The sequence below is a fragment of the Lithobates pipiens genome, unplaced genomic scaffold (genome assembly GCF_037356315.1).
Source record: "Lithobates pipiens isolate NorthernLeopardFrog02 unplaced genomic scaffold, aLitPip1_a1.2 Scaffold_61, whole genome shotgun sequence".
Classification (NCBI taxonomy): Eukaryota; Metazoa; Chordata; class Amphibia; order Anura; family Ranidae; genus Lithobates; species Lithobates pipiens.
In genome coordinates, this window is record NW_027507883.1 from 2,826,365 (window position 1) to 3,069,884 (window position 243,520).

Consider the following 243,520-nt stretch of genomic DNA (forward strand, 5'->3'; position numbering starts at 1 on the left):
TACTCGGTCAATGTCAGAAAAGCAATAAAACTGTTTACATCGTTAGAGAGCGATAGTTACATTACTCATAGTATGTGCCGCATGTCTGGTAGCAAATGGATGGTTTTGTGAACATTTTGCATTAAGGTACAATTAACGGTAGAACTCATGGAAGTGAATAGATTTAAGCGGATTTTGAGATGGTACTCTCCATTTCTAATAAGAAATAAAGAAAAATAAGTCAGGATGGTGTGTCAGGACTGTCACATACTCACAGTTCCGGTACAAATATGCAAAATAGAGCAAAAGAGTACATGGTTTATTTTGATGTATGATAGTTTTATTGCATGCTTGATGTGGATGATTAAAATCGTGTAGTGATCTATATTTAGCATAAGAATGAAAAGGCATAACCTGGCAATGAGACAAACTCCATTAGAGATGTGAGCTAGATGAAATGATGAGATGTCTCTATATAGCCCAGATTGTCTTCTGTTATCACTTAGCCTACCCTCTAAATTCACTAGCCTCTCTATATACACCAGTATGTTTACACTAGCCGGTCTTCTGCATACAATAGCCTGTCTTCGATATACACTAGCCTATGTTCTGAATACACTAGCCCGTCTTCTGTCTTCTGTATGCCCTAGCCTGTCTTCTGTATACATTAGTCTCTCTGTATAAACTAGCATCTCTGTATACCCCAAACTGTCTTCTGTAAAAACGTGTCTCTCTTTATAGCCTGTCTAGCCTTTCTTCTGTACACACTAGCTTCTCTGTATACACTAACCAGGCTTCTATATACAATAGCTTCACTCTATGCACTAGCCTCTCTGTATAATCTAGCCTCTCTATATACCCTAGATAGTGTTCTGCATCTCCGTAGTGGTAGCCTCTCCGTAGAAGCCAGCCTTTATTCTGTATTCACTAGCCTTTCTTCTGTATGCTGTAGTCTTCTATATATACTAGCTTCTCTGTACACCCTTGCATCTCTGTAATACACTAAACCCTCTGTATACCACAGCCTGTCTTCTGTATACACTAGACTGTAAACACTAGCTAGAATACACCAGCCTGTCTTCTGTACCCACTAGAATCTCTGTATACACTACCCAGTCTTCTGTATACACTGTCGGCTTGGATGTATACCCAAGCCTGTCTTCTGTATACACTAGTCTCTCTAGATGCACGGTCCTATCTGTATACACTCGACTCTCTCTATACACTAACCTCTCTATATACACTAACATCTTTGTATATACTAGCCTCTCTTTAAATTAGCCTCTCTGTGTACCCAGCCTCATTGTTTACTCTAGCATCTCTGTATACTCAAGCCTACCTGCTTACACGAGTCTGTATTCTGTATTCACTAGCCTGTATTCACTAGCCTTATATATACTAGCTTCTCGCTTCTCTGTACACCCTTGCATCTCTGTACACTAGACTCTCTGAATACACTAAACCCTCAGTATACCACAGCCTGTCTTCTGTATACATTAGACTGTAAAAACTAGCTAGAATACACCAGCCTGTCTTCTTTACCCAATAGACTCTCTGTATGCACTACTCAGTCTTCTGTATACACTGTCAGCTTTGATGTATACCCAAGCCTGTCTTCTGTATACACTAGTTTCTCTATATGCACTGTCCTTTCTGTGTACTCTCGACCCTCTCTATACATTAACCTCTCTATATACACTAACATCTTTGTATATACTAGCCTCTCTTTAAATTAGCCTCTCTGTGTACCCCAGCCTCACTGTTTACTCTAGCATCTCTGTATACTCAAGCCTATCTACATACACGAGTCTTCTGTATTGTGTATTAACTAGCCTTTCTTCTGTATGCTGTAGTCTTCTATATATACCAACTTCTCTGTACACTCTTGCATCTCTGTAAACACTGTGTAAACTAGCCAATCTTATGTATACACTCGCCGACTGTATACACTAGACTCTCTGAATACACTAAACTCTCTGTATACCACAGCCTGTCTTCTGTATACACTAGACTGTAAAAACTAGCTAGAATACACCAGCCTGTCTTCTGTACCCACTAGACTCTCTGTATACACTACCCAGTCTTCTGTATAGAATGTCAGCTTTCATGTATACCCTTTCTGTATACACTAGCTTCTCTATATGCACTGTCCTTTCTGTATACACTCGACTCTCTCTATACACTAACCTCTCTATATACACTAACATCTTTGTATTTGTCTTTAAACTAGCCTCTCTGTGTACCCCAGCCTCACTGTTTACTCTAGCATCTCTGTATACTCAAGCCTATCTACATACACGAAACCTGTATTCTGTATTCACTAGCCTTTCTTCTGTATGCTGTAGTCTTCTATATATACCAGCTTCTCTGTACACCCTAGCACTGTAACAGTACTAGGTTCCTGTATTACAGAAACAGAACACCAGCAATAAGGTGTATACTGTGCAGGAGGCACACAACACCGACTCTAACTTCTGCACTGCAGATGCATGTATTGCAGAAATTGAACACCAGTAATAAAGGGTAGCTTCAGGTGTGTACTGTGCAGGAGGCACATAACACCCACTGTAACAGTGCTAGGTTCCCAAGCAGTAAAGACACTGTCCCTGCCTATCGTCCTCTTTCCCTGACCACCGCAACACACTATACAAGGCCGCCGTGCTGGCGGCCTTATATAGTGTGGGGTGTGTACTAAACCCCCCTGAGCTATAATTGGCCACAGGAATCCTGCCTGTGGTGAATTGTGGCTCTCCTCACACAGAATGTCACACCTGTTCTTATTATATAGAACCTATTATGCTCCTCGTAAACTTTTTCAGTTTGGCCGAACGGCCGGACGCAAGTTGCCCCCGGTGCGGGAACATGGGGGGAGACATGATGCACATGTTTTGGAGATGCCCGAAGTTGATCCGCTACTGGACAGAGGTGACAGGAACCATTGATCGGGTGGTTGGAACTTCTACCAGGATGGAGGCAAAGTATTGTCTCCTGGGATTAGTTGAAGGAGTTGGAAACCCGGGAAGTAGCCAGATGGCAGTTCTGAGATGCCTATTTCAGGCAAGGAAACTGATTGCCCAACCCTGCTTAGCCTCCAATGTTGGCAATGACTTGTTTTTTTTCGCTTGTTTCCCAAGATGACCATGTTGGCGTTTGTCAAGATGGTTGAGAGTGCCCGAAGAGATCGCCTATGGCCCCATCACCTTGAAAGTGCCTGATCTTGTCTGATCTAAGCATTGTCGGGCCTGATTAGTAACTGGATGGGAGACCAACTGGGAATACCAGGTGCCGTAGGATTCTTTTTATGTTGTTGGCGTTGACATGTTTTTTTTTTTCCGCTTGTTTCCCAAGGTGATCATCTTGGCATTTGTCAAGAGGGCTGAGAGAGCCCAAAGAAATCTCCTATGGCCACATCCCCCTGAAAGCGCCCGATCTCATCTGATCTCAGAGGCTAAGCAGGGTCTGGGCTGGATAGTACCTAATTAAAGGTGCCGTAGGAATCTTTTTATATTGTTGGCTTTGACCTGTTTTTCTTTCGCTTGTTTCCCAAGGTGACCATTTTAGCATCAGTCAAGAGTTTTGAGTATGTCCCAAAGCGTTCGCCTGAGGTCACATCACCATTAAAGCGCCCGATCTCAGAGGCTAAGCAGGGTCTGGGTCAGATGGGAGACCGCCAGGGTCTATGTTGTTGGCGTTGACCTTTTTTTTTTCACTTGTTTCCCAAGATAACCATCTTGGTATTTGTCAAGAGGGTTGAGAGTGTCTAAATAGAACACCTATGGCCACATCACCCTGAAAGTGCACAATCTCATCTGATCTCGGAGGCCTTGCAGTGTACGGCCTGGTTAATACCTGTATGGGAGACCATCTGTGAATACCAGGTGCCGTAGGCTTCTTTTTATGTTGTTGGCGTTTACCTGTTTATTTTTGCTTGTTTCCCAAGGTGACCATCTTGGCGTTTAACAAGAGGGTTGAGAGTGCCCAAACAGATCATCTACGGCCCCATCACCCTGAAAGCGCCCAATCTCATCTGATCTCAGAGGCTAAATAGTGTCGGGCCTGGTTAGTACCTGGATGGGAGACCGCCTGGAAATACCAGGTGCCATAGGCTTCTTTTTTTGTTGTTGGCTTTGAACTGTTTTTTTCGCTTGTTTCTCAAGGCGACCATCTTCGCGTTTGTCAAGAGGGTTGGGCGTGTCTTGAAGAGAACGCTTACGGCCACATCACCCTGAAAGCACCCGATCTCGTCTGATTTCAGAGGCTTAGCAGCATCAGGCCTGGTTAGTACCTGGATGGGAGACTGCCTGGGAAGACCAGGTGACATAGAAGGATCTGGCCTGGTTAGTGTCTTGATTGGGAGATCGCCTGGGAATTCCGGATGCCGTAGGCTTCTTTTTATGTTGTTGGCTTTGACCTGTTTTTTTTCCCTTGTTTCCCAAGGTGACCATCTTGGCGTTTGTCAAGAGGGTTGAGCATGCATTTGATCTCAGAGGCTAAGCAGGGTTGGGACATGGTTAGTACATGGATGGGAGACCGCCTGGGATTTCTCGATGCCATAGGCTTTAGTTTTAAGTTGTTGGCATTGACTTATTTTTTTTATTTTTATTATTCTTTTATTAAGTAGAACAACATAAATATAACAGTCAACCATACAGCATGACCCAGGGTCACAATTACATGCTAACAAAAAATAGGCAGCCAAATAACTCTGGGTTCTCAGAGGGGAGTCCTACAGTTTAATGCAGAAAATAGAGAAACCCCACCTCCGACATGTAGTACAGTATAACTAGTGCAGCTCCGTTCGGACAAATGTAATCATGGAGAACAACTGGGACCACAGCGAGCCAGCTTATCATGACCTACGTGAACCAGAGTAAAATATGAGCCGGTCATGTCCAGAACCCTGGGGTTCTTCTGGGTCCCGAAGGCTAGTAAGGAGACAAGGCATAGTCAAAAGGGAGGACGGGGGAAGAAGAGAGTGCAAAGATGGAGAGAGAGGAGGTGGGGGGATGGCGGCGGGGAAAAAAAGAAAAATAAAGACAAAAAGGGAGGGGGGGAATGCCACCCAGGGCAGACATGGCCTACGTAGGTAAACGTTAGATGTTCAGTCGTTTTCTGGGACGGAGGCACTGCTCACCTCCCGAATGTAGTCTCGAGTACCAGTAAAATACCTCCAGGGCCTCCATGTAACACTAAATGCCTCTTCAGTGTTGTGAAGGGTGGCGGTCAATTCTTCCATCCGGAGAATATGATTGACTTTGGAATACCACAGCACCTTGGATGGGGGCTGAGGCTGCCTCCACAGTGCGGGAATGCAGGCCCGGGCGGCATTCAGGAGGTGCATCGTGAGGGTTTTTTTGTATTTTCGAACAGGCTGTTCGGTCAAGTGTAGAAGGCACGCTACTGGGAACCCAAAAGTTCCTCAAGGTCGGGCATGCCCAGAAAAGGTGTCCCATGGTCCCCATATCTGAATTTCACCTCCAACAAACATCCGGGATCGATCTATCCATTTTATTCAGAAGGTATGGGACTCTATACCAGCGTGAGACTATCTTGTATCTTGATATTGGTTTGCGATGGAAGCTTTATGTACTAAGGTCAGGATCTTCCCTATCTGTTGTGGGGTAAATGTGATGCCTAAGTCCCTCTCCCATTTGTGGATAAATGGTGGGGGTCGACTCCTCCTCCTGACTACTCAATAGGTTGTACAGGAGGGAGAGGGTGTGTCGCACAGGTTCCCTTTTGTGACAGATGGATTTAAAGGGGTGTCAGGTCTCTAGGAGTGTAGGGGGCCCTTTGTATGGCCAGAAGAAAGTGACGAAGTTGATAAGCACTAAACAAGTCAAGCGGAGGGTCAGAAAGCTCGGCGACAGTTTGCGTGGTCGGGAGCCCTCCCGTGGGCCACACCTCTCCCAGACGCTGTTTCCCCACCACTGTCAACTGTCGCAGTTTCTTGTTGGTAAATCCCGGTGGGAAGTCTGGATTACCTATAACCGGAGTCATTGGTGATGGCAGGGGAGCAATGTGTGTGCAGCGGAACAACCTCCGCACAACAGCCAACGTAGCTCCCACTACGGGGTGACCTCTGAGGTCTTTTGGTAGGGAGGACAGGAGCCACGGGGAGGTCAATAGGGGAATGGAACCATCCTCAATCTCCATCTCCACCCACTGCTTGTGTGGGCCATTACAATGCCAATCAACGACTCTCGCTAGCAGAGTCACTCTGTAGTATTGTCTGAGATCTGGGAGACCCAGACCCCCCTTGTCCTTTGGTCTGGCAAGCAATTGCAAACGGGCTCTGGGCGGTTTGCGCTCCCAAATAAAGTCCCGGAGCAGCACCTGCAGTTGTCTGAAAAAAATTGGGGGTAACCGGATCGGTAATGTCTGGAACATGTATAAGATCCGAGGGAGGGCCATCATTTTGAATGCATTACAGCGCCCGAACCAGGTCAGTGTTAAAGCATGCTAGTTTCCCAAATCAGATTTCAGTCTATCCAGGAGAGGGACAAAATTAAGCAGGTACAATTGCGCTAAATCCGCTGCGATGTCAACGCCCAGTTAACGTATAGATTTTTCAGCCCAGTAGAATGGAAAAGAGGAGCGGAGCCTCTTGGCCTCACCATCCGGGACCGATATATTCAATACATATAGGCTGCCGTGTCGCTGTAGAGACGCAAGTATTTTGGGTAGCAAAATGTGTGGATTGGAGACGGAAAAAATTAGATCGTCAGCGTACGCCGCAATTTTGTGGTGTGCCGAGGGTTTGGATATGCCAGTAATATTCGGGTCATTCCGAACGTGACAAATAAGTGGTTCCAGTGTCAGAATTAAAATTAGGGGAGACAGAGGGCACCCCTGCCTCGTCCCATTAGTGATGGGGAAAGAGTCCGAGCACCACTCGGTCACCCGTACGGCTGCCGAAGGCGTGGAGTAAAGCGACATTACCCAGCTCATCATGTTGGGGCCAAGACCTATATGTTCCAGGGTGGCCTGCATAAAGTGCCAGGCCACCCTGTCAAAGGCCTTCTCCGCATCCGTTGACAACATAAGCAAGGGCCTTCCCTGTACATGCGCCGCATGGATTAAATTGAGGACTCGGGCCGTATTGTCTCTAGCTTCCGACTTATTTTTATTTTTTTGCTTGTTTCCCAAGGTGACCATCTTGGCGTTTGTCAAGAGGGTTGAAAGTGCCTGAAGAGATTGCCTACGGGCACATCACTGGTTAGTACCTGGATGGGAGACCAAGTGGGATTACCAGTTATTGTAGGCTTCTTTTTATGTTGTTGGCGTTGATTCGTTTTCTTTTTTTTGCTTGTTTCCCAAGGTGACCATCTTGGCATTTGTCAAGAGTGTTGAGAGTGCCCAAAGAGATCGCTTACAGCAGCATCACCCTGAAAGAGCCCTATCTCTTCTCTTTTATGAGGCTAAGAAGGGTTGGGCCTAGTTTGTACCTGGATGGGAGATGGTGTTGGAATACCAGGTGCCGTATTCTTCTTTTTATGTTGTTGACATTGACCTGTTTTTTTTTTTCACTTGTTTCCCAAGGTGACCATCTTGGCATTTGTCAAGAGGGTTGAGAGTGCCCGAAGAGATCACCTATGGCCCCATCACCATGAAAGCGCCCAATCTCATCTGATCTCAGATGCTAAACAGTGTCGGGCCTGGTTAGTACCTGGATGGAAGACTGCCTGGGAATACCAGGTGCCATAGGCTTCTGTTTTTTTTGTTTTTTTATTTAGTAGTATGCGACATACAATGCAAAGGCAACTTCACAGAATGTGTGATACAAATAGTTACAAACAAACGATCATATTGCATGGATATCAGAGCCAATGGTAAGAAGTCTGAGGAGAATAGCACGTGTACAGCTTTGCGGTCATATCAAGATGAGATTAAAGCTCCATCTCGTTGGGATCCTCTACCACTTAAAATATTATTGATACTAGCCCTGCTACCCTCGAAGAGTTTAGATATCCATAGATAGGGGAAGAGTATTGTGTAGTAGTCAAATGGGGTCGGAACATACCATTTTCTTTTCCCTTTTTTGAGTTAAGAAGGGAAATAGTAGAACTGAAAGGAGGGAGAAGGGGAAAGAGAAGATTGGGGAAGGAAATGGCAGAAAAGGAAAAGAAGGGGTAAGGGGGTGTCGTGGGTAGAGTGGATAGGATGGGGTCCCCTCCCAGGGAGCAAGAGACGCGCTCGGCTCACCAGCTCATCAGCTGTCCAACGTTTGGAACAGCGATCTCCAACGATCACCATGAGCTTACTATGTCTCGCGGAGGTATTCTTCCGAAAAGCGAAACTGGGTCCAGTAGAACCATCTGTTCCCATGCTCCTCCGTTTTATCCCTCATTGTGGCAGTCAGGTCTTCCATTCGTTCAATATCATTTACCCTTGCGAACCACTGGGTCACCATTGGAGCAGATTGCTCTTTCCACTGACTTGGGATGCAGGCCCTAGCTGCATTGAGGAGATGTTTAAGTAAGGACTTATGATAACGCTTTCTCGACATAGGAGTTAGATTGAGAAGAACTGCTGCGGGATCATTGGCTAAGGAAATGTCTGTGAACTTGTGGATGAGTCTCAGGACAGGCTGCCCGAATGTTTGTAATTTAGGGCATTCCCAGAAAATGTGGAGAATGGTGCCAGTCTGTTGCCCACAGCGACAGCAGCGGTCAGATTGACCGGGGAATATTTTGGCCAACACCACCGGTGTACGATACCAGCGTGTGATCAGCTTATATGAGATCTCCTGATATTTACTGCAGAGTGACGACTTATGGGCGAAAAAGAGTATTCTGTCCTTCTGTGGTTTGGAGAATGTAGTTTGTAAGTCCCTTTTCCATTTAGCTAGGAAGGGTGGATCCGTGGAGGATTGTGCGTCTGTCAGGATTTGGTAGGACCTAGAGAGGGAACCACGAATTGGGCCATCATCCAGGCAAAGTTCCTCGAAGGGGTGGAATTGTCTAGAGAAGAACGAATGGTTAGGTAGTGATCCGAGGAAATGGATTAGCTGTCTAGCTCTCCAGCTATCCAATGCAACAGGTACTTGCTCTAGCAGTATGGTCCCCATGGGAATCAAGCCCGTGGGTCCAAGAAATAGGGCTGCTCTCAGAAGCCCTTTCGGGGCTTGCCTGGTAAAGGCATGGTCAGACAGGCCCGGAGGGAATCTAGGATGTCCAATAATTGGGGTCAAAGGAGAAGGGAAGTTAGTCAGGTGGGAAAGGTGAAAAAAACGATCCATCTCGGCGAGCGAGGGGCCAATTAACGGGTGAGTAGTCACACAGGGCTCCAATGGCCTCCCCGCCCAAGGCAGACCAGCCAGTGGAACCCGCGCCATCTCCTGCTCTAGCTTGACCCCTAGCTTCAGTTCCCCATGCCGGTGTCTTATCACATATGGTCCCCCATCGGATAGTGTCCGCTGTGTACTGCGCATGCGCAGTACACAGCAACACAGATTCCGAAAATTGCCGAGCATGAACGGCGCCTGCGCACTGAGTCCAGGTTCTATCCCCACTATCCAAGTGAACATAGAGTAAGAATATAAAAGAGCCGAGCGCAGCGAGGCCGAGCCCGAAGCGTGGCGAGCAAAGCTCGCCTGCGAGGGACACTCTAATATTCACAATCCTATGTCCGCTTGGATGGTGGGGCTACCACCTCCACTCACCGCGCAGGCGCCGTTCAGCTTCGGAGATTTTCCGAAGCTTCGCCTGCTCCGTACTGCGCATGCGCAGTACGGCGCGGACACTATATCATGGCCGGACAGTATATGGCAGAACACCGGCACCAGTCAACCACCGGTGTCATGTGCGTCGCTGTGTAATATAGAGCAGGGTCCGGGAAGCCAATACCTCCCCGCAATTTCGGTCGCAATAGCATTGTCCTACCAATACGCATATGTTTTCCGCGCCAGAGGAACTTGATAAAGATTGAGCGAACCGCATGAAAGAAAGTCTGGGGTATTTTGATAGGTAAGGCTTGTAGTAGATACAGAAGTCGTGGCATCGCGTTCATCTTCAACACATTACAGCGTCCGAACCATGACAGAGCTAGTGGGTCCCATCTTTTAAGGTCCGCTGTAAGCCCATAGGCTTCTTTTTATGTTGTTTTTTGCTTGTTTCTCAAGGCGACCATCTTGGCGTTTGTCAAGAGGGATGGGCGTGTCTTGAAGAGAACACTTACGGCCACATCAACCTGAAAGCACCCGATGTCGTCTGATTTCAGAGGCTAAGCAGTGTCAGGCCTGGTTAGTACCTGGATGGGAGACTCCCTGGGAAGACCAGGTGCCATAGAAGGATCTGGTCTGGTTAGTGTCTTTTTTTTTTTTTTTATTCTTTATTTACGGATTGCAGGTAATACAGAGACAAACTGTAAAAGACATAGATCCCTCAGTTTTCCAGGTTAACAAAAATACATAGTTAATACTTCGTGGGGGACCGGGGGAAACCTAACAACTTATGTCAGCAGCAGCCCCAGCCGTGGCTAGGCCACCACATTATCCCACTCTAATGATCTGGCACCCCAGTGTCTACTTATAAACCAGGGCAGTCCGCGGGGCGATCCCCCTCAAGGCCCAGACTGAGGGGACTCTAACATCGGTCACCTTCATTCTATTGGTCAAAGAGCTCAGCCGGGACCACCCCGAGGGCCGCCAACCCCTGGCTGGGAAATCGAGGGAACAAAACGAAAAGATCCTTGCAATCACCATGTATTTTAATTATACTTGGGAGTTAGGGGGTAGGGAAAGAGGGGGGAGCAAATGGGCAGGAGAAGGGGATGGGGGTAGAAAGAATGAAAGTTATAGGGGGCTAACAGTGCTACGAGGCAGACGGGGGAGAGAGTGAACCAGGGTGGTATACGAGAAGGGAGAGAAAGAAAGAGGACTCCGATGGGTTCCCACGGCCGGACCCTTCCCTCTATACACGTGCCAGAGCCTACAGATAGGATCTGTATGCGTCGGAAAACCTGAACAGGCTCCAAGACAACCAACGAGCAGTGTGCTCTTCCTCCCTGTCGCCTAACGCTGATGTGAGCTGTTCCATACGGTAGATGTCGCAAACTCTTGCAAACCAGTGAGACATCAGTGGAGCGGCCTGCTGTTTCCACATGCTAGGTATACATGCCCTGGCCCCACTCAGAAGATGTTTTAAGAGAGATTTATGGTACTTCTTGCTCGAGAGTGGGGTCAGATTGAGGAAGATCGCAGCTGGGTTGTTCTGGAGATCAATAGCCGTGAGGTCATAAATGATATTGAGAACCTGTCTCCAGAAATGGGCCAGTTGAGGGCATTCCCAGAAGATATGTAGTAACGTGCCGGCTTGTTCACCGCATCTCCAGCACAAAGGGCTGTGACCGGGAAACATAGCCGCCAGGACAGTGGGGGTCCTGTACCATCGGGTCAAAATATTATAAGCTATTTCCTGGTATTTACTACATAGGGATGACTTGTGCGCAAAAATAAGCACGCGGTTCTTCTGGTCTGGCGAGAGCCGGACATGCAGGTCTCGCTCCCATTTTTCCACGAACACCAGGTTACCCTGGGAGAGTTGGTCCAGTAGGATGCGATATGACAGGGAAAGAGACCCTCGGGTCGGTCCCTCTCCTGAGCATACCTCCTCAAATGATGTTAGGGGTCTGCGGAATTTGCCACTGTTTGGCAAACATTTCAAGAAGTGGGAGAGTTGGGCAAGCTTCCACTGTCCCAGGGCCGTGGTTGCTAACGCCTCGTACATAGTGGAGACCGCTGTCCACGTCTTGGGCCAAGAAAAGAAGAGGCCCGCACAAGGTCCCGGTCAGGGTCGAGGCGGAAAGACTTTTCCGTCATGCCGGGTTCAAAGCGTGGGTGTCCAATAATAGGAGTCATGGGCGAAGGGAAACTGGGCACGCCCGTCAGGGTAAAATATCTGTCTAGCTCTTGTAACGTTGGCTCAATGAGTGGGTGTGCCCGCGTCGCTCCCGACCAGCCCGGTCCACTCCAGGGCAAACCTGGAAATGGTACGGATTCACGCTCCAGACGAACCCACAGCTTATCCTTCAGGTGTCTGCACCAGTCAACTACTCTGTTCATGTGCACCGCCGTATAGTACCATGCCGGATCTGGGAGGCCAATCCCTCCCTTGTCTTTTGATCTGAGCAGTAATGTTCGGCTGAGTCTTGGAGGCCTGCCCTGCCATACGTATCGAATAAAGATGGAGCGCATGGCTTTAAAAAATGATTGGGGGATTTTTATCGGTAAGGCTTGTAATAGGTTACATTCATTTTGAGCACATTGCATCTCCCAAACCAAGAGGTCGCCAACTTTGACCACCTCTCTAGATCTACGGCAAAATTTTTTAGAAGCGGCTGGAAATTCAATTGGAAAATCAGATGTGGGTCCGGGGGAACCTTGATACCCAGATATTGTATAGCCCCAGTTGCCCAACGAAAGGGAAAATTAGTGCTTAGACTCGTCTGGGCGTTGGTAGACAGGGAGACGTTGAGTGCTTCCGATTTCTGTAAGTTAATTTTAAAATTTGACAGGGCTCCATATCGTCTTATTTCCGCTAAGAGATTCGGCAATGTAATGTGAGGCTCCGAGACATAGAACAAGAGGTCATCTGCAAAGGCTGCGACCTTATGGTGGTGTGAGGGGGTGTCCAGTCCCTTGATGTCTATGTTCTGCCTGATGTGGTGCAGCAAGGGTTCAAGCGATAGGACAAACAAAAGGGGGGACAACGGGCATCCCTGCCTCGTTCCATTGCCAATAGTGAAACGCGACGAGGCAAACCCATTGACCCTAACCATCGCCGTCGGTGACGAGTAAAGAGCTGTAACCCATGAAAGCATGGGGGGGGGGTACACCCAAGCTTCGCAGGGTGGCTAGCAAAAAAGGCCAGCTCACCCTGTCAAACGCTTTTTCTGCGTCCACAGAGAGCAACATAATCGGTAGTTTAAGGCGTCTGGCGCGTTCTATAACATTGATTGTCCTGGTAGTGTTGTCTCGGGCTTCCCTGTTACGAATAAACCCCACCTGATCCAGAGGTATCAGGCGTTGGAGAATGGGCGCCAACCGCTCCGCCAGTATCTTAGTGAAGAGCTTAAGGTCGCTGTTTAATAAGGAGATGGGCCTGTAGTTCGCACAGAGAAGCGGATCCTTCTCCGGCTTGGGTATGACCGAGATGCTTGCCTGCAACAGCTCCGGTGGAAAGGTCTGGCCCTCCAATAGGGCGTTAGAAGCTGACACAAACGGCGTGGACAACAGGGAGAGGAAGGCCTTATAATAAGGGACCGTAAACCCATCTGGGCCTGGTGCCTTGCCCTTGGGTGAGTCTCTTAACGCTGCCGACAATTCCTCCGGGGAGATAGGTTGCGAGAGAAGTTCTATCTCTTCCTGTGTCAGCGACGGGAGGTTTGCCGAAGCTAGGTACTCGTCAATGGCCGCTGTGCCGGCCTGGAGGGCGTCTCCTGAGTCTCGGGGGTGCAAGTTATAAAGGGCTTCATAGAAAGATCGGAAACACTCCGCTATCTCCCGTGAATCATGAAGCTTGGCACCCGAAGGGGAGGTTATGGTTGGAATGAAGGACGCGTTGCGTTGGGCACGCAGGGAGTTCGCTAGGGACCTACTACACTTGACTCCATATTCATAATACGTCCTGCGGACCCACATGAGTCTGGTTCTAGCCTGAAAGAGAGAGAAATCTCTGATTTGTTCTCTAAGATCTCTCATCTCCACCTCCAGCGCAGCAGTCGGCTGGGATTTGTGTCGTTGTTCACACGCATGCAACTTGGCAATAAGTTTGGAGAGAGCCTCAGTTTTGGCCACTTTGAGTCTATGACCATGTTTAATAAGAATGCCCCTAATGTAGCATTTATGAGCCGCCCATAACATGAGGGGGTTGGAAACAGAATCACGGTTATGATCAAAGTAACTTTCTAATTCCCTAAGCAGGTCTGCGTGGGTCTCAGGGTCCTTCAGGAGAGACTCGTTCAGTCTCCACCAGGACTGACCACGCGACTCCTGTTGTAGCTTCAGCATCAAAGAAATCGGGGCATGGTCAGACAGGGCTATGTGGCCTATCTGAGCGTCTGTGACCGCCGGGATAGCATTGTGGGCGACTAAAAACATATCTATACGTGAGTAAGAACCATGAGCGGTGGAAAAGAACGTATAGTCCCTATCCTGTGGGTGAAGCGTACGCCACACATCGATCAGTCGGTGGGAGTGTAGCAGGTCTCTTATGTGTGAACGCGTTCTCGCAGAAATCGCAGAGGTGCCCGATGATGAGTCTCTGCGGGGGTCCAAGGTGAGGTTAAAGTCCCCCCCAACGATCAAAGTACCCTCCGAGAATGCAGCCAGGGCATCCAAGCATGCTTCTAAGGCCGGCAGCTGGTCCACATTCGGCATGTATAGGTTGGCAAGAGTAAGTTTGCGAGTGGAGAGTTCCCTTAATGAAGAGATATCTCCCTTCACTATCGGCTTGGACAGCTAACAGGCGCCACGGCAAGTTTTTAGCAAGAACACACACTCCTCTCGATTTGGAAGTAGGGGACGTGCTGTGGTGGGCCAGGGGGAAGTGCTTACTATAAAGCCGTGGTATTTGGTCTGTCCTGAAATGGGTCTCCTGGAGGAAAACTATTTGGGGCTTCATCCGCCACAATTCTGTCAGGCAGCTGGACCTTTTTTCAGGTACATTCAGCCCTTTCACATTCCAGGAAACCAGCTTCAGGGCCATGACGGCACCCGGCCGGCGGTCCCCACCAGAGTCAGTAGTAGATATAGAGTTCAAGCACAGAGGAAGAGGAGGAGAAAAAGGAAAAGCAGTAACGACCTACGGCCAAATCACCTATATAGTATCTTATATATAATAACTAAAAATATTATTTATTATTATAGATATAGATATATAGTATAGTGATTTGGCCGTAGGCACTCTCTTTGGGCACTCTGAAGCCTCTTGACAAAGGCCAAGATGGTCACCTTGGGAAACAAGCTAAAAAAAACAGGTCAAAGCCAACAACATAAAAAGAAGCCTACGGCATCCAGTATTCCCAGGCGATCTCCCAATCAAGACACTAACCAGACCAGATCCTTCTATGGCACCTGGTCTTCCCAGGGAGTCTCCCATCCAGGTACTAACCAGGCCTGACGCTGCTTAGCCTCTGAAATCAGACGAGATCGGGTGCTTTCAGGTTGATGTGGCCGTAAGCGTTATCTTCAAGACACGCCCAACCCTCTTGACAAACGCCAAGATGGTCGCCTTGAGAAACAAGCAAAAAAAACAGGTCAAAGCCAACAACATAAAAAGAAGCCTATGGGCTTACAGCGGACCTTAAAAGATGGGACCCACTAGCTCTGTCATGGTTCGGACGCTGTAATGTGTTGAAGATGAACGCGATGCCACGACTTCTGTATCTACTACAAGCCTTACCTATCAAAATACCCCAGACTTTCTTTCATGCGGTTCGCTCAATCTTTATCAAGTTCCTCTGGCGCGGAAAACATATGCGTATTGGTAGGGCAATGCTATTGCGACCGAAATTGTGGGGAGGTATTGGCTTCCCGGACCCTGCTCTATATTACACAGCGACGCACATGACACCGGTGGTTGACTGGTGCCGGTGTTCTGCCATATACTGTCCGGCCATGATATAGTGTCCGCGCTGTACTGCGCATGCGCAGTACGGAGCAGACGAAGCTTCGGAAAATCTCCGCTGAACGGCGCCTGCGCGGTGAGTGGAGGTGGTAGCCCCACCATCCAAGCGGACATAGGGTTGTGAATATTAGAGGGTCCCTCGCAGGCGAGCTTTGCTCGCCATGCTTCTGGCTCGGCCTCGCTGCGCTCGGCTATTTTATATTCTTACTCTATGTCCACTTGGATAGTGGGGATAGAACCTGGACTCAGTGAACCTGGACTCAGTGCGCAGGCGCCGTTCATGCTCGGCAATTTTCGGAATCTGTGTTGCTGTGTACTGCGCATGCGCAGTACACAGCGGACACTATACGATGGGGGACCATATGTGATAAGACACCGGCATGGGGAACTGAAGCTATGGGTCAAGCTAGAGCAGGAGATGGCGCGGGTTCCACTGGCTGGTCTGCCTTGGGCGGGGAGGCCATTGGAGCCCTGTGTGACTACTCACCCGTTAATTGGCCCCTCGCTCGCCGAGATGGATCGTTTTTTTCACCTTTCCCACCTGACTAATTTCCCTTCTCCTATGACCCCAATTATTGGACATCCTAGATTCCCTCTGGGCCTGTCTGACCAGGCCTTTACCAAGCAAGCCCCGAAAGGGCTTCTGAGAGCAGCCCTATTTCTTGGACCCACGGGCTTGATTCCCGTGGGAACCATACTGCTAGAGCAAGTACCTGTTGCATTGGATAGCTGGAGAGCTAGACAGCTAATCCATTTCCTCGGATCACTACCTAACCATTCGTTCTTCTCTAAACAATTCCACCCCTTCGAGGAACTTTGCCTGGATGATGGCCCAATTCGTGGTTCCCTCTCTAGGTCCTACCAAATCCTGACAGACGCACAATCCTCCATGGATCCACCCTTCCTAGCTAAATGGAAAAGGGACTTACAAACTACATTCTCCAAACCACAGAAGGACAGAATACTCTTTTTCGCCCATAAGTCGTCACTCTGCAGTAAATATCAGGAGATCTCATATAAGCTGATCACACGCTGGTATCGTACACCGGTGGTGTTGGCCAAAATATTCCCCGGTCAATCTGACCGCTGCTGTCGCTGTGTGCAACAGGCTGGCACCATTCTCCACATTTTCTGGGAATGCCCTAAATTACAAACATTCGGGCAGCCTGTCCTGAGACTCATCCACAAGTTCACAGACATTTCCTTAGCCAATGATCCCGCAGCAGTTCTTCTCAATCTAACTCCTATGTCGAGAAAGCGTTATCATAAGTCCTTACTTAAACATCTCCTCAAGGCATCTAGGGCCTGCATCCCAAGTCAGTGGAAAGAGCAATCTGCTCCAATGGTGACCCAGTGGTTCGCAAGGGTAAATGATATTGAACGAATGGAAGACCTGACTGCCACAATGAGGGATAAAACGGAGGAGCATGGGAACAGATGGTTCTACTGGACCCAGTTTCGCTTTTCGGAAGAATACCTCCGCGAGACATAGTAAGCTCATGGTGATCGTTGGAGATCGCTGTTCCAAACGTTGGACAGCTGATGAGCTGGTGAGCCGAGGGCGTCTCTTGCTCCCTGGGAGGGGACCCCATCCTATCCACTCTACCCACGACACCCCCTTACCCCTTCTTTTCCTTTTCTGCCATTTCCTTCCCCAATCTTCTCTTTCCCCTTCTCCCTCCTTTCAGTTCTACTATTTCCCTTCTTAAGTCAAAAAAGGGAAAAGAAAATGGTATGTTCCGACCCCATTTGACTACTACACAATACTCTTCCTCTATCTATGGATATCTAAACTCTTCGAGGGTAGCAGGGCTAGTATCAATAATATTTTAAGTGGTAGAGGATCCCAACGAGATGGAGCTTTAATCTCATCTTGATATGACCGCAAAGCTGTGCACGTGCTATTCTCCTCGGACTTCTTACCATTGGCTCTGATATCCATGCAATATGATCGTTTGTTTGTAACTATTTGTATCACACATTCTGTGAAGTTGCCTTTGCATTGTATGTCGCATACTACTAAATAAAAAAAAAAAAAAAAAAAAAAAGCCTATGGCACCGGGTATTCCCAGGCGGTCTCCCATCCAGGTACTAACCAGGCCCGACACTGTTTAGCATCCGAGATCAGATGAGATTGGGCGCTTTCAGGGTGATGGGGCCGTAGGTGATCTCTTCGGGCACTCTCAACCCTCTTGACAAACGCCAAGATGGTCACCTTGGGAAACAAGTGAAAAAAAAAACAGGTCAAGGCCAACAACATAAAAAGAAGCCTACAGCACCTAGTATTCCCAGGTGGTCTCCAATCCAGGAACTAGCAAGGCCCAACCCTGTTTAGCTTCTGAGATCAGAGGAGATCGGGCGCTTTCAGGGTTATGTGCCCATAGGCAATCTCTTTGGGCATTCTCAACCCTCTTGACAAATGCCAAGATAGTCACCTTGAGATACAAGCGAAAAAAAACAGGTCAATGTCAAAAACATAAAAAGAAGAATACGGCACCTGGTATTCCAACGCCATCTCCCATCCAGGTACTAACTAGGCCCAACCCTTCTTAGCCTCAGAGAAGAGAAGAGATAGGGCTCTTTCAGGGTGATGCTGCTGTAAGCGATCTCTTTGTGCACTCTCATCCCTCTTGACAAATGCCAAGATGGTCACCTTGGGAAACAAGCGAAAAAAAAAAACGAATCAACGCCAACAACATAAAAAGAAGCCTACAATAACTGGTATTCCCAGGTGGTCTCCCATCCAGGTACTAACCAGGCCCGACTCTTCTTAGCCTCCACGATGAGACGAGATTGGGTGCTTTCAGAGTGATGTGGCCATAGGCAATCTCTTCAGGCACTCTCAACCCTCTTGACAAACGCCAAGATGGTCACCTTGGGAAACAAGCAAAATAAATAAAAATAAGTCGGAAGCTAGAGACAATACGGCCCGAGTCCTCAATTTAATCCATGCGGCGCATGTACAGGGAAGGCCCTTGCTTATGTTGTCAACGGACGTGGAGAAGGCCTTTGACAGGGTGGCCTGGCACTTTATGCAGGCCACCCTGGAACATATAGGTCCAATATATATATATATATCCAATGCAACAGGTACTTGCTCTAGCAGTATGGTCCCCATGGGAATCAAGCCCGTGGGTCCAAGAAATAGGGCTTCTCTCAGAAGCCCTTTCGGGGCTTGCCTGGTAAAGGCCTGGTCAGACAGGCCCGGAGGGAATCTAGGATGTCCAATAATTGAGGTCATAGGAGAAGGGAAGTTAGTCAGGTGGGAAAGGTGAAAAAAACTATCCATCTCGGCGAGCGAGGGGCCAATTAACGGGTGAGTAGTCACACAGGGCTCCAATGGCCTCCCCGCCCAAGGCAGACCAGCCAGTGGAACCCGCGCCATCTCCTGCTCTAGCTTGACCCATAGCTTCAGTTCCCCATGCCGGTGTCTTATCACATATGGTCCCCCATCGGATAGTGTCCGCTGTGTACTGCGCATGCGCAGTACACAGCAACACAGATTCCGAAAATTGCCGAGCATGAACAGTCCAGGTTCTATCCCCACTATCCAAGTGGACATAGAGTAAGAATATAAAAGAGCCGAGCGCAGCGAGGCAAAGCCCGAAGCGTGGCGAGCGAAGCTCGCCTGCGAGGGGCCCTCTAATATTCACAACCCTATGTCCACTTGGATGGTGGGGCTACCACCTTCACTCACCGCGCATGAAAATCTCAGAAGCTTCGTCTGCTCCGTACTGCGCATGCGCAGTACGGCGCAGACACTATATCATGGCAGGACAGTATATGGCAGAACACCGGCACCAGTCAACACCGGTGTCATGTGCGTCGCTGTGTAATATAGAGCAGGGTTCGGGAAGCCAATACCTCCCCGCAATTTCGGTCGCAATAGCATTGCCCTACCAATACGCATATGTTTTCCGCGCCAGAGGAACTTGATAAAGATTGAGCGAACCGCATGAAAGAAAGTCTGGGGTATTTTGATAGGTAAGGCTTGTAGTAATACAGAGTCGTGGCAACTCATTCATCTTCAACACATTACAGCATCTAAACCATGACAGAGCTAGTGGGTCCCATCTTTTATGGTCCACTGTAAGCCCATAGGCTTCTTTTTATGTTGTTGGCTTTGACCTGTTTTTTGCTTGTTTCTCAAGGCGACCATCTTGCCGTTTGTCAAGAGGGTTGGGCGTGTCTTGAAGAGAACGCTTACGGCCACATCAACCTGAAAGCACCCGATCTCGTCTGATTTCAGAGGCTAAGCAGCGTCAGGCCTGGTTAGTACCTGGATGGGAGACTGCCTGGGAAGACCAGGTGCCATAGAAGGATCTGGTCTGGTAGTGTCTTGATTTGGGAGATCGCCTGGGAATACTGGATGCCGTAGGCTTCTTTTTATGTTGTTGGCTTTGACCTGTTTTTTTTAGCTTGTTTCCCAAGGTGACCATCTTGGCCTTTGTCAAGAGGCTTCAGAGTGCCCAAAGAGAGTGCCTACGGCCAAATCACCCTGAAAGAGCCCAATCTCATCTGATCTCGAAGGCTAAGCAGCGTGGGCCTGGTTAGTTCCTGGATGGGAGACAGCTTGGGAATTACCAGGTGCCGTAGGCTTCTCATTATGTTGTCAGTGTTGACCTGTTTTATTTTCCCTTGTTTCCAAAGGTGACCATCTTGGCATGTGTCAAGAGGGTTGAGAGTGCACAAAGAAATTGCCTACGAGCACAACAACCTGAAAGCGCCCAATCTCGCTTGGTATCAGAGGCGAAGCAGGGTTGGGCCTGGTTTGTACCTGGTATGGGAGACCGCCTGGGTTTTCCAGATGCCGCAGGCTTCTTTTTATGTTGTTGGTGTTGACCTGTTTTTTTCGCTTGTTTCCCTATGTGATCATCTTGGCATTTGTCAAGAGGGTTGAGAGTGCCTAAAGAGATCGCTTACAGCCACATCACCCTGAAAGCACCCTATCTCTTCTGATCTCAGAGGCTAAGAAGGGTTGGGCCTAGGTAGTACTTGAATGTTAGACGGCCTTGGAATACCAGGTGCCGTATTCTTCCTTTTTATGTTGTTGGCGTTGACCTGTTTTTTTTTTCGCTTATTTCCCAAAGTGTACCATCTTGGTGTTTGTCAAGAGGGATGAGAGTGCCCAAAGAGATTGCCTATGGACACATCACCCTGAACGCCCAATCTCCGCTGATCTCAGAGGCTAGAAAGGGACGCGCCTTGTTAATACCTGGATGGGAGACCGCATGGAAATACTAGGTGCGGTAGGCTTCTTTTTTAGTTGTTGGCATTGACTTGTTTTTTTTGTTTGTTTCCCAAGGTGACCATCTTGGCCTTTGTCAAGAGGCTTCAGAGTGCCCAAAGAGAGTGCCTACGGCCAAATCACCCTGAAAGAGCCAATCTCATCTGATCTCGAAGGCTAAGCAGCGAAGGGCCTGGTTAGTTCCTGGATGGGAGACAGCTTGGGAATACCAGGTGCCGTAGGCTTCTCATTATGTTGTCGGCGTTGACCTGTTTTATTTTCCCTTGTTTCCCAAGGTGACCATCTTGGCATGTGTCAAGAGGCTTGAGAGTGCACAAAGAAATTGCCTACGAGCACAACAACCTGAAAGCGCCCAATCTCGCTTGGTATCAGAGGCTAAGCAGGGTGTGGCCTGGTTTTGTACCTGGATGGGAGACCGCCTGGGTTTTCCAGATGCCGCAGGCTTCTTTTTATGTTGTTGGTGTTGACCTGTTTTTTCGCCTTGTTTCCCAAAGTGATCATCTTGGCATTTGTCAAGAGGGTTGAGAGTGCCTAAAGAGATCGCTTACAGCCACATCACCCTGAAAGCACCCTATCTCTTCTGATCTCAGAGGCTAAGAAGGGTTGGCCTAGGTAGTACTTGAATGGGAGACGGCCTTGGAATACCAGGTGCCGTATTCTTCTTTTTATGTTGTTGGCGTTGACCTGTTTTTTTCGCTTATTTCCAAAGTGACCATCTTGGTGTTTGTCAAGGGGGATGAGAGTGCCCAAATGAGATTGCCTATGGACACATCACCCTGAAAGCGCCCAATCTCCGCTGATCTCAGAGGCTAGAAAGGGACGCGCCTTGTTAATACCTGGATGGGAGACCGCATGGAAATACTAGGTGCGGTAGGCTTCTTTTTATGTTGTTGGCATTGACTTGTTTTTTTGTTTGTTTCCCAAGGTGACCATCTTGGCGTTTGTCAAGAGGGTTGAGCGTGCCTAAAAAAATCTACTATGGCTGCATCACCCTGAAAGAGCCAAATCTCATTTGATCTCAGAGGCTAAGCAGGTTTGGGACCTGGTTAGTACCTGGATGGGAGACCGCCTGGGATTTCTCGATGCCATAGGCTTTTTTTTTAATGTTGTTGGCATTGAACTTATTTTTTTTTTTTTGTTTTATTCTTTTACTAAGTATAAGTAGAACAACATAAATATAACAGTCAAACCATACAGCATGACCCAGGGTCACAATAACATGCTAACAAAAAATAGCAGCCAAATAACTCTGGTTCTCAGAGGGAGTCCTACAGTTTAATGCAGAAAATAGAGAAACCCCACCTCCGACATGTAGTACAGGTATAACTAGTGCAGCTCCGTTCGGACAAATGTAATCATGGAGAACAACTGGGACCACAGCGAGCCAGCTTATCATGACCTACGTGAACCAGAGTAAAATATGAGCCGGTCATGTCCAGAACCCTGGGGTTCTTCTGGGTCCCGAAGGCTAGTAAGGAGGCAAGGCATAGTCAAAGGGGAGGACGGGGGAAGAAGAGAGTGCAAAGATGGAGAGAGAGGGAGGTGGGGGGGATGGCGGGGCGGGGAAAAAAAAGAAAAATAAAGACAAAAAGGGAGGGGGGGGGATGCCACCCAGGCAGACCCTACGTAGGTAAACGTTAGATGTTCAGTCGTTTTCTGGGACGGAGGCACTGCTCACCTCCCGAATGTAGTCTCGAGTACCAGTAAAATACCTCCAGGGCCTCCATGTAACACTAAATGCCTCTTCAGTGTTGTGAAGGGTGGCGGTCAATTCTTCCATCCGGAGAATATGATTGACTTTGGAATACCACAGCACCTTGGATGGGGGCTGAGGCTGCCTCCACAGTGCGGGAATGCAGGCCCGGGCGGCATTCAGGAGGTGCATCGTGAGGGTTTTTTTGTATTTTCGAACAGGCTGTTCGGTCAAGTGTAGAAGGCACGCTACTGGGAACCCAAAAGTTCCTCAAGGTCGGGCATGCCCAGAAAAGGTGTCCCATGGTCCCCATATCTGAATTTCACCTCCAACAAACATCCGGGATCGATCTATCCATTTTATTCAGAAGGTATGGGACTCTATACCAGCGTGAGACTATCTTGTATCTTGATATTGGTTTGCGATGGAAGCTTTATGTACTAAGGTCAGGATCTTCCCTATCTGTTGTGGGGTAAATGTGATGCCTAAGTCCCTCTCCCATTTGTGGATAAATGGTGGGGGTCGACTCCTCCTCCTGACTACTCAATAGGTTGTACAGGAGGGAGAGGGTGTGTCGCACAGGTTCCCTTTTGTGACAGATGGATTTAAAGGGGTGTCAGGTCTCTAGGAGTGTAGGGGGCCCTTTGTATGGCCAGAAGAAAGTGACGAAGTTGATAAGCACTAAACAAGTCAAGCGGAGGGTCAGAAAGCTCGGCGACAGTTTGCGTGGTCGGGAGCCCTCCCGTGGGCCACACCTCTCCCAGACGCTGTTTCCCCACCACTGTCAACTGTCGCAGTTTCTTGTTGGTAAATCCCGGTGGGAAGTCTGGATTACCTATAACCGGAGTCATTGGTGATGGCAGGGGAGCAATGTGTGTGCAGCGGAACAACCTCCGCACAACAGCCAACGTAGCTCCCACTACGGGGTGACCTCTGAGGTCTTTTGGTAGGGAGGACAGGAGCCACGGGGAGGTCAATAGGGGAATGGAACCATCCTCAATCTCCATCTCCACCCACTGCTTGTGTGGGCCATTACAATGCCAATCAACGACTCTCGCTAGCAGAGTCACTCTGTAGTATTGTCTGAGATCTGGGAGACCCAGACCCCCCTTGTCCTTTGGTCTGGCAAGCAATTGCAAACGGGCTCTGGGCGGTTTGCGCTCCCAAATAAAGTCCCGGAGCAGCACCTGCAGTTGTCTGAAAAAAATTGGGGGTAACCGGATCGGTAATGTCTGGAACATGTATAAGATCCGAGGGAGGGCCATCATTTTGAATGCATTACAGCGCCCGAACCAGGTCAGTGTTAAAGCATGCTAGTTTCCCAAATCAGATTTCAGTCTATCCAGGAGAGGGACAAAATTAAGCAGGTACAATTGCGCTAAATCCGCTGCGATGTCAACGCCCAGTTAACGTATAGATTTTTCAGCCCAGTAGAATGGAAAAGAGGAGCGGAGCCTCTTGGCCTCACCATCCGGGACCGATATATTCAATACATATAGGCTGCCGTGTCGCTGTAGAGACGCAAGTATTTTGGGTAGCAAAATGTGTGGATTGGAGACGGAAAAAATTAGATCGTCAGCGTACGCCGCAATTTTGTGGTGTGCCGAGGGTTTGGATATGCCAGTAATATTCGGGTCATTCCGAACGTGACAAATAAGTGGTTCCAGTGTCAGAATTAAAATTAGGGGAGACAGAGGGCACCCCTGCCTCGTCCCATTAGTGATGGGGAAAGAGTCCGAGCACCACTCGGTCACCCGTACGGCTGCCGAAGGCGTGGAGTAAAGCGACATTACCCAGCTCATCATGTTGGGGCCAAGACCTATATGTTCCAGGGTGGCCTGCATAAAGTGCCAGGCCACCCTGTCAAAGGCCTTCTCCGCATCCGTTGACAACATAAGCAAGGGCCTTCCCTGTACATGCGCCGCATGGATTAAATTGAGGACTCGGGCCGTATTGTCTCTAGCTTCCGACTTATTTTTATTTTTTTGCTTGTTTCCCAAGGTGACCATCTTGGCGTTTGTCAAGAGGGTTGAAAGTGCCTGAAGAGATTGCCTACGGGCACATCACTGGTTAGTACCTGGATGGGAGACCAAGTGGGATTACCAGTTATTGTAGGCTTCTTTTTATGTTGTTGGCGTTGATTCGTTTTCTTTTTTTTGCTTGTTTCCCAAGGTGACCATCTTGGCATTTGTCAAGAGTGTTGAGAGTGCCCAAAGAGATCGCTTACAGCAGCATCACCCTGAAAGAGCCCTATCTCTTCTCTTTTATGAGGCTAAGAAGGGTTGGGCCTAGTTTGTACCTGGATGGGAGATGGTGTTGGAATACCAGGTGCCGTATTCTTCTTTTTATGTTGTTGACATTGACCTGTTTTTTTTTTTCACTTGTTTCCCAAGGTGACCATCTTGGCATTTGTCAAGAGGGTTGAGAGTGCCCGAAGAGATCACCTATGGCCCCATCACCATGAAAGCGCCCAATCTCATCTGATCTCAGATGCTAAACAGTGTCGGGCCTGGTTAGTACCTGGATGGAAGACTGCCTGGGAATACCAGGTGCCATAGGCTTCTGTTTTTTTTGTTTTTTTATTTAGTAGTATGCGACATACAATGCAAAGGCAACTTCACAGAATGTGTGATACAAATAGTTACAAACAAACGATCATATTGCATGGATATCAGAGCCAATGGTAAGAAGTCTGAGGAGAATAGCACGTGTACAGCTTTGCGGTCATATCAAGATGAGATTAAAGCTCCATCTCGTTGGGATCCTCTACCACTTAAAATATTATTGATACTAGCCCTGCTACCCTCGAAGAGTTTAGATATCCATAGATAGGGGAAGAGTATTGTGTAGTAGTCAAATGGGGTCGGAACATACCATTTTCTTTTCCCTTTTTTGAGTTAAGAAGGGAAATAGTAGAACTGAAAGGAGGGAGAAGGGGAAAGAGAAGATTGGGGAAGGAAATGGCAGAAAAGGAAAAGAAGGGGTAAGGGGGTGTCGTGGGTAGAGTGGATAGGATGGGGTCCCCTCCCAGGGAGCAAGAGACGCGCTCGGCTCACCAGCTCATCAGCTGTCCAACGTTTGGAACAGCGATCTCCAACGATCACCATGAGCTTACTATGTCTCGCGGAGGTATTCTTCCGAAAAGCGAAACTGGGTCCAGTAGAACCATCTGTTCCCATGCTCCTCCGTTTTATCCCTCATTGTGGCAGTCAGGTCTTCCATTCGTTCAATATCATTTACCCTTGCGAACCACTGGGTCACCATTGGAGCAGATTGCTCTTTCCACTGACTTGGGATGCAGGCCCTAGCTGCATTGAGGAGATGTTTAAGTAAGGACTTATGATAACGCTTTCTCGACATAGGAGTTAGATTGAGAAGAACTGCTGCGGGATCATTGGCTAAGGAAATGTCTGTGAACTTGTGGATGAGTCTCAGGACAGGCTGCCCGAATGTTTGTAATTTAGGGCATTCCCAGAAAATGTGGAGAATGGTGCCAGTCTGTTGCCCACAGCGACAGCAGCGGTCAGATTGACCGGGGAATATTTTGGCCAACACCACCGGTGTACGATACCAGCGTGTGATCAGCTTATATGAGATCTCCTGATATTTACTGCAGAGTGACGACTTATGGGCGAAAAAGAGTATTCTGTCCTTCTGTGGTTTGGAGAATGTAGTTTGTAAGTCCCTTTTCCATTTAGCTAGGAAGGGTGGATCCGTGGAGGATTGTGCGTCTGTCAGGATTTGGTAGGACCTAGAGAGGGAACCACGAATTGGGCCATCATCCAGGCAAAGTTCCTCGAAGGGGTGGAATTGTCTAGAGAAGAACGAATGGTTAGGTAGTGATCCGAGGAAATGGATTAGCTGTCTAGCTCTCCAGCTATCCAATGCAACAGGTACTTGCTCTAGCAGTATGGTCCCCATGGGAATCAAGCCCGTGGGTCCAAGAAATAGGGCTGCTCTCAGAAGCCCTTTCGGGGCTTGCCTGGTAAAGGCATGGTCAGACAGGCCCGGAGGGAATCTAGGATGTCCAATAATTGGGGTCAAAGGAGAAGGGAAGTTAGTCAGGTGGGAAAGGTGAAAAAAACGATCCATCTCGGCGAGCGAGGGGCCAATTAACGGGTGAGTAGTCACACAGGGCTCCAATGGCCTCCCCGCCCAAGGCAGACCAGCCAGTGGAACCCGCGCCATCTCCTGCTCTAGCTTGACCCCTAGCTTCAGTTCCCCATGCCGGTGTCTTATCACATATGGTCCCCCATCGGATAGTGTCCGCTGTGTACTGCGCATGCGCAGTACACAGCAACACAGATTCCGAAAATTGCCGAGCATGAACGGCACCTGCGCACTGAGTCCAGGTTCTATCCCCACTATCCAAGTGAACATAGAGTAAGAATATAAAAGAGCCGAGCGCAGCGAGGCCGAGCCCGAAGCGTGGCGAGCAAAGCTCGCCTGCGAGGGACACTCTAATATTCACAATCCTATGTCCGCTTGGATGGTGGGGCTACCACCTCCACTCACCGCGCAGGCGCCGTTCAGCTTCGGAGATTTTCCGAAGCTTCGCCTGCTCCGTACTGCGCATGCGCAGTACGGCGCGGACACTATATCATGGCCGGACAGTATATGGCAGAACACCGGCACCAGTCAACCACCGGTGTCATGTGCGTCGCTGTGTAATATAGAGCAGGGTCCGGGAAGCCAATACCTCCCCGCAATTTCGGTCGCAATAGCATTGTCCTACCAATACGCATATGTTTTCCGCGCCAGAGGAACTTGATAAAGATTGAGCGAACCGCATGAAAGAAAGTCTGGGGTATTTTGATAGGTAAGGCTTGTAGTAGATACAGAAGTCGTGGCATCGCGTTCATCTTCAACACATTACAGCGTCCGAACCATGACAGAGCTAGTGGGTCCCATCTTTTAAGGTCCGCTGTAAGCCCATAGGCTTCTTTTTATGTTGTTTTTTGCTTGTTTCTCAAGGCGACCATCTTGGCGTTTGTCAAGAGGGATGGGCGTGTCTTGAAGAGAACACTTACGGCCACATCAACCTGAAAGCACCCGATGTCGTCTGATTTCAGAGGCTAAGCAGTGTCAGGCCTGGTTAGTACCTGGATGGGAGACTCCCTGGGAAGACCAGGTGCCATAGAAGGATCTGGTCTGGTTAGTGTCTTTTTTTTTTTTTTTATTCTTTATTTACGGATTGCAGGTAATACAGAGACAAACTGTAAAAGACATAGATCCCTCAGTTTTCCAGGTTAACAAAAATACATAGTTAATACTTCGTGGGGGACCGGGGGAAACCTAACAACTTATGTCAGCAGCAGCCCCAGCCGTGGCTAGGCCACCACATTATCCCACTCTAATGATCTGGCACCCCAGTGTCTACTTATAAACCAGGGCAGTCCGCGGGGCGATCCCCCTCAAGGCCCAGACTGAGGGGACTCTAACATCGGTCACCTTCATTCTATTGGTCAAAGAGCTCAGCCGGGACCACCCCGAGGGCCGCCAACCCCTGGCTGGGAAATCGAGGGAACAAAACGAAAAGATCCTTGCAATCACCATGTATTTTAATTATACTTGGGAGTTAGGGGGTAGGGAAAGAGGGGGGAGCAAATGGGCAGGAGAAGGGGATGGGGGTAGAAAGAATGAAAGTTATAGGGGGCTAACAGTGCTACGAGGCAGACGGGGGAGAGAGTGAACCAGGGTGGTATACGAGAAGGGAGAGAAAGAAAGAGGACTCCGATGGGTTCCCACGGCCGGACCCTTCCCTCTATACACGTGCCAGAGCCTACAGATAGGATCTGTATGCGTCGGAAAACCTGAACAGGCTCCAAGACAACCAACGAGCAGTGTGCTCTTCCTCCCTGTCGCCTAACGCTGATGTGAGCTGTTCCATACGGTAGATGTCGCAAACTCTTGCAAACCAGTGAGACATCAGTGGAGCGGCCTGCTGTTTCCACATGCTAGGTATACATGCCCTGGCCCCACTCAGAAGATGTTTTAAGAGAGATTTATGGTACTTCTTGCTCGAGAGTGGGGTCAGATTGAGGAAGATCGCAGCTGGGTTGTTCTGGAGATCAATAGCCGTGAGGTCATAAATGATATTGAGAACCTGTCTCCAGAAATGGGCCAGTTGAGGGCATTCCCAGAAGATATGTAGTAACGTGCCGGCTTGTTCACCGCATCTCCAGCACAAAGGGCTGTGACCGGGAAACATAGCCGCCAGGACAGTGGGGGTCCTGTACCATCGGGTCAAAATATTATAAGCTATTTCCTGGTATTTACTACATAGGGATGACTTGTGCGCAAAAATAAGCACGCGGTTCTTCTGGTCTGGCGAGAGCCGGACATGCAGGTCTCGCTCCCATTTTTCCACGAACACCAGGTTACCCTGGGAGAGTTGGTCCAGTAGGATGCGATATGACAGGGAAAGAGACCCTCGGGTCGGTCCCTCTCCTGAGCATACCTCCTCAAATGATGTTAGGGGTCTGCGGAATTTGCCACTGTTTGGCAAACATTTCAAGAAGTGGGAGAGTTGGGCAAGCTTCCACTGTCCCAGGGCCGTGGTTGCTAACGCCTCGTACATAGTGGAGACCGCTGTCCACGTCTTGGGCCAAGAAAAGAAGAGGCCCGCACAAGGTCCCGGTCAGGGTCGAGGCGGAAAGACTTTTCCGTCATGCCGGGTTCAAAGCGTGGGTGTCCAATAATAGGAGTCATGGGCGAAGGGAAACTGGGCACGCCCGTCAGGGTAAAATATCTGTCTAGCTCTTGTAACGTTGGCTCAATGAGTGGGTGTGCCCGCGTCGCTCCCGACCAGCCCGGTCCACTCCAGGGCAAACCTGGAAATGGTACGGATTCACGCTCCAGACGAACCCACAGCTTATCCTTCAGGTGTCTGCACCAGTCAACTACTCTGTTCATGTGCACCGCCGTATAGTACCATGCCGGATCTGGGAGGCCAATCCCTCCCTTGTCTTTTGATCTGAGCAGTAATGTTCGGCTGAGTCTTGGAGGCCTGCCCTGCCATACGTATCGAATAAAGATGGAGCGCATGGCTTTAAAAAATGATTGGGGGATTTTTATCGGTAAGGCTTGTAATAGGTTACATTCATTTTGAGCACATTGCATCTCCCAAACCAAGAGGTCGCCAACTTTGACCACCTCTCTAGATCTACGGCAAAATTTTTTAGAAGCGGCTGGAAATTCAATTGGAAAATCAGATGTGGGTCCGGGGGAACCTTGATACCCAGATATTGTATAGCCCCAGTTGCCCAACGAAAGGGAAAATTAGTGCTTAGACTCGTCTGGGCGTTGGTAGACAGGGAGACGTTGAGTGCTTCCGATTTCTGTAAGTTAATTTTAAAATTTGACAGGGCTCCATATCGTCTTATTTCCGCTAAGAGATTCGGCAATGTAATGTGAGGCTCCGAGACATAGAACAAGAGGTCATCTGCAAAGGCTGCGACCTTATGGTGGTGTGAGGGGGTGTCCAGTCCCTTGATGTCTATGTTCTGCCTGATGTGGTGCAGCAAGGGTTCAAGCGATAGGACAAACAAAAGGGGGGACAACGGGCATCCCTGCCTCGTTCCATTGCCAATAGTGAAACGCGACGAGGCAAACCCATTGACCCTAACCATCGCCGTCGGTGACGAGTAAAGAGCTGTAACCCATGAAAGCATGGGGGGGGGGTACACCCAAGCTTCGCAGGGTGGCTAGCAAAAAAGGCCAGCTCACCCTGTCAAACGCTTTTTCTGCGTCCACAGAGAGCAACATAATCGGTAGTTTAAGGCGTCTGGCGCGTTCTATAACATTGATTGTCCTGGTAGTGTTGTCTCGGGCTTCCCTGTTACGAATAAACCCCACCTGATCCAGAGGTATCAGGCGTTGGAGAATGGGCGCCAACCGCTCCGCCAGTATCTTAGTGAAGAGCTTAAGGTCGCTGTTTAATAAGGAGATGGGCCTGTAGTTCGCACAGAGAAGCGGATCCTTCTCCGGCTTGGGTATGACCGAGATGCTTGCCTGCAACAGCTCCGGTGGAAAGGTCTGGCCCTCCAATAGGGCGTTAGAAGCTGACACAAACGGCGTGGACAACAGGGAGAGGAAGGCCTTATAATAAGGGACCGTAAACCCATCTGGGCCTGGTGCCTTGCCCTTGGGTGAGTCTCTTAACGCTGCCGACAATTCCTCCGGGGAGATAGGTTGCGAGAGAAGTTCTATCTCTTCCTGTGTCAGCGACGGGAGGTTTGCCGAAGCTAGGTACTCGTCAATGGCCGCTGTGCCGGCCTGGAGGGCGTCTCCTGAGTCTCGGGGGTGCAAGTTATAAAGGGCTTCATAGAAAGATCGGAAACACTCCGCTATCTCCCGTGAATCATGAAGCTTGGCACCCGAAGGGGAGGTTATGGTTGGAATGAAGGACGCGTTGCGTTGGGCACGCAGGGAGTTCGCTAGGGACCTACTACACTTGACTCCATATTCATAATACGTCCTGCGGACCCACATGAGTCTGGTTCTAGCCTGAAAGAGAGAGAAATCTCTGATTTGTTCTCTAAGATCTCTCATCTCCACCTCCAGCGCAGCAGTCGGCTGGGATTTGTGTCGTTGTTCACACGCATGCAACTTGGCAATAAGTTTGGAGAGAGCCTCAGTTTTGGCCACTTTGAGTCTATGACCATGTTTAATAAGAATGCCCCTAATGTAGCATTTATGAGCCGCCCATAACATGAGGGGGTTGGAAACAGAATCACGGTTATGATCAAAGTAACTTTCTAATTCCCTAAGCAGGTCTGCGTGGGTCTCAGGGTCCTTCAGGAGAGACTCGTTCAGTCTCCACCAGGACTGACCACGCGACTCCTGTTGTAGCTTCAGCATCAAAGAAATCGGGGCATGGTCAGACAGGGCTATGTGGCCTATCTGAGCGTCTGTGACCGCCGGGATAGCATTGTGGGCGACTAAAAACATATCTATACGTGAGTAAGAACCATGAGCGGTGGAAAAGAACGTATAGTCCCTATCCTGTGGGTGAAGCGTACGCCACACATCGATCAGTCGGTGGGAGTGTAGCAGGTCTCTTATGTGTGAACGCGTTCTCGCAGAAATCGCAGAGGTGCCCGATGATGAGTCTCTGCGGGGGTCCAAGGTGAGGTTAAAGTCCCCCCCAACGATCAAAGTACCCTCCGAGAATGCAGCCAGGGCATCCAAGCATGCTTCTAAGGCCGGCAGCTGGTCCACATTCGGCATGTATAGGTTGGCAAGAGTAAGTTTGCGAGTGGAGAGTTCCCTTAATGAAGAGATATCTCCCTTCACTATCGGCTTGGACAGCTAACAGGCGCCACGGCAAGTTTTTAGCAAGAACACACACTCCTCTCGATTTGGAAGTAGGGGACGTGCTGTGGTGGGCCAGGGGGAAGTGCTTACTATAAAGCCGTGGTATTTGGTCTGTCCTGAAATGGGTCTCCTGGAGGAAAACTATTTGGGGCTTCATCCGCCACAATTCTGTCAGGCAGCTGGACCTTTTTTCAGGTACATTCAGCCCTTTCACATTCCAGGAAACCAGCTTCAGGGCCATGACGGCACCCGGCCGGCGGTCCCCACCAGAGTCAGTAGTAGATATAGAGTTCAAGCACAGAGGAAGAGGAGGAGAAAAAGGAAAAGCAGTAACGACCTACGGCCAAATCACCTATATAGTATCTTATATATAATAACTAAAAATATTATTTATTATTATAGATATAGATATATAGTATAGTGATTTGGCCGTAGGCACTCTCTTTGGGCACTCTGAAGCCTCTTGACAAAGGCCAAGATGGTCACCTTGGGAAACAAGCTAAAAAAAACAGGTCAAAGCCAACAACATAAAAAGAAGCCTACGGCATCCAGTATTCCCAGGCGATCTCCCAATCAAGACACTAACCAGACCAGATCCTTCTATGGCACCTGGTCTTCCCAGGGAGTCTCCCATCCAGGTACTAACCAGGCCTGACGCTGCTTAGCCTCTGAAATCAGACGAGATCGGGTGCTTTCAGGTTGATGTGGCCGTAAGCGTTATCTTCAAGACACGCCCAACCCTCTTGACAAACGCCAAGATGGTCGCCTTGAGAAACAAGCAAAAAAAACAGGTCAAAGCCAACAACATAAAAAGAAGCCTATGGGCTTACAGCGGACCTTAAAAGATGGGACCCACTAGCTCTGTCATGGTTCGGACGCTGTAATGTGTTGAAGATGAACGCGATGCCACGACTTCTGTATCTACTACAAGCCTTACCTATCAAAATACCCCAGACTTTCTTTCATGCGGTTCGCTCAATCTTTATCAAGTTCCTCTGGCGCGGAAAACATATGCGTATTGGTAGGGCAATGCTATTGCGACCGAAATTGTGGGGAGGTATTGGCTTCCCGGACCCTGCTCTATATTACACAGCGACGCACATGACACCGGTGGTTGACTGGTGCCGGTGTTCTGCCATATACTGTCCGGCCATGATATAGTGTCCGCGCTGTACTGCGCATGCGCAGTACGGAGCAGACGAAGCTTCGGAAAATCTCCGCTGAACGGCGCCTGCGCGGTGAGTGGAGGTGGTAGCCCCACCATCCAAGCGGACATAGGGTTGTGAATATTAGAGGGTCCCTCGCAGGCGAGCTTTGCTCGCCATGCTTCTGGCTCGGCCTCGCTGCGCTCGGCTATTTTATATTCTTACTCTATGTCCACTTGGATAGTGGGGATAGAACCTGGACTCAGTGAACCTGGACTCAGTGCGCAGGCGCCGTTCATGCTCGGCAATTTTCGGAATCTGTGTTGCTGTGTACTGCGCATGCGCAGTACACAGCGGACACTATACGATGGGGGACCATATGTGATAAGACACCGGCATGGGGAACTGAAGCTATGGGTCAAGCTAGAGCAGGAGATGGCGCGGGTTCCACTGGCTGGTCTGCCTTGGGCGGGGAGGCCATTGGAGCCCTGTGTGACTACTCACCCGTTAATTGGCCCCTCGCTCGCCGAGATGGATCGTTTTTTTCACCTTTCCCACCTGACTAATTTCCCTTCTCCTATGACCCCAATTATTGGACATCCTAGATTCCCTCTGGGCCTGTCTGACCAGGCCTTTACCAAGCAAGCCCCGAAAGGGCTTCTGAGAGCAGCCCTATTTCTTGGACCCACGGGCTTGATTCCCATGGGAACCATACTGCTAGAGCAAGTACCTGTTGCATTGGATAGCTGGAGAGCTAGACAGCTAATCCATTTCCTCGGATCACTACCTAACCATTCGTTCTTCTCTAAACAATTCCACCCCTTCGAGGAACTTTGCCTGGATGATGGCCCAATTCGTGGTTCCCTCTCTAGGTCCTACCAAATCCTGACAGACGCACAATCCTCCATGGATCCACCCTTCCTAGCTAAATGGAAAAGGGACTTACAAACTACATTCTCCAAACCACAGAAGGACAGAATACTCTTTTTCGCCCATAAGTCGTCACTCTGCAGTAAATATCAGGAGATCTCATATAAGCTGATCACACGCTGGTATCGTACACCGGTGGTGTTGGCCAAAATATTCCCCGGTCAATCTGACCGCTGCTGTCGCTGTGTGCAACAGGCTGGCACCATTCTCCACATTTTCTGGGAATGCCCTAAATTACAAACATTCGGGCAGCCTGTCCTGAGACTCATCCACAAGTTCACAGACATTTCCTTAGCCAATGATCCCGCAGCAGTTCTTCTCAATCTAACTCCTATGTCGAGAAAGCGTTATCATAAGTCCTTACTTAAACATCTCCTCAAGGCATCTAGGGCCTGCATCCCAAGTCAGTGGAAAGAGCAATCTGCTCCAATGGTGACCCAGTGGTTCGCAAGGGTAAATGATATTGAACGAATGGAAGACCTGACTGCCACAATGAGGGATAAAACGGAGGAGCATGGGAACAGATGGTTCTACTGGACCCAGTTTCGCTTTTCGGAAGAATACCTCCGCGAGACATAGTAAGCTCATGGTGATCGTTGGAGATCGCTGTTCCAAACGTTGGACAGCTGATGAGCTGGTGAGCTGAGGGCGTCTCTTGCTCCCTGGGAGGGGACCCCATCCTATCCACTCTACCCACGACACCCCCTTACCCCTTCTTTTCCTTTTCTGCCATTTCCTTCCCCAATCTTCTCTTTCCCCTTCTCCCTCCTTTCAGTTCTACTATTTCCCTTCTTAAGTCAAAAAAGGGAAAAGAAAATGGTATGTTCCGACCCCATTTGACTACTACACAATACTCTTCCTCTATCTATGGATATCTAAACTCTTCGAGGGTAGCAGGGCTAGTATCAATAATATTTTAAGTGGTAGAGGATCCCAACGAGATGGAGCTTTAATCTCATCTTGATATGACCGCAAAGCTGTGCACGTGCTATTCTCCTCGGACTTCTTACCATTGGCTCTGATATCCATGCAATATGATCGTTTGTTTGTAACTATTTGTATCACACATTCTGTGAAGTTGCCTTTGCATTGTATGTCGCATACTACTAAATAAAAAAAAAAAAAAAAAAAAAAAAGCCTATGGCACCGGGTATTCCCAGGCGGTCTCCCATCCAGGTACTAACCAGGCCCGACACTGTTTAGCATCCGAGATCAGATGAGATTGGGCGCTTTCAGGGTGATGGGGCCGTAGGTGATCTCTTCGGGCACTCTCAACCCTCTTGACAAACGCCAAGATGGTCACCTTGGGAAACAAGTGAAAAAAAAAACAGGTCAAGGCCAACAACATAAAAAGAAGCCTACAGCACCTAGTATTCCCAGGTGGTCTCCAATCCAGGAACTAGCAAGGCCCAACCCTGTTTAGCTTCTGAGATCAGAGGAGATCGGGCGCTTTCAGGGTTATGTGCCCATAGGCAATCTCTTTGGGCATTCTCAACCCTCTTGACAAATGCCAAGATAGTCACCTTGAGATACAAGCGAAAAAAAACAGGTCAATGTCAAAAACATAAAAAGAAGAATACGGCACCTGGTATTCCAACGCCATCTCCCATCCAGGTACTAACTAGGCCCAACCCTTCTTAGCCTCAGAGAAGAGAAGAGATAGGGCTCTTTCAGGGTGATGCTGCTGTAAGCGATCTCTTTGTGCACTCTCATCCCTCTTGACAAATGCCAAGATGGTCACCTTGGGAAACAAGCGAAAAAAAAAAACGAATCAACGCCAACAACATAAAAAGAAGCCTACAATAACTGGTATTCCCAGGTGGTCTCCCATCCAGGTACTAACCAGGCCCGACTCTTCTTAGCCTCCACGATGAGACGAGATTGGGTGCTTTCAGAGTGATGTGGCCATAGGCAATCTCTTCAGGCACTCTCAACCCTCTTGACAAACGCCAAGATGGTCACCTTGGGAAACAAGCAAAATAAATAAAAATAAGTCGGAAGCTAGAGACAATACGGCCCGAGTCCTCAATTTAATCCATGCGGCGCATGTACAGGGAAGGCCCTTGCTTATGTTGTCAACGGACGTGGAGAAGGCCTTTGACAGGGTGGCCTGGCACTTTATGCAGGCCACCCTGGAACATATAGGTCCAATATATATATATATATCCAATGCAACAGGTACTTGCTCTAGCAGTATGGTCCCCATGGGAATCAAGCCCGTGGGTCCAAGAAATAGGGCTTCTCTCAGAAGCCCTTTCGGGGCTTGCCTGGTAAAGGCCTGGTCAGACAGGCCCGGAGGGAATCTAGGATGTCCAATAATTGAGGTCATAGGAGAAGGGAAGTTAGTCAGGTGGGAAAGGTGAAAAAAACTATCCATCTCGGCGAGCGAGGGGCCAATTAACGGGTGAGTAGTCACACAGGGCTCCAATGGCCTCCCCGCCCAAGGCAGACCAGCCAGTGGAACCCGCGCCATCTCCTGCTCTAGCTTGACCCATAGCTTCAGTTCCCCATGCCGGTGTCTTATCACATATGGTCCCCCATCGGATAGTGTCCGCTGTGTACTGCGCATGCGCAGTACACAGCAACACAGATTCCGAAAATTGCCGAGCATGAACAGTCCAGGTTCTATCCCCACTATCCAAGTGGACATAGAGTAAGAATATAAAAGAGCCGAGCGCAGCGAGGCAAAGCCCGAAGCGTGGCGAGCGAAGCTCGCCTGCGAGGGGCCCTCTAATATTCACAACCCTATGTCCACTTGGATGGTGGGGCTACCACCTTCACTCACCGCGCATGAAAATCTCAGAAGCTTCGTCTGCTCCGTACTGCGCATGCGCAGTACGGCGCAGACACTATATCATGGCAGGACAGTATATGGCAGAACACCGGCACCAGTCAACACCGGTGTCATGTGCGTCGCTGTGTAATATAGAGCAGGGTTCGGGAAGCCAATACCTCCCCGCAATTTCGGTCGCAATAGCATTGCCCTACCAATACGCATATGTTTTCCGCGCCAGAGGAACTTGATAAAGATTGAGCGAACCGCATGAAAGAAAGTCTGGGGTATTTTGATAGGTAAGGCTTGTAGTAGATACAGAAGTCGTGGCAACGCATTCATCTTCAACACATTACAGCATCTGAACCATGACAGAGCTAGTGGGTCCCATCTTTTAGGGTCCACTGTAAGCCCATAGGCTTCTTTTTATGTTGTTGGCTTTGACCTGTTTTTTTTGCTTGTTTCTCAAGGCGACCATCTTGCCGTTTGTCAAGAGGGTTGGGCGTGTCTTGAAGAGAACGCTTACGGCCACATCAACCTGAAAGCACCCGATCTCGTCTGATTTCAGAGGCTAAGCAGCGTCAGGCCTGGTTAGTACCTGGATGGGAGACTGCCTGGGAAGACCAGGTGCCATAGAAGGATCTGGTCTGGTTAGTGTCTTGATTGGGAGATCGCCTGGGAATACTGGATGCCGTAGGCTTCTTTTTATGTTGTTGGCTTTGACCTGTTTTTTTTAGCTTGTTTCCCAAGGTGACCATCTTGGCCTTTGTCAAGAGGCTTCAGAGTGCCCAAAGAGAGTGCCTACGGCCAAATCACCCTGAAAGAGCCCAATCTCATCTGATCTCGAAGGCTAAGCAGCGATGGGCCTGGTTAGTTCCTGGATGGGAGACAGCTTGGGAATACCAGGTGCCGTAGGCTTCTCATTATGTTGTCAGTGTTGACCTGTTTTATTTTCCCTTGTTTCCAAAGGTGACCATCTTGGCATGTGTCAAGAGGGTTGAGAGTGCACAAAGAAATTGCCTACGAGCACAACAACCTGAAAGCGCCCAATCTCGCTTGGTATCAGAGGCTAAGCAGGGTTGGGCCTGGTTTGTACCTGGATGGGAGACCGCCTGGGTTTTCCAGATGCCGCAGGCTTCTTTTTATGTTGTTGGTGTTGACCTGTTTTTTTCGCTTGTTTCCCTAAGTGATCATCTTGGCATTTGTCAAGAGGGTTGAGAGTGCCTAAAGAGATCGCTTACAGCCACATCACCCTGAAAGCACCCTATCTCTTCTGATCTCAGAGGCTAAGAAGGGTTGGGCCTAGGTAGTACTTGAATGTTAGACGGCCTTGGAATACCAGGTGCCGTATTCTTCTTTTTATGTTGTTGGCGTTGACCTGTTTTTTTTTCGCTTATTTCCCAAAGTGACCATCTTGGTGTTTGTCAAGAGGGATGAGAGTGCCCAAAGAGATTGCCTATGGACACATCACCCTGAAAGCGCCCAATCTCCGCTGATCTCAGAGGCTAGAAAGGGACGCGCCTTGTTAATACCTGGATGGGAGACCGCATGGAAATACTAGGTGCGGTAGGCTTCTTTTTATGTTGTTGGCATTGACTTGTTTTTTTTGTTTGTTTCCCAAGGTGACCATCTTGGCCTTTGTCAAGAGGCTTCAGAGTGCCCAAAGAGAGTGCCTACGGCCAAATCACCCTGAAAGAGCCCAATCTCATCTGATCTCGAAGGCTAAGCAGCGAAGGGCCTGGTTAGTTCCTGGATGGGAGACAGCTTGGGAATACCAGGTGCCGTAGGCTTCTCATTATGTTGTCGGCGTTGACCTGTTTTATTTTCCCTTGTTTCCCAAGGTGACCATCTTGGCATGTGTCAAGAGGCTTGAGAGTGCACAAAGAAATTGCCTACGAGCACAACAACCTGAAAGCGCCCAATCTCGCTTGGTATCAGAGGCTAAGCAGGGTTGGGCCTGGTTTGTACCTGGATGGGAGACCGCCTGGGTTTTCCAGATGCCGCAGGCTTCTTTTTATGTTGTTGGTGTTGACCTGTTTTTTTCGCTTGTTTCCCAAAGTGATCATCTTGGCATTTGTCAAGAGGGTTGAGAGTGCCTAAAGAGATCGCTTACAGCCACATCACCCTGAAAGCACCCTATCTCTTCTGATCTCAGAGGCTAAGAAGGGTTGGGCCTAGGTAGTACTTGAATGGGAGACGGCCTTGGAATACCAGGTGCCGTATTCTTCTTTTTATGTTGTTGGCGTTGACCTGTTTTTTTTTCGCTTATTTCCCAAAGTGACCATCTTGGTGTTTGTCAAGGGGGATGAGAGTGCCCAATGAGATTGCCTATGGACACATCACCCTGAAAGCGCCCAATCTCCGCTGATCTCAGAGGCTAGAAAGGGACGCGCCTTGTTAATACCTGGATGGGAGACCGCATGGAAATACTAGGTGCGGTAGGCTTCTTTTTATGTTGTTGGCATTGACTTGTTTTTTTTGTTTGTTTCCCAAGGTGACCATCTTGGCGTTTGTCAAGAGGGTTGAGCGTGCCTAAAAAAATCTACTATGGCTGCATCACCCTGAAAGAGCCAAATCTCATTTGATCTCAGAGGCTAAGCAGGTTTGGGACCTGGTTAGTACCTGGATGGGAGACCGCCTGGGATTTCTCGATGCCATAGGCTTTTTTTTTAAGTTGTTGGCATTGACTTATTTTTTTTTTTTTGTTTTATTCTTTTACTAAGTATAAGTAGAACAACATAAATATAACAGTCAACCATACAGCATGACCCAGGGTCACAATTACATGGTAACAAAAAATAGGCAGCCAAATAACTCTGGGTTCTCAGAGGGGAGTCCTAGAGTTTCATGCAGAAAAGAGAGAAACCCCACCTCCGACATGTAGTACAGTATAACTAATGCAGCTCCGTTCGGACAAATGTAATCATGGAGAACAACTGGGACCACAGCGAGCCAGCTTATCATGACCTACGTGAACCAGAGTAAAATATGAGCCGGTCGTGTCCAGAACCCTGGGGTTCTTCCGGGTCCCAAAGGCTAGTAAGGAGACAAGGCATAGTCAAAAGGGAGGACGGGGGAAGAAGAGAGTGCAAAGACGGAGAGAGAGGAGGGGGGGGGATGGCGGCGGGGAAAAATAGAAAAATAAAGACAAAAAGGGAGGGGGGGGGGGGGGAAATGCCACCCAGGGCAGACATGGCCTACGTAGGTAAACGTTAAATGTTCAGTCGTTTTCTGGGACAGGGGCGCTGCTCACCTCCCGAATGTAGTCTCAAGTACCAGTAAAATACCTCCAGGGCCTCCATGTAACACTAAATGCCTCTTCAGTGTTGTGAAGGGTGGCGGTCAATTCTTCCATCCGGAGAATATGATTGACTTTGGAATACCACAGCACCTTGGATGGGGGGCTGAGGCTGCCTCCACAGTGTGGGAATACAGACCCGTGCGGCGTTCAGGAGTTGCATCGTGAGGGTTTTTTTGTATTTTCGAACAGGCTGTTCGGTCAAGTGTAGAAGGCACGCTGCTGGGTTGTCTGCGATATCTACATTTCTGAGAGTTTTTATCGTCCCGGTCACCTCCACCCAAAAGTTCCTCAAGGCCGGGCATGCCCAGAAAATGTGTCCCATGGTCCCCGTATCTGAATTGCACCTCCAACAAACATCCGGGATCGATCTATTCATTTTATTCAGAAGGTATGGGACTCTATACCAGCGTGAGACTATCTTGTATCCTGATTCTTGATATTGGTTTGCGATGGAAGCTTTATGTACTAATGTCAGGATCTTCCCTATCTGTTGTGGGGTAAATGTGATGCCAAAGTCCCTCTCCCATTTGTGGATAAATGGTGGGGTCGACTCTTCCTCCTGACTACTTAATAGGTTGTACAGGAGGGAGAGGGTGTGTTGCACAGGTTCCTTTTTGTGACAGATGGATTCATAGGGCGTCAGGTCTCTAGGAGTGTAGGGGGCCCTTTGTATGGCCAGAAGAAAGTGACGAAGTTGATAAGCATTAAACAAGTCAAACCGAGGGTCAGAAAGCTCGGCGACAGTTTGCGTGGTCGGGAGCCCTCCCGAGGACCACACCTCTTCCAGACGCTGTTTCCCCACCACTGTCAACTGTCGCAGTTTCTTGTTGGTAAATCCCGGTGGGAAGTCTGGATTACCTATAACCGGAGTCATTGGTGACGGCAGGGGAGCAATGTGTGTGCAGCGGAACAACCTCCGCACAAAAGCCAACGTAGCTCCCACTACGGGGTGATCTCTGAGGTCTTTTCGTAGGGAGGACAGGAGCCACGGGGAGGTCAATAGGGGAATGGATCCATCCTCAATCTCCATCTCCACCCACTGCTTGTGTGGGCCATTACAATGCCAATCAACGACTCTCGCTAGCAGAGTCGCTCTGTTGTATTGTCTCATATCTGGGAGACCCAGACCCCCCTTGTCCTTTGGTCTGGCAAGCAATTGCAAACGGGCTCTGGGCGGTTTGCACGCCCAAATAAAGTCCCGGAGCAGCACCTGCAGCTGTCTGAAAAAGATTGGGGGTAACCGGATCGGTAATGTCTGGAACAAGTATAAGATCCGCGGGAGGGCCGTCATTTTGAATGCATTACAGCGCCCGAACCAGGTCAGTGTTAAATCATGCCAGTTTCCCAAATCAGATTTCAGTCTATTCAGGAGAGGGAGAAAATTAAGCGGGTACAATTGCACCAAATCTGCTGCGATGTCAACGCCCAGGTAACATATAGATTTTTCAGCTCAGTAGAATGGAAAAGCGGAGCATAGCCTCTTGGCCTCACCATCCGGGACCGATATATTCAATACAGCCGATGGTGCAATTGATTTTATAGTTTGATAGGCTGCCGTATCGCCGGAGAGCCGCGAGTATATTGGGAAGCGAAATGTGTGGATTGGAGACGAAAAAAATTAGATCGTCAGTGTACGCCGCAATTTTGTGGTGTGCCGAGGGTTTGGATATGCCAGTAATATTCGGGTCATTCCGAACGTGACACATAAGTGGTTCCAGTGTCAGAATAAAAATTAGGGGAGACAGAGGGCACCCCTGCCTCGTCCCATTAGTGATGGGGAAAGAGTCCGAGCACTCTGAAAGCACCCAATCTCGTCTGATCTTGGAGGCTAAGAAGAGTCAGGCCTGGTTAGTACATGGATGGGAGACCACCTGGGAATACCAGTTATTGTAGGCTTCTTTTTATGTTGTTGGCCTTGATTCGTTTTGGTTTTTTTTCGCTTGTTTCCCAAGGTGACCATCTTGGCATTTGTCAAGAGGGTTGAGAGTGCCCAAAGAGTTCGCTTACAGCAGCATCACCCTGAAAGAGCCCTATCTCTTCTCATCTCTGAGGCTAAGAAGGGTTGGGCCTAGTTAGTCCCTGGATGGGAGATGGCTTTGGAATACCAGGTGCCGTAGTCTTCTTTTTATGTTGTTGACATTGACCTGTTTGTTTTTCGCTTGTTTCCCAAGGTGACTATCTTGGCATTTGTCAAGAGGGTTGAGAGTGCCCAAAGAGATTGCCTATGGGCACATAAGCCTGAAAGCGCCAAAACTCCTCTGATCTCAGAGGCTAAACAGGGTCGGGCCTTGCTAGTACCTGGATTGGAGACCACCTGGGAATACTAGGTGCTGAAGGCTTATTTTTATGTTGTTGGCGTTGACTTGTTTTTTTTTTTTTGTTTGTTTACCAAGGTGACCATCTTGGTGTTTGCCAAGAGGGTTGAGAGTGCTTGAAGAGCTCGCCTATGGCCACATAACCCTGAAAGCACCAGATCTCGTCTGATCTCAGAGACTAAACAGGGTCGGGCCTTGTTAATACCTGGATGGGAGACCACCTGGGAATACTAGGTGCTGTAGACTTCTTCTCATGTTGTTGGCGTTGACTTGATTTTTTTGTTTGTTTCCCAAGGTGACCATATTGGCGTTAGTCAAGGTTGAGAGTGCCTGAAGAAATCTCCCATGGCCACACCACCCTAAAAGAGCCCAATCTCATCTGATCTCAGAGGCTAAGCAGGGTTGGGACCAGTTTAGTACCTGGATGGGAGACCGCCTGGGATTTCCAGATGCCGTAGGCTTCTTTTTATGTTGTGGCCGTTGACCTATTTTTTTCCGCTTGTTTCCAAGGTGACCATCTTGGTGTTTGTCAAGAGAGTTGAGAGTGCCTGAAGATATCAGCTACGGCCACATCACCCTGAATCTGTTCCATCTCGTCTGATCTTGGAGGCTAAACAGGGTCAGGCCTGGTTAATGCCTGGATGGGAAACCGCCTGGGAATACCAGGTGTCGTAGGCTTCTTTTTTTTTTCAAATATAATTTTTTCTCCAAATAGGGGAAGACGGTCCCCCGAGTACATAATGCAACAGAGAAATACAGAGCAAAAAGCAGCTGAACAATACTTGATACAGGTATATTCGCAACTGTGAGTCTGCCTTCCATCAATCACAATGATTCGAGGCACGGATAAAGTACTGTACCAAGATCCAGGGTCACACAAACCCCCAGGTCCCTCCGGCATAATCCATCCAGAGGGGGGTGTGGGGCCGTCATTCCCAATTTTCCACTCTTTCCAAAAGAGAGAGGGGGTGGAGGGGGTGAGAGATAGGGGAGGAAGGCAGAAAATAGAAGGGTTGAAAGATCAGAAAAGGAGAAGAGGGGACGAGACACGATGGCAGCCACTGTCCAAGGGGCCAGTCAAGGAAAGCTCAGAGCACTAAGGCGATAGCAGGCGACATCCTTCCAGCGAGAATATAAAGGTATTCCAGATGTCTCAGGTTTGTTTAAAAAATTCTTGTATACCTTGTGATGTGAGGATCAAGTCCTCCATTTTTTTTAATGTCCTCTATTTTCCTAAGCCAGTGAGTAATGAAAGGGGGGGAACATTTTTTCCAATAGAGAGGGATGCAGGATTTCGCCGCATTTATCACATGCCGTAAAATAGATTTTTTTGTACTTCTTAATGGGAATCTGTGAATGGTGCAAGAGAAAGAATGCAGCCTCTTCCTGGATGGAGAAGTCTGTGAATTTTTGTGTTATGCATCGGATCTCTGTCCAGAAGTCCACCAAGCTGAGGCAGGACCAAAAAATGTGCAGCAACGTGCCCTCTTCTTCTCCACACCTCCAGCATATGTTCGAGGAAGAGGAGAAACATTTCTGCAGCTTTGATGGTGTCAAATACCACCTGGTGAGAAGTTTAAAATTCGTCTCCTGTATCTTCGTGCACAGCGACATTTTGAGAGCCAAAGTGAAAATGCGTTGTCTCTGTGCTGGGGAAAATTAGCAATTAAGGTCCTTTTCCCAGTTGGACAGACAGGTTAAGTGTGGGTAATCTGTTTGAGAGAGAATGTGGGCCAAAGGGCCTTCGCTCCTGCATAGAGTCTCAAACTCCGTCTGAGGGCGGGCGAACGTTTGAGGATTGGGGATGGAATGGAGAAAATGATGTCGTTGCGCCGCTCTCCAAAAAGGCAGTTGGAAAAGCCCTGTCGGATCTGTTAGGGTTGAGAAAGAAGGCCATTTTCCATCAATGACGAATTTAGACGCATTGTCTAGGTTGGAATTTCTAAGTGGGTCCCCAGTTCAAAGGTTGGATGGCCACGTATAGGGAATAGGGGGGAAGTCAAAGACGTGAGTGTGTTTTGGGTAGCGATCAGGTTACTGACTTTCAACTAAGCCCCTATAGTGGGATGTGACATAAATTCTGTGGGTAAATACTTATAGCACCACATGGCGCTTCTTAGCGGAATTCGGGAGTGAGCTTAGAAAGTTTGTTTCGATTCCAGTCCAATACACGCCCCAGATGGGAGGCCAGGTAGTAGCGTCGCAAGTTAGGGAGAACCAACCCTCCCTGTTGTTTAGACAATGTCAGCTGTGACCGCTTAAGTCTGGGATTTGCTTAGAAAACAGAACTGGAATCTGGATCGGGAGAGCTTGGAAAAGATAAGTAAATTTAGGGAGTATGTTCATTTTAATGAGATTGCATCTGCTGAACCAGGAATGAAGGCCAGAATGCCACCCGTGAAGCAAACTGCGGATCTTAGTGACAAGGGGTGGGGGGAAGTTCAACATAAACGTACGTGCGATGTCCAGTGGAATGTAAGTACGTGAGTATATCTTACTTATCCATGCCAGCATCCGTTCACTCAGACCTATATGGCGAAGGACCGAGAACATTAATGTCCATTTGACCCGATCAAAAGCCTTCTCGGCATCAGTACTCATGAAAAGACAAGGGGTCCCAGATGACTTTGCTTTACGGATCAGGGTAAGCACCTTAGTGGTGTTGTCCCTATCTTCCCTGGTGGGAATAAAACCTAACTGGTCAATATGTATAAGGGACTACAAGTGATGTGCCAATCACGTGGCGAGGAGTTAGAGAATAGTTTTAGGACCGAATTTTGGAGGGAAATGGGTCTGTAGCTCCCACATAGGCCCGGGTCTTTGCCCTCCTTAGGTATCAACGAGATGTGGGCTCTAAGGGTATCCTCAGGAAAATCCCCATTTGAGCTCAGAGTATTAAATAAATTCACCAAGCGCGGGCCGAGAATAGGGAGGAAGGTCTTAAAGTATTGTGCGGTATATCCGTCAGGGCCCGGAGCCTTACCCACCTTCGGAGGTCCCACGGCCGTCTGGACTTCTTCCAGTGTGATCGGGTCCTCCAAGTACTCCCGTGATTCCGATGAGAGGGTTGGTAGACCAGAACCGGTTACATATCTGTCTATGTTGTCCTGTGCAGACCCTGAATCGGGCAGGTTGTAGAGATCAGAGTAACATTTTTCAAAGACTTCGACTATTTGGGTTGGGGTAGAGGCCCTCTGGCCATTCTCATCTATCAACTGTGGTATGTAAGAGCCAGATTTCAACTCCTTTACCGACCTGGCTAAGATTTTTCTGCATTTGTCCTCTGACTCCTACGTCAGTTTACGACAAAACTGGAGTGCCGCTTTCGCTTTATAATGGAGTAGGACAGCAATATGGGTATGGAGTGTCCCCAATTCAATCTCTAAGGTCCGTAAGGGGGTATGTTTATGTTTCGCTTCCACAGAGGCAAGTTCACGAAACAGATTAGCAAGCTGTTCCTTCCGTGTTCGTTTGATGCGCGCCCCGTGCCTGATAAGTACCCTGCGGAGTACTGACTTGTGAGCCTCCCAAATTATCCCCGGGTCACAGTCCTGCTTTAGTTTTCTTGGAAATAAAGGTCCAATTCCCTGGTCACATCTGCTAAAACTTCCGGTATCTGGAGGAGGCTCTCATTAAGGTGCCAGAATAGAGACCTAGGTGAGGGGTAGGGAGCGAGGAGCAAGAGGCAGAAGTGTCAACCGATGGCGAAAGGGGACATTAAAGTCCCCACCTAATATCAATTGGCCCTCCCGAAAGTCACATAATCTGTGCAGGGTAGTTCTGAGGAACGTGTCTTGGTGATCATTGGGAGCGTACACAGTGGCAAATGTAAAAAGGCGCTCTCCAATGTGGCCCCTAAGAAAAAGATATTGGCCCCCAGGGTCCACCAGAGAATCCTGGAGAACCCAGGGGAGCCTGCTAGAGATCAGAATGGAGAGGAGGGGTTAGTAGAGTGGTAGACCTTAGGGAAGGATCTCGACCATAGAAAGGGGAGGCTAGTATTTTTAAAATGTGTTTCTTGTATAAAGGCCACATCAGTACAGGATGTGTTCAGTTTTCACAGGAGGATCCACCGTTTTTCAGGGGAGTTCAGTCCCTTAACGTTTAGAGAGGTGACCTTGACTGAGTCTCCCATCGCTCCTCGGAGAGGGGGAGGGGGACGTCAGAGAAAAGCAAAGAAAGTTGAACCAAGGTAGGTTTTGGGTAGGTAATGCATGGTGGGAACTAAGGGGGAGAAAGGAAGGGCAAATGGAAGGAAAGGTAAAGGGAAAAAGAGGCCGGGCACCTCAACCCCAGGGGGAGAGGGAAATTAAGGGTTGTCCGCACTCAACAGTACAGGAAGGATATACTAAAACAGCACAATTATGCTATAGCGCTTACCAGATGTACACTGGGTTTAAAGCGCTGTCCTACTTGGGTTATTGGGTAGACAGGTCGGAGAGGGAGCCCCCGAATCCTAGTCCCCCCAGTCCCGGCAGTGGTAAATGTCACGTCTGATACCGGTATGCAAATAAAAGACAATCAGTAACATCAAAGAAACAAAAAACAATAGTATAACCAAAACGGAGGTAGAGCATATAACTGTCAGCACTGAGGGGTCTCCTCGGCTCGCCCTAAACATAGGCATGCACGAGGGAGCCCGTCACAACAGAAAAGGCATCACAGAATGGGATCCACCACCCCCCGTCCCATACCCCTAAAGTACATGCAGTCCCCGAACAAATGCATTTCTCCCTTTGGCAGATTGTCCTCTCCTTACCCCCTCTCCCCCGTCCACGCCCCGGGGGGAAAAGGGGCAGGGAAGGGGGGAAAGGGGGAGTGGAAGGGGGGAAAGGGGGAGTGGAAGGGGGAAAGGGGGAGGGAAAGGAGGGAAGGGAAGGGTGGGAAGGGGGGAGAGGGAGGGGGGAAACAGGGGAGAGGGGACAAACATGCAGAAATGTCAAGTCCTTTAGCGCACTCCCACCAGCAAACACCCGGACCCCATAAATTTCAACTCCTCCCCTCCATGGTCACCACATCAAGATGAAAGAGGAGCAGCCCTGGTCGGTGCATGGAAAATCCGGCAGGCAAGGGGCTGGGGCCACCATCCCTCCATCCAATGGGAGACTTCACCCGAGCAGCAGTCCTGGGGCCCGCCAATTAGTGTCTCTCCTGCATCGCCATCGGGGGCTGTGTAGAGCATCCAGAGGGACGCTGGGACCGCCCAAACAGTAAGGGGTAAATCCTCCAGGGGGGTCCAGAGTCACCCTGGAGGGAAGCAGTGTCTTGTACCAATAGGCTCAATAAATAAGTCATCCAGGGTCCCCGAAAGCTGCAGAAGGCAATGTCGGCAAAGAGTAGGTGGGAGCCAGAGGGGGGGACAAGGGGCGCATCCAGGGGGAGGGGACACATATGCGGGAATGTCAAGCCCTTCCAGTACAGCGCATTAGGTATCACTCAGACCCCCCAAAGTGCAACTCCCCCATCTAAGGTCAAGACTCCAGAAGGGAAGATGAGCCGCCCTGGTCTGTACATGAAAGAACCTGCTGCCAAGGGGTTGGGGCCATCATCCCTTCCTCCAATGGGAGATGCCACCGGAATGAAAGCCCCGTGTCCTGTCAAGTGGTGCCCCTCTGACAATGTCGTTGTGGTATATGTGGAGCATCCAGGGAGAGGCAGGGACCACCCAAACAGTGAGGGGTAAAGCCTCCAAGGGGGACCGGTGTCAGACAGGAGGATAGCAGTGTCTTGTACAAGTTGGTTAATTAGACAAGTCATCCAGTGTGTTCCTGTGAGCAGCGGAAAGAAAGGTCGGTAAGGATTATGAATGGGTGGGGGCCAGGGAGTGCATAAAACTGCCACCACGGGGCAGAGAGGGCAAGGGGATGAAACTCAGATCTGGTAGGTGGGGGCGGGGGTGAGGAGTGTCCCTCATATTACTCACGTTGGCCATACCTCAAAGCTGAGCGCTCTGCATACCCAGGACGTTCTTCTGTATAATCTAGCCTATCTGTATACATTAGCCTGTCTTTTGTACACATTAGTCGGTCCTCTGTATACACTAGTCTGTCTGTATACACTAGTGTATACAGATAAGCTAGATTATACAGAAGAACGTCCTGGGTATGCAGAGATGGAGGCTAGGGTATACAGAGAGAGAGGCTAGAGTATGCATACTTGCTAGTGTATACAGACGGACTAGTGTATACAGAAGACCGGCTAATGTGTACAAAAGACAGGCTAATGTATACAGATAGGCTAGATTATAGAGAAGAACATCTTGGGTATGCAGAGAGAGAGGCTGAGTTACACAGAGAGGCTGGTGTATGCAGACTTGCTAGTGTATACAGACGGACTAGTGTATAGAGAGGCTTGGGTATACAGAGAGCTAATGTATAAAGAGCAGCTAGTGTATACAAAAGACATCCAAGGGTATACAGAGAGACTCGTGTATGCAGAAGACTGGCTAGTTTATACAGAGAGGCTAAAGTGTACAAAACACAGGCTAGATTATACAGAAGAACGTCCTGGGTATGCAGAGATGGAGGCTAGGGTATACAGAGAGAGAGTGAGGCTGGGTTACACAGAGAGGCCGGAGTATGCAGACTTGCTAGGGTATACAGAGAGAGAGGCTAGAGTATGCATACTTGCTAGTGTATACAGGCGGACTAGTGTATACAGAAGACCGGTTAGTTTATACAGAGAGGCAAATGTGTACAAAAGACAGGCTAGTGTATACAAATAGGCTAGATTATAGAGAAGAACGTCCTGGGTATGCAGAGATGGATGGCTAGTGTATACAGATAGGCTAGATTATACAGATAGGCTAGATTATACAGAAGAACGTCCTGGGTATGCAGAGATGGAGGCTAAGGTATACAGAGAGAGAGGCTAGAGTACGCATACTTGCTAGTGTATACAGATGGACTAGTGTATACAGAGGACCGGCTAGTTTATACAGAGAGGCTAATGTGTACAAAAGACAGGCTAGTGTATACAAATAGGCTAGATTATAGAGAAGAACGTCCTGGGTATGCAGAGAGAGAAGTTGGGTTACAAAGAGAGGCTAGTGTATGCAGACTTGCTAGTGTATACCGGTTGACTAGTGTATACAGAGAGGCTTGGGTATACAGAGAGCTAATGTATAAAGAGATGCTAGTGTATACCGACGGACTAGTGTATACAGAGGACCGGCTAGTTTATACAGAGAGGTTAATGTGTACAAAAGACAGGCTAGTTTATACAGATAGGCTAGATTACACAGAAGAACGTCCTGGGTATGCAGAGATGGAGGCTAGGGTATAAAGAGAGAGAGAGAGCGAGGCTGGGTTACACAGAGAGGCAGGAGTATGCAGACTTGCTAGTGTATACAGATGGACTAGTGTATACAGTAGACCGGCTAGTTTACACAGAGAGGCTAATGTGTACAAAAGACAGGCTATTGTATACAGATAGGCTAGATTATACAGAAGAAGGTCCTGGTTTATGCAAGAGATGGAGGCTAGGGTATGCCGAGAGGGAGGCTTGGTTACCCAGACTTGCTAGTGTATACAGACGGACTAGTGTATACAGAGGACCGGCTAGTTTATACAGAGAGGCTAATGTGTACAAAAGACAGGCTAGTGTATACAGATAGGCTAGATTATACAGAAGAACGTCCTGGGTATGCAGAGATGGATGGCTAGTGTATACAGATAGGCTAGATTATACAGATAGGCTAGATTATACAGAAGAACGTCCTGGGTATGCAGAGATGGAGGCTAAGGTATACAGAGAGAGAGGCTAGAGTACGCATACTTGCTAGTGTATACAGATGGACTAGTGTATACAGAGGCCGGCTAGTTTATACAGAGAGGCTAATGTGTACAAAAGACAGGCTAGTGTATACAAATAGGCTAGATTATAGAGAAGAACGTCCTGGGTATGCAGAGATGGAGGCTGGGTTACACAGAGAGGCTAGTGTATGCAAGCTTGCTAGTGTATACAGACGGACTAGTGTATACAGTAGACCAGCTAGTTTATACAGGGAGGCTAATGTCTACAGAAGACCGGCTAGTGTATACACATAGGCTAGATTATAGAGAAGAACGTCCTGGGTATGCAGAGATGGAGGCTAAGGTATACAGAGAGAGAAGTTGAGTTACAAAGAGAGGCTAGTGTATGCAGACTTGCTAGTGTATACCGGTGGACTAGTGTATACAGAGAGGCTTGGTTATACAGAGAGCTAATGTATAAAGAGATGCTAGTGTATACAAAAGACAACCAAGAGTAGACAGTGGGGCTCGTGTATACAGAAGACCGGCTACAGAGAAGCTAATTTGTACAAAAGACAGGCTAGTGTATACAGATAGGCTAGATGATACAGAGGAAGGTCCTGGGTATGCAGAGATGTAGGCTAGGAAATCCAGAGAGAGACTGTGTTACACAGAGAGGCTAGAGTATGCAGAAGACCGGCTATTTTTTTTTACAGATAGGCTTGTGTATACAGAAGACAGTCTGGGGAATTCAGTGAGGCTAGTGTATGCAGAGAGGCTGGGACACCGAGACTATTGTAAAAAGAAGGCAGGCTAGTGTATATAGATTACGGGCACCTGTATACAAAAGACAGAGAGGCTAGTCTATATTGAGTGGCTGGTGTACACAGAGAGATTAATGTATACAGAAAATCTAGCGTGTAAAGAAGACAGGACTTTATTTTTTGCTAATGCAACTACTTCTGAAACATGTAAAGTGCTTTTTTCATATTTTGGTGCTGTTAAAAAGTGGTGATATCAATGTGACAGTTAATGTGGAGAACTACAACTATTCAAAATAGAGCAAAAGAGTGCTAAGTTTATTTTGTTAAGTCATTGACTGATAGATGTTAAGTAATTGGCCGTTATTGGTTTGGCAGTACATGGTATATTTTGATGTAAGAGAGTTTTATTCTCTACTTATAGCCGAGTTTTAGACGACTTTATTATTAGCATTATTCGCATTATTCATATATATTATTGCAGTGAGACGATATTGCTTTTAAAAGATTTGTATTATTATACATAGCATTGTTAGCAGACCAATAGGACAATTTACATGGCTTAATATTGCAGAGCGTAATTTATCAGGAAAGAGATTCAAAGCGTTAGTTGCAGTAGCTTCATAAAACTGAGAAATCGTTGCATTACTCTAAGTTTAAAATATGTTCCGGCAGCACTGAAAAGACGATATTAGATGAGTGATCTACACATTTCGTTTACTATTTCACTATACCGGCTAAATGTTAATATGTTAATATGTGCTGCGTGTAAGGTAGAAATTAGATGGTTTAGTGTTTATACTAGTAATAAATATAGCAAAATAACTATAACGGGTTTAAGTGAAAATACACGAAATAACAGCAACAACGTGTGTAGGTTTTTATCAATCAAGTTCATTACGTGTCTTTAATCATGTAGTGAATATACCCCAATATTGGAGCACAAGGATGAGAAAGCATAATAACTAACAGAGGATGACATGGCAAAAAGACAAACTGCATTAGAAATGTGAATGTGAATTAGAGTTGAAATGCCAATCGCCACGGCTACGTACAGCAAAGTGTGAGCTAAGCATCTAAATATTCTGCAATAGCAGAGATTAAGTATTGCAGTCGAAATGAGATCGGAAGCGTTAGTTGCAGTAGCTCCAAAATGACTGAGAAATCATTTCATTACTCTAAATGTAAAAGTTATCCCGGTAGCACTGAGTGGACTGATATTAGATGAGTGATCGTTGTAGTACAAATTCAGTTTCCTATAGCAGAGAGATGCCAGCTAAATGTGAGACGAGCAATTAAACTGTTCACGGTAGCATTGCATTACTCTTAATATGTGCAGCGTGTAAAGAAGCAATAAGATGGTTTTGTATTATCCTAAAATTAGCAGTATACGTAATAAAGGTGAGTAGGTAACCTGGATTTAGACATAGCAAACTCTATAATCGAATTTAGCAAAATAAGAAAGGATAATATTGAGACAGTATATACAGGTCGAGTTTAAGTGGAAATACACAAAATATCTAGCTTACCTTTACATTGTTAAATAGAGCGTTGCAAAGAAATACCAAGGCAGAATGTCGGAATAGCAATTAGATGAGATGATTGCTGTAATCATGAAATATCAGCAACGACTAGGTTTCTATCGGATGAGAAAATATAATAACTGGAAAAGTATGACATGGCAAAGAGACAAATTGCATTAGAGATGTGAGATGGACATGAAATGTCAATCCCCATTGGTTATTTACATGTAAACGCGGCTACATACAGCAAAGTGTGAGCTAAGCAGCTAAAGGGTATTTAAGAGTAAATTGACGTAGCTTGAAAATTCCAACGTGTAAATCGTTCCATTAATTATGTTACGCACGAAGACGGCTTACACTGACTGTTTTCCGTTTCCACTGGTCATCGGCATAATGTATCAGTAACCATGAACATTAATAGTGATAGACAGCTTACATTAGGATGTATGCATGATGTGAATGTAAAATAGTTGCATTATGTGTTATTAATGTAATCAAACTGTATTGCTATGCTTTGCTAATGCAACCACTTCTCAATCAAGTAAACCGTCCCACTGCTTTTTTCACATTTTGCCGCTGTTAAAAAATGTGTTGCAAGTGTTATGTGTTACAAATGGTTATCAGTGTGACAGTTAATGTGGAGAAGAAGTAATACACAAAATAGAGTCAGAAAGAGAATCCAATTGCATAGAGGTAGCGAGAGATGGTTGCATTAATCTTAATGTGCAGTGTGTAAAAGGTTTTAAAAAGATGGTTTTGTGTGACTTTTGCTTTAACGTAAAATTATCTGTAGACATTATAACTTGTTACAATGATTTAGAGATAGTAATCTCTATAAAATAATAATAATAAGTATAGCAAAACAAATTACGAAAATTTTGAGGCAGTATGTATAGGTCGAGATATAGTGAATACACAAAAGGGATCAAGGGATAGTAGCAAAGTCAAGGGATAAATGCAAAGGTACTCTATTTAACAGTAAATTGACGTAGCTTGCAAATTCCAACGTGTAAATCGTTCCATTAATTTTGCTGCTCACGAAGACGGCTTACACTGACTGTTTTCCTTTTCCACTGGAAAGAGAATCCTATTGCATAGAGGTAGCGAGAGATGGTTGCATTACTCTTAATGTGTAAAGGTTTTAAAAAGATGGTTTTGTGTGAATTTTGCTTTAACGTAAAATTAGCTGTGGACATTATAACTATGGTTAGGTTTACAATGATTTAGAGTTAGTAATCTCTATAATATAATAATAATAAGTATAGCAAAACAAATTAGGGAAATATTGAGGCAGTATATATAGGTCGAGATAAAGTGAATACACAAAAGGGATCAAGGGATAGTTGCAAAGTCAAGGGATAAATGCAAAGGTACATTATTTAAGAGTAAATTGACGTAGCTTGCAAATTCCAACGTGTAAATCGTTCCATTAATTTTGTTACGCACGAAGGCGGCTTACACTGACTGTTTTCCTTTTCCACTGGAAAGAGAATCCTATTGCATAGAGGTAGCGAGAGATGGTTGCATATGGCAGAAAGACGGCTTACACTGCTTTTCTCACATTTTGCTGCGGTAAAAAGAAATGTTTTGTCACTGTGTTTTAACTGTGACAGATAAGGTGGAGAAAAAGAAGTAATACAGAAAATAGAGTCAAACAGTGGAAACGTTTATTTGTCATGACAGCTGATACTGGTTGAGCAATAAAACTGTTTTATTAAGATGTAAGACTATTTTTATTCTCTACATATAGGCTTTTAACAGAGTTGTATAATATAGGCGACCAATAGGACATTTAAATGGCTTAATATTGTAGGGAGGAAGTATCGCTGTTCAAAGCTTAGCTTGAAAATGGCCGAGAAATAGTTGCGTTAGTCTAAATTTAAAGGATATGCCGGTACCAATGAGAAAGCTTATTGATTGACTGGTTGATCTTTGCATTACACAATCTTATTATTATTATTATTATTAAGATCATAGTGCAGAGAGATACTCAGTTAATGTCAGATATACTCGGTCAATGTCAGAAAAGCAATAAAACTGTTTACATCGTTAGAGAGCGATAGTTACATTACTCTTAGTATGTGCAGCATGTCTGGTAGCAAATGGATGGTTTTGTGAACATTTTGCATTAAGGTATAATTAGCGGTAGAAGTGAATAGATTTAAGCGTATTTTGAGATAGTACTCTCCATTTCTAATAAGAAATAAAGAAAAATAAGTCAGGATGGTGTGTCAGGACTGTCACATACTCACAGTCCCGGTACAAATATGCAAAATAGAGCAAAAGAGTACATGGTTTATTTTGATGTATGATAGTTTTATTGCATGCTTGATGTGGATGATTAAAATCGTGTAGTGATCTATATTTAGCATAAGAATGAAAAGGCATAACATGGCAATGAGACAAACTCCATTAGAGATGTGAGCTAGATGAAATGATGAAATGTCTCTGTATAGCCCAGATTGTCTTCTGTTATCACTTAGCCTACCCTCTAAATTCACTAGCCTCTCTATATACACCAGCATGTTTACACTAGCCGGTCTTCTGCATACAATAGCCTGTCTTCGATATACACTAGCCTATGTTCTGAATACACTAGCCCGTCTTCTGTCTTCTGTATGCCCTAGCCTGTCTTCTGTATGCCCTAGCCTGTCTTCTGTATACATTAGTCTCTCTGTATAAACTAGCATCTCTGTCTTCTGCATCTCTGCATCCCAAACTGTCTTCTGTAAAAACTTGTCTCTCTTTATAGCCTGTCTAGCCTTTCTTCTGTACACACTAGCTTCTCTGTATACACTAACCAGGCTTCTATATACAATAGCTTCACTCTATGCACTAGCCTTTCTGTATAATCTAGCCTCTCTATATACCCTAGATAGTGTTCTGCATCTCCGTAGTGGTAGCCTCTCCGTAGAAGCCAGACTTTATTCTGTATTCACTAGCCTTTCTTCTGTATGCTGTAGTCTTTTATATATACTAGCTTCTCTGTACACCCTTGCATCTCTGTAATACACTAAACCCTCTGTATACCACAGCCTGTCTTCTGTATACACTAGACTGTAAACACTAGCTAGAATACACCAGCCTGTCTTCTGTACCCACTAGAATCTCTGTATACACTACCCAGTCTTCTGTATACACTGTCAGCTTGGATGTATACCCAAGCCTGTCTTCTGTATACACTAGTCTCTCTATATGCACTGTCCTATCTGTATACACTCGACTCTCTCTATACACTAACCTCTCTATATACACTAACATCTTTGTATATACTAGCCTCTCTTTAAATTAGCCTCTCTGTGTACCCCAGCCTCATTGTTTACTCTAGCATCTCTGTATACTCAAGCCTATCTGCATTCACTAGCCTGTATTCACTAGCCTTATATATACTAGCTTCTCGCTTCTCTGTACACCCTTGCATCTCTGTACACTAGACTCTCTGAATACACTAAACCCTCAGTATACCACAGCCTGTCTTCTGTATACATTAGACTGTAAAAACTAGCTAGAATACACCAGCCTGTCTTCTGTATACCCAATAGACTCTCTGTATGCACTACCCAGTCTTCTGTATACACTGTCAGCTTTGATGTATACCCAAGCCTGTCTTCTGTATACACTAGTTTCTCTATATGCACTGTCCTTTCTGTATACTCTCGACCCTCTCTATACATTAACCTCTCTATATACACTAACATCTTTGTATATACTAGCCTCTCTTTAAATTAGCCTCTCTGTGTACCCCAGCCTCACTGTTTACTCTAGCATCTCTGTATACTCAAGCCTATCTACATACACGAGTCTTCTGTATTGTGTATTAACTAGCCTTTCTTCTGTATGCTGTAGTCTTCTATATATACCAGCTTCTCTGTACACCCTTGCATCTCTGTAAACACTGTGTAAACTAGCCAGTCTTATGTATACACTTGCCGACTGTATACACTAGACTCTCTGAATACACGAAACTCTCTGTATACCACAGCCTGTCTTCTGTATACACTAGACTGTAAAAACTAGCTAGAATACACCAGCCTGTCTTCTGTACCCACTAGACTCTCTGTATACACTACCCAGTCTTCTGTATAGAATGTCAGCTTTCATGTATACCCTTTCTGTATACACTAGCTTCTCTATATGCACTGTCCTTTCTGTATACACTCGACTCTCTCTATACACTAACCTCTCTATATACACTAACATCTTTGTATTTGTCTTTAAACTAGCCTCTCTGTGTACCCCAGCCTCACTGTTTACTCTAGCATCTCTGTATACTCAAGCCTCTCTACATACACGAAACCTGTATTCTGTATTCACTAGCCTTTCTTCTGTATGCTGTAGTCTTCTATATATACCAGCTTCTCTGTACACCCTAGCACTGTAACAGTACTAGGTTCCTGTATTACAGAAACAGAACACCAGCAATAAGGTGTATACTGTGCAGGAGGCACACAACACCGACTCTAACTTCTGCACTGCAGATGCATGTATTGCAGAAATTGAACACCAGTAATAAAGGGTAGCTTCAGGTGTGTACTGTGCAGGAGGCACATAACACCCACTGTAACAGTGCTAGGTTCCCAAGCAGTAAAGAGCGTCCTCTTTCCCTGACCACCGCAACACACTATACAAGGCCGCCATGCTGGCGGCCTTATATAGTGTGGGGTGTGTACTAAACCCCCCTGAGCTATAATTGGCCACAGGAATCCTGCCTGTGGTGAATTGTGGCTCTCCTCACACAGGATGTCACATCTGTTCTTATTATATAGAACCTATTATGCTCCTCGTAAACTTTTTCAGTTTGGCCGAACGGCCGGACGCAAGTTGCCCCCGGTGCGGGAACATGGGGGGAGACATGATGCACATGTTTTGGAGATGCCCGAAGTTGATCCGCTACTGGACAGAGGTGACAGGAACCATTGATCGGGTGGTTGGAACCTCCACCAGGATGGAGGCGAAGTATTGTCTCCTGGGATTAGTTGAAGGAGTTGGAAACCCGGGAAGTAGCCAGATGGCAGTTCTGAGATGCCTATTTCAGGCAAGGAAACTGATTGCCCAACCCTGCTTAGCCTCCAATGTTGGCAATGACTTGTTTTTTTTCGCTTGTTTCCCAAGATGACCATGTTGGCGTTTGTCATGATGGTTGAGAGTGCCCGAAGAGATCGCCTATGGCCCCATCCCCTTGAAAGTGCCTGATCTTGTCTGATCTCGGAGGCTAAGCATTGTCGGGCCTGATGTAACTGGATGGGAGACCAACTGGGAATACCAGGTGCCGTAGCATTCTTTTTATGTTGTTGGCGTTGACATGGTTTTTTTTTTCCGCTTGTTTCCCAAGGTGATCATCTTGGCATTTGTCAAGAGGGCTGAGAGAGCCCAAAGAAATCTCCTACGGCCACATCCCCCTGAAAGTGCCCGATCTCATCTGATCTCAGAGGCTAAGCAGGGTCCGCCCTGGATAGTACCTAATTAAAGGTGCCGTAGGAATCTTTTTATATTGTTGGCTTTGACCTGTTTTTCTTTCGCTTGTTTCCCAAGGTGACCATTTTAGCATCAGTCAAGAGTTTTGAGTATGTCCCAAAGCGTTCGCCTGAGGTCACATCACCCTGAAAGCGCCCGATCTCAGAGGCTAAGCAGGGTCTGGGTCAGATGGGAGACCGCCAGGGTCTATGTTGTTGGCGTTGACCTTTTTTTTTTCACTTGTTTCCCAAGATAACCATCTTGGTATTTGTCAAGAGGGTTGAGAGTGTCTAAATAGAACACCTATGGCCACATCACCCTGAAAGTGCACAATCTCATCTGATCTCGGAGGCCTAGCAGTGTACGGCCTGGTTAATACCTGTATGGGAGACCATCTGTGAATACCAGGTGCCGTAGGCTTCTTTTTATGTTGTTGGCGTTTACCTGTTTATTTTCGCTTGTTTCCCAAGGTGACCATCTTGGTGTTTAACAAGAGGGTTGAGAGTGCCCAAAGAGATCACCTACGGCCCCATCACCCTGAAAGCGCCCAATCTCATCTGATCTCAGAGGCTAAACAGTGTCGGTCCTGGTTAGTACCTGGATGGGAGACCGCCTGGAAATACCAGGTGCCATAGACTTCTTTTTTTGTTGTTGGCTTTGAACTGTTTTTTTCGCTTGTTTCTCAAGGCGACCATCTTGGCGTTTGTCAAGAGGGTTGGGCGTGTCTTGAAGAGAACGCTTACGGCCACATCACACTGAAAGCACCCAATCTCGTCTGATTTCAGAGGCTTAGGAGCATCAGGACTGGTTAGTACCTGGGTGGGAGACTGCCTGGAAAGACCAGGTGACATAGAAGGATCTGGTCTGGTTAGTGTCTTGATTGGAGAACGCCTGGGAATACCGGATGCCGTAGGATTCTTTTTATGTTGTTGGCTTTGACCTGTTTTTTTTCCCTTGTTTCCCAAGGTGACCATCTTGGCATTTGTCAAGAGGGTTGAGAGTGCACAAAGAAATTGCCTACGGGCACAACACCCTGAAAGCGCCCAATCTCGTTTGGTCTCAGAGGCTAAGCAGGGTTGGGCCTGGTTTGTACCTGGATGGGAGACCGCCTGGGTTTTCCAGATGCCGCAGGCTTCTTTTTATGTTGTTGGCGTTGACTTGTTTTTTTTGTTTGTTTCCCAAGGTGACCATCTTGGCTTTTGTCAAGAGGGTTGAGCGTGCATTTGATCTCAGAGGCTAAGCAGGGTTGGGACATGGTTAGTACCTGGATGGGAGACCGCCTGGGATTTCTCGATGCCATAGGCTTTAGTTTTAAGTTGTTGGCATTGACTTATTTTCTTTATTTTTATTATTCTTTTATTAAGTAGAAAAACATAAATATAACAGTCAACCATACAGCATGACCCAGGGTCACAATTACATGCTAACAAAAAATAGGCAGCCAAATAACTCTGGGTTCTCAGAGGGGAGTCCTACAGTTTCATGCAGAAAATAGAGAAACCCCACCTCCGACATGTAGTACAGTATAACTAGTGCAGCTCCGTTCGGACAAATGTAATCATGGAGAACAACTGGGACCACAGCGAGCCAGCTTATCATGACCTACGTGAACCAGAGTAAAATATGAGCCGTCATGTCCAGAACCCTGGGGTTCTTCTGGGTCCCGAAGGATAGTAAGGAGACAAGGCATAGTCAAAAGGGAGGACGGGGGAAGAAGAGAGTGCAAAGACGGAGAGAGAGGAGGTGGGGGGATGGCGACGGGGAAAAAAAGAAAAATAAAGACAAAAAGGAGGGGGGGAATGCCACCCAGGGCAGACATGGCCTACGTAGGTAAACGTTAGATGTTCAGTCGTTTTCTGGGACGGAGGCACTGCTCACCTCCCGAATGTAGTCTCGAGTACCAGTAAAATACCTCCAGGGCCTTCATGTAACACTAAATGCCTCTTCAGTGTTGTGAAGGGTGGCGGTCAATTCTTCCATCCGGAGAATATGATTGACTTTGGAATACCACAGCACCTTGGATGGGGGCTGAGGCTGCCTCCACAGTGCGGGAATGCAGGCCCGGGCGGCATTCAGGAGTTGCATCGTGAGGGTTTTTTTGTATTTTCGAACAGGCTGTTCGGTCAAGTGTAGAAGGCACGCTACTGGGAACCCAAAAGTTCCTCAAGGTCGGGCATGCCCAGAAAAGGTGTCCCATGGTCCCCATATCTGAATTTCACCTCCAACAAACATCCGGGATCGATCTATCCATTTTATTCAGAAGGTATGGGACTCTATACCAGCGTGAGACTATCTTGTATCTTGATATTGGTTTGCGATGGAAGCTTTATGTACTAAGGTCAGGATCTTCCCTATCTGTTGTGGGGTAAATGTGATGCCTAAGTCCCTCTCCCATTTGTGGATAAATGGTGGGGGTCGACTCCTCCTCCTGACTACTCAATAGGTTGTACAGGAGGGAGAGGGTGTGTCGCACAGGTTCCCTTTTGTGACAGATGGATTTATAGGGTGTCAGGTCTCTAGGAGTGTAGGGGGCCCTTTGTATGGCCAGAAGAAAGTGACAAAGTTGATAAGCACTAAACAAGTCAAGCGGAGGGTCAGAAAGCTCGGCGACAGTTTGCGTGGTCGGGAGCCTTCCCGTGGGCCACACCTCTCCCAGACGCTGTTTCCCCACCACTGTCAACTGTCGCAGTTTCTTGTTGGTAAATCCCGATGGGAAGTCTGGATTACCTATAACCGGAGTCATTGGTGATGGCAGGGGAGCAATGTGTGTGCAGCGGAACAACCTCCGCACAACAGCCAACGTAGCTCCCACTACGGGGTGACCTCTGAGGTCTTTTGGTAGGGAGGACAGGAGCCACGGGGAGGTCAATAGGGGAATGGATCCATCCTCAATCTCCATCTCCACCCACTGCTTCTGTGGGCCATTACAATGCCAATCAACGACTCTCGCTAGCAGAGTCACTCTGTAGTATTGACTGAGATCTGGGAGACCCAGACCCCCCTTGTCCTTTGGTCTGGCAAGCAATTGCAAACGGGCTCTGGGCGGTTTGCGCGCTAAAATAAAGTCCCGGAGCAGCACCTGCAGTTGTCTGAAAAAAATTGGGGGTAACCGGATCGGTAATGTCTGGAACATGTATAAGATCCGAGGGAGGGCCATCATTTTTAATGCATTACAGCGCCCGAACCAGGTCAGTGTTAAAGCATGCCAGTTTCCCAAATCAGATTTCAGTCTATCCAGGAGAGGGACAAAATCAAGCAGGTACAATTGCGCTAAATCCGCTGCGATGTCAACGCCCAGTTAACGTATAGATTTTTCAGCCCAGTAGAATGGAAAAGAGGAGCGGAGCCTCTTGGCCTCACCATCCGGGACCGATATATTCAATACAGCCGACTTGGCGCAATTGTTTTTATAGTTTGATAGGCTGCCGTGTCGCTGTAGAGACGCAAGTATTTTGGGAAGCAAAATGTGTGGATTGGAGATGAAAAAATTAGATCATCAGCGTACGCCGCAATTTTGTGCTGTGCAGAGGGTTTGGATATGCCAGTAATATTCGGGTCATTCCGAACGTGACACATAAGTGGTTCCAGTGTCAGAATAAAAATTAGGGGAGACAGAGGGCACCCCTGCCTCGTCCCATTAGTGATGGGGAAAGAGTCCGAGCACCACTCGGTCACCCGTACCGCTGCCGATGGCGTGGAGTAAAGCGACATTACCCAGCTCATCATGTTGGGGCCAAGACCTATATGTTCCAGGGTGGCCTGCATAAAGTGCCAGGCCACCCTGTCAAAGGCCTCCTCCGCGTCCGTTGACAGCATAAGCAAGGGCCTTCCCTGTACATGTGCTGCATGGATTAAATTGAGGACTCGGGCCGTATTGTCTCTAGCTTCCGACTTATTTTTATTTTTTTGCTTGTTTCCTAAGGTGACCATCTTGGCATTTGTCAAGAGGGTTGAAAGTGCCTGAAGAGATTGCCTACGGGCACATCACCCTGAAAGCACCCGATCTCGTTTGATGTTGGAGGCGAATAGAGTCGGGCCTTGTTAGTACCTGGATGGGAGACCGCCTGGGAATATCAGGTGTCGTAGACTTCTTTTTATGTTTTTGGCGTTGACCTGTTTTTTTTTCGCTTATTTCCCAAAGTGACCATCTTGGTGTTTGTCAAGAGGGTTGAGAGTGCCTGAAGAGATTGCCTATGGCCACATCACTCTGAAAGCACCCAATCTCATCTGATCTTGGAGGCTAAGAAGAGTCGGGCCTGGTTAGTACCTCGATGGGAGACCACCTGGGATTACCAGTTATTGTAGGCTTCTTTTTATGTTGTTGGCGTTGATTCGTTTTCTTTTTTTTGCTTGTTTCCCAAGGTGACCATCTTGGCATTTGTCAAGAGGGTTGAGAGTGCCCAAAGAGATCGCTTACAGCAGCATCACCCTGAAAGAGCCCTATCTCTTCTCTTTTCTGAGGCTAAGAAGGGTTGGGCCTAGTTAGTACCTGGATGGGAGATGGCGTTGGAATACCAGGTGCCGTATTCTTCTTTTTATGTTGTTGACATTGACCTGTTTTTTTTTTCACTTGTTTCCCAAGGTAACCATCTTGGCATTTGTCAAGAGGGTTAAGAGTGCCCGAATAGATCACCTATGGCCCCATCACCCTGAAAGCGCCCAATCTCGTCTGATCTCGGATGCTAAACAGTGTCGGGCCTGGTTAGTACCTGGATGGGAGACCGCCTGGGAATACCAGGTGCCATAGGCTTCTGTTTTTTTTTGTTTTTTTATTTAGTAGTATGCGACATACAATGCAAAGGCAACTTCACAGAATGTGTGATACAAATAGTTATAAACAAACGATCATATTGCATGGATATCAGAGCCAATGGTAAGAAGTCTGATTAGAATAGCACGTGTACAGCTTTGCGGTCATATTAAGATGAGATTAAAGCTCCATCTCGTTGGGATCCTCTACCACTTAAAATATTATTGATACTAGCCCTGCTACCCTCGAAGAGTTTAGATATCCATAGATAGGGAAAGAGTATTGTGTAGTAGTCAAATGGGGTCGGAACATACCATTTTCTTTTCCCTTTTTTGAGTTAAGAAGGGAAATAGTAGAACTGAAAGGAGGGAGAAGGGGAAAGAGAAGATTGGGGAAGGAAATGGCAGAAAAGGAAAAGAAGGGGTAAGGGGGTGTCGTGGGTAGAGTGGATAGGATGGGGTCCCCTCCCAGGGAGCAAGAGACGCCCTCGGCTCACCAGCTCATCAGCTGTCCAACGTTTGGAACAGCGATCTCCAACGATCACCATGAGCTTACTATGTCTTGCGGAGGTATTCTTCCGAAAAGCGAAACTGGGTCCAGTAGAACCATCTGTTCCCATGCTCCTCCATTTTATCCCTCATTGTGGCAGTCAGGTCTTCCATTCGTTCAATATCATTTACCCTTGCGAACCACTGGGTCACCATTGGAGCAGATTGCTCTTTCCACTGACTTGGGATGCAGGCCCTAGCTGCATTGAGGAGATGTTTAAGTAAGGACTTATGATAACGCTTTCTCGACATAGGAGTTAGATTGAGAAGAACTGCTGCGGGATCATTGGCTAAGGAAATGTCTGTGAACTTGTGGATGAGTCTCAGGACAGGCTGCCAGAATGTTTGTAATTTAGGGCATTCCCAGAAAATGTGGAGAATGGTGCCAGTCTGTTGCCGACAGCGACAGCAGCGGTCAGATTGACCGGGGAATATTTTGGCCAACACCACCGGTGTACGATACCAGCGTGTGATCAGCTTATATGAGATCTCCTGATATTTACTGCAGAGTGACGACTTATGGGCGAAAAAGAGTATTCTGTCCTTCTGTGGTTTGGAGAATGTAGTTTGTAAGTCCCTTTTCCATTTAGCTAGGAAGGGTGGATCCGTGGAGGATTGTGCGTCTGTCAGGATTTGGTAGGACCTAGAGAGGGAACCACGAATTGGGCCATCATCCAGGCAAAGTTCCTCGAAGGGGTGGAATTGTCTAGAGAAGAACGAATGGTTAGGTAGTGATCCGAGGAAATGGATTAGCTGTATAACTCTCCAGCTATCCAATGCAACAGGTACTTGCTCTAGCAGTATGGTCCCCATGGGAATCAAGCCCGTGGGTCCAAGAAGCCCTTTCGGGGCTTGCCTGGTAAAGGCCTGGTCAGACAGGCCCGGAGGGAATCTAGGATGTCCAATAATTGGGGTCATAGGAGAAGGGAAGTTAGTCAGGTGGGAAAGATGAAAAAAACTATCCTTTTCGGCGAGCGAGGGGCCAATTAACGGGTGAGTAGTCACACAGGGCTCCAATGGCCTCCCCGCCCAAGGCAGACCAGCCAGTGGAACCCGCGCATTCTCCTGCTCTAGCTTGACCCATATCTTCAGTTCCCCATGCCGGTGTCTTATCACATATGGTCCCCCATCGGATAGTGTCCGCTGTGTACTGCGCATGCGCAGTACACAGCAACACAGATTCCGAAAATTGCCGAGCATGAACGGCGCCTGCGCACTGAGTCCAGGTTCTATCCCCACTATCCAAGTGGACATAGAGTAAGAATATAAAAGAGCCGAGCGCAGCGAGGCCGAGTCCGAAGCGTGGCGAGCGAAGCTCGCCTGCGAGGGACCCTCTAATATTCACAACCCTATGTCCGCTTGGATGGTGGGGCTACCACCTCCACTCACCGCGCAGGCACCGTTCAGCTTCGGAGATTTTCCGAAGCTTCGTCTGCTCCGTACTGCTCATGCGCAGTACGGCGCGGACACTATATCATGGCCGGACAGTATATGGCAGAACACCGGCACCAGTCAACCACCTGTTTCATGTGCGTCGCTGTGTAATATAGAGCAGGGTCCGGGAAGCCAATACCTCCCCGCAATTTCGGTCGCAATAGCATTGCCCTACCAATACGCATATGTTTTCCGCGCCAGAGGAACTTGATAAAGATTGAGCGAACCGCATGAAAGAAAGTCTGGGGTATTTTGATAGGTAAGGCTTGTAGTAGATACAGAAGTCGTGGCATCGCGTTCATCTTCAACACATTACAGCGTCCGAACCATGACAGAGCTAGTGGGTCCCATCTTTTAAGGTCCGCTGTAAGCCCATAGGCTTCTTTTTATGTTGTTGGCTTTGACCTGTTTTTTTTGCTTGTTTCTCAAGGCGACCATCTTGGCGTTTGTCAAGAGGGTTGGGCGTGTCTTGAAGCGAACGCTTACGGCCACATCAACCTGAAAGCACCCGATGTCGTCTGATTTCAGAGGCTAAGCAGCGTCAGGCCTGGTTAGTACCTGGATGGGAGACTCCCTGGGAAGACCAGGTGCCATAGAAGGATCTGGTCTGGTTAGTGTCTTTTTTTTTTTTTTATTCTTTATTTACGGATTGCAGGTAATACAGAGACAAACTGTAAAAGACATAGATCCCTCAGTTTTCCAGGTTAACAAAAATACATAGTTAATACTTCGTGGGGGACCGGGGGAAACCTAACAACTTATGTCAGCAGCAGCCCCAGCCGTGGCTAGGCCACCACATTATCCCACTCTAATGATCTGGCACCCTAGTGTCTACTTATAAACCAGGGCAGTCCGCGGGGCGATCCCCCTCAAGGCCCAGACTGAGGGGCCTCTAACATCGGTCACCTTCATTCTATTGGTCAAAGAGCTCAGCCGGGACCACCCCGAGGGCCGCCAACCCCTGGCTGGGAAATCGAGGGAACAAAACGAAAAGATCCTTGCAATCACCATGTATTTTAATTATACTTGGGAGTTAGGGGGTAGGGAAAGAGGGGGGAGCAAATGGGCAGGAGAAGGGGATGGGGTAGAAAGAATGAAAGTTATAGGGGGCTAACAGTGCTACGAGGCAGACGGGGGAGAGAGTGAACCAGGGTGGTATACGAGAAGGGAGAGAAAGAAAGAGGACTCCGATGGGTTCCCACGGCCGGACCCTTCCCTCTATACACGTGCCAGAGCCTACAGATAGGATCTGTATGCGTCGGAAAACCTGAACAGGCTCCAAGACAACCAACGAGCAGTGTGCTCTTCCTCCCTGTCGCCTAACGCTGATGTGAGCTGTTCCATACGGTAGATGTCGCAAACTCTTGCAAACCAGTGAGACATCAGTGGAGCGGCCTGCTGTTTCCACATGCTAGGTATACATGCCCTGGCCCCACTCAGAAGATGTTTTAAGAGAGATTTATGGTACTTCTTGCTCGAGAGTGGGGTCAGATTGAGGAAGATCGCAGCTGGGTTGTTCTGGAGATCAATAGCCGTGAGGTCATAAATGATATTGAGAACCTGTCTCCAGAAATGGGCCAGTTGAGGGCATTCCCAGAAGATATGTAGTAACGTGCCGGCTTGTTCACCGCATCTCCAGCACAAAGGGCTGTGACCGGGAAACATAGCCGCCAGGACAGTGGGGGTCCTGTACCATCGGGTCAAAATTTTATAAGCTATTTCCTGGTATTTACTACATAGGGATGACTTTTGCGCAAAAAGAAGCGCGCGGTTCTTCTGGTCTGGCGAGAGCCGGACATGCAGGTCTCGCTCCCATTTTTCCACGAACACCAGGTTACCCTGGGAGAGTTGGTCCAGTAGGATGCGATATGACAGGGAAAGAGACCTTCGGGTCGGTCCCTCTCCTGAGAATACCTCCTCAAACGATGTTAGGGGTCTGCGGAATTCGCCACTGTTTGGCAAAGATTTCAAGAAGTGGGAGAGTTGGGAAAGCTTCCACTGTCCCAGGGCCGTGGTTGCTAACGCCTCGTACATAGTGGAGACCGCTGTCCACGTCCTAGGGCCAAGAAAAGAAGAGGCCCGCACAAGGTCCCAGTCAGGGTCGAGGCGGAAAGACTTTTCCGTCATGCCGGGTTCAAAGCGTGGGTGTCCAATAATAGGAGTCATGGGCGAAGGGAAACTGGGCACGCCCGTCAGGGTAAAATATCTGTCTAGCTCTTGTAACGTTGGCTCAATGTGTGGGTGTGCCCGCGTCGCTCCCGACCAGCCCGGTCCACTCCAGGGCAAACCCTCAAGTGGAAATGGTACGGATTCATGCTCCAGACGAACCCACAGCTTATCCTTCAGGTGTCTGCACCAGTCAACTACTCTGTTCATGTGCACCGCCATATAGTACCATGCCGGATCTGGGAGGCCAATCCCTCCCTTGTCTTTTGGTCTGAGCAGTAATGTTCGGCTGAGTCTTGGAGGCCTGCCCTGCCATACGTATCGAATAAAGATGGAGCGCATGGCTTTAAAAAATGATTGGGGGATTTTTATCGGTAAGGCTTGTAATAGGTACAAGAGTCTGGGCATTACATTCATTTTGAGCACATTGCATCTCCCAAACCAAGAGGTCGCCAACTTTGACCACCTCTCTAGATCTACGGCAAAATTTTTTAGAAGCGGCTGGAAATTCAATTGGAAAATCAGATGTGGGTCCGGGTGAACCTTGGTACCCAGATATTGTATAGCCCCAGTTGCCCAACGAAAGGGAAAATTAGTGCTTAGACTCGTCTGGGCGTTGGTAGACAGGGAGACGTTGAGTGCTTCCGATTTCTGTAAGTCAATTTTAAAATTTGACAGGGTGCCATATCGTCTTATTTCCGCTAAGAGATTCGGCAATGTAATGTGAGGCTCTGAGACATAGAACAAGAGGTCATCTGCAAAGGCTGCGACCTTATGGTGGTGTGAGGGGGTGTCCAGTCCCTTGATGTCTATGTTCTGCCTGATGTGGTGCAGCAAGGGTTCAAGCGATAGGACAAACAAAAGGGGGGACAACGGGCATCCCTGCCTCGTTCCATTGCCAATAGTGAAACGCGACGAGGCAAACCCATTGACCCTAACCATCGCCGTCGGTGACGAGTAAAGAGCTGTAACCCATGAAAGCATGGGGGGGGTACCCCCAGGCTTCGCAGGGTGGCTAGCAAAAAAGGCCAGCTCACCCTGTCAAACGCTTTTTCTGCGTCCACAGAGAGCAACATAATCGGTAGTTTAAGGCGTCTGGGGCGTTCTATAACATTGATTGTCCTGGTAGTGTTGTCTCGGGCTTCCCTGTTACGAATAAACCCCACCTGATCCAGAGGTATCAGGCGTTGGAGAATGGGCGCCAACCGCTCCACCAGTATCTTAGTGAAGAGCTTAAGGTCGCGTATTAAGGAGATGGGCCTGTAGTTCGCACAGAGAAGCGGATCCTTCTCCGGCTTGGGTATGACCGAGATGCTTGCCTGCAACAGCTCCGGTGGAAAGGTCTGGCCCTCCAATAGGGCGTTAAAAGCTGACACAAACGGCGTGGACAACAGGGAGAGGAAGGCCTTATAATAAGGGACCGTAAACCCATCTGGGCCTGGTGCCTTGCCCTTGGGTGAGTCTCTTAACGCTGCCGACAATTCCTCCGGGGAGATAGGTTGCGAGAGAAGCTCTATCTCTTCCTGTGTCAGCGACGGGAGGTTTGCCGAAGCTAGGTACTCGTCAATGGCCGCTGTGCCGGCCTGGAGGGCGTCTCCTGAGTCCCGGGGGTGCAAGTTATAAAGGGCTTCATAGAAAGATCGGAAACACTCCGCTATCTCCCGTGAATCATGAAGTTTGGCACCCGAAGGGGAGGTCATGGTTGGAATGAAGGACGCTTTGCGTTGGGCACGCAGGGAGTTCGCTAGGGACCTACTACACTTGTCTCCATATTCATAATACGTCCTGCGGACCCACATGAGTCTGGTTCTAGCCTGAAAGAGAGAGAAATCTCTGATTTGTTCTCTAAGATCTCTCACCTCCACCTCCAGCGCAGCAGTCGGCTGGGATTTGTGTCGTTGTTCACACGCATGCAACTTGGCAATAAGTTTGGCGAGAGCCTCAATTTTGGCCACTTTGAGTCTATGACCATGTTAAATAAGAATGCCCCTAATGTAGCATTTATGAGCCGCCCATAACATGAGGGGGTTGGAAACAGAATCACGGTTATGATCAAAGTAACTTTCTAATTCCCTAAGCAGGTCTGCGTGGGTCTCAGGGTCCTTCAGGAGAGACTCGTTCAGTCTCCACCAGGACTGACCACACGACTCCTGTTGTAGCTTCAGCATCAAAGAAATCGGGGCATGGTCAGACAGGGCTATGTGGCCTATCTGAGCGTCTGTGACCGCCGGGATAGCATTGTGGGCGACTAAAAACATATCTATACGTGAGTAAGAACCATGAGCGGTGGAAAAGAACGTATAGTCCCTATCCTGTGGGTGAAGCGTACGCCACACATCGATCAGTCGGTGGGAGTGTAGCAGGTCTCTTATGTGTGAACGCGTTCTCGCAGAAATCGCAGAGGTGCCCGATGATGAGTCTCTGCGGGGGTCCAAGGTGAGGTTAAAGTCCCCCCCAACGATCAAAGTACCCTCCGAGAATGCAGCCAGGGCATCCAAGCATGCTTCTAAGGCCGGCAGCTGGTCCACATTCGGCATGTATAGGTTGGCAAGAGTAAAAGTTTGCGAGTGGAGAGTTCCCTTAATGAAGAGTAATCTCCCTTCACTATCGGCTTGGACAGCTAACAGGCGTTTTTAGCAAGAAGAACACACACTCCTCTCGATTTGGAAGTAGGGGACGTGCTGTGGTGGGCCAGGGGGAAGTGCTTACTATAAAGCCGTGGTATTTGGTCTGTCCTGAAATGGGTCTCCTGGAGGAAAACTATTTGGGGCTTCATCCGCCACAATTCTGTTAGGCAGCTGGACCTTTTTTCAGGTACATTCAGCCCTTTCACATTCCAGGAAACCAGCTTCAGGGCCATGACGGCAGTGGTACCCGGCCGGCGGTCCCCACCAGAGTCAGTAGTAGATATAGAGTTCAAGCACAGAGGAAGAGGAGGAGAAAAAGGAAAAGCAGTAATGAAGCGGAGAAGGTCCGGAGTTAGTAGGGAGGAGGAGGGTAGGAGGGGTGGGGATAGATCGGGGAATTGCTAAAGCTCCTATCGGAGAGAACCTGCTGGTTAGGGCAGAGGGGCCTAGTGGGGGAAGAGGTAAGGCACTGCAGAGGGAGGAACTCGTCGGTGCAGTACCCCTCCAGCATCCCATGGTCCATGCAGTCGCAATCGGGCGTGCACGGAGCTTCTTTGGCATCTTAACTACGACATCAAACGCATTATAGAACATCACTGCAGCAGGTATCGGGCAGTTAACAATAGTAGAACAGTGCATAATTAAACCAACATATTAAACTTTTCAACACAGAGTATAGATAACTTTATACCACCCAGGCACAAATGGAAAAAAGGGGGGGGGAGAGGGGGAGGGAGCGGGAACGCCGCCCAGGGGCACCCGGGGGGCACCACCAGGCAGTCCAAAAACACAAACAGCGCAGAGACTAGGGCACCTGTAGATAAACAGTAACGAGAATGGTGAACAGTACCGCCAATAACTCAGGGCTTCGTCCAGGAAGCGCAGTGTCCAACTCTGTTCTTCCAATGTCCTTCCTCTCCCCTAGCGGGGGCGCTGGGAACAATGGCCCGTGGCATGGTAAACAACACAAAGCTGGATACTCCAGCCATCTATGTTGGTAGAGAAAAAGAAAACAAAAAAAAAAAGGGTATAACACAGGAATAACGGAAAATTACTGTACTCTCTCAGGGTTCACGATCTTGAGGGGCCTGCGATCTCTGACGTTGGGATCGACGGTGGCGTCTCACTCTCTGTGGCCTGGTTGAGGGGTTGTTCGTCGGGGCCACTGCTCCCTGGGGGACAACAGGAGCCAACCAGTCGGGGACCTGAACCGAGGGCAGGCCCAAAGCCTCCAGAAAGGACGGGACCTCCGAAGGGTGTCGTAGCGCAAGGGGCCTCCCATTTTTGCGCACTATAAGGTGAAACGGATGGCCCCACTTGTATGGAATCCTCCGTTCAGTTAGGTGTTCCAGAAGGGGTCGCAGACAGCGTCTCATCTGGAAGGTCTTGCGGGATACATCTGGCAGAAGGATGACTTGGGCCCTGTCAAAATCAATGCTGCCTTTGCGCCACGACGCTTGCAGGACATCCTCCCTAACTGAGTAATTGTGGAGACAGCATAAAACGTCACGTGGCCGGTTCTCTGTGGGGCTCCTGGGGCCCAGGGTCCTGTGGACTCTATCAATGGCTATTACTGTGTCAGCAGCGCGGTCCAGACAGGCGTTAAATATAGCTGTAACTGTGGCTTTGAGGTCTGCCTGGGCAGTGGCTTCGGGCAAGTCTCTGATCCTGATGTTGCGTCTGCGGTTGCGATTCTCAAGGTCATCCACTAGGAGTTGCAACTGTGCCACTCTGTCAGCAAGGGTATCATGTGCGGCTTGCAGGCCAGAAACATTAGTGGTCAGGGAGGTCACATCCGATGCCAGGGTGGTCACCCGCTCGTTCGTAGCCGACACGTCACGTTTGACCCCTGCGATTTCATGTCGCAAGGTCGTTTCAATCCTGGCTGCCATACAGCTAAAGTCTGCTTTAGTGGGAAGGTTTTGGAGTAAAGCTAGGATGGCCTTGTCCCCCAATAATGCCGGTGCTGGTGGCAGCGGTGGGTCCCCCTGTGTGTCTGAGGCGAGAGCAGCCTGGCCATTCGGTCCTGGGATGAGGCTTCCACTGCGGGAGGGTCTCTGGGACAGTTGGGAGTTGTGAGGGAACCAGGGTGGCAGGCCGCTATGGTCCGGGCTGTCAAGCGAGGCCATGGACAGTGAGCGGGGGAGACACGGGGACAAGTCACTAGGCGAGGAGAACGGGGGCATGTCGTGTCCCTACATAGCAGTCTGCTCACCTTCCCTCTGTGCCGCATGTCCTGGAGCGCCGGAGGCCGCGGGCGCCATCTTGGCTGGATCCGGCGTGGAGGCCGGAGGCTGCAGCGGGACCAAGTACCTGTCCATGGCAGCAGCGGCGGACCCCGCTCGGCTGGCTGTGTTCCGCCGATGCGCGGGGATGTCGGCGATGCCGAAATATGCGACCAGACTGTGGTAAAGGGGTGCGGAGGGGTCACGGACCAGGAGCTCCGGAAAAGAGCGTCCTCACTCCTTCATGCCTAGGCCACGCCCCCCCCCTGGTTAGTGTCTTGATTGGGAGATCGCCTGGGAATACTGGATGCCGTAGGCTTCTTTTTATGTTGTTGGCTTTGACCTGTTTTTTTTAGCTTGTTTCCCAAGGTGACCATCTTGGCCTTTGTCAAGAGGCTTCAGAGTGCCCAAAGAGAGTGCCTACGGCCAAATCACCTATATAGTATCTTATATATAATAACTAAAAATATTATTTATTATTATAGATATAGATATATAGTATAGTGATTTGGCCGTAGGCACTCTCTTTGGGCACTCTGAAGCCTCTTGACAAAGGCCAAGATGGTCACCTTGGGAAACAAGCTAAAAAAAACAGGTCAAAGCCAACAACATAAAAAGAAGCCTACGGCATCCAGTATTCCCAGGCGATCTCCCAATCAAGACACTAACCAGACCAGATCCTTCTATGGCACCTGGTCTTCCCAGGGAGTCTCCCATCCAGGTACTAACCAGGCCTGACGCTGCTTAGCCTCTGAAATCAGACGAGATCGGGTGCTTTCAGGTTGATGTGGCCGTAAGCGTTCTCTTCAAGACACGCCCAACCCTTTTGACAAACGCCAAGATGCTCACCTTGAGAAACAAGCAAAAAAAAACAGGTCAAAGCCAACAACATAAAAAGAAGCCTATGGGCTTACAGCGGACCTTAAAAGATGGGACCCACTAGCTCTGTCATGGTTCGGACGCTGTAATGTGTTGAAGATGAACGCGATGCCACGACTTCTGTATCTACTACAAGCCTTACCTATCAAAATACCCCAGACTTTCTTTCATGCGGTTCGCTCAATCTTTATCAAGTTCCTCTGGCGCGGAAAACATATGCGTATTGGTAGGGCAATGCTATTGCGACCGAAATTGCGGGGAGGTATTGGCTTCCCAGACCCTGCTCTATATTACACAGCGACGCACATGACACCGGTGGTTGACTGGTGCCGGTGTTCTGCCATATACTGTCCGGCCATGATATAGTGTCCGCGCCGTACTGCGAAGCAGACGAAGCTTCAGAAAATCTCCGAAGCTGAACGGCGCCTGCGCGGTGAGTGGAGGTGGTAGCCCCACCATCCAAGCGGACATAGGGTTGTGAATATTAGAGGGCCCCTCGCAGGCGAGCTTCGCTCGCCACGCTTCGGGCTCGGCCTCACTGCGCTCGGCTCTTTTATATTCTTACTCTATGTCCACTTGGATAGTGGGGATAGAACCTGGACTCAGTGCGCAGGCGCCGTTCATGCTCGGCAATTTTCGGAATCTGTGCTGCTGTGTACTGCGCATGCGCAGTACACAGCGGACACTATCCGATGGGGGACCATATGTGATAAGACACCGGCATGGGGAACTGAAGCTATGGGTCAAGCTAGAGCAGGAGATGGCGCGGGTTCCACTGGCTCGTCTGCCTTGGGCGGGGAGGCCATTGGAGCCCTGTGTGACTACTCACCCGTTAATTGGCCCCTCGCTCGCCGAGATGGATAGTTTTTTTTCACCTTTCCCACCTGACTAACTTCCCTTCTCCTATGACCCCAATTATTGGACATCCTAGATTCCCTCCGGGCCTGTCTGACCAGGCCTTTACCAGGCAAGCCCCGAAAGGGCTTCTGAGAGCAGCCCTATTTCTTGGACCCACGGGCTTGATTCCCACGGGGACCATACTGCTAGAGCAAGTACCTGTTGCATTGCATAGCTGGAGAGCTAGACAGCTAATCCATTTCCTCGGATCACTACCTAACCATTCGTTCTTCTCTAGACAATTCCACCCCTTCGAGGAACTTTGCCTGGATGATGGCCCAATTCGTGGTTCCCTCTCTAGGTCCTACCAAATCCTGACAGACGCACAATCCTCCACGGATCCACCCTTCCTAGCTAAATGGAAAAGGGACTTACAAACTACATTCTCCAAACCACAGAAGGACAGAATACTCTTTTTCGCTCATAAGTCGTCACTCTGCAGTAAATATCAGGAGATCTCATATAAGCTGATCACACGCTGGTATCGTACACCGGTGGTGTTGGCCAAAATATTCCCCGGTCAATCTGACCGCTGCTGTCGCTGTGGACCAAATGTGGCACCATTCTCCACATTTTCTGGGAATGCCCTAAATTACAAACATTCTGGCAGCCTGTCCTGAGACTCATCCACAAGTTCACAGACATTTCCTTAGCCAATGATCCCGCAGCAGTTCTTCTCAATCTAACTCCTATGTCGAGAAAGCGTTATCATAAGTCCTTACTTAACCACTTGGGATCCGCGCTATTGCAAAATGACGGCAATAGCGCGGACCCACATTTTCGGGACTACGTCTATTGACGTAGTCCCGGTTACGAGCGGCCTGCGCGCCCCCTGAGGGGCGCGCGCGGCGCGCTCTGTGATCGGCGAGTCCGTGAGACTCGCCTGATCACCGATCCGTGTAAGGGGTCGATCCCGACCCCTTATCACGTGATCAGCTGTCAGCCAATGACAGCTGATCATGTGATAAAACGGAGCCGGTAATCGGCTAGTATTCCTCCTCGCGCTGACAGCGCGAGGAGAAAAAAAAAAAGCCGATCGCCGGCGGCCGTGTTCGGGACATCAGTCCCGATCACGGCCAGCAATATAAAAGGACACCTGCCCCCTGCCAGTGCCCACCTGCCACCCGCAGTGCCATCCTGAATAAAGTAAGTGCCCCCCTGTCAGTGCCACCCAGCAGTGCCCATAGTGCCCACAGTGCCACCCAGCAGTGCCCACAGTGCCACCCACAGTGCCACCCAGCAGTGCCACCCACAGTGCCACCCAAAATCTGCCTCAGGTGCTGCACCCCAGTGCCGCCCATCAGTGCCCAGCAGTGCCGCCCATCAGTGCCCAGCAGTGCCGCCCATCAGTGCCCAGCAGTGCCACCTATCAGAGCCACCTATCAGTGCCACCTATCAGTGCCCATCAGTCCCATCTATCTGTGGTACCTATCAGTGCCCATCCGTGCCACCCATCCGTGCCACTTATCCGTGCCACCCATCCGTGCCATCTTATCTGTGCCCATCTTTGCCCATCAGTGCCGCCTTATCTGTGCCCATCGGTGCCGCCTTATCTGTGCCTATTAGTGCCGCCTTAACTATGCCTATCAGTGCCCACCAGTGCAGCCCATCAGTGCCCACCAATGCAGCCCATCAGTGCCCACCAATGCAGCCCATCAGTGCCCACCAATGCAGCCTATCAGTGCCGCCTAATCAGCGCACTTCAATGAAGGAGAAAAATGACCCGTTTGCAAAATTTTATAACAAACTATTAAAACATGATTTTTTTTTTTTTTTTTTTGCATCTTTTTTTGTTTGTTTAGCAAAAAATAAAACTCCGAGCTGTGACTAAATACCACCAAAAGAAAGCTCTATTTGTGGGAAAAAAATGATAAAAATTTCATTTGGGTACAGTGTTGTATGACCGCGCAATTGTCACTCAAAGTGCATCAGCGCTGAAAGCTGAAAATTGGTCTGGGACTGAGGGGGGTTTAAGTGCCCAGTAAGCAAGTGGTTAAACATCTCCTCAATGCAGCTTGGGCCTGCATCCCAAGTCAGTGGAAAGAGCAATCTGCTCCAATGGTGACCCAGTGGTTCGCAAGGGTAAATGATATTGAACGAATGGAAGACCTGACTGCCACAATGAGGGATAAAACGGAGGAGCAGGGGAACAGATGGTTCTACTGGACCCAGTTTCGCTTTTCGGAAGAATACCTCCGCGAGACATAGTAAGCTCATGGTGATCGTTGGAGATCGCTGTTCCAAACGTTGGACAGCTGATGAGCTGGTGAGCCGAGGGCGTCTCTTGCTCCCTGGGAGGGGACCCCATCCTATCCACTCTACCCACGACACCCCCTTACCCCTTCTTTTCCTTTTCTGCCATTTCCTTCCCCAATCTTCTCTTTCCCCTTCTCCCTCCTTTCAGTTCTACTATTTCCCTTCTTAACTCAAAAAAGGGAAAAGAAAATGGTATGTTCCGACCCCATTTGACTACTACACAATACTCTTCCCCTATCTATGGATATCTAAACTCTTCGAGGGTAGCAGGGCTAGTATCAATAATATTTTAAGTGGTAGAGGATCCAGTGGCGGAATTATCAGGGTCGCAACAGTCGCAGTTGCGACTGGGCCCTGGAATTCCATCACTGTGGGGGGGCCCCGGCGTGGTTGCTATTCACAGGGCTGTGAGTGGAGAGCGTGTCTCATGTAAACAGCAGCACAGAGACACCGGGACTTGGGAGTGAAGTTTCGTCCGCTCTCGCAAAGCACACAGCTGATCCTGCTCCCCCTTCGGCCCCCCTCCCCTCCTCTCTCGTGTGTTCTCTGCTCTCTGCGGGCATTCAGGTGTGAAGCGAACAAGCTCACATTTCCCGCAGAGAACACAGGAGAGAGGAGAGGAGAGGAGGGGAGGGGGGGGGCGAAGGGGGAGCAGGATCAGCTGTGTGCTTTGCGAGAGCGGACGAAACTTCACTCCCAAGTCCCGGTGTCTCTGTGCTGCTGTTTACATGAGACACGCTCTCCACTCACAGCCATGCTGACCCCTCTCCAGTGTGTGTGTGTAGACTCAGGAAGATCCCGCCGTCCATCAACATCATAGAGCTGCTGATCGCTGCCTCCCCCCAGGTGGGGGGGGGGGGGTACAGAGATCTGCTGGGGGCCAAGGTGCACAGCAGAGTCCAGCAAGGTACAGAGAAACCTCTTTAAGGGGGGTGACTGTCTAGGGACCCTAAAGTAAGGGGGGGTATCTGGGGATCCTGATGTCCAGTACCACCGCCACCCCTCCTCCAGTACCACCACCCCCGTGCCACCCACCTCCAGGACCACCACCCCCGTGCCACCCACCTCCAGTACCACCGCCACCCCCTCTCCAGTACCACCACCATGCCACCCACCTCCAGTACCACCGCCACCCCTCTCCAGGACCACCATGCCTCTCTAGTACCACCACCCACCTCCAGAACCACCATGCCGCTCCAGTACCATTGCCACCCACCTCCAGTACCACCGCCACCCCTCTCCAGTACCGCCACCCCTCTCCAGGACCACCATGCCTCTCCAGTACCACCACCCACCTCCAGAACCACCATGCCGCTCCAGTACCATCGCCACCCACCTCCAGTACCACCGCCACCCCTCTCCAGGACCACCATGCCTCTCTAGTACCACCACCCACCTCCAGAACCACCATGCCGCTCCAGTACCATTGCCACCCACCTCCAGTACCACCGCCACCCCTCTCCAGTACCGCCACCCCTCTCCAGGACCACCATGCCTCTCCAGTACCACCACCCACCTCCAGAACCACCATGCCGCTCCAGTACCATCGCCACCCACCTCCAGTACCACCGCCACCCCTCTCCAGTACCGCCACCCCTCTCCAGGACCGCCACCCCTCTCCAGTACCACCACCCCCCCTTCAGTACCACCACTGCCACCCACCTCCAGTCCCACCGCCACCCACCTCCAGTACCACCGCCACCCCTCTCCAGGACCACCATCCCCCTCCAGTACCACCACCACCCCTCTCCGGGACCACTATTCCCTCCAGTACCACTACCACCCACCTCCAGTACCACCACCACCCCTCTCCAGGACCACCATCCCCCTCCAGTACCACCACCGCCACCCACCTCCAGTACCACCACCCCTCTCCACGGCCACCACTGCACTGGTGACACAAGTTCCACTCGGGACACAGGCTGCACAGAAATGTTTTACTTTGTTGTACAGTGGAAAAAAAATATAGTATCAAAATCATGCTTTTCGGGGGGGGGCCCTTCCTGATTTCTTGCACCGGGGCCCTGAGGTTTCTAGTTACGCCTCTGAGAGGATCCCAACGAGATGGAGCTTTAATCTCATCTTGATATGACCGCAAAGCTGTACACGTGCTATTCTCCTCAGACTTCTTACCATTGGCTCTGATATCCATGCAATATGATCATTTGTTTGTAACTATTTGTATCACACATTCTGTGAAGTTGCCTTTGCATTGTATGTCGCATACTACTAAATAAAAAAAAAAAAACAGAAGCCTATGGCACCTGGTATTCCCAGGCGGTCTCCCATCCAGGTACTAACCAGGCCCGACACTGTTTAGCATCCGAGATCAGACGAGATTCGGCGCTTTCAGGGTGATGGGGCCGTAGGTGATCTCTTCGGGCACTCTCAACCCTCTTGACAAATGCCAAGATGGTCACCTTGGGAAACAAGTGAAAAAAAAAACAGGTCAATGTCAACAACATAAAAAGAAGAATACGGCACCTGGTATTCCAACGCCATCTCCCATCCAGGTACTAACTAGGCCCAACCCTTCTTAGCCTCAGAGAAGAGAAGAGATAGGGCTCTTTCAGGATGATGCTGCTGTAAGCGATCTCTTTGGGCACTCTCATCCCTCTTGACAAATGCCAAGATGGTCACCTTGGGAAACAAGCAAAAAAAAAAAACGAATCAACGCCAACAACATAAAAAGAAGCCTACAATAACTGGTAATCCCAGGTGGTCTCCCATCCAGGTACTAACCAGGCCCGACTCTTCTTAGCCTCCAAGATCAGACGAGATTGGGTGCTTTCAGAGTGATGTGGCCATAGGCAATCTCTTCAGGCACTCTCAACCCTCTTGACAAACACCAAGATGGTCACTTTGGGAAATAAGCGGAAAAAAAACAGGTCAACGCCAACAACATAAAAAGAAGCCTACAATAACTGGTAATCCCAGGTGGTCTCCCATTCAGGTACTAACAAGGCCCGACTCTATTAGCCTCCAACATCAAACGAGATCGGGTGATTTCAGGGTGATGTGCCCGTAGGCAATCTCTTCAGGCACTTTCAACCCTCTTGACAAACGCCAAGATGGTCACCTTGGGAAACAAGCAAAAAAATATAAATAAGTCGGAAGCTAGAGACAATACGGCCCGAGTCCTCAATTTAATCCATGCGGCGCATGTACAGGGAAGGCCCTTGCTTATGTTGTCAACGGACGCGGAGAAGGCCTTTGACAGGGTGGCCTGGCACTTTATGCAGGCCACCCTGGAACATATAGGTCTTGGCCCCAACATGATGAGCTGGGTAATGCCGCATTACTCCACGCCGTCGGCAGCTTTACGGGTGACCGAGTGGTGCTCGGACTCTTTCCCCATCACTAATGGGACGAGGCAGGGGTGCCCTCTGTCTCCCCTAATTTTAATTCTGACACTGGAACCACTTATGTGTCACGTTCGGAATGACCCGAATATTACTGGCATATCCAAACCCTCGGCACACCACAAAATTGCGGCGTACGCTGACGATCTAATTTTTTCGTCTCCAATCCACACATTTTGCTTCCCAAAATACTTGCGTCTCTACAGCGACACGGCAGCCTATCAAACTATAAAAACAATTGCGCCAAGTCGGCTGTATTGAATATATCGGTCCCGGATGGTGAGGCCAAGAGGCTCCAGTCTGCTTTTCCATTCTACTGGGCTGAAAAATCTATACGTTAACTGGGCGTTGACATCGCAGCGGATTTAGCGCAATTGTACCTGCTTAATTTTGTCCCTCTCCTGGATAGACTGAAATCTGATTTGGGAAACTGGCATGCTTTAACACTGACCTGGTTCGGGCGCTGTAATGCATTCAAAATGATGGCCCTCCCTCGGATCTTATACATGTTCCAGATATTACCGATCCGGTTACCCCCAATTTTTTTCAGACAACTGCAGGTGCTGCTCCGGGACTTTATTTGGGAGCGCAAACCGCCCAGAGCCCGTTTGCAATTGCTTGCCAGACCAAAGGACAAGGGGGGTCTGGGTCTCCCAGATCTCAGACAATACTACAGAGTGGCTCTGCTAGCGAGAGTCGTTGATTGGCATTGTAATGGCCCACACAAGCAGTGGGTGGAGATGGAGATTGAGGATGGTTCCATTCCCCTATTGACCTCCCCGTGGCTCCTGTCCTCCCTACCAAAAGACCTCAGAGGTCACCCCGTAGTGGGAGCTACGTTGGCTGTTGTGCGGAGGTTGTTCCGCTGCACACACATTGCTCCCCTGCCATCACCAATGACTCCGGTTATAGGTAATCCAGACTTCCCACCGGGACTTACCAACAAGAAACTGCGACAGTTGACAGTGGTGGGGAAACAGCGTCTGGGAGAGGTGTGGCCCACGGGAGGGCTCCCGACCACGCAAACTGTCGCCGAGCTTTCTGACCCTCCGCTTGACTTGTTTAGTGCTTATCAACTTCGTCACTTTTTTCTGGCCATACAAAGGGCCCCCTACACTCCTAGAGACCTGACACCCTATAAATCCATCTGTCACAAAAGGGAACCTGTGCGACACACCCTCTCCCTCCTGTACAACCTATTGAGTAGTCAGGAGGAGGAGTCGACCCCCACCATTTATCCACAAATGGGAGAGGGACTTAGGCATCACATTTACCCCACAACAGATAGGGAAGATCCTGACCTTAGTACATAAAGCTTCCATCGCAAACCAATATCAACATACAAGATAGTCTCACGCTGGTATAGAGTCCCATACCTTCTGAATAAAATGGATAGATCGATCCCGGATGTTTGTTGGAGGTGAAATTCAGATATGGGGACCATGGGACACCTTTTCTGGGCATGCCCGACCTTGAGGAACTTTTGGGTTCCCAGTAGCGTGCCTTCTACACTTGACCAAACAGCCTGTTCGAAAATACAAAAAAACCCTCACGATGCAACTCCTGAATGCCGCCCGGGCCTGCATTCCCGCACTGTGGAGGCAGCCTCAGCCCCCATCCAAGGTGCTGTGGTATTCCAAAGTCAATCATATTCTCCGGATGGAAGAATTGACCGCCACCCTTCACAACACTGAAGAGGCATTTAGTGTTACATGGAGGCCCTGGAGGTATTTTACTGGTACTCGAGACTACATTCGGGAGGTGAGCAGTGCCTCCGTCCCAGAAAACGACTGAACATCTAACGTTTACCTACGTAGGCCATGTCTGCCCTGGGTGGCATTCCCCCCCTCCCTTTTTGTCTTTATTTTTCTTTTTTTCCCCGCCGCCATCCCCCCACCTCCTCTCTCTCCGTCTTTGCACTCTCTTCTTCCCCCGTCCTCCCTTTTAACTATGCCTTGTCTCCTTACTAGCCTTCAGGACCCAGAAGAACCCCAGGGTTCTGGACATGACCGGCTCATATTTTACTCTGGTTCACGTAGGTCATGATAAGCTGGCTCGCTGTGGTCCCAGTTGTTCTCCATGATTACATTTGTCCGAACGGAGCTGCACTAGTTATACTGTACTACATGTCGGAGGTGGGGTTTCTCTATATTCTGCATGAAACTGTAGGACTCCCCTCTGAGAACCCAGAGTTATTTGGCTGCCTATTTTTTGTTAGCATGTAATTGTGACCCTGGGTCATGCTGTATGGTTGACTGTTATATTTATGTTGTTCTACTTAATAAAAGAATAATAAAAATAAAAAAAATAAGTCAATGCCAACAGCTTAAAAACTAAAGCCTATGGCATCGAGAAATCCCAGGCGGTCTCCCATCCAGGTACTAACCATGTCCCAACCCTGCTTAGCCTCTGAGATCAAATGCACGCTCAACCCTCTTGACAAACGCCAAGATGGTCACCTTGGGAAACAAACAAAAAAAACAAGTCAACGCCAACAACATAAAAAGAAGCCTGCGGCATCTGGAAAACCCAGGCGGTCTCCCATCCAGGTACAAACCAGGCCCAACCCTGCTTAGCCTCTGAGACCAAACGAGATTGGGCGCTTTCAGGGTGTTGTGCCCGTAGGCAATTTCTTTGTGCACTCTCAACCCTCTTGACAAATGCCAAGATGGTCACCTTGGGAAACAAGGGAAAAAAAACAGGTCAAAGCCAACAACATAAAAAGAATCCTACGGCATCCGGTATTCCCAGGCGTTCTCCCAATCAAGACACTAACCAGACCAGATCCTTCTATGTCACCTGGTCTTTCCAGGCAGTCTCCCACCCAGGTACTAACCAGTCCTGATGCTCCTAAGCCTCTGAAATCAGACGAGATCGGGTGCTTTCAGGGTGATGTGGCCGTAAGTGTTCTCTTCAAGACACGCCCAACCCTCTTGACAAACGCCAAGATGGTCGCCTTGAGAAACAAGCGAAAAAAACAGTTCAAAGCCAACAACAAAAAAAGAAGCCTATGGCACCTGGTATTTCCAGGCGGTCTCCCATCCAGGTACTAACCAGGCCCGACACTGTTTAGCCTCTGAGATCAGATGAGATTGGGCGCTTTCAGGGTGATGGGCCCGTAGGTGATCTCTTTGGGCACTCTCAACCCTCTTGTTAAGCGCCAAGATGGTCACCTTGGGAAACAAGCGAAAATAAACAGGTAAACGCCAACAACATAAAAAGAAGCCTACGGCACCTGGTATTCACAGATGGTCTCCCATACAGGTATTAACCAGGCCGTACACTGCTAGGCCTCCGAGATCAGATGAGATTGTGCGCTTTCAGGGTGATGTGGCCATAGGTGTTCTATTTAGACACTCTCAACCCTCTTGACAAATACCAAGATGGTTATCTTGGGAAACAAGTGAAAAAAAAAGGTCAACGTCAACAACATAGACCCTGGCGGTCTCCCATCTGACCCAGACCCTGCTTAGCCTCTGAGATCGGGCGCTTTCAGGGTGATGTGACCTCAGGCGAACACTTTGGGACATACTCAAAACTCTTGACTGATGCTAAAATGGTCACCTTGGGAAACAAGCGAAAGAAAAACAGGTCAAAGTCAACAATATAAAAAGATTCCTACGGCACCTTTAATTAGGTACTATCCAGGCCGGACCCTGCTTAGCCTCTGAGATCAGATGAGTTTCCAACTCCTTCAACTAATCCCAGGAGACAATACTTCGCCCCCATCCTGGTGGAGGTTCCAACCACCCGATCAATGGTTCCTGTCACCTCTGTCCAGTAGCGGATCAACTTCGGGCATCTCCAAAACATGTGCATCATGTCTCCCCCCATGTTCCCGCACCGGGGGCAACTTGCGTCCGGCCGTTCGGCAAAACTGAAAAAGTTTACGAGGAGCATAATAGGTTCTATATAATAAGAACAGATGTGACATCCTGTGTGAGGAGAGCCACAATTCACCACAGGCAGGATTCCTGTGGCCAATTATAGCTCAGGGGGGTTTAGTACACACCCCACACTATATAAGGCCGCCAGCACGGCGGCCTTGTATAGTGTGTTGCGGTGGTCAGGGAAAGAGGACGATAGGCAGGGACAGTGTCTTTACTGCTTGGGAACCTAGCACTGTTACAGTGGGTGTTATGTGCCTCCTGCACAGTACACACCTGAAGCTACCCTTTATTACTGGTGTTCAATTTCTGCAATACATGCATCTGCAGTGCAGAAGTTAGAGTCGGTGTTGTGTGCCTCCTGCACAGTATACACCTTATTGCTGGTGTTCTGTTTCTGTAATACAGGAACCTAGCACTGTTACAGTGCTAGGGTGTACAGAGAAGCTGGTATATATAGAAGACTACAGCATACAGAAGAAAGGCTAGTGAATACAGAATACAGGTTTCGTGTATGTAGATAGGCTTGAGTATACAGAGATGCTAGAGTAAACAGTGAGGCTGGGGTACACAGAGAGGCTAGTTTAAAGACAAATACAAAGATGTTAGTGTATATAGAGAGGTTAGTGTATAGAGAGAGTCGAGTGTATACAGAAAGGACAGTGCATATAGAGAAGCTAGTGTATACAGAAAGGGTATACATGAAAGCTGACATTCTATACAGAAGACTGGGTAGTGTATACAGAGAGTCTAGTGGGTACAGAAGACAGGCTGGTGTATTCTAGCTAGTTTTTACAGTCTAGTGTATACAGAAGACAGGCTGTGGTATACAGAGAGTTTAGTGTATTCAGAGAGTCTAGTGTATACAGTCGGCGAGTGTATACATAAGACTGGCTAGTTTACACAGTGTTTACAGAGATGCAAGGGTGTACAGAGAAGCTGGTATATATAGAAGACTACAGCATACAGAAGAAAGGCTAGTTAATACACAATACAGAAGACTCGTGTATGTAGATAGGCTTGAGTATACAGAGATGCTAGAGTAAACAGTGAGGCTGGGGTACACAGAGAGGCTAATTTAAAGAGAGGCTAGTATATACAAAGATGTTAGTGTATATAGAGAGGTTAATGTATAGAGAGGGTCGAGAGTATACAGAAAGGACAGTGCATATAGAGAAACTAGTGTATACAGAAGACAGGCTTGGGTATACATCAAAGCTGACAGTGTATACAGAAGACTGGGTAGTGCATACAGAGAGTCTATTGGGTAAAGAAGACAGGCTGGTGTATTCTAGCTAGTTTTTACAGTCTAATGTATACAGAAGACAGGCTGTGGTATACTGAGGGTTTAGTGTATTCAGAGAGTCTAGTGTACAGAAATGCAAGGGTGTACAGAGAAGCGAGAAGCTAGTATATATAAGGCTAGTGAATACAGGCTAGTGAATACAGAATACAGACTCGTGTATGCAGATAGGCTTGAGTATACAGAGATGCTAGAGTAAACAATGAGGCTGGGGTACACAGAGAGGCTAATTTAAAGAGAGGCTAGTATATACAAAGATGTTAGTGTATATAGAGAGGTTAGTGTATAGAGAGAGTCGCGTGTATACAGATAGGACAGTGCATATAGAGAGACTAGTGTATACAGAAGACAGGCTTGGGTATACATCCAAGCTGACAGTGTATACAGAAGACTGGGTAGTGTATACAGAGATTCTAGTGGGTACAGAAGACAGGCTGGTGTATTCTAGCTAGTGTTTACAGTCTAGTGTATACAGAAGACAGGCTGTGGTATACAGAGGGTTTAGTGTATTACAGAGATGCAAGGGTGTACAGAGAAGCTAGTATATATAGAAGACTACAGCATACAGAAGAAAGGCTAGTGAATACAGAATAAAGGCTGGCTTCTACGGAGAGGCTACCACTACGGAGATGCAGAACACTATCTAGGGTATATAGAGAGGCTAGATTATACAGAGAGGCTAGTGCATAGAGTGAAGCTATTGTATATAGAAGCCTGGTTAGTGTATACAGAGAAGCTAGTGTGTACAGAAGAAAGGCTAGACAGGCTATAAAGAGAGACAAGTTTTTACAGAAGACAGTTTGGGGTATACAGAGATGCTAGTTTATACAGAGAGACTAATGTATACAGAAGACAGGCTAGAGCATACAGAGGACAGAAGACGGGCTAGTGTATTCAGAACATAGGCTAGTGTATATCGAAGACAGGCTATTGTATGCAGAAGACCGGCTAGTGTAAACATGCTGGTGTATATAGAGAAGCTAGTGAATTTAGAGGGTAGGCTAAGTGATAACAGAAGACAATCTGGGCTATACAGAGACATTTCATCATTTCATCTAGCTCACATCTCTAATGGATTTTGTCTCATTGCCATGTTATGCCTTTTCATTCTTATGCTAAATATAGATCACTACACGATTTTAATCATCCACATCAAGCATGCAATAAAACTATCATACATCAAAATAAACCATGTACTCTTTTGCTCTATTTTGCATATTTGTACCGGGACTGTGAGTATGTGACATAGAGTAAGAATATAAAAGAATATAAAAGAGCCGAGCGCAGCGAGGCCAAGCCCGAAGCTCGCCTGCGAGGGGCCCTCTAATATGCACAACCCTATGTCCACTTGGATGGTGGGGCTACCACCTCCACTCACCGCGCATGAAAATCTCCGAAGCTTCGTCTGCTCCGTACTGCGCATGCGCAGTACGGCGCAGACACTATATCATGGCCGGACAGTATATGGCAGAACACCGGCACCAGTCAGCCACCGGTGTCATGTGCGTCTCTGTGTAATATAGAGCAGGGTCCGGGAAGCCAATACCTCCCCGCAATTTCGGTCGCAATAGCATTGCCCTACCAATACGCATATGTTTTCCGCGCCAGAGGAACTTGATAAAGATTGAGCGAACCGCATGAAAGAAAGTCTGGGGTATTTTGATAGGTAAGGCTTGTAGTAGATACAGAAGTCGTGGCATTGCGTTCATCTTCAACACATTACAGCGTCCGAACCATGACAGAGCTAGTGGGTCCCATCTTTTAGGGTCCGCTGTAAGCCCATAGGCTTCTTTTTATGTTGTTGGCTTTGACCTGTTTTTTTTGCTTGTTTCTCAAGGCGACCATCTTGGCGTTTGTCAAGAGGGTTGGGCGTGTCTTGAAGAGAAAGCTTACGGCCACATCAACCTGAAAGCACCCGATCTCATCTGATTTCAGAGGCTAAGCAGCGTCAGGCCTGGTTAGTACCTGGATGGGAGACTGCCTGGGAAGACCAGGTGCCATAGAAGGATCTGGTCTGGTTAGTGTCTTAATTGGGAGATCGCCTGGGAATACTGGATGCCGTAGGCTTCTTTTATGTTGTTGGCTTTGACCTGTTTTTTTTAGCTTGTTTCCCAAGGTGACCATCTTGGCCTTTGTCAAGAGGCTTCAGAGTGCCCAAAGTGAGTGCCTACGGCCAAATCACCCTGAAAGATCCCAATCTCATCTGATCTTGAAGGCTAAGCAGCGATGGGCCTGGTTAGTTCCTGGATGGGAGACAGCTTGGGAATACCAGGTGCCGTAGGCTTCTCATTATGTTGTCGGCGTTGACCTGTTTTATTTTCCCTTGTTTCCCAAGGTGACCATCTTGGCATGTGTCAAGAGGGTTGAGAGTGCACAAAGAAATTGCCTACGAGCACAACACCCTGAAAGCGCCCAATCTCGCTTGGTCTCAGAGGCTAAGCAGGGTTGGGCCTGGTTTGTACCTGGATGGGAGACCGCCTGGGTTTTCCAGATGCTGCAGGCTTCTTTTTATGTTGTTGGTGTTGACCTGTTTTTTTCGCTTGTTTCCCAAAGTGATCATCTTGGCATTTGTCAAGAGGGTTGAGAGTGCCTAAAGAGATCGCTTACAGCCACATCACCCTGAAAGCACCATATCTCTTCTGATCTCAGAGGCTAAGAAGGGTTGGGCCTAGTTAGTACTTGAATGGGAGACGGCCTTGGAATACCAGGTGCCGTATTCTTCTTTTTATGTTGTTGGCGTTGACCTGTTTTTTTTCGCTTGTTTCCCAGGGTGACTATATTGGCATTTTTCAAGAGGGATGAGAGTGCCCAAAGAGATTGCCTATGGGCACATCACCCTGAAAGCGCCCAATCTCCGCTGATCTCAGAGGCTAGAAAGGGCCGCGTCTTGTTAATACCTGGATGGGAGACCGCCTGGAAATACTAGGTGCGGTAGGCTTCTTTTTATGTTGTTGGTGTTGACTTGTTTTTTTTGTTTGTTTCCTAAGGTGACCATCTTGGCATTTGTCAAGAGGGTTGAGCGTGCCTGAAAAAATCTACTATGGCTGCATCACCCTGAAAGAGCCAAATCTCATTTGATCTCAGAGGCTAAGCAGGGTTGGGACCTGGTTAGTACCGGGATGGGAGACCGCCTGGGATTTCTCGATGCCATAGGCTTTTTTTTTAAGTTGTTGGCATTGACTTCTTTTTTTTTGTTGTTTTATTCTTTTATTAAGTATAAGTAGAACAACATAAATATAACAGTCAACCATACAGCATGACTCAGGGTCACAATTACATGGTAACAAAAAATAGGCAGCCAAATAACTCTGGGTTCTCAGAGGGGAGTCCTAGAGTTTCATGCAGAAAAGAGAGAAACCCCACCTCCGACATGTAGTACAGTATAACTAATGCAGCTCCGTTCGGACAAATGTAATCATGGAGAACAACTGGGACCACGGCGAGCCAGTTTATCATGACCTATGTGAACCAGAGTAAAATATGAGCCGGTCGGCTGACGGCCCTGAGGGACCAGGAAGACATCCCCACTGAACTACAATATTACTTCACGGCTAACGGGCACTCAGCTGCTTATGACATGGTCTGGGAGATGTTTAAACTGCATGCCCGCTCCCTCCTTTCCACGCGCATCAATAGAGTCAAAAGGTCATCTAAACTTATTCTGCAACAGGCTGCGGAACATCTACAGGTGCTGGAGGAGGCGTTCCATCGGGACCCTTCGCCCAACACCGCCAATAATCTTAGGATACAGACGCGACAGGTTTCCCAGTTGCACATTGAGAAAGCTAAGCAGCGCATCTTCTTTTGTAGGCAGAGGGTGTTTGAGTACGGTGAGCGATCGGGCAAACTACTTGCATACCTGGCCCATCTGGATGCGCATCCCCCTGTGGTAGTGTCGTTGTTAGATCCGCGGGGGAACGATATCACCGATCCGCAACTAGTGGCGGAGGAATTTGGGAAGTTCTACCGTGCACTTTACACCTCCCGGGTCACCCACTCTCCCCAAGACACCAGGGACTACCTGGCGGGAGTTGCATTTCCCAGACTGGCTGATGAACAGCTTGAACTGTTAGAAGCCCCTATTACTATAGAAGATATCTCTGTGGCTATCTCCTGCCTGGCAGCGTCCAAGGCCCCAGGATTAGATGGCTTACCACTTGAATTCTACGCCACTTACTCTGAAACCCTTATCCCTAAACTTTATGACTTATACAAATTTATCTTTGATACAGGTACCCTACCCCCCTCTATGAGAGAGGCCCAAATTGTAGTAATCCCTAAGCCTGGCAAGGACCCTAAATACCCAGAATCGTATAGACCTATCTCCCTGCTCCAAGTTGATATTAAGATATTAGCTAAGATCCTAGCCTCCCGCCTCAACCAAGTCATTCTGTCCCTAGTCCACCAAGATCAGACAGGCTTTATGCCAGGGAAAAATACAGCAATGAACATTCGTCGTCTATTTATGAATATTCAGGGATCCCACGATGACATCGGGTCCAGGGTCGTGGTGGCTCTGGATGCCGCTAAGGCCTTTGACTCTGTGGAGTGGAACTACTTATGGGAGTGCCTTTCGAGATTTGGATTTGGCCCCAATTTTATTCGTTGGGTTCAACTCCTATACCAATCCCCCAAGGCCAGGGTGTTTGTGAATGGTTGGTTATCGGACCAATTTCCCCTTGAGAGGGGGACCCGACAGGGCTGTCCTCTTTCCCCCATGCTGTATGCACTGGCGGTGGAGCCGTTGGCCATCATGATTCGGGCAGATGCTAATATCCGCGGCCTTAAGATTGGTAACCTGGAAGAGAAGATCGGGCTGTATGCCGATGATACCCTCCTATACCTGGCAGACTCGGGTCCTTCCCTGTGCGCTGCCCTTCATTCTATAGAATGTATCGGCGGCCATTCGGGTTTGCGTATTAACTGGTCCAAATCTCAGATCCTTCCCATTGACCATTTCCCCCCTCCGTTCACGTCTCCACCTCTGAGTCTCCCAAGGGTCTCCTCGATTAAGTACCTTGGGGTGCAGGTGACCAGGTCGCTCACAGACTACACACTCCTTAACATTGAACCTCTATGTACCCTGATCAAGACTAAGACACAGAATTGGGCCAGACTACCACTGGGGGTTATGGGACGCATTAATTTGGTTAAAATGATACTTTTACCAAAGATACTCTATCTCGTGTGGCATGCCCCCCTATATATACCACAAAAATTTTTCAAAACGATTGAGTCTAGTCTTAACTCATTTATATGGGGACACAGCAGACATAAATTATCCTGGAAGCTCCTGAAAAACCCGGCAACGCTGGGAGGAGCTGCTCTTCCAGACTTTCAGGAGTACTACCTTGCCTCACAATTATCCCATTTTTATTATTTCGATAAAAGCGAAATACAACGATATCAGGCACTAATCTGTGGGCATCCTGACAATCCAGCCCACACCCCCCTTCAGGCAGTACTCAGGGCCCCCTTGACGGGTTGCTCCCCCCGTCATAACGCAGACATGCTGACACATCACCGGAGGGTGTGGGGGGTGGCACTGAAAAAACTTGGGATCCCACGGGTCCACTCCCACACGCCTCTCTGGTTCAACATGCACCTACCTGAACTGCTGTCCATTCCAGATCCTGTGGTGTGGATACGCCATGGGATCTTATATATTTATCAGGTCATGACTAATATGGGAATAAAAACGTTTCAAATGCTCAAAGACGAATTTTCCCTCCCTAACTGTCTCCTTTTTAGATACCTGCAGCTCCGCCATGCCATACAAACCCAATTTATTAGCTCTAACCCATCCTTGGCAGTCCCCTCTATAGTAGATACAGTTACGGGTACTGAGCCAGCTAAATTAATCTCCACCTTGTACTCCGCTATCCGTCTCCCTGGTGTCATGGCCTTGGCCTATGCTGCTAAGGCCGGATGGGAGGTGGACGTTGGGCTTATTGCGGATGAGGATTGGGATGACATTCTGGGGGATGTGAAATATGTATCCCCCCGGCTGTCAGATCGCCTCACGCAGCTGTATATCATACACAGGACATATCTAACTCCCCAGAAGATAGCACGTTTCAAGCCCATGTACAATCCGGGATGCCGTCAATGTGGTCATACCCCGGGCTCCCTTTATCACCTTCTATGGATCTGTCCCACTATTCAAGCATACTGGATGCAAGTGATACGATTCCTGCACGACCAGATGGGTTCACCTGCTACCCTAGACCCCAAAATGTGCCTGCTCGGTCTGATGCCTAGCTTAGAAGCTGATAAATCTCTTCGCACCTTTTTGCATGAGACCCTATTCCTGGCAAGGAAAGCGGTGGCTAGAAGGTGGATGCAGGCCCTGCCCCCCACAATCCAGTGTTGGAAAAAAGAGGTAAATGATACTCTTCCATATAAGAAGCTGATTTATGTGCATAGGGGGTGTTCACCTAAATACGAAAAGGTCTGGGGTAGATGGTTGGCAGATGGTGAAACGTGTACTTGATATACTCACCCTTCATCTTCTCCTTTCCCTCCCCCCTTTTTCTTTTTTTTTTTTTTTTCTCCTCTCCCCTCCCTCTCTGTCTCTCCCTTCTTCCTTTGTTTTTTTTTATATATACATATATACTATGTGATGGCTCTACCTCTTGTGGGTAGTTTGTTTTATGCTACACGGTTACTGTAATGTATCTATATATGTGCTATTGTTTTGGCCATGTTGGCCTCCGTCAGTTTATGTACCAAGCATTCGTACCTCAATAAAGTTGGCTTTTTCAATAAAAATAAAAAAATATGAGCCGGTCGTGTCCAGAACCCTGGGGTTCTTCTGGGTCCCAAAGGCTAGTAAGGAGACAAGGCATAGTGAAAAGGGAGGACGGGGGAAGAAGAGAGTGCAAAGACGGAGAGAGAAGAGGGGGGCGGGATGGCGGCGGGGAAAAAAAGAAAAATAAAGACAAAAAGGGAGGGGGGGAATGCCACCCAGGGCAGACTTGGCCTACGTAGGTAAACGTTAGATGTTCAGTCGTTTTCTGGGACAGGGGCGCTGCTCACCTCCCAAATGTAGTCTCAGGTACCAGTAAAATACCTCCAGGGCCTCCATGTAACACTAAATGCCTCTTCAGTGTTGTGAAGGGTGGCGGTCAATTCTTCCATCCGGAGAATATGATTGACTTTGGAATACCACAGCACCTTGGATGGGGGCTGAGGCTGCCTCCACAGTGTGGGAATGCAGGCCCGGGTGGCGTTCAGGAATTGCATCGTGAGGGTTTTTTTGTATTTTTGAACAGGCTGTTCGGTCAAGTGTAGAAGGCACGCTGCTGGGTTGTCTGCGATATCTACATTTCTGAGAGTTTTTATCGTCCCGGTCACCTCCACCCAAAAGTTCCTCAAGGCCGGGCATGCCCAGAAAATGTGTCCCATGGTCCCCGTATCTGAATTACACCTCCAACAAACATCCGGAATCGATCTATTCATTTTATTCAGAAGGTATGGGACTCTATACCAGCGTGAGACTATCTTGTATCCTGATTCTTGATATTGGTTTGCGATGGAAGCTTTATGTACTAATGTCAGGATCTTCCCTATCTGTTGTGGGGTAAATGTGATGCCAAATGCAATCTCCCATTTGTGGATAAATGGTGGGGTCGACTCCTCCTCCTGACTGGTCAATGGGAATAGGTTGTACAGGAGGGAGAGGGTGTGTTGCACAGGTTCCTTTTTGTGACAGATGGATTCATAGGGCGTCAGGTCTCTAGGAGTGTAGGGGGCCCTTTGTATGGCCAGAAGAAAGTGACGAAGTTGATAAGCATTAAACAAGTCAAGCGGAGGGTCAGAAAGCTCGGCGACGGTTTGCGTGGTCGGGAGCCCTCCCGAGGACCACACCTCTCCCAGACGCTGTTTCCCTACCACTGTCAACTGTCGCAGTTTCTTGTTGGTAAATCCCGGTGGGAAGTCTGGATTACCTATAACCGGAGTCATTGGTGACGGCAGGGGAGCAATGTGTGTGCAGCGGAACAACCTCCGCACAACAGCCAACGTAGCTCCCACTACGGGGTGATCTCTGAGGTCTTTTGGTAGGGAGGACAGGAGCCACGGGGAGGTCAATAGGGGAATGGATCCATCCTCAATCTCCATCTCCACCCACTGCTTGTGTGGGCCATTACAATGCCAATCAACGACTCTCGCTAGCAGAGTCGCTCTGTTGTATTGTCTCAGATCTGGGAGACCCAGACCCCCCTTGTCCTTTGGTCTGGCAAGCAATTGCAAACGGGCTCTGGGCGGTTTGCGCGCCCAAATAAAGTCCCGGAGCAGCACCTGCAGATGTCTGAAAAAGATTGGGGGTAACCGGATCGGTAATGTCTGGAACAAGTATAAGATCCGCGGGAGGGCCGTCATTTTGAATGCATTACAGCGCCTGAACCAGGTCAGTGTTAAAGCATGCCAGTTTCCCAAATCAGATTTCAGTCTATTCAGGAGAGGGACAAAATTAAGCGGGTACAATTGCGCCAAATCCGCTGCGATGTCAACGACCAGGTAACGTATAGATTTTTCAGCTCAGTAGAATGGAAAAGCGGAGCGTAGCCTCTTGGCCTCACCATCCGGGACCGATATATTCAATACAGCCAAAGGTGCAATTGATTTTATAGTTTGATAGGCTGCCGTATCGCCGGAGAGTCGCGAGTATATTGGGAAGCGAAATGTGTGGATTGGAGACGAAAGAAATTAGATCGTCAGCGTACGCCGCAATTTTGTGGTGTGCCGAGGGTTTGGATATGCCAGTAATATTCGGGTCATTCCGAACGTGACAAATAAGTGGTTCCAGTGTCAGAATAAAAATTAGGGGAGACAGAGGGCACCCCTGCCTCGTCCCATTAGTGATGGGGAAAGAGTCCGAGCACTCTGAAAGCACCCAATCTCATCTGATCTTGGAGGCTAAGAAGAGTCAGGCCTGGTTAGTACCTGGATGGGAGACCACCTGGGAATACCAGTTATTGTAGGCTTCTTTTTATGTTGTTGGCCTTGATTAGTTTTTTTTTTTTTTTCACTTGTTTCCCAAGGTGACCATGAGGGTTGAGAGTGCCCAAAGAGTTCGCTTACAGCAGCATCACCCTGAAAGAGCCCTATCTCTTCTCATCTCTGAGGCTAAGAAGGGTTGGGCCTAGTTAGTCCCTGGATGGGAGATGGCTTTGGAATACCAGGTGCCGTAGTCTTCTTTTTATGTTGTTGACATTGACCTGTTTTTTTTTCGCTTGTTTCCCAAGGTGACTATCTTGGCATTTGTCAAGAGGGTTGAGAGTGCCCAAAGAGATTGCCTATGGGCACATAAGCCTGAAAGCGCCCGATCTCCTCTGATCTCAGAGGCTAAACAGGGTCGGGCCTTGCTAGTACCTGGATTGGAGACCACATGGGAATACTAGGTGCTGAAGGCTTATTTTTATGTTCTTGGCGTTGACTTGTTTTTTTTTTTGTTTGTTTACCAAGGTGACCATCTTGGTGTTTGTCAAGAGGGTTGAGAGTGCTTGAAGAGCTCGCCTATGGCCACATAACCCTGAAAGCACCAGATCTCGTCTGATCTCAGAGACTAAACAGTGTCGGGCCTTGTTAATACCTGGATGGGAGACCACCTGGGAATACTAGGTGCTGCAGACTTCTTCTCATGTTGTTGGCGTTGACTTGATTTTTTTGTTTGTTTCCCAAGGTGACCATATTGGCGTTAGTCAAGGTTGAGAGTGCCTGAAGAAATCTCCTACGGCCACACCACCCTGAAAGAGCCCAATCTCATCTGATCTCAGAGGCTAAGCAGGGTTGGGATCAGTTTAGTACCTGGATGGGAGACCGCCTGGGATTTCCAGATGCCGTAGGCTTCTTTTTATGTTGTTGCCGTTGACCTATTTTTTTCCGCTTGTTTCCAAGGTGACCATCTTGGTGTTTGTCAAGAGAGTTGAGAGTGCCTGAAGATATTGGCTACGGCCACATCACCCTGAATCTGTTCCATCTTGTCTGATCTTGGAGGCTAAGCAGGGTCGGGCCTGGTTAATGCCTGGATGGGAGACCGCCTGGGAATACCAGGTGTCGTAAGGCTTCTTTTTTTTTTTCAAATATAATTTTTTCTCCAAATAGGGGAAGACGGTCCCCCGAGTACATAATGCAACAGAGAAATACAGAGCAAAAAGCAGCTGAACAATACTTGATACAGGTATATTCGCAACTGTGAGTCTGCCTTCCATCAATCACAATGATTCGAGGCACGGATAAAGTACTGTACCAAGATCCAGGGTCACACAAACCCCAGGTCCCTCCGGCATAATCCATCCAGAGGGGGGTGTGGGGCCGTCATTCCCAATTTTCCACTCTTTCCAAAAGAGAGAGGGGGTGGAGGGGGTGAGAGATAGGGGAGGAAGGCAGAAAAGAGAAGGGTTGAAAGATCAGAAAAGGAGAAGGGGGGACGAGACACGATGGCAGCCACTGTCCAAGGGGCCAGTCAAGGAAAGCTCAGAGCACTAAGGCGATAGCAGGCGACATCCTTCCAGCGAGAATATAAAGGTATTCCAGATGTCTCAGGTTTGTTTAAAAAATTCTTGTTTACCTTGTGATGTGAGGATCAAGTCCTCCATTTTTTTTAATGTCCTCTATTTTCTTAAGCCAGTGAGTAATGAAAGGGGGGGAACATTTTTTCCAATAGAGAGGGATGCAGGATTTCGCCGCATTTATCACATGCCGTAAAATTGATTTTTTTGTACTTCTTAATGGGAACCTGTGAATGGTGCAAGAGAAAGAATGCAGCCTCTTCCTGGATGGAGAAGTCTGTGAATTTTTGTGTTATGCATCGGAGCTCTGTCCAGAAGTCCACCAAGCTGAGGCAGGACCAAAATTTGTGCAGCAACGTGCCCTCTTCTTCTCCACACCTCCAGCATATGTTCGAGGAAGAGGGGAAACATTTCTGCAGCTTTGATGGTGTCAAATACCACCTGGTGAGAAGTTTAAAATTCGTCTCCTGTATCTTCGTGCACAGCGACATTTTGAGAGCCAAAGTGATAATGTGTTGTCTCTGTGCTGGGGAAAATTAGCAATTAAGGTCCTTTTCCCAGTTGGACAGACAGGTTAAGTGTGGGTAATCTGTTTGAGAGAGAATGTGGGCCAAAGGGCCTTCGCTCCTGCATAGAGTCTCAAACTCCGTCTGAGGGCGGGCGAACGTTTGAGGATTGGGGATGGAATGGAGAAAATGATGTCGTTGCGCAGCTCTCCAAAAAGGCAGTTGGAAAAGCCCTGTCGGATCTGTTAGGGTTGAGAAAGAAGGCCATTTTCCATCAATGATGAATTTAGACGCATTGTCTAGGTTGGAATTTCTAAGTGGGTCCCCAGTTCAAAGGTTGGATGGCCACGTATAGGGAATAGGGGGGAAGTCAAAGACGTGAGTGTGTTTTGGGTAGCGATCAGGTGACTGACTTTCAACTAAGCCCCTATAGTGGGATGTGACATAAATTCTGTGGGTAAATACTTATAGCACCACATGGTGCTTCTTATCGGAATTTGGGAGTGAGCTTAGAAAGTTTGTTTCGATTCCAGTCCAATACACGCCCCAGATGGGAGGCCAGGTAGTAGCGTTGCAAGTTAGGGAGAACCAACACTCCCTGTTGTTTAGACAATGTCAGCTGTGACCGCTTAAGTCTGGGATTTTTGTGAGCCCAGTTAAATTGAGTGAGCAAGGATTGAACTTGCTTAAAAAACAGGACTGGAATCTGGATCAGGAGAGCTTGGAAAAGATAAGTAAATTTAGGGAGTATGTTCATTTTAATGAGATTGCATCTGCTGAACCAGGAATGGAGGCCAGAATGCCACCCGTGAAGCAAACTGCGGATCTTAGTGACAAGGGGTGGGGGGAAGTTCAACATAAACGTACGCGCGATGTCCGGTGGAATGTAAGTACGTGAGTATATTTTACTTATCCATGCCAGCATCCGTTCACTCAGACCTATATGGCGAAGGACCGAGAACATTAATGTCCATTTGACCCGATCAAAAGCCTTCTCGGCATCAGTACTCATGAAAAGACAAGGGGTCCCAGATGACTTTGCTTTACGGATCAGGGTAAGCACCTTAGTGGTGTTGTCCCTATTTTCCCTGGTGGGAATAAAACCTAACTGGTCAATATGTATAAGGGACTACAAGTGATGTGCCAATCACGTGGCGAGGAGTTAGAGAATAGTTTTAGGACCGAATTTTGGAGGGAAATGGGTCTGTAGCTCCCACATAGGCCCGGGTCTTTGCCCTCCTTAGGTATCAACGAGATGTGGGCTCTAAGGGTATCCTCAGGAAAATCCCCATTTGAGCTCAGAGTATTAAATAAATTCACCAAGCGTGGGCCGAGAATAGGGAGGAAGGTCTTAAAGTATTGTGCGGTATATCCGTCAGGGCCCGGAGCCTTACCCACCTTCGGAGGTCCCACAAGGTCCGTAAGGGGGTATGTTTATGTTTCGCTTCCACAGAGGCAAGTTCACGAAACAGATTAGCAAGCTGTTCCTTCCGTGTTCGTTTGATGCGCGCCCCGTGCCTGATAAGTACCCTGCGGAGTACTGACTTGTGAGCCTCCCAAATTATCCCCGGGTCACAGTCCTGCTTTAGTTTTCTTGGAAATAAAGGTCCAATTCCCTGGTCACATCTGCTAAAACTTCCGGTATCTGGAGGAGGCTCTCATTAAGGTGCCAGAATAGAGACCTAGGTGAGGGGTAGGGAGCGAGGAGCAAGAGGCAGAAGTGTCAACTGATGGCGAAAGGGGACATTAAAGTCCCCACCTAATATCAATTGGCCCTCCCGAAAGTCACATAATCTGTGCAGGGTAGTTCTGAGGAATGTGTCTTGGTGATCATTGGGAGCGTACACAGTGGCAAATGTAAAAAGGCGCTCTCCAATGTGGCCCCTAAGAAAAAGATATTGGCCCCCAGGGTCCACCAGAGAATCCTGGAGAACCCAGGGGAGCCTGCTAGAGATCAGAATGGAGAGGAGGGGTTAGTAGAGTGGTAGACCTTAGGGAAGGATCTCGACCATAGAAAGGGGAGGCTAGTATTTTTAAAATGTGTTTCTTGTATAAAGGCCACATCAGTACAGGATGTGTTCAGTTCTCACAGGAGGATCCACCATTTTTCAGGGGAGTTCAGTCCCTTAACGTTTAGAGAGGTGACCTTGACTGAGTCTCCCATCACTCCTCGGGGAAGGGGAGGGGGACGTCAGAGAAAAGCAAAGAAAGTTGAACCAAGGTAGGTTTTGGGTAGGTAATGCATGGTGGGAGCTAAGGGGGAGAAAGGAAGGGCAAATGGAAGGAAAGGTAAAGGGAAAAAGAGGCCGGGCACCTCAACCCCAGGGGGAGAGGGAAATTAAGGGTTGTCCGCACTCAACAGTACAGGAAGGGTATACTAAAACAGCACAATTATGCTATAGCGCTTACCAGATGTACACTGGGTTTAAAGCGCTGTCCTACTTGGGTTATTGGGTAGACAGGTCGGAGAGGGAGCCCCCGAATCCTAGTCCCCCCAGTCCCGGCAGTGGTAAATGTCACGTCTGATACCGGTATGCAAATAAAAGACAATCAGTAACATCAAAGAAACAAAAAACAATAGTATAACCAAAACAGAGGTAGAGCATATAACTGTCAGCACTGAGGGGTCTCCTCGGCTCACCCTAAACATAGGCATGCACGAGGGAGCCCGTCACAACAGAAAAGGCATCACAGAATGGGATCCACCACCCCCGTCCCATACCCCTAAAGTACATGCAGTCCCCGAACAAATGCATTTCTCCCTTTGGCAGATTGTCCTCTCCTTACCCCCTCTCCCCCGTCCACGCCCCGGGGGGAAAAGGGGCAGGGAAGGGGGGAAAGGGGGAGTGGAAGGGGGAAAGGGGGAGTGTAAGGGGGAAAGGGGGAGGGAAAGGAGGGAAGGGAAGGGTGGTAAGGGAGGGAAGGGAGGGGGAAACAGAGGGAGGGGACAAACATGCAGAAATGTCAAGTCCTTTAGCGCACTCCCACCAGCAAACACCCGGACCCCATAAATTTCAACTCCTCCCCTCCATGGTCACCACATCAAGATGAAAGATGTGGTCGGTGCATGGAAAATCCGGCAGGCAAGGGGCTAGGGCCACCATCCCTCCATCCAATGGGAGACTTCACCCGAGCAGCAGTCCTGGGGCCCGCCAATTAGTGTCTCTCCTGCATCGCCATCGGGGGCTGTGTAGAGCATCCAGAGGGAGGCTGGGACCGCCCAAACAGTAAGGGGTAAATCCTCCAGGGGGGTCCAGAGTCACCCTGGAGGGAAGCAGTGTTTCGTACCAATAGGCTCAATAAATAAGTCATCCAGGGTCCCCGAAAGCTGCAGAAGGCAAAGAGTAGGTGGGAGCCAGAGGGGGGGACAAGGGGCGCATCCAGGGGGAGGGGACACATATGCGGGAATGTCAAGCCCTTCCAGTACAGCGCATTAGGTATCACTCAGACCCCCCAAAGTGCAACTCCCCCATCTAAGGTGAATACTCCAGAAGGGAAGATGAGCCGCCCTGGTCTGTACATGAAAGAACCTGCTGCCAAGGGGTTGGGGCCATCATCCCTTCCTCCAATGGGAGATGCCACCGGAATGACAGCCCCGTGTCCTGTCAAGTGGTGCCCCTCTGACAATGTCGTTGTGGTATATGTGGAGCATCCAGGGAGAGGCAGGGACCACCCACACAGTGAGGGGTAAAGCCTCCAAGGGGGACCGGTGTCAGACAGGAGGATAGCGGTGTCTTGTACAAGTTGGTTAATTAGACAAGTCATCCAGTGTGTTCCTGTGAGCAGCGGAAAGAAAGGTCAGTAAGGATTATGAAAGGGTGGGGGCCAGGGAGTGCATAAAACTGCCACCAGATGACCGGGGCAGAGAGGGCAAGGGGATGAAACTCAGATCTGGTAGGTGGGGGCGGGGGTGAGGAGTGTCCCTCATATTACTCACGTTGGCCATACCTTGAAGCTGAGCGCTCTGCATACCCAGGACGTTCTTCTGTATAATCTAGCCTATCTGTATACATTAGCCTGTCTTTTGTACACATTAGTCGGTCCTCTGTATACACTAGTCTGTCTGTATACACTAGTGTATACAGATAAGCTAGATTATACAGAAGAACGTCCTGGGTATGCAGAGATGGAGGCTAGGGTATACAGAGAGAGAGGCTAGAGTATGCATACTTGCTAGTGTATACAGACGGACTAGTGTATACAGTAGACCGGCTAGTTTATATAGGGAGGCTAATGTGTGCAAAAGACAGGCTAGTGTATACAAATAGGCTAGATTATAGAGAAGAACATCTTGGGTATGCAGAGAGAGAGGCTGGGTTACACAGAAAGGGCTGGTGTATGCAGACTTGCTAGTGTATACAGACGGACTAGTGTATAGAGAGGCTTGGGTATACAGAGAGCTAATGTATAAAGAGCAGCTAGTGTATACAAAAGACATCCAAGGGTATACAGAGAGACTCGTGTATGCAGAAGACCGGCTAGTTTATACAGAGAGGCTAAAGTGTACAAAACACAGGCTAGATTATACAGAAGAATGTCCTGGGTATGCAGAGATGGAGGCTAGGGTATACAGAGAGAGAGACTGCGTTACACAGAGAGGCAGGAGTATGCAGACTTGCTAGTATACAGATGGACTAGTGTATACAGTAGACCGGCTAGTTTATACAGAGAGGCTAATGTGTACAAAAGACAGGCTAGTGTATACAGATAGGCTAGATTATACATAAGAAGGTCCTGGTTATGCAAGAGATGGAGGCTAGGGTATGCAGAGAGAGAGGCTTGGTTACACAGACTTGCTAATGTATACAGACGGACTAGTGTATACAGAGGACCGGCTAGTTTATATAGAGAGGCTAATGTGTACAAAAGACAGGCTAGTTTATACAGATAGGCTAGATTATACAAAAGAACGTCCTGGGTATGCAGAGATGGAGGCTAGGGTATACAGAGAGAGAGTGAGGCTGGGTTACACAGAGCGGTAGTAGTATGCAGACTTGCTAGGGTATACAGAGAGAGAGGCTAGAGTATGCATACTTGCTAGTGTATACAGGCGGACTAGTGTATACAGAAGACCGGTTAGTTTATACAGAGAGGCAAATGTGTACAAAAGACAGGCTAGTGTATACAAATAGGCTAGATTATAGAGAAGAACGTCCTGGGTATGCAGAGATGGATGGCTAGTGTATACAGATAGGCTAGATTATACAGAAGAACGTCCTGGGTATGCAGAGATGGAGGCTAAGGTATACAGAGAGAGAGGCTAGAGTACGCATACTTGCTAGTGTATACAGATGGACTAGTGTATACAGAGGACCGGCTAGTTTATACAGAGAGGCTAATGTGTACAAAAGACAGGCTAGTGTATAAAAATAGGCTAGATTATAGAGAAGAACGTCCTGGGTATGCAGAGAGAGAAGTTGGGTTACAAAGAGAGGCTAGTGTATGCAGACTTGCTAGTGTATACCGGTGGACTAGTGTATACAGAGAGGCTTGGGTATACAGAGAGCTAATGTATAAAGAGATGCTAGTGTATACCGACGGACTAGTGTATACAGAGGACCGGCTAATTTATACAGAGAGGTTAATGTGTACAAAAGACAGGCTACTTTATACAGATAGGCTAGATTATACAGAAGAACGTCCTGGGTATGCAGAGATGGAGGCTAGGGTATACAGAGAGAGAGAGCGAGGCTGGGTTACACAGAGAGGCAGGAGTATGCAGACTTGCTAGTGTATACAGATGGACTAGTGTATACAGTAGACCGGCTAGTTTACACAGAGAGGCTAATGTGTACAAAAGACAGGCTAGTGTATACAGATAGGCTAGATTATACAGAAGAAGGTCCTGGTTTATGCAAGAGATGGAGGCTAGGGTATGCAGAGAGAGAGGCTTGGTTACACAGACTTGCTAGTGTATACAGACGGACTAGTGTATACAGAGGACCGGCTAGTTTATACAGAGAGGCTAATGTGTACAAAAGACAGGCTAGTGTATACAGATAGGCTAGATTATACAGAAGAACGTCCTGGGTATGCACAGATGGAGGCTAGGGTATACAGAGAGAGAGGCTAGAGTATGCATACTTGCTAGTGTATACAGGCGGACTAGTGTATACAGAAGACCGGTTAGTTTATACAGAGAGGCTAATGTGTACAAAAGACAGGCTAGTGTATACAAATAGGCTAGATTATAGAGAAGAACGTCCTGGGTATGCAGAGAGAGAAGTTGGGTTACAAAGAGAGGCTAGTGTATGCAGACTTGCTAGTGTATACCGGTGGACTAGTGTATACAGAGAGGCTTGGGTATACAGAGAGCTAATGTATAAAGCGATGCTAGTGTATACCGACGGACTAGTGTATACAGAGGACCGGCTAGTTTATACAGAGAGGTTAATGTGTACAAAAGACAGGCTACTTTATACAGATAGGCTAGATTATACAGAAAAACGTCCTGGGTATGCAGAGATGGAGGCTAGGGTATACAGAGAGAGAGAGCGAGGCTGGGTTACACAGAGAGGCAGGAGTATGCAGACTTGCTAGTGTATACAGATGGACTAGTGTATACAGTAGACCGGCTAGTTTACACAGAGAGGCTAATGTGTACAAAAGACAGGCTAGTGTATACAGATAGGCTAGATTATACAGAAGAAGGTCCTGGTTTATGCAAGAGATGGAGGCTAGGGTATGCAGAGAGAGAGGCTTGGTTACACAGACTTGCTAGTGTATACAGAGCCCGTTTGCAATTGCTTGCCAGACCAAAGGACAAGGGGGGTCTGGGTCTCCCAGATCTGAGACAAAACTACAGAGTGACTCTGCTAGCGAGAGTCGTTGATTGGCATTGTAATGGCCCACACAAGCAGTGGGTGGAGATGGAGATTGAGGATGGATCCATTCCCCTATTGACCTCCCCGTGGCTCCTGTCCTCCCTACCAAAAGACCTCAGAGGTCACCCCGTAGTGGGAGCTATGTTGGCTGTTGTGCGGAGGTTGTTACGCTGCACACACATTGCTCCCCTGCCGTCACCAATGACTCCGGTTATAGGTAATCCAGACTTCCCACCGGGATTTACCAACAAGAAACTGCGACAGTTGACAGTGGTGGGGAAACAGCGTCTGGGAGAGGTGTGGCCCTCGGGAGGGCTCCCGACCACGCAAACTGTCGCCAAGCTTTATGACCCTCTGCTTGACTTGTTTAGTGCTTATCAACTTCATCACTTTCTTCTGGCCATACAAAGGGCCCCCTACACTCCTAGAGACCTGACGCCCTATGAATCCATCTGTCACAAAAAGGAACCTGTGCGACACACCCTCTCCCTCCTGTACAACCTATTAAGTAGTCAGGAGGAGGAGTCGACCCCCACCATTTATCCACAAATGGGAGAGGGACTTTGGCATCACATTTACCCCACAACAGATAGGAAAGATCCTGACATTAGTACATAAAGCTTCCATCGCAAACCAATATCAAGAATCAGGATACAAGATAGTCTCACGCTGGTATAGAGTCCCATACCTTCTGAATAAAATGAATAGATCGATCCCGGATGTTTGTTGGAGGTGCAATTCAGATACGGGGACCATGGGACACATTTTCTGGGCATGCCCGGCCTTGAGGAACTTTTGGGTGGAGGTGACCGAGACGATAAAAACTCTCAGAAATGTAGATATCGCAGACAACCCAGCAGCGTGCCTTCTACACTTGACCGAACAGCCTGTTCGAAAATACAAAAAAACACTCCCGATGCAACTACTGAATGCCGCCCGGGCCTGCATTCCCACACTGTGGAGGCAGCCTCAGCCCCCCATCCAAGGTGCTGTGGTATTCCAAAGTCAATCATATTCTCCGGATGGAAGAATTGACCGCCACCCTTCACAACACTGAAGAGGCATTTAGTGTTACATGGAGGCCCTGGAGGTATTTTTCTGGTACTTGAGACTACATTCGGGAGGTGAGCAGCGCCCCTGTCCCAGAAAAAGACTGAACATCTAACGTTTACCTACGTAGGCCATGTCTGCCCTGGGTGGCATCCCCCCCCCTCCCTTTTTGTCTTTATTTTTCTATTTCCCCCCCCCCATCCCCCCCCTCCTCTCTCTCCGTCTTTGCACTCTCTTCTTCCCCCGTCCTCCCTTTTGACTATGCCTTGTCTCCTTACTAGCCTTTGGGACCCAGAAGAGCCCCAGGGTTCTGGACACGACCGGCTCATATTTTACTCTGGTTCACATAGGTCATGATAAGCTGGCTCGCTGTGGTCCCAGTTGCTCTCCATGATTACATTTGTCCGAACAGGGCTGCATTAGTTATACTGTACTACATGTCCGAGGTGGGGTTTCTCTCTTTTCTGCATGAAACTCTAGGACTCCCCTCTGAGAACCCAGAGTTATCTGGCTGCCTATTTTTTGTTACCATGTAATTGTGACCCTGGGTCATGCTGTATGGTTGACTGTTATATTTATGTTGTTCTACTTATACTTAATAAAAGAATAAAACAAAACAAAAAAAAATAAGTCAATGCCAACAACTTAAAAAAAGCCTATGGCATCGAAAAATCCCAGGCGTTCTCCCATCCAGGTACTAACCAAGTCCCAACCCTGCTTAGCCTCTGAGATCAAATGAGATTTGGCTCTTTCAGGGTGATGCAGCCATAGTAGATTTTTTCAGGCATGCTCAACCCTCTTGACAAACGCCAAGATGGTCACCTTGGGAAACAAACAAAAAAAAACAAGTCAACGCCAACAACATAAAAAGAAGCCTACCGCACCTAGTATTTCCAGACGGTCTCCCATCCAGGTATTAACAAGGCGCGACCCTTTCTAGCCTCTGAGATCAGCGGAGATTGGGCGCTTTCAGGGTGATGTGCCCATAGGCAATCTCTTTGGGCACTCTCATCCCTCTTGAAAAATGCCAAGATAGTCACCCTGGGAAACAAGCGAAAAAAAACAGGTCAACGCCAACAACATAGAAAGAAGACTACGGCACCTAGTATTCCAAGGCCGTCTCCCATTCAAGTACTAACTAGGCCCAACCCTTCTTAGCCTCTGAGATCAGAAGAGATAGGGTGCTTTCAGGGTGATGCGGCTGTAAGCGATCTCTTTAGGCACTCTCAACCCTCTTGACAAATGCCAAGATGATCACTTTGGGAAACAAGCGAAAAAAACAGGTCAACACCAACAACATAAAAATAAGCCTGCGGCATCTGGAAAACCCAGGCGGTCTCCCATCCAGGTACAAACCAGGCCCAACCCTGCTTAGCCTCTGAGACCAAACGAGATTGGGCGCTTTCAGGGTGTTGTGCTCGTAGGCAATTTCTTTGTGCACTCTCAACCCTCTGGACACATGCCAAGATGGTCACCTTGGGAAACAAGGGAAAATAAAACAGGTCAACGCCGACAACATAATGAGAAGCCTACGGCACCTGGTATTCCCAAGCTGTCTCCCATCCAGGTACTAACCAGGCCCATCGCTGCTTAGCCTCAGAGATCAGATGAGATTGGGCTCTTTCAGGGTGATTTGGCCGTAGGCACTCTCTTTGGGCACTCTGAAGCCTCTTGACAAAGGCCAAGATGGTCACCTTGGGAAACAAGTTAAAAAAAACAGGTCAAAGCCAACAACATAAAAAGAAGCCTACGGCATCCAGTATTCCCAGGCGATCTCCCAATCAAGACACTAACCAGACCAGATCCTTCTATGGCACTTGGTCTTCCCATGCAGTCTCCCATCCAGGTACAAACCAGGCCTGACGCTGCTTAGCCTCTGAAATCAGACAAGATCGGGTGCTTTCAGGTTGATGTGGCTGTAAGCATTCTCTTCAAGACACGCCCAACCCTCTTGACAAACGCCAAGATGGTCGCCTTGAGAAACAAGCAAAAAAAACAGGTCAAAGCCAACAACATAAAAAGAAGCCTATGGGCTTACAGCAGACCCTAAGAGATGGGACCCACTAGCTCTGTCATGGTTCGGACGCTGTAATATGAACGCAATGCCACGACATCTGTATCTACTACAAGCCTTACCTATCAAGATACCCCAGACTTTCTTTCATGTGGTTCGCTCAATCTTTATCAAGTTCCTCTGGCGCGGAAAACATATGCGTATTGGTAGGGCAATGCTGTTGCGACCGAAATTGCGGGGAGGTATTGGCTTCCCGGACCCTGCTCTATATTACACAGCGACGCACATGACACCGGTGGTTGACTGGTGCTGGTGTTCTGCCATATACTGTCCGGCCATGATATAGTGTCTGCGCCGTACTGCGCATGCCCAGTACGGAGCAGACGAAGCTTCGGAAAATCTCCGAAGCCGAACGGTAGCCCCACCATCCAAGCGGACATAGGGTTGTGAATATTAGAGGGCCCCTCGCAGGCGAGCTTCGCTCGCCACGCTTCGGGCTCGGCCTCACTGCGCTTGGCTCTTTTATATTCTTACTCTATGTCCACTTGGATAGTGGGGATAGAACCTGGACTCAGTGCGCAGGCGCCGTTCATGCTCGGCAATTTTCGGAATCTGTGTTGCTGTGTACTGCGCATGCGCAGCACACAGCGGACACTATCCGATGGGGGACCATATGTGATAAGACACCGGCATGGGGAACTGAAGCTAAGGGTCAAGCTAGAGCAGGAGATGGTGCGGGTTCCACTGACTGGTCTGCCTTGGGCGGGGAGGCCATTGGAGCCCTGTGTGACTACTCACCCGTTAATTGGCCCCTCGCTCGCCGAGATGGATAGTTTTTTTCACCTTTCCCACCTGACTAACTTTCCTTCTCCTATGACCCCAATTATTGGACATCCTAGATTCCCTCCGGGCCTGTCTGACCAGGCCTTTACCAGGCAAGCCCCCCGAAAGGGCTTCTGAGAGCAGCCCTATTTCTTGGACCCACGGGCTTGATTCCCATGGGGACCATACTGCTAGAGCAAGTACCTGTTGCATTGGATAGCTGGAGAGCTAGACAGCTAATCCATTTCCTCGGATCACTACCTAACCATTCGTTCTTCTCTAGACAATTCCACCCCTTCGAGGAACTTTGCCTGGATGATGGCCCAGTTCGTGGTTTCCTCTCTAGGTCCTACCAAATCCTGACAGACGCACAATCCTCCACGGATCCACCCTTCCTAGCTAAATGGAAAAGGGACTTACAAACTACATTCTCCAAACCACAGAAGGACAGAATACTCTTTTTCGCCTATAAGTCGTCACTCTGCAGTAAATATCAGGAGATCTCATATAAGCTGATCACACGCTGGTATCGTACACCGGTGGTGTTGGCCAAAATATTCCCCGGTCAATCTGACCGCTGCTGTCGCTGTGGGCAACAGGCTGGCACCATTCTCCACATTTTCTGGGAATGCCCTAAATTACAAACATTCTGGCAGCCTGTCCTGAGACTCATCCACAAGTTCACAGACATTTCCTTAGCCAATGATCCCACAGCAGTTCTTCTCAATCTAACTCCTATGTCGAGAAAGCGTTATCATAAGTCCTTACTTAAACATCTCCTCAATGCAGCTAGGGCCTGTATCCCAAGTCAGTGGAAAGAGCAATCTGCTCCAATGGTGACCCAGTGGTTCGCAAGGGTAAATGATATTGAACGAATGGAAGACCTGACTGCCACAATGAGGGATAAAACGGAGGAGCATAGGAACAGATGGTTCTACTGGACCCAGTTTTCGCTTTTCGGAAGAATACCTCCGCGAGACATAGTAAGCTCATGGTGATCGTTGGAGATCGCTGTTCCAAACGTTGGACAGCTGATGAGCTGGTGAGCCGAGGGTGTCTCTTGCTCCCTGGGAGGGGACCCCATCCTATCCACTCTACCCACGACACCCCCTTACCCCTTCTTTTCCTTTTCTGCCATTTCCTTCCCCAATCTTCTCTTTCCCCTTCTCCCTCCTTTCAGTTCTACTATTTCCCTTCTTAACTCAAAAAAGGGAAAAGAAAATGGTATGTTCCGACCCCATTTGACTACTACACAATACTCTTCCCCTATCTATGGATATCTAAACTCTTCGAGGATAGCAGGGCTAGTATCAATAATATTTTAAGTGGTAGAGGATCCCAACGAGATGGAGCTTTAATCTCATCTTGATATGACCGCAAAGCTGTACACATGCTATTCTCCTCTGACTTCTTACCATTGGCTCTGATATCCATGCAATATGATCGTTTGTTTGTAACTATTTGTATCACACATTCTGTGAAGTTGCCTTTGCATTGTATGTTGCATACTACTAAATAAAAAAAATAAAAAAAAGAAGCCTATGGCACCTGGTATTCCCAGGCAGTCTCCCATCCAGGTACTGTTTAGCGTACTGTTTAGCATCCGAGATCAGACGAGATTGGGTGCTTTCAGGGTGATGGGGCCTTAGGTAATCTCTTCGGGCACTCTCAACCCTCTTGACATACGCCAAGATGATCACCTTGGGAAACAAGTGAAAAAAAAAACAGGTCAAGGCCAACAACATAAAAAGAAGCCTACAGCACCTAGTATTCCCAGGTGGTCTCCAATCCAGGTACTAGCAAGGCCCAACCCTGTTTAGCTTCTGAGATCAGAGGAGATCGGGTGCTTTCAGGGTTATGTGCCCATAGGCAATCTCTTTGGGCATTCTCAACCCTCTTGACAAATGCCAAGATAGTCACCTTGAGATACAAGCGATAAAAAACAGGTCAATGTCAACAACATAAAAAGAAGAATACGGCACCTGGTATTCCAACGCCATCTCCCATCCAGGTACTAACTAGGCCCAACCCTTCTTAGCCTCAGAGAAGAGAAGAGATAGGGCTCTTTCAGGGTGATGCTGCTGTAAGCGATCTCTTTGGGCACTCTCAACCCTCTTGACAAATGCCAAGATGGTCACCTTGGGAAACAAGCAAAAAAGAAAAAACGAATCAACGCCAACAACATAAAAAGAAGCCTACAATAACTGGTATTCCCTGGTGGTCTCCCATCCAGGTACTAACCAGGCCCGACTCTTCTTAGCCTCCAAGATCAGACGAGATTGGGTGCTTTCAGAGTGATGTGGCCATAGGCAAACTCTTCAGGCACTCTCAACCCTCTTGACAAACACCAAGATGGTCACTTTGGGAAACAAGCGAAAAAAAAACAGGTCAACGCCACAACATAAAAAGAAGTCTACGACACCTGGTATTGCCAGGCGGTTTCCCATCCAGGTACTAACAAGGCCCGACTCTTCTTAGGCTCCAACATCAAACGAGATCGGGTGCTTTCAGGGTGATGTGCCCGTAGGCAATCTCTTCAGGCACTTTCAACCCTCTTGACAAAAGCCAAGATGGTCACCTTGGGAAACAAGTGGAAAAAAAACAGGTCAAGGCCAACAACATAAAAGGAAGCCTACAGCACCTAGTATTCCCAGGTGGTCTCCAATCCAGGTACTAGCAAGGCATAACCCTGTTTACCTTCTGAGATCAGAGGAGATCGGGCGCTTTCAGGGTTATGTGCCCATAGGCAATCTCTTTGGGCATTCTCAACCCTCTTGACAAATGCCAAGATAGTCACCTTGAGACACAAGCGAAAAAAAACAGGTCAATTTCAACAACATAAAAAGAAGAATACGGCACCTGGTATTCCAACGCCATCTCCCATCCAGGTACCCACTAGGCCCAACCCTTCTTAGCCTCAGAGAAGAGAAGAGATAGGGCTCTTTCAGGGTGATGCTGCTGTAAGTGATCTCTTTGGGCACTCTCAACCCTCTTGTCAAATGCCAAGATGGTCACCTTGGGAAACAAGCAAAAAAAAAAAAAACGAATCAACGCCAACAACATAAAAAGAAGCCTACAATAGCTGGTATTCCCAGGTGGTCTCCCATCCAGGTACTAACCAGGCCCGACTCTTCTTAGCCTCCAAGATCAGATGAGATTGGGTGCTTTCAGAGTGATGTGGCCATGGGCAATCTCTTCAGGCACTCTCAACCCATCTTGGCCTTTGTCAAGAGGCTTCAGAGTGCCCAAAGAGAGTGCCTACGGCCAAATCACTATACTATATATCTATATCTATAATAATAAATAATATTTTTAGTTATTATATATAAGATACTATATAGGTGATTTGGCCGTAGGCACTCTCTTTGGGCACTCTGAAGCCTCTTGACAAAGGCCAAGATGGTCACCTTGGGAAACAAGCTAAAAAAAACAGGTCAAAGCCAACAACATAAAAAGAAGCCTACGGCATCCAGTATTCCCAGGCGATCTCCCAATCAAGACACTAACCAGGGTGGGCGTGACCTAGGCATGAAGGAGTGAGGACGCTCTTTTCCGGAGCTCCCGGTCCGTGACCACTCCACACCCCTTTACCACAGTCTGGTCACATATTTCGGCATCGCCGACATCCCCGCGCTTCGGCGGAACACAGCCAGCCGATGCTGCCATGGACAGGTACTTGGTCCCGCTGCAGCCTCCGGCCTCCACGCCGGATCCAGCCAAGATGGCGCCCGCGGCCTCCGGCGCTCCAGGACACGCGGTACAGAGGGAAGGTGAGCAGACTGCTATGCAGGGACACGACATGCCCCCGTTCTCCCCGCCTAGTGACTTGTCCCCGTGTCTCCCCCGCTCACTGTCCATGGCCTCGCTTGACAGCCCGGACCATAGCGGCCTGCCACCCTGGTTCCCTCACAACTCCCAACTGTCCCAGAGACCCTCCCGCAGTGGAAGCCTCATCCCAGGACCGAATGGCCAGGCTGCTCTTACCTCAGACACACAGGGGGACCCACCGCTGCCACCAGCACCGGCATTATTGGGGGACAAGGCCATCCTAGCTTTACTCCAAAACCTTCCCACTAAAGCAGACTTTAGCTGTATGGCAGCCAGGATTGAAACGACCTTGCGACATGAAATCGCAGGGGTCAAACGTGACGTGTCGGCTACGAACGAGCGGGTGACCACCCTGGCATCGGATGTGACCTCCCTGACCACTGATGTTTCTGGCCTGCAAGCCGCACATGATACCCTTGCTGAAAGAGTCACACAGTTGCAACTCCTAGTGGATGACCTTGAGAATCGCAACCGCAGACGCAACATCAGGATCAGAGACTTGCCCGAAGCCGCTGGCCAGGCAGACCTCAAAGCCACAGTTACAGCTATATTTAACGCCTGTCTGGACCGCGCTGCTGACACAGTAATAGCCATTGATAGAGTCCACAGGACCCTGGGCCCCAGGAGCCCCACAGAGAACCGGCCACGTGACGTTTTATGCTGTCTCCACAATTACTCAGTTAGGGAGGATGTCCTGCAAGCGGCATGGCGCAAAGGCAGCATTGATTTTGACGGGGCCCAAGTCACCCTTCTGCCAGATGTATCCCGCAAGACCCTCCAGATGAGACGCTGTCTGCGACCCCTTCTGGAACACCTAACTGAACGGAGGATTCCATACAAGTGGGGCCATCCGTTTCACCTTATAGTGCGCAAAAATGGGAGGCCCCTTGCGCTACGACACCCTTCGGAGGTCCCGTCCTTTCTGGAGGCTTTGGGCCTGCCCTCGGTTCAGGTCCCCGACTGGTTGGCTCCTGTTGTCCCCCAGGGAGCAGTGGCCCCGACGAACAACCCCTCAACCAGGCAACAGAGAGTGAGACGCCACCGTCGATCCCAACATCAGAGATCGCAGGCCCCTCAAGATCGTGAACCCTGAGAGAGTACAGTAATTTTCCGTTATTCCTGTGTTATACCCTTTTTTTGTTTGTTTTCTTTTTCTCTACCAACATAGACGGCTGGAGTATCCAGCTTTGTGTTGTTTACCATGCCACGGGCCATTGTTCCCAGCGCCCCAGCTAGGGGAGAGGAAGGACATTGGAAGAACAGAGTTGGACACTGCGCTTCCTGGACGAAGCCCTGAGTTATTGGCGGTACTGTTCACCATTCTCGTTACTGTTTATCTACAGGTGCCCTAGTCTCGGCGCTCTTTGTGTTTTTGGACTGCCTGGTGGTGCCCCCGGGTGCCCCTGGGCGGCGTTCCTGCTCCCTCCCCCTCTCCCCCCCCCCCCTTTTTTTCCCTTTTTTTTTTTCTGGGGGGGGGGAGGGGTGGGTGCCTGGGTGGTATAAAGTTATCTATACTCTGTGTTGAAAAGTTTAATATGTTGGTCTAATTATGCACTGTTCTACTGTTGTTAACTGCCCGATACCTGCTGCAGTGATGTTCTATAATGCGTTTGATGTCGTAGTTAAGATGCCAAAGAAGCTCCGTGCACGCCCGATTGCGACTGCATGGACCATGGGATGCTGGAGGGGTACTGCACCGACGAGTTCCTCCCTCTGCAGTGCCTTACCTCTTCCCCCACTAGGCCCCTCTGCCCTAACCGGCAGGTTCTCTCCGATAGGAGCTTTAGCAATTCCCCGATCTATCCCCACCCCTCCTACCCTCCTCCTCCCTACTAACTCCGGACCTTCTCCGCTTCGTTACTGCTTTTCCTTTTTCTCCTCCTCTTCCTCTGTGCTTGAACTCTATATCTACTACTGACTCTGGTGGGGACCGCCGGCCGGGTACCACTGCCGTCATGGCCCTGAAGCTGGTTTCCTGTAATGTGAAAGGGCTGAATGTACCTGAAAAAAGGTCCAGCTGCCTAACAGAATTGTGGCGGATGAAGCCCCAAATAGTTTTCCTCCAGGAGACCCATTTCAGGACAGACCAAATACCACGGCTTTATAGTAAGCACTTCCCCCTGGCCCACCACAGCACGTCCCCTACTTCCAAATCGAGAGGAGTGTGTGTTCTTCTTGCTAAAAACTTGCCGTGGCGCCTGTTAGCTGTCCAAGCCGATAGTGAAGGGAGATATCTCTTCATTAAGGGAACTCTCCACTCGCAAACTTTTACTCTTGCCAACCTATACATGCCGAATGTGGACCAGCTGCCGGCCTTAGAAGCATCCTTGGATGCCCTGGCTGCATTCTCGGAGGGTACTTTGATCATTGGGGGGGACTTTAACCTCACCTTGGACCCCCGCAGAGACTCATCATCGGGCACCTTTGCGATTTCTGCGAGAACGCGTTCACACATAAGAGACCTGCTACACTCCCACCGACTGATCGATGTGTGGCGTACGCTTCACCCACAGGATAGGGACTATACGTTCTTTTCCACCGCTCGTGGTTCTTACTCACGTATAGATATGTTTTTAGTCGCCCACAATGCTATCCCGGCGGTCACAGACGCTCAGATAGGCCACATAGCCCTGTCTGACCATGCCCCGATTTCTTTGATGCTGAAGCTACAACAGGAGTCGCGTGGTCAGTCCTGGTGGAGACTGAACGAGTCTCTCCTGAAGGACCCTGAGACCCACGCAGACCTGCTTAGGGAATTAGAAAGTTACTTTGATCATAACCGTGATTCTGTTTCCAACCCCCTCATGTTATGGGCGGCTCATAAATGCTACATTAGGGGCATTCTTATTAAACATGGTCATAGACTCAAAGTGGCCAAAACTGAGGCTCTCTCCAAACTTATTGCCAAGTTGCATGCGTGTGAACAACGACACAAATCCCAGCCGACTGCTGCGCTGGAGGTGGAGGTGAGAGATCTTAGAGAACAAATCAGAGATTTCTCTCTCTTTCAGGCTAGAACCAGACTCATGTGGGTCCGCAGGACGTATTATGAATATGGAGTCAAGTGTAGTAGGTCCCTAGCGAACTCCCTGCGTGCCCAACGCAACGCGTCCTTCATTCCAACCATAACCTCCCCTTCGGGTGCCAAGCTTCATGATTCACGGGAGATAGCGGAGTGTTTCCGATCTTTCTATGAAGCCCTTTATAACTTGCACCCCCGGGACTCAGGAGACGCCCTCCAGGCCGGCACAGCGGCCATTGACGAGTACCTAGCTTCGGCAAACCTCCCGTCGCTGGTTCCCCCGGACCCACATCTGATTTTCCAATTGAATTTCCAGCCGCTTCTAAAAAATTTTGCCGTAGATCTAGAGAGGTGGTCAAAGTTGGCGACCTCTTGGTTTGGGAGATGCAATGTGCTCAAAATGAATGTAATGCCCAGACTCTTGTATCTATTACAAGCCTTACCGATAAAAATCCCCCAATCATTTTTTAAAGCCATGCGCTCCATCTTTATTCGATACGTATGGCAGGGCAGGCCTCCAAGACTCAGCCGAACATTACTGCTCAGACCAAAAGACAAGGGAGGGATTGGCCTCCCAGATCCGGCATGGTAATATACGGCGGTGCACATGAACAGAGTAGTTGACTGGTGCAGACACCTGAAGGATAAGCTGTGGGTTCGTCTGGAGCGTGAATCCGTACCATTTCCACTTGAGGGTTTGCCCTGGAGTGGACCGGGCTGGTCGGGAGCGACGTGGGCACACCCACTCATTGAGCCAACGTTACAAGAGCTAGACAGATATTTTACCCTGACGGGCGTGCCCAGTTTCCCTTCGCCCATGACTCCTATTATTGGACACCCATGCTTTGAACCCGGCATGACGGAAAAGTCTTTCCGAGCTGGAGGCCCCCATTACTTTGACGGAAATTCATAAGGCTATCGGGACGATGAAGCCAGGGAAGGCCCCGGGCCCAGACGGGTATACATTGCAATATTATAAACGCCTACTAGACCTACTGGAGCAGCCCATGTTGGCACTGTTTAATGCTATAGGGGAGGGTGGAGAGTTTGCCAACGATTCCTTGAACGCTCACATCTCAGTGATCCATAAGGAGGGGAAAGACCCGACAGCCTGCGGTAGCTACCGACCTATCTCCCTCCTTAATGTGGATTTGAAGATTTACACCAAGATCCTGGCTGCCAGGCTGGCGGGTCATCTCCAAAGTCTGATTCATTTAGATCAGGTGGGATTTATACCTTCCCGTGAGGCCAGAGATGGTACCACAAAGGTGCTTAACCTGATTCACGTGGTACGCAAAGAGGGGCTACCATGTGTACTGTTGAACACTGATGCCGAAAAGGCTTTTGATCGCGTACACTGGCCATTTATGTTTGCTGTGCTTAAGCACGTGGGTCTGGGAGACCGGATGATAGCACGTATATCCGGGGTATATTCCAAACCGACAGCGCAAGTTAAGGTTAATGGGACGCTGTCCGCTCCTTTCCCGGTAGCTAATGGGACGCGCCAGGGCTGCCCGCTATCCCCTCTTCTGTTCGCATTGACGCTTGAACCTTTTCTAGCTACGGTGCGACTGAACTCAGATATCCGGGGAGTAGCCGTGGGAGGTGTGCAACACAAAATATCGGCCTACGCCGACGATATGCTCTTTACTTTAACTAACCCTGCTATTTCCTTGCCTAACCTACTCAAGGAGTTTGAGGTTTATGGGAGATTATCTAATCTTAAGATTAATTTCACTAAATCGGAAGCCATGGGGATACTGATACCACCACGGTTGCTCCCTGCTTTGCAATCTAGCTTTCAATTTAAGTGGACGACGACCGCCCTGACGTACCTAGGCACTTACATTCCTCCGGACCTGGCAGACTTGTATGCACGCAATTTCCCCCCCTTGCTGGCTAGGACGCGGCTGCTTCTGGACTCATGGCACAAAGGGACGCATTCCTGGTTCGGTAGATGTAATCTACTAAAAATGTGCATCCTGCCAAAATACCTGTATTTATTTCAGACTCTACCGATCAAAATTCCCTCTATTTATTTTAAACAGGTACAGGCACTGTTTACCCGCTTTGTCTGGGCACAGAGGCAGCCTCGGATACCACGTTCCCAACTATCCCTTCCTAAGCGACATGGAGGTGTGGCGCTACCAGACATTAAGCAGTATTATAACGCCTCTCACCTAAGTAGGGTGATTGATTGGGCTCGCAATCTCCCCATCAAATTGTGGGCCCAGATAGAGCAGCACCAGTGCCCGGTCCCGTTGAGATCTGCTCTCTGGTGTAGGACGGCACTACCACGGGAAGTGAAAGCCCACCCGCTTATAGGTAACACCCTCTACCAGAGTGAGAAAGCAGCATTCCACCACTCCCTGACGGACGGGTCGTCACCGCAGATGCCTATTCTCGGCAACCCTAGCTTCCCGCCGGGTTTGCCGGCGATGCAGTTTCGTCGCTTACGGGACTCCGGCCTTACTAGGGCCTCTCAGTTTGTAGGTCGGGACGGCTGGGTTTCCATCAGGGACCTTATGGACCTCAGCGGTCCTTATGGTTTGAATTTTTGGGACGCCGTGCGCCTACATCATTTTCTTCAGTCCATCCCGAACCCCGCGGCCTATTTTAGACCGTTGACTGAGTTTGAGGAATATTTTTCGGGTACGGAACCTGTTTCCCGACTTCTCTCTGCGATGTATACACAGCTTAATACGCCGCCACCAACGCACCGTATCTCTAGTCTCGCGAAATGGGAGAGGGACTTGGGTTGCACCTTCACGCCTGCGCAGGTTGCGCGGACTCTGCGGTTCACCCTGAAGTCCTCCATATGCACCAAGACGCAGGAGTTAAATTATAAAATCCTCACGAGATGGTACCTGACTCCTAGTCGCCTCCACCTTATCTTCCCTGACGCATCTGAATACTGTTGGCGCTGCGGGGAGGATAGAGGTACGATTATACATGTTTTTTGGTCCTGCCCCAGGCTCTTGGACTTTTGGACGGCAGTCCGAAACATTGCCCAACAGTTTACGGAGTGGCAAATTCCGCATGACCCAGCCTTTTTCCTCCTACATATGTCAGACATACCCCCCAAGCGATATGCGCGGTCATTACTGCGCCATCTCACCAACGCGGCTAAATCTTGCATCCCTTTGCTCTGGAAGCAACAAACTCCTCCTTCCGTGGCGATGTGGCTACGGCGGGTGGAAGACATTAACAAACTAGAAGATCTGATAATGACTGCCCAGGATAGGCAGGAAATTTACCAAAAGACCTGGTCCCTTTGGAACATGTTTGTGTATTCGCCAGAAGGCAGAGCCCTCCTTGGGCGGTAAGAGACGATACTGTTGGGAACTCCGAATCTCCTCCACTCCTCTTCCCCTTCCCCTTTCCCTAATCTTTCTCTTCCCTTCCTTCCCTTACCCCCCCCCCCCCTCTTCCACCCCTTCCCTTTCCTTCTCACTGCTTTTCTCTTCTATTCCACCCCCCTTCTCTTTCGCCCTTCTCTCCTGTTCTGTACTCTTCAACCCCTCTCTTTTCTCTCATTTGGGTACGCTATCTGTTGGCCCCCTTTTTCCTTTTTGTATTAATACGACCTGCTAACTGCTTATTATGGCCATGATCCTGACCTATGGGTCTAGTAGCTGAGACATTGACTGGCTCTAGTATATTTTCGGCCCCTTCTGCCGGAATTGACAGTGGGGATGCTTACGATACAGTTGACTAACTATTTATGATTTATTATCTACGCTGGAAGTCGTATTTCTGTTAATGTGCTGCACATTCTGGGGGCTGCGACCTCCACTGACTATGTTGTTATTTTTTTGTTTGGGGGCTCTACCCTTTTTTGTGTGAAAAATTCTTGAATAAACTTATATTTGCAAAAAAAAAAAAAAAGTCTTTCCGCCTCGACCCTGACCGGGACCTTGTGCGGGCCTCTTCTTTTCTTGGCCCTAGGACGTGGACAGCGGTCTCCACTATGTACGAGGCATTAGCAACCACGGCCCTGGGACAGTGGAAGCTTGCCCAACTCTCCCACTTCTTGAAATCTTTGCCAAACAGTGGCGAATTCCGCAGACCCCTAACATCGTTTGAGGAGGTATGCTCAGGAGAGGAACCGACCCGAGGGTCTCTTTCCCTGTCATATCGCATCCTACTGGACCAACTCTCCCAGGGTAACCTGGTGTTCGTGGAAAAATGGGAGCGAGACCTGCATGTCCGGCTCTCGCCAGACCAGAAGAACCGCGTGCTTCTTTTTGCGCACAAGTCATCCCTATGTAGTAAATACCAGGAAATAGCTTATAAAATTTTGACCCGATGGTACAGGACCCCCACTGTCCTGGCGGCTATGTTTCCCGGTCACAGCCCTTTGTGCTGGAGATGCGGTGAACAAGCCGGCACGTTACTACATATCTTCTGGGAATGCCCTCAACTGGCCCATTTCTGGAGACAGGTTCTCAATATCATTTTTGACCTCACGGCTATTGATCTCCAGAACAACGCAGCTGCGATCTTCCTCAATCTGACCCCACTCTCGAGCAAGAAGTACCATAAATCTCTCTTAAAACATCTTCTGAGTGGGGCCAAGGCATGTATACCTAGCATGTGGAAACAGCAGGCCGCTCCACTGGTGTCTCACTGGTTTGCAAGAGTTTGCGATATCTACCGTATGGAACAGCTCACATCAGCGTTAGGCGACAGGGAGGAAGAGCACACTGCTCGTTGGTTGTCTTGGAGCCTGTTCAGGTTTTCCGACGCATACAGATCCTATCTGTAGGCTCTGGCACGTGTATAGAGGGAAGGGTCCGGTCGCGGGAACCCATCGGAGTCCTCTTTCTTTCTCTCCCTTCTCGTATACCACCCTGGTTCACTCTCTCCCCCGTCTGCCTCGTAGCACTGTTAGCCCCCTATAACTTTCATTCTTTCTACCCCCATACCCTTCTCCTGCCCATTTGCTCCCCCCTCTTTCCCTACCCCCTAACTCCCAAGTATAATTAAAATACATGGTGATTGCAAGGATCTTTTCGTTTTGTTCCCTCGATTTCCCAGCCAGGGGTTGGCGGCCCTCGGGGTGGTCCCGGCTGAGCTCTTTGACCAGTAGAATGAAGGTGACCGATGTTAGAGGCCCCTCAGTTTGGGCCTTGAGGGGGATCGCCCCGGGGACTGCCCTGGTTTATAAGTAGACACTGGGGTGCCAGATCATTAGAGTGGGATAATGTGGTGGCCTAGCCACGGCTGGGGCTGCTGCTGACATAAGTTGTTAGGTTTCCCCCGGTCCCCCACAAAGTATTAACTATGTATTTTTGTTAACCTGGAAAACTGAGGGATCTATGTCTTTTACAGTTTGTCTCTGTATTACCTGCAATCCGTAAATAAAGAATTAAAAAAAAAAAAAGTCACTAACCAGACCAGATCCTTCTATGGCACCTGGTCTTCCCAGGGAGTCTCCCATCCAGGTACTAACCAGGCCTGACGCTGCTTAGCCTCTGAAATCAGACGACATCGGGTGCTTTCAGGTTGATGTGGCCGTAAGCGTTCTCTTCAAGACACGCCCAACCCTCTTGACAAACGCCAAGATGGTCGCCTTGAGAAACAAGCAAAAAAAACAGGTCAAAGCCAACAACATAAAAAGAAGCCTATGGGCTTACAGCGGACCTTAAAAGATGGGACCCACTAGCTCTGTCATGGTTCGGACGCTGTAATGTGTTGAAGATGAACACGATGCCACGACTTCTGTATCTACTACAAGCCTTACCTATCAAAATACCCCAGACTTTCTTTCATGCGATTCGCTCAATCTTTATCAAGTTCCTCTGGCGCGGAAAACATATGCGTATTGGTAGGGCAATGCTATTGCGACCGAAATTGCGGGGAGGTATTGGCTTCCCGGACCCTGCTCTATATTACACAGCGACGCACATGACACCGGTGGTTGACTGGTGCCGGTGTTCTGCCATATACTGTCCGGTCATGATATAGTGTCCGCGCCGTACTGCGCATGCACAGTACGGAGCAGACGAAGCTTCGGAAAATCTCCAAAGCTGAACGCCGCCTGCGCGGTGAGTGGAGGTGGTAGCCCCACCATCCAAGCGGACATAGGGTTGGGAATATTAGAGGGTCCCTTGCAGGCGAGCTTCGCTCGCCACGCTTCGGGCTTTGCCTCGCTGCGCTCGGCTCTTTTATATTCTTACTCTATGTCCACTTGGATAGTGGGGATAGAACCTGGACTCAGTGCGCAGGCGCCGTTCATGCTCGGCAATTTTCGGAATGCGCAGTACACAGCGGACACTATCCGATGGGGGACCATATGTGATAAGACACCGGCATGGGGAACTGAAGCTATGGGTCAAGCTAGAGCAGGAGATGGCGCGGGTTCCACTGGCTGGTCTGCCTTGGGCGGGGAGGCCATTGGAGCCCTGTGTGACTACTCACCCGTTAATTGGCCCCTCGCTCGCCGAGATGGATAGTTTTTTTCACCTTTCCCACCTGACTAACTTCCCTTCTCCTATGACCCCAATTATTGGACATCCTAGATTCCCTCCGGGCCTGTCTGACCAGGCCTTTACCAGGCAAGCCCCGAAAGGGCTTCTGAGAGCAGCCCTATTTCTTGGACCCACGGGCTTGATTCCCATGGGGACCATACTGCTAGAGCAAGTACCTGTTGCATTGGATAGCTGGAGAGCTAGACAGCTAATCCATTTCCTCGGATCACTACCTAACCATTCGTTCTTCTCTAGACAATTCCACCCCTTCGAGGAACTTTGCCTGGATGATGGCCCAGTTCGTGGTTCCCTCTCTAGGTCCTACCAAATCCTGACAGACGCACAATCCTCCACGGATCCACCCTTCCTAGCTAAATGGAAAAGGGACTTACAAACTACATTCTCCAAACCACAGAAGGACAGAATACTCTTTTTCGCCCAAAAGTCGTCACTCTGCAGTAAATGTCAGGAGATCTCATATAAGCTGATCACACGCTGGTATCGTACACCGGTGGTGTTGGCCAAAATATTCCCCGGTCAATCTGACCGCTGCTGTTGCTGTGGACCAAATGTGGCACCATTCTCCACATTTTCTGGGAAAGCCCTAAATTACAAACATTCTGGCAGCCTGTCCTGAGACTCATCCACAAGTTCACAGACATTTCCTTAGCCAATGATCCCGCAGCAGTTCTTCTCAATCTAACTCCTATGTCGAGAAAGCGTTATCATAAGTCCTTACTTAAACATCTCCTCAATGCAGCTAGGGCCTGCATCCCAAGTCAGTGGAAAGAGCAATCTGCTCCAATGGTGACCCAGTGGTTCACAAGGGTAAATGATATTGAACGAATGGAAGACCTGACTGCCACAATGAGGGATAAAACGGAGGAGCATGGGAACAGATGGTTCTACTGGACCCAGTTTCGCTTTTCGGAAGAATACCTCCGCGAGACATAGTAAGCTCATGGTGATCGTTGGAGATCGCTGTTCCAAACGTTGGACAGCTGATGAGCTGGTGAGCCGAGGGCGTCTCTTGCTCCCTGGGAGGGGACCCCATCCTATCCACTCTACCCACGACACCCCCTTACCCCTTCTTTTCCTTTTCTGCCATTTCCTTCCCCAATCTTCTCTTTCCCCTTCTCCCTCCTTTCAGTTCTACTATTTCCCTTCTTAACTCAAAAAAGGGAAAAGAAAATGGTATGTTTCCGACCCCATTTGACTACTACACAATACTCTTCCCCTATCTATGGATATCTAAACTCTTCGAGGGTAGCAGGGCTAGTATCAATAATATTTTAAGTGGTAGAGGATCCCAACGAGATGGAGCTTTAATCTCATCTTGATATGACCGCAAAGCTGTACACGTGCTATTTTCCTCAGACGTCTTACCATTGGCTCTGATATCCATGCAATATGATCATTTGTTTGTAACTATTTGTATCACACATTCTGTGAAGTTGCCTTTGCATTGTATGTCGCATACTACTAAATAAAAAAACAAAAAAAACAGAAGCCTATGGCACCTGGTATTCCCAGGCGGTCTCCCATCCAGGTACTAACCAGGCCCGACACTGTTTAGCATCCGAGATCAGACGAGATTGGGCTCTTTCAGGGTGATGCTGCTGTAAGCGATCTCTTTGGGCACTCTCAACCCTCTTGACAAATGCCAAGATGGTCACCTTGGGAAACAAGCAAAAAAAAGAAAACGAATCAACGCCAACAACATAAAAAGAAGCCTACAATAACTGGTAATCCCAGGTGGTCTCCCATCCAGGTACTAACCAGGCCCGACTCTTCTTAGCCTCCAAGATCAGATGAGATTGGGTGCTTTCAGAGTGATGTGGCCATAGGCAATCTCTTCAGGCACTCTCAACCCTCTTGACAAACACCAAGATGGTCACTTTGGGAAATAAGCGAAAATAAAACAGGTCAACGCCAACAACATAAAAAGAAGTCTACGACACCTGGTATTCCCAGGCGGTCTCCCATCCAGGTACTAACAAGGCCCGACTCTATTAGCCTCCAACATCAAACGAGATCGGGTGCTTTCAGGGTGATGTGCCCGTAGGCAATCTCTTCAGGCACTTTCAACCCTCTTGACAAACGCCAAGATGGTCACCTTGGCACTTTATGCAGGCCACCCTGGAACATATAGGTCTTGGCCCCAACATGATGAGCTGGGTAATGTCGCTTTACTCCACGCCATCGGCAGCGGTACGGGTGACCGAGTGGTGCTCGGACTCTTTCCCCATCACTAATGGGACGAGGCAGGGGTGGTCTCTGTCTCCCCTAATTTTAATTCTGACACTGGAATCACTTATGTGTCACGTTTGGAATGACCCGAATATTACTGGCATATCCAAACCCTCGGCACACCACAAAATTGCGGCGTACGCTGACGATCTAATTTTTTCCGTCTCCAATCCACACATTTTGCTTCCCAAAATACTTGCGTCTCTACAGCGACACGGCAGCCTATCAAACTATAAAAACAATTGCGCCAAGTCGGCTGTATTGAATATATCGGTCCCGGATGGTGAGGCCAAGAGGCTCCGCACCTCTTTTCCATTCTACTGGGCTGAATAATCTATACGTTAACATCGCAGCGGATTTAGCGCAATTGTACCTGCTTAATTTTGTCCCTCTCCTGGATAGACTGAAATCTGATTTGGGAAACTGGCATGCTTTAACACTGACCTGGTTCGGGCGCTGTAATGCATTCAAAATGATGGCCCTCCCTCGGATCTTATACATGTTCCAGACATTACCGATCCGGTTACCCCCAATTTTTTTCAGACAACTGCAGGTGCTGCTCCGGGACTTTATTTGGGCGCGCAAACTGCCCAAAGCCCGTTTGCAATTGCTTGCCAGACCAAAGGACAAGGGGGGTCTGGGTCTCCCAGATCTCAGACAATACTACAGAGTGACTCTGCTAGAGAGAGTCGTTGATTGGCATTGTAATGGCCCACACAAGCAGTGGGTGGAGATGGAGATTGAGGATGGATCCATTCCCCTATTGACCTCCCCGTGGCTCCTGTCCTCCCTACCAAAAGACCTCAGAGGTCACCCCGTAGTGGGAGCTAGGTTGGCTGTTGTGCGGAGGTTGTTCCGCTGCACACACATTGCTCCCCTGCCATCACCAATGACTCCGGTTATAGGTAATCCAGACTTCCCACCGGGATTTACCAACAAGAAACTGCGACAGTTGACAGTGGTGGGGAAACAGCATCTGGGAGAGGTGTGGCCCACGGGAGGGCTCCCGACCACGCAAACTGTCGCCGAGCTTTCTGACCCTCCGCTTGACTTGTTTAGTGCTTATAAACTTTGTCACTTTCTTCTGGCCATACAAAGGGCCCCCTACACTCCTAGAGACCTGACACCCTATGAATCCATCTGTCACAAAAGGGAACCTGTGCGACACACCCTCTCCCTCCTGTACAAACTATTGAGTAGTCAGGAGGAGGAGTCGACCCCCACCATTTATCCACAAATGGGAGAGGGACTTAGGCATCACATTTACCCCACAACAGATAGGGAAGATCCTGACCTTAGTACATAAAGCTTCCATCGCAAACCAATATCAAGATACAAGATAGTCTCACGCTGGTATAGAGTCCCATACCTTCTGAATAAAATGGATAGATCGATCCCGGATGTTTGTTGGAGGTGAAATTCAGATATGGGGACCATGGGACACCTTTTCTGGGCATGCCCGACCTTGAGGAACTTTTGGGTTCCCAGTAGCGTGCCTTCTACACTTGACCGAACAGCCTGTTCGAAAATACAAAAAAACCCTCACAATGCAACTCCTGAATGCCGCCCGGGCCTGCATTCCCGCACTGTGGAGGCAGCCTCAGCCCCCATTCAAGGTGCTGTGGTATTCCAAAGTCAATCATATTCTCCGGATGGAAGAATTGACCGCCACCCTTCACAACACTGAAGAGGCATTTAGTGTTACATGGAGGCCCTGGAGGTATTTCACTGGTACTCGAGACTACATTCGGGAGGTGAGCAGTGCCTCCGTCCCAGAAAACGACTGAACATCTAACGTTTACCTACGTAGGCCATGTCTGCCCTGGGTGGCATTCCCCCCCTCCCTTTTTGTCTTTATTTTTCTTTTTTTCCCCGTCGCCATCCCCTCACCTCCTCTCTCTCCGTCTTTGCACTCTCTTCTTCCCCCGTCCTCCCTTTTGACTATGCCTTGTCTCCTTACTAGCCTTCGGGACCCAGAAGAACCCCAGGGTTCTGGACATGACCGGCTCATATTTTACTCTAGTTCACGTAGGTCATGATAAGCTGGCTCGCTGTGGTCCCAGTTGTTCTCCATGATTACATTTGTCCGAACGGAGCTTCACTAGTTATACTGTACTACATGTCGGAGGTGGGGTTTCTCTATTTTCTGCATGAAACTGTAGGACTCCCCTCTGAGAACCCAGAAATATTTGGCTGCCTATTTTTTGTTAGCGTGTAATTGTGACCCTGGGTCATGCTGTATGGTTGACTGTTATATTTATGTTGTTCTACTTAATAAAAGAATAATAAAAATAAAAAAATAAGTCAATGCCAACAACTTAAAACTAAAGCCTATGGCATCGAGAAATCCCAGGCGGTCTCCCACCCAGGTACTAACCATGTCCCAACCCTGCTTAGCCTCTGAGATCAAATGCACGCTCAACCCTCTTGACAAACGCCTAGATGGCCACTTTGGGAAACAAACAAAAAAAACAAGTCAACGCCAACAACATAAAAAGAAGCCTGCGGCATCTGGAAAACCCAGGAGGTCTCTCATCCAGGTACAAACCAGGCCCAACCCTGCTTAGCCTCTGAGACCAAACGAGATTGGGCGCTTTCAGGGTGTTGTGCCCGTAGGCAATTTCTTTGTGCACTCTCAACCCTCTTGACAAATGCCAAGATGGTCACCTTGGGAAACAAGGGAAAAAAAACAGGTCAAAGCCAACAACATAAAAAGAATCCTACGGCATCCGGAATTCCCAGGCGATCTCCCAATCAAGACACTAACCAGGCCAGATCCTTCTATGTCACCTGGTCTTCCCAGGCAGTCTCCCGTCCAGGTGCTAACCAGGCCTGATGCTGCTAAGCCTCTGAAATCAGACAAGATCGGGTGCTTTTAGGGTGATGTGGCCGTAAGCGTTCTCTTCAAGACACGCCCAACCCTCTTGACAAACGCCAAGATGGTCGCCTTGAGAAACAAGCGAAAAAAACAGTTCAAACCAACAACAAAAAAAGAAGCCTATGGCACCTGGTATTTCCAGGCAGTCTCCCATCCAGGTACTAACCAGGCCCGACACTGTTTAGCCTCTGAGATCAGATGAGATTGGGCGCTTTCAGGGTGATGGGGCCGTAGATGATCTCTTTGGGCACTCTCAACCCTCTTGTTGGGCACCTGGTATTCACAGATGGTCTCCCATACAGGTATTAACCAGGCCGTACACTGCTAGGCCTCTGAGATCAGATGAGATTGTGCGCTTTCAGGGTGATGTGGCCATAGGTGTTCTATTTAGACACTCTCAACCCTCTTGACAAATACCAAGATGGTTATCTTGGGAAACAAGTGAAAAAAAAAAGGTCAACGCCAACAACATAGACCCTGGCGGTCTCCCATCTGACCCAGACCCTGCTTAGCCTCTGAGATCGGGCGCTTTCAGGGTGATGTGACCTCAGGCGAACGCTTTGGGACATACTCAAAACTCTTGACTGATGCTAAAATGGTCACCTTGGGAAACAAGCGAAAGAAAAACAGGTCAAAGCCAACAATATAAAAAGATTCCTACGGCACCTTTAATACTATCTAGGCCGGACCCTGCTTAGCCTCTGAGATCAGATGAGATCGGGCGCTTTCAGGGGGATGTGGCCGTAGGAGATTTCTTTGGGCTCTCTCAGCCCTCTTGACAAATGCCAAGATGATCACCTTGGGAAACAAGCGGAAAAAAAAACCCATGTCAACGCCAACAACATAAAAAGAATCCTACGGCACCTGGTATTCCCAGTTGGTCTCCCATCCAGTTACTAATCAGGCCCGACAATGCTTAGCCTCCGAGATCAGACAAGATCAGGCACTTTCAAGGTGATGGGGCCATAGGCGATCTCTTCGGGCACTCTCAACCATCTTGACAAACGCCAACATGGTCATCTTGGGAAACAAGCGAAAAAAACCAAGTCATTGCCAACATTGGAGGCTAAGCAGGGTTGGGCAATCAGTTTCCTTGCCTGAAATAGGCATCTCAGAACTGCCATCTGGCTACTTCCCGAGTTTCCAACTCCTTCAACTAATCCCAGGAGACAATACTTCGCCCCCATCCTGGTGGAGGTTCCAACCACCCGATCAATGGTTCCTGTCACCTCTGTCCAGTAGCGGATCAACTTCGGGCATCTCCAAAACATGTGCATCATGTCTCCCCCCATGTTCCCGCACCGGGGGCAACTTGCGTCCGGCCGTTCGGCCAAACTGAAAAAGTTTACGAGGAGCATAATAGGTTCTATATAATAAGAACAGATGTGACATCCTGTGTGAGGAGAGCCACAATTCACCACAGGCAGGATTCCTGTGGCCAATTATAGCTCAGGGGGGTTTAGTACACACCCCACACTATATAAGGCCGCCAGCACGGCGGCCTTGTATAGTGTGTTGCGGTGGTCAGGGAAAGAGGACGATAGGCAGGGACAGTGTCTTTACTGCTTGGGAACCTAGCACTGTTACAGTGGGTGTTATGTGCCTCCTGCACAGTACACACCTGAAGCTACCCTTTATTACTGGTGTTCAATTTCTGCAATACATGCATCTGCAGTGCAGAAGTTAGAGTCGGTGTTGTGTGCCTCCTGCACAGTATACACCTTATTGCTGGTGTTCTGTTTCTGTAATACAGGAACCTAGCACTGTTACAGTGCTAGGGTGTACAGAGAAGCTGGTATATATAGAAGACTACAGCATACAGAAGAAAGGCTAGTGAATACAGAATACAGGTTTCGTGTATGTAGATAGGCTTGAGTATACAGAGATGCTAGAGTAAACAGTGAGGCTGGGGTACACAGAGAGGCTAGTTTAAAGACAAATACAAAGATGTTAGTGTATATAGAGAGGTTAGTGTATAGAGAGAGTCGAGTGTATACAGAAAGGACAGGGCATATAGAGAAGCTAGTGTATACAGAAAGGGTATACATGAAAGCTGACATTCTATACAGAAGACTGGGTAGTGTATACAGAGATTCTAGTGGGTACAGAAGACAGGCTGGTGTATTCTAGCTAGTGTTTACAGTCTAGTGTATACAGAAGACAGGCTGTGGTATACAGAGGGTTTAGTGTATTACAGAGATGCAAGGGTGTACAGAGAAGCTAGTATATATAGAAGACTACAGCATACAGAAGAAAGGCTAGTGAATACAGAATAAAGGCTGGCTTCTACGGAGAGGCTACCACTACGGAGATGCAGAACACTATCTAGGGTATATAGAGAGGCTAGATTATACAGAGAGGCTAGTGCATAGAGTGAAGCTATTGTATATAGAAGCCTGGTTAGTGTATACAGAGAAGCTAGTGTGTACAGAAGAAAGGCTAGACAGGCTATAAAGAGAGACAAGTTTTTACAGAAGACAGTTTGGGGTATACAGAGATGCTAGTTTATACAGAGAGACTAATGTATACAGAAGACGGGCTAGTGTATTCAGAACATAGGCTAGCCGGTCTTCTGCATACAATAGCCTGTCTTCGATATACATCGAAGACAGGCTATTGTATGCAGAAGACCGGCTAGTGTAAACATGCTGGTGTATATAGAGAAGGCTAGTGAATTTAGAGGGTATGCTAAGTGATAACAAAAGACAATCTGGGCTATACAGAGACATTTCATCATTTCATCTAGCTCACATCTCTAATGGAGTTTGTCTCATTGCCATGTTATGCCTTTTCATTCTTATGCTAAATATAGATCACTACACGATTTTAATCATCCACATCAAGCATGCAATAAAACTATCATACATCAAAATAAACCATGTACTCTTTTGCTCTATTTTGCATATTTGTAACGGGACTGTGAGTATGTGACAGTCCTGACACACCATCCTGACTTATTTTTCTATATTTCTTATTAGAAATGGAGAGTACTATCTCAAAATCCGCTTAAATCTATTCACTTCGATGAGTTCTACCGCTAATTGTACCTTAATGCAAAATGTTCACAAAACCATCCATTTGCTACCAGACATGCTGCACATACTAAGAGTAATGTAAATATCGCTCTCTAGCGATGTAAACAGTTTTATTGCTTTTCTGACATTGACCGAGTATCTCTGACATTAACTGAGTATCTCTCTGCACTTGGATCTTAATAATAATAATAATAGGATTGTGTAATGCAAACATCAACTAGTCTAATATAAGCTTTCTCATTGGTACCGGCATATCCTTTAAATTTAGACTAACGCAACTATTTCTCGGCCATTTTCAAGCTAAGCTTTCAATCTCTTACCTTTGAACAGCGATACTTCCTCCCTACAATATTAAGCCATTTAAATGTCCTATTGGTCGCCTATATTATACAACTCTCTGAAAACCCTATATGTAGAGAATAAAACTAGTCTTACATCTAAATAAAACAGTTTTATTGCTCAACCAAGTATCAGCTGTCATGACAAATAAAGTTTCCACTGTTTGACTCTATTTTCTGTATTACTTCTTTTTCTCCACCTTATCTGTCACAGTTAAAACACAGTGACAAAACATTTCTTTTTACCGCAGCAAAATGTGAGAAAAGCAGTGTAAGCCGTCTTTCTGCCATATGCAACCATCTCTCGCTACCTCTATGCAATAGGATTCTCTTTCCAGTGGAAACGGAAAACAGTCAGTGTAAGCCGTCTTCGTGCGTAACAAAATTAATGGAACGATTTACACGTTGGAATTTGCAAACTACGTCAATTTACTCTTAAATAATGTACCTTTGCATTTATCCCTTGACTTTGCAACTATCCCTTGATCCTTTTTGTGTATTCACTTTATCTCGACCTATATATACTGCCTCAATATTTTCCTAATTTGTTTTGCTATACTTATTATTATTATATTATAGAGATTACTAACTCTAAATCATTGTAAACCTAACCATAGTTATAATGTCTACAGCTAATTTTACGTTAAAGCAAAATTAAGAGTAATGCAACCATCTCTCGCTACCTCTATGCAATAGGATTCTCTTTCCAGTGGAAACGGAAAACAGTCAGTGTAAGCCGTCTTCGTGCGCAGCAAAATTAATGGAACGATTTACACGTTGGAATTTGCAAGCTACGTCAATTTACTGTTAAATAGAGTACCTTTGCATTTATCCCTTGACTTTGCTACTATCCCTTGATCCCTTTTGTGTATTCACTATATCTCGACCTATACATACTGCCTCAAAATTTTCCTAATTTGTTTTGCTATACTTATTATTATTATTTTATAGAAATTACTATCTCTAAATCATTGTAACAAATTATAATGTCTACAGCTAATTTTACGTTAAAGCAAAAGTCACACAAAACCATCTTTTTAAAACCTTTTACACACTGCACATTAAGATTAATGCAACCATCTCTCGCTACCTCTATGCAATAGGATTCTCTTTCTGACTCTATTTTGTTATACTTCTTCTCCACATTAACTGTCACACTGATAACCATTTGTAACACATAACACTTGCAACACATTTTTTAACAGCGGCAAAAAGTGAGAAAAGCAGTGGGACTTGATTGAGAAGTGGTTGCAGTAGCAAAGCATAGCAATACAGTTTGATTACATTAATAACACATAATGCAACTATTTTACATTCATTTTACATTCACATCATGCATACATCCTAATGTAAGCTGTCTATCACTATTAATGTTCATGGTTACTGATACATTATGCCGATGACCAATGGAAACGGAAAACAGTCAGTGTAAGCCGTCTTCGTGCGTAACATATTTAATGGAACGATTTACACGTTGGAATTTTCAAGCTACGTCAATTTACTCTTAAATACCCTTTAGCTGCTTAGCTCACACTTTGCTGTATGTAGCCGCGATTACATGTAAGTAACCAATGGGGATTGACATTTCATGTCCATCTCACATCTCTAATGCAATTTGTCTCTTTGCCATGTCATACTTTGCCAGTTATTATACTTTCTCATCCGATAGAAACCTAGTCGTTACTGATATTTAAGAGTAATGCAAAGCTACCGTGAACAGTTTAATTGCTCGTCTCACATTTAGCTGGTATCTCTCTGCTATAGGAAACTGAATTTGTACTAGAACGATCACTCATCTAATATCAGTCCACTCTGTGCTACCGGGATAACTTTTACATTTAGAGTAATGAAATGATTTCTCAGTCATTTTGGAGCTACTGCAACTAACGCTTCCGATCCCATTTCGACTGCAATACTTAATCTCTGCTATTGCAGAATATTTAGCTGCGTAGCTCACACTTTGCTGTACGTAGCCGTGGAGATTGGCATTTCAACTCTAATTCATATTCACATTTCTAATGCAGTTTGTCTTTTTGCCATGTCATCCTCTGTTAGTTATTATGCTTGCTCATCCTTGTGCTCCAATATCACTACATGATTAAAGACACGTAATGAACTTGATTGATAAAAACCTACACACGTTGTTGCTGTTATTTCGTGTATTTCCACTTAAACCCGTTATAGTTATTTTGCTATATTTATATACTAGTATAAACAGATTACTATCTCTAAATCCTGGTAAACCAGCTCACACTAAACCATCTAATTTCTACCTTACACGCAGCACATATTAACATATTAACATTTAGCCGGTATAGTGAAATAGTAAACGAAATGTGTAGATCACTCATCTAATATCGTCTTTTCAGTGCAACCGGAACATATTTTAAATTTAGAGTAATGCAACGATTTCTCAGTTTTATGAAGCTACTGCAACTAACGCTTTGGATCTCTTTCCTGATAAATTACGCTCTGCAATATTAAGCCATGTAAATTGTCCTATTGGTCTGCTAACAATGCTATGTATAATAATACAAATCTTTTAAAAGCAATATCGTCTCACTGCAATACTTACACTCTGCATAATATATATGAATAATGCGAATAATGCTAATAATAAAGTCGTCTAAAACACGGCTATAAGTAGAGAATAAAACTATCTTACATCAAAATAAACCATGTACTGCCAAACCAATAACGGCCAATTACTTAACGTCTATCAGTCAATGACTTAACAAAATAAACTTAGCACTCTTTTGCTCTATTTTGAATAGTTGTAGTTCTCCACATTAACTGTCACATTGATATCACCACTGACAACACACCACTTTTTAACAGCACCAAAATATGAAAAAAGCACTTTATATGTTTCAAAAGTAGTTGCATTAGCAAAAAATAAAGTCCTGTCTTCTTTACACGCTAGCTTTTCTGTATACATTAATCTCTCTGTGTACACCAGCCACTCAATATAGACTAGCCTCTCTGTCTTCTGTATACAGGTGCCCGTAATCTATATACACTAGCCTGCCTTCTTTTTACAATAGTCTCGGTGTCCCAGCCTCTCTGCATACACTAGCCTCACTGAATTCCCCAGACTGTCTTCTGTATACACAAGCCTATCTGTAAAAAAAAATAGCCGGTCTTCTGCATACTCTAGCCTCTCTGTGTAACACAGTCTCTGGATTCCCTAGCCTACATCTCTGCATACCCAGGACCTTCCTCTGTATAATCTAGCCTATCTGTATACACTAGCCTGTCTTTTGTACAAATTAGCTTCTCTGTAGCCGGTCTTCTGTATACACGAGCCTCACTGTCTACTCTTGGTTGTCTTTTGTATACACTAGCATCTCTTTATACATTAGCTCTCTGTATACCCAAGCCTCTCTGTATACACTAGTCCACCGGTATACACTAGCAAGTCTGCATACACTAGCCTCTCTTTGTAACTCAACTTCTCTCTCTGTATACCTTAGCCTCCATCTCTGCATACCCAGGACGTTCTTCTCTATAATCTAGCCTATGTGTATACACTAGCCGGTCTTCTGTAGACATTAGCCTCCCTGTATAAACTAGCTGGTCTACTGTATACACTAGTCCGTCTGTATACACTAGAAAGCTTGCATACACTAGCCTCTCTGTGTAACCCAGCCTCCATCTCTGCATACCCAGGACGTTCTTCTCTATAATCTAGCCTATTTGTATACACTAGCCTGTCTTTTGTACACATTAGCCTCTCTGTATAAACTAGCCGGTCCTCTGTATACACTAGTCCATCTGTATACACTAGCAAGTATGCGTACTCTAGCCTCTCTCTCTGTATACCTTAGCCTCCATCTCTGCATACCCAGGACGTTCTTCTGTATAATCTAGCCTATCTGTATAATCTAGCCTATCTGTATACACTAGCCTGTCTTTTGTACACATTAGCCTCTCTGTATAAACTAACCGGTCTTCTGTATACACTAGTCCGCCTGTATACACTAGCAAGTATGCATACTCTAGCCTCTCTCTCTGTATACCCTAGCCTCCATCTCTGCATACCCAGGACGTTCTTCTGTATAATCTAGCCTATCTGTATACACTAGCCTGTCTTTTGTACACATTAGCCTCTCTGTATAAACTAGCCGGTCCTCTGTATACACTAGTCCGTCTGTATACACTAGCAAGTCTGTGTAACCAAGCCTCTCTCTCTGCATACCCTAGCCTCCATCTCTTGCATAAACCAGGACCTTCTTCTGTATAATCTAGCCTATCTGTATACACTAGCCTGTCTTTTGTACACATTAGCCTCTCTGTGTAAACTAGCCGGTCTACTGTATACACTAGTCCATCTGTATACACTAGCAAGTCTGCATACTCCTGCCTCTCTGTGTAACCCAGCCTCTCTCTCTCTCTCTGTATACCCTAGCCTCCATCTCTGCATACCCAGGACGTTCTTCTGTATAATCTAGCCTATCTGTATAAAGTAGCCTGTCTTTTGTACACATTAACCTCTCTGTATAAATTAGCCGGTCCTCTGTATACACTAGTCCGTCGGTATACACTAGCATCTCTTTATACATTAGCTCTCTGTATACCCAAGCCTCTCTGTATACACTAGTCCACCGGTATACACTAGCAAGTCTGCATACACTAGCCTCTCTTTGTAACCCAGCTTCTCTCTCTGCATACCCAGGACGTTCTTCTCTATAATCTAGCCTATTTTTATACACTAGCCTGTCTTTTGTACACATTAGCCTCTCTGTATAAACTAGCCGGTCCTCTGTATACACTAGTCCATCTGTATACACTAGCAAGTATGCGTACTCTAGCCTCTCTCTCTGTATACCTTAGCCTCCATCTCTGCATACCCAGGACGTTCTTCTGTATAATCTAGCCTATCTGTATACACTAGCCATCCATCTCTGCATACCCAGGACGTTCTTCTCTATAATCTAGCCTATTTGTATACACTAGCCTGTCTTTTGTACACATTTGCCTCTCTGTATAAACTAACCGGTCTTCTGTATACACTAGTCCGCCTGTATACACTAGCAAGTATGCATACTCTAGCCTCTCTCTCTGTATACCCTAGCAAGTCTGCATACTACTGCCGCTCTGTGTAACCCAGCCTCACTCTCTCTCTGTATACCCTAGCCTCCATCTCTGCATACCCAGGACGTTCTTTTGTATAATCTAGCCTATCTGTATAAACTAGCCTGTCTTTTGTACACATTAGCCTCTCTATATAAACTAGCCGGTCCTCTGTATACACTAGTCCGTCTGTATACATTAGCAAGTCTGTGTAACCAAGCCTCTCTCTCTGCATACCCTAGCCTCCATCTCTTGCATAACCAGGACCTTCTTATGTATAATCTAGCCTATCTGTATACACTAGCCTGTCTTTTTTACACATTAGCCTCTCTGTATAAACTAGCCGGTCTACTGTATACACTAGTCCATCTGTATACTAGCAAGTCTGCATACTCCTGCCTCTCTGTGTAACGCAGTCTCTCTCTCTGTATACCCTAGCCTCCATCTCTGCATACCCAGGACATTCTTCTGTATAATCTAGCCTGTGTTTTGTACACTTTAGCCTCTCTGTATAAACTAGCCGGTCTTCTGCATACACGAGTCTCTCTGTATACCCTTGGATGTCTTTTGTATACACTAGCTGCTCTTTATACATTAGCTCTCTGTATACCCAAGCCTCTCTATACACTAGTCCGTCTGTATACACTAGCAAGTCTGCATACACCAGCCTCTCTGTGTAACCCAGCCTCTCTCTCTGCATACCCAAGATGTTCTTCTCTATAATCTAGCCTATTTGTATACACTAGCCTGTCTTTTGCACACATTAGCCTCCCTATATAAACTAGCCGGTCTACTGTATACACTAGTCCGTCTGTATACACTAGCAAGTATGCATACTCTAGCCTCTCTCTCTGTATACCCTAGCCTCCATCTCTGCATACCCAGGACGTTCTTCTGTATAATCTAGCTTATCTGTATACACTAGTGTATACAGACAGACTAGTGTATACAGAGGACCGACTAATGTGTACAAAAGACAGGCTAATGTATACAGATAGGCTAGATTATACAGAAGAATGTCCTGGGTATGCAGAGCGCTCAGCTTCAAGGTATGGCCAACGTGAGTAATATGAGGGACACTCCTCACCCCCGCCCCCACCTACCAGATCTGAGTTTCATCCCCTTGCCCTCTCTGCCCCGGTCATCTGGTGGCAGTTTTATGCACTCCCTGGCCCCCACCCTTTCATAATCCTTACTGACCTTTCTTTCCGCTGCTCACAGGAACACACTGGATGACTTGTCTAATTAACCAACTTGTACAAGACACCGCTATCCTCCTGTCTGACACCGGTCCCCCTTGGAGGCTTTACCCCTCACTGTGTGGGTGGTCCCTGCCTCTCCCTGGATGCTCCACATATACCACAACGACATTGTCAGAGGGGCACCACTTGACAGGACACGGGGCTGTCATTCCGGTGGCATCTCCCATTGGAGGAAGGGATGATGGCCCCAACCCCTTGGCAGCAGGTTCTTTCATGTACAGACCAGGGCGGCTCATCTTCCCTTCTGGAGTATTCACCTTAGATGGGGGAGTTGCACTTTGGGGGGTCTGAGTGATACCTAATGCGCTGTACTGGAAGGGCTTGACATTCCCGCATATGTGTCCCCTCCCCCTGGATGCGCCCCTTGTCCCCCCCTCTGGCTCCCACCTACTCTTTGCCGACATTGCCTTCTGCAGCTTTCGGGGACCCTGGATGACTTATTTATTGAGCCTATTGGTACGAAACACTGCTTCCCTCCAGGGTGACTCTTGACCCCCCTGGAGGATTTACCCCTTACTGTTTGGGCGGTCCCAGCCTCCCTCTGGATGCTCTACACAGCCCCCGATGGCGATGCAGGAGAGACACTAATTGGCGGGCCCCAGGACTGCTGCTCGGGTGAAGTCTCCCATTGGATGGAGGGATGGTGGCCCTAGCCCCTTGCCTGCCGGATTTTCCATGCACCGACCAGGGCTGCTCCTCTTTCATCTTGATGTGGTGACCATGGAGGGGAGGAGTTGAAATTTATGGGGTCCGGGTGTTTGCTGGTGGGAGTGCGCTAAAGGACTTGACATTTCTGCATGTTTGTCCCCTCCCTCTGTTTCCCCCTCCCTTACCACCCTTCCCTTCCCTCCTTTCCCTCCCCCTTTCCCCCTTACACTCCCCCTTTCCCCCTTCCACTCCCCCTTTCCCCCCTTCCCTGCCCCTTTTCCCCCCGGGGCGTGGACGGGGGAGAGGGGGTAAGGAGAGGACAATCTGCCAAAGGGAGAAATGCATTTGTTCGGGGACTGCATGTACTTTAGGGGTATGGGACGGGGGTGGTGGATCCCATTCTGTGATGCCTTTTCTGTTGTGACGGGCTCCCTCGTGCATGCCTATGTTTAGGGTGAGCCGAGGAGACCCCTCAGTGCTGACAGTTATATGCTCTACCTCTGTTTTGGTTATACTAGTGTTTTTTGTTTCTTTGATGTTACTGATTGTCTTTTATTTGCATACCGGTATCAGACGTGACATTTACCACTGCCGGGACTGGGGGGACTAGGATTCGGGGGCTCCCTCTCCGACCTGTCTACCCAATAACCCAAGTAGGACAGCGCTTTAAACCCAGTGTACATCTGGTAAGCGCTATAGCATAATTGTGCTGTTTTAGTATACCCTTCCTGTACTGTTGAGTGCGGACAACCCTTAATTTCCCTCTCCCCCTGGGGTTGAGGTGCCCGGCCTCTTTTTCCCTTTACCTTTCCTTCCATTTGCCCTTCCTTTCTCCCCCTTAGTTCCCGCCATGCATTACCTACCCAAAACCTACCTTGGTTCAACTTTCTTTGCTTTTCTCTGACGTCCCCCTCCCCTTCCCCGAGGAGTGATGGGAGACTCAGTCAAGGTCACCTCTCTAAACGTTAAGGGACTGAACTCCCCTAAAAATTGGTGGATCCTCCTGTGAGAACTGAACACATGCTGTACTGATGTGGCCTTTATACAAGAAACACATTTTAAAAATACTAGCCTCCCCTTTCTATGGTCGAGATCCTTCCCTAAGGTCTACCACTCTACTAACCCCTCCTCTCCATTCTGATCTCTAGCAGGCTCCCCTGGGTTCTCCAGGATTCTCTGGTGGACCCTGGGGGCCAATATCTTTTTCTTAGGGGCCACATTGGAAAGCGCCTTTTTACATTTGCCACTGTGTACGCTCCCAATGATCACCAAGACACGTTCCTCAGAACTACCCTGCACAGATTATGTGACTTTCGGGAGGGCCAATTGATATTAGGTGGGGACTTTAATGTCCCCTTTCGCCATCGGTTGACACTTCTGCCTCTTGCTCCTCGCTCCCTACCCCTCACCTAGGTCTCTATTCTGGCACCTTAATGAGAGCCTCCTCCAGATACCGGAAGTTTTAGCAGATGTGACCAGGGAATTGGACCTTTATTTCCAAGAAAACTAAAGCAGGACTGTGACCCGGGGATAATTTGGGAGGCTCACAAGTCAGTACTCCGCAGGGTACTTATCAGGCACGGGGCGCGCATCAAACGAACACGGAAGGAACAGCTTGCTAATCTGTTTCGTGAACTTGCCTCTGTGGAAGCGAAACATAAACATACCCCCTTACGGACCTTAGAGATTGAATTGGGGACACTCCATACCCATATTGCTGTCCTACTCCATTATAAAGCGAAAGCGGCACTCCAGTTTTGTCGTAAACTGGCGTAGGAGTCAGAGGACAAATGCAGAAAAATCTTAGCCAGGTCGGTAAAGGAGTTGAAATCTGGCTCTTACATACCACAGTTGATAGATGAGAATGGCCAGAGGGCTCTACCCCAACCCAAATAGTCGAAGTCTTTGAAAAATGTTTCTCTGTTTTCTACAACCTGCCCGATTCAGGGTCTGGACAGGACAATATAGACAGATATGTAACCGGTTCTGGTCTACCAACCCTCTCATCGGAATCACGGGAGTACTTGGAGGACCCGATCACACTGGAAGAAGTCCAGACGGCTGTGGGACCTCCGAAGGTGGGTAAGGCTCCGGGCCCTGATGGATATACCGCACAATACTTTAAGACCTTCCTCCCTATTCTCGGCCCGCGCTTGGTGAATTTATTTAATACTCTGAGCTCGAATGGGGATTTTCCTGAGGATACTCTTAGAGCCCACATCTCGTTGATACCTAAGGAGGGCAAAGACCCGGGCCTATGTGGGAGCTACAGACCCATTTCCCTCCAAAATTCGGTCCTAAAACTATTCTCTAACTCCTCGCCACGTGATTGGCACATCACTTGTAGTCCCTTATACATATTGACCAGTTAGGTTTTATTCCCACCAGGGAAAATAGGGACAACACCACTAAGGTGCTTACCCTGATCCGTAAAGCAAAGTCATCTGGGACCCCTTGTCTTTTCATGAGTACTGATGCCGAGAAGGCTTTTGATCGGGTCAAATGGACATTATTTGTTCTCGGTCCTTCGCCATATAGGTCTGAGTGAACGGATGCTGGCATGGATAAGTAAAATATACTCACATACTTACATTCCACCGGACATCGCGCGTACGTTTATGTTGAACTTCCCCCCACCCCTTGTCACTAAGATCCGCAGTTTGCTTCACGGGTGGCATTCTGGCCTCCATTCCTGGTTCAGCAGATGCAATCTCATTAAAATGAACATACTCCCTAAATTTACTTATCTTTTCCAAGCTCTCCTGATCCAGATTCCAGTCCTGTTTTTTAAGCAAGTTCAATCCTTGCTCACTCAATTTAACTGGGCTCACAAAAATCCCAGACTTAAGCGGTCACAGCTGACATTGTCTAAACAACAGGGAGTGTTGGTTCTCCCTAACTTGCAACGCTACTACCTGGCCTCCCATCTGGGGCGTGTATTGGACTGGAATCGAAACAAACTTTCTAAGCTCACTCCCAAATTCCGATAAGAAGCACCATGTGGTGCTATAAGTATTTACCCACAGAATTTATGTCACATCCCACTATAGGGGCTTAGTTGGAAGTCAGTCACCTGATCGCTACCCAAAACACACTCACGTCTTTGACTTCCCCCCTATTCCCTATACGTGGCCATCCAACCTTTGAACTGGGGACCCACTTAGAAATTCCAACCTAGACAATGCGTCTAAATTCGTCATTGATGGAAAATGGCCTTCTTTCTCAACCCTAACAGATCCGACAGGGCTTTTCCAACTGCCTTTTTGGAGAGCTGCGCAACGACATCATTTTCTCCATTCCATCCCCAATCCTCAAACGTTCGCCCGCCCTCAGACGGAGTTTGAGACTCTATGCAGGAGCGAAGGCCCTTTGGCCCACATTCTCTCTCAAACAGATTACCCACACTTAACCTGTCTGTCCAACTGGGAAAAGGACCTTAATTGCTAATTTTCCCCAGCACAGAGACAACACATTATCACTTTGGCTCTCAAAATGTCGCTGTGCACGAAGATACAGGAGACGAATTTTAAACTTCTCACCAGGTGGTATTTGACACCATCAAAGCTGCAGAAATGTTTCCCCTCTTCCTCGAACATATGCTGGAGGTGTGGAGAAGAAGAGGGCACGTTGCTGCACAAATTTTGGTCCTGCCTCAGCTTGGTGGACTTCTGGACAGAGCTCCGATGCATAACACAAAAATTCACAGACTTCTCCATCCAGGAAGAGGCTGCATTCTTTCTCTTGCACCATTCACAGATTCCCATTAAGAAGTACAAAAAAAATCAATTTTACGACATGTGATAAATGCGGCGAAATCCTGCATCCCTCTCTATTGGAAAAAATGTTCCCCCCCTTTCATTACTCACTGGCTTAAGAAAATAGAGGACATTAAAAAAAATGGAGGACTTGATCCTCACATCACAAGGTAAACAAGAATTTTTTAAACAAACCTGAGACATCTGGAATACCTTTATATTCTCGCTGGAAGGATGTCGCCTGCTATCGCCTTAGTGCTCTGAGCTTTCCTTGACTGGCCCCTTGGACAGTGGCTGCCATCGTGTCTCGTCCCCCCTTCTCCTTTTCTGATCTTTCAACCCTTCTCTTTTCTGCCTTCCTCCCCTATCTCTCACCCCCTCCACCCCCTCTCTCTTTTGGAAAGAGTGGAAAATTGGGAATGACGGCCCCACACCCCCCTCTGGATGGATTATGCCGGAGGGACCTGGGGTTTGTGTGACCCTGGATCTTGGTACAGTACTTTATCCGTGCCTCGAATCATTGTGATTGATGGAAGGCAGACTCACAGTTGCGAATATACCTGTATCAAGTATTGTTCAGCTGCTTTTTGCTCTGTATTTCTCTGTTGCATTATGTACTCGGGGGACCGTCTTCCCCTATTTGGAGAAAAAATTATATTTGAAAAAAAAAAAGAAGCCTACGACACCTGGTATTCCCAGGCGGTCTCCCATCCAGGCATTAACCAGGCCCGACCCTGCTTAGCCTCCAAGATCAGACAAGATGGAACAGATTCAGGGTGATGTGGCCGTAGCCAATATCTTCAGGCACTCTCAACTCTCTTGACAAACACCAAGATGGTCACCTTGGAAACAAGCGGAAAAAAATAGGTCAACGGCAACAACATAAAAAGAAGCCTACGGCATCTGGAAATCCCAGGCGGTCTCCCATCCAGGTACTAAACTGATCCCAACCCTGCTTAGCCTCTGAGATCAGATGAGATTGGGCTCTTTCAGGGTGGTGTGGCCATAGGAGATTTCTTCAGGCACTCTCAACCTTGACTAACGCCAATATGGTCACCTTGGGAAACAAACAAAAAAATCAAGTCAACGCCAACAACATGAGAAGAAGTCTGCAGCACCTAGTATTCCCAGGTGGTCTCCCATCCAGGTATTAACAAGGCCCGACACTGTTTAGTCTCTGAGATCAGACGAGATCTGGTGCTTTCAGGGTTATGTGGCCATAGGCGAGCTCTTCAAGCACTCTCAACCCTCTTGACAAACACCAAGATGGTCACCTTGGTAAACAAACAAAAAAAAAAAAACAAGTCAACGCCAAGAACATAAAAATAAGCCTTCAGCACCTAGTATTCCCAGGTGGTCTCCAATCCAGGTACTAGCAAGGCCCGACCCTGTTTAGCCTCTGAGATCAGAGGAGATCGGGCGCTTTCAGGCTTATGTGCCCATAGGCAATCTCTTTGGGCACTCTCAACCCTCTTGACAAATGCCAAGATAGTCACCTTGGGAAACAAGCGAAAAAAAAACAGGTCAATGTCAACAACATAAAAAGAAGACTACGGCACCTGGTATTCCAAAGCCATCTCCCATCCAGGGACTAACTAGGCCCAACCCTTCTTAGCCTCAGAGATGAGAAGAGATAGGGCTCTTTCAGGGTGATGCTGCTGTAAGCGAACTCTTTGGGCACTCTCAACCCTCATGGTCACCTTGGGAAACAAGTGAAAAAAAAAAAAAAACTAATCAAGGCCAACAACATAAAAAGAAGCCTACAATAACTGGTATTCCCAGGTGGTCTCCCATCCAGGTACTAACCAGGCCTGACTCTTCTCAGCCTCCAAGATCAGATGAGATTGGGTGCTTTCAGAGTGCTCGGACTCTTTCCCCATCACTAATGGGACGAGGCAGGGGTGCCCTCTGTCTCCCCTAATTTTTATTCTGACACTGGAACCACTTATTTGTCACGTTCGGAATGACCCGAATATTACTGGCATATCCAAACCCTCGGCACACCACAAAATTGCGGCATACGCTGACGATCTAATTTCTTTCGTCTCCAATCCACACATTTCGCTTCCCAATATACTCGCGACTCTCCGGCGATACGGCAGCCTATCAAACTATAAAATCAATTGCACCTTTGGCTGTATTGAATATATCGGTCCCGGATGGTGAGGCCAAGAGGCTACGCTCCGCTTTTCCATTCTACTGAGCTGAAAAATCTATACGTTACCTGGTCGTTGACATCGCAGCGGATTTGGCGCAATTGTACCCGCTTAATTTTGTCCCTCTCCTGAATAGACTGAAATCTGATTTGGGAAACTGGCATGCTTTAACACTGACCTGGTTCAGGCGCTGTAATGCATTCAAAATGACGGCCCTCCCGCGGATCTTATACTTGTTCCAGACATTACCGATCCGGTTACCCCCAATCTTTTTCAGACATCTGCAGGTGCTGCTCCGGGACTTTATTTGGGCGCGCAAACCGCCCAGAGCCCGTTTGCAATTGCTTGCCAGACCAAAGGACAAGGGGGGTCTGGGTCTCCCAGATCTGAGACAATACAACAGAGCGATTCTGCTAGCGAGAGTCGTTGATTGGCATTGTAATGGCCCACACAAGCAGTGGGTGGAGATGGAGATTGAGGATGGATCCATTCCCCTATTGACCTCCCCGTGGCTCCTGTCCTCCCTACCAAAAGACCTCAGAGATCACCCCGTAGTGGGAGCTACGTTGGCTGTTGTGCGGAGGTTGTTCCGCTGCACACACATTGCTCCCCTGCCGTCACCAATGACTCCGGTTATAGGTAATCCAGACTTCCCACCGGGATTTACCAACAAGAAACTGCGACAGTTGACAGTGGTAGGGAAACAGCGTCTGGGAGAGGTGTGGTCCTCGGGAGGGCTCCCGACCACGCAAACTGTCGCCGAGCTTTCTGACCCTCCGCTTGACTTGTTTAATGCTTATCAACTTCGTCACTTTCTTCTGGCCATACAAAGGGCCCCCTACACTCCTAGAGACCTGACGCCCTATGAATCCATCTGTCACAAAAAGGAACCTGTGCAACACACCCTCTCCCTCCTGTACAACCTATTAAGTAGTCAGGAGGAGGAGTCGACCCCACCATTTATCCACAAATGGGAGATTGCATTTGGCATCACATTTACCCCACAACAGATAGGGAAGATCCTGACATTAGTACATAAAGCTTCCATCGCAAACCAATATCAAGAATCAGGATACAAGATAGTCTCACGCTGGTATAGAGTCCCATACCTTCTGAATAAAATGAATAGATCGATTCCGGATGTTTGTTGGAGGTGTAATTCAGATACGGGGACCATGGGACACATTTTCTGGGCATGCCCGGCCTTGAGGAACTTTTGGGTGGAGGTGACCGGGACGATAAAAACTCTCAGAAATGTAGATATCGCAGACAACCCAGCAGCGTGCCTTCTACACTTGACCGAACAGCCTGTTCAAAAATACAAAAAAACCCTCACGATGCAATTCCTGAACGCCGCCCGGGCCTGCATTCCCACACTGTGGAGGCAGCCTCAGCCCCCCATCCAAGGTGCTGTGGTATTCCAAAGTCATCATATTCTCCGGATGGAAGAATTGACCGCCACCCTTCACAACACTGAAGAGGCATTTAGTGTTACATGGAGGCCCTGGAGGTATTTTACTGGTACCTGAGACTACATTTGGGAGGTGAGCAGCGCCCCTGTCCCAGAAAACGACTGAACATCTAACGTTTACCTACGTAGGCCAAGTCTGCCCTGGGTGGCATTCCCCCCCTCCCTTTTTGTCTTTATTTTTCTTTTTTTCCCCGCCGCCATCCCGCCCCCCTCTTCTCTCTCCGTCTTTGCACTCTCTTCTTCCCCCGTCCTCCCTTTTCACTATGCCTTGTCTCCTTACTAGCCTTTGGGACCCAGAAGAACCCCAGGGTTCTGGACACGACCGGCTCATATTTTTTTTTTTTTATTGAAAAAGCCAACTTTATTGAGGTACGAATGCTTGGTACATAAATTGACGGAGGCCAACATGGCCAAAACAATAGCACATATATAGATACATTACAGTAACCGTGTAGCATAAAACAAACTACCCACAAGAGGTAGAGCCATCACATAGTATATATGTATATATAAAAAAAAAACAAAGGAAGAAGGGAGAGACAGAGAGGGAGGGGAGAGGAGAAAAAAAAAAAAAAAAGAAAAAGGGGGGAGGGAAAGGAGAAGATGAAGGGTGAGTATATCAAGTACACGTTTCACCATCTGCCAACCATCTACCCCAGACCTTTTCGTATTTAGGTGAACACCCCCTATGCACATAAATCAGCTTCTTATATGGAAGAGTATCATTTACCTCTTTTTTCCAACACTGGATTGTGGGGGGCAGGGCCTGCATCCACCTTCTAGCCACCGCTTTCCTTGCCAGGAATAGGGTCTCATGCAAAAAGGTGCGAAGAGATTTATCAGCTTCTAAGCTAGGCATCAGACCGAGCAGGCACATTTTGGGGTCTAGGGTAGCAGGTGAACCCATCTGGTCGTGCAGGAATCGTATCACTTGCATCCAGTATGCTTGAATAGTGGGACAGGTCCATAGAAGGTGATAAAGGGAGCCCGGGGTATGACCACATTGACGGCATCCCGGATTGTACATGGGCTTGAAACGTGCTATCTTCTGGGGAGTTAGATATGTCCTGTGTATGATATACAGCTGCGTGAGGCGATCTGACAGCCGGGGGGATACATATTTCACATCCCCCAGAATGTCATCCCAATCCTCATCCGCAATAAGCCCAACGTCCACCTCCCATCCGGCCTTAGCAGCATAGGCCAAGGCCATGACACCAGGGAGACGGATAGCGGAGTACAAGGTGGAGATTAATTTAGCTGGCTCAGTACCCGTAACTGTATCTACTATAGAGGGGACTGCCAAGGATGGGTTAGAGCTAATAAATTGGGTTTGTATGGCATGGCGGAGCTGCAGGTATCTAAAAAGGAGACAGTTAGGGAGGGAAAATTCGTCTTTGAGCATTTGAAACGTTTTTATTCCCATATTAGTCATGACCTGATAAATATATAAGATCCCATGGCGTATCCACACCACAGGATCTGGAATGGACAGCAGTTCAGGTAGGTGCATGTTGAACCAGAGAGGCGTGTGGGAGTGGACCCGTGGGATCCCAAGTTTTTTCAGTGCCACCCCCCACACCCTCCGGTGATGTGTCAGCATGTCTGCGTTATGACGGGGGGAGCAACCCGTCAAGGGGGCCCTGAGTACTGCCTGAAGGGGGGTGTGGGCTGGATTGTCAGGATGCCCACAGATTAGTGCCTGATATCGTTGTATTTCGCTTTTATCGAAATAATAAAAATGGGATAATTGTGAGGCAAGGTAGTACTCCTGAAAGTCTGGAAGAGCAGCTCCTCCCAGCGTTGCCGGGTTTTTCAGGAGCTTCCAGGATAATTTATGTCTGCTGTGTCCCCATATAAATGAGTTAAGAATAGACTCAATCGTTTTGAAAATTTTTTGTGGTATATATAGGGGGGCATGCCACACGAGATAGAGTATCTTTGGTAAAAGTATCATTTTAACCAAATTAATGCGTCCCATAACCCCCAGTGGTAGTCTGGCCCAATTCTGTGTCTTAGTCTTGATCAGGGTACATAGAGGTTCAATGTTAAGGAGTGTGTAGTCTGTGAGCGACCTGGTCACCTGCACCCCAAGGTACTTAATCGAGGAGACCCTTGGGAGACTCAGAGGTGGAGACGTGAACGGAGGGGGGAAATGGTCAATGGGAAGGATCTGAGATTTGGACCAGTTAATACGCAAACCCGAATGGCCGCCGATACATTCTATAGAATGAAGGGCAGCGCACAGGGAAGGACCCGAGTCTGCCAGGTATAGGAGGGTATCATCGGCATACAGCCCGATCTTCTCTTCCAGGTAACCAATCTTAAGGCCGCGGATATTAGCATCTGCCCGAATCATGATGGCCAACGGCTCCACCGCCAGTGCATACAGCATGGGGGAAAGAGGACAGCCCTGTCGGGTCCCCCTCTCAAGGGGAAATTGGTCCGATAACCAACCATTCACAAACACCCTGGCCTTGGGGGATTGGTATAGGAGTTGAACCCAACGAATAAAATTGGGGCCAAATCCAAATCTCGAAAGGCACTCCCATAAGTAGTTCCACTCCACAGAGTCAAAGGCCTTAGCGGCATCCAGAGCCACCACGACCCTGGACCCGATGTCATCGTGGGATCCCTGAATATTCATAAATAGACGACGAATGTTCATTGCTGTATTTTTCCCTGGCATAAAGCCTGTCTGATCTGGGTGGACTAGGGACAGAATGACTTGGTTGAGGCGGGAGGCTAGGATCTTAGCTAATATCTTAATATCAACTTGGAGCAGGGAGATAGGTCTATACGATTCTGGGTATTTAGGGTCCTTGCCAGGCTTAGGGATTACTACAATTTGGGCCTCTCTCATAGAGGGGGGTAGGGTACCTGTATCAAAGATAAATTTGTATAAGTCATAAAGTTTAGGGATAAGGGTTTCAGAGTAAGTGGCGTAGAATTCAAGTGGTAAGCCATCTAATCCTGGGGCCTTGGACGCTGCCAGGCAGGAGATAGCCACAGAGATATCTTCTATAGTAATAGGGGCTTCTAACAGTTCAAGCTGTTCATCAGCCAGTCTGGGAAATGCAACTCCCGCCAGGTAGTCCCTGGTGTCTTGGGGAGAGTGGGTGACCCGGGAGGTGTAAAGTGCACGGTAGAACTTCCCAAATTCCTCCACCACTAGTTGCGGATCGGTGATATCGTTCTCCCGCGGATCTAACAACGACACTACCACAGGGGGATGCGCATCCAGATGGGCCAGGTATGCAAGTAGTTTGCCCGATCGCTCACCGTACTCAAACACCCTCTGCCTACAAAAGAAGATGCGCTGCTTAGCTTTCTCAATGTGCAACTGGGAAACCTGTCGCGTCTGTATCCTAAGATTATTGGCGGTGTTGGGCGAAGGGTCCCGATGGAACGCCTCCTCCAGCACCTGTAGATGTTCCGCAGCCTGTTGCAGAATAAGTTTAGATGACCTTTTGACTCTATTGATGCGCGTGGAAAGGAGGGAGCGGGCATGCAGTTTAAACATCTCCCAGACCATGTCATAAGCAGCTGAGTGCCCGTTAGCTGTGAAGTAATATTGTAGTTCAGTGGGGATGTCTTCCTGGTCCCTCAGGGCCGTCAGCCGACCGGCTCATATTTTACTCTGGTTCACATAGGTCATGATAAGCTGGCTCGCTGTGGTCCCAGTTGTTCTCCATGATTACATTTGTCCGAACGGAGCTGCATTAGTTATACTGTACTACATGTCGGAGGTGGGGTTTCTCTCTTTTCTGCATGAAACTCTAGGACTCCCCTCTGAGAACCCAGAGTTATTTGGCTGCCTATTTTTTGTTACCATGTAATTGTGACCCTGGGTCATGCTGTATGGTTGACTGTTATATTTATGTTGTTCTACTTATACTTAATAAAAGAATAAAACAAAAAAAAAAAAGAAGTCAATGCCAACAACTTAAAAAAAAAGCCTATGGCATCGAGAAATCCCAGGCGGTCTCCCATCCCGGTACTAACCAGGTCCCAACCCTGCTTAGCCTCTGAGATCAAATGAGATTTGGCTCTTTCAGGGTGATGCAGCCATAGTAGATTTTTTCAGGCACGCTCAACCCTCTTGACAAATGCCAAGATGGTCACCTTAGGAAACAAACAAAAAAAACAAGTCAACACCAACAACATAAAAAGAAGCCTACCGCACCTAGTATTTCCAGGCGGTCTCCCATCCAGGTATTAACAAGACGCGGCCCTTTCTAGCCTCTGAGATCAGCGGAGATTGGGCGCTTTCAGGGTGATGTGCCCATAGGCAATCTCTTTGGGCACTCTCATCCCTCTTGAAAAATGCCAATATAGTCACCCTGGGAAACAAGCGAAAAAAAACAGGTCAACGCCAACAACATAAAAAGAAGAATACGGCACCTGGTATTCCAAGGCCGTCTCCCATTCAAGTACTAACTAGGCCCAACCCTTCTTAGCCTCTGAGATCAGAAGAGATATGGTGCTTTCAGGGTGATGTGGCTGTAAGCGATCTCTTTAGGCACTCTCAACCCTCTTGACAAATGCCAAGATGATCACTTTGGGAAACAAGCGAAAAAAACAGGTCAACACCAACAACATAAAAAGAAGCCTGCAGCATCTGGAAAACCCAGGCGGTCTCCCATCCAGGTACAAACCAGGCCCAACCCTGCTTAGCCTCTGAGACCAAGCGAGATTGGGCGCTTTCAGGGTGTTGTGCTTGTAGGCAATTTCTTTGTGCACTCTCAACCCTCTTGACACATGCCAAGATGGTCACCTTGGGAAACAAGGGAAAATAAAACAGGTCAACGCCGACAACATAATGAGAAGCCTACGGCACCTGGTATTCCCAAGCTGTCTCCCATCCAGGAACTAACCAGGCCCATCGCTGCTTAGCCTTCAAGATCAGATGAGATTGGGATCTTTCAGGGTGATTTGGCCGTAGGCACTCTCTTTGGGCACTCTGAAGCCTCTTGACAAAGGCCAAGATGGTCACCTTGGGAAACAAGCTAAAAAAAACAGGTCAAAGCCAACAACATAAAAGAAGCCTACGGCATCCAGTATTCCCAGGCGATCTCCCAATTAAGACACTAACCAGACCAGATCCTTCTATGGCACCTGGTCTTCCCAGGCAGTCTCCCATCCAGGTACTAACCAGGCCTGACGCTGCTTAGCCTCTGAAATCAGACGAGATCGGGTGCTTTCAGGTTGATGTGGCCGTAAGCTTTCTCTTCAAGACACGCCCAACCCTCTTGACAAACGCCAAGATGGTGGCCTTGAGAAACAAGCAAAAAAAACAGGTCAAAGCCAACAACATAAAAAGAAGCCTATGGGCTTACAGCGGACCCTAAAAGATGGGACCCACTAGCTCTGTCATGGTTCGGACGCTGTAATGTGTTGAAGATGAACGCAATGCCACGACTTCTGTATCTACTACAAGCCTTACCTATCAAAATACCCCAGACTTTCTTTCATGCGGTTCGCTCAATCTTTATCAAGTTCCTCTGGCGCGGAAAACATATGCGTATTGGTAGGGCAATGCTATTGCGACCGAAATTGCGGGGAGGTATTGGCTTCCCGGACCCTGCTCTATATTACACAGCGACGCACATGACACCGGTGGTTGACTGGTGCCGGTGTTCTGCCATATACTGTCCGGCCATGATATAGTGTCTGCGCCGTACTGCGCATGCGCAGTACGGAGCAGACGAAGCTTCGGAGATTTTCATGCGCGGTGAGTGGAGGTGGTAGCCCCACCATCCAAGTGGACATAGGGTTGTGAATATTAGAGGGCCCCTCGCAGGCGAGCTTCGGGCTTGGCCTCGCTGCGCTCGGCTCTTTTATATTCTTTTATATTCTTACTCTATGTCACATACTCACAGTCCCGGTACAAATATGCAAAATAGAGCAAAAGAGTACATGGTTTATTTTGATGTATGATAGTTTTATTGCATGCTTGATGTGGATGATTAAAATCGTGTAGTGATCTATATTTAGCATAAGAATGAAAAGGCATAACCTGGCAATGAGACAAACTCCATTAGAGATGTGAGCTAGATGAAATAATGAGATGTCTCTGTATAGCCCAGATTGTCTTCTGTTATCACTTAGCCTACCCTCTAAATTCACTAGCCTCTCTATATACACCAGTATGTTTACACTAGCCGGTCTTCTGCATACAATAGCCTGTCTTCGATATACACTAGCCTATGTTCTGAATACACTAGCCCGTCTTCTGTCTTCTGTATGCCCTAGCCTGTCTTCTGTATACATTAGTCTCTCTGTATAAACTAGCATCTCTGTATACCCCAAACTGTCTTCTGTAAAAACGTGTCTCTCTTTATAGCCTGTCTAGCCTTTCTTCTGTACACACTAGCTTCTCTGTATACACTAACCAGGCTTCTATATACAATAGCTTCACTCTATGCACTAGCCTCTCTGTATAATCTAGCCTCTCTATATACCCTAGATAGTGTTCTGCATCTCCGTAGTGGTAGCCTCTCCGTAGAAGCCAGCCTTTATTCTGTATTCACTAGCCTTTCTTCTGTATGCTGTAGTCTTCTATATATACTAGCTTCTCTGTACACCCTTGCATCTCTGTAATACACTAAACCCTCTGTATACCACAGCCTGTCTTCTGTATACACTAGACTGTAAACACTAGCTAGAATACACCAGCCTGTCTTCTGTACCCACTAGAATCTCTGTATACACTACCCAGTCTTCTGTATACACTGTCAGCTTGGATGTATACCCAAGCCTGTCTTCTGTATACACTAGTCTCTCTAGATGCACGGTCCTATCTGTATACACTCGACTCTCTCTATACACTAACCTCTCTATATACACTAACATCTTTGTATATACTAGCCTCTCTTTAAATTAGCCTCTCTGTGTACCCCAGCCTCATTGTTTACTCTAGCATCTCTGTACACTCAAGCCTATCTGCTTACACGAGTCTGTATTCTGTATTCACTAGCCTGTATTCACTAGCCTTATATATACTAGCTTCTCGCTTCTCTGTACACCCTTGCATCTCTGTACACTAGACTCTCTGAATACACTAAACCCTCAGTATACCACAGCCTGTCTTCTGTATACATTAGACTGTAAAAACTAGCTAGAATACACCAGCCTGTCTTCTTTACCCAATAGACTCTCTGTATGCACTACTCAGTCTTCAGTATACACTGTCAGCTTTGATGTATACCCAAGCCTGTCTTCTGTATACACTAGTTTCTCTATATGCACTGTCCTTTCTGTATACTCTCGACCCTCTCTATACATTAACCTCTCTATATACACTAACATCTTTGTATATACTAGCCTCTCTTTAAATTAGCCTCTCTGTGTACCCCAACCTCACTGTTTACTCTAGCATCTCTGTATACTCAAGCCTATCTACATACACGAGTCTTCTGTATTGTGTATTAACTAGCCTTTCTTCTGTATGCTGTAGTCTTCTATATATACCAGCTTCTCTGTACACCCTTGCATCTCTGTAAACACTGTGTAAACTAGCCAGTCTTATGTATACACTCGCCGACTGTATACACTAGACTCTCTGAATACACTAAACTCTCTGTATACCACAGCCTGTCTTCTGTATACACTAGACTGTAAAAACTAGCTAGAATACACCAGCCTGTCTTCTGTACCCACTAGACTCTCTGTATACACTACCCAGTCTTCTGTATAGAATGTCAGCTTTCATGTATACCCTTTCTGTATACACTAGCTTCTCTATATGCACTGTCCTTTCTGTATACACTCGACTCTCTCTATACACTAACCTCTCTATATACACTAACATCTTTGTATTTGTCTTTAAACTAGCCTCTCTGTGTACCCCAGCCTCACTGTTTACTCTAGCATCTCTGTATACTCAAGCCTATCTACATACACGAAACCTGTATTCTGTATTCACTAGCCTTTCTTCTGTATGCTGTAGTCTTCTATATATACAAGCTTCTCTGTACACCCTAGCACTGTAACAGTACTAGGTTCCTGTATTACAGAAACAGAACACCAGCAATAAGGTGTATACTGTGCAGGAGGCACACAACACCGACTCTAACTTCTGCACTGCAGATGCATGTATTGCAGAAATTGAACACCAGTAATAAAGGGTAGCTTCAGGTGTGTACTGTGCAGGAGGCACATAACACCCACTATAACAGTGCTAGGTTCCCAAGCAGTAAAGACACTGTCCCTGCCTATAGTCCTCTTTCCCTGACCACCGCAACACACTATACAAGGCCGCCGCGCTGGCGGCCTTATATAGTGTGGGGTGTGTACTAAACCCCCCTGAGCTATAATTGGCCACAGGAATCCTGCCTGTGGTGAATTGTGGCTCTCTTCACAGAGGATGTCACATCTGTTCTTATTATACAGAACCTATTATGCTCCTCGTAAACTTTTTCAGTTTGGCCGAACGGCCGGACGCAAGTTGCCCCCGGTGCGGGAACATGGGGGGAGACATGATGCACATGTTTTGGAGATGCCCGAAGTTGATCCGCTACTGGACAGAGGTGACAGGAACCATTGATCGGGTGGTTGGAACCTCCACCAGGATGGAGGCGAAGTATTGTCTCCTGGGATTAGTTGAAGGAGTTGGAAACCCGGGAAGTAGCCAGATGGCAGTTCTGAGATGCCTATTTCAGGCAAGGAAACTGATTGCTCAACCCTGCTTAGCCTCCAATGTTGGCAATGACTTGGTTTTTTTCGCTTGTTTCCCAAGATGACCATGTTGGCGTTTGTCAAGATGGTTGAGAGTGCCCGAAGAGATCGCCTATGGCCCCATCACGTTGAAAGTGCCTGATCTTGTCTGATCTCAGAGGCTAAGCATTGTCGGGCCTGATTAGTAACTGGATGGGAGACCAACTGGGAATACCAGGTGCCGTAGGATTCTTTTTATGTTGTTGGCGTTGACATGGTTTATTTTTTCCGCTTGTTTCCCAAGGTGATCATCTTGGCATTTGTCAAGAGGGCTGAGAGAGCCCAAAGAAATCTCCTACGGCCACATCCCCCTGAAAGCGCCCGATCTCATCTGATCTCAGAGGCTAAGCAGGGTCCGGCCTGGATAGTACCTAATTAAAGGTGCCGTAGGAATCTTTTTATATTAATGGCTTTGACCTGTTTTTCTTTCGCTTGTTTCCCAAGGTGACCATTTTAGCATCAGTCAAGAGTTTTGAGTATGTCCCAAAGCGTTCGCCTGAGGTCACATCACCCTGAAAGCGACCAATCTCAGAGGCTAAGCAGGGTCTGGGTCAGATGGGAGACCGGCAGGGTCTATGTTGTTGGCGTTGACCTTTTTTTTTTCACTTGTTTCCCAAGATAACCATCTTGGTATTTGTCAAGAGGGTTGAGAGTGTCTAAATAGAACACATATGGCCACATCACCCTGAAAGCGCACAATCTCATTGATCTCGGAGGCCTAGCAGTGTACGGCCTGGTTAATACCTGTATGGGAGACCATCTGTGAATACCAGGTGCCGTAGGCTTCTTTTTATGTTGTTGGCGTTTACCTGTTTATTTTCGCTTGTTTCCCAAGGTGACCATCTTGGCGCTTAACAAGAGGGTTGAGAGTGCCCAAAGAGATCACCTACGGCCCCATCACCCTGAAAGCGCCCAATCTCATCTGATCTCAGAGGCTAAACAGTGTCGGGCCTGGTTAGTACCTGGATGGGAGACCGCCTGGAAATACCAGGTGCCATAGGCTTCTTTTTTTGTTGTTGGCTTTGACCTGTTTTTTTTCCCTTGTTTCCCAAGGTGACCATCTTGGCATTTGTCAAGAGGGTTGAGAGTGCACAAAGAAATTGCCTACGGGCACAACACCCTGAAAGCGCCCAGTCTCGTTTGGTCTCAGAGGCTAAGCAGGGTTGGGCCTGGTTTGTACCTGGATGGGAGACCGCCTGGGTTTTCCAGATGCCGCAGGCTTCTTTTTATGTTGTTGGCGTTGACTTGTTTTTTTTGTTTGTTTCCCAAGGTGACCATCTTGGCGTTTGTCAAGAGGGTTGAGCGTGCATTTGATCTCAGAGGCTAAGCAGGGTTGGGACATGGTTAGTACCTGTATGGGAGACCGCCTGGGATTTCTCAATGCCATAGGCTTTAGTTTTAAGCTGTTGGCATTGACTTTTTTTTTTTTTTTTTATTATTCTTTTATTAAGTAGAACAACATAAATATAACAGTCAACCATACAGCATGACCCAGGGTCACAATTACATGCTAACAAAAAATAGGCAGCCAAATAACTCTGGGTTCTCAGAGGGGAGTCCTAAAGTTTCATGCAGAAAATAGAGAAACCCCACCTCCGACATGTAGTACAGTATAACTAGTGCAGCTCCGTTCGGACAAATGTAATCATGGAGAACAACTGGGACCACAGCGAGCCAGCTTATCATGACCTACGTGAACCAGAGTAAAATATGAGCCGGTCATGTCCAGAACCCTGGGGTTCTTCTGGGTCCTGAAGGCTAGTAAGGAGACAAGGCATAGTTAAAGGGAGGACGGGGGAAGAAGAGAGTGCAAAGACGGAGAGAGAGGAGGTGGGGGGATGGCGGCGGGGAAAAAAAGAAAAATAAAGACAAAAAGGGAGGGGGGAATGCCACCCAGGGCAGACATGGCCTACGTAGGTAAACGTTAGATGTTCAGTCGTTTTCTGGGACGGGGGCACTGCTCACCTCCCGAATGTAGTCTCGAGTACCAGTAAAATACCTCCAGGGCCTCCATGTAACACTAAATGCCTCTTCAGTGTTGTGAAGGGTGGCGGTCAATTCTTCCATCCGGAGAATATGATTGACTTTGGAATACCACAGCACCTTGGATGGGGGCTGAGGCTGCCTCCACAGTGCGGGAATGCAGGCCCGGGCGGCATTCAGGAGTTGCATCGTGAGGTTTTTTTTGTATTTTCGAACAGGCTGTTCGGTCAAGTGTAGAAGGCACGCTACTGGGAACCCAAAAGTTCCTCAAGGTCGGGCATGCCCAGAAAAGGTGTCCCATGGTCCCCATATCTGAATTTCACCTCCAACAAACATCCGGGATCGATCTATCCATTTTATTCAGAAGGTATGGGACTCTATACCAGCGTGAGACCATCTTGTATCTTGATATTGGTTTGCGATGGAAGCTTTATGTACTAAGGTCAGGATCTTCCCTATCTGTTGTGGGGTAAATGTGATGCCTAAGTCCCTCTCCCATTTGTGGATAAATGGTGGGGTCGACTCCTCCTCCTGACTACTCAATAGGTTGTACAGGAGGGAGAGGGTGTGTCGCACAGGTTCCCTTTTGTGACAGATGGATTTATAGGGTGTCAGGTCTCTAGGAGTGTAGGGGGCCCTTTGTATGGCCAGAAGAAAGTGACGAAGTTGATAAGGACTAAACAAGTCAAGCGGAGGGTCAGAAAGCTCGGCGACAGTTTGCGTGGTCGGGAGCCCTCCCGTGGGCCACACCTCTCCCAGACGCTGTTTCCCCACCACTGTCAACTGTCGCAGTTTCTTGTTGGTAAATCCCGGTGGGAAGTCTGGATTACCTATAACCGGAGTCATTGGTGATGGCAGGGGAGCAATGTGTGTGCAGCGGAACAACCTCCGCACAACAGCCAACGTAGCTCCCACTACGGGGTGACCTCTGAGGTCTTTTGGTAGGGAGGACAGGAGCCACGGGGAGGTCAATAGGAGAATGGAACCATCCTCAATCTCCATCTCCACCCACTGCTTGTGTGGGCCATTACAATGCCAATCAACGACTCTCGCTAGCAGAGTCACTCTGTAGTATTGTCTGAGATCTGGGAGACCCAGACCCCCCTTGTCCTTTGGTCTGGCAAGCAATTGCAAACGGGCTCTGGGCGGTTTGCGCGCCCAAATAAAGTCCCGGAGCAGCACCTGCAGTTGTTTGAAAAAAATTGGGGGTAACCGGATCGGTAATGTCTGGAACATGTATAAGATCCGAGGGAGGGCCATCATTTTGAATGCATTACAGCGCCCGAACCAGGTCAGTGTTAAAGCATGCCAGTTTCCCAAATCAGATTTCAGTCTATCCAGGAGAGGGACAAAATTAAGCAGGTACAATTGCGCTAAATCCGCTGCGATGTCAACGCCCAGTTAACGTATAGATTTTTCAGCCCAGTAGAATGGAAAAGCGGACCGGAGCCTCTTGGCCTCACCATCCGGGACCAATATATTCAATACAGCCGACTTGGCGCAATTGTTTTTATAGTTTGATAGGCTGCTGTGTCGCTGTAGAGACGCAAGTATTTTGGGAAGCAAAATGTGTGGATTGGAGACGGAAAAAATTAGATCGTCAGCGTACGCCGCAATTTTGTGGTGTGCCGAGGGTTTGGATATGCCAGTAATATTCGGGTCATTCCGAACGTGACACATAAGTGGTTCCAGTGTCAGAATTAAAATTAGGGGAGACAGAGGGCACCCCTGCCTTGTCCCATTAGTGATGGGGAAAGAGTCCGAGCACCCCTCGGTCACCCGTACCGCTGCCGACGGCGTGGAGTAAAGCGACATTACCCAGCTCATCATGTTGGGGCTAAGACCTATATGTTCCAGGGTGGCCTGCATAAAGTGCCAGGCCACCCTGTCAAAGGCCTTCTCCGCGTCCGTTGACAACATAAGCAAGGGCCTTCCCTGTACATGCGCCGCATGGATTAAATTGAGGACTCGGGCCGTATTGTCTCTAGCTTCCGACTTATTTATATTTTTTTGCTTGTTTCCCAAGGTGACCATCTTGGCGTTTGTCAAGAGGGTTGAAAGTGCCTGAAGAGATTGCCTGCGGGCACATCACCCTGAAAGCACCCGATCTCGTTTGATGTTGGAGGCTAATAGAGTCGGGCCTTGTTAGTACCTGGATGGGAGACCGCCTGGGAATACCAGGTGTCGTAGACTTCTTTTTATGTTGTTGGCGTTGACCTGTTTTTTTTTTCGCTTATTTCCCAAAGTGACCATCTTGGTGTTTGTCAAGAGGGCTGAGAGTGCCTGAAGAGATTGCCTATGGCCACATCACTCTGAAAGCACCCAATCTCGTCTGATCTTGGAGGCTAAGAAGAGTCGGGCCTGGTTAGTACCTGGATGGGAGACCACCTGGGATTACCAGTTATTGTAGGCTTCTTTTTATGTTGTTGGCGTTGATTCGTTTTCTTTTTTTTGCTTGTTTCCCAAGGTGACCATCTTGGCATTTGTCAAGAGGGTTGAGAGTGCCTAAAGAGATCGCTTACAGCCACATCACCCTGAAAGCACCCTATCTCTTCTGATCTCAGAGGCTAAGAAGGGTTGGGCCTAGTTAGTACTTGAATGGGAGACGGCCTTGGAATACCAGGTGCCGTATTCTTCTTTTTATGTTGTTGGCGTTGACCTGTTTTTTTTCGCTTGTTTCCCAGGGTTTTGGCATTTTTCAAGAGGGATGAGAGTGCCCAAAGAGATTGCCTATGGACACATCACCCTGAAAGCGCCCAATCTCCGCTGATCTCAGAGGCTAGAAAGGGACACGCCTTGTTAGTACCTGGATGGGAGACCGCGTGGAAATACTAGGTGCGGTAGGCTTCTTTTTATGTTGTTGGCATTGACTTGTTTTTTTTGTTTGTTTCCCAAGGTGACCATCTTGGCGTTTGTCAAGAAAGTTGAGCGTGCCTGAAAAAATCTACTATGGCTGCATCACCCTGAAAGAGCCAAATCTCATTTGATCTCAGAGGCTAAGCAGGTTTGGGACCTGGTTAGTACGTGGATGGGAGACCGCCTGGGATTTCTCGATGCCATAGGCTTTTTTTTTAAGTTGTTGGCATTGACTTATTTTTTATTTTTTGTTTTATTCTTTTACTAAGTATAAGTAGAACAACACAAATGTAACAGTCAACCATACAGCATGACCCAGGGTCACAATTACATGGTAACAAAAAATAGGCAGCCAAATAACTCTGGGTTCTCAGAGGGGAGTCCTAGAGTTTCATGCAGAAAAGAGAGAAACCCCACCTCCGACATGTAGTACAGTATAACTAATGCAGCTCCGTTCGGACAAATTTAATCATGGAGAACAACTGGGACCACAGCGAGCCAGCTTATCATGACCTACGTGAACCAGAGTAAAATATGAGCCGGTCGTGTCCAGAACCCTGGGGTTCTTCTGGGTCCCAAAGGCTAGTAAGGAGACAAGGCATAGTCAAAAGGGAGGACGGGGGAAGAAGAGAGTGCAAAGACGGAGAGAGAGGAGGGGGGGGATGGCGGCGGGGAAAAATAGAAAAATAAAGACAAAAAGGGAGGGGGGGGGAATGCCACCCAGGGCAGACATGGCCTACGTAGGTAAACGTTAAATGTTCAGTCGTTTTCTGGGACAGGGGTGCTGCTCACCTCCCGAATGTAGTCTCAAGTACCAGTAAAATACCTCCAGGGCCTCCATGTAACACTAAATGCCTCTTCAGTGTTGTGAAGGGTGGCGGTCAATTCTTCCATCCGGAGAATATGATTGACTTTGGAATACCACAGCACCTTGGATGGGGGCTGAGGCTGCCTCCACAGTGTGGGAATGCAGACCCGGGCGGCGTTCAGGAGTTGCATCGTGAGGGTTTTTTTGTATTTTCGAACAGGCTGTTCGGTCAAGTGTAGAAGGCACGCTGCTGGGTTGTCTGCGATATCTACATTTCTGAGAGTTTTTATCGTCCCGGTCACCTCCACCCAAAAGTTCCTCAAGGCCGGGCATGCCCAGAAAATGTGTCCCATGGTCCCCGTATCTGAATTGCACCTCCAACAAACATCTGGGATCGATCTATTCATTTTATTCAGAAGGTATGGGACTCTATACCAGCGTGAGACTATCTTGTATCCTGATTCTTGATATTGGTTTGCGATGGAAGCTTTATGTACTAATGTCAGGATCTTCCCTATCTGTTGTGGGGTAAATGTGTTGCCAAATGCAATCTCCCATTTGTGGATAAATGGTGGGGTCGACTCTTCCTCCTGACTACTTAATATGTTGTACAGGAGGGAGAGGGTGTGTCGCACAGGTTCCTTTTTGTGACAGATGACTCATAGGGCGTCAGGTCTCTAGGAGTGTAGGGGGCCCTTTGTATGGCCAGAAGAAAGTGACGAAGTTGATAAGCATTAAACAATTCAAGCGGAGGGTCAGAAAGCTCGGCGACAGTTTGCGTGGTCGGGAGCCCTCCCGAGGGCCACACCTCTCCCAGACGCTGTTTCCCCACCACTGTCAACTGTCGCAGTTTATTGTTGGTAAATCCCGGTGGGAAGTCTGGATTACCTATAACCGGAGTCATTGGTGACGGTAGGGGAGCAATGTGTGTGCAGCGGAACAACCTCCGCACAACAGCCAACGTAGCTCCCACTACGGGGTGATCTCTGAGGTCTTTTGGTAGGGAGGACAGGAGCCACGGGGAGCTCAATAGGGGAATGGATCCATCCTCAATCTCCATCTCCACCCACTGCTTGTGTGGGCCATTACAATGCCAATCAACGACTCTCGCTAGCAGAGTCGCTCTGTTGTATTGTCTCAGATCTGGGAGACCCAGACCCCCCCTGTCCTTTGGTCTGGCAAGCAATTGCAAACGGGCTCTGGGCGGTTTGCGTGCCCAAATAAAGTCCCGGAGCAGCAGCTGCAGTTGTCTGAAAAAAATTGGGGGTAACCGGATCGGTAATGTCTGGAACAAGTATAAGATCCGCGGGAGGGCCGTCATTTTGAATGCATTACAGCGCCCGAACCGGGTCAGTGTTAAAGCATGCCAGTTTCCCAAATCAGATTTCAGTCTATTCAGGAGAGGGACAAAATTAAGCGGGTACAATTGCGCCAAATCCGCTGCGATGTCAACGCCCAGGTAACGTATAGATTTTTCAGCTCAGTAGAATGGAAAAGCGGAGCGTAGCCTCCTGGCCTCACCATCCGGGACCGATATAATCAATACAGCCGACGGTGCAATTGATTTTATAGTTTGATAGGCTGCCGTATCGCCGGAGAGCCGCGAGTATATTGGAAAGTGAAATGTGTGGATTGGAGACGAAAAAAATTAGATCGTCAGCGCATGCCGCAATTTTTTGGTGTGCCGAGGGTTTGGATATGCCAGTAATATTCGGGTCATTCCGAACGTGACACATAAGTGGTTCCAGTGTCAGAATAAAAATTAGGGGAGACAGAGTACACCCCTGCCTCGTCCCATTAGTGATGGGGAAAGAGTCCGAGCACTCTGAAAGCACCCAATCTCATCTGATCTTGGAGGCTAAGAAGAGTCAGGCCTGGTTAGTACCTGGATGGGAGACCACCTGGGAATACCAGTTATTGTAGGCTTCTTTTTATGTTGTTGGCCTTGATTCGTTTTGTTTTGTTTTCGCTTGTTTCCCAAGGTGACCATCTTGGCATTTGTCAAGAGGGTTGAGAGTGCCCAAAGAGTTCGCTTACAGCAGCATCACCCTGAAAGAGCCCTATCTCTTCGCATCTCTGAGGCTAAGAAGGGTTGGGCCTAGTTAGTCCCTGGATGGGAGATGGCTTTGGAATACCAGGTGCCGTAGTCTTCTTTTTATGTTGTTGACATTGACCTGTTTTTTTTTCGCTTGTTTCCCAAGGTGACTATCTTGGCATTTGTCAAGAGGGTTGAGAGTGCCCAAAGAGATTGCCTATGGGCACATAAGCCTGAAAGCGCCCGATCTCCTCTGATCTCAGAGGCTAAACAGGGTCGGGCCTTGCTAGTACCTGGATTGGAGACCACCTGGGAATACTAGGTGCTGAAGGCTTATTTTTATGTTGTTGGCGTTGACTTGTTTTTTTTTTTTTGTTTGTTTACCAAGGTGACCATCTTGGTGTTTGTCAAGAGGGTTGAGAGTGCTTGAAGAGCTCGCCTATGGCCACATAACCCTGAAAGCAACAGATCTCGTCTGATCTCAGAGACTAAACAGGGTCGGGCCTTGTTAATACCTGGATGGGAGACCACCTGGGAATACTAGGTGCTGTAGACTTCTTCTCATGTTGTTGGCGTTGACTTGATTTTTTTGTTTGTTTCCCAAGGTGACCATATTGGCGTTAGTCAAGGTTGAGAGTGCCTGAAGAAATCTCCTACGGCCACACCACCCTAAAAGAGCCCAATCTCATCTGATCTCAGAGGCTAAGCAGGGTTGGGACCAGTTTAGTACCTGGATGGGAGACCGCCTGGGATTTCCAGATGCCGTAGGCATCTTTTTATGTTGTGGCCATTGACCTATTTTTTTCCGCTTGTTTCCAAGGTGACCATCTTGGTGTTTGTCAAGAGAGTTGAGAGTGCCTGAAGATATCGGCTACGGCCACATCACCCTGAATCTGTTCCATCTCGTCTGATCTTGGAGGCTAAGCAGACCAGCAGGCCTGGTTAATGCCTGGATGGGAAACTGCCTGGGAATACCAGGTGTCGTAGGCTTCTTTTTTTTTTTCAAATATAATTTTTTCTCCAAATAGGGGAAGACCGTCCCCCGAGTACATAATGCAACAGAGAAATACAGAGCAAAAAGCAGCTGAACAATACTTGATACAGGTATATTCGCAACTGTGAGTCTTCCTTCCATCAATCACAATGATTCGAGGCACGGATAAAGTACTGTACCAAGATCCAGGGTCACACAAACCCCCAGGTCCCTCCGGCATAATCCATCCAGAGGGGGGTGTGGGGCCGTCATTCCCAATTTTCCACTCTTTCCAAAAGAGAGAGGGGGTGGAGGGGGTGAGAGATAGGGGAGGTAGGCAGAAAAGAGAAGGGTTGAAAGATCAGAAAAGGAGAAGAGGGGACGAGACACGATGGCAGCCACTGTCCAAGGGGCCAGTCAAGGAAAGCTCAGAGCACTAAGGCGATAGCAGGCGACATCCTTCCAGCGAGAATATAAAGGTATTCCAGATGTCTCAGGTTTGTTTAAAAAATTCTTGTATACCTTGTGATGTGAGGATCAAGTCCTCCATTTTTTTTAATGTCCTCTATTTTCCTAAGCCAGTGGGTAATGAAAGGGGGGGAACATTTTTTCCAATAGAGAGGGATGCAGGATTTCGCCGCATTTATCACATGCCGTAAAATAGATTTTTTTGTACTTCTTAAAGGGGAGGGCCACCCTGAAAAACAAAAAAATGTTAAAAATTACAAAAAATCTAAAAAAAATGAAAAAATTTTTTTTTTTTTACTTACCAGAAATGCCTGTTGCTAGGCACTTTCTCCTAATCTTCCTCTTCCTCCTCCGCGGAGATCTTCTGTCTTCTGTCTTCGTCGCGGCGTCTTCTGGGTAATGAGTCGCGCTGTGTTCTGGGAACTGTGTGTTCCAGAACACAGCACGTCCCATTCAGAAAGCGCTGCGGGACTCGCGCATGCGCAGTAGCTGCGGGACTCGCGCATGCGCAGTAGGAAACGGGCAGTGAAGCCATAAGGCTCCGCTGCCTGTTTCCCTTACAAGGGATGGCGGCGCCGGGACCCGAGAGCCGAGGGACGGGTCGGCCTCGGGCGGCCGACATCGCGGGCGCCCTGAACAGGTGAGTGTGTTTATTAAGTCAGCAGCTGCAGTGTTTGCAGCTGCTGACTTTTTTTTTTTTTTTTATAACCGGCCCTCCACTTTAATGGGAATCTGTGAATGGTGCAAGAGAAAGAATGCAGCCTCTTCCTGGATGGAGAAGTCTGTGAATTTTTGTGTTATGCATCGGATCTCTGTCCAGAAGTCCACCAAGCTGAGGCAGGACCAAAAAATGTGCAGCAACGTGCCCTCTTCTTCTCCACACCTCCAGCATATGTTCGAGGAAGAGGAGAAACATTTCTGCAGCTTTGATGGTGTCAAATACCACCTGGTGAGAAGTTTAAAATTCGTCTCCTGTATCTTCGTGCACAGCGACATTTTGAGAGCCAAAGTGATAATGCGTTGTCTCTGTGCTGGGGAAAATTAGCAATTAAGGTCCTTTTCCCAGTTGGACAGACAGGTTAAGTGTGGGTAATCTGTTTGAGAGAGAATGTGGGCCAAAGGGCCTTCGCTCCTGCATAGAGTCTCAAACTCCGACTGAGGGCGGGCGAACGTTTGAGGATTGGGGATGGAATGGAGAAAATGATGTAGTTGCGCCGCTCTCCAAAAAGGCAGTTGGAAAAGCCCTGTCGGATCTGTTAGGGTTGAGAAAGAAGGCCATTTTCCATCAATGACGAATTTAGACGCATTGTCTAGGTTGGAATTTCTAAGTGGGTCCCCAGTTCAAAGGTTGGATGGCCACGTATAGGGAATAGGGGGGAAGTCAAAGACGTGAGTGTGTTTTGGGTAGCGATCAGGTGACTGACTTTCAACTAAGCCCCTATAGTGGGATGTGACATAAATTCTGTGGGGGAATACTTATAGCACCACATGGCGCTTCTTAGCGGAATTCGGGAGTGAGCTTAGAAAGTTTGTTTCGATTCCAGTCCAATACATGCCCCAGATGGGAGGCCAGGTAGTAGCGTCGCAAGTTAGGGAGAACAAACCCTCCCTGTTGTTTAGACAATGTCAGCTGTGACCGCTTAAGTCTGGGATTTTTGTGGGCCCAGTTAAATTGAGTGAGCAAGGATTGAGCTTGCTTAAAAAACAGGACTGGAATCTGGATCGGGAGAGCTTGGAAAAGATAAGTAAATTTAGGGAGTATGTTCATTTTAATGAGATTGCATCTGCTGAACCAGGAATGGAGGCCAGAATGCCACCCGTGAAGCAAACTGCGGATCTTAGTGACAAGGGGTGGGGGGAAGTTCAACATAAACGTACGCGCGATGTCCGGTGGAATGTAAGTACGTGAGTATATCTTACTTATCCATGCCAGCATCCGTTCACTCAGACCTATATGGCGAAGGACCGAGAACATTAATGTCCATTTGACCCGATCAAAAGCCTTCTCGGCATCAGTACTCATGAAAAGACAAGGGGTCCCAGATGACTTTGCTTTACGGATCAGGGTAAGCACCTTAGTGGTGTTGTCCCTATCTTCCCTGGTGGGAATAAAACCTAACTGGTCAATATGTATAAGGGACTACAAGTAATGTGCCAATCACGTGGCGAGGAGTTAGAGAATAGTTTTAGGACCGAATTTTGGAGGGAAATGGGTCTGTAGCTCCCACATAGGCCTGGGTCCTTGCCCTCCTTAGTTATCAACGAGATGTGGGCTCTAAGGGTATCCTCAGGAAAATAAATTCACCAAGCGCAGGCCGAGAATAGGGAGGAAGGTCTTAAAGTATTGTGCGGTATATCCGTCAGGGCCCGGAGCCTTACCCACCTTCGGAGGTCCCACGGCCGTCTGGACTTCTTCCAGTGTGATCGGGTCCTCCAAGTACTCCCGTGATTCCGATGAGAGGGTTGGTAGACCAGAACCGGTTACATATCTGTCTATATTGTCCTGTCCAGACCCTGAATCGGGCAGGTTGTAGAGATCAGAGTAACATTTTTCAAAGACTTCGACTATTTGGGTTGGGGTAGAGGCCCTCTGGCCATTCTCATCTATCAACTGTGGTATGTAAGAGCCAAATTTCAACTCCTTTACCGACCTGGCTAAGATTTTTCTGCATGTGTCCTCTGATTCCTACGTCAGTTTACGACAAAACTGGAGTGCCGCTTTCGCTTTATAATGGAGTAGGACAGCAATATGGGTATGGAGTGTCCCCAATTCAATCTCTAAGGTCCGTAAGGGGGTATGTTTATGTTTCGCTTACACAGAGGCAAGTTCACGAAACAGATTAGCAAGCTGTTCCTTCCGTGTTCGTTTGATGCGCGCCCCGTGCCTGATAAGTACCCTGTGGAGTACTGACTTGTGAGCCTCCCAAATTATCCCCGGGTCACAGTCGTGCTTTAGTTTTCTTGGAAATAAAGGTCCAATTCCCTGGTCACATCTGCTAAAACTTACGGTATCTGGAGGAGGCTCTCATTAAGGTGCCAGAATAGAGACCTAGGTGAGGGGTAGGGAGCGAGGAGCAAGAGGCAGAAGTGTCAACCGATGGCGAAAGGGGACATTAAAGTCCCCACCTAATATCAATTGGCCCTCTCGAAAGTCACATAATCTGTGCAGGGTAGTTCTGAGGAACGTGTCTTGGTGATTATTGGGAGCGTACACAGTGGAAAATGTAAAAAGGCGCTCTCCAATGTGGCCCCTAAGAAAAAGATATTGGCCCCCAGGGTCCACCAGAGAATCCTGGAGAACCCAGGGGAGCCTGCTAGAGATCAGAATGGAGAGGAGGGGTTAGTAGAGTGGTAGACCTTAGGGAAGGATCTCGACCATAGAAAGGGGAGGCTAGTATTTTTAAAATGTGTTTCTTGTATAAAGGCCACATCAGTACAAGATGTGTTCAGTTCTCACAGGAGGATCCACCATTTTTCAGGGGAGTTCAGTCCCTTAACGTTTAGAGAGGTGACCTTGACTGAGTCTGCCATCGCTCCTCGGGGAGGGGGAGGGGGACATCAGAGAAAAGCAAAGAAAGTTGAACCAAGGTAGGTTTTGGGTAGGTAATGCATGGCGGGAACTAAGGGGGGAGAAAGGAAGGGCAAATGGAAGGAAAGGTAAAGGGAAAAAGAGGCCGGGCACCTCAACCCCAGGGGGAGAGGGAAATTAAGGGTTGTCCGCACTCAACAGTACAGGAAGGGTATACTAAAACAGCACAATTATGCTATAGCGCTTACCAGATGTACACTGGGTTTAAAGCGCTGTCCTACTTGGGTTATTGGGTAGACAGGTCGGAGAGGGAGCCCCCGAATCCTAGTCCCCCCAGTCCCGGCAGTGGTAAATGTCACGTCTGATACCGGTATGCAAATAAAAGACAATCAGTAACATCAAAGAAACAAAAAACAATAGTATAACCAAAACAGAGGTAGAGCATATAACTGTCAGCACTGAGGGGTCTCCTCGGCTCGCCCTAAACATAGGCATGCACGAAGGAGCCCGTCACAACAGAAAAGGCATCACAGAATGGGATCCACCACCCCCCGTCCCATACCCCTAAAGTACATGCAGTCCCCGGACAAATGCATTTCTCCCTTTGGCAGATTGTCCTCTCCTTACCCCCCTCTCCCCCGTCCACGCCCCGGGGGGAAAAGGGGCAGGGAAGGGGGGAAAGGGGGAGTGGAAGGGGGGAAAGGGGGAGTGGAAGGGGGAAAGGGGGAGGGAAAGGAGGGAAGGGAAGGGTGGGAAGGGGGGGAAGGGAGGGGGGAAACAGGGGAGAGGGGACAAACATGCAGAAATGTCAAGTCCTTTAGCGCACTCCCACCAGCAAACACCCGGACCCCATAAATTTCAACTCCTCCCCTCCATGGTCACCACATCAAGATGAAAGAGGAGCAGCCCTGGTCGGTGCATGGAAAATCCAGCAGGCAAGGGGCTGGGGCCACCATCCCTCCATCCAACGGGAGACTTCACCCGAGCAGCAGTCCTGGGGCCCGCCAATTAGTGTCTCTCCTGCATCGCCATCGGGGGCTGTGTAGAGCATCCAGAGGGAGGCTGGGACCGCCCAAACAGTAAGGGGTAAATCCTCCAGGGGGGTCCAGAGTCACCCTGGAGGGAAGCAGTGTCTCGTACCAATAGGCTCAATAAATAAGTCATCCAGGGTCCCCGAAAGCTGCAGAAGGCAATGTCAGCAAAGAGTAGGTGGGAGTCAGAGGGGGGGACAAGGGGCGCATCCAGGGGGAGGGGACACATATGCGGGAATGTCAAGCCCTTCCAGTACAGCGCATTAGGTATCACTCAGACCCCCCAAAGTGCAACTCTCCCATCTAAGGTCAAGACTCCAGAAGGGAAGATGAGCCGCCCTGGTCTGTACATGAAAGAACCTGCTGCCAAGGGGTTGGGGCCATCATCCCTTCCTCCAATGGGAGATGCCACCGGAATGAAAGCCCCGTGTCCTGTCAAGTGGTGCCCCTCTGACAATGTCGTTGTGGTATATGTGGAGCATCCAGGGAGAGGCAGGGACCACCCAAACAGTGAGGGGTAAAGCCTCCAAGGGGGACCGGTGTCAGACAGGAGGATAGCGGTGTCTTGTACAAGTTGGTTAATTAGACAAGTCATTCAGTGTGTTCCTGTGAGCAGCGGAAAGAAAGGTCGGTAAGGATTATGAATGGGTGGGGGCCAGGGAGTGCATAAAACTGCCACCAGATGACCGGGGCAGAGAGGGCAAGGGGATGAAACTCAGATCTGGTAGGTGGGGGCGGGGGTGAGGAGTGTCCCTCATATTACTCACGTTGGCCATACCTTGAAGCTGAGCGCTCTGCATACCCAGGACGTTCTTCTGTATAATCTAGCCTATCTGTATACATTAGCCTGTCTTTTGTACACATTAGTCGGTCCTCTGTATACACTAGTCTGTCTGTATACACTAGTGTATACAGATAAGCTAGATTATACAGAAGAACGTCCTGGGTATGCAGAGATGGAGGCTAGGGTATACAGAGAGAGAGGCTAGAGTATGCATACTTGCTAGTGTATACAGACGGACTAGTGTATACAGAAGACCGGCTAGTTTATATAGGGAGGCTAATGTGTGCAAAAGACAGGCTAGTGTATACAAATAGGCTAGATTATAGAGAAGAACATCTTGGGTATGCAGAGAGAGAGGCTGGGTTACACAGAGAGGCTGGTGTATGCAGACTTGCTAGTGTATACAGACGGACTAGTGTATAGAGAGGCTTGGGTATACAGAGAGCTAATGTATAAAGAGCAGCTAGTGTATACAAAAGACATCCAAGGGTATAAAGAGAGACTCGTGTATGCAGAAGACCGGCTAGTTTATACAGAGAGGCTAAAGTGTACAAAACACAGGCTAGATTATACAGAAAAACGTCATGGGTATGCAGAGATGGAGGCTAGGGTATACAGAGAGAGAGACTGTGTTACACAGAGAGGCAGGAGTATGCAGACTTGCTAGTGTATACAGATGGACTAGTGTATACAGTAGACCGGCTAGTTTATACAGAGAGGCTAATGTGTACAAAAGACAGGCTAGTGTATACAGATAGGCTAGATTATACATAAGAAGGTCCTGGTTATGCAAGAGATGGAGGCTAGGGTATGCAGAGAGAGAGGCTTGGTTACACAGACTTGCTAATGTATACAGACGGACTAGTGTATACAGAGGACCGGTTAGTTTATATAGAGAGGCTAATGTGTACAAAAGACAGGCTAGTTTATACAGATAGGCTAGATTATACAAAAGAACGTCCTGGGTATGCAGAGATGGAGGCTAGGGTATACAGAGAGAGAGTGAGGCTGGATTACACAGAGAGGCAGGAGTATGCAGACTTGCTAGGGTATACAGAGAGAGAGGCTAGAGTATGCATACTTGCTAGTGTATACAGGGGGACTAGTGTAATACAGAAGACCGGTTAGTTTATACAGAGAGGCAAATGTGTACAAAAGACAGGCTAGTGTATACAAATAGGCTAGATTAAAGAGAAGAACGTCCTGGGTATGCAGAGATGGATGGCTAGTGTATACAGATAGGCTAGATTATACAGATAGGCTAGATTATACAGAAGAACGTCCTGGGTATGCAGAGATGGAGGCTAAGGTATACAGAGAGAGAGGCTAGAGTACGCATACTTGCTAGTGTATACAGATGGACTAGTGTATACAGAGGACCGGCTAGTTTATACAGAGAGGCTAATGTGTACAAAAGACAGGCTAGTGTATACAAATAGGCTAGATTATAGAGAAGAACGTCCTGGGTATGCAGAGAGAGCAGTTGGGTTACAAAGAGAGGCTAGTGTATGCAGACTTGCTAGTGTATACCGGTGGACTAGTGTATACAGAGAGGCTTGGGTATACAGAGAGCTAATGTATAAAGAGATGCTAGTGTATACCGACGGACTAGTGTATACAGAGGACCGGCTAGTTTATACAGAGAGGTTAATGTGTACAAAAGACAGGCTAGTTTATACAGATAGGCTAGATTATACAGAAGAACGTCCTTGGTATGCAGAGATGGAGGCTATGGTATACAGAGAGAGAGAGCGAGGCTGGGTTACACAGAGAGGCAGGAGTATGCAGACTTGCTAGTGTATACAGATGGACTAGTGTATACAGTAGACCGGCTAGTTTACACAGAGAGGCTAATGTGTACAAAAGACAGGCTAGTGTATACAGATAGGCTAGATTATACAGAAGAAGGTCCTGGTTTATGCAAGAGATGGAGGCTAGGGTATGCAGAGAGAGAGGCTTGGTTACACAGACTTGCTAGTGTATACAGATGGACTAGTGTATACAGAGGACCGGCTAGTTTATACAGAGAGGCTAATTTGTACAAAAGACAGGCTAGTGTATACAGATAGGCTAAATTATACAGAAGAACGTCCAGGGTATGCAGAGATGGATGGCTAGTGTATACAGATAGGCTAGATTATACAGATAGGCTAGATTATACAGAAGAACGTCCTGGGTATGCAGAGATGGAGGCTAAGTTATACAGAGAGAGAGGCTAGAGTACGCATACTTGCTAGTGTATACAGATGGACTAGTGTATACAGAGGACCGGCTAGTTTATACAGAGAGGCTAATGTGTACAAAAGACAGGCTAGTGTATACAAATAGGCTAGATTATAGAGAAGAACGTCCTGGGTATGCAGAGATGGAGGCTAAGGTATACAGAGAGAGAAGTTGAGTTACAAAGAGAGGCTAGTGTATGCAGACTTGCTAGTGTATACCGGTGGACTAGTGTATACAGAGAGGCTTGGGTATACAGAGAGCTAATGTTTAAAGAGATGCTAGTGTATACAAAAGACAACCAAGAGTAGACAGTGAGGATCGTGTATACACAGAAGACCGGCTACAGAGAAGCTAATTTGTACAAAAGACAGGCTAGTGTATACAGATAGGCTAGATTATACAGAGGAAGGTCCTGGGTATGCAGAGATGTAGGCTAGGGAATCCAGAGAGAGACTGTGTTACACAGAGAGGCTAGAGTATGCAGAAGACCGGCTATTTTTTTTTACAGATAGGCTTGTGTATACAGAAGACAGTCTGGGGAATTCAGTGAGGCTAGTGTATGCAGAGAGGCTGGGACACCGAGACTATTGTAAAAAGAAGGCAGGCTAGTGTATATAGATTACGGGCACCTGTATACAGAAGACAGAGAGGCTAGTCTATATTGAGTGGCTGGTGTACACAGAGAGATTAATGTATACAGAAAAGCTAGCGTGTAAAGAAGACAGGACTTTATTTTTTGCTAATGCAACTACTTTTGAAACATATAAAGTGCTTTTTTCATATTTTGGTGCTGTTAAAAAGTGGTGTGTTGTCAGTGGTGATATCAATGTGACAGTTAATGTGGAGAACTACAACTATTCAAAATAGAGCAAAAGAGTGCTAAGTTTATTTTGTTAAGTCATTGACTGATAGACGTTAAGTAATTGGCCGTTATTGGTTTGGCAGTACATGGTTTATTTTGATGTAAGATAGTTTTATTCTCTACTTATAGCCGTGTTTTAGACGACTTTATTATTAGCATTATTCGCATTATTCATAAATATTATGCAGAGTGTAAGTATTGCAGTGAGACGATATTGCTTTTAAAAGATTTGTATTATTATACATAGCATTGTTAGCAGACCAATAGGACAATTTACATGGCTTAATATTGCAGAGCGTAATTTATCAGGAAAGAGATTCAAAGCGTTAGTTGCAGTAGCTTCATAAAACTGAGAAATCGTTGCATTACTCTAAATTTAAAATATGTTCCGGCAGCACTGAAAAGACGATATTAGATGAGTGATCTACGCATTTCGTTTACTATTTCACTATACCGGCTAAATGTTAATATGTTAATATGTGCTGCGTGTAAGGTAGAAATTAGATGGTTTAGTGTGAGCTGGTTTACCAGGATTTAGAGATAGTAATCTGTTTATACTAGTAATAAATATAGCAAAATAACTATAACGGGTTTAAGTGAAAATACACGAAATAACAGCAACAACGTGTGTAGGTTTTTATCAATCAAGTTCATTACGTGTCTTTAATCATGTAGTGAATATACCCCAATATTGGAGCACAAGGATGAGAAAGCATAATAACTAACAGAGGATGACATGGCAAAAAGACAAACTGCATTAGAAATGTGAATATGAATTAGAGTTGAAATGCCAATCGCCACGGCTACGTACAGCAAAGTGTGAGCTAAGCAGCTAAATATTCTGCAATAGCAGAGATTAAGTATTGCAGTCGAAATGAGATCGGAAGCGTTAGTTGCAGTAGCTCCAAAATGACTGAGAAATCATTTCATTACTCTAAATGTAAAAGTTATCCCGGTAGCACTGAGTGGACTGATATTAGATGAGTGATCGTTCTAGTACAAATTCAGTTTCCTATAGCAGAGAGATACCAGCTAAATGTGAGACGAGCAATTAAACTGTTCACGGTAGCATTGCATTACTCTTAATATGTGCAGCGTGTAAAGAAGCAATAAGATGGTTTTGTATTATCCTAAAATTAGCAGTATACGTAATAAAGGTGAGTAGGTAACCTGGATTTAGACATAGCAAACTCTATAATCTAATTTAGCAAAATTAGAAAAGATAATATTGAGACAGTATATACAGGTCGAGTTTAAGTGGAAATACACAAAATATCTAGCTTACCTTTACATTGTTCAATAGAGTAAATTGACGTAGCTTGAAAATTCCAACGTGTAAATCGTTCCATTAATTATGTTACGCACGAAGACGGCTTACACTGACTGTTTTCCGTTTCCACTGGTCATTGATATAATGTATCAGTAACCATGAACATTAATAGTGATAGGCAGCTTACATTAGGATGTATGCATGATGTGAATGTAAAATGAATGTAAAATAGTTGCATTATGTGTTATTAATGTAATCAAACTGTATTGTTATGCTTTGCTACTGCAACCACTTCTCAATCAAGTAAACCGTCCCACTGATTTTCTCACATTTTGCCGCTGTTAAAAAATGTGTGGCAAGTGTTATGTGTTACCATTTGGTTATCAGTGTGACAGTTAATGTGGAGAAGAAGTAATACACAAAATAGAGTCAGAAAGAGAATCCAATTGCATAGAGGTAGCGAGAGATGGTTGCATTAATCTTAATGTGCAGTGTGTAAAAGGTTTTAAAAAGATGGTTTTGTGTGACTTTTGCTTTAACGTAAAATTAGCTGTAGACATTATAACTTGTTACAATGATTTAGAGATAGTAATCTCTATAAAATAATAATAATAAGTATAGCAAAACAAATTAGGAATATTTTGAGGCAGTATGTATAGGTCGAGATATAGTGAATACACAAAAGGGATCAAGGGATAGTAGCAAAGTCAAGGGATAAATGCAAAGGTACTCTATTTAACAGTAAATTGACGTAGCTTGCAAAAACCAACGTGTAAATCGTTCCATTAATTTTGATGCTCAAGAAGACGGCTTACACTGACTGTTTTCCGTTTGCACTGGAAAGAGAATCCTATTGCATAGAGGTAGCGAGAGATGGTTGCATTACTCTTAATGTGTAAAGGTTTTAAAAAGATGGTTTTGTGTGAATTTTTCTTTAACGTAAAATTAGCTGTGGACATTATAACTATGGTTAGGTTTACAATGATTTAGAGTTAGTAATCTCTATAATATAATAATAATAAGTATAGCAAAACAAATTAGGAAAATATTGAGGCAGTATATATAGGTCGAGATAACGTGAATACACAAAAGGGATCAAGGGATAGTATTGTCAAAGTTGCAAAGTCAAGGGATAAATGCAAAGGTACATTATTTAAGAGTAAATTGACGTAGCTTGCAAATTCCAACGTGTAAATCGTTCCATTAATTTTGTTACGCATGAAGACGGCTTACACTGACTGTTTTCCGTTTCCACTGGAAAGAGAAACCTATTGTATAGAGGTAGCGAGAGATGGTTGCATATGGCAGAAAGACGGCTTACACTGCTTTTCTCACATTTTGCTGCGGTAAAAAGAAATGTTTTGTCACTGTGTTTTAACTGTGACAGATAAGGTGTGGAGAAAAAGAAGTAATACAGAAAATAGAGTCAAACAGTGGAAACGTTAAAAAATACAATTGGTATACGATTTTGGTATAACTGAGGTACAGGGCAATTACTGTAGTATGACTTGCCAATGTTTATCATGTCTAGTTTATATCACACAAAGATGTATACAGTCTGACTAATTATATATGTCTGTGCCAACTATTGTTAATAAAAAACGGAGTTTAAAAAAAAAAAAAACAGTGGAAACGTTTATTTGTCATGACAGCTGATACTGGTTGAGCAATAAAACTGTTTTATTAAGATGTAAGACTAGTTTTATTCTCTACATATTGTTGTATAATATAGGCGACCATTAGGACATTGAAATTGCTTAATATTGTAGGGAGGAAGTATCGCTGTTCAAAGGTAAGAGATTGAAAGCTTAGCTTGAAAATGGCCGAGAAATAGTTGCGTTAGTCTAAATTTAAAGGATATGCCGGTACCAATGCGAAAGCTTATTGATTGACTAGTTGATCTTTGCATTACACAATTCTATTATTATTATTATTATTATTATTAAGATCATAGTGCAGAGAGATACTCAGTTAATGTCAGAGATACTCGGTCAATGTCAGAAAAGCAATAAAACTGTTTACATCGTTAGAGAGCGATGGTTACATTACTCTTAGTATGTGCAGCATGTCTGGTAGCAAATGGATGGTTTTGTGAACATTTTGCATTAAGGTACAATTAGCGGTAGAAGTGAATAGATTTAAGCGGATTTTGAGATAGTACTCTCCATTTCTAATAAGAAATAAAGAAAAATAAGTCAGGATGGTGTGTCAGGACTGTCACATACTCACAGTCCCGGTACAAATATGCAAAATAGAGCAAAAGAGTACATGGTTTATTTTGATGTATGATAGTTTTATTGCATGCTTGATGTGGATGATTAAAATCGTGTAGTGATCTATATTTAGCACAAGAATGAAAAGGCATAACATGGCAATGAGACAAACTCCATTAGAGATGTGAGCTAGATGAAATGATGAAATGTCTCTGTATAGCCCAGATTGCCTTCTGTTATCACTTAGCCTACCCTCTAAATTCACTAGCCTCTCTATATACACCAGCATGTTTACACTAGCCGGTCTTCTGCATACAATAGCCTGTCTTCGATATACACTAGCCTATGTTCTGAATACACTAGCCCGTCTTCTGTCTTCTGTATGCCCTAGCCTGTCTTCTGTATACATTAGTCTCTCTGTATAAACTAGCATCTCTGTATACCCCAAACTGTCTTCTGTAAAAACTTGTCTCTCTTTATAGCCTGTCTAGCCTTTCTTCTGTACACACTAGCTTCTCTGTATACACTAACCAGGCTTCTATATACAATAGCTTCACTCTATGCACTAGCCTCTCTGTATAATCTAGCCTCTCTATATACCCTTTCTCTATATATAGTGTTCTGCATCTCCGTAGTGGTAGCCTCTCCGTAGAAAGCCAGCCTTTATTCTGTATTCACTAGCCTTTCTTCTGTATGCTGTAGTCTTTTATATATACTAGCTTCTCTGTACACCCTTGCATCTCTGTAATACACTAAATCCTCTGTATACCACAGCCTGTCTTCTGTATACACTAGACTGTAAACACTAGCTAGAATACACCAGCCTGTCTTCTGTACCCACTAGATTCTCTGTATACACTACCCAGTCTTCTGTATACACTGTCAGCTTGGATGTATACCCAAGCCTGTCTTCTGTATACACTAGTCTCTCTATATCCACTGTCCTATCTGTATACACTCGACTCTCTCTATACACTAACCTCTCTATATACACTAACATCTTTGTATATACTAGCCTCTCTTTAAATTAGCCTCTCTGTGTACCCCAGCCTCATTGTTTACTCTAGCATCTCTGTATACTCAAGCCTATCTGCATTCACTAGCCTGTATTCACTAGCCTTATATATACTAGCTTCCTGCTTCTCTGTACACTAGACTCTCTGAATACACTAAACCCTCAGTATACCACAGCCTGTCTTCTGTATACATTAGACTGTAAAAACTAGCTAGAATACACCAGCCTGTCTTCTTTACCCAATAGACTCTCTGTATGCACTACCCAGTCTTCTGTATACACTGTCAGCTTTGATGTATACCCAAGCCTGTCTTCTGTATACACTAGTTTCTCTATATGCACTGTCCTTTCTGTATACTCTCGACCTTCTCTATACATTAACCTCTCTATATACACTAACATCTTTGTATATACTAGCCTCTCTTTAAATTAGCCTCTCTGTGTACCCCAGCCTCACTGTTTACTCTAGCATCTCTGTATACTCAAGCCTATCTACATACACGAGTCTTCTGTATTGTGTATTAACTAGCCTTTCTTCTGTATACCAGCATCTCTGTACACCCTTGCATCTCTGTAAACACTGTGTAAACTAGCCAGTCTTATGTATACACTCGCCAGCTGTATACACTAGACTCTCTGAATACACTAAACTCTCTGTATACCACAGCCTGTCTTCTGTATACACTAGACTGTAAAAACTAGCTAGAATACACCAGCCTGTCTTCTGTACCCACTAGACTCTCTGTATACACTACCCAGTCTTCTGTATAGAATGTCAGCTTTCATGTATACCCTTTCTGTATACACTAGCTTCTCTATATGCACTGTCCTTTCTGTATACACTCGACTCTCTCTATACACTAACCTCTCTATATACACTAACATCTTTGTATTTGTCTTTAAACTAGCCTCTCTGTGTACCCCAGCCTCACTGTTTACTCTAGCATCTCTGTATACTCAAGCCTATCTACATACACGAAACCTGTATTCTGTATTCACTAGCCTTTCTTCTGTATGCTGTAGTCTTCTATATATACCAGCTTCTCTGTACACCCTAGCACTGTAACAGTACTAGGTTCCTGTATTACAGAAACAGAACACCAGCAATAAGGTGTATACTGTGCAGGAGGCACACAACACCGACTCTAACTTCTGCACTGCAGATGCATGTATTGCAGAAATTGAACACCAGTAATAAAGGGTAGCTTCAGGTGTGTACTGTGCAGGAGGCACATAACACCCACTGTAACAGTGCTAGGTTCCCAAGCAGTAAAGACACTGTCCCTGCCTATTGTCCTCTTTCCCTGACCACCGCAACACACTATAAAAGGCCGCCATGCTGGCGGCCTTATATAGTGTGGGGTGTGTACTAAACCCCCCTGAGCTATAATTGGCCACAGGAATCCTGCCTGTGGTGAATTGTGGCTCTCCTCACACAGGATGTCACATCTGTTCTTATTATATAGAACCTATTATGCTCCTCGTAAACTTTTTCAGTTTGGCCGAACGGCCGGACGCAAGTTGCCCCCGGTGCGGGAACATGGGGGGAGACATGATGCACATGTTTTGGAGATGCCCGAAGTTGATCCGCTACTGGACAGAGGTGACAGGAACCATTGATCGGGTGGTTGGAACCTCCACCAGGATGGAGGCGAAGTATTGTCTCCTGGGATTAGTTGAAGGAGTTGGAAACCCGGGAAGTAGCCAGATGGCAGTTCTGAGATGCCTATTTCAGGCAAGGAAACTGATTGCCCAACCCTGCTTAGCCTCCAATGTTGGCAATGACTTGGTTTTTTTCCCTTGTTTCCGAAGATGACCATGTTGGCGTTTGTCAAGATGGTTGAGAGTGCCCGAAGAGATCGCCTATGGCCCCATCACCTTGAAAGTGCCTGATCTTGTCTGATCTCGGAGGCTAAGCATTGTCGGGCCTGATTAATAACTGGATGGGAGACCAACTGGGAATACCAGGTGCCGTAGCATTCTTTTTATGTTGTTGGCGTTGACATGTGTTTTTTTTTCCGCTTGTTTCCCAAGGTGATCATCTTGGCATTTGTCAAGAGGGCTGAGAGAGCCCAAAGAAATCTCCTACGGCCACATCCCCCTGAAAGCGCCCGATCTCATCTGATCTCAGAGGCTAAGCAGGGTCCGGCCTGGATTGTACCTAATTAAAGGTGCCGTAGGAATCTTTTTATATTGTTGGCTTTGACCTGTTTTTCTTTCGCTTGTTTCCCAAGGTGACCATTTTAGCATCAGTCAAGAGTTTTGAGTATGTCCCAAAGCGTTCACCTGAGGTCACATCACCCTGAAAGTGCCCGATCTCAGAGGCTAAGCAGGGTCTGGGTCAGATGGGAGACCGCCAGGGTCTATGTTGTTGGCGTTGACCTTTTTTTTTTCACTTGTTTCCCAAGATAACCATCTTGGTATTTGTCAAGAGGGTTGAGAGTGTCTAAATAGAACACCTATGGCCACATCACCCTGAAAGGTCAGAATCTCATCTGATCTCGGAGGCCTAGCAGTGTACGGCCTGGTTAATACCTGTATGGGAGACCATCTGTGAATACCAGGTGCCGTAGGCTTCTTTTTATGTTGTTGGCTTTGAACTGTTTTTTTCGCTTGTTTCTCAAGGCGACCATCTTGGCGTTTGTCAAGAGGGTTGGCCGTGTCTTGAAGAGAACGCTTACGGCCACATCACACTGAAAGCACCCGATCTCGTCTGATTTCAGAGGCTTAGCAGCATCAGGCCTGGTTAGTACCTGGATGGGAGACTGCCTGGGAAGACCAGGTGACATAGAAGGATCTGGTCTGGTTAGTGTCTTGATTGGGAGATCGCCTGGGAATACCGGATGCCGTAGGATTCTTTTTATGTTGTTGGCTTTGACCTGTTTTTTTTCCCTTGTTTCCCAAGGTGACCATCTTGGCATTTGTCAAGAGGGTTAAGAGTGCACAAAGAAATTGCCTACGGGCACAACACCCTGAAAACGCCCAATCTCGTTTGGTCTCAGAGGCTAAGCAGGATTGGGCCTGGTTTGTACCTGGATGGGAGACCGCCTGGGTTTTCCAAATGCTGCAGGCTTCTTTTTATGTTGTTGGCGTTGACTTGTTTTTTTTGTTTGTTTCCCAAGGTGACCATCTTGGGGTTTGTCAAGAGGGTTGAGCGTGCATTTGATCTCAGAGGCTAAGCAGGGTTGGGACCTGGTTAGTACCGGGATGGGAAACCGCCTGGGATTTCTCGATGCCATAGGCTTTTTTTTTAAGTTGTTGGCATTGACTTATTTTTTTTTTTTTGTTTTATTCTTTTATTAAGCATAAGTAGAACAATATAAATATAACAGTCAACCATACAGCATGACCCAGGGTCACAATTACATGCTAACAAAAAATAGGCAGCCAAATAACTCTGGGTTCTCAGAGGGGAGTCCTACAGTTTCATGCAGAAAATAGAGAAACCCCACCTCCGACATGTAGTACAGTATAACTAGTGCAGCTCCGTTCGGACAAATGTAATCATGGAGAACAACTGGGACCACAGCGAGCCAGCTTATCATGACCTACGTGAACCAGAGCAAAATATGAGCTGGTCATGTCCAGAACCCTGGGGTTCTTCTGGGTCCCGAAGGCTAGTATGGAGACAAGGCATAGTCAAAAGGGAGGACGGGGGAAGAAGAGAGTGCAAAGACGGAGAGAGAGGAGGTGGGGGGATGGCGACGGGGAAAAAAAGAAAAATAAAGACAAAAAGGAGGGGGGGGAATGCCACCCAGGGCAGACATGGCCTACGTAGGTAAACGTTAGATGTTCAGTCGTTTTCTGGGACGGAGGCACTGCTCACCTCCCGAATGTAGTCTCGAGTACCAGTAAAATACCTCCAGGGCCTCCATGTAACACTAAATGCCTCTTCAGTGTTGTGAAGGGTGGCGGTCAATTCTTCCATCCGGAGAATATGATTGACTTTGGAATACCACAGCACCTTGGATGGGGGCTGAGGCTGCCTCCACAGTGCGGGAATGCAGGCCCGGGTGGCATTCAGGAGTTGCATCGTGAGGGTTTTTTTGTATTTTCGAACAGGCTGTTCGGTCAAGTGTAGAAGGCACGCTACTGGGAACCCAAAAGTTCCTCAAGGTCGGGCATGCCCAGAAAAGGTGTCCCATGATCCCCATATCTGAATTTCACCTCCAACAAACATCCGGGATCGATCTATCCATTTTATTCAGAAGGTATGGGACTCTATACCAGCGTGAGACTATCTTGTATCTTAATATTGGTTTGCGATGGAAGCTTTATGTACTAAGGTCAGGATCTTCCCTATCTGTTGTGGGGTAAATGTGATGCCTAAGTCCCTCTCCCATTTGTGGATAAATGGTGGGGGTCGACTCCTCCTCCTGACTACTCAATAGGTTGTACAGGAGGGAGAGGGTGTGTCGCACAGGTTCCCTTTTGTGACAGATGGATTTATAGGGTGTCAGGTCTCTAGGAGTGTAGGGGGCCCTTTGTATGGCCAGAAGAAAGTGACGAAGTTGATAAGCACTAAACAAGTCAAGCGGAGGGTCAGAAAGCTCGGCGACCGTTTACGTGGTCGGGAGCCCTCCCGTGGGCCACACCTCTCCCAGACGCTGTTTCCCCACCACTGTCAACTGTCGCAGTTTCTTGTTGGTAAATCCCGATGGGAAGTCTGGATTACCTATAACCGGAGTCATTGGTGATGGCAGGGGAGCAATGTGTGTGCAGCGGAACAACCTCCGCACAACAGCCAACGTAGCTCCCACTACGGGGTGACCTCTGAGGTCTTTTGGTAGGGAGGACAGGAGCCACGGGGAGGTCAATAGGGGAATGGATCCATCCTCAATCTCCATCTCCACCCACTGCTTGTGTGGGCCATTACAATGCCAATCAACGACTCTCGCTAGCAGAGTCACTCTGTAGTATTGTCTGAGATCTGGGAGACCCAGACCCCCCTTGTCCTTTGGTCTGGCAAGCAATTGCAAACGGGCTCTGGGCGGTTTGCGCGCCCAAATAAAGTCCCGGAGCAGCACCTACAGTTGTCTGAAAAAAATTGGGGGTAACCGGATCGGTAATGTCTGGAACATGTATAAGATCCGAGGGAGGGCCATCATTTTGAATGCATTACAGCGCCCAAACCAGGTCAGTGTTAAAGCATGCCAGTTTCCCAAATCAGATTTCAGTCTATCCAGGAGAGGGACAAAATCAAGCAGGTACAATTGCGCTAAATCCGCTGCGATGTCAACGCCCAGTTAACGTATAGATTTTTCAGCCCAGTAGAATGGAAAAGAGGAGCGGAGCCTCTTGGCCTCACCATCCGGGACCGATATATTCAATACAGCCGACTTGGCGCAATTGTTTTTATAGTTTGATAGGCTGCCGTGTCGCTGTAGAGACGCAAGTATTTTGGGAAGCAAAATGTGTGGATTGGAGACGGAAAAAATTAGATCATCAGCGTACGCCACAATTTTGTGGTGTGCCGAGGGTTTGGATATGCCAGTAATATTCGGGTCATTCCGAACGTGACACATAAGTGGTTCCAGTGTCAGAATTAAAATTAGGGGAGACAGAGGGCACCCCTGCCTCGTCCCATTAGTGATGGGGAAAGAGTCCGAGCACCCCTCGGTCACCCGTACCGCTGCCGACGGCGTGGAGTAAAGCGACATTACCCAGCTCATCATGTTGGGGCCAAGACCTATATGTTCCAGGGTGGCCTGCATAAAGTGCCAGGCCACCCTGTCAAAGGCCTTCTCCGCGTCCGTTGACAACATAAGCAAGGGCCTTCCCTGTACATGCGCCGCATGGATTAAATTGAGGACTCGGGCCGTATTGTCTCTAGCTTCCGACTTATTTTTATTTTTTTGCTTGTTTCCTAAGGTGACCATCTTGGCATTTGTCAAGAGGGTTGAAAGTGCCTGAAGAGATTGCCTACGGGCACATCACCCTGAAAGCACCCGATCTCATTTGATGTTGGAGGCTAATAGAGTCGGGCCTTGTTAGTACCTGGATGGGAGACCGCCTGGGAATACCAGGTGTCGTAGACTTCTTTTTATGTTGTTGGCGTTGACCTGTTTTTTTTTTTCGCTTATTTCCCAAAGTGACCATCTTGGTGTTTGTCAAGAGGGTTGAGAGTGCCTGAAGAGATTGTCTATGGCCACATCACTCTGAAAGCACCCAATCTCATCTGATCTTGGAGGCTAAGAAGAGTCAGGCCTGGTTAGTACCTGGATGGGAGACCACCTGGGATTACCAGTTATTGTAGGCTTCTTTTTATGTTGTTGGCGTTAATTCGTTTTATTTTTTTTGCTTGTTTCCCAAGGTGACCATCTTGGCATTTGTCAAGAGGGTTGAGAGTGCCCAAAGAGATCGCTTACAGCAGCATCACCCTGAAAGAGCCCTATCTCTTCTCTTTTCTGAGGCTAAGAAGGGTTGGGCCTAGTTAGTACCTGGATGGGAGATGGAGTTGGAATACCAGGTGCCGTATTCTTCTTTTTATGTTGTTGACATTGACCTGTTTTTTTTTTCACTTGTTTCCCAAGGTGACCATCTTGGCATTTGTCAAGAGGGTTGAGAGTGCCCGAAGAGATCACCTACGGCCCCATCACCCTGAAAGCGCCCAATCTCGTCTGATCTCGGATGCTAAACAGTGTCGGGCCTGGTTAGTACCTGGATGGGAGACCGCCTGGGAATACCAGGTGCCATAGGCTTCTGTTTTTTTTGTTTTTTTATTTAGTAGTATGTGACATACAATGCAAAGGCAACTTCACAGAATGTGTGATACAGATAGTTATAAACAAACGATCATATTGCATGGATATCAGAGCCAATGGTAAGAAGTCTGAGGAGAATAGCACGTGTACAGCTTTGCGGTCATATCAAGATGAGATTAAAGCTCCATCTCGTTGGGATCCTCTACCACTTAAAATATTATTGATACTAGCCCTGCTACCCTCGAAGAGTTTAGATATCCATAGATAGGGGAAGAGTATTGTGTAGTAGTCAAATGGGGTCGGAACATACCATTTTCTTTTCCCTTTTTTGAGTTAAGAAGGGAAATAGTGGAACTGAAAGGAGGGAGAAGGGGAAAGAGAAGATTGGGGAAGGAAATGGCAGAAAAGGAAAAGAAGGGGTAAGGGGGTGTCGTGGGTAGAGTGGATAGGGTGGGGTCGGGTGGGGTCCCCTCCCAGGGAGCAAGAGACGCCCTCGGCTCACCAGCTCATCAGCTGTCCAACGTTTGGAACAGCGATCTCCAACGATCACCATGAGCTTACTATGTCTCGCGGAGGTATTCTTCCGAAAAGCGAAACTGGGTCCAGTAGAACCATCTGTTCCCATGCTCCTCCGTTTTATCCCTCATTGTGGCAGTCAGGTCTGCCATTCGTTCAATATCATTTACCCTTGCGAACCACTAGGTCACCATTGGAGCAGATTGCTCTTTCCACTGACTTGGGATGCAGGCCCTAGCTGCATTGAGGAGATGTTTAAGTAAGGACTTATGATAACGCTTTCTCGACATAGGAGTTAGATTGAGAAGAACTGCTGCGGGATCATTGGCTAAGGAAATGTCTGTGAACTTGTGGATGAGGCTCAGGACAGGCTGCCCGAATGTTTGTAATTTAGGGCATTCCCTGAAAATGTGGAGAATGGTGCCAATCTGTTGCCCACAGCGACAGCAGCGGTCAGATTGACCGGGGAATATTTTGGCCAACACCACCGGTGTACGATACCAGCGTGTGATCAGCTTATATGAGATCTCCTGATATTTACTGCAGAGTGACGACTTATGGGCGAAAAAGAGTATTCTGTCCTTCTGTGGTTTGGAGAATGTAGTTTGTTAGTCCCTTTTCCATTTAGCTAGGAAAGGTGGATCCGTGGAGGATTGTGCGTCTGTCAGGATTTGGTAGGACCTAGAGAGGGAACCACGAATTGGGCCATCATCCAGGCAAAGTTCCTCGAAGGGGTGGAATTGGCTAGAGAAGAACGAATGGTTAGGTAGTGATCTGAGGAAATGGATTAGCTGTCTAGCTCTCCAGCTATCCAATGCAACAGGTACTTGCTCTAGCAGTATGGTCCCCATGGGAATCAAGCCCGTGGGTCCAAGAAATAGGGCTGCTCTCAGAAGCCCTTTCGGGGCTTGCCTGGTAAAGGCCTGGTCAGACAGGCCCGGAGGGAATCTAGGATGTCCAATAATTGGGGTCATAGGAGAAGGGAAGTTAGTCAGGTGGGAAAGATGAAAAAAACTATCCATCTCGGCGAGCGAGGGGCCAATTAACGGGTGAGTAGTCACACAGGGCTCCAATGGCCTCCCCGCCCAAGGCAGACCAGCCAGTGGAACCCGCGCCTTCTCCTGCTCTAGCTTGACCCATAGCTTCAGTTCCCCATGCCGGTGTCTTATTACATATGGTCCCCCATCGGATAGTGTCCGCTGTGTACTGCGCATGCGCAGTACACAGCAACACAGATTCCGAAAATTGACGAGCATGAACGGCGCCTGCGCACTGAGTCCAGGTTCTATCCCCACTATCCAAGTGGACATAGAGTAAGAATATAAAAGAGCCGAGCGCAGCGAGGCCGAGCCCGAAGGGTGGCGAGCGAAGCTCGCCTGCGAGGGGCCCTCTAATATTCACAACCCTATGTCCGCTTGGATGGTGGGGCTACCACCTCCACTCACCGCGCAGGCGCCGTTCAGCTTCGGAGATTTTCCGAAGCTTCGTCTGCTCCGTACTGCGCATGCGCAGTACGGTGCGGACACTATATCATGGCCGGACAGTATATGGCAGAACACCGGCACCAGTCAACCACCGGTGTCATGTGCGTTGCTGTGTAATATAGAGCAGGGTCCGGGCAGCCAATACCTCCCCGCAATATCGGTCGCAATAGCATTGCCCTACCAATACGCATATGTTTCCCGCGCCAGAGGAACTTGATAAAGATTGAGCGAACCGCATGAAAGAAAGTCTGGGGTATTTTGATAGGTAAGGCTTGTAGTAGATAGAGAAGTCGTGGCATCGCGTTCATCTTCAACACATTACAGCGTCCGAACCATGACAGAGCTAGTGGGTCCCATCTTTTAAGGTCCGCTGTAAGCCCATAGGCTTCTTTTTATGTTGTTGGCTTTGACCTGTTTTTTTTGCTTGTTTCTCAAGGCGACCATCTTGGCGTTTGTCAAGAGGGTTGGGCGTGTCTTGAAGAGAACGCTTACGGCCACATCAACCTGAAAGCACCCAATGTCGTCTGATTTCAGAGGCTAAGCAGCGTCAGGCCTGGTTAGTACCTGGATGGGAGACTCCCTGGGAAGACCAGGTGCCATAGAAGGATCTGGTCTGGTTAGTGTCTTTTTTTTTTTTTTATTCTTTATTTACGGATTGCAGGTAATACAGAGACAAACTGTAAAAGACATAGATCCCTCAGTTTTCCAGGTTAACAAAAATACATAGTTAATACTTCGTGGGGGACCGGGGGAAACCTAACAACTTATGTCAGCAGCAGCCCCAGCCGTGGCTAGGCCACCACATTATCCCACTCTAATGATCTGGCACCCTAGTGTCTACTTATAAACCAGGGCAGTCCGCGGGGCGATCCCCCTCAAGGCCCAGACTGAGGGGCCTCTAACATCGGTCACCTTCATTCTATTGGTCAAAGAGCTCAGCCGGGACCACCCCGAGGGCCGCCAACCCCTGGCTGGGAAATCGAGGGAACAAAACGAAAAGATCCTTGCAATCACCATGTATTTTAATTATACTTGGGAGTTAGGGGGTAGGGAAAGAGGGGGGAGCAAATGGGCAGGAGAAGGGGATGGGGTAGAAAGAATGAAAGTTATAGGGGGCTAACAGTGCTACGAGGCAGACGGGGGAGAGAGTGAACCAGGGTGGTATACGAGAAGGGAGAGAAAGAAAGAGGACTCCGATGGGTTCCCACGGCCGGACCCTTCCCTCTATACACGTGCCAGAGCCTACAGATAGGATCTGTATGCGTCGGAAAACCTGAACAGGCTCCAAGACAACCAACAAGCAGTGTGCTCTTCCTCCCTGTTGCCTAACGCTGATGTGAGCTGTTCCATACGGTAGATGTCGCAAACTCTTGCAAACCAGTGAGACACCAGTGGAGCGGCCTGCTGTTTCCACATGCTAGGTATACATGCCCTGGCCCCACTCAGAAGATGTTTTAAGAGAGATTTATGGTACTTCTTGCTCGAGAGTGGGGTCAGATTGAGGAAGATCGCAGCTGGGTTGTTCTGGAGATCAATAGCCGTGAGGTCATAAATGATATTGAGAACCTGTCTCCAGAAATGGGCCAGTTGAGGGCATTCCCAGAAGATATGTAGTAACGTGCCGGCTTGTTCACCGCATCTCCAGCACAAAGGGCTGTGACCGGGAAACATAGCCGCCAGGACAGTGGGGGTCCTGTACCATCGGGTCAAAATTTTATAAGCTATTTCCTGGTATTTACTACATAGGGATGACTTGTGCGCAAAAAGAAGCGCGCGGTTCTTCTGGTCTGGCGAGAGCCGGACATGCAGGTCTCGCTCCCATTTTTCCACGAACACCAGGTTACCCTGGGAGAGTTGGTCCAGTAGGATGCGATATGACAGGGAAAGAGACCTTCGGGTCGGTCCCTCTCCTGAGAATACCTCCTCAAACGATGTTAGGGGTCTGCGGAATTCGCCACTGTTTGGCAAAGATTTCAAGAAGTGGGAGAGTTGGGAAAGCTTCCACTGTCCCAGGGCCGTGGTTGCTAACGCCTCGTCCATAGTGGAGACCGCTGTCCACGTCCTAGGGCCAAGAAAAGAAGAGGCCCGCACAAGGTCCCAGTCAGGGTCGAGGCGGAAAGACTTTTCCGTCATGCCGGGTTCAAAGCGTGGGTGTCCAATAATAGGAGTCATGGGCGAAGGGAAACTGGGCACGCCCGTCAGGGTAAAATATCTGTCTAGCTCTTGTAACGTTGGCTCAATGTGTGGGTGTGCCCGCGTCGCTCCCGACCAGCCCGGTCCACTCCAGGGCAAACCCTCAAGTGGAAATGGTACGGATTCATGCTCCAGACGAACCCACAGCTTATCCTTCAGGTGTCTGCACCAGTCAACTACTCTGTTCATGTGCACCGCCGTATAGTACCATTCCGGATCTGGGAGGCCAATCCCTCCCTTGTCTTTTGGTCTGAGCAGTAATGTTCGGCTGAGTCTTGGAGGCCTGCCCTGCCATACGTATCGAATAAAGATGGAGCGCATGGCTTTAAAAAATGATTGGGGGATTTTTATCGGTAAGGCTTGTAATAGGTACAAGAGTCTGGGCATTACATTCATTTTGAGCACATTGCATCTCCCAAATCAAGAGGTCGCCAACTTTGACCACCTCTCTAGATCTACGGCAATTTTTTTTAGAAGCGGCTGGAAATTCAATTGGAAAATCAGATGTGGGTCCGGGGGAACCTTGGTACCCAGATATTGTATAGCCCCAGTTGCCCAACGAAAGGGAAAATTAGTGCTTAGACTCGTCTGGGCATTGGTAGACAGGGAGACGTTGAGTGCTTCCGATTTCTGTAAGTTAATTTTAAAATTTGACAGGGTGCCATATCGTCTTATTTCCGCTAAGAGATTCGGCAATGTAATGTGAGGCTCTGAGACATAGAACAAGAGGTCATCTGCAAAGGCTGCGACCTTATGGTGGTGTGAGGGGGTGTCCAGTCCCTTGATGTCTATGTTCTGCCTGATGTGGTGCAGCAAGGGTTCAAGCGATAGGACAAACAAAAGGGGGGACAACGGGCATCCCTGCCTCGTTCCATTGCCAATAGTGAAACGCGACTAGGCAAACCCATTGACCCTAACCATCGCCGTCGGTGACGAGTAAAGAGCTGTAGCCCATGAAAGCATGGGGGGGGGGGGTACACCCAGGCTTCGCAGGGTGGCTAGCAAAAAAGGCCAGCTCACCCTGTCAAACGCTTTTTCTGTGTCCACAGAGAGCAACATAATCGGTAGTTTAAGGCGTCTGGCGCGTTCTATAACATTGATTGTCCTGGTAGTGTTGTCTCGGGCTTCCCTGTTACGAATAAACCCCACCTGATCCAGAGGTATCAGGCGTTGGAGAATGGGCACCAACTGCTCCGCCAGTATCTTAGTGAAGAGCTTAAGGTCGCTGTTTAATAAGGAGATGGGCCTGTAGTTCGCACAGAGAAGTGGATCCTTCTCCGGCTTGGGTATGACCGAGATGCTTGCCTGCAACAGCTCCGGTGGAAAGGTCTGGCCCTCCAATAGGGCGTTAAAAGCTGACACAAACGGCGTGGACAACAGGGAGAGGAAGGCCTTATAATAAGGGACCGTAAACCCATCTGGGCCTGGTGCCTTGCCCTTGGGTGAGTCTCTTAACGCTGTCGACAATTCCTCCGGGGAGATAGGTTGCGAGAGAAGCTCTATCTCTTCCTGTGTAAGCGACGGGAGGTTTGCCGAAGCTAGGTACTCATCAATGGCTGCTGTGCCGGCCTGGAGGGCATCTCCTGAGTCCCGGGGGTGCAAGTTATAAAGGGCTTCATAGAAAGATCGGAAACACTCCGCTATCTCCCGTGAATCATGAAGCTTGGCACCCGAAGGGGAGGTTATGGTTGGAATGAAGGACGCGTTGCGTTGGGCACTCAGGGAGTTCGCTAGGGACCTACTACACTTGTCTCCATATTCATAATACGTCCTGCGGACCCACATGAGTCTGGTTCTAGCCTGAAAGAGAGAGAAATCTCTGATTTGTTCTCTAAGATCTCTCACCTCCAGCGCAGCAGTCGGCTGGGATTTGTGTCGTTGTTCACACGCATGCAACTTGGCAATACGTTTGGAGAGAGCCTCAGTTTTGGCCACTTTGAGTCTATGACCATGTTTAATAAGAATGCCCCTAATGTAGCATTTATGAGCCGCCCATAACATGAGGGGGTTGGAAACAGAATCACGGTTATGATCAAAGTAACTTTCTAATTCCCTAAGCAGGTCTGCGTGGGTCTCAGGGTCCTTCAGGAGAGACTCGTTCAGTCTCCACCAGGACTGACCACGCGACTCCTGTTGTAGCTTCAGCATCAAAGAAATCGGGGCATGGTCAGACAGGGCTATGTGGCCTATCTGAGTGTCTGTGACCGCCGGGATAGCATTGTGGGTCGACTAAAAACATATCTATACGTGAGTAAGAACCATGAGCGGTGGAAAAGAACGTATAGTCCCTATCCTGTGGGTGAAGCGTACGCCACACATCGATCAGTCGGTGGGAGTGTAGCAGGTCTCTTATGTGTGAACGCGTTCTCGCAGAAATCGCAGAGGTGCCCGATGATGAGTCTCTGTGGGGGTCCAAGGTGAGGTTAAAGTCCCCCCCAACGATCAAAGTACCCTCCGAGAATGCAGCCAGGGCATCCAAGCATGCTTCTAAGGCCGGCAGCTGGTCCACATTCGGCATGTATAGGTTGGCAAGAGTAAAAGTTTGCGAGTGGAGAGTTCCCTTAATGAAGAGATATCTCCCTTCACTATCGGCTTGGACAGCTAACAGGCGCCACGGCAAGTTTTTAGCAAGAAGAACACACACTCCTCTCGATTTGGAAGTAGGGGACGTGCTGTGGTGGGCCAGGGGGAAGTGCTTACTATAAAGCCGTGGTATTTGGTCTGTCCTGAAATGGGTCTCCTGGAGGAAAACTATTTGGGGCTTCATCCGCCACAATTCTGTTAGGCAGCTGGACCTTTTTTCAGGTACATTCAGCCCTTTCACATTCCAGGAAACCAGCTTCAGGGCCATGACGGCAGTGGTACCCGGCCGGCGGTCCCCACCAGAGTCAGTAGTAGATATAGAGTTCAAGCACAGAGGAAGAGGAGGAGAAAAAGGAAAAGCAGTAACGAAGCGGAGAAGGTCCGGAGTTAGTAGGGAGGAGGAGGGTAGGAGGGGTGGGGATAGATCGGGGAATTGCTAAAGCTCCTATCGGAGAGAACCTGCCGGTTAGGGCAGAGGGGCCTAGTGGGGGGAGAGGTAAGGCACTGCAGAGGGAGGAACTCGTCGGTGCAGTACCCCTCCAGCATCCCATGGTCCATGCAGTCGCAATCGGGCGTGCACGGAGCTTCTTTGGCATCTTAACTACGACATCAAACGCATTATAGAACATCACTGCAGCAGGTATCGGGCAGTTAACAACAGTAGAACAGTGCATAATTAGACCAACATATTAAACTTTTCAACACAGAGTATAGATAAATTTATACCACCCAGGCACCCGCCCCTCCCCCCCCAAAAAAAAATGGAAAAAAGGGGGGGGGGGGGAGGAGAGGGGGAGGGAGCGGGAACGCCGCCCAGGGGCACCCGGGGGGCACCACCAGGCAGTCCAAAAACACAAAGAGCGCCGAGACTAGGGCACCTGTAGATAAACAGTAACGAGAATGGTGAACAGTACCGCCAATGACTCAGGGCTTCGTCCAGGAAGCGCAGTGTCCAACTCTGTTCTTCCAATGTCCTTCCTCTCCCCTAGCGGGGGCACTGGGAACAATGGCCCGTGGCATGGTAAACAACACAAAGCTGGATACTCCAGCCGTCTATGTTGGTAGAGAAAAAGAAAACAAAAAAAAAAGGGTATAACACAGGAATAACGGAAAATTACTGTACTCTCTCAGGGTTCACGATCTTGGGGGGCCTGCGATCTCTGACGTTGGGATCGACGGTGGCGTCTCACTCTCTGTGGCCTGGTTGAGGGGTTGTTCGTCTGGGCCACTGCTCCCTGGGGGACAACAGGAGCCAACCAGTCGGGGACCTGAACCGAGGGCAGGCCCAAAGCCTCCAGAAAGGACGGGACCTCCGAAGGGTGTCGTAGCGCAAGGGGCCTCCCATTTTTGCGCACTATAAGGTGAAACGGATGGCCCCACTTGTATGGAATCCTCCGTTCAGTTAGGTGTTCCAGAAGGGGTCGCAGACAGCGTCTCATCTGGAAGGTCTTGCGGGATACATCTGGCAGAAGGGTGACTTGGGCCCCGTCAAAATCAATGCTGCCTTTGCGCCACGACGCTTGCAGGACATCCTCCCTAACTGAGTAATTGTGGAGACAGCATAAAACGTCACGTGGCCGGTTCTCTGTGGGGCTCCTGGGGCCCAGGGTCCTGTGGACTCTATCAATGGCTATTACTGTGTCAGCAGCGCAGTCCAGACAGGCGTTAAATATAGCTGTAACTGTGGCTTTGAGGTCTGCCTGGCCAGTGGCTTCGGGCAAGTCTCTGATCCTGATGTTGCATCTGCGGTTGCGATTCTCAAGGTCATCCACTAGGAGTTGCAACTGTGCCACTCTGTCAGCAAGGGTATCATGTGCGGCTTGCAGGCCAGAAACATCAGTGGTCAGGGAGATCACATCCGATGCCAGGGTGGTCACCCGCTCGTTCGTAGCCGACACGTCACGTTTGACCCCTGCGATTTCATGTTGCAAGGTCGTTTCAATCCTGGCTGCCATACATCTAAAGTCTGCTTTAGTGGGAAGGTTTTGGAGTAAAGCTAGGATGGCCTTGTCCCCCAATAATGCTGGTGCTGGTGGCAGCGGTGGGTCCCCCTGTGTGTCTGAGGCGAGAGCAGCCTGGCCATTCGGTCCTGGGATGAGGCTTCCACTGCGGGAGGGTCTCTGGGACAGTTGGGAGTTGTGAGGGAACCAGGGTGGCAGGCCGCTATGGTCCGGGCTGTCAAGCGAGGCCATGGACAGTGAGCGGGGGAGACACGGGGACAAGTCACTAGGCGGGGAGAACGGGGGCATGTCGTGTCCCTGCATAGCAGTCTGCTCACCTTCCCTCTGTGCCGCGTGTCCTGGAGCGCCGGAGGCCGCGGGCGCCATCTTGGCTGGATCCGGCGTGGAGGCCGGAGGCTGCAGCGGGACCAAGTACCTGTCCATGGCAGCAGCGGCGGACCCCGCTCGGCTGGCTGTGTTCCGCCGAAGCGCGGAGATGTCGGCGATGCCGAAATATGCGACCAAACTGTGGTAAAGGGGTGCGGAGGGGTCACGGACCGGGAGCTCCGGAAAAGAGCGTCCTCACTCCTTCATGCCTAGGCCACGCCCCCCCTGGTTAGTGTCTTGATTGGGAGATCGCCTGGGAATACTGGATGCCGTAGGCTTCTTTTTATGTTGTTGGCTTTGACCTGTTTTTTTTAGCTTGTTTCCCAAGGTGACCATCTTGGCCTTTGTCAAGAGGCTTCAGAGTGCCCAAAGAGAGTGCCTACGGCCAAATCCCCTATATAGTATCTTATATATAATAACTAAAAATATTATTTATTATTATAGATATAGATATATAGTATAGTGATTTGGCCGTAGGCACTCTCTTTGGGCACTCTGAAGCCTCTTGACAAAGGCCAAGATGGTCACCTTGGGAAACAAGCTAAAAAAAACAGGTCAAAGCCAACAACATAAAAAGAAGCCTACGGCATCCAGTATTCCCAGGCGATCTCCCAATCAAGACACTAACCAGACCAGATCCTTCTATGGCACCTGGTCTTCCCAAGGAGTCTCCCATCCAGGTACTAACCAGGCCTGACGCTGCTTAGCCTCTGAAATCAGACGAGATTGGGTTCTTTCAGGTTGATGTGGCCGTAAGCGTTCTCTTCAAGACACGCCCAACCCTCTTGACAAACGCCAAGATGCTCACCTTGAGAAACAAGCAAAAAAAAACAGGTCAAAGCCAACAACATAAAAAGAAGCCTATGGGCTTACAGCGGACCTTAAAAGATGGGACCCACTAGCTCTGTCATGGTTCGGACGCTGTAATGTGTTGAAGATGAACGCGATGCCACGACTTCTGTATCTACTACAAGCCTTACCTATCAAAATACCCCAGACTTTCTTTCATGTGGTTCACTCAATCTTTATCAAGTTCCTCTGGCGCGGAAAACATATGCGTATTGGTAGGGCAATGCTATTGCGACCGAAATTGCGGGGAGGTATTGGCTTCCCGGACCCTGCTCTATATTACACAGCAACGCACATGACACCGGTGGTTGACTGGTGCCGGTGTTCTGCCATATACTGTCCGGCCATGATATAGTGTCCGCACCGTACTGCGCATGCGCAGTACGGAGCAGACGAAGCTTCGGAAAATCTCCGAAGCTGAACGGCGCCTGCGCGGTGAGTGGAGGTGGTAGCCCCACCATCCAAGCGGACATAGGGTTGTGAATATTAGAGGGCCCCTCGCAGGCGAGCTTCGCTCGCCACGCTTCGCTCGCCACGCTTCGCTCGCCACGCTTCGGGCTCGGCCTCGCTGCGCTCGGCTCTTTTATATTCTTACTCTGTGTCCACTTGGATAGTGGGGATAGAACCTGGACTCGACATCTACCGTATGGAACAGCTCACATCAGCGTTAGGCGACAGGGAGGAAGAGCACACTGCTCGTTGGTTGTCTTGGAGCCTGTTCAGGTTTTCCAACGCATACAGATCCTATCTGTAGGCTCTGGCACGTGTATAGAGGGAAGGGTCCGGCCGTGGGAACCCATCGGAGTCCTCTTTCTTTCTCTCCCTTCTCGTATACCACCCTGGTTCACTCTCTCCCCCGTCTGCCTCGTAGCACTGTTAGCCCCCTATAACTTTCATTCTTTCTACCCCCATCCCCTTCTCCTGCCCATTTGCTCCCCCCTCTTTCCCTACCCCCTAACTCCCAAGTATAATTAAAATACATGGTGATTGCAAGGATCTTTTCGTTTTGTTCCCTCGATTTCCCAGCCAGGGGTTGGCGGCCCTCGGGGTGGTCCCGGCTGAGCTCTTTGACCAATAGAATGAAGGTGACCGATGTTAGAGGCCCCTCAGTCTGGGCCTTGAGGGGGATCGCCCCGGGGACTGCCCTGGTTTATAAGTAGACACTGGGGTGCCAGATCATTAGAGTGGGATAATGTGGTGGCCTAGCCACGGCTGGGGCTGCTGCTGACATAAGTTGTTAGGTTTCCCCCGGTCCCCCACGAAGTATTAACTATGTATTTTTGTTAACCTGGAAAACTGAGGGATCTATGTCTTTTACAGTTTGTCTCTGTATTACCTGCAATCCATAAATAAAGAATAAAAAAAAAAAAAGACACTAACCAGACCAGATCCTTCTATGGCACCTGGTCTTCCCAGGGAGTCTCCCATCCAGGTACTAACCAGGCCTGACGCTGCTTAGCCTCTGAAATCAGACGACATCGGGTGCTTTCAGGTTGATGTGGCCGTAAGCGTTCTCTTCAAGACACGCCCAACCCTCTTGACAAACGCCAAGATGGTCGCCTTGAGAAACAAGCAAAAAAAACAGGTCAAAGCCAACAACATAAAAAGAAGCCTATGGGCTTACAGCGGACCTTAAAAGATGGGACCCACTAGCTCTGTCATGGTTCGGACGCTGTAATGTGTTGAAGATGAACGCGATGCCACGACTTCTGTATCTACTACAAGCCTTACCTATCAAAATACCCCAGACTTTCTTTCATGCGGTTCGCTCAATCTTTATCAAGTTCCTCTGGTGCGGAAAACATATGCGTATTGGTAGGGCAATGCTATTGCGACCGAAATTGCGGGGAGGTATTGGCTTCCCGGACCCTGCTCTATATTACACAGCGACGCACATGACACCGGTGGTTGACTGGTGCCGGTGTTCTGCCATATACTGTCCGGCCATGATATAGTGTCCGTGCCGTACTGCGCATGCGCAGTACGGAGCAGACGAAGCTTCGGAAAATCTCCGAAGCTGAACGGCGCCTGCGCGGTGAGTGGAGGTGGTAGCCCCACCATCCAAGCGGACATAGGGTTGTGAATATTAGAGGGTCCCTCGCAGGCGAGCTTTGCTCGCCACGCTTCGGGCTCGGCCTCGCTGCGCTCGGCTCTTTTATATTCTTACTCTATGTCCACTTGGATAGTGGGGATAGAACCTGGACTCAGTGCGCAGGCGCCGTTCATGCTCGGCAATTTTCGGAATCTGTGTTGCTGTGTACTGCGCATGCGCAGTACACAGCGGACACTATCTGATGGGGGACCATATGTGATAAGACACCGGCATGGGGAACTGAAGCTATGGGTCAAGCTAGAGCAGGAGATGGCGCGGGTTCCACTGGCTGGTCTGCCTTGGGCGGGGAGGCCATTGGAGCCCTGTGTGACTACTCACCCATTAATTGGCCCCTCGCTCGCCGAGATGGATAGTTTTTTTCACCTTTCCCACCTGACTAACTTCCCTTCTCCTATGACCCCAATTATTGGACATCCTAGATTCCCTCTGGGCCTGTCTGACCAGGCCTTTACCAGGCAAGCCCCGAAAGGGCTTCTGAGAGCAGCCCTATTTCTTGGACCCACGGGCTTGATTCCCACGGGGACCATACTGCTAGAGCAAGTACCTGTTGCATTGGATAGCTGGAGAGCTAGACAGCTAATCCATTTCCTCGGACCACTACCTATCCATTCGTTCTTCTCTAGACAATTCCACCCCTTCGAGGAACTTTGCCTGGATGATGGCCCAATTCGTGGTTCCCTCTCTAGGTCCTACCAAATCCTGACAGACGCACAATCCTCCACGGATCCACCCTTCCTAGCTAAATGGAAAAGGGACTTACAAACTACATTCTCCAAACCACAGAAGGACAGAATACTCTTTTTCGCCCATAAGTCGTCACTCTGCAGTAAATATCAGGAGATCTCATATAAGCTGATCACACGCTGGTATCGTACACCGGTGGTGTTGGCCAAAATATTCCCCGGTCAATCTGACCGCTGCTGTCACTGTGGGCAACAGACTGGCACCATTCTCCACATTTTCTGGGAATGCCCTAAATTATAAACATTCTGGCAGCCTGTCCTGAGACTCATCCACAAGTTCGCAGACATTTCCTTAGCCAATGATCCCGCAGCAGTTCTTCTCAATCTAACTCCTATGTCGAGAAAGCGTTATCATAAGTCCTTACTTAAACATCTCCTCAATGCAGCTAGGGCCTGCATCCCAAGTCAGTGGAAAGAGCAATCTGCTCCAATGGTGACCCAGTGGTTCGCAAGGGTAAATGATATTGAACGAATGGAAGACCTGACTGCCACAATGAGGGATAAAACGGAGGAGCATGGGAACAGATGGTTCTACTGGACCCAGTTTCGCTTTTCGGAAGAATACCTCCGCGAGACATAGTAAGCTCATGGTGATCGTTGGAGATCGCTGTTCCAAACGTTGGACAGCTGATGAGCTGGTGAGCCGAGGGCGTCTCTTGCTCCCTGGGAGGCGACCCCACCCTATCCACTCTACCCACGACACCCCCTTACCCCTTCTTTTCCTTTTCTGCCATTTCCTTCCCCAATCTTCTCTTTCCCCTTCTCCCTCCTTTCAGTTCTACTATTTCCCTTCTTAACTCAAAAAAGGGAAAAGAAAATGGTATGTTCCGACCCCATTTGACTACTACACAATACTCTTCCCCTATCTATGGATATCTAAACTCTTCGAGGGTAGCAGGGCTAGTATCAATAATATTTTAAGTGGTAGAGGATCCCAACGAGATGGAGCTTTAATCTCATCTTGATATGACCGCAAAGCTGTACACGTGCTATTCTCCTCAGACTTCTTACCATTGGCTCTGATATCCATGCAATATGATCATTTGATTGTAAATATTTGTATCACACATTCTGTGAAGTTGCCTTTACATTGTATGTCGCATACTACTAAATAAAAAAAAAAAAAACAGAAGCCTATGGCACCTGGTATTCCCAGGCGGTCTCCCATCCAGGTACTAACCAGGCCCGACACTGTTTAGCATCCGAGATCAGACGAGATTGGGTGCTTTCAGGGTGATGGGGCCATAGGTGATCTCTTCGGGCACTCTCAACCCTCTTGACAAATGCCAAGATGGTCACCTTGGGAAACAAGTGAAAAAAAAAAAACAGGTCAATGTCAACAACATAAAAAGAAGAATACGGCACCTGGTATTCCAACGCCATCTCCCATCCAGGTACTAACTAGGCCCAACCCTTCTTAGCCTCAGAGAAGAGAAGAGATAGGGCTCTTTCAGGGTGATGCTGCTGTAAGCGATCTCTTTGGGCACTCTCAACCCTCTTGACAAATGCCAAGATGGTCACCTTGGGAAACAAGAAAAAAAAAAAAACGAATCAACGCCAACAACATAAAAAGAAGCCTACAATAACTGGTAATCCCAGGTGGTCTCCCATCCAGGTACTAACCAGGCCAGACTCTTCTTAGCCTCCAAGATCAGACGAGATTGGGTGCTTTCAGAGTGATGTGGCCATAGGCAATCTCTTCAGGCACTTTCAACCCTCTTGACAAACGCCAAGATGGTCACCTTGGGAAACAAGCAAAAAAATATAAATAAGTCGGAAGCTAGAGACAATACGGCCCGAGTCCTCAATTTAATCCATGCGGCGCATTAACAGGGAAGGCCCTTGCTTATGTTGTCAACGGACGCGGAGAAGGACTTTGACAGGGTGGCCTGGCACTTTATGCAGGCCACCCTGGAACATATAGGTCTTGGCCCCAACATGATGAGCTGGGTAATGTCGCTTTACTCCACGCCGTCGGCAGCGGTACGGGTGACCGAGGGGTGCTCGGACTCTTTCCCCATCACTAATGGGACGAGGCAGGGGTGCTCTCTGTCTCCCCTAATTTTAATTCTGACACTGGAACCACTTATGTGTCACGTTCGGAATGACCCAAATATTACTGGCATATCCAAACCCTCGGCACACCACAAAATTGCGGCGTACGCTGACGATCTAATTTTTTCCGTCTCCAATCCACACATTTTGCTTCCCAAAATACTTGCGTCTCTACAGCGACACGGCAGCCTATCAAACTATAAAAACAATTGCGCCAAGTCGGCTGTATTGAATATATCGGTCCCGGATGGTGAGGCCAAGAGGCTCCGGTCCGCTTTTCCATTCTACTGGGCTGAAAAATCTATACGTTAACTGGGCGTTGACATCGCAGCGGATTTAGCGCAATTGTACCTGCTTAATTTTGTCCCTCTCCTGGATAGACTGAAATATGATTTGGGAAACTGGCATGCTTTAACACTGACCTGGTTCGGGCGCTGTAATGCATTCAAAATGATGGCCCTCCCTCGGATCTTATACATGTTCCAGACATTACCGATCTGGTTACCCCCAATTTTTTTCAGACAACTGCAGGTGCTGCTCCGGGACTTTATTTGAGCGCGCAAACCGCCCAGAGCCCGTTTGCAATTGCTTGCCAGACCAAAGGACAAGGGGGGTCTGGGTCTCCCAGATCTCAGACAATACTACAGAGTGACTCTGCTAGCGAGAGTCGTTGATTGGCATTGTAATGGCCCACACAAGCAGTGGGTGGAGATGGAGATTGAGGATGGATCCATTCCCCTATTGACCTCCCCGTGGCTCCTGTCCTCCCTACCAAAAGACCTTAGAGGTCACCCCGTAGTGGGAGCTACGTTGGCTGTTGTGCGGAGGTTGTTCTGCTGCACACACATTGCTCCCCTGCCATCACCAATGACTCCGGTTATAGGTAATCCAGACTTCCCACCGGGATTTACCAACAAGAAACTGCGACAGTTGACAATGGTGGGGAAACAGCGTCTGGGAGAGGTGTGGCCCACGGGAGGGCTCCCGACCACGCAAACTGACGCCGAGCTTTCTGACCCTCCGCTTGACTTGTTTAGTGCTTATCAACTTCGTCCCTTTCTTCTGGCCATACAAAGGGCCCCCTAAACTCCTAGAGACCTGACACCCTATAAATCCATCTGTCACAAAAAGGAACCTGTGCGACACACCCTCTCCCTCCTGTACAACCTATTGAGTAGTCAGGAGGAGGAGTCGACCCCACCATTTATCCACAAATGGGAGAGGGACTTAGGCATCACATTTACCCCACAACAGATAGGGAAGATCCTGACCTTAGTACATAAAGCTTCCATCGCAAACCAATATCAAGATACAAGATAGTCTCACGCTGGTATAGAGTCCCATACCTTCTGAATAAAATGGATAGATCGATCCCGGATGTTTGTTGGAGGTGAAATTCAGATATGGGGACCATGGGACACCTTTTCTGGGCATGCCCGAGCTTGAGGAACTTTTGGGTTCCCAGTAGCGTGCCTTCTACACTTGACCGAACAGCCTGTTCGAAAATACAAAAAAACCCTCACAATGCAACTCCTGAATGCCGCCCGGGCCTGCATTCCCGCACTGTGGAGGCAGCCTCAGCCCCCATCCAAGGTGCTGTGGTATTCCAAAGTCAATCATATTCTCCGGATGGAAGAATTGACCGCCACCCTTCACAACACTGAAGAGGCATTTAGTGTTACATGGAGGCCCTGGAGGTATTTTACTGGTACTCGAGACTACATTCGGGAGGTGAGCAGTGCCCCCGTCCCAGAAAACGACTGAACATCTAACGTTTACCTACGTAGGCCATGTCTGCCCTGGGTGGCATTCCCCCCCTCCCTTTTTGTCTTTATTTTTCTTTTTTTCCCCGCCGATATCCCCCCACCTCCTCTCTCTCCGTCTTTGCACTCTCTTCTTCCCCCGTCCTCCCTTTTGACTATGCCTTGTCTCCTTACTAGCCTTTGGGACCCAGAAGAGCCCCAGGGTTCTGGACACGACCGGCTCATATTTTACTCTGGTTCACATAGGTCATGATAAGCTGGCTCGCTGTGGTCCCAGTTGCTCTCCATGATTACATTTGTCCGAACAGGGCTGCATTAGTTATACTGTACTACATGTCCGAGGTGGGGTTTCTCTATTTTCTGCATGAAACTGTAGGACTCCCCTCTGAGAACCCAGAGTTATTTGGCTGCCTATTTTTTGTTAGCATGTAATTGTGACCCTGGGTCATGCTGTATGGTTGACTGTTATATTTATGTTGTTCTACTTAATAAAAGAATAAAAAAAATAAAAAAAATAAGTCAATGCCAACAGCTTAAACCTAAAGCCTATGGCATCGAGAAATCCCAGGCGGTCTCCCATCCAGGTACTAACCATGTCCCAACCCTGCTTAGCCTCTGAGATCAAATGCACGCTCAACCCTCTTGACAAACGGCAAGATGGTCACCTTGGGAAACAAACAAAAAAAACAAGTCAACGCCAACAACATAAAAAGAAGCCTGCGGCATCTGGAAAAACCAGGCGGTCTCCCATCCAGGTACAAACCAGGCCCAACCCTGCTTAGCCTCTGAGACCAAACGAGATTGGGCGCTTTCAGGGTGTTGTGCCCGTAAGCAATTTCTTTGTGCACTCTCAACCCTCTTGACAAATGCCAAGATGGTCACCTTGGGAAACAAGGGAAAAAAACAGGTCAAAGCCAACAACATAAAAAGAATCCTACGGTATCCGGTATTCCCAGGCGATCTCCCAATCAAGACACTAACCAGACCAGATCCTTCTATGTCACCTGGTCTTCCCAGGCAGTCTCCCATCCAGGTACTAACCAGGCCTGATGCTGCTAAGCCTCTGAAATCAGATGAGATCGGGTGCTTTCAGGGTGATGTGGCCGTAAGTGTTCTCTTCAAGACACGTCCAACCCTCTTGACAAACGCCAAGATGGTCGCCTTGAGAAACAAGTTCAAAGCCAACAACAAAAAAAGAAACCTATGGCACCTGGTATTTCCAGGCGGTCTCCCATCCAGGTACTAACCAGGCCCGACACTGTTTAGCCTCTGAGACCAGATGAGATTGGGCACTTTCAGGGTGATGGGGCCGTAGGTGATCTCTTTGGGCACTCTCAACCCTCTTGTTAAACACCAAGATGGTCACCTTGGGAAACAAGCGAAAATAAACAGGTAAACGCCAACAACATAAAAAGAAGCCTACGGCACCTGGTATTCACAGATAGTCTCCCATACAGGTATTAACCAGGCCGTACACTGCTAGGTCTCCGAGATCAATGAGATTGTGCGCTTTCAGGGTGATGTGGCCATAGGTGTTCTATTTAGACACTCTCAACCCTCTTGACAAATACCAAGATGGTTATCTTGGGAAACAAGTGAAAAAAAAAGGTCAACGCCAACAACATAGACCCTGGCGGTCTCCCATCTGACCCAGACCCTGCTTAGCCTCTGAGATTTGGCGCTTTCAGGGTGATGTGACCTCAGACGAACGCTTTGGGACATACTCAAAACTCTTGACTGATGCTAAAATGGTCACCTTGGGAAACAAGCGAAAGAAAAACAGGTCAAAGCCAACAATATAAAAAGATTCCTACGGCACCTTTAATTAGGTACTATCCAGGCCGGACCCTGCTTAGCCTCTGAGATCAGATGAGATTGGGCGCTTTCAGGGGGGTGTGGCCGTAGGAGATTTCTTTGGGCTCTCTCAGCCCTCTTGACAAATGCCAAGATGATCACCTTGGGAAACAAGCGGAAAAAAAAACCATGTCAACGCCAACAACATAAAAAGAATCCTACGGCACCTGGTATTCCCAGTTGGTCTCCCATCCAGTTACTAATCAGGCCCGACAATGCTTAGCCTCCGAGATCAGACAAGATCAGGCACTTTCAAGGGGATGGGGCCATAGGCGATCTCTTCGGGCACTCTCAACCATCTTGACAAACGCCAACATGGTCATCTTGGGAAACAAGCGAAAAAAACCAAGTCATTGCCAACATTGGAGGCTAAGCAGGGTTGAGCAATCAGTTTCCTTGCCTGAAATAGGCATCTCAGAACTGCCATCTGGCTACTTCCCGGGTTTCCAACTCCTTCAACTAATCCCAGGAGACAATACTTCGCCTCCATCCTGGTGGAGGTTCCAACCACCCGATTAATGGTTCCTGTCACCTCTGTCCAGTAGCGGATCAACTTCGGGCATCTCCAAAACATGTGCATCATGTCTCCCCCCATGTTCCCGCACCGGGGGCAACTTGCGTCCGGCCGTTCGGCCAAACTGAAAAAGTTTACGAGGAGCATAATAGGTTCTATATAATAAGAACAGATGTGACATCCTGTGTGAGGAGAGCCACAATTCACCACAGGCAGGATTCCTGTGGCCAATTATAGCTCAGGGGGGTTTAGTACACACCCCACACTATATAAGGCCGCCAGCACGGCGGCCTTGTATAGTGTGTTGCGGTGGTCAGGGAAAGAGGACGATAGGCAGGGACAGTGTCTTTACTGCTTGGGAACCTAGCACTGTTACAGTGGGTGTTATGTGCTACCCTTTATTACTGGTGTTCAATTTCTGCAATACATGCATCTGCAGTGCAGAAGTTAGAGTCGGTGTTGTGTGCCTCCTGCACAGTATGCACCTTATTGCTGGTGTTCTGTTTCTGTAATACAGGAACCTAGCACTGTTACAGTGCTAGGGTGTACAGAGAAGCTGGTATATATAGAAGACTACAGCATACAGAAGAAAGGCTAGTGAATACAGAATACAGGTTTTGTGTATGTAGATAGGCTTGAGTATACAGAGATGCTAGAGTAAACAGTGAGGCTGGGGTACACAGAGAGGCTAGTTTAAAGACAAATACAAAGATGTTAGTGTATATAGAGAGGTTAGTGTATAGAGAGAGTCGAGTGTATACAGAAAGGACAGTGCATATAGAGAAGCTAGTGTATACAGAAAGGGTATACATGAAAGCTGACATTCTATACAGAAGACTGGGTAGTGTATACAGAGAGCCTAGTGGGTACAGAAGACAGGCTGGTGTATTCTAGCTAGTTTTTACAGTCTAGTGTATACAGAAGACAGGCTGTGGTATACAGAGAGTTTAGTGTATTCAGAGAGTCTAGTGTATACAGTCGGCGAGTGTATACATAAGACTGGCTAGTTTACACAGTGTTTACAGAGATGCAAGGGTGTACAGAGAAGCTGGTATATATAGAAGACTACAGCATACAGAAGAAAGGCTAGTTAATACACAATACAGATGACTCGTGTATGTAGATAGGCTTGAGTATACAGAGATGCTAGAGTAAACAGTGAGGCTGGGGTACACAGAGAGGCTAATTTAAAGAGAGGCTAGTATATACAAAGATGTTAGTGTATATAGAGAGGTTAATGTATAGAGAGGGTCGAGAGTATACAGAAAGGACAGTGCATATAGAGAAGTTTTTACAGAAGACAGTTTGGGGTATACAGAGATGCTAGTTTATACAGAGGATACAGAAGACAGAAGACGGGCTAGTGTATTCAGAACATAGGCTAGTGTATATCGAAGACAGGCTATTGTATGCAGAAGACCGGCTAGTGTAAACATACTGGTGTATATAGAGAGGCTAGTGAATTTAGAGGGTAGGCTAAGTGATAACAGAAGACAATCTGGGCTATACAGAGACATCTCATCATTTCATTTAGCTCACATCTCTAATGGAGTTTGTCTCATTGCCATGTTATGCCTTTTCATTCTTATGCTAAATATAGATCACTACACGATTTTAATCATCCACATCAAGCAGGCAATAAAACTATCATACATCAAAATAAACCATGTACGCTTTTGCTCTATTTTGCATATTTGTACCGGGACTGTGAGTATGTGACAGTCCTGACACACCATCCTGACTTATTTTTCTTTATTTCTTATTAGAAATGGAGAGTACTATCTCAAAATCCGCTTAAATCTATTCACTTCCATGAGTTCTACCGCTAATTGTACCTTAATGCAAAATGTTCACAGAACCATCCATTTGCTACCAGACATGCTGCACATACTAAGAGTAATGTAACCATCGCTCTCTAACGATGTAAACAGTTTTATTGCTTTTCTGATATTGACCGAGTATCTCTGACATTAACTGAGTATCTCTCTGCACTATGATCTTATTAATAATAATAATAATAATAATAATAGGATTGTGTAATGCAAAGATCAACTAGTCTAATATAAGCTTTCTCATTGGTACCGGCATATCCTTTAAATTTAGACTAACGCAACTATTTCTCGGCCATTTTCAAGCTAAGCTTTCAATCTCTTACCATTGAACAGCGATACTTCCTCCCTACAATATTAAGCCATTTAAATGTCCTATTGGTCGTCTATATTATACAACTCTCTGAAAAGCCTATATGTAGAGAATAAAACTAGTCTTACATCTTAATAAAACAGTTTTATTACTCAACCAGTATCAGCTGTCATGTACTGTATTACTTCTTTTTCTCCACCTTATCTGTCACAGTTAAAACACAGTGACAAAACATTTCTTTTTACCGCAGCAAAATGTGAGAAAAGCAGTGTAAGCCGTCTTTCTGCCATATGCAACCATCTCTCGCTACCTCTATGCAATAGGATTCTCTTTCCAGTGGAAAAGGAAAACAGTCAGTGTAAGCCGTCTTCGTGCGTAACAAAATTAATGGAACGATTTACACGTTAGAATTTGCAAGCTACGTCAATTTACTATTAAATAGAGTACCTTTGCATTTATCCCTTGACTTTGCAGCTATCCCTTGATCCCTTTTGTGTATTCACTTTATCTCGACCTATATATACTGCCTCAATATTTTCCTAATTTGTTTTGCTATACTTATTATTATTATATTATAGAGATTACTAACTCTAAATCATTGTAAACCTAACCATAGTTATAATGTCTACAGCTAATTTTACGTTAAAGCAAAATTCACACAAAACCATCTTTTTAAAACCTTTTACACACTGCACATTAAGATTAATCCAACCATCTCTCGCTACCTCTATGCAATAGGTTTCTCTTTCCAGTGGAAACGGAAAACAGTCAGTGTAAGCCGTCTTCGTGCGCCGCAAAATTAATGGAACGATTTACACGTTGGAATTTGCAAGCTACGTCAATTTACTGTTAAATAGAGTACCTTTGCATTTATCCCTTGACTTTGCTACTATCCCTTGATCTTTTGTGTATTCACTATATCTCGACCTATACATACTGCCTCAAAATTTTCCTAATTTGTTTTGCTATACTTATTATTATTATTTTATAGAGATTACTATCTCTAAATCATTGTAACAAGTTATAATGTCTACAGCTAAATTTACGTTAAATCAAAAGTCACACAAAACCATCTTTTTAAAACCTTTTACACACTGCACATTAAGATTAATCTCTCGCTACCTCTATGCAATAGGATTCTCTTTCTGACTCTATTTTGTTTATTACTTCTTCTCCACATTAACTGTCACACTGATAACCATTTGTAACACATAACACTTGCAACACATTTTTTAACAGCGGCAAAATGTGAGAAAAGCAGTGGGACGGTTTACTTGATTGAGAAGTGGTTGCAGTAGCAAAGCAAAGCAATACAGTTTGATTACATTAATAACACATAATGCATATTTTACATTCATTTTACATTCACATCATGCATACATCCTAATGTAAGCTGTCTATCACTATTAATGTTCATGGTTACTGTTACATTATGCCGATGACCAGTGGAAACGGAAAACAGTCAGTGTAAGCCGTCTTCGTGCGTAACATAATTAATGGAACGATTTACACGTTGGAATTTTCAAGCTACGTCAGTTTACTCTTAAATACCCTTTAGCTGCTTAGCTCACACTTTGCTGTATGTAGCCGCGTTTACATGTAAGTAACCAATGGGGATTGACATTTCATGTCCATCTCACATCTCTAATGCAATTTGTCTCTTTGCCATGTCATACTTTGCCAGTTATTATACTTTCTCATCCGATAGAAACCTAGTCGTTGCTGATATTTCATGATTACAGCAATCATCTCATCGAATTGCTATTCCGACATTTTGCCTTGGTATTACTTTGCAACGCTCTATTGAACAATGTAAAGGTAAGCTAGATATTTTGTGTATTTCCACTTAAACTCTACCTGTATATACTGTCTCAATATTATCCTTTCTAATTTTGCTAAATTAGATTATAGAGTTTGCTATGTCTAAATCCAGGTTACCTACTCACCTTTATTACGTATACTGCTAATTTTAGGATAATACAAAACCATCTTATTGCTTCTTTACACGCTGCACATATTAAGAGTAATGCAATGCTACCGTGAACAGTTTAATTGCTCGTCTCACATTTAGCTGGTATCTCTCAGCTATAGGAAACTGAATTTGTACTTGAACGATCACTCATCTAATATCAGTCCACTCAGTGCTACCGGAATAAATTTTACATTTAGAGTAATGAAATGATTTCTCAGTCATTTTGGAGCTACTGCAACTAACGCTTCCGATCTCATTTCGACTGCAATACTTAATCTCTGCTATTGCAGAATATTTAGCTGCTTAGCTCACACTTTGCTGTACGTAGCCGTGGCGATTGGCATTTCAACTCTAATTCATATTCACATTTCTAATGCAGTTTGTCTTTTTGCCATGTCATCCTCTGTTAGTTATTATGCTTTCTCATCCTTGTGCTCCAATATTGGGGTATATTCACTACATGATTAAAGACACGTAATGAACTTGATTGATAAAAACCTACACACGTTGTTGCTGTTATTTCGTGTATTTTCACTTAAACCCGTTATAGTTATTTTGCTATATTTATTACTAGTATAAACAGATTACTATCTCTAAATCCTGGTAAACCAGCTCACACTAAACCATCTAATTTCTACCTTACACGCAGCACATATTAACATATTAACATTTAGCCGGTATAGTGAAATAGTAAACGAAATGTGTAGATCACTCATCTAATATCGTCTTTTCAGTGCTACCGGAACAACTTTTAAATTTAGAGTAATGCAACGATTTCTCAGTTTTATGAAGCTACTGCAACTAACGCTTTGGATCTCTTTCCTGATAAATTACGCTCTGCAATATTAAGCCATGTAAATTGTCCTATTGGTCTGCTAACAATGCTATGTATAATAATACAAATCTTTTAAAAGCAATATCGTCTCACTGTAATACTTACACTCTGCATAATATATATGAATAATGCGAATAATGCTAATAATAAAGTCGTCTAAAACTCGGCTATAAGTAGAGAATAAAACTATCTTAGATCAAAATAAACCATGTACTGCCAAACCAATAACGGACAATTACTTAACGTCTATCAGTCAATGACTTAACAAAATAAACTTTAGCACTCTTTTGCTCTATTTTGAATAGTTGTAGTTCTCCACATTAACTGTCACATTGATATCACCACTGACAACACACCACTTTTTAACAGCACCAAAATATGAAAAAAGCACTTTATATGTTTCAAAAGTAGTTGCATTAGCAAAAAATAAAGTCCTGTCTTCTTTACACGCTAGCTTTTCTGTATACATTAATCTCTCTGTGTACACCAGCCACTCAATATAGACTAGCCTCTCTGTCTTCTGTATACAGGTGCCCGTAATCTATATACACTAGCCTGCCTTCTTTTTACAATAGTCTCGGTGTCCCAGCCTCTCTGCATACACTAGCCTCACTGAATTCCCCAGACTGTCTTCTGTATACACAAGCCTATCTGTAAAGAAAAATAGCCGGTCTTCTGCATACTCTAGCCTCTCTGTGTAACACAGTCTCTCTCTGGATTCCCTAGCCTACATCTCTGCATACCCAGGACCTTCCTCTGTATAATCTAGCCTATCTGTATACACTAGCCTGTCTTTTGTACAAATTAGCTTCTCTGTAGCCTGTCTTCTGTATACACGAGCCTCACTGTCTACTCTTGGTTGTCTTTTGTATACACTAGCATCTCTTTATACATTAGCTCTCTGTATACCCAAGCCTCTCTGTATACACTAGTCCACCGGTATACACTAGCAAGTCTGCATACACTAGCCTCTCTTTGTAACTCAACTTCTCTCTCTGTATACCTTAGCCTCCATCTCTGCATACCCAGGACGTTCTTCTCTATAATCTAGCCTATGTGTATACACTAGCCGGTCTTCTGTAGACATTAGCCTCTCTGTATAAACTAACCGGTCTTCTGTATACACTAGTCCGCCTGTATACACTAGCAAGTATGCATACTCTAGCCTCTCTCTCTGTATACCCTAGCCTCCATCTCTGCATACCCAGGACGTTCTTCTGTATAATCTAGCCTATCTGTATACACTAGCCTCTCTTTTGTACACATTAGCCTCTCTGTATAAACTAGCCGGTCCTCTGTATACACTAGTCCGTCTGTATACACTAGCAAGTCTGTGTAACCAAGCCTCTCCCTCTGCATACCCTAGCCTCCATCTCTTGCATAAACCAGGACCTTCTTCTGTATAATCTAGCCTATCTGTATAAACTAGCCTGTCTTTTGTACACATTAACCTCTCTGTATAAACTAGCCAGTCCTCTGTATACACTAGTCCGTCGATATACACTAGCATCTCTTTATACATTAGCTCTCTGTATACCCAAGCCTCTCTGTATACACTAGTCCACCGGTATACACTAGCAAGTCTGCATACACTAGCCTCTCTTTGTAACCCAACTTCTCTCTCTGCATACCCAGGACGTTCTTCTCTATAATCTAGCCTATTTGTATACACTAGCCTGTCTTTTGTACACATTAGCCTCTCTGTATAAACTAGCCGATCCTCTGTATACACTAGTCCATCTGTATACACTAGCAAGTATGCGTACTCTAGCGTCTCTCTCTGTATACCTTAGCATCCATCTCTGCATACCCAGGACGTTCTTCTGTATAATCTAGCCTATCTGTATACACTAGCCATCCATCTCTGCATACCCAGGACGTTCTTCTCTATAATCTAGCCTATTTGTATACACTAGCCTGTCTTTTGTACACATTTGCCTCTCTGTATAAACTAACCGGTCTTCTGTATACACTAGTCCGCCTGTATACACTAGCAAGTATGCATACTCTAGCCTCTCTCTCTGTATACCCTAGCAAGTCTGCATACTCCTGCCTCTCTGTGTAACCCAGCCTCACTCTCTCTCTGTATACCCTAGCCTTCATCTCTGCATACCCAGGACGTTCTTTTGTATAATCTAGCCTATCTGTATAAACTAGCCTGTCTTTTGTACACATTAGCCTCTCTGTATAAACTAGCCGGTCTACTGTATACACTAGTCCATCTGTATACACTAGCAAGTCTGCATACTCCTGCCTCTCTGTGTAACACAGTCTCTCTCTCTGTATACCCTAGCCTCCATCTCTGCATACCCAGGACGTTCTTCTGTATAATCTAGCCTGTGTTTTGTACACTTTGCCTCTCTGTATAAACTAGCCGGTCTTCTGCATACACGAGTCTCTCTGTATAACCTTGGATGTCTTTTGTATACACTAGCTGCTCTTTATACATTAGCTCTCTGTATACCCAAGCCTCTCTCCTCTCTGTATACAGAGGACCGACTAATGTGTACAGATCGGCTAGATTATACAGAAGAACGTCCTGGGTATGCAGAGCGCTCAGCTTCAAGGTATGGCCAACGCGAGTAATATGAGGGACACTCCTCACCCCCGCCCCCACCTACCAGATCTTACTTTCATCCCCTTGCCCTCTCTGCCCCGGTCATCTGGTGGCAGTTTTATGCACTCCCTGGCCCCCACCCATTCATAATCCTTACCGACCTTTCTTTCCGCTGCTCACAGAAACACACTGGATGACTTGTCTAATTAACCAACTTGTACAAGACACCGCTATCCTCCTGTCTGACACCGGTCCCCCTTGGAGGCTTTACCCCTCACTTTTTGGGTAGTCCCTGCCTCTCCCTGGATGCTCCACATATACCACAACGACATTGTCAGAGGGGCACCACTTGACAGGACACGGGGCTGTCATGCCGGTGGCATCTCCCATTGGAGGAAGGGATGATGGCCCCAACCCCTTGGCAGCAGGTTCTTTCATATACAGACCAGGGCGGCTCATCTTCCCTTCTGGAGTCTTGACCTTAGATGGGGGATTTGCACTTTGGGGGGTCTGAGTGATACCTAATGCGCTGTACTGGAAGGGCTTGACATTCCCGCATATGTGTCCCCTCCCCCTGGATGCGCCCCTTGTCCCCCCCTCTGGCTCCCACCTACTCTTTGCCGACATTGCCTTCTGCAGCTTTCGGGGACCCTGGATGACTTATTTATTGAGCCTATTGGTACGAGACACTGCTTCCCTCCAGGGTGACTCTGGACCCCCCTGGAGGATTTACCCCTTACTGTTTGGGCAGTCCCAGCCTCCCTCTGGATGCTCTACACAGCCCCCGATGGCGATGCAGGAGAGACACTAATTGGCGGGCCCCAGGACTGCTGCTCGGGTGAAGTCTCCCATTGGATTGAGGGATGGTGGCCCCAGCCCCTTGCCTGCCGGATTTTCCATGCACCGACCAGGGCTGCTTCTCTTTCATCTTGATGTGGTGACCATGGAGGGGAGGAGTTGAAATTTATGGGGTCCGGGTGTTTGCTAGTGGGAGTGCGCTAAAGGACTTGACATTTCTGCATGTTTGTCCCCTCTCCCCTGTTTCCCCCCTCCCTTCCCCCCCTTCCCATCCTTCCCTTCCCTCCTTTCCCTCCCCCTTTCCCCCTTCCACTCCCCATTTCCCCCCTTCCACTCCCCCTTTCCCCCCTTCCCTGCCCCTTTTCCCCCCGGGGCGTGGACGGGGGAGAGGGGGTAAGGAGAGGACAATCTGCCAAAGGGAGAAATGCATTTGTTCGGGGACTGCATGTACTTTAGGGGTATGGGACGGGGGGTGGTGGATCCCATTCTGTGATGCCTTTTCTGTTGTGACGGACTCCCTCGTGCATGCCTACGTTTAGGGCGAGCCGAGGAGACCCCTCAGTGCTAACAGTTATATGCTCTACCTCTGTTTTGGTTATACTATTGTTTTTTGTTTCTTTGATGTTACTGATTGTCTTTTATTTGCATACCGGTATCAGACGTGACATTTACCACTGCCGGGACTGGGGGGACTAGGATTCGGGGGCTCCCTCTCCAACCTGTCTACCCAATTACCCAAGTAGGACAGCGCGTTAAACCCAGTGTACATCTGGTAAGCGCTATAGCATAATTGTGCTGTTTTAGTATACCCTTCCTGTACTGTACTGTACAAATGCAGAAAAATCTTAGCCAGGTCGGTAAAGGAGTTGAAATCTGGCTCTTACATACCACAGTTGATAGATGAGAATGGCCAGAGGGCCTCTACCCCAACCCAAATAGTCGAAGTCTTTGAAAAATGTTACTCTGATCTCTACAACCTGCCCGATTCAGGGTCTGGACAGGACAATATAGACAGATATGTAACCGGTTCTGGTCTACCAACCCTCTCATCGGAATCACGGGAGTACTTGGAGGACCCGATCACACTGGAAGAAGTCCAGACGGCCGTGGGACCTCCGAAGGTGGGTAAGGCTCCGGGCCCTGACGGATATACCGCACAATACTTTAAGACCTTCCTCCCTATTCTCGGCCCGCGCTTGGTGAATTTATTTAATACTCTGAGCTCGAATGGGGATTTTCCTGAGGATACCCTTAGAGCCCACATCTCGTTGATACCTAAGGAGGGCAAAGACCCGGGCCTATGTGGGAGCTACAGACCCATTTCCCTCCAAAATTCGGTCCTAAAACTATTCTCTAACTCCTCGCCACGTGATTGGCACATCACTTGTAGTCCCTTATACATATTGACCAGTTAGGTTTTATTCCCACCAGGGAAGATAGGGACAACACCACTAAGGTGCTTACCCTGATCCGTAAAGCAAAGTCATCTGGGACCCCTTGTCTTTTCATGAGTACTGATGCCGAGAAGGCTTTTGATCGGGTCAAATGGACATTAATGTTCTCGGTCCTTCGCCATATAGGTCTGAGTGAACGGATGCTGGCATGGATAAGTAAGATATACTCACGTACTTACATTCCACCGGACATCGCGCGTACGTTTATGTTGAACTTCCCCCCACCCCTTGTCACTAAGATCCGCAGTTTGCTTCACGGGTGGCATTCTGGCCTCCATTCCTGGTTCAGCAGATGCAATCTCATTAAAATGAACATACTCCCTAAATTTACTTATCTTTTCCAAGCTTTCCCGATCCAGATTCCAGTCCTGTTTTTTAAGCAAGCTCAATCCTTGCTCACTCAATTTAACTGGGCCCACAAAAATCCCAGACTTAAGCGGTCACAGCTGACATTGTCTAAACAACAGGGAGGGTTGGTTCTCCCTAACTTGCGACGCTACTACCTGGCCTCCCATCTGGGGCGTGTATTGGACTGGAATCGAAACAAACTTTCTAAGCTCACTCCCGAATTCCGCTAAGAAGCGCCATGTGGTGCTATAAGTATTTACCCACAGAATTTATGTCACATCTCACTATAGGGGCTTAGTTGAAAGTCAGTCACCTGATCGCTACCCAAAACACACTCACGTCTTTGACTTCCCCCCTATTCCCTATACGTGGCCATCCAACCTTTGAACTGGGGACCCACTTAAAAATTCCAACCTAGTCAATGCGTCTAAATTCATCATTGATGGAAAATGGCCTTCTTTCTCAACCCTAACAGATCCGACAGGGCTTTTCCAACTGCCTTTTTGGAGAGCGGCGCAACGACATCATTTTCTCCATTCCATCCCCAATCCTCAAACGTTCGCCCGCCCTCAGACGGAGTTTGAGACTCTATGCAGGAGCGAAGGCCCTTTGGCCCACATTCTCTCTCAAACAGATTACCCACACTTAACCTGTCTGGCCAACTGGGAAAAGGACCTTAATTGCTAATTTTCCCCAGCACAGAGACAACGCATTATCACTTTGGCTCTCAAAATGTCGCTGTGCACGAAGATACAGGAGACGAATTTTAAACTTCTCACCAGGTGGTATTTGACACCATCAAAGCTGCAGAAATGTTTCCCCTCTTCCTCGAACATATGCTGGAGGTGTGGAGAAGAAGAGGGCATGTTGCTGCACATTTTTTGGTCCTGCCTCAGTTTGGTGGACTTCTGCACAGAGATCCGATGCATGACACAAAAATTCACAGACTTCTCCATCCAGGAAGAGGCTGCATTCTTTCTCTTGCACCATTCACAGATTCCCATTAAGAAGTACAAAAAAATCTATTTTACGGCATGTGATAAATGCGGTGAAATCCTGCATCCCTCTCTATTGGAAAAAATGTTCCCCCCCTTTCATTACTCACTGGCTTAGGAAAATAGAGGACATTAAAAAAAATGGAGGACTTGATCCTCACATCACAAGGTAAACAAGAATTTTTTAAACAAACCTGAGACATCTGGAATACCTTTATATTCTCGCTGGAAGGATGTCGCCTGCTATCGCCTTAGTGCTCTGAGCTTTCCTTGACTGGCCCCTTGGACAGTGGCTGCGATCGTGTCTCGTCCCCTCTTCTCCTTTTCTGATGTTTCAACCCTTCTCTTTTCGGCCTTCCTCCCCTATCTCTCACCCCCTCCACCCCCTCTCTCTTTTGGAAAGAGTGGAAAATTGGGAATGACGGCCCCACACCCCCCTCTGGATGGATTATGCCGGAGGGACCTGGGGTTTGTGTGACCCTGGATCTTGGTACAGTACTTTATCCGTGCCTCGAATCATTGTGATTGATGGAAGGCAGACTCACAGTTGCGAATATACCTGTATCAAGTATTGTTCAGCTGCTTTTTGCTCTGTATTTCTCTGTTGCATTATGTACTCGGGGGACCGTCTTCCCCTATTTGGAGAAAAAATTATATTTGAAAAAAAAAGAAGCCTACGACACCTGGTATTCCCAGGCGGTCTCCCATCCAGGCATTAACCAGGCCGGACCCTGCTTAGTCTCCAAGATCACATGAGATGGAACAGATTCAGGGTGATGTGGCCGTAGCCAATATCTTCAGGCACTCTCAACTCTCTTGACAAACACCAAGATGGTCACCTTGGAAACAAGCAGAAAAAAATAGGTCAATGGCCACAACATAAAAAGAAGCCTACGGCATCTGGAAATCCCAGGCGGTCTCCCATCCAGGTACTAAACTGGTCCCAACCCTGCTTAGCCTCTGAGATCAGATGAGATTGGGCTCTTTCAGGGTGGTGTGGCCGTAGGAGATTTCTTCAGGCACTCTCAACCTTGACTAACACCAATATGGTCACCTTGGGAAACAAACAAAAAAGTCAAGTCAACGCCAACAACATGAGAAGAAGTCTACAGCACCTAGTATTCCCAGGTGGTCTCCCATCCAGGTATTAACAAGGCCCGACCCTGTTTAGTCTCTGAGATCAGACGAGATCTGGTGCTTTCAGGGTTATGTGGCCATAGGCGAGCTCTTCAAGCACTCTCAACCCTCTTGACAAACACCAAGATGGTCACCTTGGTAAACAAAAAAAAAAAAAAACAAGTCAACGCCAACAACATAAAAATAAGCCTCCAGCACCTAGTATTCCCAGTTGGTCTCCAATCCAGGTACTAGCAAGGCCCGACCCTGTTAAGCCTCTGAGATCAGAGGAGATCGGGCGCTTTCAGGCTTATGTGCCCATAGGCAATCTCTTTGGGCACTCTCAACCCTCTTGACAAATGCCAAGATAGTCACCTTGGGAAACAAGCGAAAAAAAAACAGGTCAATGTCAACAACATAAAAAGAAGACTACGGCACCTGGTATTCCAAAGCCATCTCCCATCCAGGGACTAACTAGGCCCAACCCTTCTTAGCCTCAGAGATGAGAAGAGATAGGGCTCTTTCAGGGTGATGCTGCTGTAAGCGAACTCTTTGGGCACTCTCAACCCTCTTGACAAATGCCCAGATGGTCACCTTGGGAAACAAGCGAAAAAAAACAAAAACGAATCAAGGCCAACAACATAAAAAGAAGCCTACAATAACTGGTATTCCCAGGTGGTCTCCCATCCAGGTACTAACCAGGCCTGACTCTTCTTAGCCTCCAAGATCAGACGAGATTGGGTGCTTTCAGAGTGCTCGGACTCTTTCCCCATCACTAATGGGACGAGGCAGGGGTGCCCTCTGTCTCCCCTAATTTTTATTCTGACACTGGAACCACTTATGTGTCACGTTCGGAATGACCCGAATATTACTGGCATATCCAAACCCTCGGCACACCACAAAATTGCGGCGTACGCTGACGATCTAATTTCTTTCGTCTTCAATCCACACATATCGCTTCCCAATATACTCGCGACTCTCCAGCGATATGGCAGCCTATCAAACTATAAAATCAATTGCACCTTTGTCTGTATTGAATATATCGGTCCCGGATGGTGAGGCCAAGAGGCTACGCTCCGCTTTTCCATTCTACTGAGCTGAAAAATCTATACGTTACCTGGGCGTTGACATCGCAGCGGATTTGGCGCAATTGTACCCGCTTAATTTTGTCCCTCTCCTGAATAGACTGAAATCTGATTTGGGAAACTGGCATGCTTTAACACTGACCTGGTTCATGCGCTGTAATGCATTCAAAATGACGGCCCTCCCGCGGATTTTATACTTGTTCCAGACATTACCAATCCGGTTACCCCCAATTTTTTTCAGACAACTGCAGGTGCTGCTCCGGGACTTTATTTGGCCGCGCAAACCGCCCAGAGCCCGTTTGCAATTGCTTGCCAGACCAAAGGACAAGGGGGGTCTGGGTCTCCCAGATCTGAGACAATACTACAGAGTGACTCTGCTAGCGAGAGTCGTTGATTGGCATTGTAATGGCCCACACAAGCAGTGGGTGGAGATGGAGATTGAGGATGGATCCATTCCCCTATTGACCTCCCCGTGGCTCCTGTCCTCCCTACCAAAAGACCTCAGAGGTCACCCCGTAGTGGGAGCTACGTTGGCTGTTGTGCGGAGGTTGTTACGCTGCACACACATTGCTCCCCTGCCGTCACCAATGACTCCGGTTATAGGTAATCCAGACTTCCCACCGGGATTTACCAACAAGAAACTGCAACAGTTGACAGTGGTGGGGAAACAGCGTCTGGGAGAGGTGTGGCCCTCGGGAGGGCTTCCGACCACGCAAACTGTCGCCAAGCTTTCTGACCCTCTGCTTGACTTGTTTAGTGCTTATCAACTTCATCACTTTCTTCTGGCCATACAAAGGGCCCCCTACACTCCTAGAGACCTGACGCCCTATGAATCCATCTGTCACAAAAAGGAACCTGTGCGACACACCCTCTCCCTCCTGTACAACCTATTAAGTAGTCAGGAGGAGGAGTCGACCCCCACCATTTATCCACAAATGGGAGAGGGACTTTGGCATCACATTTACCCCACAACAGATAGGAAAGATCCTGACATTAGTACATAAAGCTTCCATCGCAAACCAATATCAAGAATCAGGATACAAGATAGTCTCACGCTGGTATAGAGTCCCATACCTTCTGAATAAAATGAATAGATTGATCCCGGATGTTTGTTGGAGGTGCAATTCAGATACGGGGACCATGGGACACATTTTCTGGGCATGCCCGGCCTTGAGGAACTTTTGGGTGGAGGTGACCGAGACGATAAAAACTCTCAGAAATGTAGATATCGCAGACAACCCAGCAGCGTGCCTTCTACACTTGACCGAACAGCCTGTTCGAAAATACAAAAAAACACTCCCGATGCAACTACTGAATGCCGCCCGGGCCTGCATTCCCACACTGTGGAGGCAGCCTCAGCCCCCCATCCAAGGTGCTGTGGTATTCCAAAGTCAATCATATTCTCCGGATGGAAGAATTGACCGCCACCCTTCACAACACTGAAGAGGCATTTAGTGTTACATGGAGGCCCTGGAGGTATTTTTCTGGTACTTGAGACTACATTCGGGAGGTGAGCAGCGCCCCTGTCCCAGAAAAAGACTGAACATCTAACGTTTACCTACGTAGGCCATGTCTGCCCTGGGTGGCATCCCCCCCCCCTCCCTTTTTGTCTTTATTTTTCTATTTTTCCCTGCCGCCACCCCCCCCCTCCTCTCTCTCCGTCTTTGCACTCTCTTCTTCCCCCGTCCTCCCTTTTGACTATGCCTTGTCTCCTTACTAGCCTTTGGGACCCAGAAGAGCCCCAGGGTTCTGGACACGACCGGCTCATATTTTACTCTGGTTCACATAGGTCATGATAAGCTGGCTCGCTGTGGTCCCAGTTGCTCTCCATGATTACATTTGTCCGAACAGGGCTGCATTAGTTATACTGTACTACATGTCCGAGGTGGGGTTTCTCTCTTTTCTGCATGAAACTCTAGGACTCCCCTCTGAGAACCCAGAGTTATCTGGCTGCCTATTTTTTGTTACCATGTAATTGTGACCCTGGGTCATGCTGTATGGTTGACTGTTATATTTATGTTGTTCTACTTATACTTAATAAAAGAATAAAACAAAACAAAAAAAAATAAGTCAATGCCAACAACTTAAAAAAAGCCTATGGCATCGAAAAATCCCAGGCGTTCTCCCATCCAGGTACTAACCAAGTCCCAACCCTGCTTAGCCTCTGAGATCAAATGAGATTTGGCTCTTTCAGGGTGATGCAGCCATAGTAGATTTTTTCAGGCACGCTCAACCCTCTTGACAAACGCCAAGATGGTCACCTTGGGAAACAAACAAAAAAAAACAAGTCAACGCCAACAACATAAAAAGAAGCCTACCGCACCTAGTATTTCCAGACGGTCTCCCATCCAGATATTAACAAGGCGCGACCCTTTCTAGCCTCTGAGATCAGCGGAGATTGGGCGCTTTCAGGGTGATGTGCCCATAGGCAATCTCTTTGGGCACTCTCATCCCTCTTGAAAAATGCCAAGATAGTCACCCTGGGAAACAAGCGAAAAAAAACAGGTCAACGCCAACAACATAGAAAGAAGACTACGGCACCTAGTATTCCAAGGCCGTCTCCCATTCAAGTACTAACTAGGCCCAACCCTTCTTAGCCTCTGAGATCAGAAGAGATAGGGTGCTTTCAGGGTGATGCGGCTGTAAGCGATCTCTTTAGGCACTCTCAACCCTCTTGACAAATGCCAAGATGATCACTTTGGGAAACAAGCGAAAAAAACAGGTCAACACCAACAACATAAAAATAAGCCTGCGGCATCTGGAAAACCCAGGCGGTCTCCCATCCAGGTACAAACCAGGCCCAACCCTGCTTAGCCTCTGAGACCAAACGAGATTGGGCGCTTTCAGGGTGTTGTGCTCGTAGGCAATTTCTTTGTGCACTCTCAACCCTCTGGACACATGCCAAGATGGTCACCTTGGGAAACAAGGGAAAATAAAACAGGTCAACGCCGACAACATAATGAGAAGCCTACGGCACCTGGTATTCCCAAGCTGTCTCCCATCCAGGTACTAACCAGGCCCATTGCTGCTTAGCCTCAGAGATCAGATGAGATTGGACTCTTTCAGGGTGATTTGGCCGTAGGCACTCTCTTTGGGCACTCTGAAGCCTCTTGACAAAGGCCAAGATGGTCACCTTTGGAAACAAGTTAAAAAAAACAGGTCAAAGCCAACAACATAAAAAGAAGCCTACGGCATCCAGTATTCCCAGGCGATCTCCCAATCAAGACACTAACCAGACCAGATCCTTCTATGGCACCTGGTCTTCCCAGGCAGTCTCCCATCCAGGTACAAACCAGGCCTGACGCTGCTTAGCCTCTGAAATCAGACAAGATCGGGTGCTTTCAGGTTGATGTGGCCGTAAGCATTCTCTTCAAGACACGCCCAACCCTCTTGACAAACGCCAAGATGGTCGCCTTGAGAAACAAGCAAAAAAAACAGGTCAAAGCCAACAACATAAAAAGAAGCCTATGGGCTTACAGCGGACCCTAAGAGATGGGACCCACTAGCTCTGTCATGGTTCGGACGCTGTAATATGAACGCAATGCCACGACATCTGTATCTACTACAAGCCTTACCTATCAAAATACCCCAGACTTTCTTTCATGCTGTTCGCTCAATCTTTATCAAGTTCCTCTGGCGCGGAAAACATATGCGTATTGGTAGGGCAATGCTGTTGCGACCGAAATTGCGGGGAGGTATTGGCTTCCCGGACCCTGCTCTATATTACACAGCGACGCACATGACACCGGTGGTTGACTGGTGCTGGTGTTCTGCCATATACTGTCCGGCCATGATATAGTGTCTGCGCCGTACTGCGCATGCCCAGTACGGAGCAGACGAAGCTTCGGAAAATCTCCGAAGCCGAACGGTAGCCCCACCATCCAAGCGGACATAGGGTTGTGAATATTAGAGGGCCCCTCGCAGGCGAGCTTCGCTCGCCACGCTTCGGGCTCGGCCTCACTGCGCTCGGCTCTTTTATATTCTTACTCTATGTCCACTTGGATAGTGGGGATAGAACCTGGACTCAGTGCGCAGGCGCCGTTCATGCTCGGCAATTTTCGGAATCTGTGTTGCTGTGTACTGCGCATGCGCAGCACACAGCGGACACTATCCGATGGGGGACCATATGTGATAAGACACCGGCATGGGGAACTGAAGCTAAGGGTCAAGCTAGAGCAGGAGATGGTGCGGGTTCCACTGACTGGTCTGCCTTGGGCGGGGAGGCCATTGGAGCCCTGTGTGACTACTCACCCGTTAATTGGCCCCTCGCTCGCCGAGATGGATAGTTTTTTTCACCTTTCCCACCTGACTAACTTTCCTTCTCCTATGACCCCAATTATTGGACATTCTAGATTCCCTCCGGGCCTGTCTGACCAGGCCTTTACCAGGCAAGCCCCCCGAAAGGGCTTCTGAGAGCAGCCCTATTTCTTGGACCCACGGGCTTGATTCCCATGGGGACCATACTGCTAGAGCAAGTACCTGTTGCATTGGATAGCTGGAGAGCTAGACAGCTAATCCATTTCCTCGGATCACTACCTAACCATTCGTTCTTCTCTAGACAATTCCACCCCTTCGAGGAACTTTGCCTGGATGATTGCCCAGTTCGTGGTTTCCTCTCTAGGTCCTACCAAATCCTGACAGATGCACAATCCTCCACGGATCCACCCTTCCTAGCTAAATGGAAAAGGGACTTACAAACTACATTCTCCAAACCACAGAAGGACAGAATACTCTTTTTCGCCCATAAGTCGTCACTCTGCAGTAAATATCAGGAGATCTCATATAAGCTGATCACACGCTGGTATCGTACACCGGTGGTGTTGGCCAAAATATTCCCCGGTCAATCTGACCGCTGCTGTCGATGTGGGCAACAGGCTGGCACCATTCTCCACATTTTCTGGGAATGCCCTAAATTACAAACATTCTGGCAGCCTGTCCTGAGACTCATCCACAAGTTCACAGACATTTCCTTAGCCAATGATCCCACAGCAGTTCTTCTCAATCTAACTCCTATGTCGAGAAAGCGTTATCATAAGTCCATCTCCTCAATGCAGCTAGGGCCTGTATCCCAAGTCAGTGGAAAGAGCAATCTGCTCCAATGGTGACCCAGTGGTTCGCAAGGGTAAATGATATTGAACGAATGGAAGACCTGACTGCCACAATGAGGGATAAAACGGAGGAGCATGGGAACAGATGGTTCTACTGGACCCAGTTTCGCTTTTCGGAAGAATACCTCCGCGAGACATAGTAAGCTCATGGTGATCGTTGGAGATCGCTGTTCCAAACGTTGGACAGCTGATGAGCTGGTGAGCCGAGGGTGTCTCTTGCTCCCTGGGAGGGGACCCCATCCTATCCACTCTACCCACGACACCCCCTTACCCCTTCTTTTCCTTTTCTGCCATTTCCTTCCCCAATCTTCTCTTTCCCCTTCTCCCTCCTTTCAGTTCTACTATTTCCCTTCTTAACTCAAAAAAGGGAAAAGAAAATGGTATGTTCCGACCCCATTTGACTACTACACAATACTCTTCCCCTATCTATGGATATCTAAACTCTTCGAGGATAGCAGGGCTAGTATCAATAATATTTTAAGTGGTAGAGGATCCCAACGAGATGGAGCTTTAATCTCATCTTGATATGACCGCAAAGCTGTACACATGCTATTCTCCTCTGACTTCTTACCATTGGCTCTGATATCCATGCAATATGATCGTTTGTTTGTAACTATTTGTATCACACATTCTGTGAAGTTGCCTTTGCATTGTATGTTGCATACTACTAAATAAAAAAAATAAAAAAAAAGAAGCCTATGGCACCTGGTATTCCCAGGCAGTCTCCCATCCAGGTACTGTTTAGCGTACTGTTTAGCATCCGAGATCAGACGAGATTGGGTGCTTTCAGGGTGATGGGGCCATAGGTAATCTCTTCGGGCACTCTCAACCCTCTTGACATACGCCAAGATGGTCACCTTGGGAAACAAGTGAAAAAAAAAACAGGTCAAGGCCAACAACATAAAAAGAAGCCTACAGCACCTAGTATTCCCAGGTGGTCTCCAATCCAGGTACTAGCAAGGCCCAACCCTGTTTAGCTTCTGAGATCAGAGGAGATCGGGTGCTTTCAGGGTTATGTGCCCATAGGCAATCTCTTTGGGCATTCTCAACCCTCTTGACAAATGCCAAGATAGTCACCTTGAGATACAAGCGATAAAAAACAGGTCAATGTCAACAACATAAAAAGAAGAATACGGCACCTGGTATTCCAACGCCATCTCCCATCCAGGTACTAACTAGGCCCAACCCTTCTTAGCCTCAGAGAAGAGAAGAGATAGGGCTCTTTCAGGGTGATGCTGCTGTAAGCGATCTCTTTGGGCACTCTCAACCCTCTTGACAAATGCCAAGATGGTCACCTTGGGAAACAAGCAAAAAAAAAAAAACGAATCAACGCCAACAACATAAAAAGAAGCCTACAATAACTGGTATTCCCTGGTGGTCTCCCATCCAGGTACTAACCAGGCCCGACTCTTCTTAGCCTCCAAGATCAGACGAGATTGGGTGCTTTCAGAGTGATGTGGCCATAGGCAAACTCTTCAGGCACTCTCAACCCTCTTGACAAACACCAAGATGGTCACTTTGGGAAACAAGCGAAAAAAAAACAGGTCAACGCCAACAACATAAAAAGAAGTCTACGACACCTGGTATTCCCAGGCGGTTTCCCATCCAGGTACTAACAAGGCTCGACTCTTCTTAGGCTCCAACATCAAACGAGATCGGGTGCTTTCAGGGTGATGTGCCCGTAGGCAATCTCTTCAGGCACTTTCAACCCTCTTGACAAAAGCCAAGATGGTCACCTTGGGAAACAAGTGGAAAAAAAAACAGGTCAAGGCCAACAACATAAAAGGAAGCCTACAGCACCTAGTATTCCCAGGTGGTCTCCAATCCAGGTACTAGCAAGGCCCAACCCTGTTTACCTTCTGAGATCAGAGGAGATCGGGCGCTTTCAGGGTTATGTGCCCATAGGCAATCTCTTTGGGCATTCTCAACCCTCTTGACAAATGCCAAGATAGTCACCTTGAGACACAAGCGAAAAAAAACAGGTCAATTTCAACAACATAAAAAGAAGAATACGGCACCTGGTATTCCAACGCCATCTCCCATCCAGGTACCCACTAGGCCCAACCCTTCTTAGCCTCAGAGAAGAGAAGAGATAGGGCTCTTTCAGGGTGATGCTGCTGTAAGTGATCTCTTTGGGCACTCTCAACCCTCTTGTCAAATGCCAAGATGGTCACCTTGGGAAACAAGCAAAAAAAAAAAAAACGAATCAACGCCAACAACATAAAAAGAAGCCTACAATAACTGGTATTCCCAGGTGGTCTCCCATCCAGGTACTAACAAGGCTCGACTCTTCTTAGGCTCCAACATCAAACGAGATCGGGTGCTTTCAGGGTGATGTGCCCGTAGGCAATCTCTTCAGGCACTTTCAACCCTCTTGACAAAAGCCAAGATGGTCACCTTGGGAAACAAGTGGAAAAAAAAACAGGTCAAGGCCAACAACATAAAAGGAAGCCTACAGCACCTAGTATTCCCAGGTGGTCTCCAATCCAGGTACTAGCAAGGCCCAACCCTGTTTACCTTCTGAGATCAGAGGAGATCGGGCGCTTTCAGGGTTATGTGCCCATAGGCAATCTCTTTGGGCATTCTCAACCCTCTTGACAAATGCCAAGATAGTCACCTTGAGACACAAGCGAAAAAAAACAGGTCAATTTCAACAACATAAAAAGAAGAATACGGCACCTGGTATTCCAACGCCATCTCCCATCCAGGTACCCACTAGGCCCAACCCTTCTTAGCCTCAGAGAAGAGAAGAGATAGGGCTCTTTCAGGGTGATGCTGCTGTAAGTGATCTCTTTGGGCACTCTCAACCCTCTTGTCAAATGCCAAGATGGTCACCTTGGGAAACAAGCAAAAAAAAAAAAAACGAATCAACGCCAACAACATAAAAAGAAGCCTACAATAACTGGTATTCCCAGGTGGTCTCCCATCCAGGTACTAACCAGGCCCGACTCTTCTTAGCCTCCAAGATCAGACGAGATTGGGTGCTTTCAGAGTGATGTGGCCATGGGCAATCTCTTCAGGCACTCTCAACCCATCTTGGCCTTTGTCAAGAGGCTTCAGAGTGCCCAAAGAGAGTGCCTACGGCCAAATCACTATACTATATATCTATATCTATAATAATAAATAGAAAGGCCAGTATGGTGGCCTGAAATTATGGGTGGAGCCCGGTGGTATATAAGCAGCCGTTCGCCCATCCTTCCTCGTCGGTTCCAGTGCGCGATATCTGATACGTCAGATATCAAGGGCCGACTATCCAGACCAGACGCAGTGAGCCTGTTCGTCAGCTCCCGCGTTATTCGTCTCCAATTTTTTGACAAACCGTCTCTCATCCATCAGCATCCGTAGGTTTTCGCCGTCGGAGTGTCGTTGTACCCGTCGAATTTGTCGCTACGCCTCGGGCCGGCTGTCGCAGGTAGGGCTTCGGCACCCTCTTTTCATTATGTTTTCGATGTACCGTCATCATGCTTATACTCACGAGCCGCTCGGTCCTTTCATATCGAATGTTTTCGGTGGCCCGCTCGGTCCTTTCATATCGAATGTTTTCGGTGGCCCTTTCATATCGATGTAGTCGTTATCATCATTCGACACGTTCGATTTCGCCACGTCAGGCGATTCATTCGCAGGTACAGCAGTCGAAACCGTTCGACTGCCCGAGCATTTCTATTTGTAGCGGTCGAATCGTTCGACTCACAGCCGACTGCTTGTTACGACAAGGCAAACAGTCCGCACGTTTCGCTTGGTCTACTCCAGTTCGAATATGTCTCTTCATTCATGCAATTGTGTTATGTGTCTCATTTTTCATCTCATTTCATTCATTTCAGTCCCAGTCATTTCTACTGTCTCAAAATCATTTCTGTCACTAGTCGCGCTCCGGCGCGAATCCTGTCGCACCTCCGGTGCACCGATTCGCTTTGAAGTGCCCCAGGGTTCGGCCTCATTTCTGTACATGCTCCAGAGACTGAATCACTCGCAGGATCACGCACGGTCCCCGATTCTTGTCTTTGTCATGGCATACCATTTCTGTCACTTATTACGCTCCAAATCGAGTCTTGTCGCATTTCTCTATGCACTGATTCGTCCTGGTGCGCCCAGCTGCTACGCCTCATTTCGGTACATGCCCCAGAGACGGATTCTCTTGTAAACCTACAGATCAGTCCTTGAATCCTGTCTCTGTCATGGGACATCATTTCTGTCACTTATTATACTCCAATTCGAATCCTGTCGCATATTGTTATGCACCGATTCATTCTGGTGTGCCCAGCTGCTACGCCTCATTTCAGTACATGCGCCAGAGACGGATTCTTTGTTGCTACCATCAGTCCAGTCGTTGATTCCTGTCTCTGTCATGGGATATCATTTCTGTCACTTATTACGCTCCGATTCGAATCTTGTTGCATTTATTGGATGCACCGATTCGTCCCGGTGTGCCCAGCTGCTACGCCTCATTTCAGTACATGCTCCAAAGACAGGAGTCATCTGTTAGGTGCATGGGCTCGTCTTCTGATTCCAGTCTTTGTCATGGGTTTCATTTCATTTCACCTATCACGTTCCGGTACGAATTAATCACATTTACGATCCAATTCGTCCCGGCGTGCCCCAGGATTGGCCTCATTTCAGTACATGCTCCAGTTTCCGTTTCGTGCTCGGTCGCAAGTCTGTGGCATGGCGATTCGGATCTCTGTCATGGCAGATTTACTCATTTCACGTATCGCTTCCCGCTTCGAGTCCAGTTGATTCTTCAATGTTGGATTCCTATCGGGGGGCCCTTGCTCGTCAGCCTCATTTCACAAAAAAAAAAAAAAAAAAAGGAAAAGAGGGGGGAAAATATATATATAATAAAGGGGGTAGGGGGGAAGAGAAGAGAAATTTCATCTGTTTCTATCATTGGTGTCATTTTCCATCTCATGTCTGAAGTCTCACCTCCACTGTTAGCTAGCCTTCATCAAGTGCGAGTCTCAAACAAAAAACTTCACCTTCATCTCCTCAGGTCAGTCGAGTTCAGTAGGTCCAGCCTGCACCTGGTCGGACGGTGCCTCCTTCGGTAAGCATAAATCATCTAGGGGGAAAACGCCCTTCAGCAAGCATCCTTCCTTAAAACAGGTATTTCTGTAGGAGTCTCCAACCAGTTATAATCCATGTCACCCCTTGTAGGTCCGTATTAGGAGAAAACCCGGATCAGAGGGCGTAGCCTCATCAGACCCACGTTCTGTTACCATGTCCCAGGCTGACAGCGAGGACCTCACGGCTCCATTATCCCCATCCGTTTCAGAAAATGGCAGTCAAAGGGCCTTCAGAGCATGGACCATTCCCAGGCTGACAGCCGAGCTGAGACGCAGGGGCGTCCCCTTTCCAGCAACAGCCAGAAAGGCAGAGCTTTTCCGGCTCCTGTTTCCTCCCCCCGCGGTGGTGGAGGCTTCGGCTCAGCAGGCCTCATTGGGCTCCATCGCTTCCTCTATCTCGCAGCTCCACACCCTGGTGTCGTCCCTCACTACCTCGATGTCTGATCTACAGGGCCGAGTGGCCCTCCTCGAGACCCACCCCTCTGTTTCTCCGCCAGAGCCAGCATCCCAGCCAGCTGTTAGTCTTCCCGCAGGTATCTCCGGAGGTGCACCAATAGTGTACCCATCTCATTTGGTGTCAGCAAACATCAGAAAAGATATATTAGAGGGCAAGGACGTCAACTTGGCTTCTCTTCTGATCTCGATTCACGAGCTGGCAGAGAATAAGGCGTATACTTGGGGGGACGTATCAGTGGTCCTCAAGGCCAAGGATCCCAGACTAGACAGGAAACTCTCTATCACCGAGTTTTCCCTGGCCTTCGGCATGATGAGGGATATCATTTGCTCAGCCTCCCCTGGCAGAAGGGAGGAGCTAGATCGGTACCTCCATGTGGTAGTTGACCTGGGGTACAAGTACGGCGGGTTTTCATTCTATGACTATCACCGCTCCTTTTCCGCTAGAGCAGCTGCCAGGCTCTCCCAGTTCCAGACCCCTACGGACTGGAGCACCATGGACACCGAACTGTTTTGCCCCCACTTCGCGGGGCTACGGTCCCCTCTGTGTGCAATATGCCAGTCAGCAACACATACTGCGGCCTGGTGCGCTACCTCAGTGGCAGCCTCTCCCTTCGACGGTCCATCTACCTCGGGTACCGCTCAGAGCCTGCAAGCACCAGCTCGCCCGCCACAGACCGATAAGCTAGGGCGCCCAGTTAAGACCATGGGCGGTGCTCCGATCTGCAACAACTACAACAGCGGGTCGTGTAACTTCAGTCAGTGTAGGCTGCTCCATGTGTGCACCCAGTGCCATAGAGCTCACCCCCGGCTCATGTGTGAGGTCAAGCAGCTCAAAAGGTCCTGACTGAGCCGGCTCAATGTCGCATGGCTTAGTGTCTACCTTTCCAGTCATCCTACCCCCTCACTGTCCACCTTCCTCGTCCAGGGCTTCACAGACGGCTTTCACACTGGACTTGTCTCTCTCCCTCACTGCACGCATGAATGCCAGAACCTACGGTCAGCAGCCACGGATGAACTAGCCATCGACCAACTACTGCAATCTGAGCTAGATCAGGACTTTGTCATCGGCCCTTTTGAACAGCCCCCTTTCAGCACCTGGCGAGTCAGCCCTATTGGGCTTGTCAAGGGCAAGTTCTCTAATAAACTCAGATTGGTTTATGATTTGTCAGCGCCTCATTCCTCCACGGTTCCCAGCCTCAATTCCCTTATTCCCTCTGAGGAATTCTCCCTTAAATATGCATCAGTAGACATGGCCATCCAGGCCATTCTTAAAACAGGCACAGGTACCTGGCTTTCCAAAGCCGACATCTCAAACGCTTTTAAACTTCTTCCCATCCATCCGTCCCTCTGGTGCTGGCATGGAATCAAGTGGAGGCAGCGGTACTACTTTGCCACTAAACTCACGTTCGGGTCCAAAAGTAGTCCTTGGCTCTTCGACACCTTCGCGCAGGCTCTTGCTTGGATCCTGTTACACGTAGCCCAGTGTCAGGAAGTCATTCATTATCTGGATGACTTCCTGCTGATAGAGCCACCCGGCTCTCCTCCACGAGATCTGGGTAAGTTGAGGGTAGTCTTCAATAATCTTAATGTCCCCATCGCCGAGCACAAGGTGGAGGGTCCGTCGCAGGCTATCACCTTCCTCGGGGTCAGCCTAGACACCAACACTATGCAGGCCAGCCTTCCCCCGGATAAACTGACCCGCATCAGGACGGTCCTGAGGGACTTCACTCATGCCAGAACTTGTACCAAGAGACAACTTCAGTCCCTTCTTGGTATGCTTAATTTTGCTATGCGCATCATCCCCCAGGGGCGCTCGTTCGTGTCACGCCTGTTAGCCTTGTTATCCCACTCTCAGGACCCGGAGCAAGTACTCAGCCTGGATTCCGCGGCTATGGCAGACCTAGCCATGTGGGAGGAATTCTTATCTTCTTGGAACGGAGTGTCCCTGTTCGTCCCCTCCGTGTCCGCCCTTTCACCTCGCGTGGTGACCGACGCGGCGGCCTCCACGGGCTTTGCAGCGATCTTTGGCAACCTCTGGCTCGCAGCCCCCTGGCCTCCACAGATACTGGCTATTCCTGGCTTCACTGAGACGTCCTCCCTGTTTGAGCTATATCCCATTGTAGCCGCTGCACACACCTGGGGCCGCAGCTGGTCGGGCCAGACGGTGGTCTTTTCTACAGATAACCTGGCCACTGCGGAGATTGTTAATAAAGGCAGGTCCAGGTCTCTACAGATTATGTCCTTCCTGCGGCGACTGACTCAGCTCTCATTATTGTTTCAGTTCAACCTTCATTGTTCCTTTGTTCCCGGCAAATTTAATCAGGCGGCGGATGCTCTCTCCCGCTTTAACTTTGTTTCATTTTTTAATCAGGTACCCGGAGCCGAACCAACATCAGCAGCTATCCCGGACTGGTCTCAACTGATCTTGGATTAGCCCCACACTTGTCAGCAGCAACGCAACTCATCGATCACTCCCTCTCAGACAATACCCGCAAGGCCTATCAGTCGGCCTGGAGGGCCTTTAGTCGCTTCACATCATCTCACAATACAGAGTCCTCCCGGGTCAAACAAGTCCTTGCCTTCCTTTCCTACTGCCATTCGGACTTGGCATTATCCTTTAACACAATCCGCTTGTACTTGGCCGGGGTACAACACTTCACGTCCCTCCAGGACCCTACCAAGCCCTCCTTATTTACCTTTCACGCCGTCCGGGCTCTCATGCGCGGCATTCAGAAACGTCGGCCAGTTTCCAGCGTCAAACGGCTGCCCATCACAGGCGAAGTGTTCAGGGACATGTCAGACATTTTGGCCTCTTCACCTTTCGGTCTCCATGTCAGTGTCGTCCTGCAAGCAGCCATACATCTGGCCTTCTACGGCTTCCTGCGCCCAGGCGAGTTTACCTGCAGTAGCCCCTCGGCACGTATGCTGTGCAAGCACCATCTAGTCAGGTTCGAGGACCACTTCATCTTGCACTTAGCGGTTTCCAAGACACAGCAGCTTGGCCCAGGGACGGACATACATTTCTATAAGACCTACAACCGCTGGTGTCCGGTTACTGTCCTCTCCCGCTTGTTGACCCTTTTGGCCGATCAACCAGGGACTGGCCCACTTCTACCCTTTCACTCAAAACCTCTCAACGCAGCCCAGTTCATGGAGCATGTCAGGATACTCCTGGGCATCCTTCACCTCAATCCTGCGCACTACTCAGGACATTCGTTTCGCATCGGGGCAGCTTCAACGGCCTCCCGCCAAGGGGTCCCGGTCCATGTTATTAAAAAGTTGGGTAGATGGAAGTCCTCCTGTTTTGCACGTTACGTACCCAATCCGCAGATTGAGATGGCCCAGGCCTTTGTCAAGCTTACCCAGTAACAGTCTGTGTTCAATAAAATGCTTCCCCTACCTGAGTGTTTTGCCCCCTTATTTTGGTATACCGTACGTTAGACCAAGGCACACTTTCAGGTCCATTTCAAGTAAGCGAGTTTATGTTATCCTTGTCTGTCATCCTTATCCGTATCGGTCAGAGGGCTCTACACCATAAATAGAAAGGCCAGTATGGTGGCCTGAAATTATGGGTGGAGCCCGGTGGTATATAAGCAGCCGTTCGCCCATCCTTCCTCGTCGGTTCCAGTGCGCGATACCCGCCCACCCGCCCCTTTTATCAGGCCTTTACTCTAGCACACTCCTCATATGAGTACTCATTTCACCCATTTCATATTTATTTCATTTTAAGGTATGCCCCCTTATTTTGGTATACCGTACGTTAGACCAAGGCACACTTTCAGGTCCATTTCAAGTAAGCGAGTTTATGTTATCCTTGTCTGTCATCCTTATCCGTATCGGTCAGAGGGCTCTACACCATAAATAATATTTTTAGTTATTATATATAAGATACTATATAGGTGATTTGGCCGTATGCACTCTCTTTGGGCACTCTGAAGCCTCTTGACAAAGGCCAAGATGGTCACCTTGGGAAACAAGCTAAAAAAAACAGGTCAAAGCCAACAACATAAAAAGAAGCCTACGGCATCCAGTATTCCCAGGCGATCTCCCAATCAAGACACTAACCAGGGTGGGCGTGACCTAGGCATGAAGGAGTGAGGACGCTCTTTTCCGGAGCTCCCGGTCCGTGACCCCTCCACACCCCTTTACCACAGTCTGGTCGCATATTTCGGCATCGCCGACATCCCCGCGCTTCGGCGGAACACAGCCAGCCGAGCGGGGTCCGCCGCTGCTGCCATGGACAGGTACTTGGTCCCGCTGCAGCCTCCGGCCTCCACGCCGGATCCAGCCAAGATGGCGCCCGCAGCCTCCGGCGCTCCAGGACACGCAGTACAGAGGGAAGGTGAGCAGACTGCTATGCAGGGACACAACATGCCCCCGTTCTCCCCGCCTAGTGACTTGTCCCCGTGTCTCCCCCGCTCACTGTCCATGGCCTCGCTTGACAGCCCGGACCATAGCGGCCTGCCACCCTGGTTCCCTCACAACTCCCAACTGTCCCAGAGACCCTCCCACAGTGGAAGCCTCATCCCAGGACCGAATGGCCAGGCTGCTCTTACCTCAGACACACAGGGGGACCCACCGCTGCCACCAGCACCGGCATTATTGGGGGACAAGGCCATCCTAGCTTTACTCCAAAACCTTCCCACTAAAGCAGACTTTAGCTGTATGGCAGCCAGGATTGAAACGACCTTGCGACATGAAATCGCAGGGGTCAAACGTGACGTGTCGGCTACGAACGAGCGGGTGACCACCCTGGCATCGGATGTGACCTCCCTGACCACTGATGTTTCTGGCCTGCAAGCCGCACATGATACCCTTGCTGAAAGAGTCACACAGTTGCAACTCCTAGTGGATGACCTTGAGAATCGCAACCGCAGACGCAACATCAGGATCAGAGACTTGCCCGAAGCCGCTGGCCAGGCAGACCTCAAAGCCACAGTTACAGCTATATTTAACGCCTGTCTGGACCGCGCTGCTGACACAGTAATAGCCATTGATAGAGTCCACAGGACCCTGGGCCCCAGGAGCCCCACAGAGAACCGGCCACGTGACGTTTTATGCTGTCTCCACAATTACTCAGTTAGGGAGGATGTCCTGCAAGCGGCGTGGCGCAAAGGCAGCATTGATTTTGACGGGGCCCAAGTCACCCTTCTGCCAGATGTATCCCGCAAGACCCTCCAGATGAGACGCTGTCTGCGACCCCTTCTGGAACACCTAACTGAACGGAGGATTCCATACAAGTGGGGCCATCCGTTTCACCTTATAGTGCGCAAAAATGGGAGGCCCCTTGCGCTACGACACCCTTCGGAGGTCCCGTCCTTTCTGGAGGCTTTGGGCCTGCCCTCGGTTCAGGTCCCCGACTGGTTGGCTCCTGTTGTCCCCCAGGGAGCAGTGGCCCCGACGAACAACCCCTCAACCAGGCAACAGAGAGTGAGACGCCACCGTCGATCCCAACATCAGAGATCGCAGGCCCCTCAAGATCGTGAACCCTGAGAGAGTACAGTAATTTTCCGTTATTCCTGTGTTATACCCTTTTTTTTTTGTTTTCTTTTTCTCTACCAACATAGACGGCTGGAGTATCCAGCTTTGTGTTGTTTACCATGCCACGGGCCATTGTTCCCAGCGCCCCAGCTAGGGGAGAGGAAGGACATTGGAAGAACAGAGTTGGACACTGCGCTTCCTGGACGAAGCCCTGAGTTATTGGCGGTACTGTTCACCATTCTCGTTACTGTTTATCTACAGGTGCCCTAGTCTCGGCGCTCTTTGTGTTTTTGGACTGCCTGGTGGTGCCCCCGGGTGCCCCTGGGCGGCGTTCCTGCTCCCTCCCCCTCTCCTCCTCCCCCCCCCCTTTTTTTCCTTTTTTTTTTTTCTGGGGGGGGGGGGGGAGGGGTGGGTGCCTGGGTGGTATAAAGTTATCTATACTCTGTGTTGAAAAGTTTAATATGTTGGTCTAATTATGCACTGTTCTACTGTTGTTAACTGCCCGATACCTGCTGCAGTGATGTTCTATAATGCGTTTGATGTCGTAGTTAAGATGCCAAAGAAGCTCCGTGCACGCCCGATTGCGACTGCATGGACCATGGGATGCTGGAGGGGTACTGCACCGACGAGTTCCTCCCTCTGCAGTGCCTTACCTCTTCCCCCACTAGGCCCCTCTGCCCTAACCGGCAGGTTCTCTCCGATAGGAGCTTTAGCAATTCCCCGATCTATCCCCACCCCTCCTACCCTCCTCCTCCCTACTAACTCCGGACCTTCTCCGCTTCGTTACTGCTTTTCCTTTTTCTCCTCCTCTTCCTCTGTGCTTGAACTCTATATCTACTACTGACTCTGGTGGGGACCGCCGGCCGGGTACCACTGCCGTCATGGCCCTGAAGCTGGTTTCCTGTAATGTGAAAGGGCTGAATGTACCTGAAAAAAGGTCCAGCTGCCTAACAGAATTGTGGCGGATGAAGCCCCAAATAGTTTTCCTCCAGGAGACCCATTTCAGGACAGACCAAATACCACGGCTTTATAGTAAGCACTTCCCCCTGGCCCACCACAGCACGTCCCCTACTTCCAAATCGAGAGGAGTGTGTGTTCTTCTTGCTAAAAACTTGCCGTGGCGCCTGTTAGCTGTCCAAGCCGATAGTGAAGGGAGATATCTCTTCATTAAGGGAACTCTCCACTCGCAAACTTTTACTCTTGCCAACCTATACATGCCGAATGTGGACCAGCTGCCGGCCTTAGAAGCATCCTTGGATGCCCTGGCTGCATTCTCGGAGGGTACTTTGATCATTGGGGGGGACTTTAACCTCACCTTGGACCCCCGCAGAGACTCATCATCGGGCACCTTTGCGATTTCTGCGAGAACGCGTTCACACATAAGAGACCTGCTACACTCCCACCGACTGATCGATGTGTGGCGTACGCTTCACCCACAGGATAGGGACTATACGTTCTTTTCCACCGCTCGTGGTTCTTACTCACGTATAGATATGTTTTTAGTCGCCCACAATGCTATCCCGGCGGTCACAGACGCTCAGATAGGCCACATAGCCCTGTCTGACCATGCCCCGATTTCTTTGATGCTGAAGCTACAACAGGAGTCGCGTGGTCAGTCCTGGTGGAGACTGAACGAGTCTCTCCTGAAGGACCCTGAGACCCACGCAGACCTGCTTAGGGAATTAGAAAGTTACTTTGATCATAACCGTGATTCTGTTTCCAACCCCCTCATGTTATGGGCGGCTCATAAATGCTACATTAGGGGCATTCTTATTAAACATGGTCATAGACTCAAAGTGGCCAAAACTGAGGCTCTCTCCAAACTTATTGCCAAGTTGCATGCGTGTGAACAACGACACAAATCCCAGCCGACTGCTGCGCTGGAGGTGGAGGTGAGAGATCTTAGAGAACAAATCAGAGATTTCTCTCTCTTTCAGGCTAGAACCAGACTCATGTGGGTCCGCAGGACGTATTATGAATATGGAGTCAAGTGTAGTAGGTCCCTAGCGAACTCCCTGCGTGCCCAACGCAACGCGTCCTTCATTCCAACCATAACCTCCCCTTCGGGTGCCAAACTTCATGATTCACGGGAGATAGCGGAGTGTTTCCGATCTTTCTATGAAGCCCTTTATAACTTGCACCCCCGGGACTCAGGAGACGCCCTCCAGGCCGGCACAGCGGCCATTGACGAGTACCTAGCTTCGGCAAACCTCCCGTCGCTGGTTCCCCCGGACCCACATCTGATTTTCCAATTGAATTTCCAGCCGCTTCTAAAAAATTTTGCCGTAGATCTAGAGAGGTGGTCAAAGTTGGCGACCTCTTGGTTTGGGAGATGCAATGTGCTCAAAATGAATGTAATGCCCAGACTCTTGTACCTATTACAAGCCTTACCGATAAAAATCCCCCAATCATTTTTTAAAGCCATGCGCTCCATCTTTATTCGATACGTATGGCAGGGCAGGCCTCCAAGACTCAGCCGAACATTACTGCTCAGATCAAAAGACAAGGGAGGGATTGGCCTCCCAGATCCGGCATGGTACTATACGGCGGTGCACATGAACAGAGTAGTTGACTGGTGCAGACACCTGAAGGATAAGCTGTGGGTTCGTCTGGAGCGTGAATCCGTACCATTTCCAGGTTTGCCCTGGAGTGGACCGGGCTGGTCGGGAGCGACGCAGGCACACCCACTCATTGAGCCAATGTTACAAGAGCTAGACAGATATTTTACCCTGATGGGCGTGCCCAGTTTCCCTTCGCCCATGACTCCTATTATTGGACACCCACGCTTTGAACCCGGCATGACGGAAAAGTCTTTCCGCCTCGACCCTGACCGGGACCTTGTGCGGGCCTCTTCTTTTCTTGGCCCTAGGACGTGGACAGCGGTCTCCACTATGTACGAGGCGTTAGCAACCACGGCCCTGGGACAGTGGAAGCTTGCCCAACTCTCCCACTTCTTGAAATCTTTGCCAAACAGTGGCGAATTCCGCAGACCCCTAACATCGTTTGAGGAGGTATGCTCAGGAGAGGAACCGACCCGAGGGTCTCTTTCCCTGTCATATCGCATCCTACTGGACCAACTCTCCCAGGGTAACCTGGTGTTCGTGGAAAAATGGGAGCGAGACCTGCATGTCCGGCTCTCGCCAGACCAGAAGAACCGCGTGCTTCTTTTTGCGCACAAGTCATCCCTATGTAGTAAATACCAGGAAATAGCTTATAAAATTTTGACCCGATGGTACAGGACCCCCACTGTCCTGGCGGCTATGTTTCCCGGTCACAGCCCTTTGTGCTGGAGATGCGGTGAACAAGCCGGCACGTTACTACATATCTTCTGGGAATGCCCTCAACTGGCCCATTTCTGGAGACAGGTTCTCAATATCATTTTTGACCTCACGGCTATTGATCTCCAGAACAACGCAGCTGCGATCTTCCTCAATCTGACCCCACTCTCGAGCAAGAAGTACCATAAATCTCTCTTAAAACATCTTCTGAGTGGGGCCAAGGCATGTATACCTAGCATGTGGAAACAGCAGGCCGCTCCACTGGTGTCTCACTGGTTTGCAAGAGTTTGCGACATCTACCGTATGGAACAGCTCACATCAGCGTTAGGCGACAGGGAGGAAGAGCACACTGCTCGTTGGTTGTCTTGGAGCCTGTTCAGGTTTTCCGACGCATACAGATCCTATCTGTAGGCTCTGGCACGTGTATAGAGGGAAGGGTCCGGTCGCGGGAACCCATCGGAGTCCTCTTTCTTTCTCTCCCTTCTCGTATACCACCCTGGTTCACTCTCTCCCCCGTCTGCCTCGTAGCACTGTTAGCCCCCTATAACTTTCATTCTTTCTACCCCCATACCCTTCTCCTGCCCATTTGCTCCCCCCTCTTTCCCTACCCCCTAACTCCCAAGTATAATTAAAATACATGGTGATTGCAAGGATCTTTTCGTTTTGTTCCCTCGATTTCCCAGCCAGGGGTTGGCGGCCCTCGGGGTGGTCCCGGCTGAGCTCTTTGACCAGTAGAATGAAGGTGACCGATGTTAGAGGCCCCTCAGTTTGGGCCTTGAGGGGGATCGCCCCGGGGACTGCCCTGGTTTATAAGTAGACACTGGGGTGCCAGATCATTAGAGTGGGATAATGTGGTGGCCTAGCCACGGCTGGGGCTGCTGCTGACATAAGTTGTTAGGTTTCCCCCGGTCCCCCACAAAGTATTAACTATGTATTTTTGTTAACCTGGAAAACTGAGGGATCTATGTCTTTTACTCTGTATTACCTGCAATCCGTAAATAAAGAATAAAAAAAAAAAAAAGTCACTAACCAGACCAGATCCTTCTATGGCACCTGGTCTTCCCAGGGAGTCTCCCATCCAGGTACTAACCAGGCCTGACGCTGCTTAGCCTCTGAAATCAGACGACATCGGGTGCTTTCAGGTTGATGTGGCCGTAAGCGTTCTCTTCAAGACACGCCCAACCCTCTTGACAAACGCCAAGATGGTCGCCTTGAGAAACAAGCAAAAAAAACAGGTCAAAGCCAACAACATAAAAAGAAGCCTATGGGCTTACAGCGGACCTTAAAAGATGGGACCCACTAGCTCTGTCATGGTTCGGACGCTGTAATGTGTTGAAGATGAACACGATGCCACGACTTCTGTATCTACTACAAGCCTTACCTATCAAAATACCCCAGACTTTCTTTCATGCGGTTCGCTCAATCTTTATCAAGTTCCTCTGGCGCGGAAAACATATGCGCATTGGTAGGGCAATGCTATTGCGACCGAAATTGCGGGGAGGTATTGGCTTCCCGGACCCTGCTCTATATTACACAGCGACGCACATGACACCGGTGGTTGACTGGTGCCGGTGTTCTGCCATATACTGTCCGGTCATGATATAGTGTCCGCGCCGTACTGCGCATGCACAGTACGGAGCAGACGAAGCTTCGGAAAATCTCCAAAGCTGAACGCCGCCTGCGCGGTGAGTGGAGGTGGTAGCCCCACCATCCAAGCGGACATAGGGTTGTGAATATTAGAGGGTCCCTTGCAGGCGAGCTTCGCTCGCCACGCTTCGGGCTTTGCCTCGCTGCGCTCGGCTCTTTTATATTCTTACTCTATGTCCACTTGGATAGTGGGGATAGAACCTGGACTCAGTGCGCAGGCGCCGTTCATGCTCGGCAATTTTCGGAATGCGCAGTACACAGCGGACACTATCCGATGGGGGACCATATGTGATAAGACACCGGCATGGGGAACTGAAGCTATGGGTCAAGCTAGAGCAGGAGATGGCGCGGGTTCCACTGGCTGGTCTGCCTTGGGCGGGGAGGCCATTGGAGCCCTGTGTGACTACTCACCCGTTAATTGGCCCCTCGCTCGCCGAGATGGATAGTTTTTTTCACCTTTCCCACCTGACTAACTTCCCTTCTCCTATGACCCCAATTATTGGACATCCTAGATTCCCTCCGGGCCTGTCTGACCAGGCCTTTACCAGGCAAGCCCCGAAAGGGCTTCTGAGAGCAGCCCTATTTCTTGGACCCACGGGCTTGATTCCCATGGGGACCATACTGCTAGAGCAAGTACCTGTTGCATTGGATAGCTGGAGAGCTAGACAGCTAATCCATTTCCTCGGATCACTACCTAACCATTCGTTCTTCTCTAGACAATTCCACCCCTTCGAGGAACTTTGCCTGGATGATGGCCCAGTTCGTGGTTCCCTCTCTAGGTCCTACCAAATCCTGACAGACGCACAATCCTCCACGGATCCACCCTTCCTAGCTAAATGGAAAAGGGACTTACAAACTACATTCTCCAAACCACAGAAGGACAGAATACTCTTTTTCGCCCAAAAGTCGTCACTCTGCAGTAAATGTCAGGAGATCTCATATAAGCTGATCACACGCTGGTATCGTACACCGGTGGTGTTGGCCAAAATATTCCCCGGTCAATCTGACCGCTGCTGTCGCTGTGGACCAAATGTGGCACCATTCTCCACATTTTCTGGGAAAGCCCTAAATTACAAACATTCTGGCAGCCTGTCCTGAGACTCATCCACAAGTTCACAGACATTTCCTTAGCCAATGATCCCGCAGCAGTTCTTCTCAATCTAACTCCTATGTCGAGAAAGCGTTATCATAAGTCCTTACTTAAACATCTCCTCAATGCAGCTAGGGCCTGCATCCCAAGTCAGTGGAAAGAGCAATCTGCTCCAATGGTGACCCAGTGGTTCACAAGGGTAAATGATATTGAACGAATGGAAGACCTGACTGCCACAAATGAGGGATAAAACGGAGGAGCATGGGAACAGATGGTTCTACTGGACCCAGTTTCGCTTTTCGGAAGAATACCTCCGCGAGACATAGTAAGCTCATGGTGATCGTTGGAGATCGCTGTTCCAAACGTTGGACAGCTGATGAGCTGGTGAGCCGAGGGCGTCTCTTGCTCCCTGGGAGGGGACCCCATCCTATCCACTCTACCCACGACACCCCCTTACCCCTTCTTTTCCTTTTCTGCCATTTCCTTCCCCAATCTTCTCTTTCCCCTTCTCCCTCCTTTCAGTTCTACTATTTCCCTTCTTAACTCAAAAAAGGGAAAAGAAAATGGTATGTTCCGACCCCATTTGACTACTACACAATACTCTTCCCCTATCTATGGATATCTAAACTCTTCGAGGGTAGCAGGGCTAGTATCAATAATATTTTAAGTGGTAGAGGATCCCAACGAGATGGAGCTTTAATCTCATCTTGATATGACCGCAAAGCTGTACACGTGCTATTTTCCTCAGACGTCTTACCATTGGCTCTGATATCCATGCAATATGATCATTTGTTTGTAACTATTTGTATCACACATTCTGTGAAGTTGCCTTTGCATTGTATGTCGCATACTACTAAATAAAAAAACAAAAAAAACAGAAGCCTATGGCACCTGGTATTCCCAGGCGGTCTCCCATCCAGGTACTAACCAGGCCCGACACTGTTTAGCATCCGAGATCAGACGAGATTGGGCTCTTTCAGGGTGATGCTGCTGTAAGCGATCTCTTTGGGCACTCTCAACCCTCTTGACAAATGCCAAGATGGTCACCTTGGGAAACAAGCAAAAAAAAGAAAACGAATCAACGCCAACAACATAAAAAGAAGCCTACAATAACTGGTAATCCCAGGTGGTCTCCCATCCAGGTACTAACCAGGCCCGACTCTTCTTAGCCTCCAAGATCAGATGAGATTGGGTGCTTTCAGAGTGATGTGGCCATAGGCAATCTCTTCAGGCACTCTCAACCCTCTTGACAAACACCAAGATGGTCACTTTGGGAAATAAGCGAAAAAAAAACAGGTCAACGCCAACAACATAAAAAGAAGTCTACGACACCTGGTATTCCCAGGCGGTCTCCCATCCAGGTACTAACAAGGCCCGACTCTATTAGCCTCCAACATCAAACGAGATCGGGTGCTTTCAGGGTGATGTGCCCGTAGGCAATCTCTTCAGGCACTTTCAACCCTCTTGACAAACGCCAAGATGGTCACCTTGGCACTTTATGCAGGCCACCCTGGAACATATAGGTCTTGGCCCCAACATGATGAGCTGGGTAATGTCGCTTTACTCCACGCCATCGGCAGCGGTACGGGTGACCGAGTGGTGCTCGGACTCTTTCCCCATCACTAATGGGACGAGGCAGGGGTGGTCTCTGTCTCCCCTAATTTTAATTCTGACACTGGAATCACTTATGTGTCACGTTTGGAATGACCCGAATATTACTGGCATATCCAAACCCTCGGCACACCACAAAATTGCGGCGTACGCTGACGATCTAATTTTTTCCGTCTCCAATCCACACATTTTGCTTCCCAAAATACTTGCGTCTCTACAGCGACACGGCAGCCTATCAAACTATAAAAACAATTGCGCCAAGTCGGCTGTATTGAATATATCGGTCCCGGATGGTGAGGCCAAGAGGCTCCGCACCTCTTTTCCATTCTACTGGGCTGAAAAATCTATACGTTAACATCGCAGCGGATTTAGCGCAATTGTACCTGCTTAATTTTGTCCCTCTCCTGGATAGACTGAAATCTGATTTGGGAAACTGGCATGCTTTAACACTGACCTGGTTCGGGCGCTGTAATGCATTCAAAATGATGGCCCTCCCTCGGATCTTATACATGTTCCAGACATTACCGATCCGGTTACCCCCAATTTTTTTCAGACAACTGCAGGTGCTGCTCCGGGACTTTATTTGGGCGCGCAAACTGCCCAAAGCCCGTTTGCAATTGCTTGCCAGACCAAAGGACAAGGGGGGTCTGGGTCTCCCAGATCTCAGACAATACTACAGAGTGACTCTGCTAGAGAGAGTCGTTGATTGGCATTGTAATGGCCCACACAAGCAGTGGGTGGAGATGGAGATTGAGGATGGATCCATTCCCCTATTGACCTCCCCGTGGCTCCTGTCCTCCCTACCAAAAGACCTCAGAGGTCACCCCGTAGTGGGAGCTAGGTTGGCTGTTGTGCGGAGGTTGTTCCGCTGCACACACATTGCTCCCCTGCCATCACCAATGACTCCGGTTATAGGTAATCCAGACTTCCCACCGGGATTTACCAACAAGAAACTGCGACAGTTGACAGTGGTGGGGAAACAGCATCTGGGAGAGGTGTGGCCCACGGGAGGGCTCCCGACCACGCAAACTGTCGCCGAGCTTTCTGACCCTCCGCTTGACTTGTTTAGTGCTTATAAACTTTGTCACTTTCTTCTGGCCATACAAAGGGCCCCCTACACTCCTAGAGACCTGACACCCTATGAATCCATCTGTCACAAAAGGGAACCTGTGCGACACACCCTCTCCCTCCTGTACAAACTATTGAGTAGTCAGGAGGAGGAGTCGACCCCCACCATTTATCCACAAATGGGAGAGGGACTTAGGCATCACATTTACCCCACAACAGATAGGGAAGATCCTGACCTTAGTACATAAAGCTTCCATCGCAAACCAATATCAAGATACAAGATAGTCTCACGCTGGTATAGAGTCCCATACCTTCTGAATAAAATGGATAGATCGATCCCGGATGTTTGTTGGAGGTGAAATTCAGATATGGGGACCATGGGACACCTTTTCTGGGCATGCCCGACCTTGAGGAACTTTTGGGTTCCCAGTAGCGTGCCTTCTACACTTGACCGAACAGCCTGTTCGAAAATACAAAAAAACCCTCACAATGCAACTCCTGAATGCTGCCCGGGCCTGCATTTCCGCACTGTGGAGGCAGCCTCAGCCCCCATTCAAGGTGCTGTGGTATTCCAAAGTCAATCATATTCTCCGGATGGAAGAATTGACCGCCACCCTTCACAACACTGAAGAGGCATTTAGTGTTACATGGAGGCCCTGGAGGTATTTCACTGGTACTCGAGACTACATTCGGGAGGTGAGCAGTGCCTCCGTCCCAGAAAACGACTGAACATCTAACGTTTACCTACGTAGGCCATGTCTGCCCTGGGTGGCATTCCCCCCCTCCTTTTTGTCTTTATTTTTCTTTTTTTCCCCGTCGCCATCCCCCCACCTCCTCTCTCTCCGTCTTTGCACTCTCTTCTTCCCCCGTCCTCCCTTTTGACTATGCCTTGTCTCCTTACTAGCCTTCGGGACCCAGAAGAACCCCAGGGTTCTGGACATGACCGGCTCATATTTTACTCTAGTTCACGTAGGTCATGATAAGCTGGCTCGCTGTGGTCCCAGTTGTTCTCCATGATTACATTTGTCCGAACGGAGCTGCACTAGTTATACTGTACTACATGTCGGAGGTGGGGTTTCTCTATTTTCTGCATGAAACTGTAGGACTCCCCTCTGAGAACCCAGAAATATTTGGCTGCCTATTTTTTGTTAGCATGTAATTGTGACCCTGGGTCATGCTGTATGGTTGACTGTTATATTTATGTTGTTCTACTTAATAAAAGAATAATAAAAATAAAAAAATAAGTCAATGCCAACAACTTAAAACTAAAGCCTATGGCATCGAGAAATCCCAGGCGGTCTCCCATCCAGGTACTAACCATGTCCCAACCCTGCTTAGCCTCTGAGATCAAATGCACGCTCAACCCTCTTGACAAACGCCAAGATGGCCACTTTGGGAAACAAACAAAAAAAACAAGTCAACGCCAACAACATAAAAATAAGCCTGCGGCATCTGGAAAACCCAGGAGGTCTCTCATCCAGGTACAAACCAGGCCCAACCCTGCTTAGCCTCTGAGACCAAACAAGATTGGGCGCTTTCAGGGTGTTGTGCCCGTAGGCAACTTCTTTGTGCACTCTCAACCCTCTTGACAAATGCCAAGATGGTCACCTTGGGAAACAAGGGAAAAAAAACAGGTCAAAGCCAACAACATAAAAAGAATCCTACGGCATCCGGAATTCCCAGGCGATCTCCCAATCAAGACACTAACCAGGCCAGATCCTTCTATGTCACCTGGTCTTCCCAGGCAGTCTCCCGTCCAGGTACTAACCAGGCCTGATGCTGCTAAGCCTCTGAAATCAGACAAGATCGGGTGCTTTTAGGGTGATGTGGCCGTAAGCGTTCTCTTCAAGACACGCCCAACCCTCTTGACAAACGCCAAGATGGTCGCCTTGAGAAACAAGCGAAAAAAACAGTTCAAACCAACAACAAAAAAAGAAGCCTATGGCACCTGGTATTTCCAGGCAGTCTCCCATCCAGGTACTAACCAGGCCCGACACTGTTTAGCCTCTGAGATCAGATGAGATTGGGCGCTTTCAGGTTGATGGGGCCGTAGATGATCTCTTTGGGCACTCTCAACCCTCTTGTTGGGCACCTGGTATTCACAGATGGTCTCCCATACAGGTATTAACCAGGCCGTACACTGCTAGGCCTCTGAGATCAGATGAGATTGTGCGCTTTCAGGGTGATGTGGCCATAGGTGTTCTATTTAGACACTCTCAACCCTCTTGACAAATACCAAGATGGTTATCTTGGGAAACAAGTGAAAAAAAAAAGGTCAACGCCAACAACATAGACCCTGGCGGTCTCCCATCTGACCCAGACCCTGCTTAGCCTCTGAGATCGGGCGCTTTCAGGGTGATGTGACCTCAGGCGAACGCTTTGGGACATACTCAAAACTCTTGACTGATGCTAAAATGGTCACCTTGGGAAACAAGCGAAAGAAAAACAGGTCAAAGCCAACAATATAAAAAGATTCCTACGGCACCTTTAATACTATCTAGGCCGGACCCTGCTTAGCCTCTGAGATCAGATGAGATCGGGCGCTTTCAGGGGGATGTGGCCGTAGGAGATTTCTTTGGGCTCTCTCAGCCCTCTTGACAAATGCCAAGATGATCACCTTGGGAAACAAGCGGAAAAAAAAACCCATGTCAACGCCAACAACATAAAAAGAATCCTACGGCACCTGGTATTCCCAGTTGGTCTCCCATCCAGTTACTAATCAGGCCCGACAATGCTTAGCCTCCGAGATCAGACAAGATCAGGCACTTTCAAGGTGATGGGGCCATAGGCGATCTCTTCGGGCACTCTCAACCATCTTGACAAACGCCAACATGGTCATCTTGGGAAACAAGCGAAAAAAACCAAGTCATTGCCAACATTGGAGGCTAAGCAGAGTTGGGCAATCAGTTTCCTTGCCTGAAATAGGCATCTCAGAACTGCCATCTGGCTACTTCCCGAGTTTCCAACTCCTTCAACTAATCCCAGGAGACAATACTTCGCCCCCTTCCTGGTGGAGGTTCCAACCAACCGATCAATGGTTCCTGTCACCTCTGTCCAGTAGCGGATCAACTTCGGGCATCTCCAAAACATGTGCATCATGTCTCCCCCCATGTTCCCGCACCGGGGGCAACTTGCGTCCGGCCGTTCGGCCAAACTGAAAAAGTTTACGAGGAGCATAATAGGTTCTATATAATAAGAACAGATGTGACATCCTGTGTGAGGAGAGCCACAATTCACCACAGGCAGGATTCCTGTGGCCAATTATAGCTCAGGGGGGTTTAGTACACACCCCACACTATATAAGGCCGCCAGCACGGCGGCCTTGTATAGTGTGTTGCGGTGGTCAGGGAAAGAGGACGATAGGCAGGGACAGTGTCTTTACTGCTTGGGAACCTAGCACTGTTACAGTGGGTGTTATGTGCCTCCTGCACAGTACACACCTGAAGCTACACTTTATTACTGGTGTTCAATTTCTGCAATACATGCATCTGCAGTGCAGAAGTTAGAGTCGGTGTTGTGTGCCTCCTGCACAGTATACACCTTATTGCTGGTGTTCTGTTTCTGTAATACAGGAACCTAGCACTGTTACAGTGCTAGGGTGTACAGAGAAGCTGGTATATATAGAAGACTACAGCATACAGAAGAAAGGCTAGTGAATACAGAATACAGGTTTCGTGTATGTAGATAGGCTTGAGTATACAGAGATGCTAGAGTAAACAGTGAGGCTGGGGTACACAGAGAGGCTAGTTTAAAGACAAATACAAAGATGTTAGTGTATATAGAGAGGTTAGTGTATAGAGAGAGTCGAGTGTATACAGAAAGGACAGTGCATATAGAGAAGCTAGTGTATACAGAAAGGGTATACATGAAAGCTGACATTCTATACAGAAGACTGGGTAGTGTATACAGAGAGACTAGTGGGTACAGAAGACAGGCTGGTGTATTCTAGCTAGTTTTTACAGTCTAGTGTATACAGAAGACAGGCTGTGGTATACAGAGAGTTTAGTGTATTCAGAGAGTCTAGTGTATACAGTCGGCGAGTGTATACATAAGACTGGCTAGTTTACACAGTGTTTACAGAGATGCAAGGGTGTACAGAGAAGCTGGTATATATAGAAGACTACAGCATACAGAAGAAAGGCTAGTTAATACACAATACAGAAGACTCGTGTATGTAGATAGGCTTGAGTATACAGAGATGCTAGAGTAAACAGTGAGGCTGGGGTACACAGAGAGGCTAATTTAAAGAGAGATATACAAAGATGTTAGTGTATATAGAGAGGTTAATGTATAGAGAGGGTCGAGAGTATACAGAAAGGACAGTGCATATAGAGAAACTAGTGTATACAGAAGACAGGCTTGGGTATACATCAAATCTGACAGTGTATACAGAAGACTGGGTAGTGCATACAGAGAGTCTATTGGGTAAAGAAGACAGGCTGGTGTATTCTAGCTAGTTTTTACAGTCTAATGTATACAGAAGACAGGCTGTGGTATACTGAGGGTTTAGTGTATTCAGAGAGTCTAGTGTACAGAGATGCAAGGGTGTACAGAGAAGCGAGAAGCTAGTATATATAAGGCTAGTGAATACAGGCTAGTGAATACAGAATACAGACTCGTGTACGCAGATAGGCTTGAGTATACAGAGATGCTAGAGTAAACAATGAGGCTGGGGTACACAGAGAGGCTAATTTAAAGAGAGGCTAGTATATACAAAGATGTTAGTGTATATAGAGAGGTTAGTGTATAGAGAGAGTCGAGTGTATACAGATAGGACAGTGCATATAGAGAGACTAGTGTATACAGAAGACAGGCTTGGGTATACATCCAAGCTGACAGTGTATACAGAAGACTGGGTGGTGTATACAGAGATTCTAGTGGGTACAGAAGACAGGCTGGTGTATTCTAGCTAGTGTTTACAGTCTAGTGTATACAGAAGACAGGCTGTGGTATACAGAGGGTTTAGTGTATTACAGAGATGCAAGGGTGTACAGAGAAGCTAGTATATATAGAAGACTACAGCATACAGAAGAAAGGCTAGTGAATACAGAATAAAGGCTGGCTTCTACGGAGAGGCTACCACTACGGAGATGCAGAACACTATCTAGGGTATATAGAGAGGCTAGATTATACAGAGAGGCTAGTGCATAGAGAGAAGCTATTGTATATAGAAGCCTGGTTAGTGTATACAGAGAAGCTAGTGTGTACAGAAGAAAGGCTAGACAGGCTATAAAGAGAGACAAGTTTTTACAGAAGACAGTTTGGGGTATACAGAGATGCTAGTTTATACAGAGAGACTAAAGTATACAGAAGACTGGCTAGTGTATTCAGAACATAGGCTAGTGTATATCGAAGACAGGCTATTGTATGCAGAAGACCGGCTAGTGTAAACATGCTGGTGTATATAGAGAAGGCTAGTGAATTTAGAGGGTATGCTAAGTGATAACAGAAGACAATCTGGGCTATACAGAGACATTTCATCATTTCATCTAGCTCACATCTCTAATGGAGTTTGTCTCATTGCCATGTTATGCCTTTTCATTCTTATGCTAAATATAGATCACTACACGATTTTAATCATCCACATCAAGCATGCAATAAAACTATCATATATCAAAATAAACCATGTACTCTTTTGCTCTATTTTGCATATTTGTAACGGGACTGTGAGTATGTGACAGTCCTGACACACCATCCTGACTTATTTTTCTATATTTCTTATTAGAAATGGAGAGTACTATCTCAAAATCCGCTTAAATCTTTTCACTTCGATGAGTTCTACCGCTAATTGTACCTTAATGCAAAATGTTCACAAAACCATCCATTTGCTACCAGACATGCTGCACATACTAAGAGTAATGTAAATATCGCTCTCTAGCGATGTAAACAGTTTTATTGCTTTTCTGACATTGACCGAGTATCTCTGACATTAACTGAGTATCTCTCTGCACTTGGATCTTAATAATAATAATAATAATAATAATAGGATTGTGTAATGCAAAGATCAACTAGTCTAATATAAGCTTTCTCATTGGTACCGGCATATCCTTTAAATTTAGACTAACGCAACTATTTCTCGGCCATTTTCAAGCTAAGCTTTCAATCTCTTACCTTTGAACAGCGATACTTCCTCCCTACAATATTAAGCCATTTAAATGTCCTATTGGTCGCCTATATTATACAACTCTCTGAAAACCCTATATGTAGAGAATAAAACTAGTCTTACATCTAAATAAAACAGTTTTATTGCTCAACCAAGTATCAGCTGTCATGACAAATAAAGTTTCCACTGTTTGACTCTATTTTCTGTATTACTTCTTTTTCTCCACCTTATCTGTCACAGTTAAAACACAGTGACAAAACATTTCTTTTTACCGCAGCAAAATGTGAGAAAAGCAGTGTAAGCCGTCTTTCTGCCATATGCAACCATCTCTCGCTACCTCTATGCAATAGGATTCTCTTTCCAGTGGAAACGGAAAACAGTCAGTGTAAGCCGTCTTCGTGCGTAACAAAATTAATGGAACGATTTACACGTTGGAATTTGCAAACTACGTCAATTTACTCTTAAATAATGTACCTTTGCATTTATCCCTTGACTTTGCAACTTATCCCTTGATCCTTTTTGTGTGTTCACTTTATCTCGACCTATATATACTGCCTCAATATTTTCCTAATTGGTTTTGCTATACTTATTATTATTATATTATAGAGATTACTAACTCTAAATCATTGTAAACCTAACCATAGTTATAATGTCTACAGCTAATTTTACGTTAAAGCAAAATTAAGAGTAATGCAACCATCTCTCGCTACCTCTATGCAATAGGATTCTCTTTCCAGTGGAAACGGAAAACAGTCAGTGTAAGCCGTCTTCTTGATTTACACGTTGGAATTTGCA

At 47.9% G+C, this 243,520-nt stretch overlaps 55 pseudogenes; 20 read left to right on the plus strand and 35 right to left on the minus strand.

The window, feature by feature from the left end:
• The first annotated feature begins 3,968 nt into the window (after positions 1-3,968).
• Positions 3,969-4,087, plus strand: LOC143958760 (5S ribosomal RNA; annotated as a pseudogene).
• A 3,483-nt stretch (positions 4,088-7,570) lies between these two features.
• On the plus strand, positions 7,571-7,689 carry LOC143958715 (5S ribosomal RNA; annotated as a pseudogene).
• A 9,966-nt stretch (positions 7,690-17,655) lies between these two features.
• LOC143958331 (5S ribosomal RNA) lies at positions 17,656-17,774 on the minus strand (annotated as a pseudogene).
• Positions 17,775-17,875: 101 nt separating this feature from the next.
• LOC143958743 (5S ribosomal RNA) lies at positions 17,876-17,994 on the minus strand (annotated as a pseudogene).
• A 320-nt stretch (positions 17,995-18,314) lies between these two features.
• Positions 18,315-18,433, minus strand: LOC143958710 (5S ribosomal RNA; annotated as a pseudogene).
• Positions 18,434-20,962: 2,529 nt separating this feature from the next.
• LOC143958836 (5S ribosomal RNA) lies at positions 20,963-21,080 on the plus strand (annotated as a pseudogene).
• Positions 21,081-24,991: 3,911 nt separating this feature from the next.
• On the plus strand, positions 24,992-25,110 carry LOC143958717 (5S ribosomal RNA; annotated as a pseudogene).
• Positions 25,111-35,077: 9,967 nt separating this feature from the next.
• On the minus strand, positions 35,078-35,196 carry LOC143958332 (5S ribosomal RNA; annotated as a pseudogene).
• A 101-nt stretch (positions 35,197-35,297) lies between these two features.
• Positions 35,298-35,416, minus strand: LOC143958744 (5S ribosomal RNA; annotated as a pseudogene).
• Positions 35,417-35,736: 320 nt separating this feature from the next.
• Positions 35,737-35,855, minus strand: LOC143958711 (5S ribosomal RNA; annotated as a pseudogene).
• A 1,659-nt stretch (positions 35,856-37,514) lies between these two features.
• LOC143958594 (5S ribosomal RNA) lies at positions 37,515-37,633 on the plus strand (annotated as a pseudogene).
• Positions 37,634-38,386: 753 nt separating this feature from the next.
• Positions 38,387-38,505, plus strand: LOC143958600 (5S ribosomal RNA; annotated as a pseudogene).
• Positions 38,506-42,458: 3,953 nt separating this feature from the next.
• LOC143958588 (5S ribosomal RNA) lies at positions 42,459-42,577 on the plus strand (annotated as a pseudogene).
• A 15,744-nt stretch (positions 42,578-58,321) lies between these two features.
• LOC143958293 (5S ribosomal RNA) lies at positions 58,322-58,440 on the plus strand (annotated as a pseudogene).
• A 3,551-nt stretch (positions 58,441-61,991) lies between these two features.
• Positions 61,992-62,110, plus strand: LOC143958391 (5S ribosomal RNA; annotated as a pseudogene).
• A 323-nt stretch (positions 62,111-62,433) lies between these two features.
• On the plus strand, positions 62,434-62,552 carry LOC143958789 (5S ribosomal RNA; annotated as a pseudogene).
• Positions 62,553-77,836: 15,284 nt separating this feature from the next.
• LOC143958487 (5S ribosomal RNA) lies at positions 77,837-77,955 on the minus strand (annotated as a pseudogene).
• A 322-nt stretch (positions 77,956-78,277) lies between these two features.
• On the minus strand, positions 78,278-78,396 carry LOC143958403 (5S ribosomal RNA; annotated as a pseudogene).
• A 3,555-nt stretch (positions 78,397-81,951) lies between these two features.
• On the minus strand, positions 81,952-82,070 carry LOC143958761 (5S ribosomal RNA; annotated as a pseudogene).
• A 3,953-nt stretch (positions 82,071-86,023) lies between these two features.
• LOC143958832 (5S ribosomal RNA) lies at positions 86,024-86,142 on the plus strand (annotated as a pseudogene).
• A 159-nt stretch (positions 86,143-86,301) lies between these two features.
• On the plus strand, positions 86,302-86,420 carry LOC143958459 (5S ribosomal RNA; annotated as a pseudogene).
• A 7,447-nt stretch (positions 86,421-93,867) lies between these two features.
• On the plus strand, positions 93,868-93,987 carry LOC143958514 (5S ribosomal RNA; annotated as a pseudogene).
• A 10,569-nt stretch (positions 93,988-104,556) lies between these two features.
• On the minus strand, positions 104,557-104,675 carry LOC143958473 (5S ribosomal RNA; annotated as a pseudogene).
• A 2,943-nt stretch (positions 104,676-107,618) lies between these two features.
• LOC143958485 (5S ribosomal RNA) lies at positions 107,619-107,737 on the minus strand (annotated as a pseudogene).
• A 321-nt stretch (positions 107,738-108,058) lies between these two features.
• On the minus strand, positions 108,059-108,177 carry LOC143958323 (5S ribosomal RNA; annotated as a pseudogene).
• Positions 108,178-108,495: 318 nt separating this feature from the next.
• LOC143958701 (5S ribosomal RNA) lies at positions 108,496-108,614 on the minus strand (annotated as a pseudogene).
• A 322-nt stretch (positions 108,615-108,936) lies between these two features.
• Positions 108,937-109,055, minus strand: LOC143958350 (5S ribosomal RNA; annotated as a pseudogene).
• An 11,642-nt stretch (positions 109,056-120,697) lies between these two features.
• LOC143958674 (5S ribosomal RNA) lies at positions 120,698-120,816 on the minus strand (annotated as a pseudogene).
• A 103-nt stretch (positions 120,817-120,919) lies between these two features.
• LOC143958380 (5S ribosomal RNA) lies at positions 120,920-121,038 on the minus strand (annotated as a pseudogene).
• Positions 121,039-124,434: 3,396 nt separating this feature from the next.
• LOC143958775 (5S ribosomal RNA) lies at positions 124,435-124,553 on the minus strand (annotated as a pseudogene).
• A 616-nt stretch (positions 124,554-125,169) lies between these two features.
• On the minus strand, positions 125,170-125,288 carry LOC143958731 (5S ribosomal RNA; annotated as a pseudogene).
• A 14,031-nt stretch (positions 125,289-139,319) lies between these two features.
• Positions 139,320-139,439, minus strand: LOC143958547 (5S ribosomal RNA; annotated as a pseudogene).
• A 7,444-nt stretch (positions 139,440-146,883) lies between these two features.
• LOC143958460 (5S ribosomal RNA) lies at positions 146,884-147,002 on the minus strand (annotated as a pseudogene).
• A 3,842-nt stretch (positions 147,003-150,844) lies between these two features.
• Positions 150,845-150,963, plus strand: LOC143958557 (5S ribosomal RNA; annotated as a pseudogene).
• A 694-nt stretch (positions 150,964-151,657) lies between these two features.
• On the plus strand, positions 151,658-151,776 carry LOC143958572 (5S ribosomal RNA; annotated as a pseudogene).
• A 3,274-nt stretch (positions 151,777-155,050) lies between these two features.
• On the plus strand, positions 155,051-155,169 carry LOC143958404 (5S ribosomal RNA; annotated as a pseudogene).
• A 3,723-nt stretch (positions 155,170-158,892) lies between these two features.
• Positions 158,893-159,011, plus strand: LOC143958771 (5S ribosomal RNA; annotated as a pseudogene).
• Positions 159,012-159,106: 95 nt separating this feature from the next.
• On the plus strand, positions 159,107-159,226 carry LOC143958811 (5S ribosomal RNA; annotated as a pseudogene).
• Positions 159,227-178,963: 19,737 nt separating this feature from the next.
• On the plus strand, positions 178,964-179,082 carry LOC143958573 (5S ribosomal RNA; annotated as a pseudogene).
• Positions 179,083-179,405: 323 nt separating this feature from the next.
• LOC143958338 (5S ribosomal RNA) lies at positions 179,406-179,524 on the plus strand (annotated as a pseudogene).
• A 13,942-nt stretch (positions 179,525-193,466) lies between these two features.
• On the minus strand, positions 193,467-193,585 carry LOC143958666 (5S ribosomal RNA; annotated as a pseudogene).
• Positions 193,586-193,909: 324 nt separating this feature from the next.
• Positions 193,910-194,028, minus strand: LOC143958611 (5S ribosomal RNA; annotated as a pseudogene).
• Positions 194,029-197,351: 3,323 nt separating this feature from the next.
• LOC143958684 (5S ribosomal RNA) lies at positions 197,352-197,470 on the minus strand (annotated as a pseudogene).
• Positions 197,471-198,162: 692 nt separating this feature from the next.
• On the minus strand, positions 198,163-198,281 carry LOC143958806 (5S ribosomal RNA; annotated as a pseudogene).
• A 12,229-nt stretch (positions 198,282-210,510) lies between these two features.
• On the minus strand, positions 210,511-210,630 carry LOC143958633 (5S ribosomal RNA; annotated as a pseudogene).
• A 95-nt stretch (positions 210,631-210,725) lies between these two features.
• On the minus strand, positions 210,726-210,844 carry LOC143958589 (5S ribosomal RNA; annotated as a pseudogene).
• Positions 210,845-214,788: 3,944 nt separating this feature from the next.
• Positions 214,789-214,907, minus strand: LOC143958794 (5S ribosomal RNA; annotated as a pseudogene).
• Positions 214,908-217,840: 2,933 nt separating this feature from the next.
• Positions 217,841-217,959, minus strand: LOC143958486 (5S ribosomal RNA; annotated as a pseudogene).
• Positions 217,960-218,280: 321 nt separating this feature from the next.
• Positions 218,281-218,399, minus strand: LOC143958325 (5S ribosomal RNA; annotated as a pseudogene).
• A 320-nt stretch (positions 218,400-218,719) lies between these two features.
• LOC143958652 (5S ribosomal RNA) lies at positions 218,720-218,838 on the minus strand (annotated as a pseudogene).
• A 542-nt stretch (positions 218,839-219,380) lies between these two features.
• LOC143958654 (5S ribosomal RNA) lies at positions 219,381-219,499 on the minus strand (annotated as a pseudogene).
• A 322-nt stretch (positions 219,500-219,821) lies between these two features.
• On the minus strand, positions 219,822-219,940 carry LOC143958358 (5S ribosomal RNA; annotated as a pseudogene).
• Positions 219,941-234,822: 14,882 nt separating this feature from the next.
• On the minus strand, positions 234,823-234,941 carry LOC143958675 (5S ribosomal RNA; annotated as a pseudogene).
• A 103-nt stretch (positions 234,942-235,044) lies between these two features.
• Positions 235,045-235,163, minus strand: LOC143958381 (5S ribosomal RNA; annotated as a pseudogene).
• Positions 235,164-239,293: 4,130 nt separating this feature from the next.
• LOC143958732 (5S ribosomal RNA) lies at positions 239,294-239,412 on the minus strand (annotated as a pseudogene).
• Positions 239,413-243,520: the final 4,108 nt, after the last annotated feature.